A 288,358-nucleotide genomic window follows, 5' to 3' on the forward strand; every position below is an offset into this window, starting at 1 on the left:
TTTACTTTGGTTTTAAGTGACTTGATACTATTCCTCAATCAAGACCTACCTCAGAAAATAGCAGAACAGTAATTATATGCTTTTTAAAATAATTTATCTTAGTATTGTGTATATTATTGAAAGTATAGCAGCTATTCTTGCTTTATTATAAACATTATTAGATATGGTTAAAATAATTATCAATAAAATTATAATTATCAATAAAGCATAGACAAATCCATTAAGATCAATATAAACTGTGACTTCCTGAGACAGAGCTAAGATTTCCTCATCATTGACTTTTCTTATTAGTTTCTGGCCATCAGAAACTTACATTCCTGCTTCTATTCATAAAATTACAGCCTCCACAACGAGTATACCCTAGTGCTTTAGTTTTACAAACACAAACACACACATAGCTTGGTGTTGCCCTCTAGCAGGCAGGTTGCTGCTACAAAGAGACAGCAGAGGATGAACACAGAATTCTTCCACAAAGGCTTTCTTCCGAAAACATGTTATAGCTTTCAGAAACTATATGAATTAGGTGCCTACTTAAATAATTCACTGGGAACATTAGAAATTAACTTTTTAAAAAAAAGCTGATGCTAAAAAGGATGGCTAAGAATAGGTTTAGCATTAAAATTATACCCCAAATTCTTTTTTTTTTTTTTACTTTTTGTGGTGCTGGGGATCAAACCCAGGGCTCTGCACCTAGCAGACAAGTACTCTATCACTGAGCTACATCCCCCAGGCCCAAATTCACCATTTGTAAGAGAAAAGATGTCTTCTAGAAAACATGCATCACTCCACTCCTCGCATGTGAACTCAGAAATAACAAACAGTGACAAACAATGAGAAAGAAATATGTGTAGTGAAATCGGGGCAGCCACAATTCCACCAAATACTCTGAAAAGAAACATTGTTAAGTACAATGAAATTGGGAGCAAAAGCTGCAGGAGGATGCTGAGATCTGACACACATCTGGCCTCAAGTTAAGGAGGACACAGATATAGGGAGAAGAGCGGAGGACAGGCAGGCCCTCTCCACAAATGCTTACATTGGACATGGCTAGACTGGCGACATGGAGACTCTCAGTAAGGGTGGTGAACGCCATTCTACATGCAGTTACAAGGGGAAGCAGGTTTGAAGGGAGACCTTTGAGCATAATTTCAGAACAAAATGAAACATTTTTATTTTTTTTTGCTGTAATTGGGTTTTAATTCAGGACCCTATGCTTACTAGGCAAGCACTCTACTACCTTAGCCATGAGCCCAGTCCCAAGCCTTCTTATTAAAGTGTAACAGACATACAAACAGGCAGTAAGTGGACACACCTATGCAACTAGCATCATCTCAAGAAATAGAATGCCATCACCGTCACAGAAGGCCAACTTCTCCTTCACCAGGGAGGCTTTCCAACAGTGTAGGCTGGTCTGGCTTCTGGTTGCACTTTATGTACAGTATGCATGGTTATGTCTATCAGTCATGCCATTTTTATTTCCTCTTTCTGGTTTCCTAACCAGGGAGGAAGGCCTATAGATAAGGACGGGAAGGAGCCTGCTGTAGAGCAAAGACACCTGAACTGAAATAGGTAAGATCAGACTTAAACAAATGGCCTGTGAGCTGCAGGTCTTCACAATGTCCTGCAATCTGAAGGGAGGTGAACTGAGAAACCTGGTGTTGTTCAGCTCTCTCCCCAACACCACACTAGACGTGTCCTATGATGGAATATGAGAGATTGGACAGTTTTGTGCTTGGAAAGTGCATACCTGCTGTGAGCTGGTTGATTTTCCTTTGCCCACCATCACTGCCTACCTCCCCTTAAAGTAACTGAACGACTACATAAAGATTACAAGATGTTCCCATTCAAAGCTAGGAAAAGAAAAACAGTGATATGCAGTCTATGCAAAAATAATTTTTATAATTAAGGAAAAGGCTATAATTTGAAAGAAAGGTGAATGCAGAACATTGGAAAATTCTGCCTGAAATTTAAACGGTTAGGGGCAAATGTGCTGCCTGGGATCCAAGGATCTGAAGAGGACAAAAGGAAAGAGAAAAGGATGGCAATGGAGGATGAGAATATAATGGCTGAGGTCACAGAGATAAAAGTTATTACTAAAACAACACCCTGTAGAATTCAAACAGAATCAACATGTGGTAATGATTTCCAAAGAAAAGAACATTATGCTCAAATACATTGTAGATTTTTTTTTCCTGTATGAAAGGCAAATTGGAATCAGCAAAATGAAAGAACTCACGTATTTTGGAGAAATTAACAGAATATGGTCATTAATGAAACGAATTCTGGTTACAATAATAAAGAATATCTATGCATGTACAAAGGTCACAAAGGAAAATAAATCAGGCTGAATTCATGTTTCTCCTTAGCAACATGTGATACCAAAGGCAGCAAAGCAAAGGTCACAGTGGTTGAATGAAACATGACCTAAAAAAGCCAAGCTTCCTTTCATACTGAGTGCAAAAGAAAGCCAGGACCATGAAATCAGAAAATACAGCCACCATGAATTGTATCTGAAAAAAAATGTTTTTGAAACTAAGCTGATGTATGATAATAGCTCTCAGGAAAGCTCTGATATGCAAAAGATGGAAATATACATGACTTCCAGTTAGCATAGAAATAGATACAAAAGTCATGTGGTAAATGAGATAAAAAGATGATAGCTGCTAAAAACTTTTGAATAAAAGCCAAATGATGTTTTAAGAAGAGAATTTAATGATAATAGACATAGAATACAGAAAATACCAACTAAATGGGAAGCAAATGAGATGCAGGGAGGAGGAAGAGTGTATAGAACTGACACCCAAATTCTCTTGAATAGTAGTATACTGAAAAAATAAAACAGGCATTATTTTCAGTTATAAAGGCAATCCCAACAGTTAGTGGAATTATGAGCAAAACAAAAAGGGACCTTATGGGAAAACAAAGTAAAAAGAAAAACCCCACAAAGATACATAAAGGAAGAAAATAAGGTTCCAGAAGTAAGACCTAGATATATCAACATCAGTCAATGTGTAGGAGTGAGTTTATCCTTTATATATAATTGAAAAAAAAAAAAAAGAAATACATAAGAAAAAAGTCAAAGAATCAAACAACTATCTGCCATCTTAGTAGGCATACCTAAATCACTATAAACTCACAAAATGAAAAAGGATTTATGTAGGTATAGCAGGCAAATTCAAACTCAAAGAAAGTGATTTAATCATGTTAACCATGCCAGGCAGACTTAAAGTGAAGGCTAGAAGCATTGCATGGAACAATGTGGGTTACTTTAGAATGATGAATGAGACTAGGAAGCAGAACCAAATTTGGTAAAGTGAAGACCAGTGGCTTCCCAGGCAGGTAGTAACATCTTGGCGCTTGGTTTCTCGACAACAGATGTAGTGGAGCATCTGATGTCTGGCCATTACTCATGAACAATAAAGGAAAGGTAGCACCAATGCACTTTTGACCACCATCGTCTGATGGTAAAGACTATGGCCTACGATTTTCCTTTCCTTTTTTTTTTTGGCTGTATTGGAGTTTGAACTCAGGGCTTCACAGCTGCTAGGTCCTATGTGCTCTATTACTTGAACTGCACTCCTGGCCCTTTGTTGCTTTATTTTCCAGATAGGGTTTGGTGTTTTTTCTTGGGGCCAGTCTCAGACCCTGATCCTCCTACTTAGAACCTCCCACATGGCCAGGATAACATGCATATGCCACCACACCTGGCTTGTTGATTGAGCTGGGGTTTCTCTAACATTTTTGCCCAGGCTGTCCTCAAATTGCCATTTTCTCAACCTCTGCCTCCTAATTAGCTGGAATTATAGGCATGAATCACTGTGCCTGGCCCCACTTCTCATTCTAAGGTATCTAGGCTTAATCCCAAGAGCTTTCAGAAATCTTAAAAGCTAAATACTGTGAATCTGTTTATTCATAAACTATCAAAGAGAGTGTTCTTCTGTCTACAACAGAACTTGGTCAATACAACCCCACAACTTGAAGATTTTTAAAACCGTCTCAGCTTTACATCCGAGAAGAGACCTTTGTGACTATTTTAAAGATACTTAATGGTGGGGCCAGCAGCAGTAGTCTGCTGACTCTGGGGCTGTCTGCACAGCATGTGTAGTGTCACTCATATTTCAACTAGTGTTAGGTGAGTCATAGTGAAATAAGTACTCTGGAGCCTAAAGAAGGGCTGCTCAGCTCTCTCTGCACATCATTTCAGGTGGAAGTCATGAGCTAGGGAACCGTTTTTCTTTACTTCCCCAGTCTATAAGGAAGAACAACGGTCCTTTTGGTTCTCTTTTGGATCCTCCTCTCAGTAAAGTGAAACTCAGTGATTAAAACACACACACACACACACACACACACACACACACACACACACACACACAGAGAGAGAGACAGAGACAGAGACAGAGAGTCCTAAGGCAACAAATTCATGACTGAACTCTTAAGATTCCTTTTCTACCCCAAAGCTGTTAAGATACTCAGCAAATTCAGTTAACTAGGAAGCCAGGAGAAAGGTATCTTAGAGAAGCAAGCACTGACTTGGGATGGTGAGATAAGTTAGAGGAGTGGTAAGTGACATGTGAGCAAGTGATGAGTACAGGCAAGTACAAAGGACATCACGCAGGATGTTATGCATTATTCACCCAGAAGAAAGTGGGGAAAACATGGAAGTAGAGAAAAGAGGAATGTAAATATTTCACTGACATTTAAAATCATCAGTTTACAAGGCCATGGGTAAAGATATCTTGATTCAATAATGTTAGTCCAGAGTTGATTGAGTCTTATTTGCCTCCATTTAAGGGAATATGAACACTTGCATTGCATCCAGCTCTATGACAGGGGCACATCACCTTCCCCCAGATAACTAGTCAAAAGTCCAAGGATAACCTGCACACAATCTGTAGTGTTGTCAGTCAATCTATGTAGTGTTGCCAGTGAATAGGCTGTAAATGCCAAATCTTCCAGATCAATTAACTCATGCACCATTTTAACAAGGGAGTTTAGAAGTCAACTAAGAACCAAAGAGTACTAAACCTATTCTAATATTTTCCTTATATCTATAGCCAGAAGTACCTTTGGCCTGCCTGCTAGTCATGGGGGTTTCAGAGACCTTGTATTTACTAAGAAGACAATAAATTTTTAATGTGTTCTATCAGGATTTCATTTTTTATAACCACTCAACAGAGACTTAATGTTAAATTCTTTAAGAGTATATGATTTGCAATTATCATTAGTACACTGAATCCCAGGAGTATCTAGTCTTATTCCAGTCTCAAGATTTATAGAAAGTTTCTCCATATCATTCTACACAAGCATTTTATGTTAACTCATCATTTAAAGACTTTCATTATTCATGGAAACAGTAACATTTCATCAAATTTATATTTGGAAACTTTTATTTCCTCATACTGACAATAGAAATATTTTATCCTTATTCTACTTACAATCTTCTTTTCAATTTTAAGGCGCTGATTCTACATAATTATGCCAAATATTCTGTGAGTCAGGCATTTCACTAATTCAGACATACGTGGCTGAAATAATGAGGTTCTTTGTATGAACCTCACATTGCACAAATCTTTAGCACTTTCATGAAACTAGATCAATCACTTGTTCTGGCACTAGAGAAAAGGATTTGTCCTCCCAAGATCAGTAATTATTTCTGCAAGAAGACAGCCTCACTATGTGCCTCACGAAGTCATGTTGGTGCACATTCTTCACCATGACTTTAGGGAAGCAGGGCAGATGGGAAGTGATCTTTGGGGATTTGGTCTCAAAAACAGATAAGGTGGCAAAGCTGTAACATACCAATTAGCAGAGTTGCAGTTTCTAAATGTCATAATAAAAGCACTTATTGAGAAACAATTGGCAGTTTTAGTGGTGGTGGAGAATCAGTTCATCTAATGGGTAAGAAAAAAATGAGCTTTTAAAGATGTCATTCAAGTACCTTAACATTATAAAAGCTACGTATGACAAACCTACAGCCAGCATTATAGTTAATGGAGAAAAACCGAAACCATTCCCTCTAAAATCAGGAACCAGACAAGGATGCCCACTATCCCCACTCCTATTCAACATAGTACTGGAATTCCTAGCCAGAGCAATTAGGCAAGAAGAAGGAATAAAAGGAATACAAATAGGTAAAGAAACTGTCAAAATATCCCTATTTGCAGACGACATGATCCTATACCTTAAAGACCCAAAAAAACTCTACTCAGAAGCTTCTAGACATCATCAATAGCTATAGCAAGGTAGCAGGATATAAAATCAACATAGAAAAATCATTAGCATTTCTATACACTAACAATGAGCAAACTGAAAAAGAATGTATGAAAACAATTCCATTTACAATAGCCTCAAAAAAAATCAAATACCTAGGTGTAAACCTAACAAAAGATGTGAAAGACCTCTACAAGGAAAACTATACACTTCTGAAGAAAGAGATTGAGGATGACTATAGAAAGTGGAGAGATCTCCCATGCTCATGGATTGGTAGAATCAACATAGTAAAAATGTCAATACTCCCAAAAGTAATCTACATGTTTAATGCAATTCCCATCAAAATCCTAATGACATTCATTAAAGAGATCGAAAAATCTACCGTGAAATTTATATGGAAACACAAGAGGCCATGAATAGCCAAGGCAATACTCAGTCAAAAGAACAATGCAGGAGGTATCACAATACCTGACTTCAAACTATATTACAAAGCAATAACGATAAAAACAGCATGGTACTGGCACAAAAACAGACATGAAGACCAGTGGAACAGAATAGCGGACCCAGATATGAAGCCAAACAACTATAACCAACTTGTCTTTGACAAAGGAGCTAAATATATATGATGGAGAAATAGCAGCCTCTTCAACAAAAACTGCTGGGAAAACTGGTTAGCAGTCTGCAAAAAACTGAAACTAGATCCATGTATATCACCCTATACCAATATTAACTCAAAATGGATCAAGGATCTTAATATCAGACCACAAACTCTAAAGTTGATATAGGAAAGAGTAGGAAATACTCTGGAGTTAGTAGGTATAGGTAAGAACTTTCTCAATGAAACCCCATCAGCACAGCAACTAAGAGACAGCATAGATAAACGGGACCTCATAAAGCTAAAAAGCTTCTGTTCATCAAAAGAAATGGTCTCTAAACTGAAGAGAACACCCACAGAGTGGGAGAAAATATTTACCAGCTACACATCAGACAAAGGACTGATAACCAGAATATATAGGGAACTTAAAAAACTAAATTCTCCCAAAACTAATGAACCAGTAAAGAAATGGGCAAGTGAACTAAACAGAACTTTCTCAAAAGAAGAAATTCAAATGGCCAAAAAACACATGAAAAAATGCTCACCATCTCTAGCAATAAAGGAAATGCAAATTAAAACCACACTAAGATTCCACCTCACCCCTGTTAGAATAGCCATCATCAGCAACACCATGAACAACAGGTGTTGGCGTGGATTCCGAGGATTCGGGGAAAAAGGAATCCTCTTACACTGTTGGTGGGAATGTCATTCAAAATCCATAACATCAGTGACTATGCCATGAAGCAGCACCTGTAATTGGGCTAACCATATAATTTATTATCCCATACAGGCTTCTGTGTTAAAGAGGCTTTTAATAAATGTTTCAGTTAACAGGTGTAGACTGTGTTGTCCCAGACAAACCAAGGTGGTTATCTAACATAGTAGCAGCCCTTACACTTCTCTGGACATTAATAAACCTGACAATAATCATATGTATGAACTAGAATGTTCCACAGAAGAACTGGCCTCAATTACAAAGTTAGAAACCACAGATGGTGCTACTCTAAGTTTCTTTCTCGCCCCACCCATGTTCTTGGTGTTAAGCAGTTGCATAATTACACAGCACAGCAGTAGTTAATATTGATCTTGGAACTTATCAAAGGTCAGCATTATATGCAGGATATAGTGAAGTCAATTTAGTCTTTCTCCAGAATTCACACAGTGGGCACTATCTCACCAGTGTCATTACCACCACCACCATGACAATGAGCTCAAACTTGGACAAACTGTCAGAAGAAAAATATTTGTTTCTTGTTTTAACAGATAGCACACTTCTGTATGGATTTTGAATTCCCTGTGAACTGGTGCCTTGATTATGAGAAATATCTTTTCATTGGGTTTCTGACATGAAAGGGTTTTTCTTTCCTATTTTAACAAATACTTATTAGGATTTATAGTATGCCAAGGTTTGTCCTATGTGATAAAGTAGACGACAGAAGGAACAAATGACTTGCCCAACTAAATGAATTATTTAGTAAATTATAATCATTGAGGCTGTGGTTCACAAACCTGATTACACATTGGAATTACTGGGAGAGTTTTAAAATAAATTCTATGTTTTGTCATAAAGATCTATATGTGAATGTTCCTAGTAGAATCATGACAGGAGAATGCATACATAGCATTCAGCTATGTGGTTGTCTAGGGCTGGGGCTCTGGGGAAGAAATGGAGAGTGACCAGTAATAGGTGCAAGATATTTTTAGGGTGATGAGAACATTCTAAAATTGATTGCAGTGTCAGTGGTACAATTCTGTGAACAAAGGAAAACCCACTGAATTAAGCAGTTTAAATAGTGAATTGCACAGTATGTAAATTATGCTAATAAAACTGTTCAGAAATACTAAGCTTGATAGTCTTCCTTGATTTAGGTGGTGCCTGGGAATCATATGACTTTAATAGCTAGCACTGAAGACCAAGGAGATAGACTGAATGACTTCGGTGCTTAGGTTTTTACTTTTATTCCTTTAAAATTTAACTTAAAATTGACATTTTCAGTTTTCTTTCAGTCTCTTTGTAAAATTATAAATTATAGTCCTGTAGCTAAGAATATTATGGATAAGAATACTTTAAAAACAATATAGCATAGATAGCAATGAAGAGAGATGACATGGCAGGAAGGTCAAAGCTGAAACTGATTTAAAAAAATTTGGGGGAGGTGCTGGGGATTAAAGTCAGAGCCTTGCCACTGAGCTACACCCTCAGCATCCTCATTCCCCACCCCCACCCTTTTAGGATTGGAGTTATTAAACTGAATGGAATGTTATTTAGAAGGCTTTTGAGGAACTGGTAGGATTACCAGCTCTTAGTTTGTAATTCTATGGCTAAAAACAGACAAACCACTTAAAGGAACAGATCACATTTCCAAGTTACTTTTTATGGCATGCTGGCCCCTGGTAAGCCCTGTCTTCCCCATTCTGTCTGAAGCATTGAGGACATTCAGCCTCCAGGCTCAAGCCTACCTAGTACCTGAGGGACTCTGAACCCTGGCAGTAAACCACCAGCCCCATTCCCACAGGTGTGGGTTTTATCTAATACTAGAACTACAGTCCTAACTTGGGTATCTGGAAAACAGGCTCAATGGATTGCAACTTCCTATTCATCTCTGTGGCATCTGTATAGTCTTAATGACCATGATTTGGTGTAACTTTCCCTGGGACTAAAGCATCCCTCAGAAATGCAGTTCTGCAGTGCTGGTCTTCTCCCCTGTGTGCAGCAGAACTGTTCCTCATGCCAGAGGCTGGCTGACCAGCCTAAGTGCCATTTCATGCTGGAGATCTACACTGTGATGCTCCAAGCTGTTAACTGCCATACAGTGTTACAGTGTGGGTATGGAACATGGCTGGCACATGCTGCACCTGTAATCCCCGCCTGTTGGAACTGTTGATGCTGACCTGGCCCCAGAGGCAGAAGTGACACTGAATGTCTGCTTGAACATTACCAGTGACATTTATTCCTGTAGCTCCCTCTGGCATGGGGATGACATTCCCAGACTCATCTCTTTAAAGTACCAGTAATGTTACAGCTGTATCTTTGAAATCTTGTTAGAAACAAAATAAAACATTTACAGTCATATAAAATATTGAGACAATTTTGTTCTTTTTTAAGTGCACGTTTCAACTATTCTGTGACTTTTTTTTGAAAACCTCACTATACATTTGTAAATCTAAAGACATAGTGGAAACAAAATATAATCATTTCCTAACTCCAAAACTGTTGGGAATCGAAGTTAAAGTGTGAATGACTCAAAAGGGACAACAATCCACCCCTCATCATCTTGGGGACACTATACTGACTTCTGAGTCTGGGCTCACTGTTAAGGATACCTTAAGTAATAATCTAGGGGAAGAATTTTAACTGAGCAAGAATAATAAATGGATGTGAAACAGGATGAAGAGCCTTTATGCAAGATTGCATATTTAGAAACAAAAGGACACATGACTATGAGAAGCCAGATTGTAAATGCTGTAAAAAATCCAGTGCAGTTGAGCATACATCACCCTAAACTTTAGGGAAGTAGTGCCATTGTGAATCCACAAAGCTATAAGGTTCAACACTAAGGAGATTATACATGCGCTACACTGATGAACAGAATGGTCAAAATGGATGAGTTCAGTTCTGTTGTAGAGCCTAGGTAGGAGCAGCAACCTTGGTTCCATAGTCAAACCTGAAAAATGACAACTGCCTGGTATTTGAAAACATCAACATTGAACAGACTATACCATAATTTGTAGCAAGTATTCATTAAATATTTATTACTTGAATGACAAAATAATTTCATCCAGCAATCTTTAAACTGCTTAAAACTATGACAATGTTTGTCTTCAAATTTCATATGACTTTATTCTTCCCACGTTGCATGTTCTACTTTCTAAAAGCTCAATGATTTTTTTCTGTTTCTATCAAAAAATTCTTATGTTCACGGTGAATAAACCAGTGGTATTATAAAATTATTTTAGTTGCATTGGAAAGGCAAATTTCTTCCATATTTGCTCTGTTGACAATTGTCTGAACTAAAACAAATAAAAATACAAATTTAAAATTTATATTACTCTCCAAATACCTCTGTGTTGTATTCTACCCCTTTAAGTTTTATTTTAAAGATTTTGATTTTATGTGACACTTACTGTCCAGGAACTTTTCTATTTACATAGTGGAAACCTTCATATTCAAAAGTATTTATATGTTAATATTTTGAAATTCAGGAGGGCAGGAATTTAAAAAACAAGAAATCTGTTTCCAAAAGGAATATATCAAGGTCATAATTTTATGCTTTTATGTCACACAAAGATGGAGTGTTACTGGAGAGTTGTTTTATACAGTTGGTATTTTTAATTCTCCATTTTTTGTTAAAAAATATAGTCTTCATTTTAATAAGGAAGAGAAGTCTTTATTTCTTCCATTTCAAATTTGTCCATCCACTCTTGCAGGTCTTTTGCATTATGTGTTGTCCATAATTTTGCAAAATACTTTAGCCTTTTCCTAGGAGGAAAAATAAAATACTAGTTATTTTAGAAATGAGTCTGTTGGGGATAATACGAAAGCGATGAAAAGCCTATGTTGTTACACTAGCAGGCAGGCTCCACGGCTAGGAAGCTGTGGCTGCATCATCACCTTTCCAGATCAGCTGCCATAATCAAGGGACCAAAGTTATTGATCACCACCATTGCCTCCCTGCTGCCTTCTAAAATCCCTGCCTGCAGAGAAGGGACAACATGACTTCCTCCCCTTCACTGCCAGAGGCTGTGTGTGTGTGCATCTGTGTGTGTGTGTGCACTTATCTGCATCTGAAGACAGAAACACTCCTGCTGAATGTTCCCTGGATGAAAAGTGAAGCTGATTTAATAAAACAAACCTGGCTAATGAAAGAGTAACACAGATCTTCATTTTTTCCTTCAGAACAGCAACCCAGTTAAGTATTCAAGGTCTGAAGCTGGAGTATCTTAAGTTCCAATTACCATCCCATCTGCAACTGGATGCATGATTCGGGGTCAGCTTCTTGTCTTTACCTGGCCTCATTTTCCCCAACTAGCACATGGGGATACAATAGTATCTAACTCATAAGCTTGTCATATGATGAAGTGAGTTACTAGATATAAAGCAGTAAAAAGAGTAACTGACAGTGCCCAGGCAGCTGCAAATAACTGCTCATACTTGTTTCTGCACACAGCCCAAGTCCAATAAATCTTAACCCTTGTATCATATCCACACCTAAGACACAAGATTCAGTTTGATTTCTTTGATCTATCTGGCCGAGAGAACTGATGTAATAAACACTTATAGAGGAAGGTAAAATAAATACAGTATTCTGGTAAATTATAGATTCTGTCTCAATGTAACCTCTTCCAATAATTCTCTCATCTTGTCATGAAAATTTTCTAGATTTTAAAATGTCACATACTAGTTGGAAGAATGAAAATATTTATAAGTAGCCTGGAAATTTTCTTGCTTTTACTTGTAGGCTATATAGAACCAACAAGTATAAACTATCTTATTTTGTTGCCAGTTTGTTATATATGAATCCTTTGTAGTAGAGTTTTATTTTAATTTCTTCTGGGAAAAAGAACAATAAAAATAAGAGATCAACAAAAGAAGATTTAGGTTTGTCTTTGAACTTTGCAGAGGATAAATGGATAGGTTTATTTTTAAACTCTCATAGATAATTTTCTGTCTGGAAAAATGTTATGTTTAATTTGCCTCCTAACAGAAATAGGCTGAAACTAACTGTACTACTTTGCTTCTAATATAGCACTGTGGAAACGATCTAGAAGAAAGTATCAATAGGGGAGGCTATGCATCCTTTGCAGTATTTCAGTACTTGGGTCTTGTCAACCATCATATACCATGGCAAGGTGTGTCATGTATGGCAGAACCACCAGTGAAAGGAAATGGAGAAAGAGTGGTTAATTGTACAACAGGATACATGTGGTCAACTGTTTCTTAAACTAAATTTCACCTAACATTATAAATATTAATATTTTAGTATTGAATTTGGCAGTGATTCACAGAACTAAATAATATTCTTGGAGTATAACACAGCAACCATAGGTAGCCGGTCAAGATTTTCTATTTGGTCAACAATCCGGTTCACTCACAGTTGCATGGTTATCAAGCAAGGCAGTAATGTCCTGTCCCTGGCAGATCACACTCTCCAGGTAGGGCAGGGGTCAGGAGCTTGGGTTGTTTCATAATTTATATTTAGCAAACAAAAGACTGTAATATACTATTTATTCATTAATAGGATATTTTTCTAGGAATGTCTTTCTTCTAAGATTAGTTTAGATACTAATTATATATTGGGTGCATAGCAAGGGTACAAGGTGGAAAACATTCTCATAAACATTCTAGATGATAGAGAGATAGGTTAGAATGAAAAATTTGTCACAAACAATTCATAAAATACGTGATATGTGGATACTATGATTCCAAGCTACATAATGCCACAATTTTCATTCATATCCTAACAGAGTTCTTAATTTCTGAATGTAATCACTACATATCTCAGGGCAAAGCAGGAATAAAAGAAGCCCCTTAGAGGTTTTAAATACTGAAGCTTCTTTCAGTAACTCTTTTTTTTTTTTTTTTGCAGCATTAGGGCTTGAATTCAGGGCCTCACACTTGCTTAGGCAGGCACTCTACAACTTGAGCCACCCCTCCAGCTCATTTTTGTGATGGGTTTTTTTGTGATATGGGCTTGCGAACTATTTGCCCAGGGTTGGCTTCGAACCTCATTCCTCCTGATCTCTGTCTTGAGTAGCTAGTATTACAGGTGTGAGTCACTAGAGCCCAGCTTCAGTAACTCTGAACATAGTTGAATATCTTAAGCAGCTAAAGTGTTGGCACAGATGAAGTTAACTTAATTCTTTAGAAAAAAAATGAATGAAAAGCCAGTTTTGCAACTTAATAAAGATCTGCCTGATCAATTAAAGAGGGGATGAAAAATAACAAACATGGACTGAATTCATCTAAGCTTTTCCAAGAGCTGTTTTCACTTTGCTATAATTAAATGTTTCAGAATATTTGAAGGGAAAAGCTTAAAAGTAGATCTGATGTTCATTTGCAGGACAATCCTCTCTCCTTGGACAATTTGCAAGATTTTATTATAAACCCAAAAAAGTACAGCACAAACATTCTGACCTTTTCATGTTTACTAATCCTTCCAGCTCTTTTGACTTGTGAGCTGCTTTCTTTAAAATTTCTCTAGGAACATCTGCTAGTTTAGCCACATTTAGTCCATAACTCCTTGCTGCAATTCCTCTGGTCATCTGATAAAGAAACGTGACAAAATCGGGCACTTGTTCTTCCTCACCTATGAAATAAAGAGGGGGAGAAAAGATCAATACCACACTAAAACTTGAAAATCAGAGGACTAAAGAAGGTATTAAGTTCTTATAATTTTACTCTCTTAAAATTTACAGTCTGAAAAAGCATACATTGCTCCTGTCTACCTGCTAGCTCCTCTTATTAATTTCACCTATCTAGAAAAAGGGGAAGTACTGTTCTGAACATGCATTTTAGCTCATTTAAAATAGTTTTTAATAATGACTCATTGCAAAATTTGAACTGAACATCTATATCAAAAAGAAAGTGGTTCTGATACATGGTAAAACATAATTTATTTCTTTTTTAGAACAGATTAGGAAATAGTACATGTTGTACAGTTTGAATAACAAGATTGAGAAATTCTGGTTTATTAAATATTCTGGCTAAGAAGAAGTCATTCATACTGTAGTGAGTACTGTTCACTATGACGCAGATCCCAATTAGGACTGAGGAGTATATTCCCCCCAGCTGTCAGGAAGGTTGCTGGCCTGCAACCCTCTGCTGTATGCCCTCTTTGGGAACTGCTGCAACTTAACAGTTGCCTACCCAAGGGGACAACCCTTTCTTGGGGCACTGGGCATGTGACTGGCTGCTATGGTAGCCTCTAAGAAGGCTATCAAAAATCCCTGTCTCTTATTGTTTATTCCCTTGTGTCATTTCTTCCCATTGTATGTGGGCTGAACCCAGCCATCCACTTCTAATGAACAGAATATGGCAAAAGGGATAGGATGTCACTTTAGAGATTAGGTTAGAAAAGGTGATGTCCTCTGTCCTGGGCATTCTTACTGTCTTGCTTGAAAGAAAGCCAGCTGCCTTGTTGTGGGCAACCCTATGAAGAAGCCCACATGGAAACTCAATAGTCAGTGGGGGCCTGAGGCCTGCCAACAGCCATGTCAGTGATGGGCTGGGAAGCAGTCTACCCCCCTCAAGCCTTGAAGTGACTGCCCCCTGACCATTATCTTCACTGCAGTCCTGTGAGAGACCCCAAAGGTGCACAGTGAAGTTGCCCCTGGATTCCTGACCCACAGAAATGATGAGGTAATAAATACTTTTTGTTTTAAGTTGCTATATTTTGGGGGCAACTTGTTGCATACTGCTTACAAATTACTGCAAACTAATAAAGGTAAATAACAAAGGGCATAAGGTCTTCACCTTCTAACCCTGAGTTGGGGTAACTGAAGGATTATCCCAGCCTCAAAGCTCTGCCACACAAATACATATATGTGAGTTTAAAATTTTTAAAGAATTAGGAAACCACAAGGTACAAAAAATCTGAAGAAGTAGTTACATGCAGTTTAATCTTTCATAAACCCAAAGCACCTTGGGATTATGTAGCTTTTTAAAAAAATTCAATATAGTGTTGTCACGATGTGCAAGACAGACCATATTTATAATTTATTTTTGCAACTCTAGCACATACTGTAGGTTTATTAAGCACTTTTCCTCATACTTGTTCCATTTGTTAAATCATATGCTTTTATTACCTTATCAGCTAAGAACAAAAAAGAGCCAAAAGACTGAATACAACAGTGAAAAAGGACAATGGAATTTTTCTTATCCTCCTTTAAGAACTCGGCAACAGACAAAATAATAGCTTCTTAGGGTGGTTGCTAGAAGTGGGAGGTGAAAAGAATGCTGCATGCTCAGGAATACACAGACTCAAACTTCCTCACAAAGTACTAAGAATACTGCTGCCCATAAATGAAACTTAGGGAACACAAAGAACAGGTGAGGAAGTGGGTGGGAACAGAATAGAAAAGATGCATGGATGTAGAAACCTGTGCCTACAAACCTGGAGGGTTTTCTGTTTCTCTTCCATGCTCACAAGACAAAGAGTGAAATGAACAGCAGTAAGCCATCAAAAAAGCAAACTTCGTTGTCTTTAAGACAAAAAAACAATCTGTCATCTCAATTCGGTTAGTGCTAAGTGAACATCCTACCTCCAGGTTTCTAGTATATTCTAGCCTCCATGCTGGTCTTTCTTAAATGAGGCTCATTCATGTTTGTCCAGCCAGCTAGCCAGCCAGCATTTTCTGAGAGCTTATTAAATGCCACAAAACTCCTTAACCATTGATTTGCTGATGGATTTTCAGAGTTGCCTTTTTTTTTTGCTTTTATATATATATGCTATAGATCATAAAACAGAGAACATTGTTATATTTATCTTATATATAAAGATATTTGCTATACATACATAAAGATACATATATACGTGTGTGGTATATTTTAAGAGACAGATATATCTATAACAATGGCTTTTTGTGTGTGTGTATGTTTTTCTTTTTAGACAGGATTATGTTATGTTGCCCAGGCTGGTCTCAATCTCCTGTGCTCAGGTGACCCTCTCACCTCAGTCGAGTAGCTGGGGACTATAGGTTCACATCTTTGTGCTGCCTTTTACAATGCTTTTTAATATATAATGTATATATTGCTGTAAATCACATAATATATTACACTGTCTTGACACTTCATTAACATACCTTAGTACAAACAGTGGCTCAGTATATCACAGTCTGCTGGTCTCCACTTTAGTATTAATTATGGTAATTTTCACAGCTTCAAGGTAAAGAATATGGCTATTCTTCCCTAATCACATGGGGACCTCTTTTTGCAGTTGTATTTTACCTCAAGACTCCTTTTCCCTCTTTGTGGAGGGTGGTGTGTGTGTGCATGTGCAAATGTAGGATGGAAGTATGGAGGCAGAGAGAGCCAGGTGGGAGAGGTGAATTAAAAGTTGTTGGTGAGAACTTTATTCATATGCTGTGACCCACTGCTAAGTAGGTATTTTGAAAACTGATATGGTACTGATTAGAGTGACTGAATGCAATAATTTTTGTTTCTAAATATAAGGAAATAAAGCAAAATTTATTTTAAAGCCAAACTTCTCTAGGAAGTTATTAAAGAGGTATATGCTGATCAAATAATTTCTGAAGTTTCTTTTAGGATAGATTCATAAAAAAATTATAGAGATGGATAAAAGTAGGTGAACCATATAGATTGGAAGAGATTACAACACAGGTTTCCTGACTGCTGGTCCATTACTTTACCTACCACACTACTGGAAACAGAGAGGTCTTTGGGGGCATTTTACTGATGTCCTATGCAATGACCTCTAACTCAGAAGAGGAGGAATTAGGTTAGGGGTAATGGATGAAGCACAGATGTAGCCAGGAGCAGTATCAGAAGTGAGCACACAATAGTGCAATGCTTCAAAATCCTGAGGAGAATGATCTTTAACCTAGTTCCTGCCCTTGCTGAAATATAAATCAAATATAAAAGTATAATGAAGACACTTTCATTCACTCAAACTCAAAATCTTCACCTTGTTTAGTTTATAATAGCAGTGCCTTATCCCAAATCTATTCCACTTCTAAAAAAATTCCTGATACTATAAAGAACTCCCTGTACACTGAACTCAGAGGATAGGGTCCTCAGACCCAACTATAAAAGTAGATTCTGATTAATCAAGGCCCAAAGTCATTCCTGCCACACTCACTTGTTAAGAATGAGGATGTGATTGCATTGTGAAAATGAGATGGGACAATCATGAGGTATTAAAAGGCATCTGAGAAAAAGTTACCTGTTCCTAAGAAAGAGTCACAGGAGGGTGGGGGTGTAACTCAGTGGTAGAGCACATGCTTAGCATGAACAAGGCCCTGGGTTCAATCTTCAGCACCAAAACAAAAAATAAACAAATTCAAATAAAATAAAAAAGAAGAAAGAGTCAGAGGAAATGCTTGCCCTTTTCCTTCTTTGGACACAGTCAATTCTAAGTGTGATGTCTGAAAGAGCTGTGATCATCTTGCCTCTAGCCTGATGATGTAGCTAGCTAGGTAAGAAGACAGAGCCTGGGAAACAGCAAAGAAGAGTCAAGACCCCCTCTTCCTCTGAGTTTCCTATAACATGAGATCTCACGCAATCTCACCAACTGTTTAAGCCACTGTGAGTCCAAATGTTTGGTTACTGGCAATCAAATGTACACAAGGGAGTAGAAGAGAATGCCAGTATGTCTCAGAAGCAGGCCTCAGGACAACAGTGGTGCAACAGGCCAGGACAGCAATCAGTTCAAATGAGCAGGTGGACAAAGGGTGTCAGGAGGAAGGACCCAGTGGGAAAAACAGGTGTAATTATGTGGGATAATGACTAAAGAGGCATTTTACAAAGCTAGAGGAAGATTAGACTACAGATTCAAAGCAAAAAGACAAAATGCAGAAATAAGAACAAGGCAATTCTTATCTGTAAGAAAATAGAAACAGCAGTAAAACAGAAAATGTACTTGTCTCCATACTTGGCTATCAATAGGCAATACTTCCACTACAGTAATAGTGAAAACAATGAGTATGAATGAAACAGAAAATGAAATGAGTTTATCAGGAAGACAGAAGAAAAGGCTGAATTTCCAACTAGCACAATGAGAAGTCCATCTAAAATGTGTCAAGCTGATGAATCAAGTGACAGGGAAATAATGCATACTACTTAGAAGTACAACAGAAATGGAGGAAAGAGTTCAAAGTAGTTGCCTTGGGCTTGGGATGGGGAAGGGCATGAAGTGAAGGGATAGAAGCTTGTTAGCAGGAGCCCTTTAGCATGATTTCATTTGAAGAATTATGTTCATAGACAAAAATGTAAAACAATAAAATAAAATGCCAGAATACTGAACAGGAAGGGATTCAGCTCTGGGGCAGCAGTGTACAACAAGCACTTGGCAGCACTGTCTCCACCCCTTCCCTGTTAGTGAATTGTGTTTTGTTTGTCCCATGGGTTTCAGTTTCTAAGTCTTCTTCTGTCACATTGGATGCAGATTAGTAGAAGCAAAACTACTTCCATGAGAGAATTTATGATGTGTTTTTCAAGGCTATGTGGTGGTGAAAGGCAGGAATTGCTTAACATTAAATCTATCTTAAGTCTAGTACTTTGTTTTATTTGGGCGGCCTGACTGATTTCTTTTTCAGGTCCATCTTTACTACTTTTCCAAAATTAAATTTGGACTGTGGAGTGTATTGGATAATGGATTTTCCATTATAGCATACCAGTTGTGCAAACAGGCTGATAGCTTAAAAAACTACTACCAAACAGTTAAAAAAAATGGCTAAAGCCTACTAGATTATTTATGGCACTTGCATTTATTTCTGTTGGCTAATGGTGTTTTCATAAAATGTCTCATTTCTGTGACAGTAGCAGTAACTGGAAAGGCTAGGAAAAATATTGTGGATCCCCCACAGTAGATCCAGCAGAGTGGAAGATAAGAGGACCTGGAAACAGAAAATATGCATTCTAATTTCAGTTTATGCCCATCCAAGTGGCTGACATGGGCAAGCCAATTCACCTTCCTAAGATTCACTTTTCTTATAATAAAATAAGACATATGTTTAATATACGATATAGCTCTTAGTAAGTAATTAATGTTAAGTAAGTATTTTGGGAAAAATGCTGGGTGTTTTGAAAATGACTAGAACCCTGCGGTTGACTATCAAGGTATCTTTCCTGGGATGATAAGAATCATGTGAAAAATGTAAGGAACTAAAAGGAACCTACATGCCTCCTCCACATCCACCTACTTCTGAAACAAGGGCTGCCATTTAAAATGAGATGAGAAAGACCAGAGAAGGACTTGGAGTTAGCAAATAAATGTATGCTCTACTTGACCCAAAGCTTAGAGCAAATGAATTTGGATAGTGTTATTTATAGCTGACATTCACAGCTTTCATTATTAATGAGTAGTAAGTTCATGTTCCTAAAAACTTTGGGTTATCAAACTGAAAACTAATATTTGACTTGTACCTACTGCAGGAATATCTCATACCTGGATCCTGTTTGCTTTCATCCTCATTGACCAAGAATCCCATGTGGTAGTTCCCCACCTGTGGTGAGTAACTTTTTTCTAGTTCACAAACTGGTGGATAATGGGTGACAAACAGGGTTAAGGATTTCACCTAAAGCAATAAGACATATAGTGAGTGTTAGTTATTTTTAAATTTTATTTTAATTAAAACTTTTCAACTTTTTTGGAGAAAATTTCAAACCGATATAAAAGATTCAAGAAAAGTACAATAAATACCATATACTCTTTTATCTAGATGAGCAATTATTTATATTTTGCCATATGTCCTTCTTTCTTCCCTCCTCTCCAGACACACACACATACACACACACACACACACACACACACACACACACACACACACACACACACTTTCTTGAATCATCTGAGATTAGTTACACACAACATTCTATCTTCTAAGGACAAAATGTCCTATATAACCAGAATAAAATTATTACACATAAAAAATTTACTATTATATAATATTTGGTCTATATGTTTCCCTAATTATTCCATTCCAATAATTTTTTCTCTTTCCTTGTTTATCTTTTATGACATTAATACTGATAAAAAGATTATAGCAAGGCTGCAGTATATAGGTTAATACATACAAGTTAATTGCTTTTCTACATTCCAGCAATTAAAAAGTAGAATTTGAAATAACCTCCCAACAACACAATTTATATATAAAACTAACAAAATATGTACACAATTTATATGACAAAATTATATCATTCTGATGAAAGAAATCAAAGAAGAGATAAATTAAGTAGAAGATAAACCATGTTCATGAACAGGAAGACTGAATATTACCAAGATGCTAGTTCTAACCAACTAGATCTAGAGATTGAATGCAACACCAAACAAAATGCTAACAACGTATTTTGTGGGTGTCAACAAATTGATTTTAAACTCTACATGGAGGACTGAGGATATAGCTCAGTGACAGAGTGCTTATTTGGCATATGCCAGACCCTAGGTCCAACCCTTAGGATGGCTTAAAAAAAAAAAAGTAAAGTAAACTCTACACGGAGAGGCAAAAAACCAGAATAGTCAGCCTAATATTGAATAACAAAGTCGGAAGACTGACACTACTTAATTTCAAGTCTTACTATAAAGCTACAGTAATCAAGACAATGTAGTATTGGTGAAATAAGAGACAAATCAGCCAATGAAGCATAATAAAAAGCCCAGAAATTGACTCACATAAATAGACCCAAGTGATCTTTGAGAAAGTAGCAAAGCCAACACAATAGAACAAGGGTAGTCTTGGAACAAAAGACATCCATAAGCAAAAAACATTAACTCAAAATACACCAAAGACCTACATGTAAAATACAAAACTATAAAACTCCTAAAAGATAACCAAGGGAAAAAATCTGAATTGGGTTTAGCAATATTTTCTTAGATAAAACACCAAAGTGTGATTCATGAAAGAATTAATAAACTAGACTTCATTAAAATTAAAATACTCTGCTCTGCAAAAGACAATGAGACAATGAGGCAGACTGGGAGGAAATATTTGTAAAAGACACATCTGATAAAAGACTTACTTAAAATATACAAAGAACTAAAATTCAACAACAAGAAAACAATAAAAATGAGTCAAAGACCTTAATAGACACCTCGTCAAAGAAGATATGAAGATGGCAAATAAACATGAAAAGATATTCTACACCCTGTATCATTAGAGAAATGCAAATTAAAACAATGAGATACCAGTACAGAACAGCCCAAATCCAAAACACTGACAATGCCAAATGCTGTCCAGGATGAAGAGCAACAGGAGCGCTCAGTTACTGCTAGTGGGAACAAAAAATTGTATATTCCACTAAGGAAGACAGTTTTGGAGTCTCTTACAGAACTAAACATATTCTTACCACATGATCCAGAAATTATGCTCCTTGGTATTTACCCAAAGGAGCTGAAAAATTATATCTACAGAAAAACTTTTATACATGTTTATAGCATCTTTATCCATAATTGCCCAAACTTGGAAGTCATCAAGATGTCCTTCTATACGTGAATGGATAAGACAAACATTACAAATATAAATATTACTGTGTCAATCTCCTCTTGATTTTGCCATGAAGCTAAACCTGTCTAAGAACTAATGTCCATTTTAGAAAAAGGTTCGGTCTTCTGATACTGGACAATCCTCTTCAATGATTCACTCCAAGGTAAATTTCATCTAAAAGTAACAATTTCTTCAGAAATACCTAAACTACCCAAAACCTAGGTGAATTCATGTATGATATATTTGATACATTAAGAACCTGCGTAAATGCCACAATGTACCCCCACCTATCACAACAATAAAGGAGAAAAAAATAAAAATACCCAAAAACTACCACCCAGTAGAATCAATAAAAACAAAACAAACAAACAAAAAAAACTAGAAGTGATAAAATTGATTCTATCATCATGCCAGAAGGTTCTGAAATAGTTTTTAAAATATCATATGCTGCCTGTGGTAGCCAGCCTTCAAGATGGCTGTGAAGACCTTTCCTTTCCAGTGTTCATGTTCTCAAGCAGCACAATGAATGTGGACTGGCCTATGTGGTCAACCGAACATGATGGCAGTAGTGATGTGTGACCTGAGGCTAGGTAATAAAATGCACTCCTACTCTTTCTGGTCTCTTAAACTGTTCCCCTAGTGGAAGCCATACCTTCTTCCACAAGGATGCTTAAGCAGTGCTGTGGAAAGGTCTAGAGAAAGGACTCAAGGGCCTGGCTAACTACCAGCACCAACCTGGAAGCCACATGAGTGAGCCACACTGGCAGAGGGTTCTGCAGCCCCTGTCAGGCCTTCAGATAACAGCAGCCCTGGTTGACAACCTGACTGCAATTGCAGGAGAGATTCTGAATCAAAATGACCTGGCTAAGCCATTCCTGAATCCTCACCCCAACAAATACAGACAACAAATGATAACTGTTATTTTATGGCATAAACTTTTGGGGTCATTCTTTATGTAGTCACAGTGATTGATACAATGTTATATAGTAGAAATGATGAAATTAAACTTAAAAGTGGCAAATTTGTTCCTGAAGGTTCTTAAGTGAATGTTTAAAATGTGTTGTTTGTACTGATAGGACTTTATTGAAATTCCTACCATAAATAGTGAGCTGTATCTTTTTGTAAATAGAATTTTAAAAAGAATAAAAAGGCATTTATTTTAAAGGAGAACACATGTCATCATTACTATGTAATCTAAATAAATATTTAAATAAAACCTGAGCCTCTCTTGGCTGTTTGCTTCTCAGATGACAAAAGAAGAATCAATAGTCATCATTAGTCACCATTAGGTTTACCACTCGAACACAGTAGAGGCCATATGCACCGGGGACATTTCCAGAGTGAGTGTCCATGATGTCTGCATGCTACCCAAGCTGTATGTGACAATGTGACACTGAGGTCATGCTTTGCTTAACACTGGAGGACATGTTCTGAGAAATTCATCATGTATTGGTTCTGCAAACATCCCAGAGTGTTCTTAACAAACAAAAATGATTACAATGTCACTAGACAGTATGATTTTATAATCACTGTCATCTGTGGTCATTGGTTGACTAAAGTGTTGCCATGCAGCATATGACTGTACACTACTGAGTGAGCTGTGCCATTCATAACAAAGTACTGAGGAATCATTCCATGAAGTCAGAAGTTCTGAACAACTCCACGTCCATTTATGCCTGCAGATAACACACCACAGCTCCCAGCAAAGCCCAGATTAGAAGCAGAGCCCTTAAGGAGTAAAGGAAAATTATCTTCTGGAAAAAAACTTAAATCATACTTTAAAAGCAAATCAAAAGAATAAAACAAAAACTTAGGGCCACCAAAGGTTAAATAAAGAAAGTTTGGTTTTATGTTACTTTTTCTGGAAAGAAATATGGCTATTTAAGGAAGAGAGGAGAAATTAAATGAAGAGAAGACATGGAGACAAAGAGTAAGAAAGTGCAGGGAAAGAAAAGGACAAAGAAAGGCTGAAAAGAGATAAGATGTAGGGGCAAATGCTATGAGGCAGATATAGAAAGGCATAGACAGTAGATTAAGGGGGAGAGTTTGATGGAGACGGCAGGGTTGGACAGCTTGACACAAACAGAATTTCACACTGAGATGTTCAGACATGAACTCTGAAAAAAAGAGACATGCATTGAGAGAGCCATGCTATTGAAATGGAGACTCTCAGAGAAGAGACCAATGGCCTAGCATCGAGTTCTTTTAGAACATCAGTGAAAACAGTCTTTCAGAGTAGAAACAGTACCATCTCTTTGTCTTTCCTCAAAGAATTAGGCTTAGGTGGATGGTCCCTACTCTTGATTTAGTTTGTTAAGGATAATAAGTTACAGTGCTGGGTGGAAATCATGCGTGTTTGGAGAATGGGATCAGGAAAATAATTTGTATAGCACATAAAAAAGGGTATGCAGGTATTGGATGAAGTATTACCACCACAGCCAGTAATAATGTACAGTATATTTCAAAATAACTAAGATAATAAATTTCAAATGCCTCACCACAAAATGTAAGTGAGGTGATGGATATGTTCATTAGCTTTATTTAACTCTTTCCCATTGTTTACATATATCAAATCATAATATGCCCCATAAATGTACACAATATAATATGCTAATTAAAAGCAGTATTATTTAAAAATAAATTAATTTTAAAAGAAAAGTATGTCCAGAATACTTACATCTCTAATAAAATACTCAAGCGTAGCATATGCAATAGCGATTCCATCATGAGTGCTCGTTCCTCTTCCCAGTTCATCCAAGATAACCAAGGACTGTGATGTTGCTTTTCTGATTATTTCTGCTGTGTCAGTCAGTTCTTCCATAAATGTACTCCGTCCTTTATATATATTGTCCGCAGCACCCATTCTAAAAATAAGATGAAAACACCTTGATTCTCCTCTGAACTTTTTTTTTGGGGGGTGGGGAACAATACTGTGGTTTGAACTCAAGGCCTTGTGTTTTCAAGCACTCTGCCACTTGAACCATGCCCCCTGGCCCTTTTCTGCTTTGGTTGTTTTTGAGATAGGGTCTCATGTTTATGTGTTAACTGGCCTGGACTGAGATCCTCCTATTTGTGCTTCCTGGTTGCTGGGATGACAGGCATAAGCCACCAAGCCTAGGCTTCCTCTGAACTTTCTTCTTAGGAAGCCAAACATTACTTTATGAACAATAAATATGAATTATTCCCGGGGATCTATCTATCTCTATATATAATTAGGTCAAAAATAGCTGAAATTATTTTAATCAAAAGAGAACCTACGTTGGATGTAAAGAGTGCCTAACATCAAATTATACCGTTAAGGAACATTCTGAACAAGTAGCATTTAGAAACTCAAACGTTACTCAAAACACTGTCAATTTTATCTATTTTACAATCAATAAATACAAAGTGCAATTGCTGAAATTCTATCTTAGGCGCATTTCAGCTAGTTTTTCAAAGTTCAAATGCTGTTATTTATCTAAAATTTCAATATTTACTGCTACTAAATGTTCCTCAAAGATCATGTGCTGAAGGCTAATTTGCCCCGTGGAAGAAAGTTAACCCATTGGGGGTATTCCTTAAAGAGGATATTGGGATTGGGTCCCTTCCTCTCTCTTTTTGCTTACCAAACACCGTGAGGTGGGCAGCTTTGCACCAGCACACACCTCCTGCCATGGTATTTGGCCTCATCACAGTCCCCAAAACAGTGGAGTTAACTGACATGGACTAAAACTTCTGAAACCATGAGCCGAAATAAATTTTTCTTCCTTTAAAGTTGTTTATTTTGGGTATTTTGTCACAGCAACAAAAAGTTGACTAACACATTTATTCCACTAATATTTATTTACCCTACCACAAAGCAAGAACTTTCTCATTTCTGAAGTCATTTTATAGTCTCCTGAATCATGATTGACCTCTTATTACTGTTTGCCTTTATTCCTGGTAGGCTTCAAGCCAGTAAAAAATTTTTTTGGCTAATAATAAAATGCTCTGATGAGAGAAATATTTTGAGGTATTTAATTCTCAAGAACAAAACAATCAAGCCTGGCTAAGATTTTAATATAGAAGTTTAAGTATTCTACTTAAGTGTTTTCTAGAAAGAGGAGAGTAAGAAACTGGTGTGGTCAGAAATTTCAGGTATTATACAATGTTCCTAGGGAAGTTATTTTTAGGCAGATATGCACATAAACATATGAAATGTTTAGTGCATGACAAAGTGAAAATTCAAATTAACAGGAAAAAGATGATCAATCCCTAAAGAATAATAGTTGGTAGGTTATTTCAGAAAAAAAAAAAAACAAAAAAAAAACAAAGATATGTCCTACTCAAACCATATACCAAAGTAAATTATATGGATTTAAAAGTTCAATGTAAAAATAGAAGACACAAATACATTGAACTAGATGAAATTTAATCTCTGGTCAGGTGAATAGGTACCTTTAAATATATGCACCAAAACATGTGTGTAGCAAAAAGTGAGAGTTATAAACTGAGAAAAAAAATTTATAATACAAATGACAAAAGGGTTAATATTTCCAAAATAAAGAGCCTCACAAAGTAAAAATAAAGCAGTTAATATTTGAAAAGAAGGATGGGCAAAAGACAGGAGTCAATTTGCAAAACAAATGAGCAAAGATGCTCAGATTTGCAAATTCAAACAGGAACTAAGTGCCATAAACATGTATATATCAGTTAGTAAATATTAAAAAGAATGATGTGTGAAGGTACAGAGTATTTTTATGTGAGATTGAGAATTGTTACAATCTTCTAAAAGACAATTTAGCAAGGTCTATTATTACCTTTCATGACCCACACATTTCACTCTAGGAATCAACATTATGTATGAAAAATGCATGTACAACTATGTTCTTCATGATGTTATTTAATGAAGACTTGGAAAAGCCCAATGCCCAAGAATAAGAGAAAGAGTAAATAATACTGGTGAAAAACTATAAAACCAATACAAGTGGTATGTTAGATTTTTTGACACTGGGAAATGGTCAAAACATACTGTATGTGAAAAACTAGGTCAGTGGCGGGACCTGGGAGGGAAAAGACCCACCCAACTGCTGAGGATGTTCATACCAGTGACTTTAAGAACTGAAATAGTGTTCCAGTCAGATGCGCAGCATCCAGAACAAAAGAAAATTCTTAAGACAGTTTAGGAAAATACAGAGTATAAAAGAAAAGGACTGAGGAGACATTTGAAGAACAGTGAGTTGGTGCAGAGTTCATTTCAGCACCTATGGCTGCACTGGAGTGGATTCCTCCTTATCTTCTTTTGTGGCAGGTTTGGGCACAGTGGACCCACAGTTGTAGTATTTCATTGAAGTGGAGACACAGAGCAGCGCTTCCAACAGCTGGAGCACCAGATGACTAAATTTGTTAGGAGAAGTTTATGGACAAGCCTGGGCCAAAGTTGGACAGTTGTGCTGAGGCCTGTTTTAAAACTGTGTTGAGCACTTAATTGATACAAGTCAATTCATTTTGAAGAAATTTAAACAGAACCAGAAATCTAAGCCAGTCTTACAGCCTTTCTGTCTGATCTCAGCATAACCTCTTTGGAAAGGAAGGTAGTTAGTGAAGAGTTGTTGATGAGATGGTTGTGAGGCAGGCTAGAATTAGGAAAAGCTCAGGACTCATAAAAAATATTACATCTCAGATTAACCATGCTCTGGCTCAGGGATCACTCCCACCTGGCCAGGAACTGCCCATGCTCCTCCCTACTCCTTGATTACTGGATGGGAGTCACCTGGTTCCTTATTTCCCATCGGTTAGGGTAAGTTTTAAAAGCATCAGAAGAGAAACATGTTCTCTAGGCCTCCAGATTCTATCTGGGCCCCACCATGCTCCCCTTTGTATTTCCTTTCCTAACTTTTAATAAACTCCCTTTACACCCATGTAACCTACAACAGATTCTTCCTGCTGGACACAAAGAATTTGGAAGTCTTCTGATAACAGACTCCACCCTCAGCTGGAGAAATGGCTATAGGAGAATTGACTTCCACCTCTTGTCACTACTCTGGGGATATCGTGTTGTCTGAGAATGAATAAAGACCAATTGTGGGGAGGGGCTGAAGGTCATATGTATATTTGGTTGTGTTTTTAATGCTAATATTGTGAAAATAATTGACAGGGGAATAGAAAACTATTAATGTACGTTACTGTACGTGGGATTCTGCTTTTCTATAGAACCCCTTACCTGCTTTCTATAATCTGACAGAGGTAAATCTCTTAATTGTGTGAATTCATTTTAGATTTTAGAGAGTTCTTTGTGTCAGAAAAGGCAGCAGTGAAAGAAGAATAATTCGGCCTTCTTATCTAGTATTTGACATCAGTGCTAAAAGAAGAATCTATGGAGTGATCATACAGTACACTTCAGCTTTCTAAGCTATTTCCCTTCCTTACACTATGATTTACTTAAATATGTTCTCAAAGGTAGAATAGGTAGCATGAGACTCTAGAGACCTTTGGTTACAAAGGAATCTTAGCCAATGTACCTAATAATCATTATTAGACTGCCACAGGAAGAAGTTAACTTACCCTGTATGTAAGGGTACAAAAAGTTCAAAGATGTGCCCAAAGAAATTAAAAAATTTAGGCCAGTCAGTAACCAGCAGCAAATTCAGACAGAAGTACATGCTCGATGTTAATCATTATAGATTTCATTTACTACCATAAATAAAGAACAATCAACATGAGAATTAACCTGTGGGGAAAAAAGCAATAGAAACACAGGAATCAGTAAATATCTCTCAAGCACAACCCTAAAAGTAAACAGACTTAACTAAGATATACCAGGCATATGGAAATCAAAGTAAGAAGGAGTAGTATTCTCATATGAGACAAAGACTTTAAGCAAAAATCAGTCAGAAGAGATAAAGAAAATAAAGGGAACAATTCAGCAAAAATTTTAATTTTATTTAATTTTAACAACCAGTGCCTCTAAGTTCATAAAACAAACACTTCTGAGCATAAAGGAACAGACAGGTCCATATACAATAATAGTGGGAGATCTCAACACTCCACTCTTATTAATAGACAAAAAATTAACAAATATATCCTAGAACTAAATAATACCACAGAAGAAACGGACTTAACAGACATTTATACAGTATTCCATTCACAGCAGCAGACAACACATTTTTCTCAGCTGCCCATGGAACTTTCTCCAAAATAGATCACATTCTAGATCATAAAGCAAATCCCCCAAAATCCAAAAAAATCCAAATAATCCCCAATATCCTAATAGACCATAGTGGAATATAATTAGAAATCAATGGCAAGGAAAACTACAAAACCACTCAAATTCATGGAGATCGAACAATACACTTTTGAAGGATTAATGGGTCATTGAAGAAATTAGAAAAGAAATTAAAAATTCCTAGATTAATGGAAATGAGAACACAATTTACTAGAACCTCTGGGTCACAGCAAAGGCAGTCTTAAGAGGCAAGTTATAGCCAAGAGTGCCATGAGAGAAAATTAGAAGACTCTCAAATAAACAATCTGATGATGTGCCTCAAACTCTTAGAAAAACAAAACAAGCCAATCCCAAAAGTAGTATACAGAAAGAAATTATAAAAATTGGGGCAGAAATTAATGGAGACCAAATGAATGACACAATGTTTCATTAAACAAAAAGTTGGTTCTTTGAAAAAAATAAGCAAGATCAATAAACCTTTAGCCAAATTAACCAAAAGAAGAAAGGAGAAGACACAAATTAATAAAATCAGACATGAAAAAGAGGACATTGTAACAGACACCAATGAAATTCAGATCATATGGGAATATTTTGAAAACCTATACTCCAGCAAACTGGAAAATCAAGAAAATATCATCATCTCAACAGATGCAAAAAAAGCCTTTGACAAGACTCTGGTAGTATTTTACAATCACAGGATTAAAAGTCCTAAATACTTTAAAGAAAGAAAAATCTCATCACTAAGAGATGAGAATCAGACCGCTATCAGACTTTGTATTTACCATGAATGCACTACTGTAAGACAATGGGAGCAATGTCTTAAATCTACATACGGATATTTATATTTATCTAAATTTTCAAAATAGATACTGAGATAAAATAAAGCTATTTTAGACTTCCTGGAACTCAGAAAATTTGCCACCACGAACCACATAAGAGAAAAGTACCAAATGAGAAAATACTATTTAAGAATGAGAATAACATGATACACAAGGAATAGCAGCAGTTAAGAGGAAGTGAAAAATACTAGAAAGAAATGAGAGGAGTTTTACACTGGGATGTAAGCCCCAACTCAAACTAGCCTAACCTATTCCATCTGGTCTGGCAGGAAGGGTGTTTTGCTTTGCTCTGCAGAAACTGTTTTTCTGAACCCCACTTGCATCTTGTGGACACCATACTCTGACCTTTTGATGTCACAGAAAAGATTGCACAAGCTAACAAACCACCACCTTGGCAAAACAATGAGAAACTAACCATTCCAGCCACTTCTTGGAACAGCTAGCTAAACCAAAAAAAACAAGACATCAACAGTATATTCCTTCTGCATCTTAAATGCTTATAAACCGCAACCGTAACCTCATTCTGAGCCAATACCCCTTAGTATCAGCCCCTTTCCTCTCTTGGAAAGTAAGTAAAACCTTGTTTCTGCTTCAAGTGAAATCTTTCATATTTTGTAAACTGGCCTCATGGACTGGGACCTAACCGGATGCTTAGAAAATTCCCCTTTGATCAACAAAATTTAATATCTTAGAATTATACACACACATACTCATATATTATATATGTATGTACACATACATATATACACATATAATTATACATGTACATGCATATATAAAGTGAATGTGAATGTAACATAACAGCAATGTCAATGCTGGTTATTGGATCTTTCCATTTTAAAAGTAGCCTATGAAAAAGAACCAGAGATACTTATAGCAGTATAAATGTTAAGAGACCTTTTCAAGGTGAAAGCAGTTTTAAAAAATTAGAAGGTATGGAGAAGAAGAGAAGCTCATTAACAAATGGTCTCTTCATATTTTGTAGCAAGAGGTCAACAGAGACTGGTAAAGCTGATAAATTTAAACATTTAGAGAAGTTATGTCAGAAGAACACACTCAGGACAGCTCAGAGGTGGCCTCTAGTGAACAGGACTGGGAACTGGTGCTGATGGGGTGTCCTCTCCACTACCTTTGTGTTTCTTTTTACCATGAAAGCCATTGCTTCTGCAATTATAATCTTTTAAAGGACTCTACTATGTTGCTTTTATTAAAAACTACTTGTGCAAAAAGTACAGATGGTTATCAATATGTCTAGGTAATTATCTCTGGGTGGGATGGTTACTGGTCATTTGGTGATCCTTTCTCCTCCTCCAAGCACCTCACAAAACATCTGGCACAAAGATGGAGACTTATGAACAGATATTAAATGAAAGCAACATAATAAAGCCTTCTTTCCCAATACCAGCAGATTAAAACACACAGGAAATATTGCTTTAACATGGCTACTTACAAGGTTTTCTAAACATTCTTTTCATTACTATCATTAGTGGATCTATAGGAATCAACTCAAGTAAAATAAACAGAGCTAAGAAATACATCCATGTGTAAAGAGTAAATTTACTTAGCTTAAATTATAAGTATCAATTACATTTTATACAACAGCGATGTTTAGAAAAACTGAGCTTCATCTCTGGAGATGTACAATTCTTGTGTGCGTGTGTGTGTGTGCTGGAGATGAACCAGGGCCTCATGCACAATAAGCACACGCTCTGCCACTACATACCCCAAGATTTGCGAATCCTATTTTAGGCCTTAGGTCTTGGACTTTCAGATGTATATTTCTTCGCATTAAAAAATTAGCTGTCATATTGGTAAAGGAGTTTCTAGACTATAAAATGAGTGAAAAACATTATGTTATTAATAAATTACGTCACATGGCTAAATACAGAAAAACCAGTAACTTAATTAAAGAGACCAGCACTCTAGTTCGGGTCTGGCAACAAAGAACTGTGTCATCTTATCCACATTGGGTCATTTTTCTGGTGTGGTTACAGCTTCCTCATCTATGAAAGGCAAGGTTGGTCTGAAGCCTCTAAGATCTGATCCTCTTCACATGTCCCACGATTATTATAAATATAAGTCATACACCAATATAGCAGAAAGTCTATTACATTAAGGTCCAAACCTAGAAATCAACAGTATCAACTTATTTAATATGGACAAATCACTGATTTGACAATCAACTTTTCCTTAATTGTCTCTGATGGTAGCTGAGGCTAGTTGTGACAACCTATATGAATACTACTAAAGCCTGTCCTCCATTCTAGACTCTCACCTGTGTGCTTTACCTGTATAACCTCATTGTGTCCTAACACCACCAACATGAGATACAGATCTTTATACCCATACAGACTACACAACTAAGGCTTCGTGATTAAAAGGCTAGCCAGTCATAGAATTAGGATTCCAGTGTAGCTTGGTCTGAATCCAGAGTCTATATTCTTTTTTTTTATTCATTTATCCACATGTGTGTACACTGTTTGGGTCATTTCTCCCCCCGTCCCTGCCCCCACCCTCTCTCCTCCCTGCCCTGCTCCCTTCCAGGCAGAACCTGTTCTGTGCTTTTCTCCAGTTTTGTTGAAGAGTAGAGATAAGCAATAATAAGAAAGACATAGCGCTTTTGCTAGTTGAGATATGGACAGCTATACAGAGAGATTCCAAGCATTCAGAGCCTATATTCTGATCACCTTGTTTCACTATGTGAGGCAGAACAGTATCTGTGATAGACATACCCTAAAGTGACCCCAATAATCTCCCTTTCTTGGGTCACCTAATTTGATTCCCTTTGAGTGTACATGGCTTGCTTTTAACCCACAGATGATGGCAAATATGGTGGGAGGCTAATTCTATGATTATAGGATATTATTAGTAAGACTGTGTTTTTTGTTTGTTTGTGGCACTGGGGTTTGAACTCAGGGCCTCATACTTGCTAGGCAGATGCTCTTATCACCTGAGTCACTTTGCCAACCAAAGACTATGTTTTTGCTTTTGTTTTTTGAGACAGATCTCACTATATAGCCTAGGCTATCCTTGACTCTCCATCCTCCTGTTTCTGCAACCTGAATGCCAGGATTACAGACGCAAACCACCCTTAGTCTCCACAACAGTATGTTTTGCTAGTCAAGAGGTGCTAGTGATTTTCTCCTAGCTGGCTGTGAATAAGTTTGCTGCATGTCATAAGAGGACCACATGATCCCTAAGTGGCCTCTAGGAGTCAAGAGTAGTCCCCAGCAGAGAGTCAGCAAGAGACTGCAGGCCTTACTCCTGCAATCACCAGTGATGAATTCTGCCAACAACCTGAGTTAGCAGTTAAGTGGGTCTCTGTCCTGTTCTGCCTGCACAGGAGAACCAGCCATGTTAGCACCTTGACTGCAGCTGTATAGTTGCTAAACTGTGTCTGAATTCACAGAAACTTTGGGATAATAAATGTATGATGCTTAAGCTACTAAGTTTGTGACAATTTCTTATATAGTCCCGAAAACTAACACAGTATTTGTGCAATAAATATGAAAATGAGAATGTGGTGTTTTATTTTTCCTGCTTCCCCAGTCTCCAATATCCAAGTCTCTAATACTCTGCTTCTATCCCACTGTTGTTTCACTAGTTTATATTCTTTGGCCTAAACTATTCCAATAGGCTAACTTTTCTCTTTACTCTCCCTTTCTCTAACAGCTAATCTATTATTCACCTGGCCAGCAGACTTATTTTAAAATCAGTCAGTCATGTTGATTCCTATGTTTAAAACTTAAAATGCTTTCCTGAAACCTGGAAAATAAAACCTGAAATTCTTAGCATGGTTTTCAAGACTCTATGTGTGCTCTGGCTCAAATCTCTCTCCTCCAATCTCCTCCCCTCTGTACTGCCCTGGGATCCTAGGATCACCCAACACATGCCACATACTTTGAAAAACTAACAGCTTTATAAGATATAACTGACTTACCATAAAACCCATCCTATATATAAAACTCAATGATTTTTAGTAGATTCAGAGAGGTGATGCCACCTTTTTCGTGTTTCTCCTCATTGTCCTGTTAGCCTGGGCTATTCTTCACCCTTCTCTTTCTGGGGACTGAAAGCTTTTTCTTCTTCAAGTTTCTTCTTTATAATTGACCCCGACTCCCTCTCACAGAACTAACCAGAAGAGATTATTCTTTGCCATCTTTCTAGAAGTCTTCTTTGAGAACAGAACTGAATGATTTATCTTTGTAGTCCCCTCAAATGCTATGTAGAGTATCTTGTACATAAGGTATTCAATACATATTAAAGTAAATGGTTTGTTTCCATGGCTACATATATATATATGTGTATATATATTACATATATATACACATATATATTTTTTAAACAAAAAATTGAAAATCTGATCCTTTATGGGAAAATTTACAAGAAACAAAAATTTTTAATTTATATTTTCTTTCATCCTTACATATAAAGTAGGGGATCCTTGTACATTGCTGCTGAGCTTATCATAAAAAAACATAAAATTATAATATACAGAATTCAAACAAACATGCAAAATTCTGTATTTTTAATAGGATATCAAAAGGTAATTTTTAAGTTTTCATGGAAAGCTTATTATGATATAATGGTAATTAAAGACTGGCACACAGCCTCAACAGTATTCATATGTTCCACTCAGTTAAAAAACGTACGCTTAAAATAGTAATTCCAAATTTAATTTTTCATAATGAGCTAAATGATATAAAAATGCCTTTCCTATGCTAAACTGTCAATGTTAAAGTCAACCCTATACTAATGAAGTACAATTTTTTAAAATGCTATTGCCTATTTTTTTAAGCTGCTTATCCAAACTTCCCGTTAATGCCTTCAAAGTTTTCCTCACTGACAAGACTAAAAGATGATCCACTCACTGTCCTGTCTCCTTTTAGATTTATCGATGACTGCCAGTTATCATAGATGGTTATGACAATCTTAGCCTCTTAATCACTTTTCATCAAATACCTTTTGCACAAGACTGAGTGGCCTACAAGAGAAAAAAGTGGATTACTCTCCATGGAGCTACTCAACTTTCCCCTAATTTTTTTTTCTTTTATACTCATTCTCTACAAAGAATTTGGCAAAGAACTTGTCATCAGGAAAGTAAGGCAGCTTCAAGAAAGTCTTGATGTTGGGCAAGTTCTTAGTAATCATTTTCACTCTCATTTTACAGAACAAGACATTTCAGAGGTCAAGTCACTTTCTCAAGGTGACAAAGTTAATCTGTGGCAGAGAAGAGGCAAGCTTTTAGACCTTCCTGGTAGGGTTTTTTGAATCATCCCAAATGCCTCATGGTATCATAGGGTTTTTGTTCTTAAGGAGACCAGGGCCAGATTTTAGGGGATATTGAACACATTTTTATTATATAATAGTCCTGGCTCTACTATCAGGCTAGTGTTTTTCAAATATCTTTTTAACTGTGATTGAATCATTTGTTGTAATGAAATTTTATAAAGAAACAGACTCTGTACCTTATAGAATGGTTCAAAAGCCACTGCATGAGGAGTCAACACATTTTCTTTACAATTCTGTTTTTCTGAAGTACCTGATGACAAAGTGGCAATGCTGCCTAGGAGACATGTAGAAATGCTGGTCTCTCAACCACTCACTAGGCTACAAGGAAGGATGCGTTTGTCACTGTGGGAATTCTTGACAGACAAAAATACTTTCTGTGAACTCCCCTTAACAACTGTATAGTTTATTTATTCTAGCTTTGTTTCTAGAAAACAACTGAATATCACTTTACAATAACAAATAGAAACCTGACATTATCCTTATTTTCTCTTTGATCCAGTATCTTTGGATAACCATTCTCTCTTATTATTCTTCATATTTTATATATTTTAGTAAATTGCCTAAGAAGTTTTTGCAGCAAGGAAAGATATGAAATAATTAACAACAGAAAGTTTTTAATTTTGTATTACGTCAATAATCATAAGATACATTACTAGATGATGATTCTGAAAACTTTCAACCGTTAAGATACATCAAAGATTTAAGAAATTCTAGAACATATGTAATTATCATTCTGTCTATATTTACATTCAAGTGTAGTAAAAAATGGAAAATGCATCTTTTGGGTTTCACCTTAGAGTTAGTTTGTTCCAAGGAGACAGAAGGTTTCAGTTATGTGATTAAGAAAAAAATAAATCACTGATATTTTTAGGAGTGGCAGCTGACTAATCTTCCTAATCCCCTTTTCCCCCACCCTTGCTTATACCCATATATAGGTCAACAAAGCTTAATAGAACATAAATGGAGAAAAGGAATTATTTAATTTTTTGGTCTATTTCTAAATAAAGAACACTTTCATGAAATCTGATTAAGAATGTTTTCATGAGGTCTTGATATTGAGATAATGTCCTCCATGTTTCTCAATTACAGAAAATGGGGCAAGACTCTCTCCCTTCAAATCACATTGTTTTTTTCCTTTTGCAAGGAAAGAGGCTAGTCAGATGGAGAAATGCTGTAACTAATCAAGGCAAAAAAGGATACTGTTCATATTGATTGATAAGTAATCAGAGTGTAAATACTAATATCATGAAATAGAAGCAAAGACTACTTGTATTGCAACAGGATACTTTGACATCAAACACTTTAAAAATAGTATTAATATATATAACATAAAATTTGTCATTTTAATATTTTTAGGTGTACAGTTCTGTGGTGTTAAGTACATTCACAATGTTGTACACGCATCAGCACTATCCTCTTCTAGAACTTTTTCATCATCCCAAACAGAAGCTCTGTTCCCATTAAAAATAACTCCTCATTCTTCCCTCTCCCAGCTCCAGTGCCTTCCATTGTATTTTCTGACTCTATGAATTTGCCTATTTTAGGTAGTTCATATAAGTAGAATATAATTGTCCTCTGCATCTTGTGAGTAAAAGTTTTAAAAATATTAGCTTATTTTGCATTCTTTCTGAAACTAAAGATGATACCATTTACTTCACTTTGCTAAAATGTGTGCAGAATTCTGTCCAGTATGGCTATCTAAGCTTCTTGGGTTTTGGATATTATGAAATTTTTATAAAGAACAAAACCTACCAAACAATAAAGTACTCTCATTTTTTTTAAAGGATGGTAATTGGAAAAAAAAAAGAATCCAAAAAATTAAAGTTCAAGAAGAGAAAATGCTGCAAAAGAATATTAATTACTAAAGATGTGTAAGTACCACATGCTGTTTAAAAGACATGAAATGTAAAGTAGTAAATCTATGTCTCATTTTATTAGACATAAGCATTAACTCATAAATGAAATAAAATCACAAATACTTTACAATGACATGTATGCATTTTAAAAACATCTGGAGGTGGGCATGGTGGTACATGTTTGTAATCCCAGCACTTGGGAGGCTGAGGAAAGAGGGTCAAGAGTTCAGGGCCAGTCTGGGCCACACAGAGAGAGAGACACTATCTCAAAACAAAACCAAACAGCAATGAAAAACACCTGGAAGGGCATATGTCTAAACAACAATGATGTGTAGGTGACAGAATTACTGGTGACAACAGGGTATTTTTAAAAAATCATAAATAATACATTTAAGTCTGCTTTTATACCATATTGTATCTTTATGTTGTGACAAGGTAGAATGACAGTAAATATCAGGTTAAATTACCAGTTTTCTTTATGAAAGTACAGGCAAAAATACACAAATGGGATTATACCAAACGAAAAACTTCTGCCCAGCAAAGGAAACAGCTAAAGGGGTGCAGAAACAACCTACAGACTGGAAGAAAATATCTGCAAGCCACTCATTGAATTAGGGGTTTATATCCAAAATCTATAAGGAGCTCAAATAACTCAACAGCAAGAAAACAAAAAGCTTAATTTTAAAAAGGCCAAAGAACATGAATAGATGTTTCTCAGAAGGCATACAAATGGCCAACGAAAAGACAAAAAAATGTTCAACATTACTAATCATTAGGAAATACAAATTAAAACCACAAGATATCATTTCACACCTGTCAGAACGGCTTTTATCAAAAAGATAAAAGATAGAAACCGATGAGGACACAGAGAAAAGGAAACCCTTGTATATTGTTGGTGGGAGTGTAACTTAGTACAACATTTGTGGAAAACAGTGTGGAAAGTCCCCCCAAAACCAAAAATGAATTACTATATGATCCAGTAATCCCACTTTTCAGTATTTACTGAAATGACTTAAAATCAGTTTGTTGAAGAGGTATCTGTACTCCTGCGTTCACCAGGGCACTATTTACAGTAGCTATGTTACAGGTTATGTTGGCTAGCCATCAACGGATGGCATAAATACAACAGAACACTACTCAGCCTTAAGAAAGAAGGAAATTCTGTCATTTGTGACAACATGGATGGAATTGTAGAACATTATTCTAGGAAAAAAAAAAGAAAGTTAGGCACAGAAAGTAAATGCCATATGTTCTCACTTACATGAGGAATCTAAAACAATCAAACTCAGAAACACAGAGTAGAATGGTGGGTGTACAGTACAGAGTAGAGGTTGGCATGTGGAAGAAATGGGGAAATGATGGTTGATGGGTACAAAATCTTAGACAAAAAAAATAAGAATTTTCTAAATTTCTACTGCAGTGTGGTGAATATAGTTAATCATATAGTACTGTACATTTCCAAATTGCTAAGAGAGTAAATTTCAAATGTTCTCACCACAAAAAGTTAAGTATTTGAGGTGACAGATGTATTACCTAGCTTCACTTAATTATTATACATTGTTTATAAACCAGAACATCATTTCAGACACAGTATCTTTTGGACAGTTATAAGGTGTCAATTTACAATTAAAAATAAATAAATATGGCTGGGCATGCCTGTAATACCAAAACTCAGGAGGCTGAGGCAGAAGCATTGGGAGGTCAAGGTCAAACTGGGCTACACAGTGAGTTTCAGGCCAGCCCAGGCTACACAGTAAGACCTTGTCTCAAACAAATAAATAAAAATGAAAAACCTAATGTATAATAAAGATATTTCAAACAAAAGAATAAAAAAAAAATCAAGATTTCTTTCATTTTATTGGACAAAATAGTGAATTTTATTATGATATTTCCACTGTACACAATGTACTTTGATACTATTCACTCCCTGTCACCCTCCCTGGTTTCCCTTCCTCCTTTCCTATGCTCCCTCCCCATAGTCCACTGATTAGGTTCAAGTTTTTTTGAATAAATAAGATTTGTTAATTTTAGAATAAGATTTCTTAATTTTATTTTTTATGGTGCTGGGGATCAAATTCCGGGCCTTGCCTGTGCTAGGCCACCACTGACCTAACATCTACCCTTCTAATTCTAATGTTACTGTTGCTTCATATATTTCTATTACAGACTGCCCTTCTCTTCAAAAAAAGAAGATATACAGATGGCAAGTAATCATACGGAAAAATGGTCCACCTCAGAGCATATGGGAAATGCAAATTTAGAAACAAGATGCCATGACACACTGATTAAAATGGCCAAAGTCCAGAACACAGGTGCTGGCAAGGACGTGGAGCAGCAGAACTCTTGCTCACTGCTGGTGGCAATACGAAATGGTATAACCACGTTGGAAGTTCATTTGGCAGACTCTCCACAAATCTAAACATATAGTGCCATACAATCCAGTAATCATGTTCTTTGTTATTTACCCAAAGGAGTCAAAAACTTATGCTTATGTAAAAACCTGTAAGACCTTGTCTTTATTCATAATTACCAAAACTTAAAAGCGATTAAGATGTTCTTTAGTAGGTGAATGAGTAAGCACAGTATGGTAATTCAGACAAACTGTTTTCCCGCACTGAAAAGAAATGAGTGGTGAAGCCCTGAAAAGACATGGAGGAAACTTAAATGCATGTTATTAAGTGAAGAAAACCTACATAGCAAAAAGGCTCCATAGTACAGGATTCCAGCTACGTGACATTCTGAAAAAGGCAAAGCCACAGGCACTGAGTAAAAAGATCAGTGGTCATCAGTAGTTACGGAGAAGGACGGATGAACAGGCAGAGCACAGATGCTTTTTAGGACAGTGTCTCTGTGTCCAAACTCACAACAAAACGTTTAATACCAAAAGGGAGTGCTTATGTAAACCATGTACCATGGGTAACAATGATGTGTCAATGTAGCTTCATCATTTGTGACAAACAGACCCCTCTGGTGGGGGATGCTGATAATGAGGAAGACTTTACACATGCAGGAGAAGGGGCACACAGGAAATCTCTACCTCTTCCTCTTTATCTTGATGTGAATTCAAAACTACTCTAAAAACATAAGATCTTTTACAAAAAATAAGAGTCTCCTTTATCATACCCACTCTAGCAGTAAATGCAAGGGCAATTGAGGGGATTCCCCGGAATCTGCATTTAATACCAAGCCCAACCAAACCTTCAGGTGACTTTGATCTAAGAACTGGCAATAAATTGATACAACCACCTCGAATCAAAAAGATGAAGTGAGATATCTCATGTTTGCTACCCACAATTATAGGAGCTAAATAAGCCACAGAGACATTCCTAAGGCAACATTTCTGATGCCAATAAAATCATAACAACTTACTCATTTACTAAAATGTCACTTATCACATGCTTTCAGTGCTGTTATTTACTACCAGTTAGAAAATGTGCACTGATTCAAGATGTTTTCTTTCTGTCCATCGAGAATGTATTTTGTGTTGAATACAAATCCTTCATGGTAGGTGCTCAGTAAATATTTGCTGAATGAAATTCAAGTGGACAAACAAACTGGTTATCATTCACATGGTCAAAAGCAAACAATTTGACATATTTAAGTTACCTGAGTGTGTATTATCTCCCAATTCTACTTCAAGATAAATATGCTAGTGCCATTCTGAATATACAGCACTCCCTGTAGCTAGGTTCCAGAGGAGGGAAGTTATATGGGTAGCACTGCATGAAAATTATTAAGTAGGAGCCAGTTAATGTAAACATCCCTTTCCACAAACACTTAACTGGCATAAATACAAATAACAATGCTGAGAGAAGAGAACATTGTTTAGCTTTTCAAATGATTTTCTAGCCAGACTTAGAAATGCATTGCTTTTCTAAAAATTTTTAATTACTAAATCTAAAAAGGTAAATGAGGCTGATGTTTGCATTCATCAGGTTAACAAGCTACAGATCTCTCAGTGATGCACTCAAAGATGTTAAAGATCCTTGCAGAGATGTGTCAAGAAACATTTCACTGATGAGGACCTCTATTTTAATGCACTGATATGAGTGGATCACCTACAGCCAGACACACACATTTGCCAAAACTCTACTTTTAAAAAATCTGCTTCTGATTCAGGAAAATGTACATGTGACTTTAAAATATTCAGAAAAAAAGATTCTTAACCTCCTGTCTGTTTGCAGCTTTTTTTTTTTTTAATCCATCTACTACTTCTTACAGTACATTGCATGGTTACATAGTAGATATTCAAGTAGTAATTATAGAATCCACAAATTTAAGTCTAATGCTCTACATGTCCAAATACAAAAAATATACAATTTAAGTTTAGAGCCAAATCTTATGCAAACATCTTATTCTGTCGATTATAATATTTTCCATTGAATACAAAAGGATTTTTTATTAACAATGATTGAAATGATTTAGAATAACACCACACTTCTAATAGAAGAATCATAATGAATATGAAACTGAGATTACAAGCCATATAATAGATTCTCAAATTTGAGACAGCAAATTTGACACAAACTTTTAAAATGCCAATTCTTGGATACCACCTTAGAAACTCCAATTAAAAATATACAAGACTGGACTTAGAAAGCAGCATTTTTAACAAGATGCTAGTCTAAGACTCACACTAGAAAGATCTTCCCATGGAAAAGAAAAGGGGAAAACTAAAATCAAAACCTTTTTTTTTTCACACCTGAGCCTTGAATTTAGCTCTTGCTGTCTTGGCAGTCAAGACAACAAGGAATCACAGAGGAAGTATTGGCTGTTAGAGGAAACTGGCAGTTTGTTAGGGAAGGCCAACGAGTTGCTTCAAATCCTTTTGTAAATAAGCACAGTATGCACATTGAGAGAAAAATTCCCTAGCATTAACAGCAACAAAATCTACCAGATGGCATTTCATGTAAAGGACATTAAATAATAGAAGTGAAAATGTTCTTATGAGCAATCTGGGGAATATATAGAAATAGCATCAAATGGGTAGATCTTATTCTAATTTAATTTTAAAGATGAAGACAAGCTTTACACACTGCTGATTCTAAACTGGTATGGACTCTTTAGAGAACATGAAAGAGGCATGTTCCTTATAGTACAGCAGTTCCAACCCTAGATGTAGCCTAGATTTAGAGAAACTCACTTATGTGCAATAGGAGACATATACAAGAACCAATACTGTCTGCATCTGTAAAATACTGAAATTGTGATGAATATCTGCTGAGGAAGATGGGTAAACTGTGGTATATACATACAAGGAAGTATTATAATTCGGGGAAAATAAATGAACTAGAAGCATATGTATCCATACAGATGAATTTCATAAATATATCATCAAGGAAAAAATAGTGTGATATAGCACATAACAAATTTTAAACACCCATAATTCTATGTATTGTTTCAAAAAACATACCTATATAATAAAAATGTGGAGAAAAGCATGGACAAGTGTTTAGTCCCTCTGGATGAAGTACAGAGCAATGGGATTAGGGAGAGATGGGGGTTCAATTAAATTGGCAATGTTCATCTTTTCATAGGGGGTAGATACATAGGGGAATGTTATATGTCTGGTTTATTTAATAATAAATGAAAACTATGAGAGGATAATGTTAGTGTATTCTAGTACAGATCCTAGGGACACAATGTGATGTATACCATGACATTCCTTTCCAATAGTAACAGTAGATGGGGAGGACAGGGGACTAGACCAGGAACATTAGAGAATTATTTGGTTAATGTTGATTTTCCCCATCAGGTAAGTTTCATAAGAATAGAAATTATGGTTCTTTATATTCCCAGTGTCTATCCTATGTTAGATGCTCAATTAGTACATGTTAAATTAATGAATAAGTGGAAAAGAAAGGATAAATACACAAATTTCCTTAAATTAGTATGGTTTTTCCTTTCCGAGAAGGCTTATATCTGCACCCATTGAATGTACTTTCTATAAAGTACTCTGTATAAAGGACACAGAATAGTGCCTGTGTGTTACTGAGAATGTTATCAGACAGTTATTACAAATACAGTATCATTAAGTTTAACTGGCTGTTATTATTAATGCTGAATTCACTCCTTATGGCAAAAACTATTTTTGATTACCTCTAAATATATTCCCAACCACCTTGTCACTTTATTAACTCCATTATAAAAGCTGTACATTCTGTTTCTCTTGCAATTGTACCCATAAGTTTTAGTCAATAACGTGTAAGTGGAATTTTTCTGAGAGGCTTCTGAAAGCAATTGATTTTCCTTAAAAAAAAATAAATAAATAAATAAGGAAGATGTGGCAGCTTTTTCTCCCTTTTGCCTCATGTAACTATGGCTGTGATGCCTGCAGTTGCAGCAATGATCTTGCAACTTTGAGGGAAAAGCCAACAAATGGCAGAGCCTCTGAAACAGCCACAAGAAGCTGCTACCTCCAGCTTTCATACATGAGAAAAACAGAGCTTCTGATTAATTTAATCTATAAACAATAACTGATATTCTGTCCAGTAGCAAGATTCTCTTCCAAGCCAATCACCTTATGTTGCTCAAGGTGATTTTTCTCTTTTTTTTTTTATTTTTTTCTTTATAAAAATTCTCTGTTACTAATACTGTAACTACTATAACCAAAATAAGAATCAATTATAATTTTAACATAAAGATTCTTTAAACTTCTTACATTGAGTTAACTTACAATGTATGGAGAGGAGAGTGGTATCTGTTTGGTGAAACAACATCAAAGAAAACTTTGGTTGCTTTGCTTTGTTCACTGTCAACTGGGAAACCAAGCTTTAAAGTATGTCAGTGTGTCTTCAAGCTCACTAGCATTAGCGAGTGATACATCTGATGCGATCCCAGAGTCAAATATTCTATAAACACGACACTAGAGAACAACTCACTCTGCATGCCAAGCTGGATTACACAAGCCCACATCATGATTACTTTTAAAATAATTTTCAAAGCAGGAAATACAAACACTTTCAGAACTGATAAGTCACAAGGTGCAAAACTGATAAAACTGTAAGTTCTTTTTAGTGAAAGTAGGATATTTTGCTCATATTCCTAAGAATGAATAAAACTTAGGATTTCTACATGGAGGATAGTAAGCTCTAGTCAGTTGCATGTGACTTTCCTAAAATAAGAAGGAATATGAATTAATTATCTTAGTCAGTGCCTTTTTCAGTCCATCCCCAGGGCTCCACCTAGAACGTAGGGAGGAGGGATGAGTTTTCAGACTGTGCTTCATACAACCTCACAGCCATGTCTCCACGTCTTCCACCCCTGGGAGACAGAGCACATCTGCTTTCTCTACTTAATGCTGATTTCATGTACAAGATTTTGTTTAAAGAACTAATTAAAAACTTGGAAAATACTAGACAAAATGATCTCCAAGGTCTCTTTTACTATTGATGTACATGGTGAACTGATTTAAACTCCTCAGCTTTTTAAGAGTAAACCTATTCATCTAAATATATACATAAAAAGAAAATTCATGATAACACAGGCTTACTTATTTTCAGAGATACATTCAAACAGAACTCATGTTTGTACCTTGTGAAAATGCCATCTACAATCCCGACTGTCGCTTCTTCTGCAGGAACGAAGGATCCAATCTGAGCCATGATAGTAATCAGCGCAACCTGTTTTATGTAGGAGCTTTTTCCACCCATGTTTGGGCCAGTAATTATCATCACTCTCTCTGAGTCCTCCTAGAAAATCAAAAGAGAATTTCACTCACTGCACCAGAAGGGTTCTTACGTAATATCTATAGTTTATCCCATGAATGGGAATTCATTAGGCAAAACACTGCTTTCTGGTATATTTAAACATGTCACTGTATTAATTTACCATTGCTGTCACAAAATACATAAGATTGGGTAATTTGTAAAGGAAAGGGGTTTATTTAGCTCATAGTTCTGGAGGTCCAAGAGCACGGTGCTGGCTTCTGCTCAGCTCTGTGAAAAGAAGATGGCATCACGGTAGTGGAAGCACATGCAAGGGGGATTCCTATAGCAAGACAGGAAACCAGAGACTGGACAGGTGCTAATCTCACCCTCTCTGTGCCCTCAGCCTCAACTATGCTATAGCAGAAAAGTGCTATAATACTATGCACAGCTGTTTCTAGGTATTACAAAAGAAAATAAGCGCAAGCTGAACTGGATACCCACTATGGCTTTCTCCCATTCTTTAATCTGCCTGTGTGCATGGATATATAGTCTATCAACTACCACTGTCCTTAGAAGTATAAGCCCTATTTGCCCAACGCTCTATTTTGAGTTGGTAGCACATACATTTTTCATCCATAGGTAGAAGACTACTGAAATAAGTTTACAATACCAAATTCTAGAGATTAGTTTTACCAGCATTTAATTACTCATTGGCACTTTACTAAAACATGTGAAAGAGGCAAAAAAGCTGTAACTTTTAGTCTGATTTAATTTTCTAAAACTTCCCTGTATTAATTGATTACAGTACTTGCCATGTACAGACTCTTTCTAAGAGAAATTATCCAATCACAGCCCTATGCACAGGAGTCAGCCTGAGGCACCCATGCCCTGTGCTACGTGAATCCACAACCCTGAGAATCCCTACCTGTCAAGAGGAGCCAATCTGTAACTGATCAATAGGCATGGCACGAAAGCTCTTCTCAAACCAGGCCAATAAATAACCTCTTGGAGTTAACTGAGAGCCATGGAGAGGTTCACTCAGTTGGTAACAACAAAAGTTGAGGCTAAAAAGGATCATACACAGGAAAAGGCCACAAGGCCCTAGAGGACATGAATAAAAAGTTATGAGGAAACAAGAGGTATGAAGAAAAGTTACACAGGACGAGGTTAGATAGTAATGGAGAAAAGTCAGAGGAGGGCAAAGAGAAGTAGAGAAACTTCGTGCAAATAACAAGGGATCAAAATAAACATTATGAAATCTTACTATTACTAGCATATCCAGGTGCTAGAGTACTAGAGATGCTGCTCTTCCTGTGAGAGTCCATCTCCTATGGGTTCACAAAGGGAGGTTTATAAGAGAATCTCTACTCCTTGAGGAACTTGAAGGAATCTGTGGTTTTTGAAACACAAAGAGCCTAGCATAGTAAGAACAGGGAAAGAAGTCAGGTATGAGTAGAATGGTGAAACTAATGATGAAAATGAAATGAATTCTACAGAGATTAATAATTTCTAGCAAATATTTAAAATTTTTAAGTTAAATGAACAAATCTTTAAAAAATAGGTTAAAAGGACACAAAAATGGAAAATCTAATAATCCTTTATCTGTTAAGAAATTAAAATATATAACTAAAGCCCTCCCACAAGAAAAACTCTAAACCTAACTAACATCCACATTAAATTCTGGCACACATTTAAGAATAGCACCAGTATTACAAAATTCTTCTAGAGAACACAACAACAGGGAACTCTTTTCAAATCATTTCAGAAGACCAACATAATATTGATGCCAAAAGGAAAGTTATAGAACAATAAATACACAAACAAAATTCCTTAATAAAATGTTAATAAGCCAATGCAAGGTTTGGAGCTTCTGAGGAATACAAGTTTGGTTTAATATTCAAAAGCCAATCAAAAACCCACCAAAACCTGTCAAAAAGGAGGAGGAGGAGGAAATAAGGATGAGAAGAGTAACCCAGATTGGGTGAATTTGATCAAAGTACACTATACACATGCAAATATCACAATGAAACCCCTTTGTACAACTGACTTATGCTAATAAGAATTAAAATTTAAAAGCCCATCAATATTATTCATCACACTAATAGAATCAAGAAATTATCTCATGAGCTCCAGTGACACAGAGGATTTGATAAAACTCAGTATCTATTCATGGAAATTTTTTTAAAAACCAAAAACCAGAAACAAAAGGTATAAAGTATTGGCAGTACAATGCAGTACACACCTGTATGCCAGCTACTCAGGAGGCGGAGAGTGGGAGGATCTTGGTTTGAGGACAGCCTGAGCAAAAAGTTAAGGACACTCATTTCAACAATTAAACTAGGAGTGGTGACACATAGCTAATTCTAGCTATGCAGGAGGCGTAGGTAGAAGGATCATGGTCCAAGATCAGCCCTGGACAAAAATCCAGAACTCTATCTGAAAAATAAACTAAAAGCAAAAAGGGCTGGGGACACAGCTCATGCGGCAGCTTACTTAGTACGCCTGATCCCTTGAGCTCAAACTCCAGTAATTCTCCCCAACAAAAAAGTATAAGGATTAGAAAGAAAATAATGAAAACTGTCATTCTTATTATATGTCATGATTGTGTTCCTAGAAAATCTGAAAAATTCTACAAAACATTATTAGAATCAACAAATGAATTTAGCAAGATCTTTGGATGCAAGTTCATTATTTCAATCAACATTTCCATACATTTTAACAGTAAGTAGTTGAAAGTAAAGATATTTAAATCATTTTCATCAATACATATACCATAGTATCAAAAGAAATCAGATACCTAGGAGCAAGCTTAACGAAATGGGTAAGACCTTTATAGAAAACTATAAAACATTATGGAAAGAAATTAAGGAAGGCCAACTTACATGAAAGAATGTGCCATGTTTATGACCTGGAAGCATCAATATTATAATGCTATAATATCTAAGGTAATAATTATACCAGTGGAGCAGAACAAAATCTAGGACAGATTGGCATGTGTACAGTTCATTGATTCTTGGCAAAGGAAACACTGTGGCTCAGACAAATAATGGGCTTTTCAGTACCTGGGCTGGGTCAAAGAACATCTATAAATAAGAAGAAATATTGATCCCTAACTTAAATCACAAATAAAATCAATTTCAGGTAGACAGGGAAAAACAATAGGGTCATTAGACAATAACATATGACCTAGAGGTTGGCAAAGATTTCTGAAACAGCTCACAAATCAGAAGGAACTATAAAGAGAAGAATGAAAATCTGAAGCACATTAAAATTAAGAAGTTGTACCATCAAAAGATACCATTAAGAGAATGAAAGTCTACTTAAGATATATGCATTCCATATTTCACAAGGACCTAAATTCAGTATGTAACAAGAACTCTACAAATTAAAGACAAAACTGAAAAGAATGTGACAGAAGATACGAAATGATCAGTAAAAGATAAACAGGTGTCCAACATCAACGGACATGAGGAAAGTGCAATTCAAACTGTAAAGAGACGCCACCACTTTACCTACACACAATAGCTAAAGTTTATAAATATGCAAAACTCTCAATATTAATTAAGAAAATTTTTATTATTGCTGTACTGGGGGTACAAGGTAACATTTACAAAAGTTCTTACAATAAAGATCACAGACTACCTGCAATTCTTATACTACTATTGGGAAAGTAAGTTGGAAACTATTTTGAAAAACTTTAGCAGTATCTATGAAAGCTGAAAATAGAAGCAGCCTCATAATTCTGCTCCCACGGACAGTCAAACAGAAATGCATGTGATACATAAGAAAAGCTGAGTAAAAGATTGCCTGTGGCAGTACTTTTCATAATGGCCTCAAATTGGAAGTAACTCAAATGTTTCCTGGTAGCTGGACAGATAAATTGTGATATCTATTCAGAGAATTCTATACAACAGAAATAAACTACATGCAAAACATGGCTGAATCTCATTAAAAAATAAGGTGGGGATCAAAGAAGCCAGACACAAAGAATGGTCCTATTTGCATCAAACTCAAGCAGACAAATCCATGGTAAAAAAAATTAGGACAACGGTTACCTTTTGAGGGGCAAGAAGCTACTAGGAGGATCTCATCTAATCTAGAAGGGGCAATCTCAGATCTATTTCCAGATCTGGGCGTTGGATAGTTCAGGGGGTGCACTTTTTGGAAATTCCCTAAGTTCTCCAATGGTGATCTGTGCCTGTTTATTTAGGTATGCTATATTTCAGTAGTTTTTGAAAAGGAAACAAATCCACGCTCAGAAATTAACAAGCAACATGATTGCAGAAGCTGATTCTGAACTTTATTTGACACAGCAGAAAAATCCATACAATTTTGATGAAACACAACTGGGAGATGTTATTATAATACTATGGTACATAAAAGTGTGGTGCATCTTTAGGAAAAGGCAGACAAACAGTAACAGAAAGCCTAGGAACAACCTATATATAACCCTTGCTCAATGTCAGAGGAAGAGTACAAGTCAGACAGAAAAGATGCAATAGCCACTGAACAATGGTTGCAACACTGGGTCTCTATATGAAAAAAAGAACAAGGCATGATTCTCATGTAAACCATTTAAATCAAATCTAGATGGATGAAAGAACTAAATGTGAAAAACAAACACAGGAGAAAAGCTTAATGCTACCAAGGGAGAGAAAGATTTATTGAACAAAATAGAAAAAGAAAACAATTCTGCTCCCAGGTATATTGTCAAACAGAAATGTACATGAAGCATAACAAAAGATGATTAAAAGACTGTTCACAGTCATAATTTTCATCAACAGAACAGATAGATCGTGATACAGTAGAACAGATAGATTGTGATACAGTAGAACAGATAAGATTATGATACAGTAGAACAGATAGGTTGTGATACAGTAGAACAGATACTTTGTGATACAGTCCCACAGTGAATTCTACATGACAATGGAAAACATACAAAGTAAAAGGAATATAACAAAGCAGTAGTATCCAGAATATATAACTCCTACATGTTAGTATCACCAAAACAATAGAATGATGGACAAAGGCTACAAATAGTGTATTCGTAGAGAAGGACACACAAAAGGTCAAAAAGCATATTATGAATCAGGAAAAGAAGTAGCATTGCTCAAGGGACCTATGAGCTATTCCTAACATTTATCTGAAAAAAAAATGCCTAGTAAGTATCCAAAGAAAATGAAATTAGTATGTCAAAGAGACAACTGTACTCCTATTGTATTTCATAATATCCAAGAAATGGAAATATGATACACACATATTCATATATTTGTACACACAGTGGAATACAATTCAGTCATAAAAATGGATGAGAATTCTGTCATTTCCAACAATGTGCATGGAATTGGAGATCATTAAATTATGTGAAATAAGCCAGGCACAGAAAGACAAGTACTGCATAATCAGACTCAAGTGTGGGATATAAAAAAAAGTTGACCTCATTAAAATTGAGAGTAGAGGGTAGAAAAATGGGTACTAAGTTGAATTAAATAGGAGTAAGAAGTTCTGATGTGCTACTTACTACACAGTAGGATGGCTACAAATACTGATAATTATGATGTATTTCAACAAGCTAGAAGAAAAGATTTTATGTTTCACTATAATTGATAAATGTTTGAGGAGACATACAAGTTTACCTTCATTTAAAAATTATACAAGGTACACATGCATAAAATATCACATGGTAACCCTATAAATATACATTTTATGTTTTTATCAGTTAAAAATAAATTTAAATATAAAAAAGAAGAAATATGAATAGAGAAAAGTTTTGAAAGAATAATTTTAAGAAATAGCTTCTCATACCATCAGATTATAATAAAGTTTAGAACTCTGTTCACACAGTATGTTGGCAAAGAAACAGAGAACAATTTGGAAATGTTTGGTACAATTACAGATTCTGTATGTGGGTCTAAGTGATCCAGCAATTCTTTGTAAAGTATCTATCCTAGAAAAATACACAAGTGCTGAAAATGACATTTATAAAATTGTTCATTGCAGTACAGTTCATATTCATAATTGAGAAAATAGGAATAACCTAATTGTCTATAATAAGGAAAATGAATGGCTCTACCTGGATAATTATTAAAGCAATTATGTATAATGCCAAATATGATGAGAGGCTCTTTAGGACATTTATGTATATATTAAAATACATGAAATAAAATTACATATTGTTAAGAGACGACATATTTATCAAATAATATAATAAAAACCATGCATAAGGATAATGATTACCACAGGGGTAGAAGGTGAAGAGGGAGGAAAAGGGCTAATTAATTAGGTATAATCCTAACTGTATCTATAATATGTTATCTCCTTTAAAAAAAAAAACTGAAGTAAATATCACAAAATGTCAATTTCCATGACACTGGCATGATGGATAAGGGAGTATCTTTGTATTTTTTCATTTGTTTGAAATATTACATAACATTAAAATAAATGAATGAATAAAATTTAATTATTTTATGAATCATCATGAGCAATCAAATAACTGTAAACATATTTATGTAATTTACGGAAAACTCATATAACTTCCAAATGACATTTTGTTGTTTGAAATGTTTTCTTTTTTCTTTTTGGTACTAGGATTTAAACTCAGGGCTTTGCACTTGTTAGGCAGGGCTCAGTCTCATTACTGAACTTTGCTCCATGCAGCCATGCCTCCAGCCCTGTTACTGGAATAGTATATAAAAATAAAGCAAAGAAAAGTACACAATGGAAAGTGAGAGACTATATGGCCAGAGAGAATATCACAAAGGGGCTGCCCGGGTAACATGGAGGCTCCCTGAACTGTGATTGTACTGTTCACAGAGTGCCTCCTATGCAATTACCCAACTCAGCACGAGGATGACTGGTGGAAATGCAGGCAAGCTATGAGGAAAAGTAAAAAACACACAAACATACACTTCTCCCTTGTACAGACCTTACTCTCATAATGCCTTAAGAGATAAAGAGTATTTGTATTTGCTGTTCAATTTTACTTTTTCATCCAATGAGAAACAGTAATGTGACAGGGAATTTAAAAAAAAAATCTCACCTTGATAAAGTGACATAATAAGATTTACAGTGATAACGCATTTAATATAATAGCACTTAGAGTTAGAAGACAGGTCCAGTTTCTGGCATTTCCATTAAGAAGGTTCAGCTCATTTCTCTTCTGTAAAACTGAGTATTAATAAAAATTTTGGCCTTCTGTAAAGTTTGCTTTTTATTTGAATTTTGTTTTTCAATAAGCAAGAGCCCTTTTCTCGGCTGCCTGTCTGTCATAGGGTGAATAGCTCTCCTCTGTCACATGCTCCACCGCTACAATGTTCTGCCCAAGTGCAAGAGGTGAGGCAACTGTAGCCTGACTCCTCCTGACTGCAGCAGTGGAAACAAAGTGTAACTAGAAGACTAAGAGAAGCTTCTGTTGAATTTGAATCTATCCCTTAAGAGTTTTGCACTATGACACACTAAGATGTCAAGTCAAGATCTACTTTTGTGAACAAGAATAGGTAGACATTTTAATGAAAAAACATATAATCTGAAAGATAACATTTCATTTATTGAATAATATAACACTGAAGTAGTTTTCCATTAAACGTATGAAGTGAAAACTTTACTGAAAGAAAATATTTTTGCTATCAGATATATATGATGAAAATCAGATAACACTGTAAACTGTTTCTAAGTTTCTATAACTAAATTTTAGGCAGGTGTGATTGAAAACCAGTATTACTGAGTTTTACATACTCAAGATGCTCAAATGCTAGAGTTTGAATGGCACCCAAGTAACTAAGTTGTCATTAATACTTGGGTGGAATTAACTATCACTTTATAGTGATGGCAATAAATAAATGAGAAACTACATATGAAATTCATTTGAAACTATATATGCTACAAAAGTTTTTGTAAATCATTATTTCTTAAAAATAAAAGATATATAAAACAGCCACCTTAAGGAAAACCTCTCAGAACACTAACAACTAATTAATTGAAACAGAAGAAATGAACTAGAAGAAATGAAAATGAAATGTAACAATAAGAGGTGAAACTTAAAGTTTTAAGTAAAGTTATGTTTACATGGATAGAAATGTTACTCTTTTGAATTTAAGTCATGTATAAGTTGACGAAAAGGATGTACTACCCAAAGTGAACAGGCAAATCTGACACTTCTAAAATACTTTCAAAAGGAAGTACTCTGTCTTTCATACTGAACTACACAAGAACTGCTGGCTTTAAACCACATGATCATGTTTGTGGTCCTTGAGTATTTAATTTCTACTGCAGTTAGTGCAAGATAAAGGAGTTTTTAGTTCATTTGACCTGTGGAACTTCAGGGATCATTGATACATACAAAAATCAATTCTTTGTATGTATAGAGAAAAATATATACAAATTTAGACTTGACCACTTAAATATTTAATCAATGTTTATTTATCCAGGAAATCGGTCTCTCCTTTATACCAAATAAGAAGTGGTGAGTGGCTGATGGGACAAAATGACTCTTAAATCATTTATTCAACCAACTAAAGGATGACTACCAAAACCGACAGCAAACATACTTAATGGTGAAATGTTAGAAGGTTTTCCTTTAGATCAATCAAGACCTGATGTTCACATTATCTTAGAGGTTCAAGGCAGAACATGGCAATAAAAAAAAGCAAAGGCATAAGGACATGAAAAAACAAAACAAAATTGTCATTAATTACGGATTACACAGTTTACAAAAAAAAAAACCAGAAAAGAATCCCTAGATAAAGTATTATAATTAGTAAGAGAATTCAGCATAGTGGTTAGATTTAAGATCAAGATGCAAAATCAGTCACAAAGTCAATTGCATTTTTCTATGAGTAGCAAATAATCAGGAAACATAATTGTAAAAATAGATAAGAACTATGTACCAACAAAAACACTTAGTAATAAATAGAATGAAAGATAAAAAAAATCTTTACAGAGAAGAATTTAAAACTTCATTGAGAAGACTGAAAGAAAACTGAAATAAAAGTACACTGCATTTATTTTTGGATGTAGTCACATCATATCTGTATCATAAAGATATTAACTACTTTCCAAATAAATGTTAAATCTCAATCCCTCCACCCAAGGAACTAAATAAGTTGAGTCTAAATGAAATGGAGGCGCGAATGCTAAAGGAAGGTCAAGGAGTTGTACTAGAGGAAAAGGAGGGAAGTTTAGACTTAGAGTTTATTTTTCCATCTAACAGCTTGCATCACATTCATGTTTTAGTAGAAGTCATAGCTAAGCACTGACTTCTTTCCTAATGGCTGGAAAGAATTACTATAATGCAATAGTAAGTAAGGCTATGCTTCTGGCTTAGGGATAAAAACAAAATACAAAACACTAAGCAGTGAGAAACAGCAGAGTCTGAAACAGATCCTCAGAGATATAGAAACTTACTATGTAACAAATAATTCTGCATAATGATACAGGAAAGAATGGATTATTTGAAAGTTGGTACAGAACTGATTATCTATAGGAAAATAGTATTGGTTGAAGATAAGTCTAACAATTAAACTTTAATAATAGTTCATGAGAAATTATAGGAGAATGTTTTTGAACCTTGGGGACTGAAGGAATTTCTTAAGGCATACATACTACTACTCATAAATGGAAGGACTGATATATCCAACTGCATTAAAATTAGTATCCTTGAACACTAAAATATTAGATTCTTTATGATTTGAAAGTTCTAGGATATGAGTTCAATATCTCAAATTTTCTAGTAAATAAATTCTAATGTTTATTCCAGTGTTTAATTGTGTGCTTTAGGGGAAATTTAGATTCCTGGAAAGCCAAAACAATATTAAGAGAACCTAGGGGTATGAAGAAAGCTAATTTCCAACATGCATTCTAAAACAGCCTGCCTGACTAAATTCTTGTTCCCTAATCCAAATACCAGGTACAAACTGCACTTAGCTCTTCAAGTCTGAGGTTAGGGTGCACCCCTACAATTTTCAGAGCCACCGACACTGCTGAAGCAGGTGACAGATATGCCAGGATACTCAGTGCTTAGCTATGACTTCTACTAAAACATGAATGTGATGCAAGCTGTTAGATGGAAAAATAAACTCTAAGTCTAAACTTCACTCTGTAGAGATGGCAGGTGGATTCCTGTGGGTCTTTCAACTGAAGGTATCAGAAAACAAACATGACAAAGTAAATTATTCTATCTTCCCTCTACTGACAGTACTCTGAACACCCCAACTGTTGAAAACTAACATAGAAGAAGGCTGTCTGATCATACATAATACTTTCAAAGTCAGATTAATTATCCTTGCATATTTTTACTCAGCACTTCTAGGGGAGGTATAAACTAGGGTAGCCTTTAAGGGGAATAATTTTACAATACATATTGAAATTCTTTAAACCTTTCAAGTCATTTAAGTGAATAAAGCATAATTCTAATTACAAATGTGATATGGGGGATATTAATGCATCTATAAGCAAAATTGGTTGTTAAATTTTGAAATAATGGCTAAATAGTTATCACCCAGAGTTGAATAAGGACCTCCCTTTCACCACCCTGGTCCTTCCAGATATACTAGTATTGCCAGGTCAAGGTCAAATATAGGACAGTAGAAACAGTAGACAGTAGAATTGTTAACTTCTCGTAAACAATAAACAAATGTTTTAGGATAAAACAAATAATGCATAGGACATATTTATCCTAAAAAATATTGTTTACCTGAAATTCAAATTTAACTGGTGTCCTATTCTTTTATTTGCTAAATCTGGCAACTTTAATCCAGGCTATCACACAATACTGTAATATGACTGCTGCCTGGACCAGCAGTGTCCACAAGACCAGCTGCAGCATCAGTTCTAAGTGATCAATGCCTAAGAGAATCAGCCCACCAAAACATTCCAACTTCCAGAACCATCAGTGGCCCCCTTAGTGAAATTGGAGGGCCAGTCCCTGTCCTCTTATGACTCTTTTCCAGTCCCACATAGTCCCATGAGTGCACCACAGGGGTCCTACATGGCCCTGGAGTAGAGCAGGACTGGACAGGAAGGTGGTGGCATTGGCATGTTCTAGTGCCCATGCAGCCTCCTAAAGCTGCTCTCTTGTCTCCAGTTCTCTCTGGAGGTGTTGTAGCCTCCACAGGACTTCAGCTCAGACAGAGTGGGGAGAGCCTTGGACAGATACCAGCTGAGCCTTGCTGGGACAGGAGACTGCTATGGGAAGAATGGTAGGTTTCCTTTCCATTTCTGTTTAAAGACCCACTGAAAACCCACCTTCCATGGTCATTTGCATCAACTTATTTTACTTTAGCTAAAAGTAAAAGCCATTTTATGTAATGCTTTCCCTATGCCAGGAGCCATTCACTTTTCAGGTCAAGGAGCTGATATCCAGTGCTGGGAGCGTAGCTCAGTGGTAGAGTACCTGCTTAGTATGCACAAGGCCCTGGGTTGCATCCCTGTGCCAAAAATGGATGGAAGGATGGAAAGAAGAAAGGAAGGAAGGGAGGGAAGGAGGAAAGTGCAGAGATCCAGTGCTATTATTTAAAACTTAACTGAGAAAGGAGAAGCCACACTTTTAACCAACATAATCTGCTGCCATTTCTCTTGATCTAATTAAACATGACAGCAGAAGATTTCAAGAGAAATTATGTACTCATTGAGAAATAAGCCAGTTAGTGACTAAGAAAAACCCAACTAATTGACAAAAAATTGGTAAAACCCAAATTATTACAGAGGTGCTTTTTTGTTTTCTCTAGTTTTGTGCTTGCCAGCATGAACATTTTGAAGTACCATTGCACAATTACCTATAATAGCAAGATAAAAAAGAATGTATAGGACAATTATGATATACTCATACTGAGGAATACCACAAAGCCCTTAAAATTCTGCTAAGATGTTTTGAAAACATAGGAAAATTTCTTTGTTAGAACATTAAGTAAAAAGACAGGCTATGAAAATATCTATATGTGAAAGGCATGACTGTGCTTAACCAATGCAAAGAAAAAATACATTAATTAATAGCCATCTCTGAGGTTAGGGAGCATTTCTCTTCCCTTCTTTTGCCCTTTCTTTATATCTCAAATCTCAAATTTTAACTTATTTGTAAATGAGATGTACTAGCAACCATACACTGAATGCATACTATGTCACATATCATGCAAAAAAGATTTGGAGAAATTTTCACAATACTGTCAATTTGTAGAAGAACCTTGACCAACAAAGAGATGACAGAGAAGGAAAATGAAAGAATGAATATGAATAAAGAATTAGCCCATAAGTCAGGAAAAGTGTTTTCTAATCCAGAGTTTGGGCAAGTCAATATAATTCTCTAGACCTCAGCTCCCTCCTCGCCACAATGAGGGAGTTAAGTTAAATGATCTCTCAGCCTCAATTCAAGTACATTAAGTGAGTTTGTGACCATGGTTGGACCCAAAAGGCACAGATAGCTTTGCTCAGATATGTACAGAAGAGGGAAGCTGTGAAGCCTGGTCACACTTGCAACCGCTATTGTGAAGATGATGCTCCATCCTCCCCAGAATTTGAGGCTCTCAGACAAAAACTAACTTCAAGCTTATAAGAAGCTTATAAGGAGGTGTGTGTGTGTGTGTGTGTGTGTGTGTGTGTGTACTGGGGCTTGAACTCAGGGCCTTCACCTTGAGCCACTCCACCAGCCCTATTTTTGTGAAGGGTTTTTAGAGATAGGGTCTCATGAACTATTTGCCTCGCTAACTTAGAACTGCAATCCTTTTGATCTCTGCCTCCTGAGTAGCTAGGATTATAGGTATCAGCCACCAGTGCCCGGCACCTAAGTGCTTTTAATTACTAAACTCAACTATGTGTAGGTAACAAATGGCATTTTCCTAATAAGGCCTAATAGTTATGCCTCAAATGGGAGCTACGTTGTATAGTAAGCATTCCAGTAAACACTAGCAGGAGAAGATACAGGACTGCGAAGGGAAGCAAAATATGGCAGCACACACCTGTAATCCTAGCATTTGGGAGGCTAAGACAAGAGGATTGGAGAGTGAGACCCTACCTCAAAAAATAAAAGATTGTTAAGAACCGGGGTTATCATAAGATGCATACATGCCTTCTGTGTCCATCTCTGTTACCACCACTCTGATGGAAATTGCAGTGACTCTTGATAAATCTTTTTACTTATCCTTTGCTACAGTCCCTTCTCTATGTAGCAGCCAGAGTGACACTGAGCTTGTCTCCTGTGAAAAGCCCTCACTCATATGTAGTTCCTCAGAGCACTGAAAGTAAATGTCTAAAAATCATAGTCTAAGGACCACACCTGCTTTCTGACCTAATCTCCTACCCCCTCTACTATGCTTACTTGATGCCGGCCAGACTTGATTTCTGCTCTTCTCTGACCTGTCAGGAGATAACATGCTCACTTCTTCAGGTCTTTCCACAAGACTGAGCTCACATATCAAAATACAGGAGAGACCTTCCTTGACCACTCAACCTAGTAAGTCCCTCGACATATCATTCTCTATTGTATCCACACTTTCTACTTTATTGTTTTCATCCCTCTCAAAATTTACCTTAATTTTTTTGCTTGGTTGTTTTGCTACCTATCCTACTGCAAGAATAGAAGTTCCCAGGACAGCAGGGATTTAGTCATCTTGTTCATCTGGTAAATCTAAAACAAGGCCTGGCACAACACCCAATAAAAGCTGGTCAGATAGATGAATTTAACATGTGAAAGGTGTTACAAAGGAGATACCTATCACATTTACATTTCAAAAGCAATTATTTGCATTCTCTATAAAAAAAAAATATGAGTCCTAGTCCAGACAATGTGACTCCTTTTTCTCCATAGTTCCCAAGATGACACAGTAAAGAAAAAAATAACCAAGAACTATGCGTACTCATTGAATGCACTCATCTCTTTTAGCAAAGATCATGAGTATTAGAAGTACCATGCATTAAGGCTCCCAGATATGGAAGATGCATTAGATCTAGATGAAGACCAGCTAGTATGCATTTCCCAACAGAACAGCCAGAAGCCATAGTTGGTAAGAGTAGCATTCTAACATGGTGGCCAGAAGTCAAAAGTTGGCCAAAATCACCTCTGCATCCACTTGGGAACCTACTGAAGGTACTGGGAGTCAAACTGGACTGGCCCAGACACTTGAGCCATGAAGCCACACACAGAGCAAGTTCTCAACAAACTACAAAGAGATGAAGGAACGAGTTAATTAATGAATGACAGCAAACAAAAGCTAGGAGTTTACCAAGGAATCTCAGTTTCTGGATGGCACCTGGTTACTGCCTGATGAGCTCATAGAGAAACTAAATGTTCATTTTTTTAAATCTTTACCTTGGTATTCATATTATCTGTCTGGATAGTATTGATCAATAAGATCAATATTGTTTATCAAAATCAAAACACTGAACCGAAAGTTGATATAACTAAGCAACTTCCACATCACTAAATGCCATCTTCTCTGGAAAAAAAAAACATGAAAAAATAAGAGGTAAAATGTGAAACAGCATCAGAAAGTCACAGATAAAAAAATGCCAAGCTCTATGCTAATGATTTTATGTGTATCACCTCATTTAGTTCTCACAAAAGTTTCACAGAGTAACCCCCCCGCTTTTTTTTTTTCAATTGTTGTTTTGAGACAGGCTAGCCTGTAACTGGTGATATTCCTGCCTCTGTGCTGAGATTACAGGCTTGAAGCCTCATGCCCAGCCCCTATATTCCCACTTTACAAGTGAGGAAAGAGACCTGGAGAAGCTAGGCACCTTTCAGCAATGCACAGCAACTAAGTAGCAGAACTATCCAGTGAACTTCATCCTTCTATGGAGAAGACCTTTGCTCAATGGCAGGGGATCGCATTCCCTGCTGAGAGGAGAAGTGATCTAGCTCAGGGTCCTTGGCTCTGCTACTGGGTACACTAGAATGATAGTCAGTCATGGTATCCCTGAGGTCAGAAGACACACTGTGGAAAACAACACAATCTAGGGCAGGAGGAGTAGCTCAAGTGGTACAGTGCTTGCCTAGCAAGTGTGAGAGCCAAGGTTCAATTTCTAGTACCACAAAAAAATAAAGTAAAATAAGCTAAAAGTGTCATGTGTTGATTTCTAAGACCTGGGCCAATAGCTGATTTTCTGCAAACAATGCTTTCTTTTTTGACAGGTATAGACATTGACATCTACCTTTAAAGACAAATGATGGTAGAATTATTTTTGTAGTAGCTGCAGGTCACTGAAAAAAATATGGCAGTTTCAGTGTTTCATTCCCTTAAGATGACAATCAACGACAAGTTACAGTCAGAGACTCCTCCAGACAAGCTCTCAGCACAAGAAACAGAAAGGGGACAAGTGTAAGGCTGAACAGCAGCTCAGAGTGTTAGCTGAGATGCTGGGGCAGCAATCCAAATCCTTCTGACCCCCAGATGCTGCCCACCTCACACTGCACTGGGCACCAGAGCTGGATGCTACACAGTCCAATCCCTTCATTTCATGAATTAAGAAGCAAAGGCCCAGCAAATATGATGGCCTCTCTAAGATTACAGAAAAACAGTGATGGAACAAGATTTGAATTTGTATCTCCCACCACCAGGCAGCACTTTCTCACTATCTCTAGGTACCAAAAAGTAGTACATGATAAGAATTTTAAAAACAGGAAAAGTGTTAGAATAAAAAGAGATTATTTCTGGCTAGGCATGAAAATAAGAGCTAGTATTTCATTGGCTCTTGAAGGACCCAACAAAGGAGAGAGGTAAGGGACAGGAAGAGAGAAGAATAACCATCTGGACAGAGAATAGCATAGGCCAGAACACTTTAAAAGTAATCAATTATCATAAAAATGTTCTTTCCTATCCCACTGTTCCAAAAGCAAGAAGAGAGGAACAGCAGAACAGAGAAGTCACAGAAAGCAATGCTCAGTTATCATTAATATTCTCCTTTAACTTTTAACCCTGGGTTCATGATTCAATTATCAGACTGTGAAAAACACATTGATAGCAGAATCTCTGAGAACAACTTAGCCACAGAATGAAGTTAAGTTTAAAGCTCATATGTTATTGGTTGTTCTGCCTGGTAATTAGGTATTATGCATATTACTATAATTAGTCTTTTAATTCTTATGTGGCCAAAGAAAGCATTTCTGGGACAGCCAGAGAATTTATACTGGAAGAAAAAAAGAAACTGGGAAATTTATCCTCATCTTTACCAACTTTGCACACTCATTTGTATTAAAAATATGTAAGTACCTACTATTGTCACTCATACATTGTTAGGGACTCAGGCCACCTCTTGAGCTCAGAGGAAGGGACTGAGACCTGGATCTCAGGGCCTACCCTGTCCCAGCTATCAAGCGTCTAGGCTGTGGATTTCTAGTGGGCTAGAGAGAGCTACTGGATTCAAATGCTTCCTGCTAATCTTCCTACTCTGCTCATGACTCATTTTCTCTCCCCGCCAATTGCCCTTCATAGTAAGTTTTATTTATAGTACTTATTTTAAAAACAAAATAATAAAAATTCCACAAACCAAAAAACACACCCAATTTTAATTACTATCAAAAATCCATCCCTGAGAGGATCCAAGATGGTGACTAGGGTGCGGAAGCAGACAGTGTGAGCTCCGTGAGTCCAAAACATTGCTGAGATGCTGGAGCCACACTTGGTGGGAAAAAAGCACCAATGAGAATCAAAAGTTCAACACCCTGAACCCTTGGCCCATAGAAAGCTTCTCCATGCCACATTACACTGAGAAAACAGGTAGGCTGTCACCACCACGGCAGCCACCACCACCTCCAAACCTGCCTGGGAGACATTTGGCAGACCAAACAGGTGAGCACCACATGTCATGCAGAATTCCCCCAGCCATCCCAGGGATAAACCAGCACAGCCCCCTAGGCAGACTGACCACCCTCCCAAAAAAAAAAAAAAAACTGAACAATAAACAGCGAACTGTAATCTAACACACAGCAGAAGGGGCGGGATTGCTGAAAGTGCACCGGGTAAAGGGGGAGAAGCAAGGAACTAATCTCAGCAGAACTATCAGTAAACAACGGCTGGAAAGGCAGGAAGGCAGGTGATAAGCCACTCCCTGAAGCAGGGCAGGTAGCAGATTACAAAACTCATCTCCTGAGCCAGTGAGTAACACCCAAAGTCAAATGGCTCCACGAAACTGAAAAACAAACAGCGAACCATCATAACACCCTGACATGGGGGAAGGGGGGTGCTGATGGAATACTGACCCTCCCCCAGAGAAGGGGGGTGGGGCAAAGAAACAAGCCCCCAGTAAACAAGCACAGTGAAAAGCTACCTCCAAAAAGAACAACTAGTGGACTACAGAGCTGATTTCCTGAACCTGAGGACAACATGCAAACTTAAACTGCCACTCCTGACTGGGGGAAGAGCTGACTAAGCAGCTGCAGCTGAAACACAGAAGAACAAAACACCACTACAAGCCAATCATCTGGCCAGACTACTACATAGCTTTTGCTTATATACCAACACCAGGACGGATGCTGGAGGAGTAACTCCAGAACTTAAAACTAAGACAGAAATTCTATTGTTCCTGAACCTGGAGTTTTTTGTTTGTTTATTTCTTGTTTGTTTGTTCATCTCTCCCCATTGATTTTTCTGGGTTTTTTTTTTTTGTTGTTGTTAGTTTTATTACTGTGGGTTTTCTATTTTTACTTTTACTCCTATTATCTATTTTTTTCTCTTTCTATACTATAAACTTTACCATCATCATCCTCTTATCCCTACTCTTACCCTCTTCACTCTCCATCCTTCTCCTGTGCTAAAACCCATTCCTCCCCTGTCCAACAACTCATTCTGGCCCTTCTCACCCACTCTCTTACCCCAGTCCTCACCTTCCCCTCCCATTCTCCCCCAACCTGTCACCAGACTACCCCTCCCTCCCCTACACTCACCAATGTACTATACCAACATTCACAACCGCAAACCTCTGCAATCCCTAATACAAACACCCTCTTTTACAACAACAGAAATATACCCAAACACACACAAGAACCACAAAACCAGCAGCTCCCACACTGCTTTCCCCACTCACCCACCCCACTTCCCATGTACCCTTTAGTGCCATCCTATCCAACTCGCCAAATTTCTATAGCTAGCATTACAAACGTAAACCCAACTCCCACTGCTTAAAGATATCACCACCAGGGGATCTTCTATATAACACATAAACTACTGGTCTTGTATTAAGCCTGTGAATTAGTTAATACTAAATTACACCTAGACTATGAACAGAAATAGCACACCACCTTAGCTAAAAACCCAAGACAACCACACAAAAAAAATGATGGGAAAGAAAAAAGGTGACTGAAACCACCAACTAGCCTATCAAGAACACAGTTGCACAGTACCAAGTGGAGCAATGAGAAGAAAAAGGGATGGAAACCATTCTCCCCCCACCCCCAAAAAAATAACTTAATAGAGAATTCAGAGGGAAATGAAGAAAATGGATACCCAGTTCTGGACTCCAACAAAACAAAGATAAACAACATCAAGGAACCCAATGATGCCCCCAAGAACAACCTCAAAGAAGAAATCCTGCAAGTAATCACTGAGAATTTCATGGAGATGTTACTAGACATGGTTAACCAAAATGTACAAGAGGCACTCAAGAAATTTCAAGACACCAAAAATAAAGAATATGAGAAGACACAGAAACAAATAAATGAACTAATAGGAGCCCTAAATAAACACCAAAGTGAAACAGAGAACACTGTTATGAGAGTTAAATAAATTAAAGTCGAAAATAGACAATATTAAAGAAGACGTGACCCATGATATGGAAAACCTCAGAAAAAAGAATGAAACAGAGACACAAAACACAGTTGAAGGCCACACCAGCAGACTAGAACAAGTGGAAGACAGAATCTCAGAACTTAAAGATAAAATGGAAATTAAAGGAAAAACTGAAGAATTATTAGTTAAACAACTCAAGACCTGTAAAAGGAATATGCAAGAACTCACTGACTCCATCAAAAGACCAAACCTGATAATCATGGGCATTGAAGAAGGAGGAAAGGTCCAAGCAAGAGAGATTCATAATATATTCAATAAAACAGTAACAGAAAATTCCCTAAATCTAGAGAAAGTTATACCCATTCAGGTACAGGAAGCTTCCAGGACACCAAACAGACCTGACCAAAATAGAACTACCCCACAATGTATTATCATTAAAACAACAAGCACTGAAAATAGAGAAAGAATATTGAAGGCTGTAAGAGAGAAAAAACAAATAAATACATATCACAGCAGATTTCTCAATGGAAACCTTAAAAGCAAGAAGGGCAATGAGTGAGGTATTATGGGCACTGAATGAAAATAACTTCAACCCTAGGATACTCTACGACCAAAACTATCATTCAAAATAGATGGAGCAATAAAAGTCTTCCACGATAAGCAGAAACTAAAACAACAGATGACCATCAAGCCACCACTACAAAATTCTCCAAGGAATACTGCTCACAGAAAATGAAAGCAAACAAAACCACAAGAGTACAGGCAGTATCAAACCACAGGACAAGAAAAGACAAGGAATCAGAGAATAACACTGATTCACCTGCACACAATCAAACCCTTAAACAACAAAAACAACTAAATGACAGGAATCACCACATACCTATCAATATTAGCACTGAATGTTAACGGACTCAACTCTCCCATCAAAAGACATAGTTTGGCAAACTAGAGTAAAAAGGAAGATCTAACAATCTGATGTTTACAGAAGACCAATCTCATTGACAGAAACAAACATGGGCTTAGGGTGAAAGGCTGCACGAAGATTTACCAAGCCAATGGCTCCTGAAAACAGGCAAGAGTAGCAATACTTATCTTAGACAAAGGAGACTTCAAACTTACATTGATCAAATGAGATAAAGAAGGACACTTCATACTAATAAAAGGGGAAATACACCAAAAGGAAATAATAATTATCAACCTATATGCACCCAACATCAATGCACCCAATTTCATCGAACATACTCTGAAGGACTTAAAAGCACATATAGAGTCCAAAACAGTAGTAGTGGGAGACTTTAATACCCCCCATCACCAACAGATAGGCCATCCAATCAAAAAATCAATAAAGAAATCCTAGAACTAAATCCACCATAGATCAAATGGACCTAGTCGATGTCTACAGAATATTTCTTCCAACTTCTGCACAATATACATTCCTCTCAGCAGCCGATGAAACTTTCTCCAAAATTGATCATCTTAGGGCACAAAGCAAGCCTCAGCAAATAAAAGAAAATAGAAATAATCCCGTGCATTCTATCTGATCACAATGCATTAAAACTAGAACTCAACAACAAAAACAACAACAGAAATTATGCAAAAAATTGGAAGCTGAACAACTCATTGCTCAATGCTCGGTGGGTCATTGATTAAATAAAAGAGAAAATTAAAAGGTTCCTGGAAATTAACGAAAAGGAAAACATGACCTAGCAGAACCTATGGGACACAACAAAGGCAGTCCTAAGAGGAAAGTTTACAGCCATAGTGCATATATTAAAAGGACAGAAAGATCTCAAATCAATGACCTAATGCTACATCTCAAACTCCTAGACAAAAAAAGAACAAGCAAATCCCAAAACAAACAGAAGGAGAGAAACAATAAAAATAAGGGCTGAAATTAATGAAATAGAGACCAAAAAAAACCATACAAAGAATCAATGAAACAAAAGGCTGGTTCTTTGACAAAAGAACAAGACTGACAGACCCTGGCAAATCTGCCTAAAATGAGGAGAGAAAACCATAAATCAGTAAAATTAGAAATGCAAAAGGGGAGATAACAACAAACACCATGGAAATCCAGAGACTCTTTAGAGACTACTTTGAGAACCTATATTCCAATAAATTTGAAAATCTTGATGAAATGGACAAATTTCTAGATATTTATGACCACCCAAAATTGAATCAAGAGGATATTAACCACCTAAATAGATCTATAACATGAAATAAAACTGAAGTAGCAGCAAAGACTCTTCCAAAAGAGAAAAGTCCAGGACCTGATGGATTCTCTGATGAATTCTATTAGACCTTTAAAGAAGAACTGATACCAACCCTCCTTAAACTTTTCCATGAAATAGAAAGGGAAGGAAAACTATCTAACTCATTCCATGAACCCAATATTACACTCATCCCAAAACCAGACAAAGACACATCCAAAAAAGGAGAACTATAGGCCAATCTCCTTAATGAACATCGAAGCAAAAATCCTCAAGAAAATAACAGCAAACCAAATCCAACATATCAGAAAGATCATTCACCAGGACCAAGTCAGCTTCATCCCAGGGATGCAGGGATGGTTCAACATATGCAAATCTATAAATGCAATACAGCACAATAACAGAAGCAAAAACAAAAACAACTTGATCATCTCAATAGATGCAGAGAAAGCCTTTGATAAGATCCAACACCACTTCATGATAAAAGCTCTAAGAAAACTAGAACTAGCAGGAAAGTACCTCAACATTATAAAGGCTATTTATGACAAACCTACAGCCAACACCATACTTAATGGAGAAAAACTGAAAACATTTTCCCCAAAATAAGGAACGAGACAAGGGTGCCACTATCCTCACTCCTATTCAACATAGTCCTGGAATTCTAGCCAGAGCAATTAGGCAAGAAGAAGAAATAAAAGGAATACAAATAGGTAAAGAAACTGTCAAAAATATCCCTATTTGCAGACAACATATCTATATCTCAAAGACCCAAAGAACTCTACCCCAAAAGTCCTAGACACCAGAAACAGACTCAGCAAGGTGGCAGGATACAAAATCAATTTACAAAAAGCATTAGCTTTTCTATACACCAACAGTGAACAAATTGAGAAAGAATATATGGAAACAATTCCATTTACAATAGCCTCAAAAAAAAAAAATCAAATACTTAGAAATAAACTTAACAAAGGATGTGAATGACCTCTATAACAAGAACTTCAAACCTCTAAACAAAGAGACTGAGGAAGACTACAGAAGGTGGAAAGATCTCCCACGCTCATAGATTGGTAGAATCAACATAGTAAAAATGGCTATACCACCAAAAGCAATCTACATGTTCAATGCAATTCCCGTCAAAATCCCAATGACATTCATCACAGAGATTGAAAACTCAACCCAAAAGTTCATTTGGAAAAACAAGAGACCGCGAATAGCCAAGGCAATAATCAGCAAAAAGAGGAATGCAGGAGGTATCACAATACCTAACTTCAAACTATATTACAAAGCAATAGCAATAAAAACAGCATGGTACTGGCACAAAAACAGATTATGAAGACCCGTGGAACAGAAAAGAGGACCCAGATATGAATCCACACAGCTATGCCCACCTTGACAAAGGCACCAAAAACATATGATGGAAAATAGACAGCTTCTTCAACAAATGTTGCTGGGAAAAGTGGTTATCTGCCTGCAGAAAACTGAAACTAGATCCATGTTATTCACCCTGTAGTAGTATCAACTCAAAATGAATCAAGGACCTTCATATCAGACCCGAAACTGAAGTTAGTACAGAAAAGAGCAGGGAATACTCTGGAAGTAATAGGTATAGGCAAGGACTTCCTCAATAGAACCCCAGCAGCTCAGTAACTAAGAGAAAGGCTGGACAAATGGGACTACATGAAATTAAAAAGCTTCTGCACAATAAAAGAAATGGTCTCTAAACTGAAGGGACAACCCACAGAGTGGGAGAAAATAAGCTCTACATCAGACAAAGGAATGATAACCAGAATATACAGGGAGCTCAAAAAACTAAACTCCCCCAAAATCAATGAACCAAAAAAGAAATGGGCAACTGAACTAAACAGAACTTTCTCAAAAGAAAAAATTCAAATGGCCAAAAAACACATGAAAAAATGCTCACCATCTCTAGCCATAAAGGAAATGCAAATCAAAACCACAAAAAGATTCCACCTCATCCCTGTTAGAATAGCCATCATCAAAAACACCACCAACAGCAGGTGTTGGCGAGGATGTGGGGAAAAAGGAACCTTCGTACACTGCTGGTGGGATGCAAGCTAGTACAAGCACTCTGGAAAAAAATATGGAGGCTCTTAAAAATCAAAACATAAATCTACCATATGATCCACAATCCCACTCTTGGGGATATACCCAAAAGACTGTGACACAGGTTACTCCATAGGCACCTGCAGACCCATGTTTAGTGCAGAACTATTCACAATAGTCAAGTTATGGAAATAGCCAAGATGGCCCACTACTGTTAAATGGATTAAGAAAATGTGGTATTTTTACACAATGGAATTTTACTCAGCCATGAAGAAGAATGAAATCTTATCATTTGCAAGTAAATGGATGGAACTGGAGGACATCATCTTAAACAAAGTTAGCCAGGCTCAGAAACTCAATGCAGACTTTAGACCTAAAACAAATGCAGTAATATTATTAGACACAGGTCACACACTAATGGGAGGACACATACAGGAGGAATAGGGAAAGGTAGGAAACCCAAACTTGAACGTGTTTGATGTGCCCACTGCACAGGAGCTAATATAGTAACCTTAAAATGACAGAGGACAATATGGGAAGGTGACCAGGAAGTAGTGAAGAGGTCTAGTAGAGATGAATCAATTCCCGTTGTAATACACATGTGCATGGAAGCAATGCTAGCAATCTCTCTTTATAGCTATCCTTATCTCAAACTAGCAAAAACACTGTCTTTGTTATCATTGCTGTGTCTTCTCTTCAACAAAATTGGAGAAGAGGGCAGAACAGGTTCTGCCTGGAAGCGAGGGGGCTGGCAGGGAGAGAAGGGAGTGGGGATGGGGGAAGAAATGGCCCAAACAATGTATGTACATATGAATAAATGAATGAAGGAAAAAGTCCATCCTTCAGCATGTCATTTGGTTTGGCAGGCACACAGAATGGGAAAGCTGAGACTGCAGAGCTTACTGTGGAGTTCTCCAAGTAGTATGTCTTGCTTTCTCACAGGGTTAGAATTGCGCCAAGATTCTGACGCCCTGACCCCCGAGGTGCCAGGTGAGCCTGGATGGACCAGTCTCCTTTGGCTCTGAGAAGCCTCCCCTTTCTCTTTTTATTCCAATTATCATTTTCTACATGTCTGTGAAGTAAAAAAGGTTGGAAGGCAGTGGCTTGCCTTAGAATGTTTTTAGGCTTCAGTAAATCATCTGTGACTATCCCACCTCAGGCAACCTCAAGAAGGTTATGTTCCCATTCTGAGACTTAGTTTACTCACAGGTATGAAGTGGTGTTACACTATAAGATTTCCAATTTCCTTCTCTAGTTCTTCAATGCAATCATTCTGTAAATTGCAAAATCTTCCTAAAATATCCTGAAAAAGTAACATTTTACGAAAGAAAAACAAAGCAAAATTGTAAAGTGAGACTTAAGAGAGTACTGAAAGCTTCTACCTAATCCATATTTAACAAATCTGATTAAGTACCTGCTATGTGTCAGAGATGTATGACTGATAGTGGGATTACACCTACACAGACAGGCATGTTCCCTGTTCTCTTCAAGCTGGTAGCCTGCTGAGGAACACAAACCAAAAAGAACAATTACGACTTAGTGGAATAAGTACCAAGACCAAGATGGGGAGATACAGAGTGGTCAGCATGAGGAAGGGAAGGCTTCCTGCCAGAAGAGACATCCAAGACAAGACAGGAAGAACAACCAGAGATGGAGAGTGGGGCTGGGTAGGTTATGGGTACGTGGGAGGTGGGAGGGGTTGAGATAGGGAAAGATGACATTTTAGACAAAGGGAATACCATCTGCCAAGCCCCAGAGACACTGTAACTTGGGAACTGTAAGAAGTCCAATATGACCAGAATGCACAGCATGAACTGCAGTGCAGAGTACATGACAAGTTAGAAAAGACCCTCTGGCCTGTAGCAGTAGGATAGAGAATGAACGGAGATGGGCAAGACGGAGGTAGGAAGATCCAATGACTGTACCATCAACAACAAGGAAGGAAACAAAAAAGGGAGAGTTTACAAAGTATTCTTAAAGCTGGAAGAGAAAAGTGGGCACAAAGTTAGCTTGTTCAGAAGGCAATATAATACTTTCATATAATACAGAATCTAGAAAAGCATATGTATGATTTATACACATGAAAGACCATTTCTTAAAACTACATGATTATCAAAAGCAATAATGCCATTTAACTTTGAGGAAATAATTTCCAGGGTACATTTTATAAATTAATAGCCATGATATATTTTAGATTTTACATAGTAAGTTCTTTCTCCACACTATCCCTATATATAAATTATACCCTGAAAAATAGAATGCATTTGCCATAGCAACAGTTCTACATCAACTCCTACTCAAGTCAGAAAAAGCATATGTAAAAGAAATGAATATTCTGGAATATTCTGAGATGCCTGTGATAAAAATCATTTATTTTGGAAAGATTTAAATATAAGAGCTCAATGTTTCTTTAAAACATCCTTGTAATTAGAAGGCTATTTTAGTTCTTCAAATCTTACTTTATTAAACAATATAAAACACTGCTTAAAAGAAAGTGAGGAGGAGAATAAATAAGGAAAGAAAAAGAGAAACAAAAAAAATCAATGCCAAGGATAACATTCTTGGGATCGAGTTGATGGGTCTGGGAAGCAGTAACAGGAAATTACTTTAAAGCAACTTATAAGTTAAATTTAAGCCAAGATTACAACTATATTATATTATCAAGAAAAGCTATATCTTTCTGGTATTATGGGAATGAAAAAGGAATTCTTGTGTTCACATAGGCTTCTTCTTAAAAAAGTAAAGGGATTAGTAATGTAACAGGATTAGTGCTTATCAACTTGCTTGATAAATTAAGTACAAATTTTCAAGTGATAATGAGCAAGTTTATACACAGTGGATCAAGGGTTGCTCTGGTCTGAATGCTTGTGTTTCCTCAAAATTGATACACTGCAATCCTAACTACCTTGATGATGGTATTAGAAGGTGTTGCCTTTGGGAGATAGCTCTGTCATCAGGACCTGAGAGAGACCTCTCACATCTTCCACCATGGGAGGACACAGTGAGAAGGTGTCATCTGTGAGGCACAAAATAGAATCCCATCACATAATAGTGCCTTGATCTCAGATTTCTTAGTCTTCTTCTATGAAAGAAGTATTTCTGTTGTTTATAAGCCACCCAATCTACTGTACAATGTTACAGCAGCCTGAACAGGCCAAGATATGGATCTTTTCCTACCAAAAAACCACTGTACAATACCAAATGCAACATTAAGGTAGACAGAATTCAAAGCTTTTCCTTTCACTCACCACTCTCATGGCCAACCAAATTTTCTGTGCCACACATCTGTCATCCTTGCTCCTGGCCCAAGATGGAATACTGTTACAGTTCCAACTCCCTGCTGTTCTGGTCTATTCTCTGACTGCTGCCCTACATCTCAATTTTCCCACTGTCCTCAAAAGCATTCCCAAATGCTCCTATGTTTCTAACCACTTTGTTTAACATTGAAACCCAATGATTTGTTATTCCACAGGGGCAATGAGGTGGCAGAGCATTCTGCTACATTCTATTCTGTGCACCTCAGGGCTCAGAAGTTCTTGCTCACCTCTTTAGGACCTTACCACCTCTGCTCATCCTCACCTCATGTCACCAGTCCCCATTCCTTGCAATCTTTAATACATGGATCATGGTCATCTTCTACAAGAAATTCCACTGTTATTTTAGATGATCTCAGTATTCGTAAGGATAACTCTTTCCCAAACTCTGTTTCTTGATTTGATTTAAAGGCTTTCCTCCCCTTCTACTGCCCACATTCCAGGCCACACACAGGAGCTCACATCACCCAGAACACACCACCTTTGAAATCTTTTTATTTTTTGGCAGTACTGGGATTTGAACTCAGGGCTTCATGCTTACTAGGCAGGCCCTCTACTGCTTAAGCCATGAGCAGCCCTTTTTGCTATGGCTATTTTGGAGTTAGGGTCTAACTTTTTGTCCAGGCTGACTGAGACTGCAATCCTCCTATTTTAGGCTTCCTGCAGTCAATGGTATGACAGGTGCGCACTATCACTCCAGCTACTGGCTAATGGAGTTTCATTACCTTTTTGCCTGGACTGGCCTTGAACAGCTACCCCCTAGATCTCAGCCTCCCAAGAGCTAGGAATACAGACTTGAGCCATCAGCACCAGCTCTACCTCTGAAATCTTCAAGGCAGGCATTTCATTCTCTGATTCAATCTCTATCACCTAATTACTCATTACATATTAACTCATTGACCCCATCCTCACATTATTTTACTTTATGTTGGCAATGACACTCTCCTTAATCAAACTCTCTTCTCAACTAGGCCTCAGTTATCACCCACAAAAGCTACAGACTCTGACAAATGATTCCATCTATCTTCCCCCACATTAAGAAACCTGAACTCTAGCCTAGTTTCTAACAGCTCAATGCTACATTCTTAGGATAACCCCATGCCCACTGTCAGAAAACTCAGCGCTGTCAGGAGAATTTACTACTTGTTCCAGCCAAAACTTGCAGCTAGACCCTTGAAGTCCTTCTTACAGAAGCTACTTTAGAAAGCTTACAGTTATGAATCCTTTTTCTGCCCCTTTGAGATGTGAAATTTCTATCACCCAGGACTATCTTCTCAACTAACAAAGGGTTAACACAGTATAAGCACCAGTTAAAAACCCCAGATCTTTTCACATTAAACCAATGTCATCCCCCGCCCACTTCCCCTCCATAAGTACCCATTCTCCCTTTAAAACACCCAGCCCACTCTGTACGAACCAGTCAAGTACAATTCATTCTAGATTCTTTTTCTGTATTATAATAGCATCATTATACATAAAACCTATCTTTACCACTTTAGTATCTGGCTCTGTTTGAGCACTGACAATGTAACTTGATGTAACTTGATGCACACACACACAATCTGCTACAAGTTCACGTCTTTCCTCAGTTTCAGTCACTTTTTTGCTAGTATTCTCAATCTTTTTAGAGATGAATGTAAACTTCTTAATATAACATATAAATGAATTGACCTTTGATTGCTAAACAGTTCTCCTTTACTTTCTTACTCCAGCCTTACTCAACATCTTCAGCTCCTGGAATTCACCCTGCTCTGCCTCACTTCCAGCCTCTGCAGGCTGATTCCTCTACCTAGCATACCCCTTTCTACTTCTCTGGCTTACGCTGACTCGCTCTTCAGTCAAAGTCTCACCCCTAGGGAATCTTCCTCAACGGTCCACTGTTATCTGCTTCTAAAACACTCTGGGTATCAGTATTCTGGCACTTACTAAAGCTGTCTTACATGAACCTGCCCATCATCTCTGTTAAACCACAGCTCTGCTAGGGCAGGGAAATGTTCTGTCTTACCATGCTCTGTTCCTAATTTTCATTTCACTACCTGGGATATATATTACATGAATAAAGGTATAGGATCATTAGTGTTCTGTGAGAGAACTCCAGTCTATGTGATGAAAATTCTCATCACCAAAATCAGCTGACACATCTCCTATTCATTCACAGGGCATTTGAAACACCATGATATTTATGAGTCCAGTCTCATTAGCATATTTGAGCATTTGTGACTATAAAGTATTTTTATTGGGTCACCTAGGATAACTAAGATAATTTTCTTTAGTTACAAAATCTTTCCATCTCTGGATGATTTTTCATTAGAAATTGTGATAATCTATATTTGGCAGTTTATATAAAACCATGGCCAAGATTAGTCCATTTAAACCCAGTTAAAATTTGGATAAATTTTAATTACTAAAAAAAAAAAATGACATTCAAAAGCTTGGGATCAATGGTTTCATCTTTTACTTTTTCTTTTTTTGGTTATAATGTGGTACGTACTGATAAATTTGTGCTATTGGGAACATACTGATCTTGTTCTCCCAGTAACACATCAATCACAGGGTGCCTTCCATTTTTTATGATGATTTTCCTTTCTTCTTGTAGAGTGGGCCTGCAAAAAGAAGTTTTATCAATTCTATAGGCATGGAAATACTATTTAAAAAAATATCTAAGCAACAAGAAGTTCAGTTCCCAGTTAGTAAGACAGATAACAAAACCTTAAATGTAGACAGTAAGAATGTAGGTCTAGATAAGGCTTTGGGTATAAAAGTTAAATTTTAATTATAAGGTAATAACTGTGAATAATAGTTCACTGAAACACAAACACAGCAGTTTTCTGCTGGCTCCACTACTGAAGGCTATCTTTACAAGGCTCTTATTGTTTCTCTATTACTGTCCACAATCAAAGCAAACTTTTCATTAATAAATATTAGATAGTAGTTCAGTTTATTGCTAGTTATTTTTAATAATATGCATAAAAGGAAATTATATAAAATTATTTCCAGATTTAATTATCACCTAATACAAATAATATGTTGGACTTGAAGACAGAATGTTCAACTGAAAATCTTTCTATAATCTTTCATTATCTTTTGCTTTTTTGATAGAAAAGAAAAAAAGAGTTGTTTTGCATTGTTGTTCTTTGTGGGTTTTTTTTTTTAATTCCTTTCTATCTTACCAGTTTTTATCTATAGCTTTATCTATTTATCCATGCCCTTTGAGCTTGGCCCTTCTCTGCCTTCTTGCCAGTAATCAACGGGAGATCAGTTTAGTGTCTCCCCTTCCCAACTTTATTCTACATGTTTACAGTCACATACAGTCACATACATCTTTCATTGGTTGTGATTTCTTTAAAAAGCAGGGTTGTGCTATAATGTATCATTCCACAACTACTTTTAACTCAATAGTTTATTTAAATAATCAGGACATATAAAAATAGATTTCCATCTGGTTCCAATGGACTTTATTTTTAATATTTTAAAGCCCATTTTACAAATAATTTTACTGCAGTGGGAATAATGGAACAGTTAAATATCAACCTTATAATAAGTATTAATAAGAATTTATTTTTAAATTTTAAATGTTATTATTATTCTTTTTTTTTCACTGCTAGGGATTGAACCCAAGGCCTCACTCATGTAAAGCAAGTGTTCTATCTCTAAGCTACAGTCTCAACCCTTAATAAGAATTTAAACACAGAAAATCTCAGATTTTCTTTATTCTTTTTCCCTGGCTTTCAAAACATATATACCTGGAATGGGAAACAGCTAGCATGCAGGTACCTAGCATTATTCACTTATGCATACTAAATTACAAATTTTACTACACTTCTAATAGGTTTCAGTTCATTAATTCTGGTTCTTCTCAAACTTGCCATCAACAAAAATGCAATAGATGGAGAATTTTTAAAAAACTGTTTAAAGCTCATAATTTGCTTGAATGCAGGACAGCTAATTCTTTGTTCCATAATGCAAAACACTCATTTTTAGATTCATAAATACCAATTATGATAGTCAATCAAATGAATCCTTTCATTTCTACATCATCTGTTTCCTTCAGTCTCCTGCCTGTCCACCTACAATCTACATCAAGTAAATTTTGAACAAATATAATAAAAGATAGAAAACCATCACATCTTTTAGTAAAACAGGATAACCCAGGTTTTTGTCACCAAATATTGTGTGATGAATGGTTCCTGTTAGAATGACTAATGATGAAAATAACACATTACATTTTGCCCTATAAATATGTTATTTACACATCAATTCTTCATACAATATTATATATAATACCGGCACTCATAACCTCAGATTTTTTATACAAGATATTATACTGTTATACTTAGTATCCAGAGCACTGCTCTTTTTCTTCACGTTCACCTTCTGATTAACCTAGTAACTCTGAAATATCTTATGTCAATTGTTTTCTCTTTGTTATTATGAGTAAAAAATGAAAAATTCTCAATTGTATTCAATGAAAATTAGAAGCATATTACAACAATGGCACCAGAGCTCCTCTTGAAAGATGTTCTAGGACTTCTAACAGAGTAAGAAAAAGGAAAGGTGATGTGAAGGTGATTTTTATTCTGTCACTTTCACATCATCATTCTCCAACTGTCTTTTTATTTTTGATTTTTACACTATAGCTAGAGTAACTGGTAAACAATGTTGAAATAATTCCTAGAATGTTGAACATTAAGATTCAGGAAAAATGAGATCACTAAAGATCCGAGTCTATTTCAGATTCACAAGTTGGTCCAATGGGCCCATATGGTAAATATAAGCCCAAATAAGTTTATTCTCCCTTTCAAATGAAAAATTGTAAACTTCTTTGTTCTTTAGAAGACCTTTAAGACACTGAAATAAGTCTAAATGGACCGTTATGGTATAATGAAGATTAATGATCATTTCAGCATTCTTTTGAAGCTGTTGCACAGATGAATTAATCACTCTCCATTGTGGAACATTTAGACTGTGACCAGATTTTCACTGTTATAACCAATGCTGCATTAAATAACTCAATACTTGTCTGCATGTGTGTCCCCAAGACTTTCTCCAAGCTAGGATAAATTTCTGAAGTAGAGTTTCTAAGTTGTATACACACTTATTTTAATAGACAGAATAGCTATATCAATTTACCTTCTCACCAACATAAAAGTTGACTTATCTTTTCATACCCTAATTTAGAGTTCATATTTTCAAACTTTCTAATTTTTGACAATATGATAGGTAAATGGTGCTATCTCATTTTCATAATAATTACCCATTGATTATTAAGGCTGAACACTTTTTCATCTGTTTCTTGGTCATTTCTTGACCTCTTTCAGCTTAATATCCTACCAGTGACCTCCTAAAGTTCTTGTATTCAGAACTTTGACATATAAACACATTTTTAGAATTTACCCATAATACCAACACTACTTTCATAAATACTTAAATTCTTCTTAAGTATATGTGGATAATAAAATCCTAGGAATGAACACATTTTTTCAAAGAAAGTGATTAAAATATCTCCTGAGTAAATTATTTTAAATTATCCATGGAGATATTTAAAATTACAAGAAAAGGAAAGTTTTTGGACTTTAGAATGTAATTCTAAAGACAGGAGGATGTTTTGGTGTGTTTGTTTGCTTCTTGTTTAGAGACAGGGTCTTACTATGTAGTTCAGACTGGCCTCAAATTCATAATCTTCCTGTCTAGCCTCCTGAGAGCTGGGATTACAGGGTATGCACCACCATACCTGGCAAGACAGGATTCTTAACTAGGGTACGCTATGGATTTACGAGAAGAGAGAAGAATGAAAGCATTTGTGAGTGACATTAATATTAACATAAAAGCCTAGGTGCTCTGCCAAGTGAAATCAATATATCATCTTCATGACGTTGATATGACTTCTTGGGAAGATTTTCACTTCAAAATAAAATTGAGAGTGATTTGTTCTGCTCTAAAATTTATACTGACTTATTCTGTTGCTATTGAAATTATGTAATGGCAAAACACTTCCTGGTAGAGTAAGAAGCAAAGGAAAATTCACAGAGCAGGGATGAAATACAAGGACAGAAGAGCTGTGGCAAAAAATATGGGAAAAGCATGCTGATGAGACAGCCATAGCTGTGATGGGGAGAAATGAGGTCTACATGCTTCCTGGAAAGACAGAACCATGTGAGCTGGAACAATTTATTGTATTTCATATTTTTTAAATTGCAGCTATCTCCTTTAACTGCCCCAGAGAAACAGAATATAATCTGTATTAGTGAAACAGTTATTATCCAGAATATAAATTGGATAGAAAGATCTAGAATAAGAACTTTTGCCTAAAGGTTTAGACTGCAGTGAATAAAAATATCCTAATATCATTTAGAAAGAATGAAATTATGACTAAATCTAAGGTATTTAAATAATTTGAAAATTTAAGAAAATGTGTGCAAATTTCAGATACTTATATACTGGCTTTAAATACATTTTAAGTAGAAGTTTCCTATTTCATGGCTATGCGCTCAGCTTAATTTTTGCCCTAAGAGAAAATGATGATGTTACTAAAAGGCCAAAACATGATTTATGTAGGGATCTTTTAGATTGATTTAGCAATAAAATATATGGTGTCCAATTTGGAAAGTTTTTAGCATGTAAAATATTTCTTGAAATGGCTTATTGACAGATTAGGTAATCTAGAATAATCTTCCTACTAAGGACATATAGAAAAGGTGTCTGATAACTAACAAGACAGCAAAGAATTTCCAGACCAGGATCTGGAGTAGGACAGAGGCTGGGGGATGGGGTAGGGTACAGGGAGGAGTCTTTTGCTCCTATGGGTATGGGCTGGTTTCTAAGGGCACTGCTTAGGCCGAGCATACTTTAAAGCTGTTTTCTGTAGAGACAGCAAGGGCTGGACACCAGCATCAGAATACATCTGAATGCAGAACTGCAGCTATCTCTGAATCACCTTTCAAGCCTTGACTTAGAAGAAGTGATGTCTTTTACTGTGCAGCAATGTCTAGGACAGCAAAGTAACTCTTTCAGAATAAGCACTGCATCAAATCATTTCTATAAATGATTTCATAGAAGCAATGCCTAACAGATAATCAAAACAGTCAGGCAGTCAAGGAGATACATGGATAAAAATTAGTAGAAACAACAAATAATACAAACTGATCTATGAGGACTCCACATACCTGAACTATCAATACACAGACTTTAAAATAACTATGCTTACTGTGTTCAAAAAAATAAGATGCAAGATTAAGAACTGACAGAGGAGTAAAAAATGACATCTTTTTTTAGAAGACACAGTTTTGCTATATAGCACAGGCTAGCCTCGAACCAAAGATACTCCTGCTTCTACCTCTGGAGTGCTGGGATTATAGAAGTATGCCACCACCCTGGCAAATTTGTTTTTAAAGAATTAGTAGGACTATGAAAAGTACAATGACTAAATTCAGATATTTGTGTGTGTGTGTGTGTGTGTGTGTGTGTGTGTGTGTGTGTGTATGGTACTAGGGTTTGAACTCAACACCTTGAGCCACTCTACCAGCCCTTTTTTTGTAATGGTTTTTTTTTTTGAGATACGGTCTTGCAAATTATTTGCCCAGAGCTGGCTTCAAACTGTGATCCTCCTGATTTCTGCTTCCTGAGGAGCTAGGATTATAGGCATGAGCCACTGCGCTAGCCAGATCTTTTTATTAAAGACAAAGAAGTTTTATAATACTTAATGTTTCTGATTTTTGAATAAACATCTGTAAATAATAATAGCTTTTAATAGTTAATGCTTGTTATCTGCCTGACTTTACTTAGAAGTTGCATATATAATATCATTTAACCTATACAACGCCTCTGAAAAGTAGGTATTATTTTATCAGTACAGAAACCAAGGATGATACAGGTTATATAACTTGTTAAGGTCAGCTATTATTAAACCCATGCTGACTGATTTATAGTCTACATTCTGAAGGGCATGCCTTATAAAGAGATTCAAATCTCACTTCTGCAAATCAAGGTGTTATCTTTGTGTGTGAAGAGGCCACACAGTGAGGAGAAGCCACAGACAGAAAGAATCTAGATGAAACTTGCATGTAGCAGATGCTCATAAAATTTCTTTAAATCTCTGATAAGTGTAGGAGTTACGCATACACAGTTTTTATGGTGATGAAATGAGAGATATATTTTTACTCTTCAGATAGATTTTGACAAAACTACATCTCAAAAAGAATTCCTAGAACTTGAAGATGTATCTCATTTACCAATTCATAAGCTTACTTCTCACACTTTTCCATGTGGAGACACCTGAGATTTAAATGAGGGTACATGGCTTGTTAGAGATGTAAGATGGGCTAAACCCAGGTTCTCTGATATCAATGCTGGACTCTTATTATTACATCACACTGAAAATTATGTATTATCTTAGATTACACATTACATGCAAATACATATGTTTAAGTGTACATACAGATATATACACATATGTAGAGATGAAATTTTTAATTTAGTGTGATGGAACAAAGCATATAATCACACAGATGTCCTTTTGTCACTAGTGTCAGCACCAGCAGTGGCAAATGCCAGAGGCCACTTAGGAAGAAACAGAAGGGATATTTTTCAATAGGAAAAGCTTTATCTGAATAAATACTAAGTACACAGACTATAGCCATTTGTCTGCTTAATCAGAAATAGACCTTATTAGGGTAAGCTGGCTTTACAAGTCTTAAATACCCAGAAAGAATTCCTACTGATACTGCAAATGAACAAGGAAGGAGTCAAGACAACTGGTTGTAGATTCTAAGTGTTCTGTAACAGATGGTAAATAGAAGGCAATTTCCCCATCTACTGCACTGTAAAATGTCTACAGGTAACTGATAGGCATATCTGTGGATGTTCAAATCCCTGATAGGACAAGAAATCAGGCCATTATGAAAACCAAATATTAAACAGGACTGATGCTATAGATATACTTCCACAATGAACAGTTAAATACCATGAAACAATATAACAGATGATACATTCGTATATGTACCATTGGCTACTTGTGTAGCCAATTCCTCCAACTCTCTTCCCACAAATAAAGAAATGCTATACATTAAGGAAACGTTTTTTAAAACATCAACTATCTGAGTACTATAGAATAATTAAATATAAAAGGCATTTTGCACAAACCAGAAAGGAAACCATGATGTGAAGGAAGTGGTGTACTAAGAACTCTGTGGCCACAGGTACTTCTAGGCAAATCATTTATACGCTTTCTTTTTAGTTCTCACAATAAGCCATTGAGCTAAATATATTTCTTTAATTTTTGTGAAATATATTTTAAAAACTGAGGCTTTTGGAAGACAAATTTGTTCAAAGGTTTCCGTTACTATTTAAAGTTAGATTTATTTCTTACTAGCATATTTCATGAAATGGAGAAGGAACATGTTGGGTGTTCTTTAGTGGCAGAGAATGAGTAGGATGAGTTGGGGGTAGTGGTGCATGTTTGTAATCCCAGCACTTAGGATGTTGAGGCAAGAAGATCATGAGTTTGAGGCCAGCCTGGGCTACACAGTGTTTTGTTTTGCCTCCCAAACAAAATAAAATAAAAACAAAAACAAAAAAGAAACAAATAAACCCCCCCAAAGCCAAAAAAAGAATAGTGGAGTGAATTTGGGCTCTTAAAAAGAGGAACAGAAAAGATGACAGAAATTATCTCATCCCCAGTCCTTTGTTGCTTAAGCAGGCTTTTATAATTAAAATTAACCATGCTATAAAGTATCGAAGTTAAAGCTAACAATGCCAGGAGTGCTCAAACTTTATCAAAATGTCACCACATAAACTTTAAAATGTTAGTGTTCACTTCTAGAGTTATATGAAACATGTTTTCTTTATATTCAGTAATAGAGCAAGCAAGCAAGGAATTTGTTACTTTTCAAATCAAGCTCTATATGCATGATACTCAGCTTTACCAAGAGTCTAACACATGTGAGTAACTGGAATATTTTATAATGAAGATGCTAAAATTAACCAAATAATGACATTGTATCTGAAGCAATGATAAAGTGGGAAATAAAAATATATATTACCTGCAGTAATCTCTTTGCTTAGCGACCTTGGCCAGGGAGAAAATGCAGTCAACAGTTGCTAGGTGATGCACTGCTTTACACAAAGAATGGTAATGTTGACTGAAATTCCTATAGAAACAGCAATGACAAAATGAGGTGGTGAGTTTCTCACACCTATAGAAGTTATGCAAAAAGTAATTACTTGACAAGTTAATATAAGCACGAACAAATAAGGAATCATACCTAACAGGTAAGAGAGGTGAGCTATCTTTCTTTTTAATACAACTAGATTATGGAGGCTATTTTGTTTTGTTTGGGATAGTTACAGAAATTTAAAATATCTTCTATATAAAGATGCCTGGTATTTATGCTGTATGGCATCTGACCATGACATTTCAACTTAGACATAATTGACAAAAATGTAAAAATCAATTCAGCTTCAATAATATCCTGAACTACTCAGATGGGTCATCTTCCCTTTGTGCTCCTGTACAGCAGCACCCAAACCTGGAATAGCGGTTTCAATACCTCCCACACTGAACTGGAAGCTGCTCCAAGGCTGAGCTCAGGTCTCTCTGACTCACCCACCATTGTAATCCTAACATCTAGTCCCTATGCCTGGCATGGAAGAGACATTGTAATAAATAGACAAGAAAGAAAAAGCTATCCTTTTCAGCTATCTTAGTTACCTTATTAATAATGCATATAAAAATAAAATTTGGGTTTTTAAGAAGACTGCCTCAAATCTTTGACCAATTAAAACTCTCATACCTAGTGATCTAAATCCCAAGAGTTTTATTCAAAGATTTATTGAGGAAAAGTATAGGAATGTATATTTAGTGTTTTTTCCATTTTCATATTCTTTTTCACCTAAATTACCCCATGATCTCCCACCATAGTGTGTTATGTCCATGTGAGCAATACTGTATAAATTGTGGATATCTGTATGTAATGATCAATTGTGAATTCTGAAATATACATAATTATGTTACAAAAGAACCCAAAACTTAATTGCTTAAATGCCCAGAAAAAATATCTTTTTAAGTAAAGAGAAAATATATAATTGAACTTAAATCTTTACAATAACTACTCTGCTTCCAAGAGAGATTAAGAGACTTTGTCCAATCAAAAAAAACTATAGGTGGTGTTAAGTCATAAATTCTTCAAAGACTGAAAATGAGAGAATGTAAAGATAACTAAATAAACTATAAATAAGGTCCAAAAGAAAAGCTAAAGAGAAACCAGTATTTACTAACCAGAGACTCTGGTATCCTACATTATTTCTCTACAACAACCATCAAGGTAGCTCTTCATTACCTAAGTTTTACAAATGAAGTGCAGTGAGATTAAGCAATTGGCCTAAAGTCACACAGTTATTAAACAAAAGAGTCTAGATTCAAACTATGTTCTTCGTTTGTCCGCCCTCCCCACCCTTCCCACACAGCTGAGGATGAAACCCAAGAGAACGATGAATGCTAGACAAGCCCCTGAGTCACACCCCTCACCCTAAACTACACTGTGTATAGACCTTATGTCACAGTACAATTCAAAGAGACTCCTACTAGCAACTTTGCTATTTTTCGTACATACGTAGAAATAAACTAGAAATAAGGTAAGTTGCCTGCTTTCTGCAAAAAGTTGTAGTATAGTTCAGCTATCCCTTACATGAAAAGAAAGGAGGGAGGGAAGGGGAGAAGAAGGGAAGGTAGCGGTACACTGAATGCCTCTCTTGAAAAATATTTCTGTATTATAGAGTTGATTTCAGAAATACTGGGTTTTAGTCTATTTGCTTCTTAAATCTAGAGGTTTGTAGATTGTTTCCTAGTTTGAAAAAGATATTAGATTGACTAATTCTACATGAATAATATTTTCCATATACTAGGAAAAAGTACCTTAATTTCATATTATGCATTTGTAAACTGAAAAAAATATATTTATGGTATACACTTCTTTGAGGAGATACATTATGATTCATTTATCTGCTTGTCACTGAATTAAAGTTCTTTAAAACAAACAACATGAATTCCTCTAGAGTGTGAGAATATGTGCAAATCCCCAAACACATGGTGGATACACCCCTCTCATTAGCTGGGCACTCCTCAGATTCCACCTTCAAAATGCTGCCTTGATCTGAAGGTGCACCATGTGGTGCAGACAGAACTTTCTGGCTGGCTGCATGGTGCCTAGGCCTTTTTGTTCCTGGTCTGACCCCTCATTTAACCTTTGGCCTGTGGCCTGTGCTTTCCTGTCCTAATTACTGACCTGGTTGTCTTCTCCTGGTACCCTCTCTTGCCAGAGAGCAGTCATATTTGATGTTTTGCCTTTGCTTCTCTGGACATGAGAGATAATGTATTGTGGCACTAACAAATGATATATATATATTGTTTTTCTTCTTCTTCTTGCTTCTTCCTTCTCAGGCTCTGCCCAGGCCACCAAGACCCTAATTTGCTATTACTCAGCATCCCAGAGTTGAGGATGACTGTCTTTCATGATCTTCTAATTTTTAGGATGAAATGAATGATGCAGATGTAGCTTTCAGTGAGTACCATTTCAGTTAAAAAAAAAAAGTAAAGAGGGACAGATAATGATTTGGATATGGACAATAATATTTTTTCTCATGTCAGTGATATAAATAAGATGTGAATAAAATGAAAAGCTTTCTAAATTTAAACATTATCATAACTCTTAAAGAAGTCTTGTTTAATTTCTTGGTGTTTGTCATATTGCTATACCTTGCAAAATTTCAAACAGATTTAGCTATACTTAGAAAAATAACGAGCTGGGCTAGAGGTATAGCTCAGGTGGAAGAGTGAACTGCCTAGAAGGCATAAGGCTTGGAGTTCAAATCCCAGTACCATAAAGAAGTTGAAAAATAGGGAATTCAGATAACCATCAGAAAGACTGACTTTATACCATAACAATATACAACTATATGACTATGTCATTAGGTTGAAGTCTAAGCACAATAATTTTATTTGTGATCAAAAGAGATGTCTGTGTCCATGGGAAGCAGATAAAGTTCAAAGAAGCTGCTCTGATGATCAAAGAAGGTTGCTATCAAATGTTGCCCAATGATATGTATGAGAGGGTAATAAGAACGGAAAACATCTTATTTTACTTGCAAATACATTTCAAAAATATGTGAGCTGTGATGAGAGATACTGTAGTTCAATTTTTAAAGAATTTGCAAGTGAGAAAATTAATCTTACTCCATATTCTAGAACACAAAAGAAGAGACATATTTTGAGGAAGGATTTCATTCTCAGCAGTGTTTACAGCCTGAATTATTTTTTCCAAGATTTTGATCAAAAGCCATATGACTAATGGACAGCAGTTAGTACCTCGGAAAGAGATAAATAAACTTGATGGCTGGTGCTCAATCCTCCAATGTCAGGCTCGTTGAGGTTAATCATCTTTTCATGACATCATATTCACACCATCTGGCACCTCCGTAAACAGTGCGCATCACAATCAATGCTGCTCTTGAGTGAAGCCCAAGCTGCAAATGTGCTAGCTAAATTTCAGCCAATATTCTTTTTTTGGATTAAAAACTTAAATATACTTTTTTATATTTACTGTTTTTAAAAAATCTATCTTTGAGACAGGATCTTGTTCTATAGTGTAGGTTGGTTTCAAAATTACAATCCTCCTACCTTGGCTACCCAAATGATGGAATTATAGGCATGTAATACCATTGCTGGCCTATAATTTTTCATTTTAAAAGTAATACATGTACTTACATGTGTTATAGAAACTTCTGAAATCATCTACTTACAAAATAAAGTGAAATCAACAGTAACCTCACCATCCAAAACTAATCAGCTCACATTTTGAATCTATGTGCAGAAGGTCCCCAACTTATGATGGTTTGAAATAAAACTTTTTGACTTTATAATAAGGCAAAAATGATACCCATTCAGTAGAAATTGTACTTTGATTTATGAATTTTGATTTTTTTTCCCTAGGCCAGTGATATACAGTATGATACTCTCTCAAGATGCTCAACTATAAGCTAATATAAGTGTTGTGAGTACATTTCAAGTATCTAGGCTAAGTTAGGATGTTTTTTAAATTAAAGGTATTTTGACAATATTTCCAACTTATGAGTTTATCAAGACATAACCCTAACATAAATTGAGGAGCATCTCTCTGTATCTGTGAGTATGAGTGTATATACACATATGCATTTCTTTAAAAATATACCCATGGCTAATAAGCATGTTAATAATTCAGTAACAAGCATATATAGCCAACCTTTAAAAGATACAAAGGTTTAAGGCCTGAGGCATGACACAAGTGGTAGAGTATCTACCTAGCAAGCATGAGATTCTGAGCTCAACCCGAGTTCACCAAAATATATATGTTATATAATATATAATATATAATAATATATAAATATTATGTATAAATGTTTACATGCTGTGTATTATATGAATATATATATACAAAGTTGTATCACATTTCAATATTGTTTTATATCTTTTTTTACTCGAATTATACCATGAGTATAATATTCTTCTGAGGTGTTAATACTTAATGTTCACTCTTAGCAACTCTTTCAATTACAGCACAGGGGTGGAATGATGAAAGCAGTTTTCTCCTGAGTTAATCCAGTAGAAGGGCCCAGTCAGGAGGCTGATGCAATAAGGATAGCATGAATTCTTACAGTGGAGTACCAGAAGAGAAAGGAAGAGAAAAATCAAAGAGACATTTCAAAGGGAAAAAAGACAACTGAGAATTGGATAACAGGTAACAGATGAAAGGGAAGAATCAAGGATAGTACCAGGGTATTTAGCTTGGAAAACATAAACTTTCTCTAGCTTGGAATACTGATGGGGAAGACATCAGCCAGATCTATGAAATCATACATGCTATGAAGACAGTGAACATGGAATCACTTAACCAAACCCCAAGTCACTTCTACCATGTGGCCCTTGAAGCTTGAAAGGTATAATTTTAGTCCAGTTTTCATAGTGTCAGTGATAGTAAGAAAAAAGCCAGGAAAACTGAAAGGTTCAAGAATTCTTAAAACAGAAAATTGAAAATGAATTGGAAAAAGAACCAAACAGGCAAATTTCTATCCCTTTACTTCTTTGGTGTTTTTGTTTTGCTTTATTATTCACTTTTGGGGATTGAACCCAAAGCTTCATGCATGCTAGGGAGGTGCTCTGCTGCTGAGCTGTACCTCCAGCCCTAAACTATACTGTTTATATTTCCAACCTCACACTGCAATGCTATGACACCCCTGCTAACACCTTTGCTACTTTTATACACAGATAGAAATAAATTAGAAATAAGATAAGCTGACACATCTCAAAAGATTCAGGATAAGTAACTAGAAAACTGGAATCTCTTACTGGCTTTATAATTTAAGACTCCTCTGGGAAAAAAGAGTATCTATTTTCTGCCTTTTAAAAACTCTTAATATCTGTCTATCTATAACATATATATATAAACAAATGCAGCAAAAAATTAACATCTGCCAAATCTAAGTGAAGAATGTATAGATGGTCATTTCAACTTTGTGCATTTTTAAAAAAAATTTTAAATAAAAAGCTAAGAGTAAAATATACAGGATATAAAAAATTAGAAAAATTAAATAGATAATAAAACCAAAATAACTAACCCATACTTGCCCAACTCTGAGACATTAAATCATTAATAAGAAAGGTAAATTCCAAGATAGAATTTCAAAAACTCACTCTACTAAACATCATTAGCAATAATGTGCATTTGGTCTCTCTCATCAAAGAACTAAGAGGAGCTTATATTTCCATAGATTAAAAAGAAAATCCGAGAACATAAGTATTCCACTATTTTATAGCAGGTCACAAGCAGTAACTGCTACTTTTCTTTTTGATGGAAAGATTTTCCGGTCTATTTCTTTTAGCAAAAAGTCAGATTATATTTTTCATTGTGAACTCACTCTAGAAAATCAAGCCATTCAGCATTGCAGTCAAGGACTAGCTGCTCCCGGAGCTGATTCAGTTGTCTATAATGTTCTACAATAAAAGGAGAGTGAAAGCGGCTCACAACTTTTGTGCTAGAAAAGGGGAAAAACATAAATAGGAAATCAAGGTTAGAAGAATCAGCAAATGTCATCATTTCAGAAAATTAAAGCAATTATTTATTATTCACTGATGAACCTTGAATGTAAACAGAGAACATTCTTTATTTATGGTCCTCAACTACTGATTCTAAAGAACATGACTGTTCAGGAAGGTTTTTCAGTACATTTTATATTATACCCACATGGCAAAGTCAGAGTTTAGAATTTTTATTTCATAGGCAAAGGCTTTTTGTACCTTTAAATTATGCTAAATGAAAATGCTTGCTTTTAAAAAAACAAGATCAGAAGCAAATGTAACAAAGAGGGTGGGACAGAGCTCAGAGGTACATACATTAGTGAAGGTCATATTATTCTTGGTATTTTATACTCTTCTGTTTAGCGTATTTCAGTTAGAAAAGAAAAATGTAAGGCATCACAAATAACAGCAATGCATAAATTCAGGAGGCCAAGAAAGAGGAGGAGTTCTTTAGGGTGCAGTGGCCCTAGGTGGGAAGAAATACCACATGTTCCTTGTCTGGGCTTTAGTACAATCTCTGCTTTCTTTCTCAAGAAGTAGCAGAACACAATGGGGGCTTCCAGGGATCCCCAACCAGAAGATCCAGGCCAAGGCCTTGAGCTTGCCACTACTACTTCTTGTAACTTTGGGTAAATAGAATGGACTTTTTCTAAACAGCCCTTTCCTCATCTATTAAATGGGGATTGCAATAGCACTTATATCACATACTGCTGAGAGGGTCAAACAGAAGGGCTTAGCAGAGTACCTAGTTATCAGTACTCAGTAAGTATTAGGTGGTTCCTACTGCTGTTGATACCATTATTATGGTAAGTCTTCAGGAAGAAAAGGTCCAGTGTACTCCTATAATACGCTGTCAGATTATCTTTAATTTGGCAAACTACTGGGCATTCAAAATCTGACTGGTGATATTTTAACTTATCCTTGTGTCAAGGTCCTGTTGACCAAACAACAGACAAAACACAGTAACAAACCTTCCCCAAACCATCTTATTTGTTCACTGAATTTACATTATTGAATGTTCAAAGACATTGGCACTGATTTATGCCTTGCCTGTTGCATTTCAATTATGTCATCTAGACTTCTATGCAAACATATTATCATAGCTTTCTCTTCTGGCAAAATCCATTTAGTGAGACATTTCCACTGTTGCTCTAAATAGACAAATATGATTATTAGCAATGTATCCTCAGAAAGCATGTTTCATTTATTAGCTTTTTTAGGGGACAAAAGTAGATAAGGGAAAGGATGGTTGCAAGGGGAGAAAATACCCCCTAAAATCAACAATCCTCAAATCTACAGCACAGCTTCTGGTAGCATGGGGAAAAACATGATATGAGAGCTAAACAAATCTAGCTTGTGCCTTCAGTGTCTGTTGCTGTGGCAATGGATAATGCTTTTTTTTAAAAAAATTACAACAAGAAATGAATAACCACACACCATGTTAAAATTTCCCTTCATCCCCTCCATAGATTTCCTTCACACCTTCACCAGACACTTGTCTCTCTAAAATTATCTTAGGCCAATGCAACGTTTTCATCTCAGGATCACATTTATTAATAACAGGACCAACAAATACTCCAAAAAGGATACTACTCACAGGAATACATACTTCTCTAATACTGCTTCCTTAAATTAATGCTAGCCAAGGAAAGGGCAGAGTTTTAATGTGCTTCTCTGATTTTGCTTTTGATTAATTTATTTTCATCAGTTAATGATATTACAAAAAAAAAAAAAAAAGTAAAGCACTAGCCAGGCATGGTGGCATAGGTCTGTAATCTCAGCACAGAAGGCTGAGGCAGGAGGTCAGTCAGGGCTACACAGCAAGGTCCTGTCTTAAAATTCACAAGACACCTCACAAAAGACAGTGCTAGCCTAGCATGCACAAAGCCTTAAGTTCAAAGTCGCAGTACCACAAAAAAAAAAAAAAAAGATTCTAACTATGTGCCAAGAAAAGCATTAAGAATAAAGAAATGTAAAATTCAGTGAGGTAGAAAATGAAATTTTCAGCTTCCTCAAAGAAATGTCAGGCACAGCATTCATCAAGAAGCTCAGGCTTACAAATAAATCTTACAACTGAAGGGTCCTCAACTCTGTTCCCTTGTATATTTAAGTTACAGGGATAAAGCGGTAATTTACAAAAGAAAACAAACATATAAAAATAAGATGCACTTTTGAAAAATAATTTTAAAGTAATGATAAAAATCAATAAAGGTAATTACCTCTGGTTAAAAGTTCCATGAGAAAAGCAAAGAGAAAATACTGCTCTGACCTTCAAGAATGTGGCTACTATCAGTGCAGAAGCACACAGATATAGTCACATTGTTATAATTCATGTTAGAAGAAAGAAATACTTTTAAGCCTACCTTCCAACCTTCACCCAGTCAGACGGTATGCAAGATATGGCAGAGTTCTTTACTTCAATCATAAACTAAAACAAATGTAAATGAACAGAGATATTTAAATGAGTAATCACTACATTTTTTAAAGCTATCTCAAAATTGTGGTATAACAATTTAGTGACTCTTCTAAACATTCAAAATAAATCCAATACTGGTTTTGGGAGAATTTGATATGCATCAGTGTATCTGATTAATTAGGGTTTCAATACCCACAATAAGGTATTATTTGTATTCATCAGTAGGTTTGCAATAAAGGGTATTACTAGGGACTTCAGTGTTTATAGGTTGTCATGTGCATACTATGAATGGTGATTTTTCAATAATAACATCTTTTATTCATAAGAATCCACTAAGAATTCTATTATTCAGATCAGATTAAATTTCTACCTATATAAAAATTTTTAAATATTCAATTATTAGATGTAACACTATCTTTAGTGCTATGGCCCCTCCCCTATTCTGAATAGAAGAGGATTGTTTTACATAATAGTTTTTATGTAAGAAACCTGAATTCTCTAAAAGTATCCTCATAAAGACAGCCTGGGCCTCCCCAAATGCAGATAATTTCTTCCTGTATGAGCGTTTAGGCTGTCACTTATAGCGACCCTGTCTTTTCAGATTCACCTGTGATTGGCAAACAAGCTGCTCTGACATCAGCCAGGAAGCAAGTCAAGTTCTTCCATCACACCACTCATTTTTAGCACTAGCTACATGTCATCTCAGGGTGCTCACATCCTGCATGATAGCAAAAAAGCTTCCAAAAAGCTTACAAACAATCTAAACATTTTGTTTACAGATATTTTTAATCCACTTTTGTACAGGATAGAATCCAGAAGTTCTGGGGCTGTCGTTAATTTTCAGATGACTCTGGAAACATTTTTTACATTTATCAGTTTTATGATGTGCATACAACTTCAGGAATAATAGTCATATTCTTAGTAGTATCCTGTTCATCTGGTTATGAGTTTATTTTTCCATTATCAGAAATGCTGATGCTTTTACATTGATAGCTAATTTTAAGAATTTTCATCCTTAGCAAAAGTTGGAATTAATGAAGTCCTTGTCTAAAGAGAATTAATACGGTTTTGATTCTGCCACACTCAATTATACAGTTAAGGGTGAAGACGGAGATGGGAAGATGATAGACTGGAAAGCCCCAGCACTTTCCTGTGTCTCCACAAGTCTGAAACAAAACATCAGGTGTGGGCCAGGTGTGATGGCTCACATCTATAATCCCAGTTACTTGTGCTCAGAAAGATCACAGATTGAGGCCAACGTGGGCAAAAAAGTTAGTAAGACTCCATCTCAACCAATAAATTGGGTGTGGTGGCACATGCCTGTCATCCCAGCTACATAGGAAGATCATGATCCTAGCTGGGCCTGGCAAAAACTCAACACCTATCCAAAAAATAACTAAAGCAAAAAGATCTGGGGGCATGGCCCAAGTGGTAGAACACTTCCTGAGCAAGAACAAGAGCAAGGCCTTGAGTTCAAAACACAGTATCACCAAAAAGTAAAGAAGGGAAGGAAACGAAAAGAAAAAGAGAAGAAAAAAAAGGCTTCTCTGACTGCTTTATACATTTACACTCCTTGGTGGGCATGCACCTGCTGACTCCAACATTTTGCATGCCCAACCCCACACTGTCAAAGCACCTGGTGCAAGGTGGTATCCAGCAGCAGTCCTGGGGCTCAGATGGTGGGAGTAGCCTAAGGGTAGCTTCTACTCTGGCAGCATTGCCTGGCCTACATACAGACAAGCACTCAGACCAGTAGTGGTCAAAACAGGGAACCTGCCCTGGCAGAAAAGGCAAGGGGTCTCAGCCTACAAACAGCTTTCTTTGGTTTAACCTGTTGGCTCTTCAGAGAGAAACAACTCACTAACCTTTTATACCAAGTAAACCTCAAATAAGAAAGAAGTGAAAATCTCTATCCTCTGCCTCCACAACAAGGAAGAAATACTGACTGGTCTTTTTTTCTTTTCATCTCCCCCTCCCTCTGCACTTTTTCTGGATTGTTTTGTCTTGCTTCGTACTTATTTTATTGTGTTCCCTTATGAGTATTTCTTATACCTTCATCCCATACACATTCCCTCTCTTTCCTCTTGTTTCTTCTCTACTTTTTCCTTTCCTCATTTCCCCTTCCAAAGGTCTACTCTAGAGGCCATCAGAGCTCCAGCAAGCTGCCATATGCACAGCCAATACAGGATGGAAATCAGATAGTGTCAGGAAAGCCCACTGGATCTCCCACTGATTAAGTCCCTGTGGTCACATGCTGTCATGCAGCTTCAGGTTTTCAAACAGAATTCTTCCTCAGACTTGTCATCCACCAGTTTTTTTTTTTTTCTCAGCTATACTAGCTATAGAACAGGGAAATTTCTTTCTAATTACTCCTTTTTTCAAACATTCTAAGAATGAGCAGGCAGGCCTTTTATTTAAGGATTTTAATGCTGAAGAAAACTAACAGAAAGTAGCACATATTCCAAAAAGCTTAGAAAGAGTTCTCACAAGAATATTCCCTGCTCTGTAGTTCCTGACTATATTTCTCAGGTATTAATATGAGATGTATGCCCTGGTTCGTTCTAGTAGTCTCTCATATTCTCCTAGGACCCAATTCTATCTTGATTAAATGTCAGACATTGTTATCCAAACTACAGCCTGTGGTATCACTGGGCTGGCATTATTGCTAGGTTTGCTGAAATTCTTAACTCACTCCAAAATCACTTCCTGTTTTCTCCAGCACCACACTTAACCCATTGCTCCCCCCCCCCACTTTTCTTTCTCATTCTCTCTTGATAATTTTCAAATGTTTTTTATTTACAAGACTTAATGAGAATGTTTCTTACATCTTTAAACACACTAAACAGATGCCTGCACATGCTACATGCAGTGAATTAGTAAAAATTCTCCTGAAGATTTTTCCCACTATTTCCTTCCTTTTCCTTTATGAATAATGCTACTTATCAATACTGTCCTAAGTCTAAATACTGCCCCAAATCCATTATTTGATTTAAGGTTGATCCATTATTTGACTTAATTCTTTACTAGCATAAAATATGATACAGACTATGAACTATGTTCATGGAGCAGTGAACTTTGTAAAACTACGTAAGTTTCTCCTTTCATTAGATTCTTAAAAACCAATACTTTCAGAGTCATCACAGACTCTGCTAGAGTAAGTAACATTATAGTAAGTCTATAAAAAATGGGAGTGGGCTGGAGGAGTGGCTCAAGTGGTAGAGAACTTCCCTTGCAAGTAGGAAGCCCTGAGTTCAAATCCCAGTAACAAACAAACAAAACCAAACCTGGGAGCAGAAGTAAAAAAATGAATGTTGTCAAGAATAACATTGGCTCAACAGTCTGGCACATTTACCTCTCCGTTTTTGGTAATAATGCCAAAATCCATAGTCTACAAGGGACTCCTTCAATAGATTTAAAAAAAAAAAAAACTATAACGAAAACCATGTTTGGAAATAAAATTTGAGATGGAATAGAAGGCTATAAAATCAGCAGCACATATACATAAAGAGTAAGAGTCTCCCCCCCGCCTCCTTTACTTCTCAAAAGTAATCATACTTGATAGAGTTTATGCTTAGTCTTTTAAATAACTCCAAATAATTTTCCAATACCTTTAGTCCCTTTGTTAAACAAAATTTGATTATAACAATTCTCAAAATTTAGAATTCATTGGGGGTTTAAATAAGAATCATTATTTCTCAAAAAATTATAAAAGTAATACTGTATTAATATACTAATAAAATTCTGGAGGAAGCTGTTAAAAATCAACAAGAATTTATCCTATTGTTAGTAACAAAGAAGTTTCTTTCCTCAAACTCTTCTCCTTGACCTACTAAAGGTATAAAGAGTAAGTGTAGCTCAAGTAGCCGTGCACTTGCCTAGCAAGCATGAAGCCCTGAGTTCAAACCCCAGGACCAACAAAAAAAAAAAAAAAAGAAAAAAGAAAGAAAGAAGATAATGTGTGAAATACTTAGCACTATTCTCAATTTTAACTAGTGGCTGATAGGTGGTAACTACAGTACTCTTGTTGTAATTATGTGAATAACATAAGCACAGTACTTTATGAGTGGAAGGCACTTTCATGTATTAGTCTCACAACACAGGTGACTCTTCCATGGTCAGGTAGCACAAGTGGTAAAATGGCACTCACATTCAGCATTGTCCACTGTAATACCAGGATGCTACATTTCCAGTACATATACTTTATTAATGGTATTAAAGCAAGTGTGATCATGTGATTTTCACCACAGAGCCAGAATAATGGCTCTTAGGTGAAGGTCATAATCACATCGTAAAAACAGGAAATAAAATTATGATGTCTGCATGTTTGGAACATAAACACATAAATACTATGAAATCACTTCTTCCTATTACATAATGCTCTGTGTGGAACACACTTTGTGAAATGTCTGGCTGAGTATAACATCTTCATAATTTTACAGAAAACAATGGTTAAATCTATTAAATGTATCAGATCATAAACATTTTAATAAAGATTATCATTTGCTGTTGTTTATTTCAAGTACCCAAAGAATCAACACTCCCTTGGTAAAACGCACAATGCAATGTAAATATTAAGAAACTTGGTTTGAAATTAAGCTTTTCCCCACAAGTAAAAGATACATTTTAAATCCTCAGTGAAATGTTCATGTTATAGAAATTATTCATAAATTTCTCAAATTGTTATTTGACAAAGTAAAATTTCTCAAATTCTCACAAGTGGAATCTTCACATTAGTTATAAGGCATGGATGAGCACACCTTCAAGAATCAGAACAGGACTGCAAGATACAACTACATTTGATTTTTTTTGGCACAGTGGTTTAAATTAAAGCATCATGCTTACTGGGCAAGTGGTCTACTCCACAAGCCCATACAACCCACATTTAAAAAGCACTTCTCTTTGTTTTCTGATTATCATTCAGATGTTAAAATCAGAAAAACACGTTCAACAGCATCATAATCTTTGGAAGGCTCACTAAATACGGGTTTTCACTCCATGTGCTTTTTTAAATTCCAATTATATTCCTAACTTCAGGGAGAAGTGCTGCCATTTCATCACTGTGTAACCAATGAATATGGTGGTCCACTTGGTTGTCATTTCATCATCTGTAAGCCAGACATCAAAGACTAACTGCTCTCTCCTGAATTCAGAAGAAGTGAATTTTCAAAATTACTATTCCTAACAATCAAGATTTTTCCCTAATATAATTTCAACAGGTAATACCAAAAGACATACAACATTAAGTTTCATGAATGTACAAAGATATTATCATTAAATTTTTAATAATTTATAATTTTAATGATTGTCATCATTAAGATATTTCTTACCCAAATAAGTTATTATAGCATATTTCCAAGGAACAAAACAGAAAGCTTGGAAATATGATACGAACATCTTCAGATTTTCATTTACATTTTAAAATAGCTTTTCCATATAAGGCAAGCTGATGCAAAATAAAAGTATTTTGACATTACCTCCTGTCCTGATACTGTCACATATTGTGCAGAAGGATTTTTCAGTATTTTTCGTATTTCTTGTAAATGTATTTGGATTTTTTCAGTAACTTCTTGGATTTCATCCTTCCTCTTTCTTATCAAAGGAAACTCTGAAAGGTCTTTAAATAATTCAGTTTTATTCCCAATTCTAAAATATGGAAAAATGCAAATACATATATTGAAACACATTAATTAGACCAGCTATGAATTAGTTTTTGTAGCATGATGAAAGACCAAAGGGCTGAAAATCAGGAAAATGTGTTTCTAATTTCAGCTCTGCCACCTAATATTTATGGGGACATTTCTTAACTTCTGAATTGACATAATTACCCTTGTATCACTTTTATTTTGCAAGCTCATAAGTTCCACAATGAAACTAAGAGATAAAATTAAGTATTAGTCATTTGCCTATTCAAAAAATAAAGACAATGTAAATGTCAATTCTTTTTTCTTTTATGTAGATCTCCTTGTGGGGTGTACCGTGCAGTGACTGCCCTTTAAAGGATAATTTTGCTTTTGCAGATTCTAAGCACAGGCAGACATCTTGGGATATCTAGGACATGAGAACAGGATGCCACCTGACACCCATTCCTGAGCTACTGAACTTGGCTTTCCCTAGGCTTTATCTTTCCATCACCTGATACCTGTCTTAGATGTGGAACTGCCTGAGTTTACACAGGAAAGTGTTACTTCAGCTGTAATGTAAAACTTTAGTATCCAATCACATTATTCAAGCAGAGATTGAGAATCCACACATCAAATGGCAGGTGCACTGGACCATGTTCACTGACAGAAAGCAAGAAGTGAAGGTCTGTACTTACTTAGCAGCTTGTTCATTAAGTATCTTTAAGTAATGGTCCACTGGCTTGAGGAGTTCAGGAATTTCTAAAATAAATGTTTGGAGCAACTCTGACTGAACGTGGGCATTAACAGCAGGTATTAATGCTTGAAATTCTGACTTTAGGTGATATAGACTTTTGACAATCAAGAAGAACTCTTGGGTAGAACACTGAAAAGAGAAATTTTTGGAATCTAAATAGCATAAGGTACGTGAAAATGAACTTCAATTGTATGAATAAAAATGGCATAATGAAACCCATTAAAATTGTAAAAAAAAATTTAAAAGGAGGGGATAAGAAAGAATAATAGAGGGTGGTGAATATAATCAGTCATTACATGCATGTATGGAAATATCAAATGAAATCCCTTAGTACAATTAATATATGCTAACAATGGAGCATAAGGAATTACAATCAGAATAAATGAAAATTTTCCTAACTAGTTAGCTGAGAGTTAAACTCTCACTGAGAGTTTAAGTGAGGTTAAATACTATATAATATTTTAAACCTGTAAGAAAATAACTTGAGCAAGAGATCAGAAAGTCAATACTTGTTTGATATATTTTTTTACATTTTTAAAATACATTGTTTGCCACATTTTTTTCTATATGGCCAATGCCAAAAACATAGAGGCCAGTTCTAAAGGAAATATCTCTAAGTCATATGAGAGAGAAACAGCAAAATCCTGTTAAACATAATGGGCTCTTACGATGAAAAATCCAAAGAACAGTGGCTAAATAAATTAAATGTATAGCACAGAGAGATGAAAGACACTGGCCAATAAATACATGATTAGCTTTATGCAAAATTAAAGATAAGCAAATTAAAACCACAGGGTAGTATTTGTCACTTACCAAAATGTCAACAATTTAAAAGGTTGATAATACCCATGTTACAGGTGTAATACACTATTAAAGAACCATAACCTTTTGGAAGAACAAATTGACATACAGCTTCATAATTTTTAAACTGCACATATCCGTTGACTAAGCAATTCCAATTTAAAGACTTTATCTAAAAATATACTTTAACAAAGACTGAAAAAAATCTGTGAATCTGAATACACTATTTATCTGAGTAACAATGTTTATAATAGTATTTAAAAGGTACATACAAGACAAATATCAGTTGGGATCCTAGTAGGAAAAAGTCACAAAAATGTAATACCATGAAACAGTTAAAAGAATTAAGATATCTGTATATATTGACATGGAACTGCATTATTTCAACATATATTGAGTATATAGTATACTTATATAGCATATATTTATATACATTTACACAGTAACTCTTTAAATGATCTGCAATAATGAAAACTGTAAATAAAAATTCCTAGAAGGATACACATGCAACTAACTCTGGTTACCTATAGGTAGAAGGTATTGCAAAGTGGCATAAGAAGACTTTTACTATATTATAACCTTGTAGTTTTTTAACACACGCATGAGTGTGTAAAGGGTAGGCTGAACATGTGCATCTAAGCTCTCTCCATCTTGAAACTATAGTCAAGAGATTGTTTTAGAATGCATTAAACCTCTAGAATAACTCAGAAAGCTGGCAGCAACAAAATCTTAGAAGCTGTAAACAGACAAGTAGTAAATGACTTAAAAGACTCAAGATATTAAGCTGTCCTTGAGGAAAACTAAGATACAACTCAATTTACACCAAGAATCCTAAATGACTCAGGAATTTGGTGCATAAATCACCTTTAGAAGAATGCAGTGTAATGGGGTAAAGAAAGATTAATTGAAAGCTAGTTAAGAAGCAATTAAATCCCATTTCCTCCCCTATTCCTCTCCGTGCCACTGAGCAACTACCTCTTCCCTACCCTAGAAGGAGACTAGCTTTATTCCAGGAGGGAGGTAAAACAGAAGGTGTCTGGATGAGCATTAGACCCAGGGAAGGATGACAGTACCACCAAAAGCGAGGGTATAAGGAATGGTTGCGAACTGAAAGCTGAGATTCCCAGTTGCCGCCTTCAAACTCCCAGAACACTGCTAGCCAGGCAAGAGGCTAAACAAGATATCTCAAGAGGAAAATTCTAAACAAAACTACAGCAGGAGTGCTCCTAAAAGTGGCAAAGTTAGGTTTACTTTATAGGTCTTCTTATGTTTTTAATAAGCCACATTCAACTATATAGGTCTTACTATCAGCATTCTGTTCCTCTTTTAAAAGATAATCAGATACCTGAGAAAAAAACTCTAACATGAAATGTAAACACCAAGAACAATAAAACTTGGCAGGAAAAGATGCTATATCAGCAGGAGAAAAAAAACCCAAAATTGATAATAATGTCAATTGAAATGAAGATATTGCAACCACAAAGCAGGAATGGGACAATAATCTGTTTTTTTTAAAGGGATATTCAGAGAAAAAAATAATGGAAATAAACAATAGTAGAAATGAAAAACTCAACAGAAGTAGAAGAAAAAGATGATGAAATCTCCAAGAAGTTAAAACAAAAGTGTAAAGAGATGGAAAACAAAAAATACAGAAGAAAGTTAAGTAACCAGTCCAGAAGAGCCAATCAATTCAAATAAAATAGTTGTAAAAATAAAGAATTCACAAAAAACAAATCAGAAAAATTTCTCAGCACTTCATTAATTCAAGATACTAGACTGAAAGGATAGAATGGATGAAAACAGACCCAAATTAAGGCAAATCACTATGAAATTTTTTTAAAAACCAGGGATAAAGGGACTATTTTCCAATATCTGGAGGAGGTGAGGAACAAAGAAAAGAAGTCACACAGAGTTAGGAATCAGAAAAGCTTCAGGCCGCACAACAATAATAGAAGCTAGCAGACAGTGGAATACTACACAATTCTAAGGGAAAATAGTTTATAACCTAGAATTTTATACCCAGCCAAACTACCAGTCAAATATAAGAATGGGGAGAGGGATGACATTTCCAGATATCAATGTTTCAAAACTTTACTCCCAACACCCTCTAACACCTGTTCTCAAGAAGCTTCTAGGGGTTGTACTCTACCAAAATAAAGGACTATACTAAGAAAAAGACATGAAACAAAAAACCAGAAAGTTCAATTCAAGTATAGTAAAGGGAATCTATGATAGTAACTGCACAACAGGTATAGAGGGAAATCAGCTCAGACCGAATACCATCAGAAGGCTCTACCAGTTCTTTCAAGAACATAAAATGGACAGAATATTTAAAAACAAATATTTTAACGTGAAAGAATGACTTAAACTAATGATAGTACATAAAAGTAGTATAACAAAGTGGATTATTTCTAAGAATATATTCATAAAGACAATTACTAAATTAAGAGAAGAAGAAAAAGAAAAATAAGAAGTTAGGTCCAACTGAACAATAGTTGAGTTCAAAGTTTATAAAGAAGTAACCTCCTCTCCAGAAAGGCCACTGTATTCTGGGAAAGACACAGCCTGCCATTATAGGAAGCTGGACTGTGTAAGTATGGACCCTGGAAGGGTTTTGGCCAGTAGTCAATTAATGATACATTCTAAAAAAAAAAAAGTCAAGAACTAAAAATGAATACTTTCAATATAATTTTTAAATAATAATCTCTTGTGATTACTATAATCTGATTATAAATTTTATTATATTTCCAAGCTCAGATATGATGCAGTTAAGTCAGCAATAGAAGCAAAGTAAAAACTGGAAGGACTTTGCAGTCAAGGACTTAGTGCTCAAGGCAGGTTGTTCTCAAGTTTCTTAAGCAAGAGAACTCAAAGGAATTATAAAGTAAGCTGGGAATATGGTTCTCAAGGTGGTTGCTCTGAAGCCACTCAAGTTCAGCCCCACTTTTGGCAGCAAACTTCTTTCTGGGAACTTTCAGAACAGAACCCCAAGAGTAGGCAGGGCATCACAGCACTGGAGAGAATGTAACCTGAATGCCACACTGGAAATGTGGCTCTGAGCTTAGCTCAGCCTAGCTAAGCAACTATTCTCACAAAACACTCTTCTCTCAACATTTGCAAAGTGCTATTATTCGTCAACCTTAGTAGTCATTCATTGCTTTCTTACAAAACAATTTTTGGGCAAAGTTAGTATGGGCTCCTGTGACTAGCAGTATTTTCTAAGTTTTGAATTTGAAATTTCATTATCACAGAAATGTATATTTTATACCAGGGTCAGTCCAATTGGTAAAGATAGATCATTATTAACCGTTAACACACCTATTTGCAAAGTCCACTTTCACATGGACAACAGGCCTAGGTTTCCCCCTTTCACAATATCCAAACAGAATGTTCCTTACCATTTTTTAAATTTCACGTAACTGGCACAACCTATACACAGGATATCACTATTGGGTGCATGTAGTAAAAATTTTATTTAGAGTGATGCAGTGATAAAGAACAGATGTGTTTGATGATATACTACAAGAGCCAGCTAACCAATCATAAAAAAGTAGTTTAAAGTATTCAACCTTTCTAAAGTTGGTTTGCTACCAAATCATTTCTACTCTTCACTTTTCAATCCAATTTTGAAGCACGTTCTAACCATTAAGAGGAGTGGCTTTTTTCCCCCAATTTTCTTGTTTTAATAGATTCAGAGAATTACACAAGGAATGGCTTCTGAGTGAGTCATAAGTTCCTTTGGTAAAATATATTTTGAAATTCCAAAGTAAAAGTCATCCTTGCATTGCTTATTGGTAGCTTTTAAAATGAATTAGATTGTGACTTTTATAGCATTTTTATGAAAGGCAAACATCAAAGTAAAAATCTAAAGAGAAGCAGCAAGGATAACAGAAATCACAGCAACATGGAATGCTGCTGCCACTTTGATGCTCTGAACATTTACACCTTGCTCTTTTGATTAACAACTGAAAGAAATTCTGCTCTGCTCCTATTTTCTTCAGAGAAAATCAACAGTCTCTGATATCTGTCAATAAATCCTTTCAAAAAGTGAAGGCAAGATGCTTGGAGATTGATGAAGTGCCTTGTTTGTCAGGCACTGGGCCAAGACACAAAATAACAAATGGTCTGGTACCCCTCTGTAACCCCAAAAGAATCAACCTGTCATTGCCAGTAAAAAATTAACACAGTGTACCAAGAAGTGGTACAACAGATTCCACCAACTACACAACCTACTCATGTATCCTTTTCCCTAGGATCAGTATTCCCAAATCTGGTTTGCACTTTGTTTTCAAATTTAGCTGATGCATATTTGGAACAGTTATGTAAGTCCTCTTGGGCACCACAAAAAAATCTTGGAGGCAGTACTTACCATTCTAGTAAAATTTTGTGGGGGAAAACAAGTCTTAAAAAAAGTAAATACTAGTGAAAAACTGGTCACACTAAAATTTGGGCAGTTAAATATTGCATTATAATAAAGTTATTAAATTGGCAAAGATTTACATTTGGGCAAAAAATAAAATTTGCTTATGAAAAGAGCCAACAAGGGACTGGTGGGATGGCTCAAGTAGTAGAGTGCCTGCCTAGCAAGTGTGAAGTCCTGAGTTCAAATCCCAATACAGCAAAAAAAAAAAAAAGGGTTAATATGAAAAATAAAAAAAAAAGCAATGGCAGTCAAGACAACCACATCAAACATTGTAGCACACAAAAGATACAGCCACTAAAAAATGCAGTCAAGGACCCTGGATTAAATACAAATTCTGTCTGTTACTTGTTAGCAAGTACTAACTCTCAGCAGCATTGTATCAGCCAATATAATACGAGCTGTTGTTGGACTTTATATACATCATATTAGGCATAATTTTCTAGCAATAAGAAGGTGATAAAAAAAGTATTTTCTCAGGGTCATAGTTTTTCAAGAAACAAAGAATATAATGTATGTGAAAGATTTCTGCAAAAGGTAAAACATTTTTAAAAGTTTATTAACATTATAAATAGAACTATCTTTTTTTCAGGAATATTCTGATGATAAAATAAATTATTTTCCTGTGCAGAAAACTCCTTTTGTGAGTGCTATCACTTAAACTGTAAAACTAAGTGATAAAAATCAAAATAATTTTTACTCACCTTTAATATCTAAATTTGTTTCCATATTAGTATACTCACAAATGTTACACCAGCAGATTTTTCTTTTTCATTAAGTCAAATAAGAAATTAAGATCAAAGAAATTAGGCATTTCTTTTCTAAAGTAGCAAGTCTACGTAAATTTCTCATTTTGATAATGGTTTGCACTTTGAGGATGAAACAGTATCTTGCATAAGGACTTCTATATATGTTGCTATAGTTAAAAGAAGAGGGAAAACTTTACAAGTGTGAAAACTGGAACAACCTTAATTTGTCCAACTAAAATTTCTGAGAATTCAGCTATTCTCTCATGTTACTTGCAAGATTTTACAAAACAAAAAACAGTAACACAGAGCTCTCATGACTTTCCTTTAGTATCTGGTGTTCTCATATTGAGGAACATTACAAACTTTAAAAAAAGTGGGTTTTTACAGCTTACTTTTTTGTGGTAAATGCTGCAGAGTCCTCTCTCTATGTCAGGCAATTTATGTAGATGATTTTCTATCTGGCCAAACACACTAGATTCAGAATGGAGAACTTCAGATACTGCATCAAGTCGGGCATTTATTTCCCTGTGAGAAAACAAAAATAGCAATGGTCAATTAGGAATTCAGAATGTAGACATTTCCCATTTTAATGCTCAGGACCATGATGACACAGCCACTTAGAAAAGTACAGGGAAGATGCTTTCATCTCTGGTCCTTCCCTGCCTCTTCCTGCCATTTGAATCAATGTGCAGGTACCATGCAAGGAACTTTCCTTAGCTAGGTGTGGCAGAGACTGGCTTAACCAAGAGAACAGAATATATTTCCCAGCTTCCTCTGTACCTAGGTTTTTTGCTATGCACCTAAGTTCTACTCAATGAAGTGTGGGTAGGAATGATGTAAGCCACTCCTAAGCCCTGATCCATAACCTCATGTGTGAGCTTTCTCATTCACTCTCTCCCCATTTGCCAGCTAGATGTAGAGCTCAAAGCCTACAACATTGTAGGTCACATGTTGACTCCATCAACCTGAGTCTGTAAGTGGAGTAGAAAATCCTCCACTCCCACATCTACTACCAAATGAACTTCTGTTAGCAAGAAATAAACTTCTCCTATAGTTAAGCCACTGAGATTTACTGTAATAGCTTCCATTGCCTTGACTAATGTAGTAGGCCTACCATGAGCAGTGGGACAACTTGGTTATGGTGACGGCAGTATTGAACTGATCGAGTATTGACTACAGGAGCCTCAGCAAAGATAACGGAGTAGTAATATAAAGTGCAGAGAATATGCCATCAGGAAACATGGAAGATCAGGGTTGTAGGATTTTATCAGTGGTGACATACCCTAAATAAGGGGCCACTCAGAAAGAAGTGAGGCTTGTCAATTTAAATTCGAAATTTGATTGACTAAAAATATCCTAAATGAGATGCAACCCATTGAGTACCTACAAACATCAAGGTCTATACTAAGTTTAATAGTCAGTGTGATATTAAAAACTGAGATAAGTAAACATGCCTGGTGAAAAATAGGCCTTCAGTAAAGTTTATTTTAAATAAACATGTGGTAAAAGAATGAACTGTTGTGTTCATGAAAATGGAGATATCAGACACGGAATAAACATCTCTAAAGTTCTGCTGATATCACGCACACTAATGTGAAGGGCAAACCTTACACCAGGAGCCTGCCTAGATGACAGCTCCACTGAGTACTTTACGATTAGCGGAGTGCATTCCTTTTCCTTGTAACTACCCTGTGAGGTCACACCTTTCTGTATCACGGAGCCTCTATACTAACTCAGGTCTCACTTTTGTTTCATTTCTGTCTTGCTCACACCTTCTTCTGTTAGAGCTTTATAGACACCAAATCAGCACCTCCATTCTTAGCAGGGTTGCCCTGTAATCCATTCACTTTTTCCATCTCTACGACCACTACTCTGATCTAAACCAAAATCATTTATCCCAATGACCACTGAGCCAACCTCCCACATCCTCCCACGTCCTTTCTTTCCCCTTTTGCAATCCATTCTCCACAATGCAGCCTGAGTGACCTTTCTAAAACTCAAATCTGTTCATGTCACACATCTCTGCCCTAGGCTCAATGATGACTTATCACTAAACATAGGTTCAATCTTTACTTGACCTATAAAGCATCTGGTCCCTGTTTACCTGTCAAGTCTCACCTCAGATCACCTGACACTCTCTTCCTCACACCTCAAGTTCCAGTCAGACTAAAACTTCCTCCAACATCTTGGTCACTGCAAGTCCTCTGACATCAGGGCTTTCTCACTTGCTGTTCACTCACCTGGAAGACACTTCACCTCCTCACTATCTGCACTTTACCCACTTTCCTCTGAAAAAGCTTTCCACACTCACCAGACCATCCTTTCCCACACCATCCTTTCCCACACCATCCTCTCCCACACCATCCTCTTTTCTCTTTTCATAATGGGAATCATAACTGTATTTCTTTTTCAATTGTATTTACTACTTCACTGCCTTCACTGCTAACTAAAAGCAGAGTAAGGATAGAGATTATTTCCTCATCCCCACAGTTCCAGAATCACAGCATATACTCAATAGTTGTTGAATTCAATTTAATTCAGCTCCAAAGACTGTATAAATAAATCAAGATGAGGTAAAAAAATTAATTTTCCCTGCATAGGATTGTTATGATAAAATAAATCAATGTTTTACTCTAACATTTATCCAAAATGCCATATAAATATAAAGTTTTACTTTAATAACTTACTCCTGCATAAATGAAAGATAACACCAATTGGAACAGACTGGTTTGATGCTACAGATGGTTTGAGGACAGATAAAATGATGCCATCTGTGAATGTATAAGACAGCCTACACAGATAGCTACTGTCTCAAAAATTAAAGGTTTTCTGAAATATAGAAAGAGCAAAAGAGTTTAATAAAAAAAAAGCCTACACCATATTTATGAACTTAACCAGAAAAAATTTTAACAGATATAAAATGATAAATTTCTTAGAGACTGAAAAGGTTGTGCTTCGTTGGTTTGGAACCTGCAAAAAACACAAAGGAACCAGCTTTTATTGAAGCCTAGTATCAGCACAGGCAAAAGCTTCATGTTCACTGTGAGCCTTTTTTTGTTTGTTTATCTGTTATTTATTTACTTGTTTATTGCTTTAACTCAACCTTCACTAGCTCAGAAGGCAGGTGGCCCCAGTTCAAATCCAGGCTCTACCATGCCCTAGTTTCTCCATCTACAAAATGAGAACAGCAATACACCCTAACTCTTGGTGTTACTGTAAAATAATATATGCCACACACTTAGCACACATAGTGCCTTGTACTGTACTAACCATTCGTTAATCTTAATTGTTTCCATCATTGTTGCAAATTGTTTACTAAATGCCAGGAAGAACAGCATGGGGAAGAGAGAAATTATATTCTCACACAAAAAAAAAAGTTGTGAAATAACTGTGTACTGATAAACCCTAAGGCACAGATATACAAACAGATATTTCGTGCAAAGTGAGTTAACAAGGGAAAATTAAATACGGAGAGCTAATCACGTAATCTAAAGCATGAAATCTGACAGGTGGTGATGATTTGAAGTACTATGGTAAGATTGGTTAATAGACTGCATTGAGAAAGCAGGTTATTACTAATTACAGATACCAAAACAGGGAAGGAGAGAATAAAAGAGTGTGTGGAGCTTTGCTTTGTTTTGTTTTGGTTTTTTGTTTGTTTTGTTTGTTTGGTGGTACTAGGGTTTGAACTCATGGCCTTGAGCTTGCTAGGCAGGCGCTCTACTACTTGAGCTTGATGGTGCTTGTTATCACAAATTTATCATTATTGGGGTACTAATGATTCTGTTTTTATCTCCTATATACAGACCAGAATGCAAGTGAATAAGAATGACTTCTACATTTTAAAAAATAATTTACATGCCTTAGAATTTTTTTTAATTAGAAGTAGTTATAAGACCTTCCAAGAAATATAATAAAGCAATATGTCAAACTACCAGAATAAGGAATCACCTCAGTGAGAGATTTGGTAAGTGTGGCAGGCAGCAAACAGAAAGTGGCATTGTTAACTAGATGATGATAAAGATATCACTCCAAGATGCCCTGTAGTAGTATACAGTTGGTCTTACAACATAATACAACTTAAACCAATAACAAGAATTGTTCCAGATGCCAAAAAAACCAATGGACTTAAGGACTTATGGATGACAAAGATTCTTTTTTACCACCAAATATCTAAGGTCTACATGTGGGTGCTACTGCATTCCTTTATAGAGAGAGATGAACTGGGTAATGACATTAGTATCTACTGTGGGTGGCTGCCACTCAAAAACAGTGTGACCTATAGTTATCACCAGTGAGGGAGTCTGTACCTACTAGTAACTACTTGTGGAGATGCCTCTACAGTTCAAATATAAGGGTATCTATTTAGGGGGAGAAAAGCTAAAATACAAACTGCTGGGGACTACTTGGATTTGGGGCATTTATATATATATAAATATGTATATTATATACACATATACATTCTGCTGGGGACTACTTGGATTTGGGGGATTTATATACATATATATGTATATATTTATATATATACTTTTTTTACTGAAAATTCTGCTCTAAAGATAGATGAGCAAAATTAATTAATTAAATTCAGACATTAATAATTAGTCATGTGACATGACTAAACCAACTATCTAAATAACCTTAATTAGAAACATGAACCAGAAGTCTTTTCCTAGGACCTAAGCATTATTACCTGGACCTATTCAGCTTCACCTGTCACATACGCCATTCATTCAATAAACAATTGCTGAGTGTTTACAAAGTACCATCTGAAGAAGGTAGTAGATGTGAAGGCCATCACTGTTACTATAGACCTTCTAAACACTCTCTCACAAAGAATTTATAGTATGTTGATTAAAAAAAAGAATTAATGATAACAATGTGTGATAAAATAAATTATAACTTGGTTACCATCCAGGAACAATGAGAATACACAGGCCTGTCTAGTTTTAGTGGTCAGGGAGGATTTCCTGGGGATAGCCATTGTTTGAGTGAAGAACTATAAAAGATTAGTGAAAGATACAGAAGGTGAGACAACGTGACAGTAGGCCACACAGTAGACAAGAGAGGTAAGTGTGGCCATGTGAACAATGCAGGCCATAAAGGAACTCTGATTTGATCTTAGGAGCGATGGGATCCAGGAGTAATGGTTTGGAGGGGCATCTAACAGGAAAGACCAGTTAGATAACTACTTCAGAAATCCAAGGGAACAATGCTGAGGCCTGAAATTAAGGAAGATATGGGAATGGAGAGAAACACATAGTTTCAAAAGGTATCAAGGAGGTAAAAATAACATTTAGTTACTTCACATTTTATGTCATTAAAGTCATAGAAAATGAAGTCCTCCCACAGCATTTAGAAGGGATATATTCTGAAAATAAAGGGACAAGAATGGAGAAAGAAGGTTGGACAGTCAAGAGGGAAAAAAATACATTATCTTCTTCTCCTCCTCATTCTCCCACATATGCTTCTTCCTCAGCTCCAGGGAAAGCTGCCATTTACTGCTGCTCATTTGAACTGGTTTAGATCTCACCAAGGGCCTGGATACTACAGAATAAAGCAGATGTCAGCTGAAAGTTCCTGGCTACCTGCATCCCAAGACATGCTAGTGGATCCACACACCCTGACAGGGCCAATAACTGTGTGACAGCCCTGTAGGGCCACTTGTCTCTCAGCAGCAGAGGTCCGCCTTCCCACTCATTCACATTCACACAGCACAGGACAAAGCCTGGGGTCAGCAGCCATCAATCACAGCTCTCAGTTATGTGCCACCTACCACTGTCCCTTCCATTTATGAGCAGTAACGTATCCCACTGGGCTCAGTAAACCAGAGTCAGCCCAATGAACTTTCTGTTGCAGCTCACAGAACATAGGAAACCACAAAGAATTAAGAGGGCCTCCTGCTGTAGGTAATTTCAGGTAGTTCCAGAGAGTTAAAGGCAGCATGTAGTTTTGTTAATATAAATAAAATCTTAAGTAGGAGTTATTATGTAACATTCTATTGCCTCATCATTTAGGCTAGAGTAATGAAGTAAAAATACAACTATTAATACCCCAAACATATGGGTTTACCAAAACAAAAGCCACTTAATTATTCCCAGAGAATTAACTACCACTGAAATGCACTTAGTGCTTTAGAAAAATCACACACAAATGTGGTCTAGGAGCTAATTCCTAGCACAAACAATTTTCTACTTTCTTAATTTTAATTATTTATTTATGTGATTTGGATTCCAGGCATGAACTTACCATGCTTAATTAATTCTTTTAAGGAGTTCTCTAAGAATCTAATTTGAATTATAAAAGCATCTTCTTTAATTGTGGAATTGAACAATACAGTATATAACAAGTGTTTTATATTAGATACAAAAGTGTGTATTACTTGTACCTCCTTCTCCTCACCAGTAGATTAGAAATTCCTCAGAAACAGGAATACTACCTTGTTACTGAGACTGATAATATCCATGAAAAATAACCAGCTTTATACTACGGAGGGAAAGTACAAAATAAGTGCGGTGTGTGTATTACAGCCCCAGTTACATCACAGGGAGAAAAGGATATATTCATATTTGCTTGTTCTAAATAAAAATAGGTTTCTCAACCACTGTTTTATGGAGACAGGGAGGAAGGCAGGGAAGAAATGTAGTGAACTTAAATTCTATTAGTTATTTAACTTCTAAAGGGCATTTTTATTAAAAGTTAGCTTCCTTAACCAATGTTCTGCCTTTAGAGTTAACAAATATGTTAACATGTAGCCAAAATACGAAGTTAGCTTCCTAAGTTTCTAAGACTTAGCCAAGGTTAGTTTAAATAAGAGAAAAGCTGTGATTCATGTCTAACAGTACGTAGTGTCCAACTGTTAATGGTCCTGAGAGAGAACCCATCAGCAGTCCTTGCAAATTCTCCTTACGTTCCTGACTGTAGCTGCGGGCAAACCAGGCAACTTCAAGATGAGATTCAGGAAAACAGACCTGGATAGATTGCAGACAACTACCTGCTTGAGCACCCAACCTCCTCCCTGCCATCCTAGAAGCCTGCAGCTGCTTATAATTGTGTCCCTATCTTTCCAAAACAAAATGTTGTGAAAAGCAGACACTCTCAAGTACAACATCAGTCTTCTACACAGATTGGCTTGGGTTTGAATCTCACTTTCACCTGATTATGATGGTGGTGAAGGAACAACAGCAGTACCATTTTTAAAAATTCATGTGCATATTTTCTATAAATTATTTTTTAAAACTAAAACCTCATAAATACAGTCATACACCACAACATCATGTTTCAATGATGGACTGCATATAACATGGTGGTTTATAAGACTATAATGGAACTGAAAAGGTCTTCTTACCTAGTGACATCACAGCCATCCTACATCATGGCACAACACATTACTCACATGTTTTTGGTGATGCTGGTGTGAACTGCATTACCACGAATGTAAAAGTACAGTAGGTCCACTTATTCACAGATTTATTACATGCAGTTTTAATGAAGTGTGGTTAAAAAAATCAAAATAAACTTCAAAACCAAAATTTTTTAATTCCAATGTGCTCATTATGAAGCTCAGTTGATACAGGAAACTCTCGGTAGATCCCACATTATGTTCGATTGTGTTTAAATCATCGTATGAGTTGCTATTTCCCTGCCCTTAATTTTGTCAAAATATGCCTCCTAAAAGCAATGGTGTCCCAAAATAAAGGTAAAACTTAATGTTTTACCTTTCTTTTTTTAATGTGTGTCAGTGATAAAGTAAAAATTTTAGATCTGTTAAAAGGCGGCATATCTTCAGTGAACCATCATCGGCAAAGCAGCACTGAACGCTAGGCATCCTGAGTAGGCAGTTTTTCCTCAACGGCGGTCTCCTTGGAACCACAGACCTGTGGATACCAAAGGGCTGCTGTATAGCACATACAACTATGTACAGTATTTAATACCTGATAATAAACAACTATACTATGGTTTATGTATTTATTATACCATACTTTCTACCATTATTTTAGAGTTTACTCCTTTGACTTACTAAAAAAAGTTTACCACAAAACAGTATGCAGTCTCACATATTTTGTGTTTACCCATCTCTTGACTGCATCATTTTCTCCTGGGCTTCATTTAATCTCATGTTGTTTTGTTCATCATGACCCTAGGAGCAAAGGTTGTACGACATAGATAGATGATAGATAGACAGACAGACAGACAGACAGACATAACATACAGTCTATATTACTTAGGAGCTGTATTATTTAGGGTTGTGTAAGCATACTTTGTGTTGTTTGTACATTGACAAGATTACCTACCAGAATACTTTTCATAAAGCACACCATCATGAAATGACCCAGGTGTGCCCTACCTGTATTCCTTTCCCACCTTCCTAGAAGTAATCATTGCCCTAATGTTAGTAATAATCTTTCTACTTCTGTTTTTTGTTTTTACCACTTCTATCTGAATCCCTGAACAAACCAGAGCATTACTGAGTTATAATATTTAAATTTGTGATATTAATTATATATTGTTATAATTTTTTGAAATCCATTCACATCGATATATGAAGATTTAGATCACTCGTTTTAACTATTGTATGATATTGTATCATGAGATAGTTTATTTTCTATTCCCCTACTAATAACTATGTTGCCTCCAATTTTTTAGTGTTGAAAGACCACAGCTACCTTCTTGATCAGAATATTGATACTAGGAACCATACCAACCCTTCACATACATTGTCTCATTTGGCCTTCACAACAACACTATGAGGTAGGTATTGTAATTCCCATTTTACAGGTGGAGAAACTGAGACAAATAAAAGGTCATAAGTTATCAAAAGTCACACAACTGAATGAGAAAATCAGAACTCAAGCTTATGTGTTAACTTTTCTCATCCATGAAAAAAAAGTAATAACTATCCCTGAAGAGAGATGAAAAAGTTAATAGATAATACAGATCACAAAATTCAACACAGGCCAGGCACAGTAGCTCAAGCCTGTAATCCTACTAGGGAGGCAGAGATCAGGCAGAAAGTTCACAAGACCCCATCTCATTTAATGTCTGATCAGTAGTACACACCTGTCATATCCATCTACATGGAGAAGCACGACTAGGAGGATTACACTCCAGGCTGGCTAGGCATACAGTGAGACTCCACTCCAAAAATAACTAACACAAAAATCAGAGTTGTTCAAGTGATACTGTGCCTGCCTAGCAAGCATGAGGTCCTGAGTTCAAACACCAGTATTGCCAAAAAAAAAAAAAAGCAGCACAGTGAGAGATCAGATTCTTACTCTGACATTTTCTTTCTAATAGCTGGATTCTTCTTAGCTTCTCCAAATAGAGATGTGCACAGAGCAGCATATTTACCTCTTAAACCTCAGCTCTTCCTTATTCCACCTCGGCTATCTTTCAGCCTTCAAATCTTAGATGTGGACTTCTGCTCCTTATTCTCCAAACATTTTCCTTAATCTTTTTAAAAACATAAAATTTTTTCATCCCTAAAATCAATCTAACACTTTGTGTAAATATCTTCACCTAGACAGTTACATTACAGGCTGATTTTCCAAAGACAGGATGAAATGAATGACTTTTCGAAGAATAAAACTGCAGAATGTTTACAATTTACAAAATCAAATAGTTCTCTCCAACCTCACTGCAGACATTGAAAAATATGCAAACTTTTAAATGATAATCAAAACATTTGTCTCTATTCAAGAAAAGGATACATTGGAGTTCTACTTCAGCCAAAAGGAGGAAAAATTTGAAATTTTGAGCCTATTTGTTATGGGTTGAATTGTGTCATCCCCCCAACAAGATACTTTAATTGTATTTATTTATTTATTTATTTGGTGTTTTGAGACAGAGTCTTGCTAGGTAGCCCAGGTTGGCCTGGAACTCTCTATTTAGCTCAAGCTGGACTGGAACTCACAATCCTCCTGCCTCCAAGGAGCTGAGATTAAGGTGTGCACCATTGCATTTGGCTGATATTTTCAAATTCTGGCCCCCAGAGCCTTACTTGGAAATGGATTATTATAAATATAAATACTTAAGATGATGTCACATTGGAATAGGGATAGCCCCTAATCCAAATATGACCAAGTCCTTATTAAAAGAGTGCATGTGACCATGAATGCAGAGATCAAGAAGATGCATCTAAAAACTAAGGAAAATAAAGACTGACTACCATCCACCAGAAGCTAGGAAAGAGGCATGGAGCGAATTCTCTCTTATGGGCTTAGAAAGAACCAATCCTACTGACATCTTGATCTTGAACTTCCATCCTCTAGAACTATGAGACAATACATTACTGCTACTTAAGACATCAAGTTTGTAGTACTAGCAAACTAATGCACAATCTAGATCACCAATTACAGAATTCTAGTACAATGAGAGAAATAGTTTCTCTCAACTAATTCTGTAGCACTAAAATGAAGAAACTGTCTCTCCTACGATCCCTTTAAAAATCAATTTTCTTGAGCCAGACATGGTGGTGTACACCTGAAATGACAGCTACTTGAGAGACAGAGATTGGGAGGATTAAGGTTCAGGGCTAGCCCAGGCAAAAAGTTAGCAAGACCTCATCTCAACCAATAGGCCAGGCATGGTGTCACACCTGCAATACCATGTGGGAGGCATAGGTAGGAGAATTGTGGTCCAAAGAGAGACCCAGGCAAAAACACAAGACCCTATCTGAAAAAAATTTTTCAAAAGCAAAAAAGGACTAGGACATGGCTCAAGTGGCAGAGCACCTGCTTAGCAAGCATGAAGTCCCAAGTTTGAACCCCAGTACCACCAAAAATGGAAAATCAATTTTCTTAGAAAAATGTTTCTTTTACAGAGGCATGCCTTTATTTTCAGATCTTATTTAGAATTCTAGGACTTTCAAGTGGAATCATTTGTTTATAAACTATTGATCACCTACTATATGCAAAGCATGCAATCTGTAGGTGTGCTGGGTTGTCAGTGGGGTAAAAAAGTAGAGTGAAAATTGAGAGAAGCAGAGCACAAGTGGCTCAAGCCTGTAATGCTAGCTACTTGGGAGGCAGAGATTGGAAAGACTGCAGTTCAAAGCCAGCCTGGACAAAAAGTTCATGTGACCCCCATGGTGCCACACACCTACCACCCCAGCTACTGCAGAAAGCATAAATAGGAGGATTGCAGTCACAGCCAACCCAGGCAAAAAGGGAAGCCCTGTCTAAAAAATAACCATAGCAAATAGGGCTGAAGGTATGGCTCAAGTGGTAAAGCACCTGCCTAGCAAGCGCAAAACCCTGAGTAGTTCAAACTCCAGTACTACTTAAAAAAAAAAAAAAAAAAGTCAAGAGGAATAACTTCCCACAGAAAAAGGAGGAAAACAAATAATTTTTAAAAGGACATATCTGTGTTGGGTCTTGACAGAGTCACTCTTTTAATTATTCATTCAATTAAACCTAACCAAATGTGTGCTATAAAGGAAGCATACAGTTTAACCAGATGAGAGTTACTAAATAAACACACAGATAAACAAATATCCTATATGGTATCAAAGACTGATAGAAGGCACATACTTTAGATTAAGCTGTCTGAGAACACCTCTCAGAAGCTTTGACATTTAAGGCTAAGACCTAAAGTGTAAGCAGCTAACCATGAAAAATTGAAAACAAAAAACATTCTAGGTAAAGATACCACAAATGCAAATGCAACAAGATGAGAAAAAGCGTAGGGATGCTTGGGAATCAGAGCAAACCAGGGTGACAACAGGGCAAGGGACAGGTTGGAAGATCCATGCTGAAAAATTTTAACTGTATTTGAAGCATGACTAAAATACAACGATGAACTTATAGCAGGAGTCACATGATTCATTTTTGTTGTGAAAAAAGAGATCAGTTAAGAAGCTACTGCAGCCATCAAAGTGAGCAATGATGATAGCATGGAACAGCCTGATGGCTGGTGAAATGGCAAGACATGGGCAGACTTCAAACTGGTTTAGAGGTGCAAGCAACAGTTATTGGCTTGGATGTGCTTCCTGAAAGGGAAGTGTCCATATAAGTCTCAGGTTTCTGGCTCAAGTCACTCATTAGATAGAGGTGCCGAATATATTGAGGTGTCTGTGGTATTTCTACGTGAATCTCATCCTAAGTTGAACATGTAAGTCTCTGGAAAATAGGAGAAAGTAAAGACAAGAAAAACGTCTGGGAATCATCGACATTTTGATATTCATAGTCATGAGAACAGATAAGGTCATAGAGGTAGGGCTAGGAGAGAGAGAAATGAGATGAGGAAGTGCCAGGCTGGTAAGAAGAGAAAACAGAGCTCTTAAGGGCCAGGTCTCAGGACCTCCACCACTCACAGAACACACAGAGGATCAACAGACAGAAGATGAGGAGACTCAAGATATAGCTAGCAAATGAGGAGAGACATAAAAATGGGCAGAAGTTTCTACTTGAGAAAAAGAGAACAAAATGTGCAAAAGTCCACAAATAAATTATACCTCAGCATGCTACAGAGTGGGAAGTAGCAAGAAGCAACATAATCAGATACACACTTCTTAAAAAAGTAGTCAGTGAGGAGTATAGAGCTGAAATGGACTGGGGCAAGACAAGAGGCCTGGGAATGCACACTGTCCTCAATAAGCTGCAAGCCTTTCATAAGAAGTAATTTTACAAAAAGGCAAAGCGGTATGTGTGTACACACACACATAGACACTCATGCAGCTGCATGTCCACAAAATCATTATCTCAGGGCTGGGGGGTGTGGCTCAGTGGTAACACTTTTACCTAGCACACACAAAGCACTGGATTCAATCCCCAGCACTGAAAAACAAAAAGAAAGAAATCACTATCTCATTAAAGGAAATTCTTTTTTTCCAATCTGTTTTTGCACACTCAACTTGAACATTTCCTGAGGCACAGATGTCCCAGCAGACGTATGGGTCTGGAGTGCTGGAGATAAAGAAGATCAGCATGAGTTGTTAAGAGTAGTCACAGCTGCGAGTGGTGCTAAAAGTAAGATGAGGCCCTAGGAAGGAATCCTGGAAAAATGTTAACATGCAGGTAGAAAAGGAGGTATCCACAAAGGAAACTCATAATTTCTTTTTGCTTATTATTTTTCAACATTGAATATGGTACCAAATTGTGAACACTTTTTTTCTTTTCAGTGCTGGGGATGGAACCCAGAGTCTGTACATGCTTGGATATATCACCAGCTCCTGAATACTTACTTCTAAGATAACCAAATCTGCCTTAGAAATTATTTTGCCTAAAGCATCACTTAAGAGACTCATCCCTATAATTGTCCACAGAGCGACTACAGAAAACTGTCATGTCTGCCTTTGCTCTACAAGGTGTCCTAATTTCATTTGAATACTAAACCAAAGGAGGAACTTCTATTTTCAGGATTCTTCTCTACCTCATAAATTTCCCATGTCTTAAGGGCATTATGGTTAAGAAAGGAAATCAGAGTGACCCACTGAACTGAAGTGGCTTGGTAATCACTATCATCAACAGTGTTTTAGAGCTTATAACTGATATTCACAACATGCTCTCTCCCTTACTGAAGGCAGTGACTGTTTACTAATCCCCCAGTAAATGGAGCTAATTATAGCATCTACTTAGTGAGGCTGTTGTGAGGTTTGAAAGAGAGAACGTGGAGAAAGCCCCTAGTAGAGCCCCTGTTATGAGATAAAGAACTCAAAGTCAGAGTTGTTGTCTCCTTTTATTCCCTATATAACCCTATAAGGAGAAATTTTCCTATGTCAAGGGTGAGAATCCCAAGGCTAAGTGGGACTGACTTGCTCAGCTGATAGAACTGGTAATCAGCATGATATCATCACCATACTCTCTGGTTGAGCCACATGGAGTGCCCACTCAGGAGAATGGTGAGTGCCTGCTCGGGCTCTGGAGTCAATGATGGTTTTACAGCTGGGTTTTACCTCTATTGGCTAAACACAGGACCTGTTTTCTCATTTCTAGGGAGAGATTTTGAGTATTAAATACCGGTATAAAGTAAAAACTAAATAAATAATAGCATCCACTCAATAAACATTAACCGGACTCCAGCCCAATGCTGGCACTGTACTAGGTCAGAGTTCCCACATTTATCTGCGGATCAGTAACCTGGAGAGCCTATTAAAATCCCAGTTCCACAGCCACAGCAAACACCAATTAAATCACCATCTTTGGGATTGGGCACAGGCATCCATGTGAAGCTCACCAGATGACTCAATATGCAGACACATTTGGACACCACGGTTGCAGGCACAAGACTCAATCACCTTTCAGGAAAGAGCACCAGGTCTATTAACTGTACTTTCCAAACTGTCTTGCTTCTTTGGGATTCCAGCAGGAAAGCCGTGTTGCTTTAGCACAGGTCCCCAGCACCAATCCATGAACTTGCTAGCTTTACCACCATCACTGCCTCTTACTTCTCCCCTACAAGGCCAGCTCTGATCCTATCATGTGCACACTGAGTTACTCCCTCCTCCTACCAACTTCTGAGCCTCAGCTTCAAGTTCCCCACAAAAGGCACTGATAGTCACTTTAGTCCCTTCTCTACTCCCTTACACTGTTGATGACCCAAATGAGCTGGAAAACAATCCCTGGACAATGTCCCCATGTCCTCCAATCTGTAAGTGGGTTCACTCTTGGGAATGAGATTATTAGACAGTCTATCACCAGCTACAAAATAAAAAAAAAAATTTTCCCCAATGTAAAATTGTGTTCTTACAAGTCATGGAAACCTTAGTTTTAAAGAAACTAAGGTTTCACAATTTTATAATTTCAGATAAAACACAACAAAAAAGAATATATTTTACCTTAATTTAAGGAGTGGCTGCGTCACCCACTTCTTTAACTTCCGTCTTCCAAAAGAAGTTTTAGTGTGGTCTAAAACCCAAAGTAAACTTCCTTTGGTCTTCATATCAGTCTAAGAAAGACCAGAAAACAAGTTTTATTAACTACACAATAATATTTGTGTTAAACCATTAGTGGTTCATGTCCCCTAATTATTCCACTTATCCTAGTTTTAAATGTTACATATGCCTAGCATAAAGTGTGGCTCATAAGAAGTGTTCATTTAATGTTTGATGAAGGAAAACACACACATTCACAAAAGATAAATGCTGATAATTTTATATAAAAAAAGAATAGCCTATGTAGTTTTAGGTTAACTATGAAGCCTCCATGGAAAGGCAACCCAACCATAAAGAGAGGTAGAAGATGTTAAATCTCAGCTTCTGTCTCCACAAGGACCCACAATCAGATAACAGAAGAGACTGAAAAGCATATTTTGCTCATAAGTAGCTTCTGCCTTAGAAACTGGATTTCAGCACAGACTATAGTAGGATTTAAATAGGGAGGATATGGCAGGAGCAAGGAAAGTCTGGAATGCCAGGGCTGTGTCTGCAGGCTCTGCTGGGGAGCTATTCCTCAGCCATGGAATGTCCTTATATTCCTGCTCCCTGTTTCTTATCATGGGCAAATGTGCAGGTGATGAGAGAGACCTGTGTAACACACTTGCAGCCATGTAAAATGGACTGAAAAGATAAAAATGTTACTGAACAAAAGCAAGTCTGGCTTGGAATGTACCAGGACAGATTTGAAGAAAAGAAACAAGTTAATATACTCAGCTCCAAGAATCAGGAAAATAAATTCAGTGTTTACTTTGCAATGGTAATAAATATTTCTGAAGAACTTTAAATCATTTAAAACTCAAATAGTTCAGATTCTCTACTACTTAATTAAATGGTTTGGAATTGGCATTGCATTCTATCTGGAATTAAGTTTTATTTCTTTATGACTTTGTCATACCATTAGTTTTACAATATAATATCTCACTTTTTCAAATAACTTAATAAACAAAACCAAAGCATTTAATGTCTCTATTATTCCCCCACTTTAGTGATAGAGTGCAAATAAACAATGATGAAAGTCTGTGACCTGAGATACCATGTACCTTTACAGCCAAATTGACTATCAGAGTATTTTGTTTTATATGCTGAATAAAAAGACTGCAAACACTTCAACAAGAAATTAAAGGTATATAGCAAAAAACCTGATCAATCTGACAAAATCTACTTCATATTAATTTTCAAAGATGTTGCCTTTCCAAAGACACATTTGATACAGACATGATGATACATACAGACATTATCAGGATGATATGTACTTTGATTGTTAAAAAAAAAAGACAGCCCTACAGCTGCCTCCAAAAATCTCAAGTAAGTATTTCATATATTTGATTCTCAAAAAAAAAAGTGACACTGTTATCAAACAATACGTAGATGGCAGGGAGAGCAGTCAGTTGAAGATACTCCTACCTTAATACAAAATTTTCAAAACCATTTGAATCAACTAGCCTTTGTGGCTGCCTCACCTGATTCTGTAGGATTTCTAGATTTCTTAATGTTGTTCCATTAATTGTCATAAATTCCATTTCACTTGACAGCTGTTTAAAATTCCTGTAAAAGATTGAAATATACTGAGCCAACATCTAAGTGCATAAAAAATAACAAAAATAATTTAAGGACTAAAAACTAATTTAAGTAACACTATTGGAAAAATTAGCACTTTGATAGGAAATCAATCCAAAAGGAGTAAGGTGAGAATTCGCTAAGTTATTGTCTTCTGTTAGGGTTGGTGCTTAACAGACTGATAGCAAGGGACACCAAAGACAAGAAGGAAAGTAATGGTCACAATGTTTTGGTTTTGTTTTACATCCCCAGGAACAGAACCAGAAGTTGTCTTTTATCACTTGCAGAGCATGGTAGTATCTTCAGAGAAAACTATGCAATTAGCTAGAAATGCATGTCAAGATACTTAAACTGTCCTGCTTGTTCTCTAGCATGAGATCACCTTGTTAAACACTCTAAAATCTTTACTCAACATTCTGATAGTGCAACAAATGTTATTTACTCTATAATTAACAACACATATTACAGTGGCCAATGTTTAGTGAATACAAAACAGACAGCGTAGCAAGTTATTCCCTTAAATTCAGTTAAAGAATTTGCACTCTCCTTATGTTCTCATAATTATCTAAAGCTAGATTAAAATTCCATACATTTCAAATAAACCTGAGAATTGAGATGCTATATGACTAATGAATAATTAATGTACAATTCCAATTCACATTAAGAAGTATTAATCAACATGTTACTAATGTAGTAATTCAATTTCCTTCATCAGCCAATCCAAGTGCTACTTCTGCCAATAGCATTTAACAGAATTGATGCCCTATTTTTATTCATTTATTTTGAGATAGCATCTCACTATGTAGCTGAGGCTGGTTGAAACTTGTGGATCCTCCTGCATCTGCCTCCCAAATGCTGGGATTATAGATGTGAGACACTATGCTTGGCTCTTGATAGCTTATTTTTAAAGGGAAGAAAAATAATGGCAGGTCATGAAACAATGTGGAAGGAAAGCAATAATGTTTATGCTATAAGCCTAACAGCACTTCTTGTGACTGAAATGAAATTTAGTGAAAATCTAGTTTCCCAAGCCAGTTACAGAAACAAGCCTTCACTCAGTAATCTAGACAAACTAAAATCAGAGCCCAAAGAAGGAGCCAGCACAAACAGGGAGATCCCTTGCCTTCTACATGACTCGCCTAACCAAGGCCCTGAGCCCTGGAAAAGGGGAATGTTACCTAGTCCATGGGCAGTGTAACTTATCTGCAACAGGTTTCACCCACCTTCCAGTGGTTTTCAGAAGGCAACAACTCCAAAACTAACAGTAGATATGTGTGGCCTCTTCCCTTGTACATAAGTTAACTTGTGTTCCTGAATTATCACAATTTACGCTGTGATTCTACCCCCTTAATAGATCTAAGCTCCCTGAAGGCAAGGGCTGGTCATTTATGTCTTATTCATCTTGCAGCACCTGTGGGGCCTAGCAGAACATAGATGCTTAGCAAATGTCTATTGCTTTCCAATGGGAAACCAGTTTGGATTTGTTTATTTCCCTTTGAATCATAAAGCTCCAGGAATATCTGAAACAATACACAGGTATTGTAAAACCTCATTTACAGGAAGAAACAAATCGGCAGTGATTGACTCTGAAGCTGATAGGTGATGACACAAATTCACAGTCAAAGATTCAAGCTGGAAGGGCTGACAGCCTGGACTCTGAATTGGTAACCAGTTACTCATGTGTTTAGATATAAGTCGCTCCCCCCACCTTCTGCCTTTTTTTTTTTTTTTTGGCAGTACTGGGGACTGAAGTCAGGGTCTTAGATTCTACCACTTGAGCCACATCCCCATCCCCAATGTTCTGCTTTCAGTTTGTTTTTCAGATAGGGTCTGACACTATGCCCAGACTGGCCTGAGAACACAATCCTTCCACTCTGCCTCATGAGTACCTGGGATTAGAGGCATGTACCATACCTGGCTTTTGAGATAAGAGTACCCCTAACTTTGCCTGGGCTGCTCTCAGACTGCGATCTTCCTATCTCGACCTTCTGAATAGCTGGGATTACAGGCGTGCTTCAACATGCCCAGTTAGATATGAGTCTTTAGTTAACACGTAAGTGTCCTAATCAGAAACAGATCCTAAACGGGTACTTAATTATTTTAGTCATTTCAGGGTGCTATTAACAAAATACCTTAGACTGGCAATTGATAATTAACAAATATACTGCTCACACTTCTGGAGGTCAGAAGTCCAAGATCAAGGAGCTGGTAGATCTGGAGTCTGGTGAGGACTGCTCCTCATGGATGGCACCTTTGATGCAGTCATCAGTTTCTTTTGTAGGAGTTCTAAATGACCCTATCACCTCTAAAGGGTCCCACCTTTCTGTACCCCATTGGTGACTTGGTTTCCATCTATGAGTTTGGGGGGACACTCACATTCAGACCACAGCAGTTTGCCTGAAAAAAAGACTAGTCAAGAGGCCCCAGTTTGGCATGGCAGCTACTGCCTTTATCCCTCAATACCAGAGGTATACGAAATAATCGTTCACTGGTGGAAAAAGTGCATTGTGGCATATACCTGTGATCCCAGCTACATGGGAGGCAGAAATGGGAGGACAGCAGTTTGAGGCCAGCTCAAACAAAAAGTTACAGAAACCCTATCTCAAAAACAAGCAGGAATAGTGGTACACACCTGTGATCCCAGCTAAGTGGGAGATGTAAGTAGAAGGATAAAGGTCCAAGGCCAGTGCTGGGCAAAAAGCACAAGACCCCATCTGAAAATGAAAATAAACTAAATCAAAAAGGGCTGGAAGAGTGGCTCAAGTGGTAGAGTGCCTGCCTTGTAAGCATGAGACCCAGAGTTCAAATCCCAGTACTAAAAAAAAAAAAAGTTACATTAAGTATGAGATGACCCAGAAACACTGCTCAGTTGCCCACACCCTTACATGAGCAGAGCACAATAATCCTGTGAACCCAACAGTGCATCTCCTGAAGGATGAGGTTTTAGGTTAGGATTCTAACAGCATCCTCTGTTTCACCAGGATTCTGAGGTTTTGTTGACCCTAACTAAAGTCCTGTTCCTGCTATCCTATCAGGCGTACCTCAAAGGAACTGCTGAAGCACACTGCAGGAAAATCAAATGACAGAGAACTGCAATTCAAGAAGCCAGAAAAGGGCTGACATGCCTTGTTGCCAATAAGTATCCATACACGTGGCAGAATTTGAATTGAACCAATGTACTACTTGGTTTGGAGGGGATGGGGAAGGAGACTGGAGCTTACCTACATGTAATTACTGCAGGTTCCAGTAATTATCTGCAGTACCAAAAGAGGAACCAGTAACTGTGAGGAACCAAATTAGCTTAGGTTAGCTCACAGACCCAGACCCTTACAGAGAAAAGACACAGGTCCTTTTCATTAACAGTATTAATGGGCTGCATACAGTTTTTTGCTTGGTTACTGAGTAATGGGTTGTTTTGGTGGTATCATTTTTCTTTTTGCCTTAACTTGAACAAGTAATTTAAAAATTAGAAGCAACAAGAAGGAGTTTCTTTAAACTAACATCTGACTGATTTTTAATAAGAAATTCAACCACTGGGCATTCTCAAATTAGACTAATTCCTACTGAACAGTAATTATCAAGTTGCCATAGGACTGGCAAGCTTCTGGAATTTCCTGTGTACTTAGGTTGTAAGTATTTTGGAGTTGGCCTCTTCTTTCCAAACTGAAAAGAAATTTCTTTCCAGCAGAGTCTAATCCTATGAAGAATTCTATACATTTTTGAACTAAGGATGTATCTTCCATCACCCTTTAGTATTCAACAGTATTTGACTGCTGACCTGAAATATTCAAGCAATTCTAAATTATTTTCCCTGAGGAAGAAACCAAGTTTTATGTGCTTTGAAATGAACCTGAGAAACAATGTCTGCTAGAATTCATATTATGTGGATCTAGATAGAAATCTTATAAGTAACATGGGAAAATACTTCATTAATATTTCAGACACCAAAAATACAAAGGATTCTTTTCTTCCTCTCAATTTAAAATGGAAGGAAAACATCCTTGCAAAGCGTTTGCCAAGTTCTCTATCATTTCTTTCTGAAGAAAATGAAAGCCAGTCTTTCCAATATTGAAAAGGTAGTAAAAGATCAGCTCATTACAAACAGCCTATTTGAATATTACTTAAATATAGAAATGAAGACCAAAAAGGGCTACCATGTCACACCTGGAATTTGTAACAGAAGATAGATCTCTATGTGGTTCTCAGAGTTCGTAAGTTCATCATTAGTCTATCTCTTTGGCAGTTAACTTTATCTATGAATTATAAATTGAATTATAACACAAAACTTCAGTGTTACTGTATGTTCATTTCTAAATGATTTGTAATTAAGGGCAAAATAGTTTCTGCTGGGTATTGGGGGGAGGGGGAGGGGGCGGAGTGGGTGGTAAGGGATGGGGTGGGGGCAGGGGGGAGAAATGAACCAAGCCTTGTATGCACATATGAATAATAAAAGAAAAAATTTTAAATAAATAAATAAATAAATGATTTGTAATTAAGCAAATGACTAACTTTGCTTTCCTAAATGCTGTCAAAACACCTATTAGGGAAATAAAGGTGTAGATACAGTATCAGAGATCACTGTTAGGTTTAATGATTTCCTAGGAAGACACAATAGGACTAAACAGATAGTTGTACGAATAGCTAAGCTTTCCTTTTTTTTTTTTATTCATATGTGCTACAATGTTTGGGTCATTTCTTCCCCTTTCCCCCTACCTCCTCCCTTATCTCTTCACCCCCAACCCCCAATCCCTCCCTTACCCACCCTAACCCCTCGCTACCAGGCAGAAACTATTTTGCCCTTATCTCTAATTTTGTTAAAGAGAGAGTATAAGCAATAATAGGAAGAACAAGGGTTTTTGATAGTTGAGATAAGGATAGCTATACAGGGAGTTGACTCGCATTGATTTCCTCTGCATGTATGTTACCTTCTAGGTTAATTCTTCTTGATCTAACCTTTTGTCTAGTTCCTGGTCCCCTTCTCCTATTGGCCTCAGTTGCTTTCAAGTATCTGCTTTAGGTTCTCTGTGTTCAGGGCAACAAATGCTATCTAGTTTTTTGGGTGTCTTACCTATCCTCATACCTTCCTAGTGTGTTCTCGCTTTATTATGTGACCAAAGTACAATCCCCTTGTTGTGTTTGCCCTTGATCTAATGTCCACATATGAGGGAGAACATATGATTTTTGGTCTTTTGGGCCAGGCTAACCTCACTCAGAATGATGTCCTCCAGTTCCATCCAGTTACCTGTGAATGATAACATTTCATTCTTCTTCATGGCTGCATAAAATTCCAATATGAATAAATGCCACATTTTCTTAATCCATTCGTCAGTAGTGGGGCATCTTGGCTGTTTCCATAACTTGGTTATTGTGAATAGTGCTGCAATAAACATGGGTGTGCAGATGCCTCTGAAGTAACCTGTGTCACATCTTTTTGGGTATATCCCCAAGAGTGGTATTGCTGGATCATATGGCAGATCAATGTTTAGATTTTTAAGAAGCCTCGAAATTTTTTTCCGAGTAGTTGTACTAGTTTACATTCCCACAAGCAGTGTAAGAGATAAGAGAATTCCTTTCCTTCCACCCCACCCCCCACCCCCCCCCACCCCACCCCCCCCCCCCCCCCGGCATCCTTGCCAACACCTGTTGTTAGTGGTGTTGCTAATGATGGCTATTCTAACAGGGGTGAGGTGGAATCTTAGTGTGGTTTTAATTTGCATTTCCTTTATTGGTAGGGATGGTGAGCATTTTTTCGTGTGTTTTTTGGCCATTTGAATTTCTTCTTTTGAGAAAGTTCTGTTCAGTTCACTTGCCCATTTCTTTCTTGGTTCATTAATTTTGGGAGAATTTAGTTTTTTAAGTTCCCTATACATTCTGGTTATCAGTCCTTTGTCTGATGTATAGCTGGCAAATATTTTCTCCCACTCTGTGGGTGTTCTCTTCAGTTTAGAGATCATTTCTTTCGTTTAGCAGAAGTTTTTAGTTTTATGAAGTCCCATTATCTATACTATCTCTTAGTTGCTGAGTTGCTGGGGTTCCACTGAGAAAGTTCTTGCCTATACTTATTAATTCCAAAGTATTTCATACCTTTCCTATAGCAACTTTAGAGTTTGTGGTCTGATATTAAGATCCTTGATCCATTTTGAGTTAATATTGGTATAGGGTGATATACATGGATCTAGTTTCTGTTTTTTGCAGACTGCTAACCAGTTTTCCCTGCAGTTTTTGTTGAAGAGGTTGCTATTTCTCCATCATATATTTTTAACACCTTTGTCAAAGACAAGTTGGGTATAGTTGTGTGGCTTCATATCTGGGTCCTCTATTCTGTTCCACTGGTCTTCACGTCTGTTTTTGTGCCAGTACCATGCTGTTTTTATTATTATTGTTTGTAATATAGTTTGAAGTCAGGTATTGTGATACCTCCAGCATTGTTCTTTTGACTGGGTATTGCCTTGGCTATTCGTGGCCTCTTTTGTTTCCATATAAAATTCACGGTAGATTTTTCAATCTCTTTAATGAATGTCATTGGAATTTTGATGGGAATTGCATTAAACATGTAGATTACTTTGGGGAGTATTGACATTTTTACTATGTTGATTCTACCAATCCATGAGCATGGGAGATCTCTCCACTTTCTATAGTCTTCCTCAATAGCTTTCTTCAGAAGTTTATAGTTTTCCTTATAGAGGTCATTCACATCTTTTGTTAGGTTTACACCTAGGTATTTGATTTTTTTTGAGACTATTGTAAATGGAATTGTTTTCATATATTCTTTTTCAGTTTGTTCATTTATTAGTGTATAGAAATGTTAATGATTTTTCTATGTTGATTTTATATCCTGCTACCTTGCTGTAGCTTTTGATGATTTCTAGAAGCTTCTAAGTAGAGTTTTTTGGGTCTTTAAGGTATAGGATCATGTCATTGCAAATATGGATATTTTGACAGTTTATTTACCTATTTGTATTCCTTTTATTTCTTCTTCTTGCCCAATTGCTCTGGCTAGGAATTCTAGTACTATGTTGAATAGGAGTGGAGAGAGTGGGCATCCTTGTCTGGTTCCTGATTTTAGAGGGAATGGTTTCAGTTTTTCTCCATTAAGTATAATGCTGGCTGTAGGTTTGTCATATATAGCTTTTATAATGTTGAGGTACTTTCCCTCTATTCCTAGTTTTCTTAGAGCTTTTATCATGAAATGATGTTGGATCTTATCAAAGGCTTTTTCTGCATCTATTGAGATGATCAAGTGGTTTTTGTCTTTGCTTCTGTTAATATGGTTTATTACGTTTATTGATTTTCGTATGTTGAACCATCCCTGCATCCCTGGGATGAAGCCTACTTGGTCATGGTGAATAATCATTTTGATGTGTTGTTGAGTTCGGTTTGCCATTATTTTGTTGAGGATTTTTGCATCAATGTTCATTAAGGAGATTGGCCTACAGTTCTCCTTTTTGGAGGTGTCTTTGCCTGGCTTTGGGATAAGTGTAATACTGGCTTCATAAAATGTGTTTGGCATTGGGTGCATACAGGTTGATGATTATTATTTCCTTTTGGTCTATTTCCCCTTTTATTAGTATGGAATGTCCTTCTTTATCTCATTTGATCAATGTACGTTTGAAGTCTACTTTGTCAGAGATAAGTATTGCTACTCCTGCCTGTTTTCGGGGGCCATTGGCTTGGTAAATATTCTTCCAGCCTTTCATCCTAAGCCTGTGCTTATTTCTGTAAGTGAGATGGGTCTCCTGTAAGCAACAAATTGTTGGATCTTCCTTTTTAATCCATTTCATCAAGCAGTGCCTTTTGATGGGTGAATTAAGTCCGTTAACATTGTTAGTACTGATAGGTATGTGGTGATTCCTGTCATTTAGTTGTCTTAGTTGTTTGAAGGTTTGATTGTGTGTACCTAAGTTGAGGTTACTCTCTACTTTCTTGCTTTTTCTTTTCCTGTGGTTTGGTGCTGCCTGCCTTTTCATGGTTAAGTTGGGTTTCACTTTCTGTGTGCAGAATTCCTTGAAGACTTTTTTGTAGTGGTGGCTTTGTGGTCACATATTGTTTTAGTTTCTAAATATCATGGAAGACTTTTATTGCTCCATCTATTTTGAATGATAGTTTTGCTGGGTAGAGTATCCTGGGGTTGAAGTTATTTTCATTCAGTGCCCGGAAGATCTCACCCCACACTCTTCTTGCTTTTAATGTTTCTGTTGAGAAGTCTGCTGTGATTTTGATGGGTTTACCTTTGTATGTTATTTGTTTTTTCTCTCTTACAGGCTTCAATATTCTTTCCCTAGTTTCTGAACTTGTTGTTTTAATGATGATATGTCGTGGGGTAGTTCTATTTTGATCTGGTCTGTTTGGTGTCCTGGAGGTCTCTTGCATCTGTATGGGACCATCTTTCTCTAGTTTTGGGGAATTTTCTGTTATTATTTTGTTGAATATATTACACATTCCCTTTGCTTGCACGTCTTCTCCTTCTTCGATGCCCATGATTCTCAAGTTTGGTCTTCTGCTGGAGTTGGTGGGTTCTTGCATTTTCTTTTCACAGGTCTTGAGTTGTTTAATTAATAGTTCTTTGGTTTTTCCTTTAATTACCATTTCATCTTTGAGTTCTGAGATTCTGTCTTTTCTTTGTTCTATTCTTCTGGACTGGCCTTCCGTTTTGTTTTGCAGTTCTGTTTCGTTCTTTTTTCTGAGGTTTTCCATATCCTGGGTGGTTTCCTCTTTAATGTTGTCTATTTTTGTCCTGAGTTCATTTATCTGTTTATTCTTCGTGTTCTCTGTTTCACTTTGGTGTTTATACAGTGCTTCTATGGTTTCCTTTATTTCTTCTTTTGCTTTTTCAAATTCTTTATTTTTGTTGTCTTGGAATTTCTTGAGTGTCTCCTGTACATTTTGGTTGACCATATCCAGTATCATCTCTATAAAATTCTCATTGAGTACCGTAGTATGTCTTCTTTTAAATTATACTTGTGGGCTTCATTGGGTTCTTTGGCATAGTTTATCTTCATTATTTTGGAGTCTGGATCTGAGTATCTGTTTTCTTCATTTCCCTCTGATTCCTGTACTAATTTTTTGCTGTGGGGAAACTGGTTTCCCTGTTTTTTCTGTCTTCCTGTCGTTGTCCTTGGTGTTGTTACTGTCCCTCTACTGTGTGCAATTAAGTATTTTGTAGCTTGTAATAATAACAATGGTAGTATTTAGAATGGAAGGGTGAGAGGAGATGGAAAACAAGAAGTTAAAGAAGAAGGGAAAAACAAATAAACAGATAAGTAGGAAAAAACAAAACAAGGAATCAAACAAAAAAGTTTTAAAGGTATAAACAGGGAGTGGCATTAGAGAGAGAGAGGATTGAAAATAAAAAATAAGTAGAATAAAGATAAGAATAAAAATAAAAAATAAATAAATGAAAGAAATATATATATAAATAAAATAAAACAAAATGTAAAATAGAAAATAAAAAAAAACCTCCAAGTTCAAATGCAATGAAGTTTCAGTCTTAATAATTTTGTTGTCCGTCTCAGTCTCCAATCCTGAAGATGGTGTCTCAGATGTTGTTCTGTAGTTGTCTCATCAAAGGGGACGCATAAAGTAGAACAAAACTGCACACACACAAAAAAAAACCCACAAAGTGTCCCAAGTTCAAATGCAATACAGTTTCAGTAAGTTTTTCAGCATGCAGGTGTAGTTCGGTTGTTTTCTCATCAATGGTAAGGAGAGAGAAAAAAAAAAAAGAGTTTGGAGGAGACAGTTCTGTGAATGGTATCTGTGGCTGTTGCTTGCCTGCTCGCTGTTGTCAGCGTGCTGTTGCTGGAGGCGTTATTTATGCAGATCTCAGGGGTGAGCTTAACACTCACCTAGCCCCGCAGGCTTTGTTTACTCAGAGTCCTGTGCGCCAGCCTCTGCCACAAGCTTTCTCCTTTCCAAGCACTGGGAAAGGTGACACTGCACCCGCTTTCTCAGGCCTGCGTGTTTGTTTACCGTTCACGTGGGAAGTGGGTCTTCCCCACTCTCCTGTGGAGTTTTCCTCCCACTGCCACTTTTATAAGCTTTCCCGTTCCTGATTGCTAGGCGGTGCTGCTGCTCCTGCCGGCCAGTGTGTTTGGCCAGTGTGTTTGTTTACAGCTCACGTGGGAGGTGGGTCTTCCCCCCTCTCTTGTGGAGTTTTCCTCTCTCCGCCACTCACAAGCTTTCCCGCTCCTGGTTGCTGGGCGCATGCCCCCTCTACCACCTGAGCCTCTCTGCCCGGCTTGTTTATTTACAGTCCCAGGAAGGATTCCCTTTGCCCCCTCTTCGGTGCTCAGTGTGCCCCACCCTCTTTCCCATGTGTCTTTATTGTTCTTATTGCTTACTACTCAGTTTCTCTTTTCTCCCCGGGTGCAGGTTGGTCTGTCCAGGGGGCTATGCTGATCTGGCCCAGGGTTGTCTGTGGGAGTACCACGGTACTGCTTAGCTCACCTTGTCGGCGTCTTCCCAAGCCATCTGGGCATGGACGACTGGCAGCATAGGGGCCCTCCTGGTTTCTCCATTTAACATGAAGTGGAGATTCTCTGCGCCAGCTGGATGTATCGGGGGGTCAAAGTTTTGCCTCTTTTCAGTGGTTTTGCCTGCAAGGTGTGTCTCCAGCATCTCTCCAAGATTTCACTATAGGAGGCACACTTTCTGCTTCCTCCCTCTAGCCACCGTCTTGGAATCCCCCCTTGAATTTTCATATTCATTTTAGAACTGGTTTGTCAATTTCTGCAAAGAGACAGCTGGGAACTGGGATTCTAATACAGAGTGCAGTAAATTTATAGGTCAATTTGGGGAATACATCTTAATGATATTAAGTCTTCTAGTCTATGAATATGGATGCATTTCCATTTATTTAGACCTTCTTTAATTTCTTTCAACCATTTTTTGGGTTCTTCATTATAAGTATGTAAAAATACAATTGATTCTTCCATATTTGTTTCATACCCTGCAACTCATATGTTGGCTCTAATAGTTTTATAGACTCTTTAGGGTTGTTCTACATATAAGTTCCATGTCATTTGCAATAACAGATAGTTATGCTTCTTCTTTCCCGATCTGTATACATTTTACTTCACTTTCTTGCCTAATATTCTGTGTTAAAATACCCAGTACAACATTTAATTGAAGTTGGGAGTAAAGTTATCCTAAATTCATTCTGACTTTTACCAACAAGTATGATCTTGTTAGCTGTGAGGTTTTTATAATGTCCTTTATCAGGCCAAGGAAGTTCCTTTTAGTTTTAGTGTCTTGTCACTAAGGGTTGTTGCGTTTTACCAAAAGCACTTCCTGTCTACTGAAATGATTATGTAGCTTTTGTCTTTTATTCTATTGATAAAGAATAATATATTAGTTGGGTTTTGATTCTTAAAACAAACCTACAGGGGTGGTGGAGTGGCTCAAGTGGTAGAATACCTGCCTAGCAAGCATGAGGCCCTGAGTTCAAACCCCAGTACCAAAAAAAAAAAAAAAAAACTACTATTAAAACAAACCTATACTCCTTCTTTTCCTGTGATGTCTCTGGTTCTGGAATACTAACATATGCAGCAAAATTTTTTTTTATAGTGGGATATCTACGGTTTTACATTGTCTGTGCTTTCAGTAGCATCCCTGGTCTGAATCTATTAGATGTCACTAAAATAGCTTACAGATTAAATTACTTTCACTAATAAAAGTATTTGATAGATATCATCATTCTGTTATCACAAGTTTTCTAATAAAAAGATTTTACAGTTCATTTTGGGTAGATTTTCTCTTTCCTAAAATGCCAAATTCTACTTAAAGTTCTGACCAGGCCAATCTTAATAAAAAAACCACTCAAAATGATGAAAGCACTCAGTTCCAACAACAACAAAAAAATTTCCTTTAGAATTTCATAAATTTAGGAATCAGATTAATTCTGTCATGGTAAATATGTTAGTTGTCTTTACATTACTGTGACAAATTACCTGAGATAATCAACTTATAAAAAAGGTTTATTTTGGCTTAGAAGTTTCAGTCCATGATCAGTTGGTCCCACTGCCATTGGTCCTGCAGGCAGAAAGTACTTTATGACAGGGAGCTTAAAGCAGAGGAAGCTGCTTACCTCATGGCAGCCAAGAAGCAAACAGAGAGACAAGAAAGAGCCATGGTCCCACTCCTGATGATCTAACTTTGTCTACTAGGCACCTCTTAAAGGTTCTACCACCTCCCAATGTCACCATGGGCTGGGAACTAAACCTATAACATATGGGCCTCTAGGGGATATTCAACATCTAAACTGTAGCAGTATCTAGTATTACTTATATTTTATTTATTCTGATATGCTATTTTTCTCTGGAACAACTCTACTTAAATTCTCAGAACAATTTTGGAACCTCAAAATTTGTATTATTTAGCAAAACCTAACTTCACCCATTCTTAAGAATTCCTAAAATGATGTATTTTCTCAAACCCCCTAAAATTCTATTACAAAAGTACAAAAACCTTTATATGAATACATACTAGGGTTTTTATGATATGTGCGGTAATTTCTGTGAAAGAATTTGCTAAACAAAGCAAATCAAGTTAAATTTACTTTTCCCTGAATACACAGCTTTCAAAGCAAAAGTTCGACAGCATAAGATGTCATTATAAAGTAATACAACTGAATTTCACACTCAAGGAAGATATTCACTTTTCCTAGGTAATCACATTAGGAGGTTACTTTATCCAAAATATAAGAACTGTAAAATTACTCTTGGAATTTTCAGAGTGAAATTACGTCCCACCTATAAGACATCATCACTCACATTTCATATTTAAAGAAAAACAGTACCTGTTTGATCAACCATCTTTATTCTTTAACCTGGGTTTCCAATGATGTCTAAGCAATTTCCAATTAAGTATATCCGCGAAGAGATAATCAACTTATAAAAAAGAAGGTTTATTTTGGCTTAGAAGTTTCAGTCCATGGTCACTTGGCCCCAGTGCCATTGGTCCTGCTTGGGTTGACGTTGAACTGCAATTCTCCTGATCTTGCACTCCCAAGTAGCTAGGCTTAGAGGTATGAACCCGGCACCCAGTTTTAATACTACTTCTTACTCCTTAGTATAAAGCACAGTTTTTTAATCAAAACAATATATCAAATAGCTATCATAAGTACAATCGTACAATTTGACAGAATTCTGTCAATATTTTAACTAATAAATATTTTTATCATTCTTCAGGAACAATGTCAAATAATTCATGCTTGTACACTATTAAGTATTCTACCAAAAGCAGGTGAACTTCTGAGTATAATACCACCAAACTTGACTTATGAAATGTATTTTACTTTAACACCTCCCACATTTTTTTCTCACTTACTCAGGTTTAGAGAGCATCTTTTCCAAGTTAAATTCTTTTAGGTATCTTATTATGGCAGCCAAAGAGCAAATCACAGGTTTCTCCAAATTAATAATGCCAGAAAAACTTTGAGAACCTAAAAAAGCAGAATATATACTCTCATTAAAATTATTACTATTATGAAAAACAAATTTTAAGTTAAGTAAAATTTATTTTATGGCTAGAAATAATTATTATTAAATATTATTTGAATATTAAATACTAAGTTCACATTTACTATCAATGTTAAATATTAATTATTAAATAATTTCAATAATATCTCCTAAACTTGACCTTTGGGAAAAGGTGATTACAGATATTTATGACACGGGAAAAAGAGTAGTTTTTTGATGATGAATTAAATCTTTTCGAGAACAATACGGTATTTTTTTCAATGCTTCAAATTGTATGCCAAGATTGTATATACAGGAAGTGAGCTGAAAAATCTTTTGTGATAGTAAACTAGAGACAACCTAGGTAAACTTCCATAGGTAACAGTTAAATAAACTTTGGTAAATCCAGATTATTATGTACCTACTAAAAGGAATGACATATAGTTGTCTGAACTGACGTGGAAGGCTATTTGTAACATACTGCTAAGGGCAGTTGGGGGTGGAGTACAGTCATTATCACTCATCATGAATATTGAAATAGCTTTCCATCTGGTCTCCCTGCTTTATTCTTGCACCATATACAGTGTTCTTTTCTTTTTTGTTTTGGTTTGGTTTGCTTTTTGGGGGGGGGGGGGCGGTGGTACTGGGGCTTGAACTCAGGGCTTCAGGCTTGCAAAGTGGGCACTCTACCACTTGAGGCACGTCTCTAACCCTTTTTATAGGGTATTCTTAACCGTGCAACCAGAGGAATTCTTTCTAAAATGGATATCAGATTATTACATAACCTCACTCAAAAAGCCTCCGACACCTTCCACCTCAACCAAGAGTAGAAGTTGAAGTCCTCACAGCATTCTACAATGTCTCCTGTGATCTGCCTTCCATTTCCTCTTACTGCTAAGCTCACCTTCTAAATTTCTCCCCCACCCCCGCACCAACGAAGAGATTCCTCACTACTTCTTAAACATGCCCAGTACCCTCCCACCTTTAGATATTCTCCACTTTGCCTCTGCACAAAACACTGTTCCTTTCCATGTCTCCATGCTTGCCCCCTTCACTCCCTAAATCTCTGTTCCTATCTTTATCAAGTGCTATCTTTTCAGCAAGAACTGTTTAAAAATTCAAACTCCCTTCCCTGCCTTATTTTCTTCTTAGCATTTGTCACTTTCCAACACTATGAATGTTTATGGATGTGGATTTGCTCATAAAACAACTCTTAAAGATATATGCCAAATTGTTAATGATTACCCATATGACATACAAGTGACAATTATAGAGGGTTAAGTTTGAGGGTAGTAAATTCTACTATTTTCTTTATACATAACTGTGTTGTGACTTTTCTGTGACTTTTTGTAGTAACCATTATTCTTAGAAATTTTTAAAAGTATCACAAAATGCCCTTTATACATGAGCAATACAAAATATTAATTTAACTATAGCTATTCATAAAAATGTAAATAAAGAGCTAACAACACCCTTACCCCTTCCACTGAAAACTGATTTCTTTGTTTCCCTGGAAACATAAGGATGAAGGGCCAATGAGTTATGAGATAGCATTGCCTATGTAAAAATTATCTGAAATCAGGGAGTTACATCCTACCTGGAAAGAATTATAAACACTCAATTCCAGAGTGCTGGCCTTCTCTGAGTGCACTCTGATAACCTGGTGTACTTTTTGCAGAGACTGCAGAAAGGCATAGAGGCTCCTGGACAGTATGTGGCTTCCAAGACAGAGTGGCTGTTATACCCACCAGATGTCAGCCTCCTTCCTCACATATGAGCTGTCACCAGGGGAGGGAGAGAACTTTAAGCTGCAATGATGCTACAGCCTGCTATAAAGAGTGCTGAGAGGCCTACTCCCCTTAAGAGGAGCCCATGCCCTGCTGGCAAGCTGCTTTCTGCTCCACATCCTTTAGGTGAATCTGAGGCTGAGACTGGAGTATGATAGTCTTGTGATATTTGTCTAAGACTACTCATTGGTGAAGTTGCATACTGGTATGAGAAGTGGGATGCAATCTCAGACACTCGATTAAACTTGGTGAAAAACACTGAGATTAAAAGAGATATGCTAACCATGCAGTGATGCTAATGACACTGAGGCTTAAGTGGGGAGTGGGGATAAGAGTGAATAATGAAAGTTCCATGGCATGTGGCATGGCCAAACTTAACTCTGTATGGGGTCTAATGAGGACTGGAGTGAGACAAAGCTTGTGCCAAGAGGAAAAATGTCTATTCTCTTCACCATCCATGAAATGAACCCTAACATAAGCTAGACTGACAGGAATATAGGTACAAACAAAATCAAGCTTTAATGTCTGACTGACTGAAGAAATATGAATTAGACAAATAATTGTTACCTAACATATTTGGTTCTTGTCAATAATGCTCTGGTATTTTAACTCTAACCAGCCTTTCAAAACACTAGCCTAAGACTATCCAAACATTTTGTAAGACTGCGAGGCTACAAATGGATCATCTTTAAAGATGAACAAAAACAAAAGTTGATGAATAACTCCTTGCATGCCAATGAATCTGTCAAAAACATCAAGTGACTAAATGGTCACAACTAAAAAGGAAGATGCCACAGGTGCATTCTTTTTTTGGGGTGGGGGGGAATCTTCCTGCTGTTTTGTTTTGTTTTTTGAGACAGGGTTTCACCCTGTCATCCCAGGCTAGCCTCAAACTTGTGATCCTCCTGCCTCCACCTCCTAAGTGCTGGGATTACAGGTGTATACCATATACCACCATGCCTGGCTGTACTGATGAGAACAGTATCAGGGAGTTCTGCCCTTGGCTGCTTCCACTTTTTTCTGGTCACTAGCTACTCATCATTAAATTGAAAGTCAAATTTACACTATTATCCAAATTTCAAATCAGTGCAATCTGAGGATACATAGCTAACATGTATAAAATATTTACCTTTGATGTCGACTATCTCCTTTGCATAAAACTCAGTAACTGCCTGGAAAGCATGGCTATATTCAAAATAAATGTTATCCATCCTTTCTACTCGGATTCTGTCATCCCGCACACTGGAAAGAAAAAAGGAAATGAAAGTTTCATAGAATTACTCATTATCTTGAAGTATCTGCATTAAGGCCTCAGCCTGAACAACAACAAAAAGACGCTCATTCCTTATTCTACCTGATATTGAAAATGGGGAGGGGGGAGGGAGGGAAGGAAGGAGAGGATGGAGAGAGGGAGGGAAGGGGTGGGGAGAGAGAGAGAATATGAGAACAGGACCCTAAGTTTCCCTGCCCAAAAGCCTCCATTTCATAAAATGTCATAATTATTACTTTTTCTCTACTGGCATTTATCATCACCTAGCTCATTATGACTATATGTATTACCAAAAAGAAGAACTCATTGAAATTCGAGTTAACTGCATTATAAATATTAAGGGAGAAAAGCTGAGAAGCATTTGAATTTGGTTATATTACTTGTTTACAGAGTCTTAACCAGAGAATAAGGCATTGAATAATTTGATCTTTGAAGGACATCTTTGCCTGGTTCGCTTTTTGCTAAGTTCATTTTCACCACAACCTCCAAACATAGTAAATTTTTCTCAGATCAATTCTTGTTTTTTAAATAAAGCAGCTCTACAGTCTTTTTATGAAAAATACATAAGCAAAATCATATCATCCCTGGTGAATAGTGCATTTTCTTATTCATTTTCATTTTTCTCAACTCCCCATTCTCTCTTCCTTCTCTTCTTTTCTTCTCACCTCACTCCTTTCGCTGTTCCCATCCATAATAGTCTAAAATGAATCCTTCCATATTTTATTCTGTCCACATGATCAGACACAAGCATATATCATATACTTACACAATGTATATGTCAGTGTATTATAAACATGAGATTACGTTATACATACTTTTCTGCCTCTTGTTTTCTTTTTTTTTTTCTTTATTGTTGTGCTGGGTGGGGGCACACTGTGGCATTTGCAAAGGTTCTTACAATGTATCAAATATATCATTCTTGAATTAACCCCCTCCACCACTTTCCCTTATCCCTCCTCCCCTGATTTCTGGAATAGTTTAACAAGTATCATTTTTGCATTTACATACATATGTACACATTTCTTTTCACCATATTCTCTTGTTTTCTTAACTAAATATTAACTCTTGAAAATCTCTCCATATAAAGTAACCTATCTATAACTCCTTCTTTGAATGCCTGGAAAACATTTCACAGTATGTAAATCCTGTAATTTATTCAACCATTTCCTTATTGTTTTGATGTTCACCTGGTGTTAGCAATTTGTTACGTTACTTTCAAACATTTGTATTTTAAAATAATTAAGCATTACAGAAACTGCTATAGCCTGTACCCATCCTTCCTAAGTCACATTCATCTATTATTTTTAGATATATGTCCTCTCTTGAAATAATAATAATAGGATACAAGTAAGAAGATGGGAGGGAAAGGAGATCTATATAGATACATATATCTCATATCTCCTATACATATATATGAAGATAGCATAATAAAACCTAAATACTGTTTCAAAAAGGAGGGCTAAGGGCTGGTGGAGTGGCTCAAGCCACTAGCCTAGCCAGTATGAGGCCCTGAGTTCAAATCCCAGTACCACCAAAAAAAATTAAAATATAAGTGGTACTAAGAGAGTATAGTAGAGGGGGTAAATTTACTCAAAATACATTGTACACATGTATGGAAACATCACAATGAAACTCCTTTGTACAATGAATTTACTCAAAAAAACTCAATTTTACTTAAGCATGTATTCAATTTTAGTAACAAAAGCAATAAATAATCTTATCTTGAATATGATGTGTATTATTACCACATATACTTTTATACTTTACAATATATTGTATCATTTAATACTTTTAATTTTATAAGTGCAACTTTATTACACCTATACAATTTGCTTTTGTGCTCAATGTTATAGTTGTAAAATTTATATATGAAAACAGTATACTTTAAAAAAATTTTAATGCTTCTAAGAACCTCATTATTTCCTACATTTTCTAGTAAAATTAAGGTTTCCCTTGCAAATTTAGTTCACTTGAACTTATTTCTGTGGATAGTGTGATGTTAGAAATACAATTTGATTTTCCATGTGATTATTAATGATCTAATCACCATGCAGAGAACATTCCATCTTCCCCTTGTGATTGATGATGCTACTTCTACCACATGTTACATTTCCCCTGAGGTAGACCCTGTTTCTGGCTTCTCAATCCTGTTCTTTTTGTTCACATTATATCAGCACCACAGTGCCTCCATTTCCAAGACTTGGTATGAGTATCTGGGAAGCAAGGCCCCTACCTTGCTCTTCAAAACAGTCTTGGCTACTCTTGAGCCTTTGATTTTCTTTATCAACTTCTATTTTATCTTGACCAGTTTCACAAGAAGTTTATGGGAATTTTTGACTGAATATATAAGGAATTGATTTAGAGAGAAATGATACCTGAACAAAGATATTCATTGTTAAAAGTAGTATACTTCTGTATTCATATCTTTTATACCCAACAATAAAGTTCTATAATTTTCTTCTTGAAGGTTTTATGTATCACTGATTGCACTCGTTCCTAACATACTCCTCTCATCTTTACCTTAAACAGAAACTGAGGGTGGGGCCAGCATGACAGGACTCTAAAGAACTGCTGATCTAGACACCAGGAAGACTGGCTGAGAAAGGAAAGTAGACAACAGAAAAGGTAAATAAAGCTACACTATAAACATCTGAGTTCTAGAAAATTTCCCAATTGTCTTCTTTGCTCCACATGCAGAGTTCTTCCCTGGTCTCTACACAAAACTTCAGAAAATTCTTGAAATAATCTCCAGTACCAACCTAAATTAAGCTTCTATCTTTCTATTTTTAATGATTTTTTTTCTGACTATGGTTTAAAAGTTCAACTATAATCCCTATGCTAAGTGAGCAACAGTATAATATTTATCTATTATGCTTAATAAGTACATTAAAATTCTAAAAAGAAAAATTTATGACTGAAAAACTGAGAGCTTATTTATATTTACTTCTACTTCATGAAAACGAAGTAAAAAAACACATAAATTCTCATACATGGGCATATGGCATTTATCAATCAGGTTCCCAACCTTAGTTTACAATCTAAAACAAAAGACAATAATGTGGTAGACACACAAGAAAGACACAGAAAATCCAAGAGACACACAAATGGTTATACCCCACCACAAAAGGAAAACACACCCTCCCTCCTCAATATTATAGGTAGAAAGGGATATAAATGCAAGAAAAATTATAATTTTGCTATTTTTCTTACTATAACACAAATGTTATTACTCGGTTTTTCTTTTGTCATATGGAAAAGACGATAGCTTTTTGTTTATTTGTTTGCCTTGGTGGTGCAGGGGTTTAAGCTCAGGGTCTCATGCTTACTAAGCAGGTGCTTTACCACTTGAGTCACTCTGCCACTCTAAGAACACAGTTTTTTAGTTCCCACAAGTACTGTCATAAAATCAGTGAATTGAATGGCCAAACCAAAGACCACGTATAATACGTACACTATAACTGCATCTCAAGATATCCCTAAGTATCCCGAAGTGCAAGCAGGTGGTAGCAAACAGACAATAATAAGATGTACCTGTTATACATATCCATGTGGGGAGAAGAAATAACAGGACATCTAACAATAAGAAAACAGGACCGCCACAAAATAGGAACCAAGTACTCATAAGAAAGTAAAGTACGATATTCTGAGCAGTTGAAACTGGGGATAGGAGTTGTTGATAGTCATGGGGAATGAGTATAAGGAGTACACAGTAAGGTATGAAGGAACTATAAACCTCTAGGCCCTATGATTCACAAAACTGTGCAAATACTCTTTCAAGACAAAAATCTCACACTGTGGAGAAACTCCTGTGACCAGAACCCAAAGTGGGACAACAAAATCAAAGTAATAAAGGATTGAGGCAGAAGAAAGTGAGCTGCCATTGTTATTGGAATACTTGACAATAAGTAGCAAAATGGATGGATCCAAAAACCATTTTGAGTGAAAGAAATCAAATCAAAATGACTGTTAATACTATAAGACTCTGTGTGCATGAAAGGCAAAATGTGCAAAAACTTAGTAATTGCTTGGGGCAAAATATAAGAGGAAGGGACCAACTTCAAAGAACTTGAAGTATTGAGTTTTGTTCCATCCATACTTAAAACATGTGAACTGTATTGTTTGTAAACAATATCTTAAGCTAAAACAAAGAACAATACCAGAGCTGTGAAGTTAGAATGTCTATTCTGAGCTATGCTTCTCTTCTAAAAGTTCAGGAAAACTAATTTCATATAAAAATGAGTAAAAGAAAAGGATCAAGGTCAACTGCCATACAAAGTTATAAGGAAATGGATAATAAACAGACTAACATCTTTACAGGCAAGAGATGAATGTCATATACAGATACAGATATCCATAAAACATGAAAACTCTCATTTAAAATTTCAAGACAGGCCAAAAATCATTAGAAAAACAAGTTTGGTTTAAAAAAAAACTCAGAAATGAACAGGTAGAACTAAGAAAATTACAGATTGAAGAAAAAATCATTTCAGATATGAAGAGCAAACTAGAAGGAACACAAAACTGAATAAATCCTATAGGCAATAACGGTCAGTAGAAAATACAAAGGGAAAACCTGTCAAAGTGAAATGATAAATATTAACATGATTTAATAGAGAAAGATGATCTAAAACATGTATAAAAGTGCACCTATGAAGCAAAATTGAAGAAGAGGGCAAAGAAACAAGAAATATAATTTGAAACTATATGTGAAAACCCATCACATAGCTGGAAAAACCAAACCAGAAATAATCTAGCAAGATTATTTCTAAGCAAAGTGACAAGTTGTTTATGAAAGAAAGAAAAACAGCCATTCTTTGCAACAATGTTTTATGTTAGAAGACAATCTAGTCTTAAGACTAGTCTTATGTTTAAGATACTTCAGAAACAAACTCTACACCAGGAATTTTATGTCTAGCCAACCTACCTTCCATGAATAAAGGTCACAAACAATAGCAAATTGTAGTCACTAGAACAGAAGCATCGCCATTTACCCAGAACTTGTTAGAAATGAAAATTCTCAGGTCCTATCTGACACAGATTGTGTCAGAGAACCTCAGTAAGACCCAGCATTCAGGGTTTGAACCAGCCTTCCAGGTAATGCTGATGCACATTAAGGCTTAAGAACCACTCTCCTAGGGGATGAATGATTGGAGATACACAGACTTAACAGAATTTAACACTACATTTGCTTGGAGAACTGCCACCCAATGAAGGCCACGAGAAAGAAGGTACAGCGCAAAATGGGAGTGAGCTGTCATCACAGACACACCATAACCACGAACTAAATGGGGAAGAAATGGAAGCACATAAGCAACAAAATTTCAAGTTTTTCAGTAATTGTATTGGTGGTCATACCATTTCATTGCTCTGAAAATGATGTGGAATGAAGCAAATCAAGTTCTGGTAATCTAATTATAGAACTAGAGTACTTACATAAGGATCCTCAACACAGGAAAAAAGAAGATACAGATGTAAGATTGAAGAAGTGAAATGAAAACCCTTCAGTCCTGAATTTGAGTCAGAAGTGTTTTACGAATTGTTTATACAGTTTATTTGTAGAATAGTGTATATCCTACATTTGCCCACTAAAAAGATCTAGAAATAATGGCCACTTCAATAAAAAGCCTCCCCTGCACACCTATGTTTATTGCAGCACTATTCACAATAGCCAAGTTATGGAAACAGCCAAGATGCCCCAGCACTGACGAATGGATTAAGAAAATGTGGTATTTATACACAATGGAATTTTACTCAGCCACAAAGAAGAATGAAATTTTGTCATTCCCAAGTAAATGGATGAAACTGGAGATCATCTTAAGCAAAGTTACCCAGGCTCAGAAAGCCAAAAATCATATGTTCTCCCTCATATGCAGACTTTAGACCTAAAACAAATGCAGTAATATTATTGGACCTGGGTCACATGCTAAGGGGAGAATGCGTACAGGAAGAATAAGGAAAGGGAAGGAAACCTAAAACTTGAAAGTGTTTGATGGGAAGGAAACCTAAAACTTGAAAGTGTTTGATGGGAAGGAAACCTAAAACTTGAAAGTGTTTGATGTGTCCGCTGTAGAGGAGTGAATAAAGTAATCTTAAACTGGCAGAGGCCACTATGGGAAGGTGACCAGGAAGTAGTGAAGAGGTCTGGTAGAGATGAACCAATTCAGGATGTAGTACACATGTGCATGGAAGCAATGCTAGGAATCTCTCTGTATAGCTATCTTTATCTAAACTAGCAAAAATGCTATGTCTTTCTTATTATCTCTTATGTTTTCTCTTCAACAAAATTAGAGAAGAGGACAGACAGGATCTGCCTAGAAGCAAGAGAGGTGAGGAGGGAGGGGGAAGGAGAAGGGGATGGTGGGGGGAGGAGATAATCCAAACAATGTGGAGAAGGGGGAGATGGATCTATAGATAATACAGGGCATTACAAGACACCTTTAAAAAATTGGCAAAACTAAACTGTAAGGATGCACGCTTGGATGACAAAACTACAAAGAACTTTTCATTGTGATGCAATAAACGTTAGGGTCACGGTTACTCTGAGGGCTGTGACTAGGCTAGACATAAACACCTTCCAGAAAGACTACTGAAACTCTACATCCTGCACTGGATGGTGGCCTTACAGCCTTCCTCCTTATTTGTACTATATTGCTTTCCTATATCTGTACCATATTTTAAATTTGTTTCAAATTAAAACAAATGCAAATCATTCCAATTTTACTGGGTTTTCCTAAAATTAACTCCCTTCCAAAATCATTTTTTTTTGCTTTTTACTTTAATTCAAGTCTGTTTTAGCTTATAAATAACTACCATTCTATTACATTCTCAGTTTAGAAGTATTTGATATCTAAGGAACTTAAACAGCTCAACAGCAAGAAGACAAATAACCAGATCTTAAAAATGGGCAAAGGACCACAGAATGGGTTAACAGCATATGGAAAAATGTTCACCATCACTCATAGTCAGAGAGAAACAAATCAAAAATCACAATCCGATAGCACCTCATGCTTGTTAGAATGGCCATTACCAAAAAGACAAAAAAAAAATGAGCTGGCGAAGATATAGAGAAAGGGCTACTGCTATACATTTTATAAAGCATAGGAAAGCCACCCACAGAAAAAGAATGTCAATAGCTAATAAGGAGAACAAAAGAAAGTGCAGAAAGATTCCTACACATACATAGTCACTTGATTTATGACAAAGGTAACACTACAGTGAAGTGGAAGAAAACAGTCTTCTCAGTTCATGGAAATCGATCGACTAGATAATTATGTGGAAGGAAATGAAATTTATCACATACCATACTCAAAAATCTGTTCTGTATGGACTGCAGATCTAAATATGAAAGGGAAAAGAATACATTGTCTTAAAGAAATATATAAGAATACATTTATGATATCAAGACAGTTACACATTTAAGACACAAAAGACATTGATCAATTGTACCACACTAAAATGAAGAATTTAATTCATAAAAGTGACACTTAAATAGGGTAGAAAAATCCAATCTAAAGAAAAGGTCATTCATATCTCTCGAGAGACAGCCTGCTTTCAGTCTACTGAAAGTGTATTTTTTCCTAATAAACTTTGCTATCATTTTCACTTAAAAAAAAAGATATCTACAACAAACATATCTCACAAATTCACTCATATTCAGAAAAGAGACAACAATCACATTCCACAGAGGTGCATACACATATTTGCCACGTATACTAGAAAATTTACAGGAATATTACTGGTAATGGCCCCAAGGTAAAAACAACCTAAATTTCCATCAACAGTAAAATGGATACATAATTTAGGATTCAGCAATGAGAATAGGTTTTTAATCTCACAAATACACAGTGAAAGAAGTATATAGTCTATACCTATATTTCCATTTATACAAAATTCAAAACAGGAAAAATTAATTTAAATGTAGCAGAATTTTTAAAGGAGGGCAGTAATAGAGGCAACCAAAGAGGCTTCTGGGGTATTCATAATGTTCTATTTCTTGACCTGGGTGCTATTTATTCACTTTTTGAAAATTCCCTGCATGGTACACCGTGATTTATATATTTCTCGGTATTTTGATAGAACTCAATAAAAAATTTCTCCAAAGGAAGACATAGGTGTTGGATATTATTTCTTTTAAAAGTGAGACATAAAGTAACAAATGCCAAAAGTTTCCATTTACAGCATTTAATCAAACAAGTTATTTTTTTAAATTAAAAATCAACCTTTAAATCAGAAATAAATCATGCAGGAAAATATTTCTAAATAAAAATTTATGAAGGCCAGACACATTAGTACATGCTTATAATCCTAGCTACTCAGGAGTCAAAGATCAGGAAGATTATCGTCCAGGCTAGCCCAGGCAGAAAGCAAGGCCCTATCTCAAAAATAACCAAAGCAAAAAGGACTGGGGCATGGCTCAAGTGGTAAAACACCTGCCTACCAAGCACCAGGCCCTGGGTTCAAACCAAGTACAACAACAACAAAAAAACATATAAAGTAATTGAAAGATAACTGTTAAATAATTAGCATTTTTAATTAATCAACATGACTCTGAAAAGCAGTCTACCCAATGCTTTTAAACATTCACCAATGATTCTTAAGGCTCATCTCGAATAATAAAATGCTAACATTTAAAAGTACTCGGCAGACATTTATAGAGTACCTGCCATGTGTTACCCCACACACCCTGCACCTTGCAGAGAGCTAAAACTGAAAACACTGCCTTTCCTTCTGATTCCGCCAATGTCTCTCCTTCCTCACTATGAACAAGGACTGTACTTCCATGTGGCATAATCAAAATTCTGATGAAACACACACAGTCCCTGCCCTTGTAGAGCTTACTTTTATAGGATTAATAGAAGATAAACAGTAACAAAAATTATAATTAAGTTTGAAAATAATTTTTACATGGTTATCTGGCCCCAGCACTCTCTAACCTCACTTTCTTCTACTCCCACCTTCATTCCTTCTGCTCTAATCATACTGGTCTTTGAGCAGCTCCTCAAACCCCACCAGTAAGGGCCTCACTAAGGGCCTTTGCACCTACATTTCCTATGCCCAAAATACTCTTTCCTAGACACCACAAGACATTCTCACCTCCTTCTGGTCTTCACTAACAGTTACCTTTTCAATGAGATCTCCCTGATCACCTATGTAAACTGGCATTCCTCACTAGAATCCAAGAGGACAGGGAACTTTGTCACTTTAATTTTGCCATACTCAATGCCTAGAATAGTGCTTGGTACAGAATAGGTACTCAAGCTATACAGCATTGCTGAATTAAAAAAAAAAAAAGAGAGAGAGAGAGAATAAATGAGTACAAATTCCAGAACCGTATCTCCCCTTGACACTAGCATCTTTACCCCCATTTTGAAAATTAGCTTTGAGTAGAGTACAATGTCCAAAGTCACAAAGAAAGAAGAGATTGATAGACATTTCAACCCATAGCACCCAGCTCTAAAGGCCTTCTCAGTTCTATGGGCCTAGGCGGCATAACCTGATTGAGGGAAAAACCTAGAGGGAAAATTCTCTCCCAGGTGTGATACAGAAAAAGGATTTTTTTTTTCTACCCTAATCCACTGGGAAGAGACTATCAGCCTAACCACTGCAAAGCTCTTATCAATTTTTTTTATTCATATGTGCATACAATGGGTCACTCTTATCAATTTTTATCTTCTTGTAGACTCTCTTAATACCAAGATTTTTAGAAGCTTACAGAAAAGTTATTATTTAGCTACTCAAAAAGCAACGAACAACCTTCTATGAGCTCCACAATGTTTTTATACAAGTTCCTAGAATGAACACGAGAGGCAGCTCATTACTCAATTACCGCTGTAATTAAGGTTTTGTTTGATAAGCAGATAAGGACTTAGAAACCCATTAAATTTGATACAAATGGACTTGTCAGTTACCCTTGAGGCTTTCATGGAAATGTTACAAGAATGTTAAATTCATCATTCTGCAATCTGTATATTAAACATCCCCATGCAAACATTTTGTTCACAAAGTTACAAACTCTCATATCTGTATTTTCCTAGATTTGTTAACTGAAAATACATCAAATTCAAATCACTGTCCCTTGAAACAAGTCAACTTTAAATTATGCATATGTGATTAATACCTTGTCAGAATTTTGTCACACTAGATTTTGGTAAAATTTCTACTTTAACATTTTCATATATAACATATGCCTCACTGCCGCCAAATACATTGTTTGTTCAAAGATTAGTGATGAAACTGTCTCCCACAGAACTGTCAATCCCCCATTCCTCAAACTGTAGTCTGTGGCAGGCCTGTATCAGAATCACATGGTTGTGACAAGCATCAAAGGCACAGATTCAACACCTCAAATGTGCTAACAATCGATTCAGCAGGAAGTCAGGGAAGAGGGAGCATGGTCATTTTTAAAGGTTTCCTAGGTGAGTCACACCAACAGTACAGGCTGAGAACACACATGAACAATGCTGGCAGCCATCCTAGGACTAGCATTCAACAGGGAATGCAAATCTTCTCCAAAGACTTATCTAATGACACTCTAAGTTTCAGCTCTATCTATCTGAACAGCAGTAAGCAACATACACCAAATAATTAAGGAATTCATCTACAGTCATATAATTGATTTAGGTCAAAGTTATTACAAAATCACATTTCCTTTGCCTCCCTCTACAGAAGACATTTGTGGCCTGGAACTGAGCCCTCCAGAGTGAAGAGGAGACCAAATAGCGGTTGTCTCCTCACCAGGCCAAGGTGACGATGCCTCTTCTGTGCTTGATGGCAGAACAATATCAGGCAAGGGGTCACAGCCATTAAACAAACTATGCCAACAGAACTGTTTTAAATTAAAGCTTATCATTTAAAAAATCCTTTTCATACCTAACATGCCTGTTACCAAATACATTTTTTGTTTTTTGGGTTTTTTTTATATGGTAATAAAGGTCTCTCAACAAGTACAGACTCCAGCTGGTCATTGGTGGCTCACGCCCATAATCCTATCTTCTTGGGAGGCTGAGAGATTGGGAGGATTGCAGTTCAAGGGCCTGGGCAAATAGCTCACAAGACCCCATCTCCAAACTAACCAGAACAAAATGGACTGGGTGTGGCTCAAGCAGCAGAGAACCTACTTTGCAAGCGCAAAGCCCAGTATTCAAACCCCAGCTGCACCCTACCCCACCACACACACAAAAAGCAGAGTCCAAACTAAAGCAAGAGAACTTCAAATCTAATAATAGCTTTTAATGTCAATGCAGACATAAAGTTGATGACTCTTTGGTGTAAACAACAGAACACTTAAAGAGAGTATAAACTAATGTTCAGTTGTGATCAAACAAATGTCGGCTTCCCAATGTTATGATCAATGCTGACTTTAGAAACTAATTTTTTATAAACAAAAAAGAGCCTTATTAAGGCTCACAGTCTACTCTGAGAACTCACAAGGCCTCCTCTGACAGCACACTTATTCATAATAATAGTCCTGACTGAGTTCCAAGTTTCCTAGCTGAGTAATTAGTTCTCTCCTCTGAAGATAGTGTGAAATAGAGTTCTTGATTAAAGTAGAAAATGTAACATGATTATAATGTCACTCAATTAGTATAAAATTCATTAATTTCATTGGTGATCACAGTAAGGAACTATGATCACTTTCTTTGAAAACTAAGGGCATTATGTGAAATTGTAACAATCACTAGAATAAAAGTATCAGAATAACCTATAACAACAATAAAGAAAACAGATCACAGTCAAAGATTCTCTAAAACATACAAAAATAGAAACTGTAACACCAAATAATATGGACAAACTAATATCAAACATATCTGACATAACAGAGGCAAAAAGCTAAAACTCTGTTATAAGAAAATTAAACTCAGCTTAGATTACGAAGAAAAAATTCAAAACCTTTACATTATACACAGAAGTACAACTCAAAACAAAGTAATTCAGAAAGGTTAAAAATAAAAGGATGGATGAAAAATTGCTGAGATGTGCATACTAGCATTGCAAATAAAAAGAAAGTATAGGACCAAATTTTTATCAGGAAAGACAGAATTCAGAACAAAAAGCACTGAACAGAACAAAAAAGTACTTTAAAACAGTAAAAGAACTATTGGAATATACAACTTATTCAAAACTAAAACTAATAAGAAAGAGAAAGGAAAAAGAAAAGACTAGATTGCAGGATTTATGGAGGAGCTCCCAGATGTTATCCACTTCCCTGGACTTGAACCTGGAAGTGCAGAGGACAGAGCAGCTGGAGCCTTCCTGCCACCTTGTGGACCATGAGAAGGTAAACACAAGGAGAAGAGAGAAAGAGAAGGGCCCTAAATCTAGCTATGTCCAATCTAGCTTTTCTCATGAGCCAGTAAATGCATTTTCAATTTAATTTTTTTTCAATAAAATCTAATTAGAAAGTGTGAGAGTTTCAAACAGAATAAGGAGTCTTCTGCTGTGCAGAGAAGGAGGTGGACACAGTAACACAGACAACTTCTTAAAAAAGATGGCACCCTCTACTGAGGTACACATGGCCAACAGTGACCCACCTGAGGAAGACCCAGTTTGATGTTCCGCTGGTGAGTTTGCTTCACAAAAAACCAATCAGGAGAAAGAGTATATATCAGAGATTCTGGAGACCAGAAAGACCCCTCCCCACCAAGCAGAGGTGAAAGGACCATAGCCAAGTACCACAGGATACCAAAACTTAAAAACAGATATAAGGCCAGGGGCCCTTAAAGGGTAAAGAGGCCTGAGGTAGAGAAACACACCAGGATTATGTCCAGAGAGGGCTGCTGGTGAGCAAAATGGCAAACTGAGAATTTCCCCATTCTATGAACTGAATGGGGTTTGGGCCAGAAATGAGAGGCCCAGAAGTAGCAAGTCCAGCATGTCTGCGGCTGAGCTGCTCGAAAGACTGAGAGAGAAGGTAAGAAGCCTGTACTAGGGAAACTCTAAACCTTTTTCTGGTTTCCCCCAGACTTTTGATTTTACCTTTCCTTCTTTTATAGGGGTTAAGATTTTTGTTTTATTACTTTTAAAGGTAAAGTTGTATCAAAAAATTACTAATCTATCTTCCCAAACCTAACAGGAAAGTACTTCTATCCATGCTGAGGTCAGAAACACTCAGGATTAGAGTGCTCAAACCAAGGGAAAGGAAAACACAAACTTGAAGGAGGGAATGGAGGCAGAAAACCCAAGGGTTGAGAGAAGCCATTTGTTTCTTCTGCCTTCTACCAGGACTCCCAGTTCTTCTTCCCTGATCCTAGAACCTTCTCTAGGTTAGAATTCCCCTGTAACAAAGCCTCCACTCTTTCTTAATCTTTCAGCCCACCATAATCCCAGGCCATTTTACCATCCATGTGCATATACGATACCCCCAGCCCTTCTTCTTCTGCACATTCTTGTTTAACACACGGCAAGAGGCACCTCCTCTCTCCAGTTTTCCCAGAAGAATAACCACGTGCTAAAATGACATTGGGACTATGGCTTGAGAATACCTTTAGAAATAAAACTACTTTGTTTTAAGAATGTATGTTTTTTTCAGAAACCTTATTGCCAAAGAAATACAAACTGTAATATTTATTTTAAGGAAAAGAAATTTTTTAGGATGAAAAGAAATTTGAAGAAATAATAATGTCAAAATAATGTCAACTATACTAGTAAACATTACTCCTTTTGAAGTCCAGAAGCTAGGTGAAGGGAAGGGATGATTGTTTCCTTATTTTTTTTCTGAGATGCTGCACAACAGTGTGTGTTTTGGAGTCAGGAAGTCTGGATGGAATCCTGATTCTGGCCACTTAATGACAAGCTACTTGCATTTCTGTGCCTCAGTTTCCTCATCTACAAAATCTGTGTTCAGATTTAGTGGATTCCTCTCAAGAGTGTTTGTGAAGATTAAATCAGTCAATAAATATAAAGTCTTTAAGATGGTACCCAATACATAGTGTTAGATATTGCTATTATTAATATTACTACTGCTATTTAAGAATGAGAGATGGGTGGTAGTCATGTGCTCCAAAGAAAAGAAGGAAGGAGGGTTTTATAATAGATGTAATTGGGGAGGGCAGACACAAAGTAAAGAAGACATCAGTAATAAGGAAATAAGCTTCTTTTCCAGTAGCTACAAAGTTTTGTCCAGAATAGCACCTTTTTCACTGCAAGGGAACACAAAGAGAAGGCTAAGAAAACCTGTCACTGTGTGATTTCAGAAACCACTGCCCCTCCCCAAAATACCACCTCATCTACTTCTGATGCTTAAAGTGCCTTTATATAGGTACAAAGCATTCATGTCACAAGGAAAAACAAAAGTTACTCAAAGGTCATTTAAATAACAATTTTCAAATATGAGAAAACCAAAGCTATAAAAAAGCTTACCTATATTAAGGTTATTTTTAAACCTAAACATAAGAAAAATTAAAGTTACTGAACTCTAAAATTGATTACTTAGGATTATACCCATTGTATAATGATTACAGGCTTTACTGATGTTCCACAAATTCCATGAGCTCATTCATATACACAACCCAGAGTTAACTATTTAATGTTCATCTCTAGTTGGCCCTACTAGGAAGAAGTTGTCACAATAGGTCTCTAGAGCACCCATCCCACCCTATATTTATAATATTTGGTAAATAACTTCAAAACAAACAAAAAAGAACCAAAAAATTGTTTTTAAATGACAGCCTAAAAATCAATGTCTAAAATGTGCACTGCCGAAACATTAAAGACCTAGAGCACTTTTCAAAGACAAATTCAAAATAAAGCCTTTGGCACCAATATAATTCAATGTGGCTGAAACAGTCCTTTCTAGAAATGGTGTGGAAACATCGGGTAACTATATGTACCCCCCCCACTACCCGCCCCCACAAAGCATGATGGCCAAAAATTACAAACACACAATAGAGCTAAAACTAAAAGGTTAAACTATAAAACCTCTAAAAGAAAATGTAAGACAAAATCTTCATGCTATTTGGGTAGACAAAGACTTTTGAAGACACAAAAAAACACTAACCACAAAAGACAAAATTGTAAGTTTGACTTGATCAAAATTAAAACCTTCTTCCAAAGTAATAAAAAAGTTAAAAAGACAAACCATAGATGGGAAAAAATATTCACAATACATATATCTGACAAAGGACTTTTATTAGCACATATTAACTACACAGAGTACTAAGTTTCATTAGGCCATTTTCATGAATGACTGTAACATTTTGATCATGTCCACCCCTCACCCTTCTTTGCTCTCCCATCCTCCTCCTGAAATTCTCTTCCTCTTCTCTAATTGTCTCCTTCTACTTTTTTGTTACTTCTTGCTTGCTTGAGAGAACACATGTGATAATTCTGTTTCTGAGTCTGTCTTATTTCACTTAACATGATGATTTCCAATTCCATCCATTTTCCTGCAAATGACATGTCATTCTTCTTTATGATTTAATAATATATATAGTAATATACATATATATATATGTACCACATATATATATATATATGTATATATATGTATACCACATATATATATATATATGTACCACATTTTCTTAATCCATTCATCCATTGATGGGAATCTAGGCTGATTATATAACTTGGCTATTATGAACAATGCACTCTCTATTGTATGCTGACTTTAATACCCAGGAGTAGGATAGCTGGATCATATGGTAGTTCTATTTTTAGTCTTTTGAGGAGCACCACACTAGTTTTCATGATGGCTGATCTACTTTACTATTCTCACCAGTGGAGAATGGTTCCTTTTTCTCATGCCCTCGCCAGCACTGATTATTTTTGTATTCCAGATGATAGCCATTCCGAGTAGAGTGATTTGGACACTTGATGTAGTCTTAATTTGCATTTCTCTGATGGCTAAAAATGTTGGACATTTTTTTATATACCCAACAGCCCATTTGTGCTTCTTTTTAGAAGTGTCTGTTAGTTCCATTGTCTACTGACTGACTATATTACTTATTCTTTTGGGTTTAATTTTTAAAGTTGTTTATATAGTCTGGATATTGATCCTTTATCAGATGAATGGCTAACAAACATTTTCTCCCATTCTATAGGCTGTCTCTTCACTCTTAAGTATTTCCTTTCCTGTGCAGAAGCTTTTTAATTTGATGCAATCCCATTTGCCAATTCCTGCCTATATTTCCTAAACTACTGGAGTCCTAATCAGGAAGTCGTTGCATATACCTGTATCTAGAAGTGATTCTTCTACATTTTCCTCCAGTAGTTTCACAGTCAGGTATTATATTATATAAAACATTTTGAGTTAATTTTTGTACAAGGTGAGAGATAGGGATGTATTTTCAGTCTTCCACATGTAGATAGCCAGTTTTCCCAATATCATTTGTTAACGAGGCTGTCTTTTCTCCAGTGTATGTTTTTGGCCCCTTTGTCAACAATCAGATGGCTGTAGCTACGGATGCTTGTTTCTGCATCCTTCATTTCATTTCTCTATATGTCTGTTTTTAATAGCAATACCATGCTGTTTTTGTTACTATGGCTCTAGAATATAATTTGAATCAGGTATTGTGACACCTCCAGCATTGCTCTTTTTGCTCAGGATTACTTTAGCTATTTGGAAATGAATTTTAGGATTGCTTTTTCCAGTTCTGTGAATAATGTACTTGGTATTTTGATAAGAACTACATTGAACCTATAGATGGTTTTCAGTAATATGGCCATTTTCAAAATATTTTGGTGATCCATGAACATGGATGGTCTTTCCATTTTCCAGGGCCTTCAATTTCTTTCTTCACTGTTTTGTAACTTTCCCTGTGGAGGTCTTTCACTTCCTTGGTTTGGTTATTCCTAGGTTTTCTGATTGGGGGTTGCCCCCACACACACCCCAGAGGCTAATGTGAATGGGATTGCTGTCCGAATTTTTTGCTTAGAGTTATTATTGGTGTGTAGAAATGCTATTGATTTTTGAGATGTTCATTGTGTATCCTGCTACTTTACTGTCTTTATTTATCAGACCTAAGAGCCTTCTCATGGAGTTTTCAGGGTCATCTAAGTATAGGATCAAATAAGAAGAATTTAATTTCTTCCTTACCTATTTGTATCCCTTGATGAAGTATATTTATTCAGAATGTATAAAGAATTTTTATAATCCTACACAAGCAATCCACGTCTTTTTACTTTAGCTTATTTTTGGTGTTACTGCAGACTGAGTCTAGGATCTTGCACATGCTGGGCAAGTGCTCTACTTATGAGCCATACTCTCGGGTCTCCATGGCAAAGAAAATGTATGAATGAATTGACAATAGGCACGTGAAAACACCACTGGTCATCAAGAAAAAGCACATTAAAACTAAAATGTGACACTACTACACACGTGGTAGAGTGGCTAAAATTGAAAAGACCAGCAATCACAAGAGTTGACAAGTATGGAGTGACTACAACTCTGATGTGCTGGCTGGCAGTAGAAGCTGAAATTGTGGGACCTCTTTTAGCTGTTATTTACAAACTTAAATATATTCTTACATGTATAGTCCAGCAATCTAATTCCTACCTCTTTACTCAAAATTAAAACGTATCCATGAAAAGATTAAATATCATGAATATTCTTTACTGAAAATCTAAAAGCTGGAAACAAGTATTTGGCAAGTGAAGAGATAAACAAATTTTGATGTACTCATATAACACAATACTCTTGAACAATAAAAAACAGACTTCCCATACATTCAACAACATGGATGAATTTCACACACATTCTGCTGAGAAGAGGAGCTGGAACACATGAATACACACTGCAATGACTGCATTCATGTGAAATCCTAAATCAGTCTGATGTATCCTCACTATTTCTAGCTCAGAAGTTGCTGGGAGTGGGAGATGGAGAAAAAACAACCCCAAAGAAGCACAGTGGACTTTTGGAGAAAATGGAACACTCTGGCTCTTAATTGAGGTGGCAGGTATAGAATGTGCCTATTTGTCAAAATTCATTGACTCATACTTAAAATGTACAAATTTTATTACATGTATATTATACCTATTAAAGTCAATTAAAAATAAAGCTCTTAAATTTGCTCTGTACAGTTTATATTTAAAGACTTTCTATTTTAAAAAATCTAAAAATATGCACAATTTCTCATGTAAATGTACATTCTAAATACTTTTACATAAGATTCTAACTCCAGTATTTATACAGCAAAAAGTAATGATCAAAAGTGTCTTTCATTTTGAAAAATAATACTTCACATCAAAAGAGTACATTCCTCAATTGGAGCTGTAATACATATATGCATGGAAACAACACAAGGAAACTCCCTGTGTAGCTATCTTTATCTCAAACTAGCAAAAACATCAGGTTCTGCCCAGGAAGTGGTGGGGTGGGGGGTTGGCATCAGTGGGAAGAGGGAGGTGATGGGGAAAGGGATAGGAGGATGAATATGGTGCAAACAATGTATACACGTGTATGGAAATGCAAAAATGATACCTGTTGAAACTGTTCCAGGAATCAGGGGAGGGGGAATGAGGGGAGAACAGTGGAAGGGGGAATTCAAGTATGATATATTTGATACATTGTAAGAATCTTTGCAAATCCTACAATGTACCCCCACCCGCCACAATAATAAAAATTAAAAAGCACATTCCTTATTCTTGCATGGTGGTGCATACCTGTAATCCCAGCAGGCAGGAGATGGAAGCAAGAGCATCACAAGTTTGAAGCCGACCTGAGCCTACAGCAAGACATTGTCTCACAAAATACAAGGGCCAGGGATACAGCTTAGTGGTAAAGCACTCGCAAGCATGTGCAAGTTCCTGGGTTTGATCCCCAGAACAAAACACACACACACACACACACACACACACACACACACACACACACACTCACTCACTCACTCACTGCAAGACTGGAGGTGCAGCTCAGCAGCTCAGTGGCAGAGCACTTGCATGTGCAAAGCCCTAAGTTCCATCCCCAGCACTGAAAAATAAAAATAAAAAACTACATTCTATATTTAAGTACTTTGTGATGATTGTTTAAATGTCATCTAGAGACACTTTAGAGGCAAAATCACTGAGAAAAGGCATAACTTTGACTCCTCCACATCTCCAGCCGGTGCAGAGAATCTCCACTTCACGTTAAACGGAGAAACAAGGAGGCCCCCAGGGCTACCAGTGGCCGGCGCCCATACGGCTTGGGAAGACGCGGACCAGGTGAGCTCCGCGGTAGCCCCACAGACAAGCCTGGGCCAGAGCAGCATAGCCCCCTGGACAGACTAACCCCCACACGGGAAAAAAAAAAAAAGAGAAACTGAGTAATAAGCAATAAGAACAGTTAAAACACGCTGGAAAGAGGGTGGGGCGCCCTGAGCGCTGAAGACTGGGGGAAGGGAGTCCTTCCCGGGACTGTAAATAAACGAGCCAGGCCGGCCGGAGAGGCTCTGGCAGGAGCGGGGCGCGCACCCAGCAACCAGGAGCGGGGAAGCTTGTGAGAGTGGAGGAGGGAGAAAAACTCCACAGGAGAGGAGGGAAGACCCACTTCCCACGTGAACTGTAAACAAACATGGTGGCCGGCAAGAGCAGCAGCACCGCCCAGTAAGCAGGAGCAGGAAAGCTTCTGAAAGTGGCAGTGGGAGGAAAACTTCAGAGGAGAGGGGGGAAGACCCACCTCCCACATGAACTGTAAATAAACACGCAGGCCTGACAACGCCGGGCAGTGTCACCTTTCCCAGTGCTTGGAAAGGAGAAAGCCTGTAGCAGAGGCTCCCGCACAGGAGAACTCTGAGCAAACAAAGCCTGTGGGACCAGGTGAGTGCTAGCTCACACCAGAGATCTGCATAAATAACTCCGCCAGCTACAGGCTGAGAGCAGCAGGCAGGCAAGCCACAGTTGCAGATACCACTCTCAGAACTGTCTCCAGACGCTTTTTTTCTTTTTCTCCCTACCTTTGATGAGAGAACAACCGAATTACACCTGCAAGCCGAAAAACTTACTGAAACTGTATTGCATTTGAACTGGGGACACTTGGTGGGTGTGTGTGTGTGTGTGTGTGTGTGTGTGTGTGTGTGTGTGTGTGTGTGTGTGTGAGTGTGTAGTTTTATTCTACTTTATGCATCCCCTTTGATGAGACAACTACAGAACAACATCTGAGGCACCAACTCCAGGACTGGAGATTGAGACGGACACCCAAATTATTAAGACTGAAACTGCACTGCATATAAACTTGGAAGTTTTTTGGGTTTTTTTTTTTTTTAATTTTCTATTTTCCATTTTATTTTAATTCATTTTTATATAGAGATATTACTTTCATTTACTTATTTTTTATTTTTTTTATCTTTGATTTTCAATCCTCTCTCTGTCTCTCTAATGTCTGTTCAGCTTACTGTCGATTAGTACACTAACACTCCCTGTTTATACCTTTGAAACTCTCTTGTCTGATACCTTGTTCTGCTTTCTCCCTCTTGTCTGTATATTTGTTTTCCCCTTTTCTTTAACTTCTTGCTTTCCATCTCAGCTCACTCTTCCATTCTCAATATTACCATTGTTAGTATTACAAGCTAGAAAATACTTAATTACACACAGTACAGGGACAGTAACAACACCAAGGACAATGACGGGAAGACAGAACAAACAGGGAAACCGGTTTCCCCACAGCAAAAAATTAGTACAGGAACCAGAGGGGAATGAAGAGAACAGAAACTCAGATCCAGACTCCAACAAAATGAAGATAAACTATGCCAAAGGACCCAATGAAGCCCACAAGAATAATTTTAAAGAAGACATACTACAAGTACTCAATGAGAATTTTATAGAGATGATACTGGATAGGGTCAACCAAAATGTACAGGAGACACTCAAGAAATTCCAAGACAATAAAAATAGAGAATTTGAAAAAGCAAAAGAAGAAATAAAGGAAACCATAGAAGCACTGTATAAACACCAAAGTGAAAGACAGAACACAATGAATAAATGGATAAATGAACTCAGGACAAAAATAGACAACAATAAAGAAGAAAACTGCAAGGATATGGAAAACCTCAGAAAAAAGAACGAAACAGAACTGCAAAACAAAATGGAAGGCCAAACCAGCAGAATAGAACAAACAGAAGACAGAATCTCAGAACTTGAAGATGAAATGGTAATTAAAGGAAAAACAGAAGAACTATTAATTAAACAACTCAAGACCTGTGAAAAGAAAATGCAAGAACTCACTGACTCCATCAAAAGACCAAACTTGAGAATCATGGGCATCGAAGAAGGAGAAGAGGTGCAAGCGAAAGGAATGCGTAATATATTCAACAAAATAATAACAGAAAATTTCCCAAATCTAGAGAAAGATATTCCCATACAGATGCAAGAGGCCTCCAGGACACCAAACAGACCAGATCAAAATAGAACTACCCCACGACATATCATCATTAAAACAACAAGTTCAGAAACTAAGGAAAGAATATTGAAGGCTGTAAGAGAGAAAAAACAAGTAACATACAAAGGTAAACCCATCAAAATCACAGCAGACTTCTCAACAGAAACATTAAAAGCAAGAAGAGCGTGGGGTGAGATCTTCCGGGCACTGAATGAAAATAACTTCAACCCCAGGATACTCTACCCAGCAAAACTATCATTCAAAATAGATGGAGCAATAAAAGTCTTCCATGAGAAGCAGAAACTAAAACAATATGTGACCACAAAGCCACCATTACAAAAGATTCTGCAAGGGATCCTGCACACAGAAAGTGACACCCAACTTAACCATGAAAAGGCAGGCAGCACCAAACCACAGGATAAGAAAAAGCAAGACAGTAGAGAGTAACATCAAGTTAGGTACACACAATCAAACCTTCAAATAACTAAGACAACTAAATGGCAGGAATCACCACATACTAACACTTAATGTTAATGGACTTAATTCACCCATCAAAAGACACCGTTTGACAAAATGGATTAAAAAAGAAGATCCAACAATTTGTTGCTTACAGGAGACTCATCTCACCGACAGAAATAAGCATATGCTTAGGATGAAAGGCTGGAAGAAGATTTACCAAGCCAATGGCCCCCGAAAACAAACAGGAGTAGCAATACTTATTTCTGACAAAGTAGACTTCAAACCTATATTGATCAAACGAGATAAAGAAGGACATTCCATACTAATAAAAGGGGGAAATAGACCAAAAGGAAATAATAATCATCAATCTCTACGCACCCAATGTCAATGCACCCAATTTCATCAAACATACCCTGAAAGACCTAAAAGCATATATAAACGCCAACACAGTGGTTGTGGGGGACTTTAACACTCCATTATCATCAATAGATAGGTCATCCAAACAAAAACTCAATAAAGAAATCCAAGATCTAAAATATGCAATAGATCAAGTGGACCTAGTAGATGTCTACAGAACATTTCATCCAACCTCTACACAATATACATTCTTACAGCAGCCCATGGAACCTTCTCCAAAATAGATCATATCCTAGGGCACAAAGCAAGCCTCAGCAAATATAAGAACATAGAAATAATACCGTACATACTATCTGACCACAATGCAGTAAAAGTAGAACTCAACAACAAAAGTAAAGACAAAAAACATGCAAACAGCTGGAAACTAAATAACTCATTACTTAATGAAGAGTGGATCATCGATGCAATAAAAGAGGAAATTAAAAAGTTCCTGGAAGTCAATGAAAATGAAAACACAACCTACTGGAACCTATGGGACGCAGCTAAGGCAGCCTTGAGAGGAAAGTTTATAGCCATGAGTGCATATATTAAAAAGAATGAAAGATCCCAAATCAATGACCTAATGATACATCTCAAACTCCTAGAAAAACAAGAACAAGCAAATCCCAAAACAAATAGAAGGAGAGAAATAATAAAAATAAGAGCTGAAATCAACGAAATAGAAACCAAAAAAACCATACAAAGAATTAATGAAACAAAAAGTTGGTTCTTTGAAAAAATAAACAAGATCGATAGACCCCTGGCAAACCTGACTAAAATGAGGAAAGAAAAAACCCAAATTAGTAGAATTAGGAATGCAAAAGGGGAGATAACAACAAACACCATGGAAGTCCAGGAAATCATCAGAGACTACTTTGAGAACCTATATTCAAATAAATTTGAAAATCTTAAAGAAATGGACAGATTACTAGATACATATGATCATTCAAAACTGAACCAAGAGGAAATTAATCACCTGAATAGACCTATAACACAAAATGAAATTGAAGCAGCAATCAAGAGTCTCCCCAAAAAGAAAAGTCCAGGACCTGATGGATTCTCCACTGAATTCTATCAAACCTTTAAAGAAGAACTGATACCAAACCTCCTTAAACTGTTCCATGAAATAGAAAGGGAAGGAAAACTGCTAAACACATTTTATGAAGCCAGTATTACACTTATCCCAAAACCGGGCAAAGACACCTCCAAAAAGGAGAACTATAGGCCAATCTCCTTAATGAACATTGATGCAAAAATCCTCAACAAAATAATGGCAAACCGAATTCAACAACACATCAAAAAGATCATTCACCACGACCAAGTAGGCTTCATCCCAGGGATGCAGGGGTGGTTCAACATACGAAAATCAATAAACGTAATAAACCACATTAACAGAAGCAAAGACAAAAACCACTTGATCATCTCAATAGATGTAGAAAAAGCCTTTGATAAGATCCAACATCACTTCATGATAAAAGCTCTAAGAAAACTAGGAATAGAAGGAAAGTTCCTCAACATTATAAAAGCTATATATGACAAACCTACAGCCAGCATTATACTTAACAGAGAAAAATTAAAACCATTCCCTCTAAAATCAGGAACCAGACAAGGATGCCCACTATCTCCACTCCTATTCAACATAGTACTGGAATTCCTAGCCAGAGCAATTAGGCAAGAAGAAGGAATAAAAGGAATACAAATAGGTAAAGAAACTGTCAAAATATCCCTATTTGCAGACGACATGATCCTATACCTTAAAGACCCAAAAAACTCTACTCAGAAGCTTCTAGACATCATCAATAGCTATAGCAAGGTAGCAGGATATAAAATCAACATAGAAAAATCATTAGCATTTCTATACACTAATAATGAACAAACGGAAAAAGAATATATGAAAACAATTCCATTTACAATAGCCTCAAAAAAAATCAAATACCTAGGTGTAAACCTAACAAAAGATGTGAAAGACCGCTACAAGGAAAACTATACACTTCTGAAGAAAGAGATTGAGGAAGACTATAGAAAGTGGAGAGATCTCCCATGCTCATGGATTGGTAGAATCAACATAGTAAAAATGTCGATACTCCCAAAAGTAATCTACATGTTTAATGCAATTCCCATCAAAATTCCAATGACATTCATTAAAGAGATTGAAAAATCTACTGTTAAATTTATATGGAAACACAAGAGGCCACGAATAGCCAAGGCAATACTCAGTCAAAAGAACAATGCAGGAGGTATCACAATACCTGACTTCAAACTATATTACAAAGCAATAACAATAAAAACAGCATGGTACTGGCACAAAAACAGACATGAAGACCAGTGGAACAGAATAGAAGATCCAGATATGAAGCCACACAACTATAAGCAACTTATCTTTGACAAAGGAGCTAAAAATATACGATAGAGAAATAGCAGCCTCTTCAACAAAAACTGCTGGGAAAACTGGTTAGCAGTCTGCAAAAAACTGAAACTAGATCCATGTATATCACCCTATACCAAGATTAACTCAAAATGGATCAAGGATCTTAATATCAGACCCCAAACTCTTAAGTTGATACAAGAAAGAGTAGGAAATACTCTGGAGTTAGTACGTATAGGTAAGAACTTTCTCAATGAAACCCCAGCAGCATAGCAACTAAGAGACAGCATAGATAAATGGGACCTCATAAAACTAAAAAGCTTCTGTTCATCAAAAGAAATGGTCTCTAAACTGAAGAGAACACCCACAGAGTGGGAGAAAATATTTACCAGCTACACATCAGACAAAGGACTGATAACCAGAATATACAGGGAACTTAAAAAACTAAATTCTCCCAAAACTAATGAACCAATAAAGAAATGGTCATGTGAACTAAATAGAACTTTCTCAAAAGAAGAAATTCAAATGGCCAGAAAACACATGAAAAAATGCTCACCATCTCTAGCAATAAAGGAAATGCAAATTAAAACCATGCTAAGATTCCACCTCACCCCTGTTAGAATAGCCATCATCAGCAACACCACCAACAACAGGTGTTGGCGAGGATGCGGGGAAAAAGGAACCCTCTTACACTGTTGGTGGGAATGTAGACTAGTACAACCACTCTGGAAAAAAATCTGGAGGCTACTTAAAAAGCTGGACATCGATCTACCATTTGATCCAGCAATACCACTCTTGGGGATATACCCAAAAGACTGTTACTCCAGAGGCACCTGCACATCCATGTTTATTGAGGCACTATTCACAATAGCCAAATTATGGAAACAGCCAAGATGTCCCACCACTGACGAATGGATTAAGAAAATGTGGTATCTATACACAATGGAATTTTATGCAGCCATGAAGAAGAATGAAATGTTATCATTCGCTGGTAAATGGATGGAATTGGAGAACATCATTATGAGTGAGGTTAGCCTGGCTCAAAAAACCAAAAATTGTATGTTCTCCCTCATATGTGGACATTAGATCAAGGGCAAACACAACAAGGGGATTGGACTATGAGCACATGATAAAAGCGAGAGCACACAAGGGAGGGGTGAGGATAGGTAAGACACCTAAAAAACTAGCTAGCATTCGTTGCCCTTAATGCAGAGAAACTAAAGCAGGTACCTTAAAGCAACTGAGGCCAATAGGAGAAGGGGACCAGGAACTAGAGAAAAGGTTAGATCAAAAAGAATTAACCTAGAAGGTAACACCCACGCACAGGAAATCAATGTGAGTCAATGCCCTGTATAGCTATCCTTATCTCAACCAGCAAAACCCCTTGTTCCTTCCTATTATTGCTTATACTCTCTCTACAACAAAATTAGAGATAAGGGCAAAATAGTTTCTGCTGGGTATTGAGGGGGGGAGCGGGAGGGGGTGGAGTGGGTGGTAAGGGAGGGGGTGGGGGCAGGGGGGAGAAATGAACCAAGCCTTGTATGCACATATGACTAATAAAAGAAAAATGAAAAAAATAAAATAAAATAAAATATTGAATGAAACCGTAAAAAAAAAAAAAAAAAAAAAATTGTATGTTCTCCCTCATATGTGGACATTAGATCAAGGGCAAACACAACAAGGGGATTGGACTATGAGCACATGATAAAAGCGAGAGCACACAAGGGAGGGGTGAGGATAGGTAAGACACCTAAAAAAGTAGCTAGCATTTGTTGCCCTTAACGCAGAGAAACTAAAGCAGATACCTTAAAGCAACTGAGGCCAATAGGAAAAGGGAACAGGTACTAGAGAAAAGGTTAGATCAAAAAGAATTAACCTAGAAGGTAACACCCACGCACAGGAAATCAATGTGAGTCAATGCCCTGTATAGCTATCCTTATCTCAACCAGAAAAAACCCTTGTTCCTTCCTATTATTGCTTATACTCTCTCTACAACAAAATTAGAAATATGGGCAAAATAGTTTCTGCTGAGTATTGGGGGGGGGGAGAGGGAGGGGGCGGAGTGGGTGGTAAGGGAGGGGGTGGGGGCAGTGGGGAGAAATGAACCAATCCTTGTATGCACATATGAATAATAAAAGAAAAATGAAAAAAAAATGTCATCTAGTATTTATATTTACATATAAATAAATATCTATGTATTACAAGCAGGATAGCAGACAGTAAATTTTAAGATAATTTTGCTTCCTGCAGCTCAAAAATTTTTTTTCAGTAGCAAAACCACAAAATCACACAACTATATTTTCCTTTGAGAAAAAGCAAAAGAAACCTTACTTTCCTGAGAACTTACACAACAGTGAAAATAACTATCAACATTAAAACCCTGTCAGATCAGTAGAAATTCATCTCAAACATTTCTTCTATACATGATTAAAAGCATTTTCTCAGCAAGACATAAAATCAAGATCATTTCACTCAGATTACATTCCTTGAGTCTACAGGTTCACTTCAAGCAGCCTAAAATAACTAATCTTTCTAAACTAATATTTTTCTCTGTAATACTAACTCTGATATTATCCCAAGAAAGAGCTGCTTCAAAAAACAAAAAAATAAAGAGATTGTCTAGAACTCATAGTACAATGAATAAAAAATTATGTAAAGAAGAATGGAGGGAGTGAATTCAACTGTGATATATTGTAAGAACTTTTGTAAATGTCACAATGTACCCCAGTACAACAATAATATGATAATTAAAAAATCAAAAAAATTTATACAAATAGCACATCAGCTAACTGGTGTTTCATTTTCAACTCAACAAGACTTTACTATGCAGTTACCATAGAGACACATGGATGGGGGTGAGGAGGTGAGGAAAAAAAGGTTTTTATTCTATGTTATGGGTTGAGTGCACCACAGTAAAATTCCTGTGTGGAAGTCCTAACTCCCAGGACCTCCAAATGGGACTTTATCTAGAGACAGTGTCTTTACACAGGTAATCAAGTTAAAGTGAGTCATTAGAGCAAGCCCTAATCCAATATAACTGAGAGCATCATAAAAAGGAGAAATCTGGACACAAAGACAGGCATAAAAGACAACGTGAAGAATCACAGGCAGAGGAAGGTCATTGACAAGCCAAGGAGACAGGCCTAGAACTGACCCTTCCTTCACAGCCCTTGCAAGGAACAAGCACTGCTGACATTTTGATCTTGGACTTTTGGCCCCCATATATGTGAAACAATACATTTCTGTTGTTTAAACCATCTAGTCAGTGGTACTGTTATAGCAGCCTCACAAACTAATACACCCTACAAGAAGGGTCAGCACCTACTAAGAGACCAGCTTACAATGAAATCACTATAATACAGTATCAAGCAGATTGAGAGGAGTGCTGTGGTGATATCTGCCAATTTCCAGAGTGTAAATGCTCCCACCCTGGTTGACTTCAACCTACCAATCCTTTAGCACCCTGATACAAAATTCCTGGAAATACAACAATAAACTCTTGCAAGCTGCTACAAACCAGCAACCTCACAGACCAAAAACTCGTGCCTCGGTATATCAGCTATTCACAAATGAGTACAATGCCTGACCAAGGTTAGAACCATGTCTGGACATTATGGGGTAGCATAAGAAACCATAAACAAATGGGGGAAAATGCATTGCGTAGTGTGAGAATGGCTTAAGGATGGCAGAAAAATAAATGATGAGTTAACAGGGGCTAACACTGCGTGAGTACTTACTATGTTCCAGGCACTGCTCTAAGCCTATTATGTGTATTAAATCATTTAATGCTCACTGCAGCTCTACAAAATACTTTTATTATTACACACCTCGTTTGGTTTTTGTTTGTTTTTTTGTGGTACTGGAGTTTAAAATCGGGGCCTACCACTTGAGCCATTTCTCCAGCCCTTTTTATTTTAGTTCTTTCAGATAGGGTCTCATGGTTTTACCCTGGGGCCAGCCTCAGACCACAAAACTCCTCCTCCTTCTTCTGCATAGCTGAGCTTACAGGCATGACCCACCACACTCAATTTGGTTTTTGAGCTAGGGTCTTGCTAACTTTTGTTCCAACTGGCCTCAATCTCCAATCCTCTCATCTCTACCTCCCAGGTAGTTGGGATTATACCCAGCCCCATACACCTGTTTTTGAATTTGGAAATTGAGTCACAGAGAAGTTAAGATTCACAACTAATGAGTGAGGAGATTAGGAACCAAAACACAAGGCCAGGCATGGTGGTACACATCTGTAATCCCAGCTACCTGGGAGATAGAAATGGGAAGATCACAGTTCGAGAAGAGCCCTAACAAAAAGTTAGCCACACCCTATCTTAAAAACAAGCACATCCCTTTGGTCCCAGTTACTCAGGAGACAGAGGTAGGAAAATCATGGTCCAAGATGACCCCAGGCAAAGTTATCACAAGACCCTATCAAATAACAAACTAAAAGCAAAAGGACTGCAGATGTGCCTCAAGTGGTGGAGCACTTGCCTACCATGCACAAGGCCCTGAACTAAACCCCCAGTACCATAAAATAAAAAATCCAAAAATACAAGTTGTCTGCAACAGCCTCTGTGTTCAGACTACTGGTCTGTGCTGTCCCTCATGGAACATGGCATGTAAGAAATACGAACGTCACTCTGGTGTAGCCTGACCCCAGAGGGAGGGAAAAGGGATCAGACAGGAGAAAGTGTGCCATACTCCTGACTTAGGTAGGAGTATGCTAGCTTACACAAGCAATGTGTTTGCAAATCACACTCTCATAAAATGGATCATCTTATGTCTTTTTGTGCAACTGACTAATTAAATGCATCAAATCAGAGTTTGAAAATGAAAATCTCTCTGGAAAACAAAAATCTCCACCTCCTGATTCACCTTATTTCTAAATTTTTGCTTCTAATCCTATAAGGACAGGCTTCCCAGGCCAAAGAACCTGTAATCACTCATGCCAGATCCTCTGGAACAAAAGCAGGAAGGCCAAACAGATCTCCTACGCCATGAAGAGAGCTCTGAAGATGAGGCTATACTCACAAAGCATTGGAGCCTCGGCTGCACCAGGCAAGAAGGCTTATTCTTCCACTTTTAAGGCTGGAAGAAAGACACTCAGAGACACTTCACAGCACCATGGCCCCAGAGAACTCTGGGGATGACAACTGAATTTCTGTAATGTTTTTACACCCAGCCACATATAACTAGAATTGTACCAAAAAAAAAGTCAATCTTTATACCTATGTGTGCAGAGTACTGTGATATATCAGCAGTTTGACAATGTACTATTTTAGTATATAGGACAATGATAGGAATGAATAAAACACATGTTCCTAAAGTAAAAATCCTTGCATTGTTGGTAGAAAGGGAAACAAACAGTGAAGGAAATATGCAAGGAGGAAGTGAATGGAAGCTTCTCTCCTTCTAGAAATACACATTTCACTGTGCACTGGTCCTTGGAATTAAAGAAGTCATTTCTCTGCAGCCCCAGAAAAATGACAGAATATGCTAAAAGGCTAAGCTGTGTGTCTACCTGTGGGATAAGCAGATGGGAGGCAGGTAGAACATGACAGTCAACCTACAGACCAGGCTGCTCCCATCTATTCTCTGGAAGGAAGAAGAAATAGGATTTTATTCTGTATGGGTAGGTAATCTCTTGTCTTACTCGATTAAATCACCCACAAGTAAACTTTGCTATCTGGGGGATGATAGTTAAGAGTTACATAAAAGACTGTTAAGTATACTTTCCTATAAGGTAATTCATACCTAAATGATACCCTGACTTACTACCTGGAAATTATTCAGACTTCAAAAAGGCAATAATTACTTTACCAAGGACTTCCCAAATGTCCAATATTTTAGCGAGAATTGCAAGAAGTTATGTCTATTTAAATAATATTAAACAGCTGCCATTTTTCAGCTAGTTTGAAAAATGAGGCAGAAGAAAAAGAGCCACTAAGGCAGAGAGGTAGTAATCTGGTTTAACTGCAATAGATAGCTACCAATTAACAAAAGGCCCTTTAAAACCAGGATTCACATTAAGGAACGTGTTCCATCATTGCCCAGTACCCACTTGTATTGACAGTGTGTGGCTTTCCTACTGCTACTGTAACAAATTACCACCAAGTTAGTTAGTGGCTCAAAATAACACCCATTTATCACCTTCTGTAGAGTGTATTACTTTACTATTATACTGTAACAAATTATTATAAATGTAGTGGCCTAATAAACATTTATTATCTTACAGTTCTGTAACTCAGAATGCTAACATCAGCCTCACCAAACTAAAATCAAGGCATTACTTTCTGGAGGGTCTGAGAGAGAACCTGTTTCCTTATTTTTTCAGCTTATGGAGCAGCCTTGACATTAGGCCCCTTCCTCCATTTCAAAGCCAGTGTCAGTAGGTGAAATACTCACCTCCCTCTTTCAAATTTAAAGAATGCTTAATGATTAATTGGGCTGATTTGTAGCCTTAATGCTACCTACAACCTATCACTGTGCCAATTATTCTAGCATCATCACAAGTTCAGGGATTAGAAGTTAGCTATCTTTGGGGCCATCATTCTGCTCACTCACAGATACATGGATAGACAACTCTACTTCACCACCTCTGACCATTTCCTCACTTATAAAATAAACACACTAGTAACTACCTAAAGGGTTCTTCTAAAGAGCACATCAGTCATGTTCACAGAAAGTACCAGATGCACAGTAAGAATTTTGTTAACTATTCTCCACAAATTATTTCACCTTTGTTTAAACCTTTCTCATTATGTAATGTCGTTTCCCCAAATCTGTCTCATGTTACTTGTCCTTCTAGGCCCGTTTCCTGCATGAAGCCGCCTACATTCCCTAAAACTGCACTAGCTAATACCATAGCCACTAACCACCACTAGTTACAAAGCACTTGTAATGTGGCTAGTCCAACTGAGATGTGTACTAAATTTGAAAACTCAGTATTTAAAAGAGAATGTAAATGAATCATATGCTAAAATGACTAATAATTTTGATATACTACATTAAACAACTTTATTATTAACTATTATTGGTTTCACCTCTATCTTTTTGGGAGGAGGGGCACTAGAGATTGAACCCAGGGTTTTGCATGCTAACATATGCTCTGCTACTAAGCTAAATTCCTAGCCCCTCTTTTTACCTTTTCAATATGACTACCAGAACATTTTTATTTAAATATGTGACTCACATTTGTGGATCACACTATCCACAAAAAAAAAGTTGAAGCAACTTTTCCTTGGATTAAACACAAGATTAGGATGTATGGCAAATGGAAGGGGAACATTTCACCAAAGTACTTAAGTGTATTACATTTGATGCACACAGATACCATCAAGTCTATACTATTCTACTTCACTTTTTAAAAGTGGAAGTTACAACCCATAAAATCATTGCATAGTCCATGAATGGCTTGTGACCAAGTTGGAAAAGCATTGCTCTGGTGGATGAGGTGCAAGCCTTCCTGGCTCGAGACAACCATCTTAAAGATGCCATGTGACACTTAGCACTCCTCTGCTCTTGGTGGCTCCTGCCAGGCAAAAACCAACCCTGTGGTGTGGCATGACCCAGCATGGCCATCAGAGAAGGTATGCAGACCCACTCACTACGCATTCTTCCTAAGGGCGGGGGGTCAACCTAGAACACCCATACAGTGTGCTCAGGGTCCATGGTCATCATGAAGAACAAAGCTCAGCTCTGCCTGGCCAAGAAAAGTTGGTTAGAGCTGAAGGTTCAAAGTAAGACAGACTTCATGATGGTGCTGAGGGAAAGAGTCCTAGGAACTTGTCATAGGGTATTCTGGACTGCTGGGGTAGAGTGACATACTCAAGAAAATTGGGAAGAATGTTCTCAAACTCAGTATTATGTATAGTAATCCAGATCATACATAGATGATAGATAGATAGGTAAGTAGACAGATAGATATACAGGTTTATATAGATATCAAAATGCAGACAGGTATTTTCTTAAAAAGTGGGTTGAGTGGAGGGGGAAAAAATATAGGAAATAAGGAAATAACATACTAGATCTTCACAGACTTTTATTACTCTAGAGGGCAAGACTTGGACTAGAGGCTAAAAAAAACATAACTCACAAAAAGACGATGGGAGTTAAAACAAATTCCTGTCCTGAAAATAAAAGATAAGAATAATCTCTGAGTAATGAGGAAAAACAATAGAAGTTAGTAAGAAATCCCTTTTCAGTAGGGAGATCTGACAGAAAGGAGTCACTGAAAAGACTGATGGACAAAGCTAAGTCTACAAGGCTGAGAGATAAGCAAGCCCAGAGGGGCTATAAAGCAAGCCAGCCTCTGGCCTGGCAGAAAGCTGGCCAAAAGCAGGCAGAAAGAAAAAAAGCTTCCTTGGAAGGGAAGGGAATTAAAGGGCTCTCTCTGAACACAAAGAAGGAAAAGGAAGAAAAATATAATTAAAGACATCCTGGGGATAGATGGTGGAAGTATTAAGTATTCAATTATAAGGAGATTTTTCCCTTCTGTATTGCTATAAGGTTACAACCTAACAATTCTACATAGAATGTGAACTTAGCAGCATCAAATAGTACCAAGGGTAGGTTTTGCCACTTATTCCCTAGGTAATCTTTTAACTTCAGAAGAGGTTGTTTTTTGTTTTTGTTGCACCTCTGCCCTCACTATAAAACAAGGATAATTACATTTACTTTGGAGGCTTGTGGGTTACTGAAACCATGAACAGCGCGTCTGGAGCACAGTAGGGACTCCATCTTTCCCTTCATCCCGTCTTCCCCTTTTCTTCCTTCAACCCCACCTTGTAATTCACACTGTTTTCTTGCCTCCACCTCCACTGAAATAATAAAAACTACTTTGATACTTAGTGTGGAAATTTTTAATTGATTTAAAAGCAATATTCTTGAATAGTGACTAAATTTTTTAAACTATTTTAAAAATAAATATAAGTAAAGCTCTCTACAGTGGATAAGGAGGGGACATTCTTAAGATATTAAAATTTACAAACAAACTTCTGAGAAAAGCCTTAAGGAACAAAAAGGTTTAGTTAATTAGGAGTCTTTAAGCAAGTAAATCCTTAACCCCAAATAAACAGGTGCATTTACAAAAATCAAGTCAAATTAGTAAAGCAAACAGTGCACACTTCACACAAGTGCTTCTGAAAGATCTGCTCCAGCAGTGTGGCCCTGCCTAGGACACAGTCTGTAGTAATCGCTAAGGTCAAGATCATCCCTGCAGCTCCTCAGAGTATGTTTGTTCCCCTCTAACTACTATCATGAACCTCTGCCATGTACACCATTCACTTCTTCCAAGTAGACTTGAATATTCCTGAGGAGATACATTCAGTGAAAGAAGCTCACTATTTAAATAACCCTACAGCAAACACTCTTACAAAATATCTACCATTTTTTAAAATTTGGATTTTCATATGTATGAATTAAACAAATCTATTAAAAATGCTAACGACACATCCAAAAAGAATCAATACCAAGAAAACTATTGAAAATACAATAGCACTTTCACCAGAGAAGAAATTTATATAAATACACCAAACACACACACACACACACACACACACACACACACACACACACACACACACACTGTTATGTTTTGTTTTGTATGGGATCTCACTATGTAGCCCAAGCTGGCCTGGAATTTGTGATCTTCCTGCTTCAGCCTGCCAAGTGCTGGGATTAAAGTCATGAACCACCACACCTAGCTAAGAATTAATATAATTTTAAAAGGAAATCCAAACCCAGCACAGGTGGGTCACACCCACCTTGAACTGCAGTTCAAGGATTGCAAGACCCAAACCCAATGGAAATAAGCTGAGCAAGGTGGTATATACTTGCCATCCTAGTGACAGTGAGAAGTGTAAAACAAGAGGCCCATACTCCGGGCCAGCCTGCTCAAAAAGTGAGCCCTATCTGCAAAATAACCAGAGTAAAAAGGGCTGGAGGCATGGCAGAGTACCTGCCTGAGTGTGAACCCCAATACCACCCCCAAAAAAGAAAATACATAACCAAACAGATATGTCACACTAAGAACACTTCCTTTTTATGTTTTCCTAGAGAGAAGCATTTTCCTACAAGGTATGAGATTTCTTTCTGCGTCAATAATATTATTGTATTATTAGTTTTAATTAGTCCATTAATAGCTACTGTAAGGGAATGTCCAAAGAAATGTTTTAAATTAAAATAATTTAAAGAGAGACTGGGAACAGTGGCTCACACATATAATCCCAGCTATTCGGGTGACAGAGATCAGGAGGATCATGATTTGAGATCAGCCAGGGCAAAAAGTCAATGAGACCCCGTTTCAACAAATCAGTCAGACATGATATTGCCTTTTGGCTAAAGGATAGGAGGACCATGGTCCAAGGCCAAACCTAGACAAAAATGAGAGACACTATCCTAAACATAACTACAGAAAAAAAGGGCTGAAGGCATGACTCAAGTGGTAGAGCATTTTTCCAGCAAGCACAATGCCCTGAGTTCAAACCCCAGTATGGCCAAAAACAACAACAACAAAAAGAATAAAAATAATAGGAAATTAATATGGTTCTCTCAAAAGAAGTAAATGTGTTGGGCTATATCTATTCCATATAACTATACACTGGTCACCATATATGTCATATGATAGATTTCTAGCTACTACAGAAACCCTTCTATGTTTATAGAACCCAAATTATTTTTCTTAAGAAAGATGAACAAGAGATGCCCATTATTCTCCTCATTCAAAATGTGACTTATTAAATCATTAATTTATCAGGCATTTATTAAGTATGCTTGTATGCTATCTACTATGACAGGTGTTAGGGACACATGAACAGTTCATGTCTTTTACACAGGAGACCCTTTGTCCAACCCCTCTGTATACTGCCTTCTCCCCACTGTCTCAGACCTTCTCTCTCCAAACCCCACCTCTGTCCTGCCTCTGCCTGCTGTCATCATGTAGAGCAGCCCAAACAAACTAATTTCCTTCCTAAGAAAACCTCCATCTACCTGGCTATACTGCTCGCAGCATCAGTTCCAGCATTCTCTTCTGAGAAATTTCACAGGACTCCCTTGGGGGAAAACCCTGATGTTCCCATGATAGGAGTGACTGCTTTTTTGCCAGTTTGTCTTTCGAGTTTTGAGACATAGTCTCTCTATGTAGTCCAGGCTGGCCTGAACTCACAATTCTCCTGCCTCAGCCTCCAGAGTACTGAGATGATGGAAGTGTACCACAGCTGCACAGCTAGGGGTCACTGAGCTCTTCAATCAGCACTCCATATTGGTGCTTTTCCATGACTACCTCCTCTCTGGAAGAACCTGGCAGGTAAGGAGCTTACTCATTTTTGTAACCTGGTACACAGCAGGCACCCAATACATGCTTTTAAGGATCAATAAATGAATGAATACATAATAGTGTACAACTCAGAGGATGTATGGATAAGCTGAGTAACTTCTGGGAACACCTGTCAATATTTAGATTTATGTTAGAGATAGGAAAAGGATAATCATTTAGAATTTACTGCTAGCCATCTAAATTAATAAAACTAACTTGAATGTAGAATAAAATAAGAAAAGTGAGCCAATTTGAAAAATGGAGAGTAACCCATCTTCAAGAACTTAAAAGCCAGGTCTGGACCTCAAATTCATCACCTGTATTTCTCTATAATTCCTGAGACTTTTTTTTACACTCAAACAATGGTTCAATTTATGCTAGATTTAATTCAAACAAACCTACAGAACCTAAACAACAAGCAGATAAGCTACATGTACTCCAACACATTCCCTACCTTGGTCATTCCCCTCCACCTTTGACAGTGATGTTGTCACCTTCACAGCCCATCACTACAACCTGACAGTTGTTAAATCAACTCACAATTTTAACTCAGTATCTTTCTACACCATAAAAATTTATGAAATCACAGGTTTGATTCACTAATTACATGTTTTAAATATACCTCAAGTAAATATTTAACTATGAAAGTAAAAAGTATTTACCTGTGAACTACTTAAAATTCTATGTGGTATGGTTGGAGGTGTGGCTCAAGAGGTAGAGTGCATACCTAGCAAGGGCAAAGCCCTGAGTTCAAACACCAGTACTACTCAAAAACAAACAAACCAACAAAATCCCTCAGGTAAGTGAACCAGGTACAACTCATTGCTACCTGTGGAGGCCAATGTCCTGGATAACTCAGCTTTGCATCTTCTCAATTTCTGGGGCATTTCCCTCTCAACCTGTCTTTCTGCACCTAACTTATGCCCTTCTCTTGGTCCTCTGACTATTGAGGTCCTCTCACTATTGAGGTTCCTTCAAATGCTTTTGACTTTTAACTGCAATACTTAATTTTTGTACACAATAAACAAGAAAGGGTAAACTTTGTAAGAAGATGGTCTGACTTAATTATCTGAAGGTCACTCTGATGGAGTGCTGGCAAAATTTAACCACTACTTTTTGAATGCTTTAGGTTGTTGATTGACAAGGATAAGACAAGGACTTCCCCCTTGATGGTGCTTTAAAAAATATTTCAACATGCTTAAAGTGATACTAAAAACATAAAAAGCAGTTTAAATTGTTAAAAGAAAAAAAACTTGAAAAAAGGGAGTTTTCTCTTAATTAGGTTCATCCACATACAAAATTCAATTTTACTGCAATAAACATTTACACATTGGCATTATCAATATAATCAAGAAAGGAAACAGTACCAAGAAAGGAAAGTTCATTTACATACAGAGAAGTTACTAAGATCTCACCGGAGGATTTCTGCTCCATGAACAAGTGAATTTCCCCCTACTGCTCCTGTTAAGTACAACTCTCAGCATGTTTCATATAAAACATAAGACAATTCTGAAAGGTAGACAGAAAGCAGACCAGCTAGGGGACTTGGGATCCAAAGAGTGACACCATGATGATTTCCCTAGGTTTACTCCTGGCCAGGAGTAACTCAGAGTTAGAGCTAAAGAAGCCACCAATTCAGAAAGGCCAACAAGCACAAGCTCTCTCTCGCTCTCTCTCTCTCTCTCTCTCTCTCTCTCTCTCTCTCTCTCACACACACACACACACACACACACACCGTTCCACAAGCACAAGCTCGCTCACACACACACACACACACACACACACACACACACACACTCTCTTTCTCTCTCTCTCTCTCTCTCTCTCTCTCTCTCCCTCTCTCTCTTTCTCTCTGTTCTCCCCAGATAAACACCCAGGGGAAAGACAGCTTAGAAAGAATTGGGAGGAACGGCTTATTTTCAGCAGAAGAACACCATTCTTCACACCAGGCAACTGTTTGTTTATATTTTATTAGTTTTGTGCTTTTGTATGACTTTATTCTCAAATTTTGTTTTGATTTAATTGCTGTAAAAAAGATAAAAGCTAAGGCACTAGGCTTTAGGTTTACACATAGTAAAAATGATTTAAATCAAGGTGGAAAGGTTAGCAAAAAACATTTTTCCTTTAAAACATTTTTTTTCACTTTAAACACTTATTACCTCTGTAATTTTTAGATTGAAATTTTAACAAATATAAAAGGAAAAACTTGTAAAACAAATTAGTAAACACTTATAAAAGGGGTCAGTAAGCCAAATCCGAGACACACCAACATAAAGTGCCACTAGCGCCCACATCCTCAATGGAACATCTCCAGCCTTCCTCTCTGACTTTACACATTTTATCACTCAGCAAATATCCACTGAGCAGCAATTAAGGCACTTGTTTGTGCCAGGCCATACTCCATTTCCACACACCTGGGCCTGACAGTCCCTTATTCCAGCCCCAGTTTACACCTCCCAGAATGCCCTCACTTTACCCAGCTTCACTTTCCCATAAACTTTAGAGGCTCTGATATTCATACCAGTGTTTGGTACAGCATTCCTCATTTATTTGGCTACAAAGACCAAATAATCATACTGAAATAACCTCATCCAAGCACAAGGAACTTAACTTATTATACTTTGGTAAAATAAATTGGAACACTGCAATCACTAAATTGGTACCACCAAGTACAGGCCACTTCATAACACTTCATATAATTAGCCCAGTTAGTGAGTAAAATTTCCCTTTCCCCCGCACCAGCCTTCAAAAAAGACTTTTTTTTTAAACTAATGCTAAATTCAAATAATGACATTAGAAAGAAGTTGGACTTCAGCCATACAGTTCCAGTTTTCATATCACTCTCATAGGCACAAATGCAGTCTCACTGTATAACTTCATTTTGACACTCAACTACTAAACATTCTCCATTAAAAACCTGAAAATCAAAGTCTACGTTGATTAGTCTTTCATACATGAATAAGAAAAGAACATAAAGTTAAGGTGCTGCAATGGTAGTTTCAAATATCACTGAAATCCAGATGATATAAATTTCAGTATAAACAATCATGTTAGGTTACAGTTTTGGTTAAAGCTCAGATGGTATGAAGTCCTCTGCAGTCCTCTGCAGATCAAAATACTTCTGTTTCTCAAGAGTTATTCTTAATCCCCAACATTAGGATTTCCATGTTTTCTTTAAATCTGCAGCATACACCTCTTTTAGTAAACAATGAAGCACTCGGTATTTATTTCAAAGATTAGCTTGCTAAAGTCACTGAGGTAATGTAGACTATTCTTCCACAGTACTTTCATAAATCTTATCGACTGCTTAGAGCTAGTTTTTAGCCAAGCATCTTCTGAATGTCATGCAGTTCCAGTGAAATAATCATTATTAAAAATAAACTCACAATTGATTAATCCTGTGCAACAGATAAATTATATCTGTACATTCCTACCTTGTCCTGCTTCTCCACCTAACTCATTAAGCACTCCCTTTCTGTTTCTCTACCCTTCTTTCTCCAATTTCCAACCACTAGCATCCTCCAAACTCCTTCCTCTCAGACTTTTACTATATACTTTTTTCCCTTAGAGGAACTGTTCACTTTTTTTAAATTCACCTGTTACATCTAGGCAGAGACTCATCTCTTCTTGCTCAGCAACCTTCCTGCCTTTCCATTCCTGGATTTCCTTATCCTGGATATTTTCTTCCTCAATTTTCCATATGAAAGTTTCCCCCAACCAGGGATCTCCTCTCTCTCTACACGTTTCTAATCCTCCACCCTGTGTACCTCAGAATTGACATCATTTCCATGTATACACGGCAGACTCTCCCCTCTGCTGTCCAAGTCCCCCATCCTGCATGTGGCCCCATCCATGCCACTTCCTCCACAAAGCCATCCTTGGTGATGCCTGCGCCCAGAATGCTCTCATTTCTCTGAGCACAAAATTGAGTATCATCTGCTATATTCAACTTACTTGCCTCAAAACAACTCTCATTAAAAGCTAGCAAATATTAATATTTATTAATAACATTAGCTACTTTATTTTTTTTTCTGCAGGACTGGGGTTTGAACTCAGGGCCTCATGCCTGCTAAGCAGGAAGGAGCTCTACCACTTGAGCCACTTCACCAGCCCAATTATTACTTTCTATAGCTTTCCATTCATCTAAGTCTATAAACAAATATATAACATCTCTAAGCTAAAGCAATCTTAACTGTAGTTAATACAAGGCTCAAAACCATTGCTTTCCATTTGTTTCTTTCTATATATTCTTACAACAAATAGAAAGGTAATAAGACAGTACAACTGAGTCCCTAGAACCCAGATGGAAATCTTAAAAACACATTTTATATAAGGACAAACAACCTAAGAAAAATTGAGTTTGTCACTATTTAGAAATAATAATTTTAGCTTACTACAATTGTGACTAATTCTTGTTCTAAATTACAATATAACACAAAGTAAGCAAGTCTGTATCTTGAAATATAAAATGAATGTGAAGGTTTTAGTAGTCTTAAAATTGTAACTCAAAATATAAAAATCCTTTGGAGACCTCTTGTGGTTAAAGATAAGAATACCAGAGAAAACCAAACACTTTAGGATATTCTATAATTTTGGGCCATTCTTTTTGCCTTTATTCACACAGCTTTAACACACATAGTTTTCGATATTAATAGAGTATCAACCAGCAACTGACAAAAACTGCTATTTTTACCTTCAGGTTTACTGCAGAATTAAAAAAGGAGTTATAGAGTGGTCCAAGTCTAAGACACAAGAAACCACCTATCAGTGTTTAAAAGATATCAACAAAATCCAAACAAAACAATTTCATATTTGAAAATTCAGTGCTATCTTGTTTACTGGTAGTAAATATGGAACAGAATTTGGACAAACTATATTCTTCATGCCTAATTATAAGTATTCATTATGCCCCTTACTAAATTTTTTTAAATGTGTCTGCTACTTATATCTCAGGTTGATAAAAACTGATAAGTTTTACGGATATTAAAACAGAGCCATTAGCATCTAGGGGGGAAATTAATGTAGAAATATGAATCAAAAGTTGAATACTAAAAACAAAGTTAAAGTAAGAATAATAAACTAACTACAAAGTGCTTTCAGAATGAGATTTTTTTTTTAATCTCTTAAAATGGTGATATGCTACCAAAAGCATGAAGGACTTACTTGTCCAGATAGTGTACTAAAAACTCATAGAAACAGTGACTTGAAATACAGTCAAAAACATGCTTGCTACATGTGGTGGCATACACCTGTAACCCCAGCACTCAGGAGGCTGAAGCAGGAGGCTCTCAAATTTGATGCCAACCTGGGCTACATAGCATATCTTAAAAACAAAGAAAAAGCAAAAGCAACAGTAAAATTTGTTAAAGAGAGTCATTCTTTTTTAAGTGTAAAAGAGGAAATACCTAAGGACCAAAAACAATATAAGAACCATAGGTGGAAGTGGAAAATCACACGACAAAGAGACATGCACAGAGAGTAAAATAACAACGTTCTCTACTACTAGGGTTTGAACTCAGGGTTCCACGCTTGCTGGGCAGGTGCTCCATCACTTCAGCCACACCTCCAGCCCCTTTTCTTTGGTTATTCAGGAGATAAGGTCTTACTTGTTTTTTTGTCCAGGACAGCCAGGACCACGATCCTCCTATTTTAAGCTTCCCACTGTCACTGAGATTACAGGCCTGCATCACCATCCCCAGCTTTCTTTCATTGAAATGGGGTCTCATAAACTGTTTTTTGCCCAGCCTGACCTCAAGCCACAATCCTCCATATCTCAGCCTCCCAAGTAGTTAGGATTAAATGTATGAGCCACCATCACCCAGTTCCAACACTGTACTTCTTTTTTTTAATTCATTTATTCATTTATTCCTATGTGCATACATTTTGAGCCATTTCTCCCCCCTCATATCCCCTTCCCCTCCCTCTACTCCCCACCCCCCTCGCTTCCAGGCAGAACCTGATCTGCCTCTTCTCCAATTTTGTTGAGAAGACTTAAGCAATAATAAGAAAGACACAGCATTTTGCTAGTTCGAGATAAAGATAACTATACAGAGAGATTCCTAGCATTGCTTCCATGCACAAGTGTATTAGAACCCAAATTGATTCACCTCTACATGACCTCTTCACTACTTCCCAATCACCTTCCCATATTGACTTCTGTCACTTAAGGTTTCTGTATTAGCTCCTCTACAGTGGGCACATCAAACACTTTCAAGTTTTGGGTTTCCTACCTTTCCCTATTCCCCCTGTATGTGTTTTCCCCTTAGTGTGTGATCTATGTACAATAATATTACTACATTTGTTTTAGACTTGAAGTCCACATATGATGGAGAACATACGATTTTTGGCCTTCTGAGCCTGGCTAACTTCGTTTAAGATGATGTTCTCCAGTTCCATCCATTTACTTGTGAATGACAAGACTTCATTCTTCTTCATGGCTGAGTAAAATTCCATTGTGTATAAATACCACATTTTCTTAATCCATTCATCAGTAGTGGGGCATCTTGGCTGTTTCCATAACTTGGCCATTGTGAATAGTGCTGCAATAAACATGGGTGTGCAGGTGCTTCTGGAGTAACCTGTGTTGCATTCCTTTGGGTATATCCCCAGGAGTGGGATTTCTGGATCACATGGCAGATCTATGTTTAGTTTTTTAAGAAGCCCCCATATTTTTTTCCAGAGTGGTTGCACTAGCTTGCATTCCCACCAGCAGTGTATAAGGGTCCCTTTTTCCCCACATCCTCGCCAACGTTTGTTGTTAATGATGTTTTTGATGATGGCTATTCTAACAGGGGTGAGGTGGAATCTTAGTGTGGTTTTGTTTTGCATTTCCTTTATAGCCAGAGATAGTGAGCATTTTTTCATGTGCCTTTTTGGCCATTTGGATTTCGTCTTTTGAAAAAGTTCTGTTTAGTTCAGTTGTCCATTTCTTTATTGGGTCATTGATTTTGGGGGAGTTTAGTTTTTTGAGCTCCCTGTATATTCTGGTTATCAGTCCTTTGTCTGATGTGTAGCTAGCAAATATTTTCTCCCACTCTGTGGGTAGTCTCTTCAGTTTAGAGACCATTTCTTTCCAACACTGTACTTCTGACAGAAATTCCAGAAGATAGTAGAGGAGAGACAATATTAAAAGTAGTAATGGCTGGCCAAGTGAGGTGGCTTAAGCCTGTAATCCTAGATACTCAGGAGGCATGGATCAGAAGGACCACGGTTCCAGGACAAGCCAAGCAAAAACGTTCAAGAGACCCCATCTCAACCAGTAAAAGTCTGGTGTAGTGGCACATGCTTGTCATCCCAGCTACTTGTGAAGCATACATAGGATTGAGGTCCAAGCCAGCCCAGGCATAAACATAAAACCCTATTTCAAAAATAACCAAAGCAAAAACAGCTGGGGGCATGGTCCAAGTGGCATAGCAACTGCCTAGCAAGTGTGAGGCTCTGAGTTCAAACTGCAGTACTACCAAAACAAAGGTAATAACTAATGATAATAATAATAATAATAATTTCCACTCACAGAGACTTCTCTAAGCCAGAAACTATTTGAAGCATTCTACCTGTATAAACTTATGTAATCCTTCCAACAAACCTATGAGGTAAACATTACTGCTACCCCTATTTTAAAGAAAAGGACACCACAACAGAGTAATTATTAAAAGTCACTGAAAGGAAGAGTCAAGGGCTGGTGAAGTGGCTCAAATGGTAGAGCACCTACCTAGCAAGCATGTGGTCCTGAGTTCAAACCACAGTCCCACAGACAAAAGAAACAAAAAACAGTAAAAGGAAGAATCAGTCTTTTAATCTAATCTCTGTGTCACAGGCATCTACACTGTTTGACCCTAGGATTTTTGAACCTTCACTACTAAATTCTGTCCACAGTTATAAATTAGCTGTAAACACGCCATAGAAATGAAGGTTTAACATTTGACTTTGCTTAACACAATCTGCAAATGAAATTAAATTGAACAAAGAATGCAAAAGAATATTTAGAAAGAATGAAAACTTACATGTGGTTGGTGAACACAGGAAAAATTATGTACTTGCAATGCTAACTAGAAAAATGCAAATTAAAATGAGCAAAAGCAGCTGTTAAGTTTTGTGAGACCCATATATGACACCCAAACATTCAGGCTTTCAAATCAACTCTCATAAGTGAACATTAAAGAATATCCCCAAGCTAAGTTTCTTGCCAAACAAAAATGCAGTCTTGAAAATGTCTGCCACTGGAATGTTTGGGCATCTTATATTTTATATTTTGAATTTTGTCTTTTCATTGTTTTTGTAAAACTAAGTGAAAAACACAAAATAAAGATGTTGATGCAGCTGATCAAATTTAATCTCAGATTAATCTAAGGTAATCAAATATATACTCAGTTAAGAAAAACGGAACAAAATCAAAAACTTGAAATATTGAAAATGCAGTTTCAGATGACTATCTTTAAGAATGTTTTAGAGATTTTATTAATTTTTCCAGCTCTCCAAGAACAATACTCTTTATAATTTTACTATTTGACTTTTATTCAAGTTTGAACCCTGTCAGGAAAGGACTAAGAACAAAATAAGTGGACTTGCTGCAGAGTTTTTCATCTATGCAAGAGATAAATATTATTAAATGATCATCCTGAATGTTAGTAAAATTCCAAGAATGCTCTGTATTAGTCAGCCTCCATCACTATGAAAAAAACAACTTAAAGAGGAAAGACTTATTCTGAGGTCTCAGAGGTTTCAGTCCATGGTTGGTTGTCTTATTCCATTGCTTCTAGGCCTGTGGCAAGGTAGAAACATCATGGCGGAAAGGCATGGTGGAGAAAATAAAGCTGCTCATTTAGTCAGAGCCAAGAAGCAGAAAGACAGAGAAGAAGAGTCCAGAGGCAAGATATACCCTTCAAAGTCACACCCCCTAAGACCTACTTCCTCTAACTAGGCCCTGCCTTCTGATAGCCCATTCAGCTATGATCTCATTGATGGACTAACGCATTGATAAAGTTGTGCCTTCATGATCCAATCATCTCTCAATAGTGCCCCCAGTTGAGACAAAGCTTTCAATGCATAAACCTTTTTTGGGGGGGGCAGTGGGGGAGGCAATTCGTATCCAAATCATAACAATGTCTCCACTATACTAGTATAAGTAGATATTACTAAATCTAGTAAACATCCAAAAGCTTCATAAATATTTATACCCTCTCACTCAGAAATTCTACTCTCAAGAATTTATCTTGAGGATCCAAACTGACGACAGGGACACAGACGCAGACAGCATGAGCTCCGTGAATCAGGAACCTTGTTGAGATACTGGAGCCACACTTGGCGGAAGTGAAGCACCAGGGAGAGTTGAAACTTTATGACATCCTGAACTCCTAGCCTATGGAAGGCTTCTCCACAACACAATACACTGAGAGAACAGGCGGGCCACCACCGGTGGCCACAGCTCCAAACATGCTTGGGAGAACTTTGACAGACCAAACAGGTGAGAGCCAAGCGTCACATGGTATCCCTCTGCCACCCCTGCAATAAACCAGCACAACCTCCCTGGACAGACCAATTTCCCCCAGGAAGGAAAAAAAAAAAAAAAAAAAAAACCTGAATAAACACGGAAGGGGGCAGGAGTTGCTGAAAGCGCAGTGGAGAAGGGGGAAGGGACGAGGAGCTGAACTCACAGCAAACCAATGGCAGGAGGGCTGACATAGGGCAGGTGATAGGCCGCTGCGTGAAGTAGGGAAGGAGCAAGGGCTCAGACTACAGGGCCCAGTCCCAGGGCACCCACAGTCAGAGGCTCTGCAGCTTTGAGGAACAAACAGTCAACCATCACAACATGCTGACAGGAGCAGCTGGCCAATGGATCACTGACCTTGCCCTTGCCCCAGGGAAAGGGAGCGAGGCAAAGACACAAGCTCCTAGTAAACAAGCACTGAGATAAGCCAACTCCAAAGCAGGACAACTAGTAGACTGCAGAGCTGCCACACCTCACTGGGGGAGAAGCTGACTAATCAGCAGCTGCTGAAAGACAGAAGAAAAAAAAAACACTACCCACAACCAACCACCTGGTAAGACTAAGCCAGAGCTTCTGCTTAAATACCAACACCAAACTGGATACTGGAGGAGTAACACCAGAACTTAAACTAAGACTGAAATTCTATTCATCCTGAACCTGGAGTTTTTGTTTGTTTGTTTGTTTCTTGTCTGTTTGCTCATCTCTCCCTGTTGATTTCTTCAGGTTTTCTTGTTTTGTTTTCTTGTTGTTTTTTTTGTTTTATCACTGTGAATTAGTTAATACTAAATTGCACCCAAACCAGGGACAGAAACAGCACAAACACAACTAGATAAAAACCCAATACAGCCACAAAACAAAATTTAACCAAGAGAAAGAAAACAGGTGAATAAAACCACCAACTACCCGACTTCAAACAATATTACAAAGCAATAACAATAAAAACAGCATGGTACTGGCACAAAAACAGACATGAAAACCAGTGGAACAGAATAGAGGACCTGGATATGAATCCATACAACTATACCCACCTCATTTTTGACAAAGGTGCCAAAAACATACGATGGAGAAAAGACAGCCTCTTCAACAAATGTTGCTAGGAAAAGTGGTTATCCATCTGCAAGAAACTGAAACTAGATCCATGTCTATCACCCTGTATTCTGGAAGTAATAGGGATAGGCAAGGACTTCCTCAATAGAACCCCAGCAGCTCAGCAACTAAGAGAAAGAATGGACAAATGGGATTTCATAAAATTAAAAAGCTTCTGTACAACAAAAGAAATGGTCTCTAAACTGAAGAGACCACCCACAGAGTGGGAGAAAATATTTGCCAGCTATGTCAGACAAGGGACTGATAACCAGAATATACAGGGAACTTAAGAAACTAAACTCTCCCAAAATCAATGAACCAATAAAGAAATGGGCAACTGAATTAAACAGAACTTCCTCAAAAGAAGAAATTCAAATGGCCAAAAAACATATGAAAAAATGCTCACCATCTCTAGCCATAAAAGAAATGAAAATCAAAACCACAGTAAGATTCCACCTTACCCCTGTTAGAATAGCCATCACTAGCAACTCTACTAACAACAGGTGTTGGCGAGGATGTGGGGAAAAAGGGACCCTTGGACACTGCTGGTAGGAATGCAAGCTAGTGCAACCATTCTGGAAAAAAATATGGAGGCTTCTTAAAATTCTAAACATAAATCTGCCATATGATCCAGCAATCCCACTCCTGGGGATATACACAAAGGAATGCAACACAGGTTACTCCAAAGGCATCTGCACACCCATGTTTACTGCAGCGCTATTCACAATAGCCAAGTTATGGAAACAATCAAGATGCCCCACTACTGACGAATGGATTAAGCAAATGTGGCATTTTTACACAATGGAATTTTACTCAGTCATGAAGAAGAATGAAATCTTATCATTCGCAAGTAAATGGATGGAACTGGAGAACACCATTCTGAGCAAGGTTAGCCAGGCTCAGAAGACTAAAACTCGTATGTTCTCCCTCATATGCGGACATTAGATCTAGGGCGAATACAGCAATGTTGTAGGACTTGGGTCACATGATAAGGGGAGAGCACATACGGGAGGTATGGGGATAGGTAGGAAACCCAAAACTTGGAAGTGTTTGATGTCCCCACTGCAGAGGAGCTAATACAGAAACCTTAAAGTGACAGAGGTCAATATGGGAAGGTGATCAGGAACTAGTGAAAAGGTCACGTAGAGATGAATCAACTTGGGTTGTAACACATTGGTACATGGAAGCAATGCTAGGAATCTCTCTGTATAGCTATCCTTATCTCAACTAGCAAAAACACTTTGTCTTTCTTATTATTGCTTATGTCTTCTCTTCAACAGAATTATAGATAAAGGCAGAACAGGTTCTGCCTGGAAGCAAGGGGTTTTGGGGGTAGAGGGAGAGGGCAGCGGGGAGGAATGGCTCAAATAATGTATGCATATGTGAATAAATGAATAAAAAAAATTTTTTTAAAGAATTTATCTTAAGGAAATAAAAAAAGCACACAAACATTTCTATGCACAGGCATTTACTGTATTAATTAGGAGGGAAGGTGGTGGATTAGAAACATTTATCACTTTCCTGCATCTCCAATGAATATGAAACAAAACATTAGGTACCCACCTAATGGGTAGCTGCTGGAAGAGGTAGATGGTGTGGAGAGACAAAGAAGGGCAACAGTATATAGTATACAGTTAAGAGACCAGGTGAAATTCAGAAATATTGAACTTCAGATTTATAAAAGGAACAACAAACCCTAGTTTAGCAAAATGGTAGAGAAGGGGGAAAATCCCCCACAGTGAAGCCGTAAGCAAAAGCGAAAGGGATGCCTCAAGAAGATCTATAGGTAAACCAGCTGGCACTCTGCAGAACTCAAGTTTATGTGGTGGAGCAAGCAGAAGCTGGAGAAGAGGCTCCATGCACTTGCTCACCGTGCAATAAAGGGAAATCACCTAAGGGGAGTTTTACAGTCAGACTGTTCAGCCAGGAAGAGCAGAAGATGCTGCCTTGTTGTATCTCCAAACCTCAAAGGCTTCCCCCTCCACTAGCCAAGTGGGCAACCACCCTGAGAATCAGTATGGACCCAAGAAGCTGGCTGTGCCTTGGACTCAGATGTATGAACAGAGATCAACTTGGGTGAGAAGTATGAGCCCTAAGACACCACAGAAGGAAGCCAAGGGCAAACCCATCAGTGAGCTGCAGCCCAGACTCTGGTAAGAGGAAAGAGACTAGTTGTGTATATATGTGGATATGAGCAAGGATGCCTCAGATTCATGACCACAGATCTACTTGGATAGGAAGTATAAGCTGTGAACCACACCCCAGAGGGAAGCTGGAAACAAACATATCACATCAGCTGAGTTTCATCCCAAACTCTAGAAAGAGAAAAGACTGGTTATGTGCCAGGACAGAGAACCACAAGGCCAGGGCACACCAGATGGATTACAGACCCATGTTTTGCCCAACCAGAGCAGACTGCTTTGCCTTCACTCTGTATCCCAGAGGGCCTGAGAGATAAGGGTTCAGCTGGTAAGAGCAGGTTGAGGGTACACTGGCACAGGAATTCAACCCAACAGAGAAACAGCACTAGGCTCAGTCTGCAAACAGTCCTTTCTAGTCTAACCTACTTGGAATTCAGAGAAAAACAGCTGTTACCGTGACAAAGTGAACTGCAAAGACAAGCTTGGTTGGGGGGAGGGGAGGAGAAAAACCATACCCTTCTCCTCAACAAGGAAGAAATATTGACTGGTGGATACTTTGTGTATTTTATTTGGTTATGATTAGTTTTGTCTTTCTCTGTGTTTATTTTCTTGTGATCTCCCTCACTATTATTTCTTATACATCATTCAGTATACTTGCCCTCTTTCCTATCTTACTTTTTCCTTTTCCCCACCCTCTTTGTTTTTATTACCTAATTATTAATACCTTTGGCTTTAATGGTTTCTAAACTCCTATTTTACCTGTAAGCAATCTCTTCTAACCTTATTGGCGGCACACTTAATGTTTCAATTTGGTTTTTTGCTACCTTTCAATACTAGTTTGTTTTCAAATTGTTTGCCTTCCCAGAGGCACCCTCATGCTTGGTACTTAGTGCTATGTGAATCAATTAAGTATACTGGATTGCAAACTCAGCTGACACATATCATAACCACATCTTCTTCCTGTAAAGGCCACGGTTCCCAAACCACTGCTTTATAAAAAAAAGCATATGCTTAGGTGTAGTAAATAAAACTACTAAACACAATTTTGCAGCATAGAAAAAAAAAACTGCTTTGCAGCATAGACAAAGCATTTTCAAAATTACATAAACTTTCTAAGAAATGAACATTAAATTATCTCCAGAAATGAACACTAAATTATCTCTAGAAATTTTGGGTGAATTGCTAAGTAATATGATTAAATAATATCATAAACTCCTTAAAAATCAAATTCTATAATCTTAAATTAAGGTGATAATATAAGTAATTTTTAAAAAAATTTCCACTGCTGAAATGTAATTTTTATAAGCAATAGGTATTGGCTTTGGAATTACTAGGTATTTGTTTTGGAATTAAACCTAAGTTTGAGGACCATTATTATTTTCCAGTGACATGACAACTTACCTAACAGCAGTGGTTCTGTGGATGAGTGTCTCTGTTTGCTCTGACAAGTCTGATGGAAGCAACAGCTCCACAGGCTGTAGGCTTGATATGCGAGTCTCCAGCTCTGAACGGGAAGCAGAGTCCTGGAAACTATCAAACACAACTTCACCTGTGGCAGGCTGCACTCCCTGAAAACAAATACAAATATAACATCACAGGAAATAGACATTTTTCCAGTTATAGCTGACACAGCACAAACATGGGAAATAGTAACAATAATAAGTCACTAGTATGCACTACATTTCTCAAGTGTTTGAAAATACATCTGCTTTCCAAGACTTACATGAGTCAGATGCACAAATATACAAATTTGCTAAGTGAGTTTTAAGAAACACTCGAGTATAGGTTCTGAACCTAATGCATCTGATAGGGTGACTACAAGTCACCACACCCTACTAGACCCTTCCTCTTCCATATGGGAATAAACCAGCCTACTTCCCTCACAGGGTTGTTGAAAGGATCAAGGAAGAAAAACAAACCTGTGAGTACTCTATAAACTACAAGGCTGTACAAATAGCAGTAAATAACATGGCCCTATTAACCTGACCACTGAAATGTTAGTAAATGTACTTAACTGTATAGAATACATAAAAAAAGAATAATTTTTGCAAAAAAAAAAATCAAACATAACAAACTGTGAATTACAGCGGGTCCAGTAAAATAACCATAACAACTAAAAACTACCACCTATCACCCCAAGCCAGTAAAAGAAAGATAAACTGAAAAAGATGGAGGCTTGAAGAGGTAAAAAACTTAAGTTAGTTACTTAGCTAAAGTCCCAAAACAATCAAGTGATGGAGCCAAGATGCAAACTCACAAACTCCCTCAGCCACACTCTCATCCACTATCAATGCTTATGTGATACAAGGAGCTAAGTTTCTACCCGCATTTGATGAAAACAAAGCAATTACAAAAGTCATTTATAGTATTTAAGTAAAAAAATATCAGCCAGCCAGACTCTCTGTTGTATTACTTAATCAGAGAAACACTCTATAATTATAATATTTGCAATATCTATTACCTCAGACTCACTACCAGACCCCAAAGACGACTTTCAGATAGTGACTCGGGAATGTGTGACACTCATTACGACAGGAAAAAGTCCAGGGAGTACAGTGTTGAGGGTAAAGGAAGATGAGCTCCATTTCAGCCACATCAAGTCTGAGGAGCCAGAAAAAAACCTTGAAAACCCTTCTTCAACAAAAATTTAGATATAGGAGTCTGGAATTTAGGAGAGGGGTATAGCATAGGCCCAGAACTCAGGATGTCAGCAGTCTGAAGGTGGTGTTGAGGTTGACAGGATCCAAGAAAATGCTAAAAGGGAAAATGACTACTTTTCATTCTTCTGCACTCCAGCTCATACACTATGGTTAACTTTGCAGTAGGCCAGACGGTATCTCTAAATACCCTAAGTAGGAACTGTATACTGCCAACTCTGTTCTTTAATCTGAGTTCTATGTAAATATAAAATAGCACACTACATATGTTAAAGCTAAGAAGCAAACAACCTTACTATTTATAGACAGGTCTGTCTGCCTGTGCCTAGATAAAAAGTGCTTCTCAAAGAAAAAAAATCATTTAGAGTCACTCAACACCCATAATAATGCTAACTCCCTAAGAGAAAAGCTGATAGGTTAAGCAAATGTCAAATTAGCACAGTTACGCAGTCTGAAAAAGGCATTAAAGAACACATTAGAGACATTCAAACTGTAGAATTTTTGTTAATATTGTCACTAAACGTAGATGCTAAAAAAAGCAAAGAAAAGTAGCTATCCTACTTTTGTTTAACTTATAACAGAGCAAGGGACTCTAAAAGTTTTTTGTTTGTTTTGGTCGTGGAGGGTTTTCTGAGACAGAATCTTGCTATGTAGCCCAAACTGGCCTCAAACTCAAGATCCTCTTGCCCCAGCCCTTCTGAGTACTAGAATGACCAACACGATGTGCCACTATGCCTTGGCTGATTTTGACAGTTGTGAAAGACTCTAAAATGTCCAAGATTTTGAACAGAGTCCAAGTAGGTCTGTAAGTGAGCAAATTCACTCATAAATTGACAAAAGGCAAAAATCATTAAAACTCAGATTCATAAATCATATATAAGATGGAAGGAAAACATTCCTACTGTTAATTTGGTATGGTGTTTTGTATAGGTCAATTATCATTTTCCCTTAAGTATCTCTTCCTCCAAATCTAATTAAGATAGTTCTATGATTGTTTATAATTTAAAACCTCTAGAGGAAATTGATAAAACCCTTGCTACCCACACTTGTGTTAGCTTAGTGTTTTATTCTTCTACCTGAACATTTTTTATAAGCCTTCTGGTTATCTGCATCTATCCTCAACTCTTAACATCCTACAGCACATGAGCTGAAATTATCTGGATCTTTCCATGGCACAGAGTGCCAAGTGGCCATATGAGAAAAGCATAACTAGTGATTTCACAGTATTATGAGAAAAATGTTTTCCTAGTACAGTTACTTGAAGGCTCACTTCATCAAATATCTTCCTTCTTCTTTATGTTTAAAGATACATGAATGAACACCTATCATTTGTCCTTCACCTACAAAATACTTACCACAATGCCAATGAAAATGGCCCCCTTTTTTTTGTCCTTAAGACTTTCTTTATCTTCATAAATACATAGAAGATAGCTTGTAGAAGTATCAGCCATTATCTCATCGACATTTACAGCATCATCAAGCTTGATTAGAGGATTCACATGTAATAATGATTAAGGAAACATACATTCTAAGTTCCCATTAATATTAACTATTTTCATTTTCCTGGGTATTTTTGCAATTTGTGAAAACATTCTAGGTGCATTCATTTAATATGATCATAGTCTATGCTTTCTCTTCCCTGAGATATTAGGTCCATCGGACCCTGTGGAAGCCCAAATATTAACCACTTTACAAGTCAAACCAATTAATTTACACTAAAACACTATGAATTAATTTCTTTCTCAAAAGTGTCTAAAGCTGCAGAAAAGGCAAGAGAATTTTTAAGACATTAAAAAAATCAGAAACATACATATGTGTGTGTGTGTGTGTGTGTGTGTGTGTGTACATGTGCACATACCAAATGAGTTCATTAACCAAATTCTCAGGGAAAAAAGCTATTTTTTACAAAGTTAGGCTTAGCATCCTGAATTTGAGTATTAGGAGATATGAGCTAAAGTGAAACAGGGAAGTATACTGTTTTAGAAACAGGCTTCAAATAAGAGACTTAAGCTCAGGCAAAAGAAAAAATAAGAACTGGTAGAGTGGGCTCAAGTGGTAAGAGTGCTGCCTAACATTTGTGAGGCCATGAGTTCAAACCCCAGTATTGCAAAAATAAATAAATAGAAAGAAAAAAAAATTATCGGTTCTCACAGCCTGGTCAGCACAGAACACCACACGACTGTTAATGGTTTAGAGTCTGTTCATTCACTATTTATGATCTTAACAAACAAAACCATCCTCAGAATTTGGGTAAAAGCTAAATAGATCTGTATATAAGCAGCTATTAAAGCTATAAACCACATCAGAAAAATTACTTTCACATGGTAACATTTAAGGCCACCTTATCCTTACCTTCTTTTTAGGGACCTAACCCCACCTTATAGTAATCACTTTGAAACACACCCTCCTCTAATTTTGCAGCTAACTATTTAGCTTTTAAAAAACCAATAGGTAGGGAAGACGGAAACTCAAATCAGCTGCTAATCTGACATCAGCTTTTATTAGGCTCACTTTTTCTTGCTCATCAGGCACAATGACCTCTGCTTTTATTACTGCATTTGAAGAGCAAATACTCATTTCCAGACACCATTAAGCCCTCATCTTCAATAGTGTACTAATCACAGCTTGAATAACCATACCACCTCATCTCATCGAAAAGGTTCCCACTTAAAGAACAATATTATTTTTTGTTGTCATCTTAAAACAGAGTTCCTAGAACATATAAGACAGAAATTCCTATCCTAAAAGGATATCTTCTCCAATGAGTGTAGATTTCGTATAAAGAGCCGTTAACTTCCGAGAAAAGAGTGAACTTTTGTTGTCTCCAATGGCCTTTAATGCTGCCGTTTCAGTTTGCTTCACAACTCCCACCTTCAATAAAATAAGATATACTTAATAGCAATCCTGGTGAACACTCATTTTTAAAAACTAATTTCAAAATGTTTAAGAGTCAAGTCTGAAACATTTAAAATAAATTAGCCAGATTCAGTAACTCATGCTTATAATCCCAACTATTCAAAAGGTGGAGTTTGGAAGGATGGTGGTTTGAGACCAGCCCAGGCAAAAAGTTACCAAGATCAGCAAATGGGAAGTTAGTGATACATGCCTGTGATCCCAGTTACACAGGATCTGCAGGTAGGAGTATCAGGGTCTGAGGCCCGTTCCAGGCAAAAACACAACACCATATCCAGAAAAATAACAAAAGTGAAACAGGACTGGAGGCATGGCTCAAGTGGTAGAGTGCCTGCCTAGCAAGCGCCAGTTCATGAGTTCAAGCCCTAGTTCTGCCAAAATTAATTAATTAATTAAAAGCAAGAGGATTTCAAGTTGCAGTGAGTTGGGGGCCAGCCTAGGCTATATAACTAGACCCTGTCTTAAAAAACACCTAACAATGTTTTTAAAAACTAAGATTAAAAATTCTAATAATCTTGACACAAATTTCTCAAAATGCCAAATTCTAAAACCAATTAAAGCCTGCCCACCACCTTACAAGCGAGCATGTTTTCACTCCCAGGAAGAAAATCCCAATTCCCTTCTTCCACAAGTTTAAGCCAAGGCCGACCTTATATCCTTTAGCCACAAGGCGGCGTACATGAACGAACAGTCTGTGAGTAGGTATACTTGCTGTCATAAAGTTGTGATCTAAGTGGCAATAAATATTCAGCTCCCGGGAAGCAATCTAAAAAAATTGAAAAAGAACATGTCAAAAATTTCTATTTCAAGATTCTCTGTGTGGGGTCTCTGTTCGCTTTGCTAAAAAATTCATCGAGGTATACACTTAGGATTTCTGCACTTCTCTGAATGTATTGTACATCAATAAAAAGTTTAAAAGGCACTCCCTGCATAGAAAGTTATCTACTTTTTCCAGATCCAATGACCTGAGTTCAGGGCCAACATCTGCATCTTTAAATATCTCAGAAAAATATGAGAGGTCTTCTTCTATGTCCTTAGATATACCAAAACCTTAGGGTTGAGCTTTCCCTACACAAAGACTATTCAATACAAGAGCACAAGACTGCAATGGAATAAGAATTTGCAGGCAAACGACATAAGCATCCTATACGATGCTAACTACATATCCATTCCTGTCTTCAGGTAACACGTTAATACCATTTCATAATCTAATTTTATAACATGAAACACAGCACAATATAAACGACCACAACAGGATTCAGAAAAAGACAAAGCTGGCTAAGTCTTCACTTCCCATTCATGAGACAGCAGGCGCTTATCACTTTATGATGGCCTACAACGAGACCAGGCTTAAGGCTATGGAATCATCACAGTCATCCATGACTTCCAACAGAGCCATCGTCAGTACTTTCCGTAAGTGTGCTCATCAAATGGCAAATTCACTTTTAACCTTCTTGACTGAGGCCTATATCAAATACCTCAAAATTCAACAGAGACCCAACTTACACTAAGATGACAAGATGAATGAGAGATTCGTGAAATTTCAAACACCTGTTAGTACCTGGCAGCTTTAATGTGCTCCTCCATTGAGACGTAACTTTGTTCCTAGCTATGGAAACTCATAAATTAAGGGTAAACAGAAGAACTCCCTTATATTTGTTCTTGCTTCAGTCTTCTTTGGAAAACATACTAACATGATTATGATTTATTCACTAATTATACATCCAGTAGACTTTTGATGGATGAAAAGTACTGGGCCTGCACCACAGAGAATAAGCCGTTAACATTCCAATAGGGACAAGTCTAGCTCCCACAAGTTAGTCTGTTTGTTTTTAGTTTTTTTACTTTAAGTGACAATGTTTTTAGACAAGATTGGGCGCATTCAGGGTGGTATGGCCGTAGACTAAGTGACAATGTTTTTAAAGGGTGACTAATCAAACTAACTTTTTCATAGATAGAAAATGAAACCAAAATACTGAAAAATATCTATGGCTAAACAAGAAAATATGAAATAATGTTTGGAAAACCAACTTACCTCTGCATCTTCCCCAAAGAACCTATACTTATAGCCACATTCCACACACAAAATTGCATCTTTATGCTGCTGCTTCATTTCTATGTACTGCAATTCTAATGGTGTATAGATGCTTTTGGATCGTTTGTTGGTTGGTTTAGAATCAGAAGATTTCTGTAAATTTTCATAACTCCTACAAGATGGTCCAAACTGGCTGTCCTGGCAACCAAAAGATTCATACCATTTAAAAATTATCAACTGTACTAGTAAGTTCTCAGAGAGAGAAAACGCAAATTTGGCAAAAAGCTAACTCTTAGTGAATCTAGGTAAAAGGTTTCTAGAGGCATATTCAGGCAAATTATTTGTAGGTTTGAAATTTTTTCAAAGTAAAAGTTTTTTTAAATTATAAGTCAAAATGAACTATAAGCACTTAAATAAATTTTGAAATATTTTAATGTTTTATATGCTTTTAATGTTCTTTATACTTTTATATACTTCTTGTTTTAAATCTATTTTCATGTTTCTTATTATTTATTCCCAGGTATACAGTGCATGAAAGATCAATAGGTATGAATTTAGAGCAAAACCTCTTTCAGCAAGCATTCCAACATCAAAAATTGCACTTAACATTTTATATTTCCAAGCACACTCTAAAACAAGGTATTTTATAAATCTTTAACAACAAAGTCATCATTGTTTTGGTAAAGAAATATGAGAAACAGCTTTTGGAAAACATATATCTGAAGCTAATTTTCAACATTAGTACTCCTACTATCCTTACTCCCTGTGATGAAAACCATAATTAATTCCAATTTATGGTTAGAGAAACTCCCTTGCTTATTAGAATTAATTTAGACAAGGAGAAAAGGAGACAAATTTATAGGATAAGTCCAACTTTTAAACAATCATCTCTCTGCCAACATCTAAAAATTTATTCAGTTATCTCTGCGATCAAAAATATGACCTAAAAGACCAAAAGCAGAAGAGGAGAAAGAAAAAGAACAGGAATGGCCCAAGAGAAAACCCAGAAACACACTTTGCAGTTGCCAAATACCTTAAAACTTCAGCTTAGCTGGGACAAGAAGTAAAGGCATTAGCTTTTCAAAGAGACTCAACTGATCTGAACAGTATAGCTCAACAAACCTCCAAAGACCAGCAGTAAGAAGATGGTAAGGTGTGGACAGTAGGGCAAGAGAAATATAGGTCAGACCTAAGAATGTAATTGGTTTTAATTTGGGTAATTTTTCTTTATTGTTTGTATGATTTTTACACAAAATCCAGGAGTACTATCAATTATAAAAGTTATTCTACATTCATAAAAATAGCTTTTCTAAAAAAACCCAGTCTCATTCTCTACTTACTCATTTTTAGAATAAGATAGACTTTCAGAAAAATAAGTTTTACTTATGTGTGATAATAATAAATAAGTCAATCTGAATACCTGAATATTAAGTAACTTTAAAAAAAAAGAAAAGAAAAGAAAACCACAAGGGTAGAAAGACTTCTCAGATATATTACATTCTCTTTTATATTCTCAAGATACAAGCTGAACTCAGTTTATCTTTGTTTTCACAATTCAGAAAACCTACCAAGAGTTATGATGTTACTAACCATACGTTAATGGCCCCAGATCACTGGGCATTTAAGTTTACTGGGTTACTTTTTACCATTCATCTGTTCTTTCAAGTCATCAAATAGTTTATCACCTTGAATAATTTTCATGTACTACTTCTAGGTAACCCTTCTATCTAATTACTTCTAATTTCCTGTGTTGTAGAAATAGCAAGTTGGTTATTTTATATATAAAACAATACCAAAGAGCCTCTACTGAGGTCCTGGAATAAATGTTCCAAGCAATAAAATGAGCCCTAAAAAACAAATTTTAGATACAGTATGATCACTATAACTAGGAAAACTGTTTCCAGGTATTAAAAGAGATTAAAAACAAAAACATAACAAAGCATCATGGATCACACCTGTAATCCTAGCACTTGGAATGCTGAGGCAGTGAGTTAAGCAAATCTGAGGCTATACAGCAAGGTCCTATCTCAAAATACACACACACACACACACAATTCCTGATGATCTAAGATAAATAAGTCAAAAACTGAGAGAGGCATCCATAGGTCTTGATTTTGTGGAAAGGGATATGAACTTTTGAAAATTGCAGCCAAAATTTTTTGTCCTGTACATTTTTCAAGGAAAAACTCGCTTTCATTAGAATTTAATAGCTGAAAAAAAATTTGTATACATATATGTGCATGTGTATATACAACCATTTTTCTGAATTTAATGGCTAACCATATTTACTTATTAAAATGAAAGCTTTCAAAATTAAAATATCCATACTCAATTGTCAGTGAAGACCAATTAAACACAACTCTGAAAGGTCTTAATACCAGTTTTCACTTTTTTTTTTTTTTAAGTTTTCCAGCTGATTCTAATTTAAAGCTAAGGTTGAGAACCAACTCTAACTCTGAATTAGGGAGTTCAGTGATGGAGCAAGAGTTAAATCCCATGATTTTGCAATGATTAAAAATAATTAGTAAGTCACAAAGCAAACAGGGGAACAAGTAAAACCCCATATTCATTTGTTTTACCTTTGAATTTGCTTTCTCTCTGACAAGCTCTCTACTGAAAAACCTTAAAACACCAATACATATTGCCCACCATGATTTCCCACACAAATCATGGAAAGTAGGTTGGCTCTAAGAAATTTCTGCTTATACTAATTATCATTTAAAATCTCCAAGAATTTTAAAGGGGGAAAAAAAACCTAAGAAACAAAAGCTTCTTAAGTTAATTCAGATGATCAGCCAAGCTTGGAAACCACTACCCTGAGTGACCACACAGAACCTACCATTCTAGGTGACTAGGTGTTCATCTATGTAGCAACTACATACCTTTTGAGTACTCTGAGATTTGGAATCTTCAGAAGAAATTGCATTCTTTGCACGCTGAAGACTGATATCTTCAAAATCAGTACATTTTGGTAAAACTTCAAGTCTCTGCCTGAGAGGTTCTGTCTGGACTCTACTTTGAGGGAGAGCAGAATCACAGCAGAATTCTTTCAACTTTTCCAGCGACTTTAAAATAGTCCTGGTCCTCAGACATTTCTTTGGCTCTTGGGAAACAAACAAAAAGAAAACACACAAACAATATTTTTGTCTCATTATGTCAATTCATAACCAGCATAGAATTTTGAGAGGAAAATTCCCATTAAAGCAATGAACCTATTGAGGTGTGGTGGTGCATACCTGTAGTCCTAGCACTCAGGAAGCTAAACCAGGAGGATTATGAGTTCAAGGTCAGCCTGGACTACATAGCAAGACCCTGTCTCAAGACACCAAAACCAAAAGAAAGGAAAAGAAAAGAAAAAGATAAAGCAATAGCTCTAACTACAATGTAATAAAGAAATAAAGAACATTGGGTTCTTGGGTTCAAGGTAAAGATGGCATATCAAAGTACACATCAGATTTCATTTGTTGCTGAAACACCATTAAAAACTACAGTAACGTTTTTCTTCTGCTTTTTTGTTTGTTTTAGATATAAGGACAGATGGGGACAAGAAAGGGAAAAATGCAAATGAAATATCTAAAGCTAGAAAGGAAAATGGATGAGCAAACACTAATTCAGCACACACAATTCAAATTAAGTCCTAAGTCAGTAATGAAGAAAACCCAGACCCAATTGTATTTGCATACAAAATACTCAAGAGACAGAACTTAAGACATCATTAACCCTGAAAAAGAATAAAGGGAGTTTCTAAAATAGGATTGGTTCAAAGCAATTTGATTCTTAGACCCCTCCCACACTCCAAACTCAAAGATAACTGTCCTTTCTCATCTCAGTGGCAGACTGGAAATTTCTCTGGAAAGGCAAAATAGCTGACAGAGTACCAACCCAGAAGGATGATGGAAACACAGGATTACTATATGCTGAGAACCTGCCTCTCCAGAACTCTCCTTACTTCTAAAATTTATGATTTCTCCAATATATATTTTGCCTTGTTTAATGTGATTGCTCTTATTCTAAAAATATATTTTTAATATTTTTCTAATATATATTCTACCTTGTTTATTACTATTCCCTTAATTTTCAAAATACATAAATTGCCTATCAAATGTATAAGTTTGCTTGTAAGTACAAGTTTCCTTCCCCTGTGGATCCCACACATGAATGAAAAAGAACTTGTGAGTTAAGAAATAAGGTATATCTATACAATGGAGTATTGCCCAGAAATAAAAAGGAATGAATATAAAGTAGTTAAAATGATAGAGGCAGAAAGTGGAATGGTAGCTGTTAGAAGGCAGGGATCAGGAATGAAGTTGTTGTTTCATGGGTACCAAGTTTCAAGACTGCAAAACAAAAAGAGTTCTAGACATGGATAACAAGAATGATTCATTTTTATAACCAGGATAAAAATGGCTAAAATAAATAAAAGAGAAAATTAGGAAAACTACAGATAAACTGCAGAACTCCAGATCCACCATTCCCCTCACCTCCTACACCCAACACCAGGAGCTCAAGCACAAAAAGGGAGTCTTTCTCCACAGAGGAAGAAGGTACAACTCTCCAACAGTCTCCTCTGCCCTCTGGAGAATCCAAAACTATCAGAACCATGACTGGTAAGAAGTATTACCCAGAACTCACCGGGATTACCAGACATTACTGAGTCACTTGCTCCTTCCTTTCCTTGAACTTTCTTTGCTTTCTTTTTAACAGGTCCATCATTAGCCAGTGGTCTCCTTTTCCTTCTGTCAATTTCTGTAGCCTGTACCAGGAAGGTTAGAAAATGGTGTGTTATCTCTATTCTGAGAAGGCTTGATGCAGATAAAGTGATTTAAAGCTAACTTCTCAATGACAGTGAGTTCCTTGCCTTCCATTCTTCATAGAATAATGTACCTTTATATCTGGAAAGAAGGGCCCATGGGTTAACTGCTTTTGCCATCATCAAACACGATGTGGAAACTAGGAGGTCATGAGCCCCTCAGTACTTCAAGCCCTGCTAGAATTCATTGAAACTAAGTCTGCCACGTTTCCTTATTAAATCAGCCTTCACCTATCTCAAATTATTAAACTTGACTCATTCTTCTTGCATATATTAAATAAAATCCCTCTAAGAAATAATCTAGTCTCTATTTACCAAATGCAAAATTAGAAGGGAAAAGTAGATAATAAATGAACAATGTTATTTTTAAAATGTTAATAACTTAACTACTTCCTGTTTATATAGCTTATGTTCATCACTAAAGATGACACAAGAGTATGACCTATTTGTTAGCAGGAAAACGTACATCCTTCACCAAATATTCTCTAAGTGGTGGATACAAAATCTCAGTGAATTCTTGAAAATGTGGCTCATCCAGAGACAGAGAGAGACAGACAGACAAAGAGAGAGAGACAGTGTGTGTGTGTGTGTGTGTGTGTGTGTGTGTAGAGGAGCAATCGCTATGGGGGAAAGAAATATAAAAATGAAAGAAACAAAACTTTGAAGCAATCTAGCTGTCATCCTCATTAAAACCGGGCAGTCTGCAATTCCCTTCCAAATCCTTAGTCTGGGAAACGAGTGAACGCAGGACCTTGCACGTGCTAGGCAAGCCACATTCCCAGGCTAAGCTTGGGACATGCATGATGCACCAGGGAACCCACGAAAGGGTCATCCTTAAGCCTTCCCTCGTAGCAATATTCCCAGTTTAAAAAACAAAAATAAACTACTTATTTTGAACTACTTATTTTATTCTGTTGGAAGGTAGCAAGCAACAGAAAGTTGTTTCTATAGAAACTTTATCCACCCAAACTGAAGGTCATGCTTCACAGTCACTGCGAAAGTGTACGTAAGACTTCTGCCCACAGTGATGTGAGCAATGCTGTGCCAGACTGAAAAACTAGAGACGTAACAAGAGCTTTATTTTAGTTACCCAAGCAGCGAACGTATCTAAATAAGTAAAGTTCCTTTGCAACAATCAGTCCAGGAAAGGAGAGCGAGAGAAAGAGGACAGATGTTAAAAGATGCATCCCCTGAGCACAAACCACCTTCAGTCATCGGAACGGGAGTTCCTGTCAGTTCTGCCACCTATCAATCAAAAGAGACACTAAAGCCTTTCAACTACACCTGGGCTCTCCACTGGCTGGGCTTTTCCCACCTCCTCCTTCCCCCGGCCCCGCCCCTCTCTCCTGTGGCCCAGTCATCGTGCGGATTCCTGAGCCTTGTCTCCGCCTCCTCCCGCTCCACCCACAAGCTCCGCCCACCGTTCCCTGCCCCCTTTCCCAGTGGACCCGCCCTTTCTTGGACGGAACCCATCGCAGTCAGCAGCACCTGAGGAGGGACGGCGGGCGCCGGGGGCGCTGCGGAGCCAGGGTCCGCTTTCTCGGCGGCACCCAGAGAGGCCGAGGTGGACTTCAGGCTTCCCGTGGACTGGAAAAATCGGCTCAGAACTGCTTGCCTTCCAGGGGCTGGGCCGCGCGACGTAGGCTTCGGCCGAGACATCGCAAGGCCCAGAACGCAGCCTGCAAGAAGGACACTGCCGGGAGCGCGAGCCCGCGGCCGCACTACCCCGGCGCCTGCGCGCGCACGAGCACGCCGCGACCCTGCCGTGCGGCGGGGCGGGGCCTCGTCTGCACAAATAGGGCGGAGGGGGCGGGGCGCTCACGATTTCGCGCCAAACTTGCGGAAGAAGCTAGATGTAGCAGGCAAGCTCCAAAGTGATCGCAGCTGCTACTGTCATGGTTCGGCCTCTAAACTGCATCGTCGCGGTGTCCCAGAACATGGGCATCGGCAAGAACGGGGACCTGCCCTGGCCCCCGCTCAGGTAGCTGCTGGGCCAGGGGTGCGGGACACAGACTGGCGCGCGGAGCTCTCGGTCCGGACGCCTGGGCGGGACGCGCCGGGCCAGGCGTCCGGACCGACTCGTCCGGAAGGAGGGGGTGGGATTTGCACCCCGAAAGAACAGAAGAGGCTTGTACCTGGCTGGCGCAAAACCAAGCTGTTGATCTCGGTGCGGCTCCTGCGGCCTCGCCAGGCCTTTGGCTCCTGGCGCCCTGACCGAGAGCAAAGTCCTGACCCCAGAGAGCGTCCCCATCCCCCACGATGTTCACCGTCTGCACCGCGTGTTAGAGCCTGATCCCGCGGGATAATGTTCCCTGTTTCTGTAATTTGCAGGAATGAATTCAAATATTTCCAAAGAATGACCACAACCTCTTCAGTAGAAGGTATGTGAGGTTCTCCAAGGGTCTTGCTTGAAAGACGTTTCCCATGAAAATGTTTAAAGGGAAAGTTTCCCATGTTAATCTGAGACCAGTTCTTTTTTTTTTTTTTAAGTTTTATTTATTTTTTCTTTTATTATTCATATGTGCATACAAGGCTTGGGTCATTTCTCCCCCTGCCCCCACCCCCTCCCTTACCACCTACTCCGCCCCCTCTCTCTCCCCCCCCCTCAATACCCAGCAGAAACTATTTTGCCCTTATTTCTAATTTTGTTGAAGAGAGAGTATAAGCAATAATAGGAAGGAACAAGGGTTTTTGCTGGTTGAGATAAGGGTAGCTATACAGGGCATTGACTCACATTGATTTCCTGTGCGTGTCTGTTACCTTCTAGGTTAATTCTTTTTGATCTAACCTTTTCTCTAGTTCCCGGTCCCCTTCTCCTATTGGCCTCAGTTGCTTTTAAGGTATCTGCTTTAGTTTCTCTGCGTTAAAGGCAACAAATGCTAGCTAATTCTTTAGGTGTCTTAATATCTCCCTTGTGTGCTCTCGCTTTTATCATGTGATCAAAGTCCAATCCCCTTGTTGTGTTTACCCTTGATCTAATGTCCGCATATGAGGGAGAACATACGATTTTTGGAGACCAGTTCTCTTACCAGTAACTTGTATGCAGTTCCCAAAGTTTATTAAACATTCTTTTTTAAAATTTCCTTAGCATTTTATGTCTGTACACATGAACAGCTCAGTATTGGGCAAAATTGACAGCAGACGTTAGCGCTCCCATTGGAGACCAGAGGTTGTCTTTGGGATAGCTGTTGGAAGAGATGATGATAAGGCCCAACCTAGGGCAGCGGAGCAGAGGATACACATTTTAAAAACGGTTACATGACAGTCGATGTTGAATATCTGCAACTTAAAGGTGATGCATGACAACATCAAGAGTGAACTCTCAGATTATCAGTTTGAGAGAGTCTGGGTGACTTGGAGAAACAAAGTAGTGGGGAGTGGTGATTAATGGTAATGAGGACGATTTTCAGTCACTTGTAGGACATGCATGATAATTTCAAACAGGGAACTAGTTACAGCTGAGCCACTGGAGAGAAGACAGAACTAAAGAAAAGAATATGGGGGTGGAGGGACGTCCTGCTGAAAACTTAAGAAACGTGTCTGTTTGTGGTTATAGGAGGAAGAATGACAGTAACTAGGGAAACAAGTCAGAAAGATGCAGATGCTACATAAGGTTAAGTCGTCAGATAGAAGGCCCTTAGATTTGGCACTTAAGTCACTGGCAGAGCCATCTTGACATAAACCACTCTCAAGAATCCTAAGTATGTTCATTTTCCTTTAATCCAGATGTCTGACTCACAAGGTTTTTCTCCTAAGTAAATAAGTCAAAATGGAAGCTATATGTATAAAGTTTTTATATACTTGGAAGTACAGTGCTGAAAAGGATAGAGGTACAGGGGAGCATGTTTTAAGGTAAATTGAACAGAATCTTAAGGAAACATTTTTCAAAGTATACAGATATGAATAGTATGATTACATCAAAAAAACTATAATAGTACTTAACTAGAGGTTGAGCATTGTTCTAAGTCTTTAATCCCCTTAACGATTTTATAGTAAAGCTTAAGGAGTTAAGAAAATTTGTGTAATAAATGATGCAGTGCATTCAACTTGACCACATTGACTCAGAATCTGCATTATACTTAGTTGCTATTGGTTAAAATTAAACACTGGGTAATAAGTTGGATAAAGCCAAAGGGAAAAATACTTACCATTTAGATAATAGTAATAAATGTGAACTTTGGTAAAGCTGTTTTAGTTTTTGTAAAGGAAATCCACTAGATGTCACCGTGACATTCATATCTATGCATATATGTGTGACTGTGAAAACATATGTGATTCCCAAAATATACTCATCTGTGTGATTTTATAGGTAAACAGAATCTGGTGATTATGGGTAGGAAAACTTGGTTCTCCATTCCTGAGAAGAATCGACCTTTAAAAGACAGAATTAATATAGTTCTCAGTAGAGAACTCAAGTAAGTACCATAATATAAATCCACCACAAGAAAATTGTGTTCCATTTCTTAAGAGTACAGATCAGAACATGACAGAATGAAATCATATAAAAGTAATTATTGATGAAGCTGCTTAATATCACAAAGATGATTATATAGAAAATGATTAAGCAGTTATACCACATGACAACTTATTCTGTTACTTAAGTGATTTTTTTCACCTTAAAAAGTTATATTAAACATTAAATCTCACTATCTTAACAGATTTCCAAGTTAATTTGAACCATTACTCAATAAGCTCAAATACCAGTTATACATTGTTATCAATAGCTTTTCTCTAGTTTCACAAAAAAATCAAAATACCTACATTTTGAGATTAGCCATACTTAAGTGATTATCCCCTTTCTGGACCCAGCCCTAAATATAGTAAGATGTGACTTTGAGAATGGACTGAAACTAGTCTAATCTTATACCTTATTATTTCTAGTTAGTCACAATACCCAAATAATACTTTGTACTTGTGTTCTCTATTCAGTGTCTGATGGTAAAGATATTTCAAAATATTGAAATGATCCAGGAATTGGAAGTTGACATCTCAGAATTTTCTTGTCCTCCAAACTAACATTGGAGTAGATAGTTCATGATTCCTGGAAATGCCCTGGGGCACAGTGGGTAATAAGATTGCCCAAAAAGTCAAGTCCAGTAGGTTGATTCTGGCCATGGCTTTGATGTCATTTACTCCATATATGATATATCTTGATTTCTGTTTTCTTTGGGTTTTTTTGTTGTTAACATTGGTCCCAACCTACTAAAACAACTTCTTGAATCTCAAGGTTTTTTTGGTTTGGTTTGGTTTTTGGTGAGCTAGTGACTTGACTTACCTAAGGGAAAGTTTGGGATCAGATGTTGAGCATTCTTTCTTAAACTAATAATGTAGTCACCCAAAAGAAGGCAGCATCCTAGGGTACTACTTGCTTGAAAACAGTGGTCATAATAGTTATTTCCCAGGGTCCAACCAGAGAAGCAGACCTAGTAGAACATATGTCTGCATGAGGGTTTCATTACAAGCAATTGGCTTTCACAGTTATGGGAGATGGTTCAAGAAGTCAAAAAGTCTTTAGAGCAGGCTGATAGGAAGGACAGGCTGGAACTTTCAACAGGGGCTAAAGTTGCACAGGTAAAATTTCTTCTGAGAAGCTCAGCTCTCCCCTTAAGGCCCTTTAGTGGTTTGAATCAGGCCCACCCACACTAAAGTCAACTAACTATAGACGTCATTACATCTACAGACCACCTTGCCAGCAACACCTAGACTACTGTCTGAATAACCAGGAACCATAACCTCTCCAAGTTTCCCTAGGAAGGAAAAAATATGCAACTATATGCTAGGGATTCCACCTCAGATAGCATTTTTCCCATATTCCTCCTAAAATGGAATAGGTAAAAAAAAAAAAAAAAATCAAGAAATTTCCAGAATATTTGCCTTGATTACCTCTGGTGATGAGGGATATGTGCATCTAGCCAACTGCCTCCATCTACATGCTGTTCTTTGTCCTGCTTGCTAGGATATTCTGATCATCTTTTCTCTTAGTAGAATCCAAATTCACAGACTATATTGCCATTCCCAGAGACTTTTTAATAATATATTCTTGAATACTATTCAAGTTTTTTTATGGATAACTTGAGCTAAAGCAAACATAAAGGAATCTCAGTGGGGGAAATGTTCAGTTGAGCCACCATTTCTCCTCAAATGATGAGTCTAATTTCTTCTTTATGACCCTCCTGTGGTGTATGTAATTGGGTTTGTTTGCTTCTTATATGTTTATATATAACAATTGGTGAATTTCGCTTTTTTTTTTTTTTAAGGCTGAGAAAATTTAAAGTCTTTATTATCAAGCATACCAGAGAAATAGTGATTCCAGTTAGTAAAGAATTTCATTAGGGTTCATTTCCTTTTGCTAATTCTCCTGCTTCCCTACTTGCTGGTGAGTTCCACACGCATAGCACCTGCTGTGTGCCAGGCACTGCTGGGTCCTGCATAAAAGTGCCAGCATCTATACATGGAAACCACTATTCTTACACAAGCTTTTAAAGATACACAATTTTTACTTTCCTCTCCCAGCATGGAAACAAACTGAATCCTTAAGGTGACCCAAAATTTGCCATCCAATACTAGTTACTTGTAGAAACTTTAAATAGTAAAGCGGGGGGGGGAGGGGGGGGGGAGAATATTTTTCCAAAGCTTTCTAGACTATCAAATTTTGACTTTAAAAGAAGTGAGGTAGGATGCGAAAGATGACTGCTGATGGGTACAAGGTTTGTTTTTGGTGTGAGATAGTGGTGCTGATTGTAATACTCCATATACTGAAAAAATCACTGGTTTGTACACTACAAAAGTGAGTTGGGTGTTACATGATTTTGTTTGACTTGTTTGTTTGGGGCTTACTGGGAATCAAACCCAGGGGCTCAAGCACACTAGGTAAGCACTTTACCACTGAACTGTATCCCCAGCCCTGGTATGTAATTTATATCTCAAAACAGCAGTTTTTTAAAGTCTTTAGTTACCAAAAATTAAGGAAGTTCTACTGTAGTATTGTACCCTTGTCACCATATCTAGAAAACCCAAAATTGCCTCTATGATATAAGACATTGCAAATTGTCTCCGATCCATAAAAACTATCTAAATTTCTTGGTTTAATAATTTTTTTTGTGATCTACCATATCTCTAATGATAAAAACCTCCTCTTCTTAAAGCCTTTCCCTCCAACTCACATACTTACTACATCAAACACTAACTCTCAGGCTTCTCATAACTGCTCTGGCTTCTCCTAACTTTTGGGAGGATACAAGTGAGGCTTGCTAAACCTCAACTTCTTTACCTATTAAAGTGGGACTAATAAAGACTTGCCGTTAGAGTGATTTTGAGGATTTACGAAGTTTTTTATGTAAGGGTTCTGGCACACCAAAAGTATCTGTTATGGTTTGATTTTAAAAATATCTCTGGAAGACTTATGTTTAAGGGCTTGATTGCCAGCTGATGGTTTTTTGCAAGATGATTGGATCATGAAGGCTCTAACTTCACCAATGGATTAATCCACTACTGAATTCATGGGTGAATGGACTATTAAGAGGTGGAGCCTGATTGGAGGAAGGTTAGTAGGCACATGCCTTTGAAAGGATTGTCTATCCTGGACCCTTCTTCTTTATCTCTCTACTTCCTGTCAACCATGTGGTGAACCCTTTTTGCTCTACCAAATGCTCTCTGCTATGACAACTTTGGGTTGGAGCCAGCAAACCATAGACTGAAACAGTGAGCCATAAATCTTTCCACCATAAATGTTCTTCCCTTGAATTTTTTTACTCAGGTATTTTGTCACAATGTCAAAGAGTGGTCTAGCATAGTACCTACAGACACCAGTTCCTACTCCTATTTCCCCAACCTTGCTACCTTAAAGCTGTTAAAAATATTAATGTTAGAAACTGGGGTTGTACTCAGTGTAGCTAGTGCCTACCATATGTGAGGCCATGAGTTCAATCCCCAGCACAACAAAAAGTGATAATAATAATAATAAAAAAAGAAAAGACTATATTAATGAGATCACAATGAACAAGTTCATGATCTCATATTTCACCTTACAAAATCACTTTGTTCGTTTTCTCAATCCAGAGACATAAATCCCCTACTCTCTAAGTCAGCTCTTACCTCCTGCTTTATACCTTATTCTACATTACATTTTTTCTGTCTACGGACTTTACTCTGTTGTCCTACCCTTTAGTTTGTAAAACTCAACACAGATTATTTTTTCTTCTGTGCTTGACTTTCCCCAAGTTTTCTTGTGTTAAATAACTTTAGTATAACCTTCAAAAATATCTATAGTCGTGTGCTGTTTCTGTGCTTTTAGACTTTTTTTTATTTCCATTGACACTTAGCTAAAGAGTCATGCTCACTCATCACCCCACCCCAGATTGTGTACCACTCCTAGACCCCAGTAGTATCCTCTGCACATTTTCCTTGTATGCCCCTCTCAGACTTTATGACCACTGCAGAGATAGTTCTCTGACTACCATTACAATCTTTTGGATACAAGAACTCTGTTTTTGAAATCTCTTCCCAGCATCTAACATAGATCTAACAAAGTAGAGGTTCAGAAATCTTCACACAATGAATGGGCCACAGGTGACATAAAAATAGAATCTTCCCCCATAATGCCACTGTGTAACCTTTGCTTTCCCCCACTAGATATTTAGAAAACAAATTTCTGTAAATGTCTAATTGCTTACATAGTATTCCATCATGAAGATGGATCATACTTGAACCAGTTTTTAATAATTGTAAATCACATGGTTTTTTTTCTATTTTAAAAGATTTCTTGTATTTCTTTTTGCAGTACTGGGGTTTGAACTCAGGGCTCTCCTTTGCTAGGCAGGCGCTCTACAACCTTAGCCACTCCACTAGCCCACAAATCACATTTTTAAAGGCTGAGTGTGAAAGGTCTTAAATTGAACATATGTCTGCACTCTGCATAAGATACCATTCTAGCCTAGGGTTTTTGTTTTTATGTAGTTTCCCAACAATCCCAAGAGAAACTGGGCCAGAATTCTACCTCTTCAACATCAGGCACAGAGGGAAAGGGTAAGGTTTATATAGCACCTTGAAGTAATCAGATGAGCCTACTCAAGGCCAAAGAACCCTGCCTGATCTAAGCCCCATCATCCTGATGTCTCAGGGGTCCAGAACCTTATAGGAGATCTCATACCCATGGCCACTAGTTGTTTGTGTAATACATTATAACTCTGGCTCCAAAGTCAGGTCCTGGAGTCAACTCCCAGGCCTGCCATTTCCTAGCTATATGATCATTGGATATTTAACCCCTCAGCCTCATTTCCTCACTTGTAAGAAGGAATGATGGTACCTACATAGGGTTGCTGATTATATCAAATGGATTAAATGATACAATATCATTTAATCCTCTATAAGTCCTCTAAGGAAATTCAAGACTCTTAAGTCAAACAAAACACCAAGCATGTCTACACACTTTTTGACACAGAATACATATGCTATCCCTATCACATACCAGCTTTTCCTTGTTGGGGAATCCAACCTCAGTTTGAGAAGTTACAGACAGGAAATTGAGCTATGAATAAGTCCCAAATGGAATGCTTACTGTTTTTCACTGTGTTCTTGTTTAGAATGTGTGCCATAAAGAGGCTGATGAATTCAAACATTAACTCAATGTTTAGCCTTTTCATTTTTAGCCATCTGAGGATTTTTTTCCTGTGAAACATTTCTAAACTGCTAAATAGCAATTTTTTTTTTAAATAAGCATTACTGGGGCTTGAACTCAGGACCTTGCTCTTGCTAGGCAGGTGCTCTTCAACTTGAGCTCTGCCCCTAACCCTTTTTGCTTTGGTTTTTTTTTTTTTTTCAGATAGGGTCTTGTGCTTTTCCCCATGGCCAGCCTCAAACCCCAGTCCTCCTGTTTCCACTTTCCAAGTAGCTAGGATTATAGCTGTGAACCACTATGCCCAATCTAAATAGCAACATTTTGCAGGAACATTTCCCCCCCATGTTTTTGTTATAATTGAAATTTGAAACAAATCCTTAATCTGTCCTTTGTTTTTCTTTTCCAGACTTAGTACAAAGGGCAAAAAGGTACTCTTCACATGATCTCTTGAGCCATTTTCAAGCCATTGTTCCACAGTCTTCACAAAATTATTGCCCCTTTTCTTTGAAGTCTACACCAACCATTTATAACACCTTGGAAGTTATATTGCTATTATCTACCAATTTTAGGGCTATGTCTTCCAGTTTTTCTTATATGTCAATTCCTTAATCATCATTTTCCATTCTAGTTCATCTCCTTTCTCAATCCTGACTTCTGCATCCTCAGTTCCTCAAACCACTGTGACTGTTTCAGTCAACCTAGATTTTATCTATTAACTAGACCATCTTCTTCCCCATCTCCAAATCGTTTTTTTCTAGATTCAATTCTCTGAACAGCCTAGTCCAATCTAGTCCCTATAACTGCCTTGCTAACCTTAGGCATTTAACTTCATTTAACTTCACTTTGTACTTCTTTTTCTAACCTGAGTCAAAGAATATTCTTTGCTCTTCCTAGCTCCCTTACAGATAATAAAGAGTGAAAAAAGTGAAATAGATACCAGGAAAGCAAACATGCAACTAAGAGAATGAATAATTCCCATTTTTGATTAATCATTGTTATAACTACTAGTTCAAAGTCAATTATATAATCTTTTTAAAGCACCAGGCTAAGAACTTAACATTGAGTTAATATTTCTGTTCTGTATCTAATTACTGTGAAAGCTTAGTTCTTCACGTTTCCTTATTTATAAAGGAATAGCAACTCCCATCCCTAACCAAACAACAACAACAAAAAAATCTGGAAGTTGAAAGAGATTAAGGTAGTCAATATAAACAATGAAATTATTTAACTTTTTCTCTTCTGGATACTTAGTTGCCTAAGTGGTAACAAGCTCATTTTCAAATATTTTACCCATCTCTGTATTGTTCAAAACATGCAAGTCCTTTCCACACTTCCCAGAGGTAACCACATATTAACAGTTTGACCATCGCTCCGAACTTTTCTACAATCAAGTCATTCAGACATTCTCTTTTCAGCATTTTATCGTGAACGTTTTCAAACATGTAAGTGGGTTGTACACCCATCACCTAGATTCTGTCAGTAACATTTTATTTTAGGTGGTTTTATCACATATCCATCCATCCTTCAGTTGGTTGTATTTGCATATGCATTTCAAAATAAATTACAGACTTTAAATATGTCATTAACTACATTTCAGTATTTCTTTACAATTTTCGTCTGTTGGGGTAAATAGTGCATGCAGTGAGATACACAAGTCTACATGTGACTAAATTTTTCCAATGGTGTAACCCAAACCCAAAGATACAGAAAAGTACCTTAGCCTCCAGAAACTCCCTCATGCCCTCTCCCAGTTAATCTTTACCCCGCTGCTACAGAGACAACTTTTAAGACTTTTTCCACCATAGATATCATGAGATACTACATGAGGTTTTGTGTTTTGATTTATGTGAACCATACATGCACAAAATACAGAATGGATAATGATCATAGCCCATGTTGATGTTAAGTACTTTTGTTGAAAGAATTATATTTAACATGATTTTAATTTGCTTCTTATTCAGGTTATTTGACTAGAATGAATGGGTTTTATAAAAACTATATTTTTTTTAAACCCAGGGAACCTCCACAAGGAGCTCATTTTCTTGCCCAAAGTTTGATTGATGCCTTAAAACTTATTGAGGAGCCAGAATTAGCAAATAAAGTGGACATGGTTTGGATAGTAGGAGGCAGCTCTGTTTATAAGGTAAGTAAAGTCTGAAAATAAAAAGAAATGCTCTTCCTTACTTTATTTCAGCTCCCTTCTCATTTAAAGGGAGGTTGGGAAGACATAACCAATTTTAAACATAAACAATTGTGTAAAACCCTAAAAAAATTAATCCACGAGGCTAGGAAGCAGCACATATCCCTACTGTAAGCTAGACGTGTCAGTTAGAATTGTCATTGACCCTGCCATGCAAAGTAAATAAAAATGTCAAAGTAAATTCTTTCATCTGAACCGTCTCTTTTCTTTTTAATAGCAAATAATTTTGTAGGTATTGTATATAACATGTTTTAAAATATTTATATATTTGTAGAATGGCTAACTTAAGCTGATGAACATGTCATTACATCACTTAATTTTTTGTGGTAAGAACACTTAAAATCAACCATGAGCAGTTTTTGAGAGTAGAACAGTGCATTGTTATTAACTGTAGTCACCACATTGTACAATAGATCCCTTGAATTTATTCCTCCTGTGTAACTGAAATCTTCTATCCTTTGACCAACATTTCCCCACATACAAAATTTACTTTGAATTCAAAATAATAGTTAATGTTTCCAGTTTAAAAAATGTTCTAGACTTCTTTCTGAGAACTGTACTTGCAGTATACAGGTTTCTATTCCTTGCATGTACCCTAGATACACTGCTGTCCCCTCTGCTTCCAGGATAGATATCTTACTAAGAAAAGGATAGGGCTCTTAGTTGACACACAGTAAACAGATGTATATGAATTTTTTAAAAATTACAATTTTCATGTAATGTGACAACATAGGATTACATGATTTCATATCATAAGGGAAAATAGTGTGTAAAAGAGAAAATACTGCTTTTTCCTGATACCAAATGACTTCCAGCTTTAAATTTTTTGAAGTTATTCTTTGACTCTAAAAAAAAAACTAATGAAACAGCTTTTTTCTTTTTTTTTTTTTTTTTTTTTCCCCTTTTGTGGTATTGGGGACCAAACCTCAGAGCTTCATGCTCTACCACTTGAGATATACTCCAGCCCAAACACTAACATTTATAAGGAGTAAGAAAATCATTCTCTTCCCCAATGTCTTAGGGTTAAATATATGCTTTGAGATTATTTGAGAAAGAAGAGTTATTAGAAGTTATTCCAAGATCCTAGAGGGGTTTGTAAGAAACTCTTTCTCACATTCCTGTTTCTATAACCTTACTCTCCCCGTTTGTAAAATACTGTTTTTGATCTTTTCATTCAGGTATAAATTTCTTCCAGAAAACAAGTTCTCTATTTTGTTTAGTACCTACCATATTTAGAATGATTAAATGCCATATTCACTTGAAAATGAATTCATTAAACACTATAAGTACTTAAATGCATTTATATAATTTGAATTACAGCCATGGTGGTGGCTCATGTCTATAATTCTAGCTACTTGGGAGGCTGAGATCAAGAGGATAACTGTTTGAGGCCAACCCAGGCAAATAGTTCAGGAGACCACATCTCCAAAACTAACCAGAGCAAAATGCACTAGAGGTGTGGCTCACAGTGCAGAGTACCTGCTCTGCAAGTATGAAACCCTAGGTTCAAATCCCAGTACTACCAGTAAAAATAATTTGGTTTATAATAAGGAAGTAAAACCTGCAGGTGACAGTTTTGCATTATTCCGCTACCTCACATCGTAATAGCTCATAGATCACTCAAGCTTGTCTTCCCAAGGATCATGTAAATAAAGATTCATTAGCACACAGTCATCATCATTTGTTTAGTATTGTCTATAACTTCTCTTGCCTATAAAAGTAAGAAACCCTATGGCCCTTACTGTCTGACCTATTATAGAAAGTTTGCTTCAAGTACTAAAACTTGAAGTTTATACTACTTCAAGTGTTCCTATGCTGTTCAGTTTTTCTGGTTTTGGGGTACAGTAAGAATTTGTAGAATGTTTATTGTAGCAAGGACAATAAATGATATAACATAAACTGAAGTATTGAAAATAAAAAGTAAAATTTGCTCTATGCCCTTATTTGTAATTTTAAGAATAACAAAGACCTGGAATTTCATATATGTGTAAATAGGTAAACACTTTTTTTCTGTTCATTATACATATTTGAGCATCAGAAATTACTGTTTTCTTGGATTTACAATTAGGAGTCATCCTTTCTATTAAAATTTTAAGATATTTGCTCAAGGGGAGTTTTTTCTATCAAAACTCTTAATAATGCTATAGACAGCAGTTAGAAAAGTCATTAACAAAAAAGGCGAAGAGTATTTGTTAGCAATGAGACACAGGATAAACTACCTACTTACTGAGAAATTGAAGCATTACTAAATTTTATAGAAGTATTTTCAATAATCTAGATGTCATGAAATAGTACTGTCTTACCCCTGTATACATATGTAAATCTTTTCTTTAGGGCTAACTCTTGAAATGGCAGCCAAAGGTAAACAGCCAAACCAAATGGTTACATTAAAAAAGAGTTCTTGTAAGGGCTAACGGAGTGGCTCAAGTGGTAGAGCACCTGTCTAGCAAGTGTGAGGCCCTGAGTTCAAACCCCAGTGATGCAAAAAATAGATAAATAAGTAAGAATAATAGAAAATTTCTTAAAAAAGAGTTCTTGTAAGCAAACTGAAGGCCAAAATATATTTTCATAATTAATAATATTGATCAGTGCCATTCTCAAGGTAACTAAGGCACACTTTGCAGGGCCCCAAACTTTAGAATAGGATATATATATGGTGTGCATGGGCAGTAATAGACTTATCTTTAATACTTAGAATAAACTTGACTAATTAAAATGAAAATCTTAGAGTTCTATATCTTTTGACACATATGAAGGAAATTGATACCTTTTCTTTTATTTCACAGGAAGCCATGAATCAGCCAGGCCATCTTAAACTATTTGTGACAAGGATCATGCAGGAATTTGAAAGTGACACCTTTTTTCCAGAAATTGATTTGGAAAAATACAAACTTCTCCCAGAGTAAGTATAATGTTACTGATTAGTCTGAAATACTTTTGAATTGCCCACTTAGGAATTACAGAAAAGAACTTTTTTGGAGGGATCGAATTTGGGGTGGCAATATTTTTTATAGATAGATACTGTAGGAGTTTCCATAAATGTTCAGGTGTTAATGATTTTGCAGAACCTAAAAGAGTTGTCATTAGTTCACCTTAGGACAGTCAGACCTATCCTAGGCACTAGAGAAATTAGTGTTGACTAAGCCTGATGATATTGCTGCCTCCTGGAGATTACATCCCTTCTAGGAGCAGGGAGGGTGGCAGATAACCGGCATCAAAAGACATGCTGCTTAGAGAACTGAAGCACTGTGGTATGGGAGATACCAAGAAGTCTGAGAAATCCTCTCTGAAGAGTAACATGTACATGAAGATCAAAATGTCGACAAGAGAACCATGCAGGAGCAGGAAGAGCATTTCAGGAACTGGAAACAGCTAAGGCAGAGACTGAGGCAGGAATGAGATTGGCTGTCCTTAGAGCCTGGAGGCCACTGTGGGCATTGTGAGCAAGAGGGAGGCCAACACTGGTCAGACCAAGTGCACATTCAAGGATCTCTGAAAAAAGAGGACATTGCTATAGCTGCTTTATGGGGGATGGGCTGAAGGAGGCAAGAGTGAGGAAGACCAATTAGTTCCAGTTTATGTGAAAGATGTGAGGACTTAGATTAAGGTAGTAGCCATGACGTTAGATGCAGAAAAGTGGTTATACTTCTGACCCCAGCATGAGGCTGCCTGATTGTGAAACCACAAAATAGCTAGTTTTAAAAGCACTTTTCAATTGTTGGCTAGAAAGAGTAAAAAAAAAGATTAATTACATCAATACTTTTAGACCAGCTTTTAGCACATTCTTCAGATATTCTCAGTTGTAACTAGTAATTATCCTTTTAGTGTTTGTTTTTGAAATGCCCTCTAAATTAACATTATGAGCTAAGTCTGAATAAATGGCTAGCCAAACTTTAGAATAGTAGTCTATTACTCTAAAAAATAATAGTCTTGAATCAAATGGAGTGACTGATTTTCTTAGGCTCTTAATTCTAAAGAAAACTGAAATTTATAAGAGCTCTAAGCAACTGGAGTATAGACTTTGGCTTAGGTGCTAAAGGTCAGTACTTAGAAAAATCACATTCGACAATTTCATATATGTTTATGTAAAAATCACTTGTTATATTTTCTCTTTTCCTTAGATTACTGATTCTCACATTACGTGAATATAGATCTCAGCTTTTATTTCTTATCTCTCTCTGTGCTCCAAACAACAAGAATAGACTACTGTGTGGATCAGCTTCATTTAAATATGTTGCCAAACCTCACTGCTCTCAATTGCAACTCTTTCCAAAACTGTGACCCTTTAAGATTCTTGCCAACTTAAATACCATTCTGGCTCTCTGACTTTTAGAAAAAAAAAATTAACAACTTGCTGAAAGGGCATTCTTACAACATTCACCTGTTGAAAGTATCTAATTCAGTAATGTTAGTTCCTTTACACAATTGTGTGACCATTGCCACAATCTTAAGTGATTATAAATGTGAGGGGTTTTTTCTGCACTCTCAATTCTGTTCTGTTGATCTTATATGTCTGTCTTTATGCCAGCACTACACCAACTTGATTGCTAACTTTTAAAACAGGAAGTTCCAGTCTTCCAACTTGTTCTTTTTCAAGTTTGCTTTTGCTATTCTGGGTCCCTTGCATTTCCATACAAATTTTCTGATCAGTGTTGTTGTTTTCTGCCAGAAAACAAACTGGGATTTTGACAGGCCTTGTATAAATCACTCTGAAGAGTATTGCCTTCTTAACAGTATCAAATCTTCCAAACCTTGACATGTGATGCCTTTCTACTTACTTAGATGCTGTTTCTTTAAGTAGTGCTTTATAGCTTTCAGTGTATATCTTGTACTTATTTGTTAAATTCATTAAAGTGTTTATTCTTTCTGATACTATTGTAAGTGGCATTGTTTCCTTAATTTTTAGACTATCATTGCTAGTCTGTAAAACTACAAGTGATTTTTGTTTGTCGATCTGGTATCCCACAACTTTGCTAAATTCAATAATTGTAATTGTGGTTAGATTCCTTAGGATTATATATATAGGGATAGTTTTACTTCCTCCTTTCTAGTCTGGATATTGGTTATTTCTTTCTTGCCTAATGGCCTTGGCTCAAATCTCCTGTACAATGTTGACTAGAAGGTGAAAAGAACAAACTTACTTATTCATCTTCTTGATTTTAGAGTGGAAGAAATCAGTCTTTCACCATTAAGTATGTTACCTGTGAGTTTGTTAGGCCCTTTATCACATAGAGGAAAATCTCTTCTGTTTCTAGTTCATCACATTTTTATCACAGAGGAATGTAAGGTACTGTTAATCTGGCATATTACATTGATTTTTCATATTAAAATAATCTTATGTTTCTGGGATAAATTCTACTTGGCAATTGTGTATAACCTTCTTCACATATTGCTAGATTCATTTTGCTAGCATTTTTTTTAAGAATTTATGCATTCATATCCATAAAGGATATTAGTCTGTAGGTTTTTGTTGATTGTTTTTAATGTCTTCACTTGGTTTGGCTATCTGGATAAGACTGATCTTGCAGAATGAGTTGGGAAGTGCTCTTTTCTGTTTTTTTGGAGTGCTTGTGAAGGTAGTATTTCCTTAAGTGTCTTAGAAAATTTAATGGTGAGTGGATTAAGATAGGAACAAAGACATTGCTCTGAGATGGACATTCTAAACAAGGGCTATGGAAGAAAATGAAAAACTCTTTCTTCCATTGCAGCATTTGATGGTCATTCAGGACTGTACTAGTATAACAGCCTCCTTAACATGGAGTGGAGGGAATTCCCTAAAGGGAGACCTAGAGGAGGTCAGTCTTTTATTAAGAAAAGCAAAACCTCTGGAAAATAAATGTCCTTTGTCCCTGGAAGACTGTAACAAACACTACTCAATTCTAGAGCTTTCCAAACCTCTGTACATTGGGAAACTTAATCATTGCTCCCTACTGTCTAGATAGGAACTTTGATCATTCTCCACTCCCCCTTCTTCTTTTCCGCACAATACCCCCTTAGTGACCAGGAACTAGAGAAAAGGTTAGATTAAAAAGAATTAACCTAGAAGGTAACACCCACGCACAGGAAATCAATGTGAGTCAATGCCCTGTATAGCTATCCTTATCTCAACCAGCAAAACCCCTTGTTCCTTCCTATTATTGCTTATACTCTCTCTACAACAAAATTAGAGATAAGGGCAAAATAGTTTCTGCTGGGTATTGAGTTGGGGAGCGGGAGGGGGTGGAGTGGGTGGTAAGGGAGGGGGTGGGGGCAGGGGGGAGAAATAAACCAAGCCTTGTATGCACATATGAATAATAAAAGAAAAATGAAAAAAAAAAAAAAAAGAAATGCAAAACTAAAAAAAAAAAAAGAAAAAAAAAACAATACCCCCTTAGTTTACACTCACATTATCTCTGTCAGTATCCTCTAGTGGATATCCGAGTTTCAGTTCAAACACAGTATCTTTTATTAACAACGTACTTAAATTTAAAAAAGCACTAGTATCATGAAATAAAGATGAAAGTACTATTGTGAGACAAGAAGAGAATAAAACTAGAAAACAGATAAAGCCACAAATGGTAGAAGCCTAAGTGCAGAAGTTAATTATTTAACAAAATAAGGTGGTCTTTCTTTGTGCCTGCCTTTTTTCCTCATGGGTCATTGCCTGTGCAATTATTCTTTCCACAGCACCATGCTACCCTGTCCTATAAGGCTGTGTTCTCATTCATCTTGCTTGGAAGAACTCTTTTTGTCTCAGTCTCACATGTGGCCCCAACCAAGCCAGTAGGTCCACATGTTTTACAGTCACAATTTTCTGTTTAATGAGTCCCAAACAGTCTCTTCCATCCATGTGACCACCTAGTCAAAAGAGGATAAAGACGAAAAGGGATCTTTAGAAGCTGTATTAGTCCATTTTTTCAATGCTGTAATGAAATACCTGAGGCAGGCTATCTTTAGAAAGGAAGTGTATTTGGCTCATAGATCTGGCAGTTCAAAGGCATGCCACTGGCATCAGCTCAGCACTGGTGAAGATCTCATGGCAGATGGTATCACAATTGCAGGAAGACAGGAGGAGGAAATAACATCTCAACGTGGAAGCCAGGGAGTCTAGAGTCCCACAGTCCCTTCCAAGAGTACACTTCTAATTTACCTAAATACTTTCCACTAGGCCCAGTTCTAAAAGGTGCATAGTCACCTCCCAGTATCACCATGTGGAGGACCAAGCCTCCAGCACATAAACCGTTGGGGGATTCACCACATGCAGTTGGCTCCAGAGCTGAGACGGATGCCCCTTATCAATGGGCATCTTGAAGTAGATTTTAGGTGAACTGATGTTTCTTTCCTCTTCTGACCCCATCACTTCCTGACTTTCCAGGATATTGGCATATTTCTCCACATTACTTTTATATCTCTTGGCTGTAGAGCCAGTGCTTCCTGTAGTATTGATTTTATTTTAGTTGTAACTTGTTTTTTATGTGTAACTCCTTACCCCTTAGACCTTCCATCACTGGATTGTTCTCATGGTCCTTTGTCAGTTCAGATCTGATGTTTATGCATTGGCTTTCTTAATGCTTAAAGATTTTAAAGGGAATTCTCTATGTGGGTGTTTCCTAACAAATAGTTAGGAACCTATCAAACTTGAATTCAGAATCTAATTGTGAGACTGGACGTGTTATTCAAGCAGTGGGGAGCCTGCTTTGCTAGGGCAAAGCCCTGAGTTCAAACTCCAGTCCCAGGGATAGAGGGAGGGAGGAAGATACTAGAGAAAGAAAAATGAAAATTAAGCAGAATTAAATTTTAGTTTCACACAGTAACATTAATACCATGGTTGCTGATCATATTCCACCAATAGCAGAGTCATTTCTAAATTATTATTCTTGGTTTTAGAAAGAGCCTTTTCATGGTTTGCTTTTATCTTGTTAGCTGACAGTCTTGACACACTTGAAAATTGTGCACACACAAAAAAATTATGTAAATGTTACTTTTCATGACTCATCCCAAAGAAACTTAACTTATGGTTTAAAATTTGCCTAGTAAAATTATTTCTTTAAAAAAAAAAAAAAAAGACTGTCCTACTACTAAAACAGTGGAATAGCAGTAGTTTTAACAAATGATTGGCAAATGGAAACATGGCTTCTCACTCTGAAGTACAGTTTACTCCCCAGAAAACATACTTTTCTTCTCCCCACACACTGTTATGCTTTTGTTTCTGCCTGACTCTTGGTTTTTTTAATCACAATGGCATCTCTATAATCAGTTAATAAAAAAAAGTAATGCCTGTTACTTAGTAATATATTACATATCACAAAAAATTAAGTTTCCCTATATTATCCTTGCCTACAGTATGTTTGGAAAATAGTTAAGGGGACAAAACAAACCAGTAATACACTAAAAAGAACATTCCTGGAGCACTTACTGTGTCAAGTACAATGATAAGTTCTTTCATGGGCATAAAGTCATCTACTGCCAGCCAGGCCTAGAGCAGGCACAGTGTGACTGAAGCAGCTGCTCCTGACCCGCACTGGCATAAACTGGATGCAACCTGCCAGATACTGAGGCAGTACCAAGATTTGGACTGATGTGAGAGTGCTGTCGAAGGCCTACTGGTCAGAGCAGTATGAGCGGAGATCCTGGATTTGTACAGGAAGTTGATGGAAGCAGAGACCTAAGTGAGAGTTAGGGAATAGGAAAGATCAGGTACAGGTGATTCTAGCAGAGCAATTGCAGTATGCCACACATTGGGGAATTAGAGCTGTGTAGTGTCTTCAAGTAAACAGAAATTGAGGATCTGTCACCATGCACATAACTTTACTTGTACTCTTAACAGCCTCAGGTAATAATTTATTTTTCTTTTGCTTAACATAAGAAATGTGATACCAACTCTAAGACTAATAGAAAAATTCTTAGAAAATTTCTTATCAGCTCAGTGATAGAGTGGAAAGATAAAAAAGAAACTATTAGCTTTTCAGAAAAAGGAATCAGAAGAAAAGGAAGAGAAATTGCACTTCATTTTCTAACTTTATGGTTTGCTTTTTTTCTTACCATTTGCATATGGAGTGTATTTGCCTGATACTCACTCACCTTAATAGTGACTTACTATTTGGAAGATAAAAGGAGAATGCACTTCTGGATAATCTCTGTTTCCAGTGGATATACAATGTAATTCTGCATCTTTTTCCTTTATAGATACCCAGGTGTTCTTTCTGAGGTCCAGGAGGAAAAAGGCATTAAGTACAAATTTGAAGTATATGAAAAGAAGGATTAATATGAAGATGTTTTCTACTTATTTCAAGTTTTTCCATCTCTAAAAAAATTACGCATTTTCATATTAGAAAAATAGACATTTGTTGACTTTAGATTTATAATTATTTTTTGTTGTTTGTTTTGTGGTGCTAGGACCACAAACACAGAGCCTCACACATGCTAGGCAAGCACTCTACCCTAAGACACATCCCCAGCCCCTGCTTATTTCTAAGCAGTATGTTTTTATTCCCCATTAATATTACTAGCTATATTAAATACCATTTAGGAAATGTTTCTTGCTATAGCTGGCTCAGTGCCCCTGCCCCACAGCTAAGACCAACTCCACAGCACCTGCTTAGGGCAGCATATCTACAAGAAGGCCCAAAGTGGGAGAGTCCCTGGTATCATGAGTTACCACCAGGGTCCACAGAGCTAGGAGCAGAACATATTAGTTCAAAGGGCAGAAGTAGATTATAAACAGAAGAGCTAGAACTTACATTTTAAAATAAAATGAGGTCAAAATAGGAACTGTGAGTTAATCTATGCACATCACACTTTTGAACAAAGTTCTGGTCACTCTGGGAATCAGCAAATTGAGAACTCCATTTATGTTTTAAAGGTCTCAGGCCTTTAAAATTGCCATTTCTAGTCATCAGTGAAATTCCAGACACTGAGTGACAGAACAAGACTAGAACACTCTTTACCAAAAGACTCTTCATGCATACAGCTCCAGTGAAAAATTCAGAGATAATGAACTGAGAATGGATCCCACCAGAAGCCAAAATTAGGAACTAAACTTTACAAAATATAAAAAATGAGAATTAAAACATGTCATGCCTACCTTATTAGACATGCAAAAGAAATAGTATTTTCCACTTTTGTAAATGACACAACCATTTTTAGAGTGTAAGTTAGCAATATCAATTTGAATTCAGAATATTCTGGTTTTGGATCGAGAACTTCTAGTTGTGAACCGAGGGATGGACCCAGGAATATATGCTGTAGCATTTTCTTTTAAACTTGGAAATAGCCCCAGGATCAATCAAAAAAGAAATGAGTAGCCAATATGTCTACAAAATGTAATATTCAGCATCCATAAAGAATGAAGTACTAAGCTGGACACTGCTTCTGGCTCATGCCTGTAATCCTAGCTCCTTGGGAGGCTGAGATCAGAAGGCTTGTGATTCAAGGCCAGCCTATGTAAACAGTTTGTGAGACCGTACCTCAACCAAGAGCTGGGTGCAGTGAGCACCTGTCATTCTAGCTACGGAGGAGGTTGAGATCAGAAGGCTTAAAGATCTAGGCTAGCCCAGGTATACCCCATCTCAACAGAAAAAAGTTGGGCATAGTGGCCTGTGCCTGTCATAACAGCTGTGGCAGGGAAGCCTCAAGTAGGCCTGAACAAAAAGCAAGACCCTATCTCAAAAATAACCAGAGGAAAAGGTTCTGGAGGCACAATTTAGGCAGGAAGTGAGCAGCTGCCCAGCAAGTGAGAAGCCTGAGTTCAAACCTCAGTACTAGAAAAAAAAAATTGAGGTACTAACAGAAAAATGCCAAGTATTGCTTCTGCGAAAGGAACAAATAGTGTGTACGTCCCCAAATTTCTGATGGTATGTATAAGAAAAATGTTCACAAAAACAAACATGATCATATACAAACTCATACATAGAACATGTTTGTAATAATGGAACTACTCTTTGGGAGGGAAGGAAAGGAAAAGACAATGACAGAGCATCAACAATATTATAAAACAACACCTGTGAAGGTAGAGGATGCAAGTTTATGTATTGAAAGCTGTTGAAAAATGGAGAGTGGGAGGTTTCTGCTGAACCAAAGTATACTCACAGCAGGAATACATTGTGAAACCCTTTTGAACGGTGACTTAGATATTAATGATAAAAGACATGTATACAGGTACGTGGGGAAGAGGGGTGAACAAAGGAGATTATGGTTGATGGACTTCATCTATTTACATGAAATAAAGACACCTCTTAAAATAGTCAGGGAGGGGTCAAAGGGGAGAGCCGGTGGGGGTGATCTAACCAATGTATAGTATAAGCCTACTTAGAATTGTCACAAAGAATGTCCCCTGTACAGGGAATATCCTAATAAGAGAATTTAATGGGGGGTAAAAAAAAAAAAACTGTTGCAAAGAGTGGATAACATCAGACTGGATAGCATCAGACCTGGTTAGTGTGATTTTCTGTATTGGGTACAACTACTATGATCAGAATTTTTGGAGATAGGTATTTTCATGATAAATTGTTTCAGATAATTGAGGCCTTTGTGTTCATCAGCAAAATAAGGATACAGAAAGTCAGGAGTAAAAAATTTCTGAAAATCTTCCATAAAGGGAAAGAAATAGAAGAATAGGAATCATTATTGCATAAAAATTGCAAGCCATGGACTGAAAGTGTGTCTCAAGCAGTAGAGGGCCTGTCTTGCAAGCACAAAGCTCTGAGTTCAAACCCCATACTACCAAAAAATATAAAAATTGCAAGCCATAAAGAACCAGTGGTGCTGTCTGCAATGAAGTTATAGCACTCAGATATTGATAAGAAAAACAAGCAAACCATTTAAAGACGAAATGCAAATAGTCAATGTATACATGCAAGGATATCCCACTATTAATTCCACTAGTAATTAGGGAAATGCAAATGAAAACTAATCAGGTACCATTCCATACCAACCACATGACATTCTCACCAGGCTTTTCAAATGTTAGCAGTATTTATTAAAGATAACCACCAAGCAGTTCCTCCAGTGGATAAAAACCAAGAGAAAATCTACATGTAATAATAGAAAACTAAGTGTAACCTGAAAGTCTGGGGGAAAGAAAGTGAATACACTACTATCTAAGATTGAGTGTCCCCAAAGCAGATCCCAAGACTAAAATTTCAGTGAAAGCAGCTTATTTGGTTGGTCATACCAGAAAGTAAAAATGAGGTCTAAAAAGTAAAAATGAGAAGTTCAAGGTCTGTGCAGATTCCCACTGGATAACAAGCTCTATACTACTGAGATATCTGGGAAATAGAAGGAAGAAAGCTGGACTATTTGTCCCTCTCTGGTTGGTTGGGGGCTGTTCCCTGCCCCATCCAGGCTGAACTCCAGCTGCCAGAGAGTCCCAGGTGTTTGCAATCAGAAGCTGCTGGCATGCACAGGAACGGTGAATGCAAAACACCAAGTGATTCCATGTGTTTTATGACTAAATGTAAGATCTACATAGTCAAGCATAAGTATAAAACCACACATGACTTATTTGACATATAATTTACAAAAATACACAGAAGCCTATAATCCCATCCCGCAGAAGACTGAGGCAGGGGCATCATGAATTCAAGTCCAGCATGGGCTACATAGTGAGACCCTTATAAACATGTAGATTGAACCAGAGGGCTGGGCTTGTGAGAAACTGATTTTGGAATTTTTAAGTTGGGGGCAGCAGGATTTTCTGATGAAGTTCAATTTGGGCTTTAGACCCATTGAGTTTGACATACCTTGAAGGGAGGGAGGGAGAGAGGGAGGGAAGAGGGAATAAAAGAAAAACAAACTGAAAATGTGAAACCATGCCTTTAAAATTAGAAAATTATTTTCAACTGACAAATGTGTATTCAGCCCAATCATCAAAGACAAACAAAAACTCAGTGATTCCCTCCATGTATCTTTTCTTTAAAAGCTGCTGAAAGAAATACTTCAGCAAAATGAAGAAGTAATCCAAAAAGAAGATGGCCTGCTTAAAGGAAATGCCAATCAAAACCACACTAGGATTCCACCTCACCCCTGTTAGAATAGCCATCATCAAAACTACCACCAACAACAGGTGTTGACAAGGATGTGGGGAAAAAGGAACCCTCATACACTGCTGGTGGGAATGCAAGCTGATGCAACCACTCTGGAAAAAAATTTGGAGGCTTCTTAAAAATCTAAACATAGATCTGCCATATGATCCAGCAATCCCACTCCTGGGGATATACCCAAAGGAATGTGACTCAGGTTACTCCACAGATGCCTGCACACCCATGTTTATTGCAGTGCTATTCACAATAGCCAAGTTATGGAAATAACCAAGATGCCCCACAACTGAAGAACGGATCGAGAAAATGTGGTATTTATACACAATGGAATTTTATTCAGCCATGAAGAATGAAATCTTATCATTTGCAAGTAAATGGATGGAACTGGAGAACATCATTCTGAGCAAGGTTAGCCAGACTCAGAAGACCAAAAATCATGTTCTCCCTCATATGCGGACTTCAGATCTAGGGTAAATGCAGTAATATTGGACTTGGGCTAATGACTAGGGGAGACACATACAGGAGGTATGGGGTTAGACAGAAAACCCAAAACATGAAAGCATTTGATGTCCCCAATCCAGAGGAACTAATACAGAAACCTTAAAGCAACAGAGGTCAATATGAGAAGAGGATCAGGAACCAGTGTAAAGATCAGTTACAAATGAATCAAGAGGGAGCATTTCTTGTAATCAATAAAGGGTATGGTAATCACTTTAAAATACCCAAAATTAAGCAGGGCACTGATGGTTCATGTTAGTAATCCTAGCTATTGTGTAGGCACAAATCAGGATTATCTCATTTCGAAGCCAGCCTGGACTAGTAATTCTCGAGACCCTATCTTGAAAAGAAAATCACGAGATGCCTGCGCCCAGATGGCTTGGGAAGACTCGGACAAGGTGAGCTAAGCAGTATGCGGTACTCCCACAGACAACCCTGGGCCAGATCAGCATAGTCCCCTAGACAGACTGACCTCCACCCGGGGAAAAAAGAGAAACTGAGAATAAGCAATAAGAACAATAAAGACATGGCAAAGAGGGTGGGGGCGCCCTGAGCTCTGAAGAGGGGGAGAGGGGAATCCCTCCAGGAACTGTAAATAAACAAGCTGGGCCTGGCTGGAGAGGCTCTGGCGGAAGCGGGGGCACGCACCCAGCCACCAGAAGCGGGAATGCTTGTGAGAGTGGCGGAGGGAGGAAAACTCCACAGAAGAGGGGGGAAGACCCACCTCCCATGTGAGCTGTGAACAAACACGGCGGCTGGCAGGAGCAGCAGCACACGCCCAACATTCAGGAGCGGGAAAGCTTATGAAAGTGACAGTGGGAGGAAAACTCCACAAAAGAGGAGGGAAGACCCACTTCCCATGTGAACTGTAAATAAACACACAGGCTTAAGATAGCGGGAGCAGTGTCACCTCCCCCAAGTGCTTGGAAAGGGGAAAGCTTGGAGCAGCAGCTCACCCACAGGAGAACTCTGAGTAAACAAAGCTTGTGAGGCTAAGGGAGTGTTAAGCTCACTACTGAGATCTGCATAAGTAACTCCTCCAGCAACACCAGGCTAAAAACAGTGGGAAGGCAAACCACGGCCACAGATAGCCATTCACAGACCTGTCTCCAGACTTTTTTTCTCTCTCCCTACCTTTGATGAGAAAACAACCGAACTACACCTGCATGCTGAAAAACTTACTGAAACTGTATTTCATTTGCACTTGGTGGGCTTCTTTTTTTTGTGTGTGTGAGCAATTTTGTTCTACTTTCTGTCTCCCCTTTGAAGAGACAACTACAGAACATCTGAGACACCATCTCCAGGATTGGAGGCTGAGGGACGAACACCAAAAAAAAAAATAAGACTGAAATTTCATTGCATTTGAACTTGGAGGTTTTTATTTTTTATTTTTTATTTTTTTTGTTTTATTTTATATATTTTTTCTTTCATTTACTTATTTTTTTATTTTTATTCTTATCTTTACTCTTTTTATTTTTTATTTTCAATCCTCTCTCTGTCGCTCTAATGTCTTTTCAGCTTACAGTTGATTAGTACACTGTCTGTCCCTATTGATATCTCTGAAACTTCTTTGTTTTGTTTTTATATTCTACTTAATTATTTGTTTTTCCCTTTTCCTTTAACTTTTTTGCTTTCCATCCCCGCTCACCCTTCCATTCTAAATATCACTAGTGCTATTATTACAAACCAAAAAAATACTTAATTGCACACAGTACAGGAACAATAACAATATCAAGGGCAATGATGGAAAGACGGAAAAGAACAGGGAAACCAGTTTCCCCACAGCAAAAAATTAGTACAGGAACCAGAGGGAAAGGAAGAAAACAGATACTCAGATCCAGACTCCAACAAAATGAAGATAAACTATGCCAAAGAACCCAATGAAGCCCACAAGAATAATTTAAAAGAAAACATACTACAGGTACTCAATGAGAATTTTATAGAGGTGATACTGGATATGGTCAAGCAAAATGTACAGGAGACACTCAAGAAATTCCAAGACAACAAAAATAGAGAATTTGAAAAAGCAAAAGAAGAAATAAAGGAAACCATAGAAGCACTGTATAAACACCAAAGTGAAAGAGAGAACATGATGAATAAACAGATAAATGAACTGAGGACAAAAATAGACAACATTAAAGAGGAAACCACCCAGGATATGGAAAACCTCAGAAAAAAACGAAATAGAATTGCAAAACAAAATGGAAGGCCAATCCAGCAGAATAGAACAAACAGAAGACAGAATCTCAGAACTTGAAGATGAAATGGTAATTAAAGGAAAAACCAAAGAACTATTAATTAAACATCTCAAGACCTGTGAAAAGAAAATGCAAGAATTCACCGACTCCATCAAAAGACCAAACTTGAGAGTCATGGGCATTGAAGAAGGAGAAGAGGTGCAAGCTAAGGGAATGCATAATATATTCAACAAAATAATAACAGAAAATTTCCCAAATCTAGAGAAAGATGGTCCCATACAGATACAAGAGGCCTCCAGGACACTAAACGGACCAGATCAAAGTAGAACTACCCCATGACATATCATCATTAAAACAACAAGTTCAGAAACTAGGGAAAGAATATTGAAGGCTGTAAGAGAGAAAAAACAAATAACATACAAAGGTAAACCCATCAAAAACACAGTGGACTTCTCAACAGAAACATTAAAAGCAAGAAGAGCATGGGGTGAGATCTTCCGAGCACTGAATGAAAATAACTTCAACCCCAGGATACTCTACCCAGCAAAACTATCATTCAAAATAGATGGAGCAATAAAAGTCTTCCATGGTAAGCAGAAACTAAAACAATATGTGACCACAAACCCACCACTACAAAAGATCCTTCAAGGGATCCTGCACACAGAAAGTGAAACCCAACTTAACCATGAAAAGACAGGCAGCACCAAACCACAAGAAAAGAAAAGGCAAGAAAGTAGAGAGTAACATCAACTTAGAGACACACAAATCAAACCTTCAAACAACTAAGACAACTAAATGACAGGAATCACCACATACCTATCAGTACTAACACTTAATGTTAACGGACTTAATTCACCCATCAGAACGCACCACTTGATGAAATGGATTAGAAAGGAAGATCCAACAATTTATTGCTTACAGGAGACCCATCTCACCAACAGAAATAAGCATATGCTTAGGATGAAAGGCTGGAAGAAGATTTACCAAGCCAATGGCCCCCGAAAACAGGCAGGAGTAACAATACTTATCTCTGACAAAGTAGACTTCAAACCTACATTGATCAAATGAGATAAAGAAGGACGTTCCATACTAATAAAAGGGGAAATAGACCAAAAGGAAATAATAATCATCAATCTGTATGCACCCAATGTCAATGCACCCAATTTCATCAAATATAACCTGAAAGACCTAAAAGCATATATAAACACCAACACAGTGGTTGTGGGAGACTTTAACACCCTATTATCATCAATAGATAGGTCATCCAAACAAAAAAATCAATAAAGAAATCCAAGATCTAAAATATGCAATAGATCAAATGGACCTAGTAGATGTCTACAGAACATTTCATCCAACCTCTACACAATATACATTCTTCTCAGCAGCCCATGGAACCTTCTCCAAAATAGATCATATCCCAGGGCACAAAGCAAGTCTCAGCAAATATAAGAAAATAGAAATTATACTGTGCATACTATCTGATCACAATGCAGTAAAAGTAGAACTCAACAACAAAAGTAAAGACAAAAAACATGCAAACAGCTGGAAACTAAATAACTCATTACTTAATGAACATTGGATCATTGATGAAATAAAAGAGGAAATTAAAAAGTTCCTGGAAGTCAATGAAAATGAAAACACAACCTACCAGAACTTATGGGACATAGCAAAGGCGTTCCTGAGAGGAAAGTTTATAGCAATGAGTACATACATTAAAAAGACTGAAAGATCCCAAATCAATGACCTAATGATACATCTCAAACTCCTAGAAAAACAAAAACAAGTAAATCCCAAAACAAATAGAAGGAGAGAAATAGTAAAATTAAGAGCTGAAATCAACAAAATAGAAATCAAAAAAATCATACAAAGAATTACTGAAACAAAAAGTTGGTTCTTTGAAAAAATAAACAAGATTGATAGAACCCCGACAAACCTGACTAAAATGAGGAGAGAAAAAAACCCAAATTAGTAGACTCAGGAATGCAAAAGGGGAGATAACAACAAACACCATGGAAGTCCAGGAAATCATCAGAGACTACTTTGAGAACCTATATTCAAATAAATTCGAAAATCTTAAAGAAATGGACAGATTTCTAGATACATACAATCATCCAAAACTGAACCAAGAGGACATTAATCACCTGAATAGATCTATGACACAAAATGAAATTGAAGCAGCAATCAAGAGTCTCCCCAAAAAGAAAAGTCCAGGACCTGATGGATTCTCTGCTGAATTCTATCAGACCTTTAAAGAAGAACTGATACCAACGCTTCTTAAACTGTTCCACAAGATAGAAAGGAAAGGAAAACTGCCTAACACATTTTATGAAGCCAGTATTATACTTATCCCAAAATCAGGCAAAGACACCTCCAAAAAGGAGAACTATAGGCCAATCTCCTTAATGAACATTGATGCAAAAATCCTCAACAAAATAATAGCAAACCGAATTCAACAACACATCAAAAAGATTATTCACCATGACCAAGTAGGCTTCATCCCAGGAATGCAGGGGTGGTTCAACATACAAAAATCAACAAACATAATAGATCACATTAACAGAAGCAGAGACAAAAACAACTTGATCATCTCAATAGATGCAGAAAAAGCCTTTGATAAGATCCAACACCATTTCATGATAAAAGTCTAAGAAAACTAGGAATAGAGGGAAAGTACCTCAACATTATAACAGCTATATGTGACAAACCTACAGCCAGCATTATGCTTAACAGAGAAAAACTGAAACCATTCCCTCTAAAATCAGGAACCAGACAAGGATGCCCACTATCTCCACTCCTATTCAACATAGTACTGGAATTCCCAGCCAGAGCAATTAGGCAAGAAGAAGGAATAAAAGGAATACAAATAGGTAAAGAAACTGTCAAAATATCCCTATTTGCAGACGACATGATCCTATACCTTAAAGACCCAAAAAACTCTACTCAGAAGCTTCTAGAAATCATCAAAAGCTACAGCAAGGTAGCAGGATATAAAATCAACATAGAAAAATCATTAGCATTCCTATACACTAATAATGAGCAAACTGAAAAAGAATATATGAAAACAATTCTATTTACAATGGCCTTAAAAAAAATCAAATACCTAGGTGTAAACCTAATAAAAGATGTGAATGACCTCTACAAGGAAAACTATAAACTTCTGAAGAAAGCTATTGAGGAAGACTATTGAAAGTGGAGAGATCTCCCATGCTCATGGATTGGTAGAATCAACATAGTAAAAATGTCTATACTCCCAAAAGTAGTCTACATGTTTAATGCAATTCCCATCAAAATTCCAATGACATTCATTAAAGAGATTGAAAAATCTACTGTGAAATTTATAAGGAAATACAAGAGCCCACGAATAGCAAAGGCAATACCCAGTCAAAAGAACAATTCTGGAGGTATCACAATACCTGACTTCAAACTATATTACAAAGCAATAACAAACCAGCATGGTACTGGCACAAAAACAGACATGAAGACCAGTGGAACAGAATAGAGGACCCAGATATGAAGCCACACAACTATAACCAACTTGTCTTTGACAAAGGCGCTAAAAATATATGATGGAGAAAAAGCAGCCACTTCAACAAAAACTGCAGGGAAAACTGGTTAGCAGTCTGCAAAAAACTGAAACTAGATCCATGTATATCACCCTATATCAATATTAACCCAAAATGGATCAAGGATCTTAATATCAGACCACAAATTCCAAAGTTGATATAGGAAAGAGTAGGAACTATGCTGGAGTTAGTAGGTATAGGTAAGAACTTTCTCAACGAAACCCCAGCAGCACAGCAACTAAGAGATAGCATAGATAAATGGGACCTCATAAAACTAAAAAGCTTCTGTTCATCAAAAGAAATGGTCTTTAAACTGAAGAGAACACCCACAGAGTGGGAGAAAATATTTGCCAGCTACACATCAGACAAAGGTGTGATAACCAGAATATATAGGGTACTTAAAAAACTAAATTCTCCCAAAACTAATGAACCAATAAAGAAATGGGCAAGTGAACTAAACAGAACTTTCTCAAAAGAAGAAATTCAAATGGCCAAAAAACACATGAAAAAATTCTCACCATCTTTAGCAATAAAGGAAATGCAAATTAAAACCACACTAAGATTCCACCTCACCCCTGTTAGAATAGCCATCATTAGCAACACAACAACAGGTGTTGGCGAGGATGCGGGGAAAAAGAAACCCTCTTACACTGTTGGTGGGAATGTAAACTAGTACAACCACTGTGGAAAAAAATTTGGAGGCTACTTAAAAAGCTGGACATCAATCTACCATTTGATCCAGCAATACCATTCTTGGGGATATACCCAAAAGACTGTGACACAGGTTACTCCAGAGGCACCTGCACACCCATGTTTATTGCGGCACTATTCACAATAGCCAAGTTATGGAAACAGCCAAGATGCCCCAACACAGACGAATGGATTAAGAAAATGTGGTATCTATACACAATGGAATTTTATGCAGCCATGAAGAAGAACGAAATGTTATCATTGGCTGGTAAATGGATGGAATTGGAGAACATCATTCTGAGTGAGGTTAGCCTGGCTCAAAAAACCAAAAATCGTATGTTCTCCCTCATATGCGGACATTAGACCAAGGGCAAACACAACAAGGGGATTGGACTTTGAGCACATGATAAAAGCTTTAGCACACAAGGGAGGGGTGAGGATAGGTAAGACACCTAAAAAGTTAGGTAGCATTTGTTGCCCTTAATGCAGAGAAACTAAAGCAGATACCTTAAAAGCAACTGAGGCCAATAGGAGACGGGGACCAGGAACTAGAGGAAAGGTTAGATCAAAAAAAATTGACCTAGAAGGTAACACACACACACAGGAAATTAATGTGAGTCAACTCCCTGTTTGGCTATCCTTATCTCAACCAGCAAAAACCCTTGTTCCTTCCTATTATAGCTTATACTCTCTCTTCAACAAAATTAGAGATAAGGGCAAAATAGTTTCTGCTGGGTATTGAGGGGGTGGGGGGGAGAGGGAGGGGGCAGAGTGGGTGGAAAGCAAGCAGGTGTGGGCAGGGGGGAGAAATCACCCAAGCCTTGTATGCACATATGAATAATAAAGCAATTTAAAAAAAAAAACTAAACATTGATCTACCATTTGATCCAGCAATCCCACTCTTGGGGATATACCCAACAGACTGTGACACAGGTTACTCCAGAGGCACCTGCATACCCACGTTTATTGCGGCACTATTCACAATAGCCAAGTTATAGAAACAGCCAAGATGCCCCACTACTGACAAATGGATCAAGAAAATGTGGTATCTATACACAATGAAATTTTATGCAGCTATGAAGAAGAACGAAATGTTATCATTCACTGGTAAATGGATGGAATTGGAGAACATCATTCTGAGTGAAGTTAACGTGGCCCAAAAGACCAAAATCATATGTTCTCCCTCATATGTGGACATTAGATCAAGGGCAAACACAACAAGGGGATTGGACTTTGAGCACATGATAAAAGCGAGATCACACAAGGGAGGGGTGAGGATAGGTAAGACACCTAAAAAATTAGGTAGTATTTGTTCCCCTTAATGCAGAGAAACTAAAGCAGATACCTTAAAAGCAACTGAGGCCAATAGGAGACGGGGACCAGGAACTAGAGAAAAGGTTAGATCAAAAATAATTAACCTAGAAGGTAACACACATGCACAAAAAATTAATGTGAGTTAACTCCCTGTATAGATATCCTTATCTCAACTAGCAAAAACCCTTGTTCCTTCCTATTATTGCTTATACTCTCTCTTCAACAAAATTAGAGATAAGGGTAAAATAGTTTCTGCCGGGTGTTGGGGAGAGGGAGGGGGCAGAGTGGGTTGTAAGGGAGGGGGTGGGGGCAGGGGGGAGAAATGACCCAAGCATTCTATGTACATATGAATAATAAAAATATTTTAAAAAATGAATCAATCTGGGTTGTAACACATTTGTACGTGAAAGCAATGATCTCTCTGTATAGCTGTCCTTAACTAGCGAGAACGCTATGTCTTTTTTTTTTTTTTTGTCTTTTCTTTTTTGGTACTGGGATTGAACCCAGGGCCTCGCACATGCTAGGCAAGGGCTGTACCACTGAGCTACATCCCAGCCCCGCTATGTCTTTCTTATTATTGCTTATTTCTACTCTTCAATGGAACTGGAGAAAAGCGCAGAACAGGTTCTGCCTGAAATCGAGGGGGGAGGTGGGGGGCAGGGGGGAGAAATGACCCAAACAATGTATGCACATGTGAATAAACGAATGAAAAAAAATAAAAATAAAAAATAGAGAAGATGGCATGGGACCAGGAAGCATGATTCAACAGGCAATATTCCAGCTGTGTTTAACTGGCTAAAAAAAACAAACAAATATCAGTGGTTCGTTGACATCTGGGACACGAAGTAAGAAGTAAGTTCATCAGAAATAAAATGTTTGTAGACACAGCAGTAATGGGGAAGGCAATAGGGCAATCATTAATTCAAAGTAGGAAAAAAAGTAAAAGCATAAAATGCTGCTTTTCTCAATGGTGGGTAACATGCCCATACATACTTAAAATGATGTGATGGATGCCTGACCCCAAATCTGATCCCTGTTTTGGGACAAAATGAGAAGAAAGTGGAGGTGGCGTGAGCACCAATCCTCATCCATCAAGAAATCACTATATAATGTACAGTGTAATAAATCAGGACATGTCATAATTTATGAGAAAATGTTAGGACAAAACTGCTAAAAGTTGAAAGTCATTGCTCTGGAGAATTAGAAGGGGTGGAACAGGGGACTGCTAGGATTTTTATAAGCTTTCAGAGGCTTTTAATAATGACGTGTTATTAAATGCATTCACTTGAAAAACTAAAAAAATAATAATTTCAAAAGAACCACCAAAGGTATCTACCAAAGGAAAAAGCTAAGAGAATAGTGCTGCCTCTGGGCAAAAATACCTGAGGTTGGAAAGAACAGAACCAGGGGACCGCTGTTTTCATTGTAAGTCTTTTAGAACCATTGGGTTTTACTAAGCCATTTTCATAAATTTCTGTAGTAAAAACAATTCTTTCTTAATAGAAAGTTGCACCAGTTCACAAGTGGTAGTCTCCTTTTACTCTTTGTACATCCCCTGTAAAATTGCAAGGAAACTCTGATGACAATGTATCTTCATGGTCAGTTTTTGAAAGCATAATTAACCACAAATCACACAAAAGCTCACACACCAATTGTTAGGAAACCATCAGGCATTCTCCCACGGTCCCTGCTTTGTTCATCTTTCATAGAGAATCAAATCTACTTTTCCACATTGATTTATGAAGTACAACTGTAAGATGGTAATTCAAGACAAAGACATACCGTTGCGGGAAATTATGAGCTGAGATAAAGGACACTGAGGCAGTTTAGCAGGAAGCAACGTTTTATTGTGCCGGCACAGACCCAGCGGACTCATGTCCAAAGGCTGAACCCCAAGAACAAAGGGGTCTCACCTTATATACCCTTGCAAGCAGGATACAGAGGCAATAAAATTAAAAAGCAAGGTTTAACCCATATATGGTTACATGCAATTCTATAGGCTACTTCACCTAGCGCTAAGTGCCCTTCTACCCCTAGTGCTATGTGACCTTCCTCACCTTTGAATTCTTTAGGTTTTATCTCTCTGCTATGCCATCCCTTCCCCTCTGCTCCTTTATCAGAGCTCAAGCTTGTCTATTTTCTTCTCCTGATCCTCCTCCCTGCTACAATACGATCTAAGCATTCAGGTTAACGTATTTTATGGTTCTATGAAGTTGTAATTATGTAACACCCACTTTCTTACAGGCAGTGTTTCTCACAATGTCTCCAGTACACCTGCTGCAGGCGTGGGGTCCAGAATCTCCCACCTTTCGATTGCACCCTAGAGGATTCTGAAGCCTGCGCAAGTTTGTGAAGCACTGATTCAGAGTGCTCTTGCACCCTGCATAAGAAAAAAAAATGAGTCTCTTTTTTTATCCCTAGTACATCTAAGTGAAGTTAAGACAGAAAAGCATACAAAAGATAAATCACTGTATAAAAATTAAAGATAAAATTGTAAAAATTTGATTTACATAATGCTGGTCTATTTTAAAAACTAAAGATTTTCACTTCTTAAGTGTATAATAAATATGAAAGTATTTTATATAAGTAAATAGCTTCATAGTAAGCTCAATGATGAATGTCCCTTAACAAAACCATTTTTAATAGTTAATAAATGAAAAAGTCAGGCACGGGTGGCTCATAGCTATAATCTTAGTTATTCAGGAGGCAGAGATCAGGAAGATTGTGGCTCTAGCCACCCAGGCAAATAGTTCAAGAAACCGTATTTCAAAAAAAAAAACCCATCACAAAAAAGGGCCAGTGAAGTAGCACAAGGTATAGGCCCTGAGTTCAAGCCCCAGGATCCCCCACACACAAAAAAAATTAATTAAATAAATAAAATAATGAAAAACTACAAATCATGGAATCAGCCTAGGTGCCCAACAACCAATGAATGGATAAAGAAAAAATATATATGCACCATGAAGTATTATTCAACCATACAGAGTAATGAAATTGTCATTTGCTAGAAAATGGATAGAACTGGAGATGATGTTGAATAAGATAGGCCAAGTTCAAAAAGCCAAATATTGCATGTTTTCACTTATATGTGGAGTGGAATCTAGGCTTAAAATGATTCTGATGGTGGTGATAGTGATATCATGATGATGATGATATAATAATAGTGGGACTTGTGTGTAAACAGGACTGTGATGGGGGAGGAGGATCAAAGACCATTACATATATGTATGTGTACATATGGAGATAGCATAATGAAATCCACCAAAAACACTTTGAAAAGGTGGGGAAAAGAGTGGGGCATTAAGGGACTGTAATAGAGGGAGTGAGCTTATTTAGAGGAGGTCAACTTGTTCAAAGAACACTGTACACATCTGTGGAATTATCACAACAAAACCCCCTCATACTATTAATATATGCTAATAAAAATAGTGTTAAAAAAAAGAAAAACTACAAAACACAACCCAATTAAGTAACATGACTTTGTCAGTGGAAGGTTAGCTGGCCAGCTGCTGAAAGGATTCAGAAAAATAATTACCTTTGAAAGATTGAAGCTTGTGATTAAGAATGTTCCAGCTGGTGGTGGGGAAAGCAAAATACATAATTAAATAAGCATTGGGAATAGAATTAGAGACTCTATAGTGAATGTATCACAAAAGGGATAGAGCCTCTTGCCAAACAAGACAGAAGCATACAATCTACATGAGGTGTGCTATTCCTGTGACAACAGGAAGTGACATTAGCAACCAATTCCAATGATCTGTTCTTGCCTTTCTGTTCCCTGGGAGACCTCACGTGTTCCTCAGACAATACATTGACATTTCTGTTAAACCACTTTCTTCTTGGAACTTAAAAGAACAAATCACATCACTGTGTGGTATTTCAAATAACTTTGTAGTTAATAATGAAAGTACACGTGAAGCTAAATTATTGGGAGACAAAGTTTAGGTGCTATCTACTTCTTTGGCACCTGAGCCATAGGACACACACAAGACAGGCCCAGCTGTTCCTTGGTTCTTGAATACTTGAATACCCTGCCTAAGATTAGGACACTGCCCCAGGTGCAGCAAAAAAAAAAAAAAAAAAAAACACCCACAAAGAGTAGGAAGATAGTAAAGAGTGAGTTATTAGCAAACAAAAGCATACCTTGAGGAGTGAGGGGCAGCTTGGAAGGTGTCAGGGTCTGAGGTTTCATAAAATAGGGTGGGTTACTAGGTGACCTAAAATTGAGCCCCTCCTTTTTTTTGCTCCACCTCAAATGGTTTGATGTCTATGCACTGGCTGCCAGGGTGTGGGAAGGCACAGCCTGCACATTTGATCCTCTGGCCCTCCCAAAATGATCCTCTTTTGTCTGGTTTGCAGCTGCCAGAACAAGGTCATATGTCAGTCATTTGGCCCTCATCAGCATCCTGACCTAGATATGGTGAGTGGGCTCCATGAGGAGGATATTGGGCCATTATGTCAATCGTTGGTCCAGGGTGTGGGCCATCTGGGATTTTAGAATGGAATCTTGTAGCCCAACACATTCCTCATTCCTGCTCATGTCCACCTATCTTCCTATGCTAACATTATAAGTAATCTAGAGTTTATTTAAAGTATATATGAGAATCAGGTGTGACACTGAATGCCTGTAGGCCCAACACTTAGGAGGCTAAGGTGGGAGGATTGCTTGAGACCAGAATACACAGTGAGACTCTGTATCAAATAAACAAACGAAAAGTATGCATCAAGGTAGGTATGAATTATATGTAAATGCCATTCCATTTTATATAATGGACTTGAGAATCTGTGGATTGTGGTGTCCACAGAGGGTTCTGGAACCATCCCTTGAGACACCAAGAGATGATTCTATGCTGAGGCAGAGGAAACCTCATCTCTAGATTCCAAAGCTCAGTACAAGTCCTAATCAAGCAATGGTGAGATGTTACCAGGCCCCTCCATTAAGAGCCAAGTGCCTCCTCCACCCATGCCATGCCTCTCCATCTTTTCTCATAACTACATTAGTTCATGTCTTTATTTTTTCTCACTTAGAATGTGAAATAACCTGATCTGTGGGTTTTCAATCCCTGATCTCCCTCCCTAACAATCTATCATAAAAGCGACCACAGAGAGTCTATCTAAGCTGTACCTTGATTGTATCACTGGCTCTCTTGTCTCCTTAATGCTCATACAGCAAAAGCCAAAGTCCACCCTAGCCTTGAGAAGCCTGTGCCATTGGTAGAGACCAAACTCTTCAGAATTAGCATCTACCACTTCCACTCTTATACCACTGTATATAACTCTATACCTGTTATACAAACCACTTCAGCTCCTTACAAGCAGATAAACTCAAGTTTTGCCCCACTTGTGCTCTTCTTATTCCATTCTCTCCGCTATAATTCTTACTCCTGAGAATTTCCAATCTAAACCTGCCTGTTCTTCAAACCCCACCCCATCCCAGCTGTACCTCTTTCACAAAATCTTCCTTCTTATCTCCATTACAGCCCTTAAATACTGTTTTGCCTCTGTTATCAGTAAGCAGTAACAGTAAAGAAATAAGTAAATTGAATGTTACTTATTTATTTTATTACTTTAATCATATTATTGTTGTACTGGAGATTACATTGTGACATTTACAAAAGTTGTTACACTATAGTTGATTTCACCCCCTCTACTATTCTTTATCCCCATCCCCCATTCCTGGAATAGTTTCAATAGATCTCATTTTTCCATTTTCATATTGTCAATTTATATTGACTAAAACAAATTTGGATTCTCCTGATTCTGTGATTCTTTGGGCTTTCCCTCAAGGGTCAAGTGATGACTACTACTGCTTCAGAAATCAATTCCATGTTCAGTGTGAGAAGAAGACAGAAAGGGGAGTAGTGCCAGGTTTATGTGGCCCTTTTGTTCAGAAAGCAAAACTTGCTCCAAATCCTCCTTCCTCCAGGGGATTTCCATCCCCTTATACTTCAGTGGTCAGAAGAACTGGGGCACATGGCCACTCTTAGCTGCCAGGACAGTTAAGAACATGGAGCAGATTGGCTGTGACTGACTCAGACCAATGGTTCTCACCCCAGACTGCACATGAGAATCACTGAGGGAACTTTACTGGCAGGCCACCCCCCCTCACTGCCCCAAGAGTCTAGTTAATACACATAATAATTTAGGAAAACTGGCTTAAAACCAACCCTGATCTATCATCTGGACCCAGCACATTCTCCCCAACTCCCACCACAAAACCAGTGATATCTTGGCATTGAAAAAAGGAAGATGGATACATGAATGTGGTTAACAGTGTTGAATATAGCTATCTTGCCAGATTGCCAGCTGTTTCAGGGCAGAAACTATACCTTATTCATCTCTGTCTCCCCTCAAGATGTACAACATGCCAAAAATGTTGAAAATTAGATAAACTCATAGATGTCAAGATATTAATATATTGATATATATATATTACAAGATGAACTAAATAGAATTTTGTGTATCATCTTTGGAACCTCATAACCTGTTTGATTCTTTATAAGAATGAGCCTCAAGTTTTAAGTAACCAATTTACAAATAATCTGTTTGCAAATAAATAATAAACAAATTACCAGTAGGAAATAAGCAATATTCAGCTCTTTTAATCATGTATTGGTTTTCTTCTATGAGAGTAGAAAACCATACTAACTTTTCCCTTATTTGCAGGATACCTGGTAGCTGTGTGTCCTCAGTATGGCAAAATTACCAAGAGAGAAAATTATCTTCCCATGACTCTAGTCCTCCTGTATCCATCTTTCTCTTACATAATCATTGACTCCACTCTCTACATCTGATTTTTTTAAAAAGTGGTTTTTTTTCAGACCATGACACATGAAGGCTCATAACACACTAACACTGTTCTTAATGAAAAATTGCTATGGGCAATGTTAGATTGAAATACCCTATATAATTTCTACCATACATTCAGTCCTATGATAATAAATTCTATTCATTCAAGTTGAGTTGGCATTTCATTCTATTAGCTACATGGCTATGATTGCATTCCCAACCAACAGGGTAAGCAAACTTGATGGACCCTTTCCCTGTCCATTAAAAGTAATGCTAGTCCCCCAATGTTTTGGCTTAGGGCTCACTAGCTGCCTGAGCAGATGACCCCAAATCTCAATACTTAGCCCAGTAGAGGTTTAGTTCATGCTGGCATGAACACACAGGCATTTCTGATCAGCAAGCAGTCTCTAGGTTGTGATTCAGGGTATTCAGGCTCTTTGCATTTTGTGGCTTCTGTCTTCCACAAGGGATATCTAAGGTTGTAACCAAAGAAGAAAGCTCATGAAGGAACACTTATGGGAAGTTTGACAGGAAGGACAGCCTGGCGCATTTGCCCAAGTCCCACTGGCTAAGACCTTGTCACATACCCACAACCAATTGCAAGAGGCTGGTTAATATAGGTTAGCTGTAGACCAAGGGGAAGAGGAAGCAGGTTTGGTGAACAGCCAGCCAGGTTCTGGCACACCCAGAAAGAGAAAGCAATTAATTCCAGGCTTACAACTTGAGCCCTGCTTTCCCAGTTTTTTGAATCTTTGTTCTGGGATTAATGGGTGTGGATGGATGGTCTGGAAGTGCATCTTGCTTCTAGTGAGGGTCTTTGAAGTGTTTGCAACCAGAAGACTCAAAGGCACTGATGCTGATTGTTCTCCAATGATTGTGAGAAATGCAAGCAGAATTCAGGTCTTCTCTGCAAAGAATTCCGTATTTTAGGAAAGTGGTTCACACATGAGCACAGAGGAGTTGTTGGATTATCTTTCTTATATAAAGAATGGGACAAGTACTCTCATTTTTGGCACATGGAGATAATTTCACTATGTAGAGCTTTTTAACATTATGCATTGGGCTTAGATTTTAGTTCTGTATTAAGTGTATAATCATAGTCTGTGTCACCATATTTGGTGAAAGGTGTCTTTCCATTGTGGAACATTTTCTTGGTTGGCCTTTCCACCTAGACTAGGAAGCCTGTCTTTGCAAAGTAGGCCATTACTAACACCTTTTCCTGGAAGGTCTTTGTTCAGAACTCTAAACAAAGAGTTAGCCTCTTTGTTCAGAGGAAGTCTGAACTCTGTGGCCTCAGTTGGTGAGTGCCTCCTGCTGGTTCTTTACCACCCAGCAGGCCCTGTGGTCCATTCCCAGACAGCCTGGCAACCTCAACATCCTTCTTATTTCCCATCTTTCCAGCACTTTGTGTCATTGGGGTTGAAATCAAGAATACTGTCAATTTGCTGAGTACAAACAAAGAGGCAGAAAGTAGCCTCATCCAGATTCAATGGTTGTGAATTTCCAACTTAAAATTTTAACTATTGACTGGAGGTGTAGCTCAGTGGTAGAACACTTACCTAGCATGCATAGAACCATGGGCTCCATTCACAGCACCTCAAAAAAACCCAAAACCCAACACTACTACTATGGAACATAAAAATGATTGTGTTGACCAGAGTTTTCCACAGAAACAGAGCTAACACATATATGTATATTATATCACATATGTATACACGCATATATATATATATACACACACATACACATACATACATAAGAGGGAGGAGAGTGGGGGTGGGGAGGAGAGAGACAGAAAGAGAGATACATTATAAGGAATTGGTCATGCAATTGTGAGGACTGGCAAGTCTGAGATGTGTAGGGCCAGCCAGCAGCCTGGAAATTTGGCCAGAAGTTGACATTGCAAACTGGAGGCAGAATTTCTCCCACAGAACATCTGTTTTTGCTCTTAATGCCTTCAACTGATTGGACAAGGCTCACCCAGGTGGTGGAAGGGCCTTAATTTAAGGTTAATTTATTTTAGGTGTTAGCCACATCTATTAAATACCTTTACAGCAACACCTAGATTAGTGGTTGGTTAAATCACTGGTACTATGACCTAATCAAGTTAACAGAGAAAACTAACCATCTGCGGTAACTGAAAATGTGACTGTGCTCTATGACTCCTGGGAGTCACTTTGTTTTCACATCAGAAAAGTTCTTGGAGGGCTTGGGGGCATGACTGAAGTGGTAGAGTGCCTGCCCAGCAAGCACAAGGCCCTGAGTTCAACCCCCAGTACTGCCCCCCAAAAAGAAAGAGGGCTAGAGGTATGGATCAAGTGGTAGAGTTCCTGCCTAGCAAACATGAAGCCCCGAGCTCAAATCCCAGTATCGCAAGAGAAGGAGGGAGAAAGGGAGAGAAGGAGGGAGAGAGGGAGGAAGGGAGGGAGAGAGGGAAGACTGGCTCTTGAGAAAATGGCAGCACTCTTGCAGACTGAAGTCACATTTGTTGATCTTTCATGATGCTTTTTTAAAAGATGGACCTATGGGAATAGTGTGGTTCAGTCTAAACAGAGTGACAGCCACACTCTAGAGGTTTCTGATTTATGCTTGGGTCTTACTTGTCCCTTCCTTCCCCACAGTTCAGTGATTTTTTCAAGCTTAGGTCAACAATGGAAAGTGAAGTCTAACTTTTAAGATTGTCACTCCAATGCCCCTGAAATTCCAGCTGGGAGTCTTGCCCTTGATTTTTCTCCATGCTTCCAGGTATTTGCAATTTTAAAACATTCCTCTTGAAAATTCAAATGGCTGGCCTTCAGCTCTGCAAACTTTGAACAATCGTGTACATTGAATGTGCTTTGTCAAAATCTGTTTCTTTTCATAGCCTGTGGCTTGTGAGTGATTTCTGGGAAATGTTGATTATAAGATAAGCTCTTTTCAGTCAGTTTCAAAAAGTGACCCCCAAGTAGGTAACTATCGAATAGAAGCATCTTTACAGAAAAGTGAGGAGGTGAGCAAACCCCTCTGGAGTGCCAGCCTCATGAACTGCCCATCAGCATAGTAAAAGCATGACCGGACAGCACCAGGACTGGGGGGAGGGGCTGCCCCCGCAGCCAGGGGCAATGGGTGGGATGGAGGGGGAGCTTTGGGTGGTTTTTGTATTTTAACTTTTCAACACAAATGCTAAGGCCAGGGAGAGGGCAGGAAAATAGTCATGCTTCAACATAAGCCAGCCCTCAGATCCGTCCTTGAGTCATTCTAAGTGGAATGGAGTAATTGTCTCATTGGAGACCTGCAGAACAGCTTATGGGAAAGAACGATTTGTACCGGGAATATATTCACTAGCTTGAGTATCAGAGGCCACATGCAGCTCGAAACCATTATCTTGCCATTATCTGTACTCTGGCAGCCTTGACACTTGAGGTGCAGAAACCCACGTGCTGCTGTGACAGCTAGCCACCCCCTCCAGCTCTATGCTGTGAGAGGGACAGCAGGGGGAGGTGGGGGGAGTTGAGTGGAAGGAGATCAGGGAACGTAGAGGCCTTGTGCAAGCAAGCACCGGGTGAGGGCCTATTTTCAGTTTCCTGGAGCCCTCCTACTGGTTTAGCTTAAATTGAGAGGGGATTTGGTTTGCCTCACTGGCTGTTTCCTTCCCACTCAATTCCCAATTACAGCTTTTTTCATTGTCATTAAAATTCATTTAATATGCACTTTTTTTGGCATGGTCTTCTGCTGAAATCTGCAATGTCCCTGAAACAGTAACAATGAGCTGAACTCAGAGAGAAGGCATAGGTTTCAATCCTGGGTCGTCTTTGGAGTATTCATGAAAATATTTAGCTGCAAGGGCCTTGTATCTCTTCGTGTGCCTGGGCAGGACAGTGTTGACTATGAAGACACACACACACACACACACACCCCACACACCACACACGCACACCACAGACACGTATGCACACGCACACACACACACATTGCAACCTGAACATGAAGGCCTTTGGGAACCTGGGGGATGTGCAGGGAGTCAGTGTGGTCTCCCGAATTTGCTCTGTGTCTCCATGCAACTTCACCCTCCCATCCCCCACAAGCTTGTGTTCAGAATCCCACTAATAGCCCTTCCTTTTTCTGTTATTTGGTTCAAATCTTCAAGTGATATGATTGTCTCCACTCATCTTTTTTTAAGTCAGGCCTTGTAATAGCTCAATAAGGGTTGGCTGCTTGTGGGAGCAGAGCCCCCCTGACCAATCAACTGTGTGGTCCAGAGAAGCAGTCTGCTTCCCTCTCTGAGTGAGGCATGGCCGGCTGGGCAGGCGTTCTGTGCAGGCCCAGGCTTGGCCTGTACCAAACACTCCAGCAAGTTGCTTAAACTTTCCTGGACTTCATTTCCTCAACTGGCACATGCTGGTAGCACCTATTTCAGCTCTCACTGATCACTCCTGCACTCAAAGTCAACATCATGGACAGGATGTTCCTGGGGTGCCCCCAACCCCAAAGTCATATGTTGAAACCCTAACCCCCAATGTACCTTGGAAAGTAATTATGTTTAGATAAAGTTGTGAAGGTGAGGTCTCCATGATGGCTTTAGTGTCCTTATGAGAAGAGAAAGAACCTGGAGTTCATTTTCTCTCAACCTTGTGAAGAAACAGTAAGCAGGCTGGTGACCATCTACAAGCAAGGCAATGGGCCCTCACCAGAACTGACCACACCTGCACCCTGACCTTGAACTCTCAGCTTTCTGAACTGTGAGGACAAATTTCTCTTGTTTAAGCACACAGTCTATGGTATTTTACTATGGCAGCCCAAGCTAAGAAACATTTATTGTGCTTCTATTTCCAGGCACTGTGCTTGGGAATGAGGACACAAGTGAACAAAAGTGAGCCACGTCTGCCCACAAGCATGGACTTGACAGTCTAGAGACATATGAGATCACAGCCCATGCTCCTACCCCAGACCAATGTTGAGATTCCCTCCAGCATTCTGCCATTCATCAAGGATTTATTGAGCACTTCCTATAAGTCATATAGGTACTAGACATCCGAAGATAAATAAGACATGATTTCTGATCTCATGAAGCTCGAAGCTCACAGTTTAGTTGAGTCAAGCAAACGGTCATGGTAGAAAAGCACAAGTTAACAGGTAGGATATGATATTTGGAAAGGGGAAACTTGGTTTGGCTGAGGAACTCAGAGAAGGCTTCCCAGAGGGGGTGACAGCTGAGGTGAGCTTTGAAGGATGAGAAAGGTTTGTCAGGTGCTCACACTCTAGAAGTGTATAGGGTGAGGACAAGCTATGGGCATTCCAACCACAGAAGACAGCATGCAAAGCAGGGGAGTTGGAGAAATTCTGGTAAATTCCAAGAAATAGAAACACTCTAAAATTGTGGGAACATAAAGTTTAAGGATGAATATGGCAAAAAAAAAACTGCAGCTAGAAAAGCAGTAAGAGGTCAAATTATTCCTATTACCTTGGATGCCTTGCTAAGTAGTTTAAATTTTATTGCATGCCCCATGGGAAGTCATGAAAGAATTTAAAGTAGGGGATTCATCTCAGTAATTAATCTAAATAATTTCAGATTTATTTTTTACACAGGGGGACAGGAGAGGAATGAGGGGACAGGAGAGGAGTGAGACCAGAGACAGAGGCAGTTAGAGAAATAGAAAGAGAATGACAGAAAGAGAGAGAGAAAGAGGACAATACCAAGTCAACAGCTTCCCACCTATAGACCCAATGCTGAGGACCAGATGAGGACCTGGAATGACAAGGTCACAGAGGGGAGGGAGAGGAAGTGAGCAGCTCCAGAGCATTTTATGACATAGAGCTGACAATGTGGAATTGAAAGTGGGCTTTACACACATATATGAAATAGAAAGATGAAACCACTTGTAATTGCTTTAACTGGGGTGGGAAGGGCATTGGAGAAGGGAGATGGTGGGGTTGATCTAGCCAATGTACAATGTAAGGCTATTTGGAATTGTCACAATGAGTCCCCGTACAATGAATATATGCTAATAGAAATGGGCGTAAAGAAAGAATGTGGATTCTAGAGCTGGCCAGGGACCACAGATATATAAATGCTGGCCAAAACAGAACAGGTATATGGGGTACACCTGTGAAGGTATGTATATTTGGAGATGAAAATAAAGAGCAAAATGGGCTGGGGGTGTGGCTCAGTGGTAGAGCACTTGCCTAGCATGTAGGAGCCCCTGGGTTCCATCCCAGCACGGAAAAAAGAAAGTGAAGGACAAAATCTCATGTTTTCCAGTTTTTTTCAGCAGGAAAAAAAAAAAAACAGGAAAAGCTAGATAATTCTATGAGGACGCATGATTACTGAGATTTGGGCAGGCAAGTATAGTTGTTGTTTTTTAACATTTCAATCTCCATAATGTATAAAAAGTACTAAAAAATCAAAAAGGAGCAAATACTGATAGTAAAATGAGCAAAAGGTATGAACAGAAAAGATACAGACATCACAGGAAAGGTACAAATGGCCCTTAAACATATGATAAACTTCTCAACATTACCAAAAGTCAGAGAAATGCTAACTAAAACTTGACATCATATTCTGGTGTGACCCCTATGAAGACAACTTGGCAAGATGAAGTATACAGCAACCTATATAGTCTTTTAAGTTTAATCTAAAATGACTCAAACCTCCAGATTCAAATTCCAATTTATAGGGAGTACAGGAGACAAAAGAACAAATCAAAGGACATTATCATAAAATCAAAATTTTGAACATTTATCTTTCCAGAGGTACAGGAGTTTGAACTCAAGGCCTCACACTTGCTAGGCAGGTGCTCTACCACTTGAGCCACTCAGCCAGCCCTGTTTTGTGTTGAGTATTTTTTGAGATAGGGGCTTGTGAACTATTTGTTTGGGCTGGCTTCGAACCATGATCCTCTTGATCTCTGCCTCCTGAGTAGCTAGAATTACAGGCATGAGCCTCTGGCACCTGGCTTGGACATTTCTTTTTTCAGAAACTAGCTTGGACACTAAAAATTATTAATGCCATAAACTAGTTATGACCCAAATGCCAATCAGTGGAATGGAGAGAGTGTTATATAAAAATAACACAATTGGGTGCTTTAATTGCCCTTAACAGAAGAGACGAATTTCACAAATAGAATGTGAAAGAAACAGAATATTTAATACTCTACAGTTCCATTTACATCAAGTTCATAAACAGACTAAACTACTCTGTGATGTTAGGCAGGACAAGTGTTTACATTTAAGGGGATGGTGACAAGCAGGGTCAGGGGCTGTTCAACTTGTAAAAATTCATAGAGCAATAAACTTAGGCTTTGTTGTATATATCTCTTTGAAAACTTTTCCCCCCTGTGGTGTAACACATACGATGATGTGTATTCAGTGTAATCATCTTAAAGTGCAGTTACATGGGCTTTGACATTTACATGCATCCTGTATTCCACCACACAGACCAAGACATCAGGCTTTTTCAGAGCCTCAGAAGGTTCTTTGATACCCTTCCCAGGCTATATCACCACCAACACACACATACACATGCACGCATGCACACACGCACGTGTGCACACACCACTATTCTGACTCCTGTTGTTTTAGTTTCTCCTGTGGTGAACTTCATCATTTCTGAATCTGACTTTTTTGGTGTTTGATCTTTTTTTTCTTAGGCATAATGCCTGAGATTCTCTGTTATTGTCATCCATATCAATAGTTTTTTAAATTGTTCACTATATGAATATAACACATTGCATTTGATGGATAACTGGGTTGTTTCCAGTTTTGAGGTATGAATAATTCCTGTACATGTGTTTCAGTAGACACAGGCACACTTTTTTCCTTGGTTATATTTTATTTTGAAATGTTGGGTATGAAACCCAGAGTTCTGTGTTTGCTAGGCAAGTGCTCTACCACTTAGATACACCACCAGCCCCTCCCAGGGAGTGGACTTGCTGGGTCATTAGGTGGGCAGATTTTACTTTTAGTAGATAGTATCAAACCCTCTTCCAAAGTAGCTGTACCAACTTTATTCCAACTGAATACATTAGAGTTTTAACATTTCTGTAACCTTATCAGTTCTTGAGCTTGTCATCTTTCTGATTATAGCCATATTAGTGGGTATGTATTTTGTCATGGTTTTCATTTGTATTTCTCTTATGACTAATGACATTGAACATCTTTCCTTATATTTATTAGTCATTTGGGCATCTTTTAGTTTTGTGAAGTATCAATTAAGTCTGGTCCATTAAAAAACATTTGGATTGTCTTATTATTTGTGGATTTGTAGGAGTTCTGTATATATTCTGGATATCTGAGAACTTGGTCAAATATAAGCACTGAATCTATCTTCTCAATTTGTGCTTTTCTTTTTACTTTATTAATTGTATATTCTGATTTGATGAACATTTCCTATTAAAATTGTAGGCCCCAAAGTAACCACGTGGAGAGGAGTGATCTGGCCAAGAGATTCTTTATTGCTGGGTGGGAGAGAGAGAGAACAGAGAGAGAAAGAGAGGGGGTGGTGGGCAGGGGCTTAAATACCCCTCAGTGAGACTAGGCATGATCTGATTGGTTAGGATCTTATGGTTCATGCTGGTTGGAGGTTGGGGCCAAAGGAGAATTCAAGCTAGACTTGAGGCAGGACCATGACCCTGGAAAACAGAAGCTTAAGGGTGCAGTAAGAACTGAAACCTATCGGCGCCATTATTGCCAACATTCCTCCCTTTTTTGTTTGTTAAGGAAGGGGGTGTTGTGTTCGCTCTGGCTTCTTCGAGCTGGCAAGGGGTGGAGTAGGGGAAGGGAGGGTTAGTTGGCAAACAGTGTTGGGGTGCTGAGCCTCATGGTGATGTACACCCAGGCTCTGAAAATGAAAATTTCCTCTTCCCTGAAGTTGATGAAGGTCCCTTGTAGCCATAGGTCATAAAGAGTCTCAAGCCAATCTTCCAACCTCCGCATGGTGGGTATCAGCCAACTATCCTCGCGTTTTGGAGAGGTTGGTATCCCTGGAGGTACAACTGGTTAAATTTTGATTAGCAAGAGCAGACAGTAGTGTGATACAAGGGAGGAAGCTTAAGAATAGGAGAGCAGAACATAGGCATTAGGACGGGCATTGGCCAGGAGAACCACTGTGAAATGTTCCCTAGACAATTTCAAGAGTCCTCCAATTCCCTTCTCCATTTTCTAATTGTTTCTTGAGAGGTGTAGCCATTGGGGGAACCCATTGAGCTTGACAGCAGTGGGTGTCATGAGAATGACCAGATGAGGGCTGGTCCATCGAAGTCCCAATGGAGAGGGTAGAAGATCCTTTTTGGAGAACAAGATGCCCTGGTTTAACAGAAATTGTTATAGGGTAGGGCAGGATCTGGTTTTCATGCTCTCTGAGAAGTTCCCTGAGAAGGCAGGTAGTCAGCCAGAGGAGCAGAGTCTGTTGGAGGCAACTTTTTCTAAGAGAAATGGGTGGCCATACATTATCTAAGACCCAAATAGGAATATTAGGAGCATAAAAAGGTATCTGCTCAGAGACTGCATGCCTAAGGATCTAAATTCTACAAAATCCTATAACTGCCAGGAAAGCTGTAAGCTGTCTTATGGTATGGGGGTTGGGAAACGGAAGATTGGGTTGATGCATTTATGACTCAGGGAGTGAATCTGTCCCTTTAAGGCCACACCTAGGTAGGTGACCTGTGGGAGGCAGGGGCTGTCAGGATTTAAATGTAACACTCTTGGATAAAAGAGAGCTTTAACTCATTATTTTATATAAATTGACACTTTTAACCTTTTAAATGTTTGTACCATATTTAGATAAAGTATAACATAGCACTGTTTCAAGGTGGTCATTTAAGACACATAAGCAAATATGTAAATGAACTCTGATTTAGTAGTACTTAAAGCTTGACAAGATCAGCAGAAAACACAATAATTTCTTTGATAAAATCATTCTCTGTAATGGTTTTTTGTAGATGTTACTCAGAGCAGAACAATATTAAGATAACCTTGTTATTTCATAGACATAGAGGATTTGATTTTAGTTTAACATGACCCTAAAAATCTTTCAGGCAACTCTTAGATTATATTCAACTTTAACTTTATCACACACCGAAGCTTTTATTATACACTTTTCAAACTTACTCAGACCTTCATACAACATACTAAACCCTTTGATGGTTTGTCCTTATCCTTCCTATAATCTTTAGGACAAACCCTTCTTTCCAAAATCCCTTCTTATCCAAAAAACCATTCATTTTTCCTTTAACTACTCAAAAAATACATTTATTACCTATCTATATCCTTTCCAGTTGTTTACTTTGTAACTTGTATTTTAAAATTAACTTTTATAAGAATTTTAAATTTATTATAGGGCTGGAGCAACTAATTAGTAGCCTTATTGTTTTTAGGAATAGGCATAAGGCCTCATTGTCCCTCAGGGGATGACTCTTGAGGGGATTTTGTTGTAGGTGTGGAAACTGTGAGGGATTTTTGAGTTTTATTTGAATAGAGAGGGCCATCCTGGCTCCCCCTACACTCATCTCATCAGTCCACACTGTGGAATCTCTTTGTTCCTGAAGGAGGGGGCAGCAGAGATAGCTGCCTTGGGGGAGGAGAATTTGAGCTTTTAATTGAGATAGTAAATCCTGTCCCAGCAGGGACACTGGAGTTTTAGGTACTATGAGGAAAGAGTGACAGAAGAGGAGGTCTCCCCAAGAGCAGGCCAGAGGCCAGGTAAAGTAGCGCTCTAGGGGCTGGCCAGATTTGTCCTGAACGATAACTTTTGTCATTGGACCAGGGACCAGGAGAAAAAGGTAAAACAGAGAAACGGGCTCCACTGTCTAGGAGGAAAATGACCTTTTGTTTTTCTGCTATTATGGCTCCCCAACATTGATGCCAAGAAGTGGAGTATGGACAGGAGGCTGGGACCCATCACCCATCAATCCATAGTAGGTGGCATCTCACCTTCCATCTGGTGACAGGGGCACTTAGACATTCAGTGGTTACTCTTACAGAGGGCAGGGTCCCGGTTGGGGGTGGGGCTGTCTCCCGGGCTGTCCCCCCTTAAGCATTCTCTGGAGAAGTGCCCCTCCTGTCCACCACAGTAGCAAGTTCAGGATACAGGCCCCAGTCAGGTGGGGCCCTCTCTGAGAGCAGCAATGAGGCCATGGTGTCTTTTATCTTTTTCTCTCCTGTTAGTAAGGTCCCAGACATACAGACATAGCCATAAATATGACATGGCTAGCTATATTACTTGCTTCAGTGACTTTTCCCTTCAGCCACAGTCTGAGTTTTTACGAATATCTGGGACTGAGTGTTAGAAATTTATCTTTGAGGAGAACCTCTCTCACCTGTGACTCTGAGTCCACTGTGGTATGCTTTCTGATAGGTTGTTGCTGTAAAGAAAAGTTGTTATTTTACATTGACACCTGGCACTCTGGAGAGCAAGTCTCTGAACTGTTCTGGGCCTCAGTTTCCTCACTTGAAGAATGAGGGATCTGGTCTAGGTTAAACTATGTTTTTCTACTATGAGATGGCTGAAGTGATATTAATGCCACTTATCTTCTTTACCACTTTTTATTTTTTTAGTAATACTGGGGAATTGAATCCAGGGCATTGCACATGCTGGGCAGACATTCTCCTATTGAGCTACTTCCTCAGCCCCAAATATTATTATTATTTTTATTTCTTACTTTGGCTGTACTGGGCTTGAACTCAGGACTTTCTGCTTGTAAAGAGCCACTCTACTGCTTGAGCTACATAATCATTTCCAACCTGAGTGGCCTAGGCCAGAACCCATTGCTTTTCTAATGAGGTAAGAGTCTGGTCTAGTAGAAGCATAATATCTTTTTATGTCAGTTGAAAGGTTTGGATCACAGAGATAAAGGCTTGAATGTATTTGTCTGGGCATCAGTACAGCTGTTTAGATGTTTTTAAATTTCCCTTAGATCTGGTAACTGGAAGGGAACATACGACCTGCCCTCTTCCTACCATTGCCTGTTGAAGAGGGAAGCATGCGTTAAGAGGTTCTGAGTATTGGAGTGGCTTAGAAGGTAGAAATTTGTATAGGGGACCTCAGTTTACTTTTTTACTTTTATAGAAAAGGTATAATTGGAGTATGGTACTGTAATTTAAGGAAACCTGTGAAGGCCACTTCTCTTGGTCACCCAAGGCATACTGAGGCCAGGCCTCAGTACAAAGCTTCCAACATCTACCAGCCAAAGACTGGAAGATGCAGGTCCCATCTAGAAAGAACAAAATGTTAGGATCCTGTCTTTTAGCTAACAGCAGGCGGCCTCTTTAATAAAGGCTACCTTTTTAACAAAGAAATAATTTGTAAAGTTAGAGAAGGGCATTCGGAGGGCATTTCAGGCCAATAACAGTACCATACGGGACAACTAGTGCTAATATTTGGAGAGAAAAGTTTATGTTGAGGCCAAAGGTATAGAAAATTCTAAATGAGAAGTTTAGAGACCACAGTAATGTCTATTTTGTTATTTCTGGAACTATAACGTCGAGCTAACAATTGGCTTACAAGGGCTGGGTCTGATGCCCTGAGGCATGAGGTGGGGCTAGGAGCAGGACTTGTGCAATGTGCCACTCCCTCCACACACACCTGGGACAAATGACCCTGACTGCCTAGGCCTGATCCTGCAGCCTGTCACCCTTCCCCCCTTCCTGTGTACTCTGTGCACGTTTATTCTAGGGAAGTGTGGCAGGCCACAGCCATTGCCACGTGTGGCTGGCGGCCCAGGATGTGCTGGGTCCTCTCTATGGATTCTCTTAGGTATGGCAGGCATTTTTGCTGTGTCCAGAAGCCGGCATCCTGTGCACAGGTGTGCCTGTTTGCTTTCCCTCCTCCCCTTGTGGGAGTGGAGTTAGAGCGTAAGCATGACAGCAGCAGTTTTTTGTAAGCGCTTTTGTAAAGCAGCTGACTTAAAGTTACTTTAGACTGAGGGGCCTGGCAAACTAATTGGAATAACTTAAGTCATAAGGTTTTTCATGGGAGGCAGGGTCCTGGTAAGCCCAGGGAGGGGAAGGCAGACAGAGACAAAGGACACGTGGTGAGACCGTGGAGGAGGCAGAAAAGGTGTGCTGACATCTTAGGTAAGGGGGGGAAGGCAGAGCCTGGAGGCATGACACACGCCTATGGGATTAGCCATCACCTGTGTCTCTAGTTTGCTCCCATTAATTGGTACTGGCAGGCTTTCAGGAAATGAAACCTCCACTCTCCGGTCACCAAATAAATCCAAGGCTTGGTCTCAGCCCACAGGAAGAGAGCATGAGCTCTTCCAGAGCTGGAACCGCCTTAAGGCCAGAATTGGCAAGGAGTGGCTTGCTTAACTCCATGACAGGGAAAGTTTTTCAGGAAGATAGGAGGAGATAGGTATGGTAAGCAGTGCAAGAAGTCTGCTTACCAGATACCTTAAAAGCAACTGAGGCCAATAGGAATAGGGGACCAGGAACTAGAGAAAAGATTAGATCAAAAAGAATTAACCTAGAAGGTAACACACATGCACAGGAAATTAATGTGAGTCAACTCCCTGTATAGCTATCCTTATCTCAACCAGCAAAAACACTTGTTCCTTCCTATTATTGCTTATACTCTCTCTTCAACAAAATTAGAGATAAGGGCAAAATAGTTTCTGCTGGGTATTGAGGGGGTGGGGGGGAGAGGGAGGGGGCGGAGTGGGTGGTAAGGGAGGGGGTGTGGGCAGGGGGGAGAAATGACCCAAGCCTTGTATGCACATATGAATAATAAAACAATAAAAAAAAAAGAAGTCTGCTTACATGGGAAAGGAGGAGGTTTTGGAGAGGAATTGGCTGATTTATAAACTGGTTCACAGGCTGATAGAATCTGCACAAGGGAACAGAAAGTTCAGAGGGAGGATTTAAAGTCAGAGAGCCAGATTTAGACGATGGTATGAAAAGGCTTGGACATAATGGAATCTCTCCCCATCATCCTGATTGCTCACAGTAGTTATATGTCCCATTAAAGGTTGGGATCTAAAGACCCGAAAAGGGGCCAGTAACTTTGGTTGTCTAAAGGATAAGTGGGCCAGATTTGAGTGCAAAAGCGGATCAAATTTTTGGTTTTATATCTGGGGTCAAATCCAAGGTGTCCAAATTTTTGAGGAGGTATTTCAGTGGGGAGTCAGACAGCAAAGAGAATGTAGAGGCCCCCATTGTGGGACCTGGACCCGGAGGGCTATAATGGGAGTATATTATGAATTGTGGGGCATCCCCGCACGGCTGAAATACCCAAGAACAGCACAAGGCTCATGAGAATCAGTCGTCACTGAGTTCTTGTGGCATGCAAGGCCAAAGGGCCTGGAGCTATGGGTCACCTGGCACCAGGCTTTTTGGATGGGGGGGGGTCTCTGAGACCCACGACAAAATAGACCCAAGCCGGCTGAGAGGGAAGGGAACCCCTCTACCGTCTGAGCCCCAGAGATAGCCAAACAGGGAAAATGCTCAAACCCCAGAGACACCAAAGTGAGAGACCGCAAAGGGAGCCCAAGAAGGGTATGTGGACTCACCAAAGAATGTCCAGTGTTGGATGCGAGAAGGGAGATCAGGAGGATGAGTCCTGGCCAGTCACATCCTCAGGGTGGTCGTGGGGTGAGTCAGAATCAGGGTCCCCCCAGGATTAGTGGGGAGACCCAATCCGAGTCATGGCACCAAATGTAGGCCCCAAAGTGACCACGTGAAGAGGAGTGATCTGGCCAAGAGATTCTTTATTGCCGGGTGGGAGAGGGAGAGAGCTGGTGGGGAGGCAGGGGCTTAAATACCCCTCAATGAGACTCAGCATGATCTGATTGGTTAAGATCTTATGGTTCATGCTGATTGGAGGTTGGGGCAGAAGGAGAATTCAAGCTAGACTTGAGGCAGGACAGTGACCCTGGGAAACAGAAGCTTAAGGTTGCAGTAAGAACCAAAACCTATCGGTGCCATTATTGCCAACAAAAATGAAATGCAACTTATCAGTTTTTTACTTTTATGATTAATGCTTTTTTGTTTCCTGTTTCACAAATAGTTGCCTCTTTAAGTTAGGAAGACTTTCTTCTACATTTTCTTTGAAAAATTTTATTATTTTACTTCACACATTTAGGTTCCCTTTAAATTAATTTTTGTGCATGCTGTCTTAGGGAATCAAGATTTTTTCCATACAAATATCCTATTACTACATGGTAATTTACTAAATAGCTGTATTTTCCCCTTTGGGTTACAGTCAAGTTGCAGTTATAGCTGTATGTGTTTGTATCTATGGATGGACTCTGATCTGTTCCGTTGATCTGTTTGTCTTTCCTTGATACCACACTACCTTGATTATTCTGACTTTATGTTAAATCTTGAAATTTTTTGGTGTAAGTGCTCCAAATTTGTTCTTCCTCCTATTCTAGGTTCTTTGTAATGCCACATAAATTTTAATCACCTTGTCAATTTCCACAAAAATACCCCTTGAGATTTGAATTGGGATTCCACTGAATCTAGAGATTAGTTTTTAAGAGTTAGTATCTCTCCCTTTATTTAGCTCTTTTAAATTCCTCTCATCACTATTTTATAGTTTTCAGTGTAGAGGCAAAGTCATAGATATCATTAATTAGGTTTATTTGTGGAAATTTGGAGCATTTTGATGAAATAACTTTTTAAATTTCATTTTTGACTTTTTGTTGCTAGCATATAGAAATTTTTTCTTTTTTCTTTTTTATTGTGGTTTGAACTCAGGGGCTTGGGCTTGCTAGGCAGGCATTTTACCACTTGAGTCATGGCCCCAGGCCCTAGAAATAATTTTTGCAAAATGACTTTTTATAAAAATACCTAATAGCTTATGGATTCTTTTGGGTTTTCTTTGTATACCATATTTATAAATACAGTTTGCTTTCTTCTTTTCCAATATTTAGACATATTTTCTTTTCTTGCTTAGAATGGTTGCTCCAACCTTCAGTGATTCTTAAACTTTTCTGACTTTATGATCTATTTCAATTTTTTAAATTTGGTGACATACTGGTCTAGACTACAATGATATAAACAAATGTGTGCATGAGATCTGATTGAATCTTGGTTTTAGAAATATTGACAAAAGTTTTGCTTTTGCATTTGGGTAAATTCATGCATAATCTGAATATTCAATGAATTAAATTATTAATTTTTAAATAGTTTGAGTATAGTGTATGGGTACTATGTTTAGGAGATGGGTGTTATTTAGAGGGAAATGATGATGACACATATTTTTACATAGTTTAGCAAAAGTGTATGTATGTGTGTGGAAAGAGAAATAAGCACAAGCAGATATACAAAATATTAACAGTTTTTTCATCTAAATATAGAATTGCCACGTGGTACCCCATGTGTACCACATCAGTACAATTTTATGTGTCAAATAATAAACAAATTTAAATAAGAATAACTATGTGGAGACTTGTGACGTGCAGACTTAGAACAGCCCCATGGTCCTATCCCCTGGTGTTCATTCATACTGCTGTGTGCAGGACCAGGGACTTGTTCCCAGAGTAAAATAGCAAGGATGACAGGATGTATTTGATTATGTTATATGACTGTGTGATTAAGTTAACATAAGACTGCAACCTCTGTCTATATAGTCTCTCTCTCTCCCTCTCTCTCTCTCTCTCTCTCTCTCTCTCTCTCTCTGTTTCTTTCGCCCTTACTAGCTTTGAGGGGACATGTGGCTATGTGGGGGGGGGCCCTATGATACAAAGAATTGCTATAACTTCCAGAAGTTGAGGGCAGATTCCAGTTGTCAGCCCACAAGAAACAAACGACCTTAGTTTTATAGACACAATGAAGTTAATTCTGCCAGCAACCCGAGTGAGCTTAGAAGTGGATCCTTCCCTAAATGATACCTCATGTGACCCTAAGAAGAGGACCCCGCTAAGCCATGCCCACCCAGGGTCCTGACCCACAGAAACCGAGTGATAACTAGTACGTGTTGCTTCAAAGCTGCTGCTTGTAGTAATATTATTATGCAGCAATGAAAAGCTAATACATGGTGGTGCCAAGATGCTTGGATGAGCACGACTGTAGGTGTTTTTGTCAAGGTTTTTATATCAGTAGACTGAGTAGAGCAAATTGTCTGTCCTAGTGTGAGTGGGCCTCATTCAATCAGTTGAAGGCCTGAATAGAACAAAAAGATTGACCCTTCTCTCAGCAAGAGAGAATTCTTCCTGCCTGACTGCCTTTCAAACTGAGGCACTGACTTTTTCCTCTTCCTGAATGTGAATGAAGAATCTGTCCTCTGATTTTAGTTCTTTCATCTCAGACTGAAACTACACCAGGCATTCCTGGTTCTCCAGCTTGTCGATTCACTAGGTAGTTCTTGCTACTTGCCAGACTCCATTACTGAATCAGTTCAAATCCATCCATCCTATAGGTTCTGCTTCTTTGTAGAACCCCGACTGATACACGAGACATTCAAATGTCATTATAATAGTCTTTGAACTTTTCCTTATGTTTGTGCATACTCAAGATAGAATTTGGGGGAAATGTTCTAAAGTCAGCAAGTGTCAGGAGACAGTTCAAAGGAGGATCCTAAGGCTGGGTATGGTGGTGCAGATCTGTAATCCCAGCATTGGAGAGATGGAGACAGGTGGATCACAAGATTGAAGCCAGTTTGGGCTACACGGTGAGTTCCAGGAAAACCTGGGCTATGTAGTGAGATTCTATCTCAAAAAAAAAGTTCCTAAAAAAGATTCACTGGACTTTCTTCTCATTCTCAACCTCCCTTCTTTCCCTTCCTCGTCTGTGAATCTACCTTATTTAATATTGAATTTTAAATGCACGTTAGACACAATAGTTCAACATAAATAATAAATCTACCCCCTTTCCACGTGGATTTATGCTCTATAAACATTACAACGATAGAGTTCAGCCTTAACCTTTGTTCTGTAAATGTTTCTGATTTTTTTTTCCTACTGCTGCATTAGAAAATAAATGTCAGTGGGAATGTAGGATTTTGTAAAACTCGGCAGCTCCACAGATGGCCTCTAATCCATGGTCGGAAAAGACAATGGCTTGAAAATAACTTCAAGAAAGCTCTTCTTAGGTTCCCATCAGAACGTAATGTCACTCTTGATTCTGCATGAGGTCACTAAGATGAATTTAGACACCATCCTCCCAGAGATACCAAACAAACAGAAAATTATATAAAAGCAAGGTTTTACCTAGTATTAACATAACTACATTTTTTCAGAAACCCTAATAATTCTACATGATCAAATAGCTTTTTTGCTCCAGGTTGCTTTTTCTGATGTGACTTGGTAAATAATCTTATAAGAAGTGCACAAGTTTACCCAGAAGCAAATAATGGAGATATGTTTCGCATTTACTTTTCTGAAAAATATACCTGAAGGAAACCTATAACCATTGACTTTATATTTTTAAGGAGGCCTGCACGTAGAGAAGCTGTGGTTCTCTACTTGATTCTTCCCCTTGGGGAGCTTTCAAAACCCTCATTTCTGAGCTCCCATCTTCTCACCCTAGAGTTCATTTTGGCCTGGACTGTGGCCTGTGTATCAGGATTATTGTTTCTCTGGTGATTCTCAACAAAGGTTTAAGAATTATCCTAGTAAAGTTCAATACATATTATTTGAGTGAATAAATGGACAAAATGATAGTACTGGGTGATTTAGGCTGCTCATGCTATACCAAAATTCATAAAGCTAAAGGGAAAAAAGGGGTCAAAGGAGAACGTAAGAGTTTTTTTGAGATAGGGTCTTGCAAACTATTTGCCCCATATGGCTGTGAGGCACGATCCTCCTGATCTCTGCCTCCTGAGTAGCTAGGATTATAGGCGTGAGCCTCTGGCACCTGGCTCTCTTTTCTTTCTTCCTTGTCTTTGATATGATCTTAATTATAGTCTTAAAGAGACTAAAAAGATTTTATAGCTATGAAAGGAGAGAATGATGCTGTAGATAAAACACTACACAGATACTAAGGAATAGTTGTTGGAGATTAAAAATATGCTGTTAGTATTAAAAAACCATATATGAAGTTGAAAGAAAAAAATTGAGGAAATCATATCAAAAGTAGAACACAAAAACAGATGAAACTAAAGGAAATCACATGATACATATATATGACTAAGAGGATTAATGTGAAAAATACAAAACCTCAAAAAATAGAGAAAATAAAAACAAAGAAATTATCAAAGAAATGATGCAAGAAAAATTCCTAGAACTGAAAAACAAGAGTGTTCATCATAAACATTCCTACCATCGAACGCACAGCAAAAATACCTAAAAGACTATCATCACTGTCTCTGAAAATAAGTGCATATTATCAAAGAGCTTGGAAGAAAATAAAAATCAAAAAAGCAGTAAGAAGGATCTTACTCAGACTCTGAAGTGTAAATACAATGTTCTGCTCTTGATATGTATGACTCTTCAACAATTAAAAATTTTAAGAAAATCATAAAATGTTAAAGGAACTTGAAGTTTTAAGGAATTCTGTAATTTTTTTTGGCACTATTAGGACTTGAACTCAGGGCCTTCACCTTGAGCCACTCCACCAGCCCTTTTTTGTGATGGGTTTTTTTCAGATAGGGTTCTCTTGAACTATTTCCCTGGGCTTCAAACTGGCATCCTCCTGATCTCTGCGTCCTGAGTAGCTAAGATTACAGGCATGAGCCCCCAGCACCAGGCTTTAAGGAATTCTATAGTGGTTTCTTTCATAAATATGGCAACTAAGAGTGCCTAATTTAAAACAAGCCTAGAAGATAAGGAAGGTGACTGGAGAAAAGGAACCAAGAGAAAACCAGCTTCCATTATAACTTTTCCTAATGGAGGGTTAAGGCCACTTATCTTAGTCCATTTTGTGCTTGAGCCTGAATTGGTAAGGAAAAGAAATTTATCTCACACAGTTCTGGCTTGGGAAGTCTAAGTCAAGGCACCCAATTTGACCCAGCAAGGCCCTTCTTGCTGTGGAAGGTGGAAGAGTAAGCTTACCTATCACTGTGTGAGGCTCTTTTATGAGGGTCTCAATCTTTTTGGTGAGGAAGGAGCCCTCATGACCTAATCACCTATTAAAGCCCCCACTTCTTAATATACCATCCCACTGGCAACATCTGAGTTCTGGAGGGGACACATTCAAACCCTAGCACCAACTAACCACATATAATTTTGGAATTCTACAAAGGACTAGCAAATTTCTCAAGATGATGTCCCAAAGTTCAAAATTTCTCATGATAAAGGACTAAATACAAAATTTTGCTGATGTTACAATTACATAAAAAGTGTATCTATAAAATGGCCAACCATAAAATGATAAAATAAAAATATTTTGATAGTATGTTTGTATTGATGATGCTTTTATTCACTCAAAATTTTTCTTAATATTGTCATATTGGTTTTGCAATTAAAAGATGAAGTTTCTTTAAGGTAATTGGCCCCAAGTACAAAATAATAGCCTTATTCATTTTGTTTACTTTCAGGACATGTTCCAAGATGATTTCATGAAGGCTTAAGTGCTCCACTTAGTATTAGGAAGAAGTAAAATGTTAAGGGATATTTAAGCTCTGTAAAGTTGAACAGAATCACATTTGAATGACAGGATATAATTACTGATCACTAAGGATATGGTACAAAATGTACCCAACTCCACCTCTTCTTACTTAGCTAAGAACAGAGTGCCTCAGTGAGATATGAGATTAATAAAATATCAAAAGAGCTATCACAATTGAAAGAATTATTACTAAAATCTAATAAAACCTATATTATCCACAAAGGACTAGAATTCATATTCCCCATTTATCATTTAATTGAAATCTACCTTTTATTTTCATGTTATTGTTTCCCAAGAATATTTATCTGACTACTCTAAACTTGTAAGTCCCTTATGAGCAACTATCGTATCTTACTAAGTATATCTCTCTGTTGTATTGTGAGTTTCCCTCAAAGCAGAACCTAGACAGTCCTGGAGACAAATACTTTATTTGTGGGTGCAATCCTAGGGAGCAGGAATTAGGGAGTGGTAAGATAAAATAGGAAAGGAGAAAAGGGACTTTAAAGGGTGCATTCTCATGGTTGCCATTTTAGGTCATGAGAGCCTGGCTGGACTCAGCATGAGGCATGTGGCATGAGGACCAGAACCATGTTCTATGCCTACATTCCTGGAATCTTGCCCTAGGCTTTCCAGATTCTCAGTCAAAGCTTTGAATCATGTGATCCAACCCTGTGGCCCCCAAGCTTCTGCTCTAATCAGTAATATCATAAAAGACCATCCAAGAAAAAGTTGCATTTTTCTTTTTCTTCTCATACCTTCCCTTCTTTCCCTTCCTTTCTTTTTATTTTATCATTTTTTCAGTACCGGGGTTTGAACTTAGAGCCTTTGGCTTGCTCGGTAGGTACTCTACCCCTTGAGCCAAGACCCCAGCCCTTTTTTGCTTTAGTTTTTTTTTTTTTTCCATATAGGTCTCACACTTTTTGTACAGGCTGGTCTCAAATCATAATTCTTTTACCTATACCTCCCTCATAGATGGGGTTACAGATACCTGGCTTCCTTGTTGAGATAGAGCCTCACTAACTTTTTTGTCTGGGCTGGCCTCAAACCATGATCCTCCTAATCTCTGTCTCCCCACTAGCTGGTATTCTAGGCATGTACCACCATACCTGGCCTTCACTTTTCACTTTATAGCTACACTTCCAATAATTAATTTTATTTTGTGTATTTATAGCCAGTAACAATCCTTCTCATATCAGTATAAGCTAACAATTTTTTATAAACTGTGAGGGTATCTCAGAAATCCCCAAATGAGCCTCAGGCTGTGTCTGGACTTAGAAATCTGAAAGTGGCCCTCTTCTCTGCATGCTGCTGTCTTCTCTCTGTCATGGTTAAAATGATCCATCATGCCATGGGAAGCAGGGATGAGAAATGGAGAGGGGAAACTGAGTTGCTGGGTACACATGGCCCAGAGGGCTAGTTGCATCCTGTCCTTCAAGTCTTTATGGGCCAGGAACCCCCTGAGGAGAGTGTTGGGGGAGGGAGAGCCAAAAGAATAAACTGTGCAGAGGCTGAAAGTGGGAATCACTTGGGAGAAGAGCAGGTAGAATGACTTTGGGCTTCATCCCCAGAAAAAAACAAGTGTACATAAACGATGGCCCAGTTAAGGGGGTCCAGATAGACACCAAGCTGGTTGCCTTTGCTCACTGGCAGTGACTGGATGTGTGTTCTGATTCTGCGATGGTTTACACATTGTTATCCTAAACTATACAGGTCAGCTAGCTGCTCCCTGAATATTTCAGGGTGCAGCCTTGTGCCATAGTACGTCTACCATCTTACTTCCTAGCCCTCAGAATTCTGTCCCCAACTCCAGCTTTAGTGGAAACTGTCATCAGTCATTCAAAGCTCACTGCCTGTACTGATATGGCTACTCTCCATGATTGAGTGGTCCATGTTCCTGGAACTCAAAGATGTGAGAATACTGCTAAGAAGGCAAAGCATATAAAGAAGTCTAGTTACCTCTAAGGACCACATAACTGTCACCACACAAGGCACATGCCATAGTGAGAGGAGTGGCCAATGAAAGCTCCATGGAGGACTTGAGCTGGTTTTACAAGGCTGTGGAAGATTTGGAAAAATAGGGGAAAGAGAGGCCAGGAAAGAACAAAGGGCCAGACAAGGCAAGGATCAAAGGAAGGAATATGCCTGGTCCATTGCCAGGACTTGCAAATGGCTTGATCTGTGACTCCACCAACACTTGTTAACTTCCTACTGAATGTGCGTCAGCACCATAAACCAGAATCCACTAGAATAATGTTGGGAATATTTTCCGTTTTTCTTTTAAGCTGCAGTTCAACCATTGCCTTACCTTGCATAAGATCTTGAAAACTGCACAAACCATGGTTTTGGCAAAACCCTGGCTAAGTATACTCATCTTTACTGGCATCAAGAACACTTAAAAGTCAGCCATCACAACCTGTAGAGTACTTCCTTTGCAAGCTTGAAGCACTGAGTTTAAACCCCAGTCCCACCAAAAAGCAAAAAACAACAAAAAAACCAGAAAGGGATTCTAATGGGGGAAAAAATGTGTCTTGACACATAGCTATTTTCCCACAGAATTTAGAGAAATGAATATCACATTAGTGATATTCATAATCTATAATCCATTTAACATTTTATACTTAAAATTATTCCCCCCCTTTTTTTGTGGTACTGGGGTTTGAACTCAGGGCCTACACCTTGAGCCACACCACCAGCTCTTTTTTAGGATGGGCTTTTTGAGATAGGGTCTCGAGAACTATTTGCCTGGGCTGGCTTCAAACCACAATCCTCCTGATCAATACCTCCTGAGTAGCTAGGATTGCAGGCATGAGCCAACAACACTGGGCAAAATGATTTCCTTTATGTTGGAAGCAAAAATCACATTAATTATTAGTTTAACTTTCTAGTTCTAATAGGAAGGGAAGGAACACTGCCTAACTCATTTTATGAAGTCAATATTACTCTCATCCCAAAACCAGATGAAGACACCTCCAAAAAGGAGAACTATAGGGCAATTTCCTTAATGAATATCAATGCAAAAATCCTTAATAAAATAATGGCAAACCGAATCCAACAACACATCAGAAAGATAATACACATTGACCAAGTGGGCTTCATCCCAGGGATGCAGGGGTGGTTCAACATATGCAAATCTATAAATGTAACACAGCACATTAATAGAAGCAAAGACAAAAACCACTTGGTCATCTCAATAGAGGCAGAAAAAGCCTTCGACAAGAACCAACACCACTTCATGATAAAAGCTCTAGAAAATTAGGACTAGAAAGAAAGTACCTCATTACTGTAAAGACTATATATGACAAATCTACAGCCAACATCATACTTAACAGTGAAAAACTGAAACCATTTCCCCTAAAATCAGGAGCTAGACAAGGGCGCCCACTATCCCCACTCTTATTCAACATAATATTGGAATTTCTAGCCAGAGCAATTAGGCAAGAAGAAGAAATAAAAGGAATAGAAATAGGCAAACAAACTGTCAAAATATCCTTATTTGCAGATGATATGATCCCATACCTTAAAGACCCAAAAAACTCTACCCAAAAACTCTTAGACACCATAAACAGCTACAGCAAGGTGGCAAGATACAAAGTCAATCTATAAAAATCATTAGCTTTTAAATACACCAACAATGAACAAACTGAGAAGGAATATATGGAAACAGTTCCATTCACAATAGCCTCAAAAAAAAATCAAATACCTAGGAGTAAATTTAACAAAAGATGTGAACTAACTCTACAAGGAGAATTACACACTCCTGAAGAAAGAGATCAAGGAAGACTACAGAAAATGGAAAGGTCTCCCGTGCTCATGGATTGGTAGAATCAACATAGTAAAAATGGCTATACTACCAAAAGCAATCTACATATTTAATGCAATTCCCATCAAAATCCCAATGACTTTCATCACAGAGACTGAAAAATCTACTCTAAAGTTCATTTGAAAACACAAGAGACCGTGAATAGCCAAGGCAATACTCAGCAAAAAAAGCAATGCTGGAGATATCACAAAACCTGACTTCAAATTATATTACAAAGCAATAGCAATAAAAACAGCATGGTACTGGCATAAAAACAAACATGAAGACCAGTGGAACAGAACAGAAGATCCAGATATGAATCCACACAACTATACCCATCTCATTTTTGACAAAGATGCCAAAAACATATGATGGAGAAAAGACAGCCTCTTCAACAAATGTTGCTGGGAAAAGTGGTTGTCTGTCTGCAAGAAACTGAAAGTAGATCCATGTCTATCACCCTGTACTAGTATCAACTCAAAATGGATCAAAGACCTAAATATTAGACCTGAAACTCTGAAGTTAGTACAGGAAGGAGCAGGAAAACATTCTGGAACTAATAGGCATAGGCAAGGAATTCCTCAATAAAACCCCAGCAGCCCAGCAACTAAGAGAAAGGATGGACAAATGAGACTTCATAAAATTAAAAAGCTTCTGCACAACAAAAGAAATGGTCTCTAAACTGAAGAGACCACCCACAGAGAGGGAGAAAATACTTGCCAGCTATACATCAGACAAGGGACTGATAACCAGAACATACAGGGAACTTAAGAAACTAAACTCTCCTAAAATCAATGAACCAATTAAAAAATGGGCAAGTGAACTTAACAGAACTTTCTCAAAAGAAGAAATTCAAAGGGCAAAAAACACATGAAAAAATGCTCACCATCTCTAGCCATAAAGGAAATGCAAATCAAAACCAAACTAAGATTCCACCTCACCCCTGTTAGAATAGCCATCACCAAAAACACCACCAATAGCAGGTGTTGGTGAGGATGTGGGGAAAAAGGAACCCTAATCCACTGCTGGTAGGAACACAAGCTGGTGCAACCACTCTGGAAAAAAATGTGGAGACTTCTTAAAAATCTAAACATAGACCAGCCATATGATCCAGCAATCCCACTCCTGGGGATATACCCAAAGGAATGCAACACAATTACTCCAGAGGCACCCATGTTTATTGCAGTACTATTCACAATAGCCAAGTTATGGAAACAACAAAGATGCCCCACTATTGATGAATGGATCAAGAAAATGTGGTACTTGTACATAATGGAATTTTACTCAGCCATGAAGAAGAATGAAATCATTTGCAGGTAAATGGATGGAACTAGAGAACATCATTCTGAAGAGGTCATAAAGCTCAGAAGACTAAAAATTGTATGTTCTCCCTCATATGTGAACTTTACTTCTAGGGCAAATGCAGCAATGCAATTGGACTTGGGTCACATGACAAGGGGAGAGCACATATGGGTGATATAGGAATAGGAAGAAAACTCAAAACATGAAAGCATTTGATGTCCCCACTCCAGAGGAACTAATATAGAAACCTTAAAGCTACAGAGGTTATCATGAGAAGGGGATCAGTAACCAGGGTGAAGATCAGTTAGAGATGAAATCAACATGGGTCATAACACAGGGTACATGAAAGCAATGCTAGGAATATTTCTGTATAGCTATCCTTAACTCAACTAGCAAAAACACTTTGTCTTCCTTATTATGCTTGTCTCTTTTCTTCAACAAAATTAGTGATAAAGGCAGAACAGGACCTTCCTGGAACTGAGGAAGGGAGTGGGGGAAGGGTGGGGGAGGGGGGCAGGGGGGAGAAATGACCCAAACAATGTATGCACATGTGAATAAATGAATAAAAAAAAATAAATTTAAAAAGAGTAAAAGCAAAAAACAAAACAAAGCAAAAAAAAAAAAAACTTTCTAGTTCTTAACTTACCTGACCTCTAAGAAATAAAATATTTCTGCCTTAAACCTACAAATCATCAAACTACCCTATTAACAGTGAATAATTATCATTGCCTAAATATTACTTCAGTGTGGATTATAACCATTTCACCTTTCCATCATACAGTGACGCAAAAACACGCATCAAAGACTTTCAAAGTTTCAAAAATAAGTATGTTAAATATTGTGTCTTTTTTATTTTTGTTTTCTTGAAACAGAGCTTCACTGGCCTTGAATTCACAATCCTCCTCCCTTAGCCTCCTGTAGGCTGGAATTGCAGGTGTGCACTACCATGGCCAGTTTAACATTGTGTCATAATCATATAATCACTTCTTAGTTTTCCTCTACGTATTTGCTAAGTAGGAACTACAACCTCAGCCTTATAGAAACAGATCCTGTTTGAACTCTTCTTTTTCCTGGAGTAAATACTGAATCTTCTCTACTAAGACCTGTCTTTATATGGGCTGGATTTCATCTCACCTTCTCTGTCTTGTGACATCTGCACTTCCTATACCATCATCATCTTGTGTTGGAGACAGTTTCCCTTTCCCTGCAGATCCTTTGCTGAGCTAGCAATGTAGGTTTAAAAATAAGACAGTAAGAAGATCTCTGTTTGGCGTGCTGAGATTTGGTTAAGTATCCCAAAGGCCCAGGTATTGATGCTTTGGTTCCCAGAGTGGTGTTACTGGTAGGTGGTGGAAACTTTAAGAGGCAGAGCCTAATGGGAGGTCTTTAGGTCATTGGGAGTGTGCCATGGAGGAGAATTGTGAGATCATGGCCCTGTCTTTACTCTTATTTCCTAGCCCAGCCTGAAGTGAGTGGTTTTGTTACTCCATGTGTCTTCACCATGATTATGCTGCCTCTCCTCAGACCCAAAGCAGCAGGGTCAACTGATAATGGATTGAAACCTCTGAAACGGGGAAACAAAATCAATTTTTTCTTTCTATAAGTTGATAACTTGTAAGTCGACCTCAGATATCTACCATGGCAATAATGAGTTAATGGCACAAGTCTACTCTAAATGCATGCAGAAGGGAGAATTCCAAGATGGCGGCTAGAGGTAGGAAGCAGAAAGCGACCCTCCTATAGTGAAATCTTGGAGAGATGCTGGAGACACACTTTGCAGGCATAATCACCGAGAAAAGGCATAACTTTGACTCCTCCACATCTCCAGCCGGCGCAGAGAATCTCCACTTCACATTAAACGGAGAAACGAGGAGGGCCCCCGGGGCCACCAGTGGCCGGCGCCCATACAGCTTGGGAAGACGCGGACCAGGTGAGCTTCGCGGTACCGCGGTAGCCCCACAGACAAGCCTGGGCCAGAGCAGCATAGCCCCCTGGACAGACTGACCTCCACCCGGGAAAAAAAGGGAAACTGAGTACCAAGCAATAAGACAGTTAAGACACGCTGGAAAGAGGGTGGGGCGCCCTGAGCGCTGAAGATTGGGGGAAGGGAATCCTTCCCAGGACTGTAAATAAACAAGCGGGGCGGGCTGGAGAGGCTCTGGCGGGAGCGGGGCGTGCCCAGTAACCAGGAGTGGGGACGCTTGTGAGAGGAGGGAAGACCCACTTCCCACGTGAACTGTAAATAAACACGCAGGCCTGACAACGTGGGGCAGTGTCACCTTTCCCAGTGCTTGGAAAGGGGAAAGCCTGTAGCAGAGGCTCCCGCACAGGAGAACTCTGAGCAAACAAAGCCTGTGGGACCAGGTGAGTGCTAGCTCACCCCAGAGATCTGCATAAATAACTCCGCCAGCTACAGGCTGAGAGCAGCAGGCAGGTGAGGCACAGTTGCAGATCCCACTCTCAGAACTGCCTCCAGACGCATTTTTCTTTTTCTCCCTACCTTTGATGAGAGAACAACCGAATTACACCTTCAAGCAGAAAGACTTTCTGAAACTATTGCATTTGAACTGGAGAAACTTGGTGGGGCTTTTTTTTTTTTCTTGTGTGTGTGTGTGAGTGTAGTTTTGTTCTACTTTATGCATCCCCTTTGATGAGACAACTACAGAACAACAACTGAGGCACCAACTCCAGGACTGGAGATTGAGACGGACATCCAAATTATTAAGACTGAAATTGCATTGCATATAAACTTGGAAGTTTTTTGGGGTTTTTTTTTTTTTAATTTTCTATTTTCCATTTTATTTTAATTCATTTTTATAAATAGATATTACTTTCATATACTTATTTTTTATTTTTTTATCTTTGATTTTCAATCCTCTCTCTGTCTCTCTAATGTCTGTTCAGCTTACTGTCGATTAGTACACTAACACTCCCTGTTTATACCTTTGAAACTCTCTTGTCTGATACCTTGTTCTGCTTTCTCCCTCTTGTCTGTATATTTGTTTTCCCCTTTTCTTTAACTTCTTGCTTTCCATCTCAGCTCACTCTTCCATTCTCAATATTACCATTGTTATTATTACAAGCTAGAAAATACTTAATTACACACAGTACAGGGACAGCAACAACACCAAGGACAATGACGGGAAGACAGAAAAAACAGGGAAACCAGTTTCCCCACAGCAAAAAAATTAGTACAGGAACCAGAGGGGAATGAAGAGAACAGAAACTCAGATCCAGACTCCAACAAAATGAAGATAAACTATGCCAAAGGACCCAATGAAGCCCACAAGAATAACTTAAAAGAAGACATACTACAAGTACTCAATGAGAATTTTATAGAGATGATACTGGATAGGGTCAACCAAAATGTACAGGAGACACTCAAGAAATTCCAAGACAATAAAAATAGAGAATTTGAAAAAGCAAAAGAAGAAATAAAGGAAACCATAGAAGCACTGTATAAACACCAAAGTGAAAGAGAGAACACAATGAATAAACGGATAAATGAACTCAGGACAAAAATAGACAACAATAAAGAAGAAAACTGCAAGGATATGGAAAACCTCAGAAAAAAGAATGAAACAGAACTGCAAAACAAAACGGAAGGCCAATCCAGCAGAATAGAACAAACAGAAGACAGAATCTCAGAACTTGAAGATGAAATGGTAATTAAAGGAAAAACCGAAGAACTATTAATTAAACAACTCAAGACCTGTGAAAAGAAAATGCAAGAACTCACTGACTCCATCAAAAGACCAAACTTGAGAATCATGGGCATCGAAGAAGGAGAAGAGGTGCAAGCGAAGGGAATGCGTAATATATTCAACAAAATAATAACGGAAAATTTCCCAAATCTAGAGAAAGATATTCCCATACAGATGCAAGAGGCCTCCAGGACACCAAACAGACCAGATCAAAATAGAACTACTCCACGACATATCATCATTAAAACAACAAGTTCAGAAACTAAGGAAAGAATATTGAAGGCTGTAAGAGAGAAAAAACAAGTAACATACAAAGGTAAACCCATCAAAATCACAGCAGACTTCTCAACAGAAACATTAAAAGCAAGAAGAGCGTGGGGTGAGATCTTCCGGGCACTGAATGAAAATAACTTCAACCCCAGGATACTCTACCCAGCAAAACTATCATTCAAAATAGATGGAGCAATAAAAGTCTTCCATGAGAAGCAGAAACTAAAACAATATGTGACCACAAAGCCACCATTACAAAAGATTCTGCAAGGGATCCTGCACACAGAAAGTGACACCCAACTTAACCATGAAAAGGCAGGCAGCACCAAACCACAGGATAAGAAAAAGCAGTACTAACACTTAATATTAATGGACTTAATTCACCCATCAAAAGACACCGTTTGACAAAATGGATTAAAAAAGAAGATCCAACAATTTGTTGCTTACAGGAGACTCATCTCACTGACAGAAATAAGCATATGCTTAGAATGAAAGGCTGGAAGAAGATTTACCAAGCCAATGGCCCCCAAAAACAAGCAGGAGTAGCAATACTTATCTCTGACAAAGTAGACTTCAAACCTACATTGATCAAACGAGATAAAGAAGGACATTCCATACTAACAAAAGGGGAAATAGACCAAAAGGAAATAATAATCATCAATCTGTACGCACCCAATGTCAACGCACCCAATTTCATCAAACATACCCTGAAAGACCTAAAAGCATATATAAACGCCAACACAGTGGTTGTGGGAGACTTTAACACCCCATTATCATCAATAGATAGGTCATCCAAACAAAAAAATCAATAAAGAAATCCAAGATCTAAAATATGCAATAGATCAAATGGACCTAGTAGATGTCTACAGAACATTTCATCCAACCTCTACACAATATACATTCTTCTCAGCAGCCCATGGAACCTTCTCCAAAATAGATCATATCCTAGGGCACAAAGCAAGCCTCAGCAAAAATAAGAAAATAGAAATAATACCGTGCATACTATCTGACCACAATGCAGTAAAAGTAGAACTCAACAACAAAAGTAAAGACAAAAAACATGCAAACAGCTGGAAACTAAATAACTCATTACTTAATGAAGAATGGATCATCGATGCAATAAAAGAGGAAATTAAAAAGTTCCTGGAAGTCAATGAAAATGAAAACACAACCTACCGGAACCTATGGGACACAGCTAAGGCAGTCTTGAGAGGAAAGTTTATAGCCATGAGTGCATATATTAAAAAGACTGAAAGATCCCAAATCAATGACCTAATGATACATCTCAAAGTCCTAGAAAAGCAAGAACAAGCAAATCCCAAAACAAATAGAAGGAGAGAAATAATAAAAATAAGAGCTGAAATCAACGAAATAGAAACCAAAAAAACCATACAAAGAATTAATGAAACAAAAAGTTGGTTCTTTGAAAAAATAAACAAGATCGATAGACTCCTGGCAAACCTGACTAAAATGAGGAGAGAAAAAACCCAAATTAGTAGAATTAGGAATGCAAAAGGGGAGATAACAACAAACACCATGGAAGTCCAGGAAATCATGAGAGACTACTTTGAGAACCTATATTCAAGTAAATTTGAAAATCTAAAAGAAATGGACAGATTTCGAGATACATATGAGCATCCAAAACTGAACCAAGAGGAAATTAATCACCTGAATAGACCTATCACACAAAATGAAATTGAAGCAGCAATCAAGAGTCTCCCCAAAAAGAAAAGTCCAGGACCTGATGGATTCTCTGCTGAATTCTATCAGACCTTTAAAGAAGAACTGATACCAACCCTCCTTAAACTGTTCCATGAAATAGAAAGGGAAGGAAAACTGCCAAACACATTTTATGAAGCCAGTATTACACTTATCCCAAAACCAGGCAAAGACACCTCCAAAAAGAACTATAGGCCAATCTCCTTAATGAACATTGATGCAAAAATCCTCAACAAAATATTGGCAAATCGAATTCAGCAACACATCAAAAAGATTATTCACCACGACCAGGTAGGCTTCATCCCAGGGATGCAGGGGTGGTTCAACATACGAAAATCAATAAACGTAATAAACCACATTAACAGAAGCAAAGACAAAAACCACTTGATCATCTCAATAGATGCAGAAAAAGCCTTTGATAAGATCCAACATCATTTCATGATAAAAGCTCTAAGAAAACTAGGAATAGAAGGAAAGTTCCTCAACATTATAAAAGCTATATATGACAAACCTACAGCCAGCATTATACTTAACAGAGAAAAATTAAAACCATTCCCTCTAAAATCAGGAACCAGACAAGGATGCCCACTATCTCCACTCCTATTCAACATAGTACTGGAATTCCTAGCCAGAGCAATTAGGCAAGAAGAAGGAATAAAAGGAATACAAATAGGTAAAGAAACTGTCAAAATATCCCTATTTGCAGACGACATGATCCTATACCTTAAAGACCCAAAAAACTCTACTCAGAAGCTTCTAGACATCATCAATAGCTATAGCAAGGTAGCAGGATATAAAATCAACATAGAAAAATCATTAGCATTTCTATACACTAACAATGAGCAAACTGAAAAAGAATGTATGAAAACAATTCCATTTACAATAGCCTCAAACAAAATCAAATACCTAGGTGTAAACCTAACAAAAGATGTGAAAGACCTCTACAAGGAAAACTATACACTTCTGAAGAAAGAGATTGAGGAAGACTATAGAAAGTGGAGAGATCTCCCATGCTCCTGGATTGGTAGAATCAACATAGTAAAAATGTCGATACTCCCCAAAGTAATCTACACGTTTAATGCAATTCCCATCAAAATTCCAATGACATTCATTAAAGAGATTGAAAAATCTACTGTGAAATTTATATGGAAACACAAGAGGCCACGAATAGCCAAGGCAATACTCAGTCAAAAGCACAATGCAGGAGGTATCACAATACCTGACTTCAAACTATATTACAAAGCAATAACAATAAAAACAGCATGGTACTGGCACAAAAACAGACATGAAGACCAGTGGAACAGAATAGAGGATCCAGATATGAAGCCACACAACTATAAGCAACTTATCTTTGACAAAGGAGCTAAAAATATACGATGGAGAAATAGCAGCCTCTTCAACAAAAACTGCTGGGAAAACTGGTTAGCAGTCTGCAAAAAACTGAAACTAGATCCATGTATATCACCCTATACCAAGATTAACTCAAAATGGATCAAGGATCTTAATATCAGACCCCAAACTCTTAAGTTGATACAAGAAAGAGTAGGAAATACTCTGGAGTTAGTAGGTATAGGTAAGAACTTTCTCAATGAAACCCCAGCAGCACAGCAACTAAGAGATAGCATAGATAAATGGGACCTCATAAAACTAAAAAGCTTCTGTTCATCAAAAGAAATGGTCTCTAAACTGAAGAGAACACCCACAGAGTGGGAGAAAATATTTGCCAATTATACATCAGACAAAGGACTGATAACCAGAATATACAGGGAACTTAAAAAACTAAATTCTCCCAAAACTAATGAACCAATAAAGAAATGGGCATGTGAACTAAACAGAACTTTCTCAAAAGAAGAAATTCAAATGGCCGGGAAACACATGAAAAAATGCTCACCATCTCTAGCAATAAAGGAAATGCAAATTAAAACCATGCTAAGATTCCACCTCACCCCTGTTAGAATAGCCATCATCAGCAACACCACCAACAACAGGTGTTGGCGAGGATGCGGGGAAAAAGGGACCCTCTTACACTGTTGGTGGGAATGTAGACTAGTACAACCACTCTGGAAAAAAATTTGGAGGCTACTTAAAAAGCTGGACATCAATCTACCATTTGATCCAGCAATACCACTCTTGGGGATATACCCAAAAGACTGTTATTCCAGAGGCACCTGCACACCCATGTTTATTGCGGCACTATTCACAATAGCCACGTTATGGAAACAGCCAAGATGCCCCACCACTGACGAATGGATTAAGAAAATGTGGTATCTATACACAATGGAATTTTATGCAGCCATGAAGAAGAACGAAATGTTATCATTCGCTGGTAAATGGATGGAATTGGAGAACATCATTCTGAGTGAGGTTAGCCTGGCCCAAAAGACCAAAAATCATATGTTCTCCCTCATATGTGGACATTAGATCAAAGGCAAACACAACAAGGGGATTGGACTATGAGCACATGATAAAAGCGAGAGCACACAAGGGAGGGGTGAGGATAGGTAAGACACCTAAAAAACTAGCTAGCATTTGTTGCCCTTAATGCAGAGAAACTAAAGCAGATACCTTAAAGCAACTGAGGCCAATAGGAAAAGGGGAACAGATACTAGAGAAAAGGTTAGATCAAAAAGAATTAACCTAGAAGGTAACACCCACGCACAGGAAATCAATGTGAGTCAATGCCCTGTATAGCTATCCTTATCTCAACCAGCAAAACCCCTTGTTCCTTCCTATTATTGCTTATACTCTCTCTACAACAAAATTAGAAATAAGGGCAAAATAGTTTCTGCTGGGTATTGAGGGGGGGGAGCGGGAGGGGGTGGAGTGGGTGGTAAGGGAGGGGGTGGGGGCAGGGGGGAGAAATGAACCAATCCTTGTATGCACAGATGAATAATAAAAGAAAAATGAAAAAAAAAATAAAAACATAAAAATAAAAAAAACTAAATAAAATAAAATAAATGCATGCAGAAGGGAGGAGTGGTCCTGAAGCATATCCATTGTTTCGGACGATAAATCCTATCTGTCAGTAATGAAGCATTAAGGTCATAGTGATGTCACAGAAAACAGCTTTATTTAGAAATGTCTATGTTCCAGTCTATCAGAATTAAATTCCTTTCTTTCAAAGAGTTTATTATTTTCTCTTGAAGGGTCCACTATAGTTACTGTCTGCATGACATGAAAAGTAGAAGATCTCACATGGAAGTAATAATTTCACCTAAAGGTTAGGAAGTGGCACTGACTGGCAACATGTTCACTTGCAACCTGATTCTACTACATGTTAATATCCAGGCCAAAAGAGCCTAAGTTCCAGAAGGTACAGCTGAACTCATGAGAGTTGTAGAAAGGGGAGAAATTCCTCTAAGTTTCAAAAAAAAAAAAAAAGGAATGGAGAGAAGGGTATTAAAATTCTTAGGCTCCTTAACTACATTTTAAATTCAGATTTGGCCCTGGCTCTGAGACTCCCCTTGTCCTTCTCTGACCCTAGTGTCCAACAGTTTCCCAGTATCTCTCAGCCTTTCTATGTGGCCATGCTTTGTCCCCAGTGCCTGATTCTGTGACTGCCTTGGCCTCCCAACCAGAAGTTTTATGATCACAGTGCTGCCAGCTAGATGACTATCTTTGCCATTCTCTTCCTTACCCTGCTTGTCTTTCCTGCCAAATAACACAATTCCCCAAGAGTGCTGTCTGACTGTCATCCCTTCTCTTTACTAATAGTAGTGCAATTGGGGTAAGTCATTTTGCCAATTGGAGCTTCTTCAGTTTTCCTCTTTGCAAAATGGATGGAATAGCTTTCAAAGTCTCTCTGAATTAAAAAAATATCACATTTTACTTCTCTTTCTTGGAGACTTGGCCTATCTCTGGTTAGTCCTCTGTCCTTAGAAAGGGTAAGAAGTGATGAAATGCATGGAACATAATATTCCCGGTAAAACATGCTTTCCTATCAGATGGGCCCTTAAAGTGACTGTAGTTTTAAGTCCTTCGTGGTCTAGAATTGAACCAGGTCTAAACTAAAGTTTTCAACTTGGTATCGCCATCTATTTTATTCTCATAAAGAGAGAATGAAACAGCTAATGTTTCTGCAAAAAATGAAGTCAGTCCTAGCTCATTTATATAGAAAAATAAATTATTGGAATGATATTGGTTGCTCAAAAAAATTCAAGACTGGAAAATTTGCCTTGGAAACAGAAACTCAGGTGTATATAACATAGTCAAGTTCCCACCAGAGCCTCAGTCAGTGTTGAACACCTATCACCATCATCAGTATTGGACACCTGTCACCATAAAGTCTTGATTCCATCCAGTCACTCCAAACAAGCTGGACTGCTATTGCCCCCAGAAGAGCCAGAGTCCCAAGAAAGAGCATTTGATTGGCACCCTTCATCAGATGTCCACACTCACGTTTAGGGCTGGCTCAAGTTGTAGAGTGCCTACCTACCAAGTACAAAGTACCATCAAAAAAGTTAAAAATAAATAAATAAAATAAAAACCACACACAGGTTCAAGGGACCTTCAGAGAGTGACCACTCCTCTACAGCTTCCAGGGCAGGAACTGTGAAGGTGGAAAGTTGTGATACCTTTCCTCACCCATCAGAAGAATTGTGACCAACACTCCTGTAACAAAAGACAGGTTAACAAGAGAAAAGCAGATCAGATTTACTTAATCAAAGTCTTACACGACATGGGAACCTTTCCCATGTTTTTATGACTAACTTTGATGAAGAATGAATAGCCATATAAAATTGTATAAAAAGGTAAGATCTGTTAGAATAGAATGAGTGGAAAATCAGTAGAATCTGTCTCTTCAGACTCTTCTTGGCCTCTCTGGATATCTTTCCTTCCTCCCCGTATGGAATGAGGGTCTTCAAGGGAGAGAGTGACCTTTCTAGGTTTTATGACTTGATTTGGTAGAGAGGATTTCTAGTTTTTATGAACCACCTTGGGGAAAAGGAATTCTGGCTTTTATGACTCTCTTTTGGGAGGAGAGGGGTGATTAGGAAGGCAGGACATTTGCTAAGGCCTTCCATTCTCCTTTGGTTTAAAGTACTCAGCATGCCAACCAAATTGCTCTTCTTTGGGGTATCATGTTCTAAACGCCAACAGAAACAAGATCTTGACTTCCACTGACCTTGGGCTTACCAAAATAGATAGGATAATTGAGTGCTGAACCACCAAAAATACTCACCTCACAGTTTTCTCACTTTTAAATTTCAGACGTCATGAAGGCATATGTAAGAGGTTTACCTAGCTATGAACAGGTTTACATCTGATCAATTATTCTAGCCTCACTTCATCACTTCATTGATGAAGTAGTTGCTCCAGTTAAAGAAAGCATACTTAATAGAATAGTGACTAACTTGTTGGGCTGGTTTTTCATTTATGTGCTCCCCTATATGATGAAATGAAAACTTAGAGGAAATAATGAATCACAACAAGAAGAATAATTTAAAAAACCCACATCTTCCTTTTGAGCCCAGGATGTCACTGACTTTTAAAGTGAATATAATACCTAGCATTTAATCCGGATTGAAAGTCCTTCACAAAGCTGATGTTATTTTCCCAAGATGTTGCATTGTAGTTTCATAGGTCAGTGGGATGTCTGAGTTACTTGGAATACTTCTGTGTGTGTGTTTAAGTTACAAAGAAAAGAGGCTTATTTGGCTTTGATTCTGCTCTAAGGTCAAGAGGCCATATTTAGGGATGGCCTTCTTGCTGGCAGAGTCTGAAGGAGGCACAAGGTGTCACATGGAAGACAGGAAGCCTGGCTGCAGAAGAGACCCTGGTACTAAGTTCTCACAGCCTTTCCCCAGAACATACCCACTACAGCTGGCAAACAATTCTTTGACCCAGAAAACAAAAGTAGCAACTGACCCTACTCAAGGGCAAGGTCATAGCAGAGAGTTCTGTCAAGGAACTGAAAGGTTGAGACAGTCTTTCTGAGTAAAAGTTAAGCTCACAGATGAGATTTAAAGAACTGCAAGGGAATTGTCACATAAAAGGTCTCCTGTTTTTTTTGTTTTTAAGATATTCAGGGCCAGGCTCCTGTGCTCACGCCTGTAATCCTAGCTACTCTGGAGGCAGAGATCAGAAGGATCATGGTTGGAAGCCAGCCTGAGCAAAATAGTTCGAGAGACCGTATCTCGAAAAAAACGATCACAAAAAAGGACTGGTGGAGTGGCTCAAGTGGTAGAGCACCTGCCTAGCATGTATGAAGCCCTGAGTTCAAACCTCAGTGCCATCAAAAAAGATATTCAGGGAAGAACGAGAGAAAACCTTTCCAAGGAGAAATGAGCAGCCACCAACGCAGAGTCCTCTAACTTGAACCCCAGTTCCTCCTCCTACAGTTCACACAGTGCCTCAGGAGGAAGCAAGTCATGCTGTTCTTATACAAAGAATGCAATATTTATGGTATGGGTTTGACTGCAGAGACCCTCAAATAACTGATGGAAGCTAGAAGTGTGTTTCTGGTCATGTAAATGTACTCCCACACTTCAATGATGTGAGACCTCTGGTCCTTCGGATCTCACTGTCACCTCCTCTGGGAAGCCAAGGTAAGTGTTCTTGCTGTCTGCTCTGGGAACTTTCTAGCTTATCTATGAAAAAATCTGACCATATTTTCTTTTTTTTTTTTTACAGTACTGAGGTTTGAACTCAGGGCCCTGAGCCACTCTGCCAGCCTTTTTTTGGGGGGGATGGGTTTTTTTGAGATAGGGTCTTGCAAACTATTTTCCCCATATGACTTTGAACCACGATCCTCCTGCTCTCTGCCCCCTGAGTAGCTAGGATTACAGGTGTGAGCCACTGGCAACCGGCCTTTTGATCATTATTTTTGTTATAGGTTATTAAAATTTTCCCTATATTATGGGCTGGTGGAATGGTTCAAGCATAAGAGCACCTGCCTAGCGAGCATGAGGCCCTGAGTTCAAACCCCAGAGCCACCAAAAAAAAAAATAAAAATAAAATTTTCCTCATGTTAGAATTAGCACACAAGCATGAAGACTTCATTTATTTTGTTTCTTGCCATGTTTCCAGGGTCTTCCTCTTACCTGCACATCGTAGGTACTTAATTTGTTGAGTGTTCTCAAGGGCTGCAGGAATCGAACACTTTCTAGTTTATCATACAAAAGGCTGTTGCTTGGAAGACTTCAGAAGAGTGGTGTAAAAACAAAACAGTGAGTAGGTAACCAGTAATGCCCCTAGCATAGCTGAATATTTGGAGGGGAGCAAGAACAAACATTTCCATCTGAAAGACTTTAGATGATAAGGAGGAGTCAGCAACTGTTTCCTGTAATAGGACAGACAGTCAATATTTTGCACTGGTTGTAGTGGTGCTTGCTTATAATCCCAGCACTTAGGAGATAAAGGAAGGAGGATCATCAATTTGAGGCTAGCCTGGAGTACATGGTGAGATTGAGACTCTCTCTCTCTCTCTCTGTTTCTCTTTCTCTCTCCATCTCTCTCTCTCTCTCTACTTATCTATCATGTATAAGATCACTATTGCAAACTATTCAACTGTACCTTGGCATTAAAGCAACAACAGAAATTAGGTAAACTAACTAATGGGTGTGGCACATTTTGATAAACTTTATTTTTGGCACTGAAATTTGAATTTTGTGTAATTTTCATGTGTGTTAAGATATTATTGATTTTTCCAATTATTTAAAATTATAAATACATTCTTAGAACATGGTCTTTTGAGAATAGACAGTCCATGAACTAGGTCCAAGGGCTATAGATGGTGAATCTCTGCCAGAGAGCACATTTTTTGTCAAAGAAACTCCAGCTTTGATTAATTTCTTTATTCTCTTTACACATTTGGTACAATTTACAGTCGCAAGCACCTACTATGTACTTGGGCACAGATGGTAAAGATGGCTAAGACCTGATGTCTGTGATATGGACCCAAGTGACTATAATACAGGATTGAGGTGAAAAATACCTTAGGGAACTTACAGACTGCAGTGGTGGAGGGGACAAGGAACTGGTTCATGACAGGTGGCAGCTGGGAGGTATGAAATGAGTCCAATGCCTGGCCCACCCAGGCATCAGTCACATCCAGCCTGGCCAAAGCTCAGGGTGAGTCTCTCAAAGAGTCTATTGGACGGCTGGAAAGGCTGGTCAGGCTGCAGAAGGGCCTCAGCTGGCCAGCATAAATCACAGTGCACTGGGCAGCCAACAGGCACTGGGGATATTTCCATTGGCACATCAGTTTCTTCATGATCTAATTTTCAAACCAGTAAAAAGAAAAGTGGTTTCTGAAGTTATCTGAATCCTTTTCTGTTTCTAATTGACCAAACAATACACCTGGCTAACCCTCTTGGGAAAGATTGGTTGAGTTCAAAGAATCATAAGAGGGAAAAGTGCCATGGTGCATGCCAGCAGAGGGAGTAGTGTTTTCCCAGTGGCCATAGTTTATAAAAGAAGCATTGTATGAAAGCACAAATAAAATGATCATTTCAAATATTCATTAGCTTTGGGGAAATTCTAGATTCCTCACACAATGCCTCCCTTGATCCATATTAAATGAGAAATCCATTTTATGCTTCAGGAGAAAATTACTAAACATTATACTACCCCTTTTTTTTTCAGCTTTCAAATGGAAGTCTTGGAAAATTTGAGTAGGTTCATAATAAATTACTCATCTTAACATAAAACACAGGAGTCATGAAAAATCAACTCATGTTACAAAATGAAAAGTGAATTTTCCTTCAGTTGGTTACAAAACGCCATGTTGTTCATCCAACCAAAAATTCAGGATGAATCTCTCTGAGTGCCTCATATTAAAAGATGCCATCTTGGGACATAGCATGCTCAGGAAATGGAAGTGACATTAATCTGCATACAGTGATCACCTCCCGTAAGCTGATGCACACACTGCCTGATGGGAGATGAGCCGTTAGTTATTGCGTCCAGCTGAGCTGTGTGGGGTGGAGGCTCAGGCCCAGCACTGCAGCCCAGCTTCCTCTCAGTCATTCACCAGGCTGCTCCTCTTGGCTGGCTTCATCCATCACCCTTGTCCTTTTCCTGGTCGTAGGACTCAGACCAGAGATTCAGATGCAGGCTGAGTGCTGATTAGTAGTGGATGTGCACACACTACAGGGTGTAAGATCAGCACTTCAAATTAATGTTTATCTTTATTTCTTGAATAAGTAGCACATGTATATGGTTCCAGTTTCAACGACTCTTTTCTTGTGTGTGTGTGACTGGGGTTTGAACTCAGGGCTTTGAGCTTGCAATTCACACACTCTACTGTTTGAGCCATGCCTCCAGTCCCTTTTGTTCTAGTTATTTTAGAGATGGGGGTCTCATGAACGATTTGCCTCTGCTGGCCTCAAACTATATCCTCCTGATCTCAGCCTCTCAAGTAGCTAGGAGACCAGCGTGAGCCACTGGCACGTAGCCCAACAATTGTAAATAGACATGATGTTAAAACAAAACTCTATTTCACTATTCTATTTCACTCTATTTCACTATTATCCCCCCCCTCCGCCTCTCAGTTCCCCTCTCTTTACTCAGCCTTTAATTACAATTTCTATACATCCTTCCAGATATATTTTACAAGTATTATAAACAAATACATTTTTAAAGATTCTATTTTAAATTATGAGAATAGTTATATTAGTTGAGGTAAAAGACTAGCACAAAGAGTTCCAGAATACAAAAAGCACAAATAAAAATAGAAATTTCTTTCTCCTTTAACTGTCCAGACTAGGTGTTTCAGGTCAGTGGACGAATCTCACCACAAAGTCATTCAGGAATCCAGCCTTCCTGGCGGCTCTGCCATCGTCACAGAGTAGCTCGCATCATACCCACCCCTGCTGTTGGATGGGGAAGGAGCAAATGGTCAGGCACACTTCATGTCTACTCACTCTATTGACAAAAGCAGTCACGTGGCCACACTAGTCTCAAAGGAAGCTGGGAAATACAGCCACATCCTGGCTATAATTCTGCTACCACTTTCGTGGGCATGACTTGTTACTGCAAGGAGCTGGGTTGCTTAGCCCCTGGCCAGTTCCCTCCAGGTCACTGTGCAAAGCTCTTCTAGGTTGCTGTCTCATGCCCCTGTTACCTGAAGGCAGCAACCTTTCTCCAAATCCCCTAAATCACAGCTAATATCAGATTATAACATTTAACAGAAAAATATTGCAAAAGAGAATTTCCATGCAGAATAGCCAGGCCTAAGGGTAAGTCCTACTAGCTGCCGACCCAGTGAATGTGCTCCTGTTTATTTAACAAATACTTTTACAGTGCTATGTTTTGTTTTATAAAAATGAATTCATTTAATATTCATAATAACTCTGCAGTGTAGGTGTTACTATGGTCCAGTGTTTATTGAACAATAAATAGGTAAGGAGACCAGACTAAAGAGAGGCTAAATAGTTGTCCAGGATCACAGCTAGGTTTCTAGCCAGAAAGGCACCAAAGAAATCTATTGTTTTTCTGATAAAACAAGAGACATACAGATGTTATTCATCTTTTGTCTTTGAGTTTCATCCTTCAGGCCTTATAATATGGACATGATGCCTAGAACTTAAGCAGCTATTTTGTGACCATGAGTCCCAAACTATAAACGAAAGGATGGCACAGGCAGCTCACACCTGCAATGATAATTACCTGGGAGGTGGAGATCAAAAGGATCACCATTCATGAAATGGTTTCATGGGCAAAAAGCTCATGAAACCCTCTCTCGGCCAATAACTGGGCATAAGTAGGTTTGCCTGTCTTTCCAGCTATGGTGGGAAGCATGAAAAGGAAGACGGCAGTCCAGGCCAGTCCTGCAAAAAGCAAGACTCTATCTCAGAAATAACCAGAGAAAAAAAGGGCTAGAGGTGTAGCTCAAGCTGTAGAGCACTGGCCTATTAGCCCTGAGTTCAAACCCCAGTACTTAGGGAAAAAAAAAAAAAGATGGCTGAAAAGGAGAGAAGTCAGCTGTAGTAGCAGCCCTAGACTCGTTAGTAATGTGAAGTCCCATTTGCTTAAAACACTAAAATTTGCCCAAGGCTTTCTTAACTGATATTTAAATACAGATCCTGCCCCATCATCCCAAAGTCCCAAAACCCCTAAGTCAACTGTCCCTCCTTTGGAGGATTCTGCTGGCCTCTCCTTCATTAGGCCTACCTTGTCCCCCTATCCAAAACTCATTCTCTCCTCATCAGGTCCAATGCCAACTTCTGCTATTGCAATGCACAGACAGCAGCCAGGTTCCTTGCTGAAGTTTGGATAGAAAGTGTCCTCTAAAAATCCTCTTGGTTGAAGGCTTGGTCCCTAGCTGTTGGCACTATTGAGAGGTGATTGGATGGCGAGGGCACCAGCTTCATCAATGGACTAACCCACTGAAGAGTTCATAGCTGGCTGGAGGAAGCAGCTCGCTGGGAGGTGTGATTCTGGATGATATATTTTAACCCTGGCCTTCCCTCTTCCCCTCTTCTCTCTCTCCCTCTCTCTCTCTCTCTCTCTCTCTCTCTCCCCCCCTCTCTCTCTCTCTCCCTCTCTCTCTCTCTCTCTCTCTTTCACACACACACACACACACACACTCCAACCATGCTCTCTCTGCCTCACCACAAGCCCACAGCAATGAAGCCAAATAACCATGGACTGAAACCTCTGAAACCATGAGCCAAAACAAATCCTCCTTTAAGTTGATTTCCCTCTGGTATTTTGATACAGCACCAAAAAGCTGACCAACACACTCCTCATGGCTTCATTTTGTACATTCCATAGCAGGAGTTTGAATCCAGTCACTGAAGGGAGGAGGAAGCTGTCCTGAAACTCGTTAGCCCCATCTCACTCCTACTCTAGCATTCTGATCACTAAGCAACCTACAAAGACAAGAAAAGAATCGTAGCCATCTTCTGAATTTTGAGAAATTGCAGCCTTTTTATAAAGTCAAACAGGCCAACCTGTTGGGAGACACCCCCTCTCCCTGCCCCCAAAAAAGTACCTCTCACCTCGAAGAAGGTTTTCCATCCAAAACAGCCACAGTAATACCCTCTCGATGTGCAATATCGAGAATGAGGCCCAGCTCCTAACCCAGAGCAGATGGCCTAGCTTGAGGGTGGCGTAAGAGCCGAGGGTTGGACATAACACTTGTACTTCACTGCTATCGGGGAACCTTTCAAAGACTGTTAGGAAGGCACTCCTTCCTGGCCACTGTGGCAGAGGTGGCAGGAGGGCAGCAAAGGCGCTCAGGTGCGGAACTGGGAGACTGCCTGCGCTCCGGGGGGTGGGGTGGGGGTCTCAGCCTGAGCTCCGGGGGGGTCTCGGCCTGCGCTCTGGGGCGTCTCGGCCTGCACTCCCGGGGGGTCTCAGACTGCGCTCCGGGGGGGGGGGTTCTCAGCCTGCGCTGGGGGGGGCGGTCTCAGCCTGCGCTCCAGGGGGTCTCGGCCTGCGCTCCTGGGGCGTCTCAGCCTGCGCTCTGGGGGGGTCTCAGCCTGCGCTCGGGAAGGGGGGGGTCTCAGCCTGAGCTCCGGGGGGGGTATCGGCCTGCGCTCTGGGGCGTCTCGGCCTGCACTCCCGGGGGGTCTCAGCCTGCGCTCCGGGGGGGGGGGTCTCAGCCTGCGCTCCGGGGGGTCTCAGCCTGCGCTCGGGAGGGGTGGGGGTCTCAGCCTGCGCTCCGGGCGTCAGACCTCACTCCTGATCTTTCCAGCACATCAAAGCAGGGGAGCAAATACTCTCCAAAGACGAATGAGAACACCAATGGCAGCTTAGGGACAGCAGCCAGCACCCACTTTAGGCTGAGATTGAGACAACATTGGGGAAATGTCCAGAACATCCAGACACTGCCGGGAGGATGGAGACCCGAAGAAGACGCGCCTAGGAACCAGAAGGAAGAAAATTGTGAGTCTGAGAAGCAAACACGCTCTGTTTTGCTCCGTGGTACCGGAAGCTCAGAGCTTCTAACATAATCCCTACAGCCCTTCCTGTACCAAGGAGACATCATCTCCGAAGCTGAAGAGAGTCACGGTATCAGAGTCTTTTCTTAAACGAAAAAGCCCTTGAGAAACTGTGTGCCGCTCAAGAGCCCAGGGCACTCACTGGCCTGTATTGAAGGACGACAGGATCAGGGACATCACAGGCGAGGAGAGCCCGCTGCGGCGGCCACCCGCAGAGCCCAGCGGGTCCCCAGCAGAGGTCCGAGCAGCGGAGGCCAAGGCTGGCCAAGGCCACCTTCCCCGGCTGCCCCCACCCGGCCCGCAGGGTCACCCAGGCCTGGCGTCCGCCACCGCTGTCCTGGGGCACGCCTCCTAATGCTTGCCAAAGCCGTCTGTGAACCTTCTGCTTTTTCTGTCTTCACCTCCGGCTCACCTCTAACTTCCACTAAGTAAATAAGAGTCCCCAAGGGGTCGCTGGGGAGGCCGCACTCGCCCCACCCCGAGCACGGTCACTGTGTGCTCGGCGATTCCATCCAGTGCTCCGGGACAGGTCAGGAAGCACTGCGGAAAAGCTGAGCACCTGTCACCCCAGGGGCGAAAGACAAGCGCTGCTCTCCTGGATTCCCACCACGGAGGCACTCTTCTACAGTTTTATTCATGTCCGGAAAGAAAATCCTTTTAAATAAAAAAATAGGTTTCTTAAGTATTGTTTTAGGGAGAGAGGGAGGAAGAAAAGTTTCTTTACCTGTGAGGAGACGATAATAAGAGTTGTGATGAATGCATGTAAAATAAAATACTTACCTGTGCCAAAAACATAATCACTGAATAGAAAAAGGTTTTCTCATATATCCCCATCCAGATTCCCCCAAAGTTCACATTCTCATTCTCTCTCTCTCTCTCTCCCCCCGCCCCTTCTCCTCTCTCCCACTCTCTCTCTTATTAGCTATTACTAAGTTTTAATTAGCATTTAAACTTTTATTAATGTAACAGATGCCTGTGGATTTAAAAGTAAGCTAACTACTATGGCTTGTAAGGAAAAGCCCTAGCCTTTACACTGCCCTTCCCCTACCCAAATGGGTCCATGGAGACTTTTAAAAATTATGCCTGTTTTCATTTCTTCTCAAGACTATACCATATTCTTAATAGGGTGTTATTTACACTGTTATTTTGTGAGTTATCATTTTAGACATTTATTCCTGCAGAGATCGATAAGGATTTAGCTCACTTGAAATATGCCAGACATCTCTCAAATTAGGGGTGGAGACAAGAGAGCACATTCTTCCAATTGGCCCCCTTTTGAGAACTATTTTTGAGAAATGTTTTAGGCACTCTTTATATCTGGAAACTCAGGTTCAGCTTGAGGAAATTTTCTGGAACTCATTTCTTGACAATGTTCTCCTATGTTACCCTTGTCCTCTCTTTCTGTAACTTCTCTTGGCAACATATTGGATATTTTAGATTCACCCTCCATGTCTCTTATTTTTTCTCTTACTGTTTTCTCCCTCTTTGGGGGAAACAGCTGCTGTACTTTCTCAGAGATGAGTTTATTTTCATTATCTAATAATTTTCTTGAGGTTATCAACTTCAGGTTTTTATACATGCTCTTAATTTTAGTATTTCAGAATTCTTTCTCATTCTCAATTCCTGCTCATAATATTCACTTCTTATTTTGTGGGTGAAATATTGCATCTTTTAGATTAGTGAGGTTTTTTTATCATTTCTTCTCCTTACATCGTTCCTTCCCAAATGTGACATTTGTTTCTTGATTTATTTCATATAGCTTTAATCCTTCACTTTAGAAGTTTTTCTCAGATGTTAGGAAGTCCTTAGCGGCCAGCTCATATTGAAGAGAGTAAGGGACTAAAAAGATGTTTGGAAACTCTGAGCATGTGGATTAGGCTTTTGGACTATAAACTTCACTGGATGGTAACCTGGAACCCTATGGAAGAAGTCTCTAGCAGAGAAGTCTGTCCTCAGATTCTCCAGGAATATGACAAGAGGGTGGGAAACTCATCTCCTTAACAGTTATTCCATTCCCGGTAGTCAGGATGACACCTGCACCTAAACCTTACCTGGTGTCCACCAGGTAACATTACAGGCCATCTATTTTTCTCTCCAGAGATGAGCCCTTCCACCTTTTGGTAGAATGGCAGGAGTGCAGTCACATTAATGAGAGGAGTAGGGGAGAGGTTTTGGGAAAATCACTGCTTATCAAACAGACTTTTAAAGAAATATGTGGTAGTTTATTCAGATGTATTTCGCATCCCATGTTGTCATCCATTTAAAATACACAACTCAATGGCTTTAGCATATGCAGAGTTGTCAGCCACGACCACAATGAATTTTGAACATTTCTTCACTTCCAAAAAACCCTATACCTACAGCTGCCACTCAAAAATTTCCCCTAGCCCTCCACCCTCAGTCCAATGCAACCATTAATATGCTTTCAGCCTAGGGATTTGCCTATTCTTGATATTTCACATAAATTGAAGACTATGATTTAAGCCCTATCACATGCCTTAAATTTTGTTGCTTGTACTTTTTGGGTTATATTGAAGAAACCACTGCCTAATATGCAAGTAAGAAGATGTGTGTCACTGGTGGCTTCTATGAGTCTTTTCTTTTCAGTGCTGGAGAAAGAACTCAGGGTCTTCACCTTGAACCACTCCACCAGCCCTATTGTGTGTGTGTGTGTGTGTGTGTGTGTGTGTGTGTGTGTGTTGGGTATTTTTGAGATAGGGTCTCATGAACTATTTGTCCCAGCTGGCTTCAAACCACAATCCTCCTGATCTCTGCCTCTTGAGTAGCTAGGATTACAGGTGTGAACCACCCGGCACCTGGCTAGGAGTCATATTACTTACACTGAGTTGAATTATTTGAGTTAATTTTTGTATATGGTGTGAGGTAGCAGTTCAAATTAATTCTTTTCCACATGTTGTTTTCTGATTGTTCCAACACTGTTTGTTGAAGACTGTCCTTGTCCTCACTAAATTGTTTTGGCAACCCTGTTGAAAATTTATTAAAAATAAATCTGAGGATTTATGCCTGGATCTTCGGTTCTATTCTGTTGATCTCTATTTCTGTCCTTAGGCCAGTTCTACCTTATCTGGATTAATGTGACTTTGTAAGTAAGTTTGATATTGGAGAATGTGTGTTCTTCAAGAGGCCAGTTGGAGTTTTGATGGTGATTCTGTTGAATTTGTAGATCAACATGGAAAATGTTGCCATGTAACAACTGTGTCTTCTGATCCATAAACATAGATACCTTTCCATTTATTTATGTCTTCTTTAACATCATTCTATAATGTTTTTAGTTGTTCTAAGAATATGAGCTTTAGCCTTCTTTTGTTAAATTTATTCTAAATATTGTATTTTTGATGCTATTATCAATGGAATTATTTTTATAATCAAATCTCATATTGTTTATTGCTACTGTGACTATGATTGATTTTTATATATTGATCCTGGAGCCTTGTGGACTCATTTATTAGCTCTAGCAGTATATACATTTTTTGGATTTTCTACATTCTGAAAATACAGTTTTCTTTCTTTCTAATCTGATTCCTTTTTATTTCATTTTCTTGTCTAAGTGCTCTGGCTAGAAACTGCAGTACATTATGTAGAAGTAGTATAGTGGTCATCCTTGACTTCTTCCTAATTTTAGGAGGAAAGCTTTTAGCCTTTAACTACTTAGTACATATAATGCTAGGTATGGGTAAACCAGAGTTATTTTAGTTTCCTTTTCACCCCCACTTCTAAAGTACATGGTGCTACCAGCTTCTAAGCATTTGAAAGATTCTAGGATGCCAGTTGGGTAGTTTTAAGTTGTCTCCCCTGTAGGCTTAGGATTCCGTTTTATTTTATAAAATCATAGTGATGGTAACTATGATGATGACAAGTGTGGGATTTTTAATTCAAGATGGCAGACTAACCACAGTCTCTTCTCTGTCATAAGATCTGAGTTAAATTGATAGTAAGTAAATTGTAGTATCAATCACAATTGTGAAGACAGTGGAAAGTTTCCACCAATAGATCAGAATTTCCAGCTTATTTTAGAAGACAGACAGTAGACTGAGGAATTTCTGATAAAGTTGCTTATCAAATCCAAACATCTACTTTTTCTTGTACCTACAACATATTTTTAATGGTGTAAAACCATGAGGTCAGGGAATCTCATATTCCAGATGATTCCATATTATTGCCCACAAAGTACAATGTACCAAATTTTCTTTGAAGCCCTTGGTCGGTTCTGCCTCCTCAGCTATCTCATCACTTCAGATCTTAGTGAACCTACACATGAGGAGGTTAGGCCATGCAAAGGACACCAGGAAAATTGCAGAGTTCATTCTGTTCCTGGTTTTACTCCTAAGGCTCCTTAAGTGAATCAAAGAACCTCTTGAAGCCCTGGTTGGCCCACTGATAAAACAGGAATAATAACATCCATACAATCTCCTTCAAGAATGTGGCTGCTGGGCCAAAAAGACCACAAGTAGGTATTGTGTAGAAAGTCAAAGCATGTATCATAGGCACATCTGCCCAGATTAGCAGGGTGGGGCTTGTCAGCCTCTCCTACCCTTATCCCTCCTGCTGTGCAAAGTGAGTCCTCACAATTCTGCAGTCAATCCTGAAACAGATTACTCCCCAGAGCTGGAGGACAGAAGAGACATGCCATTAACCACATGGCCTTGTCCATGTTGCAAAATGCAATATGTTAACCACTGTCTTCTTTCTGTCACCAACCTCAATGTCTCAGTCTATTTCTATGGCTATAACAAAATACCACAGACTGGGTAATTTACAAACAATAGGAATTCATTTCTCATGCTTCTGGAAGCTGGGAAGTCCAAGAGGTTCAGTGTCTGTTGAGGGTCGCTCTCTCTACTTCAAGATGCACCTTGCTGTACATCCTCTGGAGAGGACGAGTGTGATGTCCTCAATAGCAGAAAGGTGGGCAGGCATAACCTATGCCTTCGATTCCTTTTACAAGGGCCCTAATCCCATTCCTAAGGGTTCTGCCCTCATGACTAAATCAGGTCCTAAATATTCCATCTCCGAATATTATCACATTGGCAACTAAATTTCAACACACAATGGGGGGAGAAGGGCACATTCAGATCATGCAATAGTGCCTCACAAACGAGAGTCTGCCTTCCTTAGTGCTTCACTCAGCATGGATGTCCCCAACCTAAAGCAACCCAACCTTTCATTCGCTTTATGAAAGCCCCTTCTCCCAGACATGGCAGTGGTGGCAAGACGGTGGTAGCCAGAACTGGTGTTCCAGCACTAACCCTCTTCCTGACTCCAACCCTGGCACCGCACTAGGTGAGTAGGACACTGTCCTAGGTGAATCATATCTCAGGCTCCATTGTCCTTTTAATTCCTTTTTCAGCTCAGTCTCTCTTCATCCATCCAATAATTTACAATACCTTTCTGATAGTAAAATGAAGAACAGACTGTCAAGGAGGCTCACTTCCTAATTCCTAGACCCTATGAATATGTTACCCTACATGGTAAAAGGAATTTTGCAGGTGTGATGAAATTAAGAATCTTAAGATGGCAGAATATCCAAGTGGGCCCAGGGTAACCGCAAAGTCCCTAGAAAGGTGACAGAGGGGTGTCAGGGGAAGAGAAGGAAGTGAGGGTACATTTTGCACTGTGGACAAGAGAGGGAAGAAAGATATGTGACAACAGAAGCAGAGAAAAGAGGGGAGGAAGAGAAGAATGAGGAGGGGAAGGGGGAAGGAGGGACTAATGAAGAGAGGGAGGAAGGGAAAAAAGGAGAGGAAAGTGAGAGGGAGAGAGAGAGAGAGAGAGAGAATTTTGAGAATGGAGGGAGGAAAGGGCCATGAGCCAAGGAATGTAAGACAGGGGAGTAAATGTTAAAAAGGCAGGGGAGTAATTACCCAATCATTGTATGCACATATGAATGAAGGAAAAAAAATAATAAAAATAAATAAAACTCAGGAGAGCTGAAAAAAATGAAAAAAAAAAAAAGGCAGGAAACAGGTTCTCCTCTAGAGCCTCCAGAAATAACACAGCCCTGTTGACATCTTGGTTTTAGTCAGAGAAAGCCCACTTTAAACTTCTGGCCTCCAGAATCATGAAAGAATGAATTTGTATTGTTTTTAGCCATTAAATGTGTTTGATTAACAAGCAGCACCAGGACACTAATAAAGTAAGAGTGAAAACAGGATTATCAGCTTTACAAATCTGTTTGACAATATCTACAGAAGCTGAACATTCACCTACTTCACGACTCACAGCTCCATTCCTAGGTGCACAGCTAACAGAAGTATATATGTATATATGTTCACCAAAAGACATCTACCACCACATTCCTGGCAGCTTTATTTGTAACGTTCCAACCCTGAGAACTGCCCAAATGTCCACCAGGAGTGAAATAAAGTCAGTGGAGGTGCATACTCACAATGGAATACTATACAACAAAAAGAAAGAAGAAACTACAGCCACACCAGTATGCATCTCTTAAACATAACATTGAGGAAAGGAAGCCAGACAACAGGGAATATCCTGTGTGATGTTATAAAGTGAAAAAACAAGCAGAACTAATTAGGCTGTTGAAGCCACTAGTCCTCCCAAGGCAGGTTAAAGGGGAACTGCTGGGATCTGGTAATGTGCTGTTTCTTGATCTGGATGATGCTTTGGTTTGTGCAAAGTCACTGAACTTGTGAAATGTGAACCTTTTAATATATATATTATACAGCAATAAAAACCTTAAAAGTGACTGGTGCCTGAATGTAAATCTGCCCAGTTCTAAACAAATGGCTGTGGGCAAAAGATAACACAGACAGAGCTTTCTAGCTCCTTAGAGCCCATCCATGGCATAGAATGTTCTGCAGGCGTGCTTTCCATGTGCTTTTGGCTGGCTATTGTCCTAAATGAAGGAAACCTGCCCAGAGATAAATCTACTTTCTCCTTTTGGTGGACTCAAAACTACAAACTGAGCCAGGTGTCAGTAGCTCATTCCTTAATCCTAGCTACTCAGGAGGCAGAGATCAGGGGGGTCACAGTTCCAAGCCAACTATGGCAAATAGTTCGGGAGACCCTATCTCAAAAATACCCAATGCAAAAATAGGGCTGGTAGAGTGGCTTAAGTGGTGTAACACCTGCTTAGCAAATGTGAGGCCATGAGCTCAAACCATAGTACCACCAAAAAACCAAAACCAACAAAAAACAAACTACAAACTGTTTATATTGACATTATCTGAGCAACAGAAAATGATCTTTTCTCCACCAGAGGAAACAATCATCTTTTCTCCACCAGAGGAAACAATCATCTTTTCTCCAAGATAAATGAAGAGTCAAGTCGTCTCTTCTACTTGACTTTATCTTCCTTGATATTTCAATGAAATTTAACTTATGAAAATTTATTTTGTGAAATTTTGTTAAATGTCATATTAAGCTTTAATAATAATAATGCAACAAAGTTATACATTCATACAAAGAAAATGCTCCAACCTGAAGTAAGGCTCTGACCTTACCTAAGGGCGGGACAGGGACAGGGAGAGGGGACCTGTAGGTGGATATGAGCTGGGGGAAAGAGGATGCAGATGCAAACTAGAGGTCCCAGGGGCGTCATCTCCCCACAGTGAGAAGACCTTGACCCTGCCTTGTCCTCGGACAAGTCACAGCGACCAAAGCTTGGTGGCCCGAAGGGGTACGGGGGCGGGGCTTGTGGGGACAGTAGGCGGAGCTTCGGAGAACATCCTCTGGGCCCCGGGGTCGAGACTGGCCCGCTGCCTCCACCTGCGGCGCAGCGGGGAGCGGGCGCGTCACTCCCAGCGGAAGCGCCCCGCCACCCGGGCGTCTGGCGAGGAACGCGCCTCGCGGCTCCCACCCTAACGCTTCGCAGTCCACCGCCCCTGCGTCCGCCAAGCAGGGGCGGGGACCTGGCGACATCTACCACGATCTGAGATTCCAGCCGCAGAGGAAGCCAGGAGCACAGCCCAGCTCTGACGGCGCGCTGGGGCCACCCGCCCGGAGGGTGGGAGGCGGCAGACGCCACTGCCAACTCGACAGCGCGTCCCAGGTTCGTGTGCGGCGCCGCCTCTCCCAGCTGCACGTGGGGAAACTTTGGGTTGCCGTGGGGCTGCGGGGAGGAGGGCACTGAGGGCGCAGCCGGGGCCCCGCGGCCGCCTGGCCTCCGTGCGCCGTGCCCCGTGCCACCGCTCAGGCCCCGGGAGCCCATACCTGCCGCCCATCCTGACACTGCAGGGCGGCGATAGGGAAGAGACGCTTGCGAGCGAGGGCCATCGGGCTGCAGGGGCCTCCCTAGAGCCTGTGGCCGCCACCCCGGGGCGCGCTCCGCCAGAGCTCTCCCTCGCGCCTCCCGCAGTCCCCGCCCGTCCTCGGCTCCGGCTTTGCGGCGCTTCGGGCTTAGACCCGCGGGGATGCGGGTTCCGCCTCCTTCTCCGCCTCGCGGCGCGGAGGGAGCGGACGGGGGCCGCGGGGCTGCGGGGTGGCGGCGCCGCAACAGGAGCGGCGCGCGCTGGGC

General features: G+C 37.9%; 3 protein-coding genes across 11 annotated transcripts in view; 2 read left to right on the forward strand and 1 right to left on the reverse strand.

Moving 5' to 3' along the window:
- Nucleotides 1–10,530: 10,530 nt before the first annotated feature.
- Msh3 (mutS homolog 3) lies at nucleotides 10,531–197,495 on the reverse strand. The gene is made up of 24 exons (XM_074077200.1): nucleotides 197,325–197,495; nucleotides 195,659–195,779; nucleotides 193,909–194,129; nucleotides 191,027–191,224; nucleotides 189,641–189,757; nucleotides 188,830–188,949; nucleotides 187,434–187,577; nucleotides 184,823–184,989; nucleotides 134,744–134,856; nucleotides 131,697–131,811; nucleotides 118,274–118,358; nucleotides 116,715–116,824; nucleotides 102,334–102,466; nucleotides 95,913–96,100; nucleotides 95,071–95,239; nucleotides 89,544–89,608; nucleotides 87,021–87,137; nucleotides 81,116–81,223; nucleotides 73,570–73,681; nucleotides 44,668–44,825; nucleotides 24,642–24,828; nucleotides 19,930–20,059; nucleotides 13,941–14,112; nucleotides 10,531–11,285 (listed from the first exon to the last, which is right to left on the reverse strand). Exons 1-24 carry the CDS (start codon nucleotides 197,493–197,495, stop codon nucleotides 11,174–11,176), a joined length of 3,333 nt encoding a protein of 1,110 aa, XP_073933301.1. The 3' UTR covers nucleotides 10,531–11,173.
- A 93-nt stretch (nucleotides 197,496–197,588) lies between these two features.
- Dhfr (dihydrofolate reductase) lies at nucleotides 197,589–216,987 on the forward strand. Of its 3 annotated transcripts, none has more exons than XM_074077201.1 (6): nucleotides 197,589–197,817; nucleotides 198,168–198,217; nucleotides 200,146–200,251; nucleotides 207,469–207,595; nucleotides 210,439–210,554; nucleotides 211,774–212,522. In XM_074077201.1, exons 1-6 carry the CDS (start codon nucleotides 197,732–197,734, stop codon nucleotides 211,931–211,933), a joined length of 645 nt encoding a protein of 214 aa, XP_073933302.1. In that variant the 5' UTR covers nucleotides 197,589–197,731; the 3' UTR covers nucleotides 211,934–212,522. The 3 variants fall into 3 exon arrangements, with proteins under 3 accessions (XP_073933302.1, XP_073933303.1, XP_020021971.2); XM_020166382.2 differs by lacking the exon at nucleotides 211,774–212,522 and adding an exon at nucleotides 216,818–216,987 and having other exon boundaries at nucleotides 197,632–197,817; XM_074077202.1 differs by lacking the exons at nucleotides 198,168–198,217; nucleotides 200,146–200,251.
- Nucleotides 216,988–287,658: 70,671 nt separating this feature from the next.
- The window catches only part of Ankrd34b (ankyrin repeat domain 34B), a 15,279-nt gene continuing 14,579 nt past the window's right edge, over nucleotides 287,659–288,358 (forward strand). For 4 of the 7 annotated variants that reach the window (XM_074077207.1, XM_074077203.1, XM_074077208.1 and 1 more), the window contains exon 1: nucleotides 287,659–287,893. The gene's annotated coding sequence lies outside the window, so the exon portion shown is untranslated. Of the gene's footprint in view, nucleotides 287,894–288,350 lie in introns of those variants that run through there. The other 3 variants (XM_074077205.1, XM_074077210.1, XM_074077211.1) reach the window with 1 other exon arrangement.

Source organism: Castor canadensis, chromosome 6 (genome assembly GCF_047511655.1).
Source record: "Castor canadensis chromosome 6, mCasCan1.hap1v2, whole genome shotgun sequence".
NCBI lineage: Eukaryota > Metazoa > Chordata > Mammalia > Rodentia > Castoridae > Castor > Castor canadensis.

Excerpts from the sequence above, each read along its gene's own strand:
- Dhfr (XM_074077201.1), top strand. The coding sequence starts at position 197,732 with ATGGTTCGGCCTCTAAACTGCATCGTCGCGGTGTCCCAGAACATGGGC. Across the intron at positions 198,218-200,145 it reads CACAACCTCTTCAGTAGAAG|GTAAACAGAATCTGGTGATT; the intron begins GTATGTGAGGTT and ends GTGATTTTATAG. Across the intron at positions 207,596-210,438 it reads GAGGCAGCTCTGTTTATAAG|GAAGCCATGAATCAGCCAGG; the intron begins GTAAGTAAAGTC and ends TTTATTTCACAG.
- Msh3 (XM_074077200.1), bottom strand. The coding sequence starts at position 197,495 with ATGTCTCGGCCGAAGCCTACGTCGCGCGGCCCAGCCCCTGGAAGGCAA. Across the intron at positions 134,857-184,822 it reads CACAGAACCACTGCTGTTAG|TGTGCGGGATGACAGAATCC; the intron begins GTAAGTTGTCAT and ends TTTTCTTTCCAG. Across the intron at positions 14,113-19,929 it reads TGAAAGCAAACAGGATCCAG|GTGAGGAAGAACAAGTGCCC; the intron begins GTATGAGATATT and ends TTTATTTCATAG.